At 39.9% G+C, this 288,358-nt stretch overlaps 5 protein-coding genes and 1 pseudogene across 9 annotated transcripts; 5 read left to right on the forward strand and 1 right to left on the reverse strand.

Annotated features, from left to right (window-relative positions):
* Positions 1-7,447: 7,447 nt before the first annotated feature.
* On the forward strand, positions 7,448-36,190 carry hlcs (holocarboxylase synthetase (biotin-(proprionyl-CoA-carboxylase (ATP-hydrolysing)) ligase)). 3 transcript variants are annotated; one of them, XM_062433336.1, is made up of 11 exons: positions 7,448-7,840; positions 12,423-12,563; positions 17,606-17,768; positions 19,122-20,149; positions 21,403-21,582; positions 27,196-27,476; positions 28,230-28,297; positions 28,490-28,650; positions 28,861-28,975; positions 31,201-31,414; positions 35,244-36,190. In XM_062433336.1, exons 1-11 carry the CDS (start codon positions 7,580-7,582, stop codon positions 35,413-35,415), a joined length of 2,784 nt encoding a protein of 927 aa, XP_062289320.1. In that variant the 5' UTR covers positions 7,448-7,579; the 3' UTR covers positions 35,416-36,190. The 3 variants fall into 3 exon arrangements, with proteins under 3 accessions (XP_062289320.1, XP_062289318.1, XP_062289319.1); XM_062433334.1 differs by having other exon boundaries at positions 28,230-28,650; XM_062433335.1 differs by lacking the exon at positions 12,423-12,563 and having other exon boundaries at positions 28,230-28,650.
* Positions 36,191-41,637: 5,447 nt separating this feature from the next.
* Positions 41,638-53,331, forward strand: riox2 (ribosomal oxygenase 2). 2 transcript variants are annotated; one of them, XM_062433141.1, is made up of 11 exons: positions 41,668-41,684; positions 42,372-42,656; positions 44,019-44,471; positions 44,782-44,901; positions 47,088-47,216; positions 47,480-47,583; positions 48,239-48,341; positions 50,079-50,241; positions 50,349-50,437; positions 50,575-50,685; positions 52,623-53,331. In XM_062433141.1, exons 2-11 carry the CDS (start codon positions 42,429-42,431, stop codon positions 52,773-52,775), a joined length of 1,653 nt encoding a protein of 550 aa, XP_062289125.1. In that variant the 5' UTR covers positions 41,668-41,684; positions 42,372-42,428; the 3' UTR covers positions 52,776-53,331. The 2 variants fall into 2 exon arrangements, with proteins under 2 accessions (XP_062289126.1, XP_062289125.1); XM_062433142.1 differs by lacking the exon at positions 42,372-42,656 and having other exon boundaries at positions 41,638-41,684.
* A 2,908-nt stretch (positions 53,332-56,239) lies between these two features.
* On the forward strand, positions 56,240-71,626 carry tiprl (TIP41, TOR signaling pathway regulator-like (S. cerevisiae)). Of its 2 annotated transcripts, none has more exons than XM_062433461.1 (8): positions 56,240-56,262; positions 58,873-59,000; positions 60,673-60,852; positions 65,688-65,787; positions 65,934-66,065; positions 66,434-66,529; positions 66,669-66,731; positions 70,952-71,626. In XM_062433461.1, the coding sequence occupies exons 2-8, from the start codon at positions 58,876-58,878 to the stop codon at positions 71,075-71,077; spliced, it is 822 nt and encodes a 273-aa protein (XP_062289445.1). In that variant the 5' UTR covers positions 56,240-56,262; positions 58,873-58,875; the 3' UTR covers positions 71,078-71,626. The 2 variants fall into 2 exon arrangements, with proteins under 2 accessions (XP_062289445.1, XP_062289446.1); XM_062433462.1 differs by lacking the exon at positions 56,240-56,262 and adding an exon at positions 57,253-57,375.
* A 23,979-nt stretch (positions 71,627-95,605) lies between these two features.
* LOC133994307 (uncharacterized) lies at positions 95,606-110,771 on the forward strand. Its single transcript, XM_062433552.1, has 7 exons — positions 95,606-95,756; positions 96,507-99,516; positions 100,392-100,490; positions 102,409-102,510; positions 109,563-109,625; positions 109,912-110,039; positions 110,698-110,771. Exons 1-7 carry the CDS (start codon positions 95,606-95,608, stop codon positions 110,769-110,771), a joined length of 3,627 nt encoding a protein of 1,208 aa, XP_062289536.1.
* An 11,801-nt stretch (positions 110,772-122,572) lies between these two features.
* LOC133994308 (kin of IRRE-like protein 3) lies at positions 122,573-220,087 on the reverse strand. Its single transcript, XM_062433554.1, has 17 exons — positions 220,012-220,087; positions 218,398-218,514; positions 214,162-214,311; positions 196,365-196,514; positions 173,736-173,893; positions 167,065-167,215; positions 161,048-161,153; positions 145,892-146,040; positions 143,698-143,825; positions 141,966-142,092; positions 140,622-140,722; positions 139,835-140,033; positions 139,000-139,107; positions 137,678-137,746; positions 127,788-127,897; positions 125,338-125,424; positions 122,573-123,049 (listed from the first exon to the last, which is right to left on the reverse strand). The coding sequence occupies exons 1-17, from the start codon at positions 220,085-220,087 to the stop codon at positions 122,573-122,575; spliced, it is 2,463 nt and encodes an 820-aa protein (XP_062289538.1).
* A 25,118-nt stretch (positions 220,088-245,205) lies between these two features.
* On the forward strand, positions 245,206-253,840 carry LOC133994310 (uncharacterized protein K02A2.6-like; annotated as a pseudogene).
* The last annotated feature ends 34,518 nt before the right edge of the window (positions 253,841-288,358 follow it).

The raw sequence follows: 288,358 nt of genomic DNA on the forward strand, positions 1-288,358 counted from the left end.
AAAGTGATGTGAGGATTGCATCGCCACTTTGTGTAGTGAATTGTCAAATGCTAAATACATTTTCAAATTGCATGACTAAATTGCTCATTAAATTGCCATTTTGCAGAATGCATTGCCATTTGAATAAGGGTAATACCATGGCAATATGGAGTTTAATTAATCAAATTGTCATTCTGAATTTTCATTGAGGATAGCATTGCTGCTTTGCATATTGAATTACATATTGCACAATATTTATATATATTTGAATAAAGGTTCAGATACGCTTCCATAATACTGTGCTGCTGTGCAGTAATAAATGCATCCATCCATGAGGCATGACAGATGGCATTTTATGCATTGTCAGAAATATGAAGTTACTTCACTGCACATTTTATAACATTATTTTCAGAGAGAGAATATCCAGTAATTCCAAGTCAAAAAGCTATAGTCTGAGTAGAGCCATGAATCAACGTAGTAAAAGTATTCTTCGTTTTTGTCTTAAGTCATCAGATTCATGACTCTCTGCCAAGTCATGTGACCCGAGTTCACACCTCTGACACTAATTCCTCCTACAACAAGTTTCTCTTAAAGCAAAACCATTCCATCATCAGGGTTTCCCACAGAAAATGTGTTAGTTAAGGTGGTGGGGAGCAGTGAGACGGGGGGGGGGGGCGTTTATACATTTTATACAACCCTGATCATTATGAACAATACTTAAGAGGCACGCTTCTTAGTGGAAATAGAAAGAATGGAAAAACTATTGAGGGATATATGTGTGTATCCTCAGAATATCAGGCTCAGACTCACTGGTTGGGGTCAGCTCCATAATGCAGGAGCAGGTCTATCATCTTCACTTGGCCCAACAAAGCGGCACAGAACAGTGGGGTCTGACCAAGATGATTCACACAGTCCACATCAACACCTGAAACACATAAGCACACACTGATACCATGCTTACAGGTGTATTTTCGTACTTTCAGTTTTTGTTGTACTTTTATTTTAAGCATCAGGGGATTTAAGAATGGTGCTGAATTCCTCTTTATTTTCCTGATGCCATCCCAGATGTATTATAAGTGTATGTATCTAAGTGTTACAATACAATACTAGTACTGTAACTAAAATGCCCATACCCTTCTTCAGCAGCTTCTCCAACTTGGTCAGATTTCTCTCCAAAGTGTATTTGTGCAGCTGAGCATGTGCACCTCCAGCGGTAACAACACCCAAATGTACAGGACAGGGGAATGGCAACGCAGTCATCTTGTTTCACCTGGTCGACCCAATTGTCAACAAAGGGTTCTGTCAATACAAAGAGGTCAAACTTGTTAAAGCTATTTTGTCTTCATGAGTGCTTTCATACCTAACATTTTGCAGTTAAAACAATAGTGATTTATATAATTATGATCATCTGGTAACAATACCAGAGGACAATACAGACACGTGCGTCAACATTTCTGTGTCTGGATTTGCCTATATCAGAAATTAAAGGGGTTATTGTGTATTGTGCATGTGACTTACTTCATGTGTTTTAGCAATTCCTCAGTTAAAAATGAGTGATATGTTGCCTTCATACATGCCTCTTTAACATTGTGTTTATTCTTTGACACCAAAGGCAAGAAATATATGCAGCAAAGTGCCTGCAATCAGTCACTAGACTTTTCCTCATGTTTCCACAAAGCAGTGATGATGTTGGATGACATTACCTAAACTTCTCAGTGAATGAGATATATCAATCCATATGACTTCATCAGGTTGCAAAATTGAACTTTTATGTCCACCAGCCAAATGGCTAGTCAATGTCCAAATTTTAATAGCCACTCAATGGATTACCAAAGTTTTTTGCTGGTGAGTGAAGTAAATCTACCAGCCACTTCATAAAAATGTAAAATGTAAACATGAAGCAGATAGAAATGAATGGCCAGACCAAACAAACCAAAATACAGGTATGAAAGTGACCTATTGAAATACATGATTTATTTGGTCAATTGTGTTCACAATAAACACCTTAATCAAATATACCCATTTGAGTTGGCTCCATATTTTCATGATAAAATCATATAACACAATTGTTTTATTATATTATTTTATCATTCATATTCCATATTATTAATCATATATTAATACATAATTTGTGGTTTAATGAATTGAGATGTTTCCTTTATGTTTATTCTTAACTGTCCTGTTTTCCTCCCATCGACCATGCAACTTTTGTCCTTTCTGGTCAAATTTGACCCGGTCTGGTTTGACTGTTTATAAAGCATAAGGTATAAATTATTACATTATTTATAGACCTTCTTAGCCAACTTCAATCCAATTTATTACCACAGGTTTTATGCATATTTTTGTAAATCAATGTGAATTATACCTCATTTTTTAGTTAACACCTGTTGTTCTCCCAGGTCAAAATTGACCCGAGGACAACAGGAGGGTTAATAAAACACACAACTGGATTGTTTATTGCATGTGTTACCTCTAGGCTGGATTGTAATCTATTATTATCAGGCTACCCTAACAAGTCTCTAAAGACTCTCCAACTGGTCCAGAATTCAGCTGCACGCGTACTGACAAAAACTAGAAAGAGAGATCACATTACTCCTATTTTTAGCTCGCTGCATTGGCTTCCTGTAAAAATTCATAATCCTTCTCCTCACTTTCAAAGCTCTTAATGGTCAGGCTCCATCTCCCAGATTGGGTCTGGGGGGGGAGGCACCCTCACTATGTTTTAGAGTAGGCTTAGAACTTTCCTTTTTGATAAAGCTTATAGTTAGGGCCGGCCAGGCTTGTCCTGGACCAGCTCCTAGTTTATGCTGCTATAGGCTTAGACTGCCAGGGGACTCCCATGATGCACTGAGCTCCTCTCTCCTCCTCCCTCTCTCTCTCTATCCATCCATCTATATCCATTTACATTCATGTATTATTAATGCATTCACCAACTTAAACTTCTTCCCTGGAGTTCTCTGTGCTTTCTGGTCTCACAGGTAACCTGGGGTTGTAGACATCGGGTTGATAAGTTCCTGTCCTGGACCTACTACTTTCCCATCCTAGACCTACTATTTTTAATGTTGATTTTTAATGTATTTCTCCCCCCTTCCTCTTTCCCTCCCTCTTAACCCCAACCGGTCGAGGCAGATGGCCGCCCACTTTGAGCCTGGTTCTGTCTGAGGTTTCTTCCTGTTAAAAGGGAATTTTTCCTTGCTGCTGTCGCCAAGTGCTTGCTCATGTGGGAATGTTGGGTCTCTTTAAGTTAAAGAGTACGGACTAGACCTGCTCTATGTGTAAAGTGCTTTGAGATGACTTTTGTTGTGATTTGGCGTTATCTAAATAAAGATTGATTGATTGATTGCCAATTGCAAATGGGTTGCTAAAAATAATGCTTAGTAATATGTAAGCTAACCTGATGGCACAGAGCAGATTCATATACGTTTGTCTATTGTGTTAGTTACCTAATTCTGACTTGTAGTTATAATAAAGTATTTTTATATTTTAGTATGTTGTATTGTAGTATTGCTTTCTTAAGTGTATGATTCTCTCTACACTATCCCTATTTTTGGTAACAATTAGCTTATGGCTAGCAATGATAATGTGTAGTCTATGGAGCAATGGCAATGTAGATTTACTTTATATTCATCATCACCAGGCCCACACGGAATCTGCGCAGCAGAAAACAGATCCGCAGATTCCCGCAGATTTCCCCACAGATTTTAGACTAATAGATATGCTGCTTGTAAAACACAGTGAAATGAAAATGACATTTTCCCACATTTAATCTTTTGTCCCTGTGTCAATTGCTTATTTATCTCTTATTATATGCCAAATATGTCATAAAATTAGTATACGATTATTTCTACATCTTTATGTATTTTCTCTTTCCATAAAATAGTTTCAAATTTACATTTTACAAGTTTGCTTGTAATGCACTCAGGGGCATTTACACCCAATCAAATGTGACTTTGTGCATATTGCTAGTCACACACATTTCTCCTATTACATTTCAACAGATAACACCATACTTTAATTAACTATTTTTGCATTGCTGAATTGGTATTTTTTCTTAAGTAAAGAATATGAATACTTCTTCCATCAAATTACACAGTCCAGCTGGTCACAGGATGCATGTAAGCTAATGTTAAAGCTAATACTGAACACACAGGCAGTTTAGCAAAATTGCTAATAGGATGCTAGCTAACTTTTTCCCATTAATAGTTTCTTTAAAAAACACGCCAACCTATTACCAGCTAAAACACTCACAAGTGCGTAATATACAATACTTAGACGTGAAATCACAACTTACATGCAGAGAACGGTGTGTTTACTCTTCTTTATGAACAAAAAAACCTCCTTAAGAGATTTCACTCTGTGATAGAGTAACGTTAACGTTAAACTTTATTTTTTTTACCCGCCCTACTCTGCCTCTGATTGGCAAATATTTGTTTCATTCGTTGCTTAGAAGCTTAGAAGTGAGAGGGTTAGGTGTCTGCTTTATATAGCCAATCGGAGCCAGAGTAAGGGCGGGTCTTCAGAGAATGCGGTTGGTATTTTTTTTTTTTTTAATTTTTCAAATAAGCTTTATTTATCACTCACTTACAAAACATACATAGTAACAGTGCAGTAAACATAGAAACAAAAGGTTAAACATTACATTAATAATAAATGAAAAACAAATACATGATACAAAAATAAAAATATGCCAGAGGTCACGAGTAAAGAAAAATTAAATTGAATTAAAGATATTGAAGTGGGAGCACAGTCTCATAGTTTTGATAGCTTTCTTGTTTATAGCAGAAGATATTGACTTAAAATACAATTCCAGATCTTTCATAGAAACACAGAAAAGACTTTGGCACATTTACATTTGTGGATGTAAAACTTATAAAAATTATAATGAGATTGATTAAAATCTTCTATTTCAACTGAAATGTCACTCTTTAAAAAAACCAAAAAGCACATTTTACAAGAGGAGCTTAAAGTCACAGAAGATATTATCTAAGATAAATCTACAAATATCTTGCCACAGTTTACGGGTATATTTACATTTCCAGAACAGATGGATAATAGTGTCAGTATGGGAGTCACAGAAGGCACAATTTAGATCTAGATCATCATATTTGAATTTAATAAAAAAGGATCTAACCAGGTATCGATGATTAATTTTAAATGAGTCTTCTTTCACCTTATTAACCACAATGAATTTTTGAGGCAGGGACCAGATTTTTCCCCAACACAAGTTATTTACACGATTATTCCAGTAAGATATTCCAGGTACAACAGAAACAATATTACAGTGGAGAAGAGCACGGATCTTACAGTTGTTCTTACAGCCAGATGGGTTGAAGCATACTTTACCAACTGGTGAGTCAGTTACATCAGTAAAAGGAACATCAAGCACAGAAACAGAAAATATTACTTTTGAATAACATGAGTACACCAGATGGAATAGCATCGAAGACTATAGCATACTGTTTAGGAATTACAGGTATCCTATAGTGTTGAAGAGTATATCTTTGTTATTCCATATAGAGTAACGGTGCGGTGAAAACTTGTGTTTGTATATCATTATATATATATATATATATATATATATATATATATATATATATATATATATCAAGCAATACTTGTTTATGGAAATTAGAAAGGCAAACAGGATTTTTTTCTATGTTATAATTACACACTAGAAGAAATTTTAAGCCACCAATTTTATAAAAACTAAATTAGAGAAACCGTTCCATATTGAGTCTGTTTTTTTCAGGAATTGTTTGATCCAGTTAATCTAGCCAGAGGCTTTAGAGAACACATCGATTATGTTTAGAGTACGAGGTATCTGAGTAGAGTCTTTTAGAAAAATAGTGGTATCATCTGCAAGCTGACTAATAACAATTTCTCTTTCTGCTACAGTGATGCCTTTCAGAGTGCATGATTTAATATGAATAGCTAAAAGTTGGGTGACAAGGAGGAAGAGGTAAGGAGAAATAGGACAACCTTGTCGGATTCCCCTTTTAATGTCAAATCGTGGAGTCGTGCCAGAACTCAACTTAATAGAACAGTTACTGAATGTGGTTGGTAAACAAAATAATGTGTAACATCCAAGCGTCACGTTAGTCTGTGCCCCCGGTGTCCGGTGTCACAAACCCCGTAAAGTGACTCGTCCAATTTTTTTTTTTTTTTTTACAGTATATGCAGGAGGCTTATTTTCTTTTTCTGCATTTGTTCTGTATGAAAACACTTTACAAATCCAACTGTGTTTGCTGAAGCGTGTACAGTATTTCAGAATAAAAACAAATTCTGTTGTACTTGTGTGTTTATGTTTCAGTATGAAAACATCATGGTTAACAACAGGCTGTATATACCGTATGTAGTGTGACACTGAAAATGCCAAAGGCCTACTGATAAGATTATGAGTGTTTTTTGCTCATCATAGAGTGTTTCATTGAACAGGTTCTTAGAAATGTCCATTAATTTGATGTCATGTGTTTTTCATTTGAAGACAAGATTTCACTTTATGAAGGCATAACATTGTTTTGAATGCAGTCTACTTAGCAAGAGATTTGTGAAGTTTTGGGTTTTGAGTGTGATTTTTATTTATTCATTTGTGTTTAGAGTTTTAAGAAAATGAACTGTGCCTTCAGAAAACGGGTGTAAGCAATTGAGGAAAAACTGTAATAGCCTACCATGTGTAAACAGGGCCCTAGATTCTGGCCCTACACTCTAAGTTTGGGACTCTCAACAATACTGCAACAGCCTTCTTTTTCTGTAATATATTAGTTATATAACTTGTATTATTATTATTTATTCTCATTTACATTTTTTGAGTTCTTCTTCTACTACAAACAGATTCAAATACAGTTTTTTTCCTACAGCTATTACTACACTCAACACTGCTAATTAATACTGTTTACAACTGACTGAAATAGGGCTGTGCAATGACAGGATGTAACTGTATGTGGGTATACTTGGGCTGTTTCTATGTATGGTATTTATTATATTATCTTTTCTTTCATTTTTATTTATTTATATTTTTATTTTATTTATTTATGAATGATGTACTGACTAGTGAGCACTTCAAAATGTCGTTGTACTTGTGACAATGACAATAAAGATCTATTTCTATTCTATTCTTTATTAGTTTCACTTTTGTAAATGATTATGATTAATATCTACATTTGTGTTTTTATACTGTGGTACATTTTATTGACAATCTGTTATCAGATCAACGTTGTATCTAGTGTCGCCTCTAACCCTAACCTCATCTCATCATTGTTAAGAGAGTATTCTGGGTTGATGAGGAACATTGTAGAGACCGAAATGTGTTGTGCATGACTTTTTCTATTTTGTGTGCTGAAAAACATTCTTCAATAAACACAAAAAAATGTAACTTTCGAAAAGGAGCAACAACAGCAGCAGAGGGCAGCAATACGCCATTGCAACGTTTAGTCTGCTTACGGAGAAGAAGAAGAGCACGAGCAGCATTAAAAGTAAAGAAGAAGAAGCTATACTAGTTAGCTTGAGCTTGCTCAGCTAAGTTCGATAGACATGTTGTGACCGCTGTGAAACATGTAGAGAAGAGCAGCAACGATGCCCTCCTTCGTGTAGGCTGGTTAAGATGTTAATAACATTGTGCTACGTCTACATGTGGGTGCGCTTCCATAAATGCTACTCTGTGCTGATCCGGAACAGTCTGTCCAGACTGAACAGTAGCAGCCGCAGAAGTCTTAGTTTCAGCCGCCTCTGCTCGGTTTCAACGCCAGCTACAACACTGCAGACTGGACACCACAGGAGCAGGCAGCAGCACAGACCGCTGCCACCCGAGGACACCGTCTTCCTCCAGCTGGGAGACAAGTCCGTCCATGTCACGGAACCTCAGGTTGGATAACAGAGCTATTGTTAAAGTATATGACATGACTTCCTAGGCCTTTCTCAACCCTGTTTACATTTCACAATCTCCAATATCAGAACCGTTAATAGGTTTAATTCCCATGCAGTTCATTTTAGAGTTGCTAGTAGGTTATTTGTTCAGGTTTTAAGATAGTCCCCTCTGACAATTCTGCGTCCATCCCAATACAGGAAGCTGAATAAAATGAGAGGAAATTCAAGAGGAAACCGTCCCCATGTAAGCTAGTGTGGTCTGTGGATTACCCTTTCAGACCGCTCACGCTGGAAAGAGATAATGCTGCTAATATAAATTCTGTGAGATGTTTTTCAGTACTGTACTCAGCACTACTGAAATTACATTCACGTCCATTCTATCTGGGGGCAGGGAGAAATCTCAAGAGACAGATTTCTGTCTCAGATCTTAGAACCTAGAAAAATAAAATCAGAAATATCTCCGTAATGAGATTTCTTTAGAACTAAGAGAGAGAACCTTTTAAATGTACAAGGAGGCTAGAGGCCCCTGGTATGTTTTAAAAAAAAACACGTGAATAAAGTCTGGCGCCATAGGGGGGAGGAACAGCTGGGACATCTGGCTTAAAGTGTGTTTGCCATATTTGGGTATTTACGAAAATGATTAGACTCAGTATTCTCAGTGTATGGATATACTTTTATGTTCATAATGAGGTCGCTAATGTCACTACAAATATGAGACCAAACATTTAAGATAATGTCCTCACAGCGCTGATGAAGCACAGGACTCTTTATTCCAAGTAATCTCACATGAAATCTATGTGCAATAGTATCTTACCTGAAAACACAGAATCAATTTGTGATATCCTCCCAAATGATCCTGTTGTGTTTACAGATTTAAATAATTAATGTACAAAGCCTGCTCTTGAATTGGAGACTGATGTTTTTAGCCTGCTGCTATGGAATTAACAATTGTAGGCAATAAACATTCAAACTGATGTTTCTGCGAAAACATCAAGGAGTTGCTAAGTGGTTTCCTCTTATTGGTTGGACAGAGTGAGACAGAGCCTGAAAGTGGGTGTCTGTCTCCAATAAAGTGAAATATTGCATACATCATGTAGTCATCCTGCATTCTCACCAAAAGACCAAAATCCTGAAAACTGGCAACAACATTCATATTAATTCACAAATAAAAGTTGCTCATTACAATACCTAATTGAATAATATGTTCTATGCAGTGGTTGTAAGTTGTCAAACTATTCATTCTACTTTCAGATTAGATAAGTAAAATATCATTTTTTAAAATCATTTAGGACTGTGGTGCTCTGGGCTCATTAAGGGTCAAGGATACATATACTCACAAAGTCAGGAAAAAATAAAACATTCCATACTTAAAAATAAGCAAAAAGAATCACCTCAGGTATTGATCCCCTTGAAAAATCCATCTACAATAAAGACTACAGATAGTCAATAGTCAATGGATTATCCACAGCAGACAAATCTGCTGAGATCAGCAATCATCAGAAACAGCCACTCCTGAGAAAAGGTTGTTTTTCACAAGCCTTTTATTCAAGCATGGCTGAGACATTGGGTCAGATGCAAGAACATTTTCGTATTCTTATCTTAAATACTTTTTTCGTGAGGTGGACCTTTTATGAGCGTGCCACGTCAGATTCACCAAACACTCATATAACCAGGAAACAGTCATAAATGAGCTGCGTACACATGATGAATCCCACCTGTTCTAAATGAACGCACGTTCCTGAAATAGTAAATTAGTATAACTGACATCCTCAAAATACTATGTAAGGTCAGGCATCCGGCACAGTTGTAGAGAAGCTCCATTCATGAATATGGCACTAAAGACTAAGAAAAACTTTACGAGCTCTCAGACTGAGGTCCCACTCTCAGAAATAGATTAAAGAAATGCATATTAGCCTATTTAGTAGTGTAGCCTAAGTGGTGGAATTAAAGGTCCAGAGAAAGACAAAGAATGGGACAAAATGACCCGTGCTGTGAACGCTATCTCGATTTTTGCGCACCGTCACATAAATACATTTAAAAAAAGATTTGACATGAATTACATGCCGAAACACATCTTGCAATTAAATGAATGAAAGTAATTAGTAATTGTCAGTTTGCATTGTGGAAAAGTAACTGTGGACAAGTCGCTTTGTAGTTTCAGCCGCTAACATTTATATTGTAAGTTTGCATTATGGCATAGTTTCAATTGACAATTTAAATTACTGATATGTCTACCTAAATTGGTAAATAGCTTATTACTTTAATACTAAAGTAAAACTTCTACAAACAGGGTAATGTCAACATAATTATAGATTCAGAAGTGGAATTTATATAGCCTTTTGAAACTCAGAATGACTTCAGAATAGCCTAATGAATGGCACACAATCCATTAGCCAGGGCGTAAACAGGGGAGCCAGGGGGCGCTTGGCTCTCCTCAGTAAGACATGAACAGCCCTGAAAACATGATTTGTGAAATTTTGGGGGCTCTCTAAAAACACTGACAATATACTATTTTTCAATCAGTCTGCATACGGAATCCAGATTACTCGTTTCTCTGTTATGTGGTAGTCAGCATACAATGATGTCAAAAACAAAATTCAAGTCAGTTGACTGTGAAGACCAGAGTCAGTGGCGTCTTTTACTGCAAATGTGACAACTGATGTTACACGTGCTGCTGGGACTGCTGTCAGCACAGACCTGCTAACACCTGTGCTGACAATGTAGGACAAGCCAGCAGGAGAAGCTGGAGATGGGGCCATATTGTATCATACAGTGATGTTTGGTTTTGATACCTGTGTGGAGGTTTTATGTGTTCATTAACTGATTATCACATCTAGCCTATACGATGTCAGTCCTCTGTCAGTGCCCCCCCCCTCACCTGGAAAAATGTGAGCTCCCCCAAAAGTCATGATATAGTTCGCACACTGAATATTGTAGGTATTTTGAGCACTGCCATAATGGGTCTAACTAAGTGGTACTGCAGTTAGGGCTGGGCAATAAATCAATATTATATCGATATTGTGATATTTTATAGATATCATCTTAGATTTTGAATATTGTAATATGGTGATATGAAATACGTGGTGTTTTTTTCCTGCTTTTAAAGGCTGCATTACAGTAAAAATGCCATTTTCTGAGCTTAACAGACTGTTCTATTATCTGCCTTTATCCACTTAGTCATTATATCCACATTACTGATGATTATTTATCAAAAAACTCATTGCGTAAATATTTTGTGAACGCACTGATAGTCACCCCTACAATATGGTCAAAATATCAATATTGAGGTATTTGCTCAAAAATATTGTTTAATTTGATTCTGTCCATATTGCCCAGTTCTAACTGCAGTGACCAAATCTGTCTGTTTTTCCTGATCTTTAGAATAAATAGTTACAGGGCAACTGGCACCACAAAAGCACTTGTCTTAAATGATTTGGACACTTGACTTGAGATATAAAAGCAAGCTATGATTCACATACAACACAGTAGCCTTTTCAGTGTTTACTTTGTGAGGCTGAAACCAATAAGGTGTTGTTCTGTGTCAAAGTTGAAGCATTTAGTTAATATTCTAATATCAAAAGGCTGCAGTTCAGTTCAGTTCAATTCAATTGTATTTATATATGGCCAAATCAGAACAAACGTTACCTGTTGTTGGTAGCTTGAATGTATTTGTATTTATCTGATGATTGCTGTATGGTGCACCATGAAATTCCATAAGGACAAATATCTATCTGTCTGTCTATCTATTGATCTCAAGGCACTTTTCACATAGAGCAGGTTAAATGTAATTTAAAGAGACCCAGCATTTCCCCATGAGCAAGCACTTGTGACAGTGGCAAGGAAAAACTCCCCTAAGGCTATGTTTACACGGACACAATCTGAACAGAAAACGCAAAAGTGGAGTTGCGTTGTCACTTTTTATTCCGCATTTAGACGAGCGTTTTTGGGGGGAAATCTGTTGTATGCACGCCAGGCGGCCACAACACCACAAAGTCCGTGCGCCTGTGTAGAAACTTCCCTCTTCTTCTCTCCCTAGTAGCGCGAAATGGAAAACCAAAACCAAAACATGGAGTTATTGCTCGTTGAGAGCAGCTTATCTTCGTTTTTGGGTTGCAGAGTAAGCATCGGAACGTGTAATTGTTCTCTGTGGACTTGATTAGAAACTTGTCAAGATATATTTTTAAGATTTCCACTCTGGAGGGTGGTTTCACTTTTTTGCGTTTTAAAGCTTCAAAAATGCCGTCACCGTCTAAACAAAAGGCACATCGATAAAATATTTTGTCGTTTTCACCCGCAAGTGTTGTCGTATAAACAGGGCATAAGAAACCTAAAGCAGAACCAGGCTGTAGGTGGGCGGTTATCTGCCTTGACTGGTTGGGTTGAGATGTCATTGTGTCACTGTCTACTCTAACCCTGCTTCTACACAGTTTTTAAGTGGCTTTTTCTATTTTTTTGCCTTTTGATAAAAGCATTTCATAACTGTCACTAACTACTAATCAACATGTAACAGCTTTGTAATCTTTGTAGTTAACATTTTCTGTGTTTTCTAACATTTTCTGTGTTTTCTGCACTGTTCCCAGGCATGTGATGACCTCAGCAAATGGACTGTGTTATTGGGGTCCTCTGTGGTTTGTGGTCCAGGAATAGAGAATATTTCATTCATCATAGAAGCTACAGGACACAGAGTGGGCTACCCATCTTCTCACACATCAAACAAGAAAGTATGCACTACACATTACTGAACAGTGGGATTCCACTATGTCTGATTTCTCTGAAATTTGTCTGTGTTGTCTTTTGCAGTACAAGGCATACACTGTTTGACATGGGCTAAATAACAAAACAAAACTATTATTAGAAACCTATATACATCAGACAGTGCTAAGAGCTGCACACAGTATCAACACATTTTGTGCATAGCCTACATAGATTCACTGGTCTTGAAATGAAAAAAGCTTCTGTATTTAACGCAGCAGAACCATGACTCCTGGGCTACTTTTAATTGCAGATTTATATCTAAGAAATGACCCATATCTTTAATTTTAGGTTAAGTAATGCCTTCATGTTGGGTCAATGAATGTTACAACCGCATCACCTGTACTACAATTTCACTTGGATGCAAACTAGAGATGTCCCCAAGTATTTCTGGTCCCAGTTCCTGAATGCTATAATACTGGGTATTTGCCAATACAGCCTATTTACATAGTAGCAGAAGATATGAAGTTTTGATTTAAATTGTATCAGGAACAACAAGTGTAGCCATCTGATTTTTCACAAGCTACCTAATCCAAATATCTAATATCCTGGGTTAAAACTATTAAATTGATAACCTTAAACCCTTGATATGATATGAAACGTTTAACTGGACAAAGAGACTCATGAAATTAAGATGATGCTAACCAGTAGAGAGAAGAGAGTTACTGGAACAACAGAAAAACTCAGTCCAATCGTGATTGAAAAGCAGTGTTTTAAAGTGCAGGTTCTTCCCTGACAGACATCAGGTTTCAGAGAGCGCACAACCTACTGCCGTTGATGTTTGTCATTTTAACTGGTGTAAGTGATGGTCATCTCCGGCTAAGCTAAGCTAAGCTAAGCTAAGCTACTCTTTGCTCAATTGTATATATGAGCTAAATGCTCACACTGGGTCAGATGCAAGAACAGTTTTTTTTTTTTCATGAGGTGGACCTTTATGAGTGTGCCGGATTCACCAAACACTCGTATCATGGTCATAAAGGACCGTTGTAAACATGATGAATCCCACCTGTTCTAAATGAATGCGCTTTCCTTAGAATAATAAATTAAAATGTGATCCCACTTTCAGAAATAGATCAACAGAAACACAGATTATTATTTAGTGTAAATGGTGGAATAAAAGGTCCTGAGAAAGACAAAGAATGGGACAAAATGACCCGTGCTGTCTCAGCTGTTGCACCCTCACAGAAATAAAAACAAAAATGATTTAACATGAATTGGATGCCAAAAAAACATCTCGCTAGTGGAGTCATCAGCCATGGAGCTAAACTATAACTTCGATTACCTACATTTCAATTAAATAAATAAAAGTAAGTCATAAATAGTCAGTTTGCATTGTGGAAAAGTTACTGGACAAGTGGCTTTGTAGTTTCAGCCGCTAATATTTATATTGTAATTGCATTATATCATAGTTTCAATTGTCAATTTAAATTTAAATTAATCTAAATTGGTTGATATCCTGAATTTTGATACTAAAGTAGACTAATACTTTTACAAACAGAGTAATGTCTTCATGATTATGGATTCAGAAGAGCAATTTAATGAACGGCACTTAATCCATTAGTAAGGGTGTGAACTACAGGGGAGCCAGGGGAGAGCTTGGCTTTCCTCAATAAGACATGAGCTCCCCTGATTTGTGGATTTTTTTGGAGAGGGGTCTCTCTTACTGACAATATAGCATTCGCTCAGTCTACACTGCACACTGAATCCACATTATTCATTTATCTGTTATGTGGTAGTCCGCATGCAGTGATGTCAAAAACACAATCCAAGTCAGTTGACTATGAAGACCCAAGCCAGTGGCATCTTCAACTGCAAATGTTTAGTGAAACCCGCAGATGTTACACCTGCTGCTGGAACTGCTGTCAGCACAAACCTGCTAACACCTGGGCTGACAACGTAGGACAAGCCGGCAGGAGAAGCTGGAGATTGAGTAACAGCTCAACAGCTCTGTCTTATTTGTTCTGATAAATGAAACTGCAGTAGGCTACATCACTCCGCAAAGTATACCGTACTGTAATGTAACCCAATCATGTTTGCTTGCCGCTTCCTACTGTTGAGCGCAAAAAGGCTTGAGCCTACCAACTGCTGCTCGTCACTTTATCTACTTCTAAGTTTGTGCTGGCAAAATGTATTCACACCTTTTTATTATGTATCATCATTCATTTTCAACTGTTGCTTACATTGTGATATAAAAAACATTTAAGTGTACAGCTCATCAGCAAATGTGCACTTGTATTTTGACATTTAACATGTTTCAGTGATTTTGTAAAATTTGAAAGTATTAAAATGTTTTTCAGTCTGTGGAAGGAACTGTCAAACTGAGTTGGAACCCTGTCACTGAGACTCAACTGCACATCCCTCAACCTACAGATACCATTCAAACTTAAAAATGTTCACACAAATTTTAAAGTTATCATGTTGTCTTGTGACACCATTTTGTACTTTTGGAGCAATTTAAATCTAAAGTGAAGGCTTTTACAGCAGTTTTCAGGTCTCACCAGTATGTCATGTGATCAGGCAGAGCAGAGATATGTTTAGAACAGAAACAACATTCTACACACGTCATGTGTGAACAAGAACATGTGTGTTAAAATGTTGCCACAAGCCTCTGTTCTCTGACAATGTTAATGTATTTCCCATAGGACTTACAGTTTTTGAGATCCAAACCTTAATTGATAGGGAGAGCTGTCATGCTCTCATTGACTGCAATACAATCTGAAGGCTCTTACTCCTGTTCCTTTAACTTACAGATTTGCTTTTCCTTCAACCACTGCCACTAATGATTTACATATTTCTGACCTACAAACTTTACTACAGGGAAATCAATTTTTCCTCTTGTCTTCTGTTTAGCCCTGGCAATGGTTAAATTTTTGTACCCATTTTAGATCCAAAAGTTGTGAGTTTGAACCTAGGTGCTCTCAATCTGCTGATTGAGATTGCAAAACATAGTCCTTGTGATAAATGGTAAATGGACTGTACTTATATGGCACTTTTATAGTCTTTCGACTACTCAAAGCGCTTTTACATTACGTCTCATTCACCCACTGTCTAACACACACACACACACACACACACACACACACACACACACACACACACACACACACACACACACACACACACACACACACACACACACACACACACACACACACACACACACACACACACACACACACACACACACGATGGTAGGAGCTACCACGCAGGGTGCCAACCTGCTTATCAGGGGGAAGCTAGCATTCACAGCCAGGACTCAAACCACCAGTGTTCCGATTTAGTGGCCAACCCACTCCTGAGCCACAGATAAGATCCCTCTCCTTGAGTTGTCTCTTTCTCTTTCTCTGTTTTAAAAGAGAAACATACTTTTTTTGATTTTTGATATTCCATCCCATTTTGAAATTTAACATTTTTAAACCTTTGACTTTAAGCTGAATTTTAAATAAATGCTCAATCAAAATTGGCTTAAGTTATCGTAACCAGACTTGGTGCGCATGTTCGGATGCTAGTTCCAAGTTTTGCTGCACAGTCCTGGCATACTCTGCCACTAGGGGGTGCCACAAATGTGGAAAGTTTATATATCACAATGAGCTGCATATATTTGTGTGAAACATTTTCCACATGCCACAGTCATTTTCAAGTAATTGTGTGAAATTTGGTCATGATTGGTGAAACTCATGTTTTCATCAATATTGCAGTCAAAACTTCCAAAAGTAATTTTAAATTTCACTGTAGGTCCTAGAGAGGTAGGTCCACTGATATGTGACAAAAGCTGTCCTCACTGTGATCTATGGTCAGTTAAAGAGTCTGGCACTCTATCATTTTAAAATTGTTCAAAAACATCTATATCTCCATTAGTCTTCATTCGACTGCTACCAAAATCGACACGGACATTCTCTAAATAGTAGATATCAGATGTTTTTAAGTATAGACAGACAAAAATACTCAGTCTGGCTATCTGTGTGAATGGCACTGTCAGTAAGTCACCTTCTCTCGGGATACAAAGATATCTGGTATGTCTGGCAATGCAATTGTGCATGTGGCATGTTTTCAAATTCTTCAGAAGGTCATATTAAGTTGACTGCCTATTGCTGCTTGTGGCTATATTTATGTTTAATTTTTACATTAACCATCTAAGCAAATAACATGGGTATTTAAATTATACATGCAAATAGATATAGAATAGATAGATAAAAGATAATGCAATACTTAATACATAACTTAAAAATTAACATATTTTAATAGGGGTTTCTAAATGCAGTTATTGCAAAGTGACTTGCATTGTGCAAAAACAAATGTATACAGAAGTGAAAAGAGCTGGTAGTTTTGCTGTGTGAAATGATTAAATAATCCAGATAAACAGTTTCTGGGAAGATTATTTATATTATATTATTTTAGTTCATGATTATTCTATAATTCATTAGAATTCATAATTTTCATACTGCCAGTTATGCCACATATAATTGTTTTTGTTACAGAATAGAATTTTCCAAAACCAAGTTTTGTTTCATAATGACATTTCATTTTACAATGTCACTTTTCATGACAGTGCTGTTGTACCCTTCACCTTTCAGGCAATGGCATGGCCATTTCCTCTTAAGTGAACAAGCTAAACTAGATTAGAGGAGCGCAATATAAGTACAGTCCATTTACCATTTAAAATATATCTATCAGATTTAGCCAATTAAAACCTGTTAGTTAGAGCAACAACGTAAGTAAGCCTAGAAAAGCAACATTTGAGCAGTCATCCCGATATGAAGTCTGAGTGGGAACTTGCAGGCAGGGTCAGTGGGAGAAACTCTACTTTGCATATTTAACCCTGGAAGCAAGAAAACATTTTAGTTTTTCTTATGCACCAGATGAACAGTTTTCTAGTTGTGTGTAGCAATTTACACTGACATTAAAATGCCATTTCCCTGGTTTGGAAAATAGCATGAGCAGCCTTGTTAAGTTATATTATTCCTTGATCAGTACAGAGTTTCAGATAACCAATAGTGTGTGTTGTCTGCAGGCGCTGAAGTGGTCTGACTGCTGTCTTCCTCTGGCATGTAGTCCTGGGCAGCCATTCAGGGCAGTGGCTCAGGCCAGTGTGGATAACTTCAGTCGGCTGGGTGTGGCTTTTATAGAGGATCGCCTTCAGCTGGACAATGGACTTATGCCTTCAAAGATAATCCGTATGTTGCCTTCAATTACATTTCATATTTACAGTTTTTATATTCAATTCTATTTTCATATCACCACCTCAAAACACTTTCCGTATTTGTTAATTTACCTCTTACAGTGTATATTTGATTTAATGTGATGCATTACATTCTGCTTTGTAACGTTAATTTAGTCAAATCTGTTCCTCAGGAAAAATAAGTCATAATAGATTTGAACTCATGTTTCTCATGTTACTCCTATGTTTTTGAATAACAACGTGTTATTAAAGCTGCAGTCTGTAGTTTTGAGAAAAACTGGAATTAGCCAGAAAATTTGAACGAGTACAGCCTTCAAGCCCCTCCTTCTTCTTCTCTGCTGCGCTGCAGCTCTGCCTTCAAAGCCCCTCCCCACAAAGGAACCTGCCGTGCACGCTGCACGCACGTGAAGGCTCCTCCCTACAGTAAGAGAGGAAACCTGTTTGACCAGTTAGAGCACGCTCTGCATGGGGGAGTGTCGCCGAGTGAGAGCACGCACTGTGCGGGGGAGGGGGGCTGCCAGGAGCATGTGTACAGCGTCATTGACCCTCCTCCGGGCTCTGATTGGTTGTTTTACTCGGGAGCGATGAATTCTTGCAAATCATTTTACAACCACTGGGTGGACCCAGAGACAGTGAATTATGTCACAGCTTATCTGTATCTTATTCTACTATCAGATCATAATGACAATTTTAGCAAATAAAACAAAAAAATAGTTACAGACTGCAGCTTTAAGGCCTTGGAAACAATTAGTTAATATGGGTTTAATCAATACTTTTCTGTGAACAACGGATCAAACAAAATACATATTGTGAAAGAATGGAAAGGTTATTGGTTTGGTTCTATGGCCCAAAAACTCATCATCCTGGTTTCAAGTAGCAAAAGCTGTACATTTAAAAAAAGCTCAACTGTAAAATCTACTGTACACTACCTGCTCAGCATCAATCACCAGACAGACCCAGACATGTACTAGCTGGTGACAATAGTGGATTGATCCTTCAGATAAATTAAAGAGAATATTCGTGAATGTTGGGCTTAAATTTATCACAAATCCAAATGAATTCAAGTGCTATATCTGCTGAATGCATAAACAGACAACTCAATTAAATTCAATCAGTTTAGTTTTTTTTTTTTTTTTAATATCACAGTTGAGATAAGTTATCTCAAGCACAAAGGCTGTTTGTGCTTAACTGTTTACTATCAACTTTTAAGGCAAGTTTTCATCCTCCAAATTAGCCAATCAAAACCCCTCATGTGGTTTGTTAAGGCCTTGTTTACAGAAATACATTTCATATTTTTTAATTTCCAAAACTCACCAGATTTTTATCCTTACATTTTTATATTTGATAGCTGTCCTCCTCCAAGAATCCATTCTCTGTGAGCTGTTGGAGAAGCAGCGTCCACCGAGCCCAACAATTGTGACATCAGTACAGCTTTGCAGCCCCATGGCTGAAAAGTCTTTGCCTTGTCGCCTGTCAGCCGACCATCAGCTCCTTCTGTCCAATAAAGGCAGCCTTTTTCTCATCCCAGAGGCAAAGCAGAGGTTAGAAGAGCGACGAGGGTCAGAGCCACTCTGTCGGACCCAGGATCTGGCATCTGTTGGTGACTCAGAAGACCATTCCTTGGGGAATCATCATTATATGGAGGGCCATGGACATAACCTCCATCTGTCTAACTGCCATGAATGTTTGGAGCTCGAGAAAAGCACCATCCTTTCTGTCAAATATGCTTCAGCTGAGAACATTACAGACCTTCCTGATGATAACTCAGTAGGGCTGGACAGTGGGGATGAGATTTTGGATGAACTTCAGCATGATGCCAATGTTTTTTTTGATCAAAGTGATGGATTTCAATGTAATCGCAAACCGCCAAATATTCTGGTGTACACGGGTGGTTGCCAGGAGCGTTTTCACGCAGTTCATCAGGTTTTATCAGAGTGTATAAACATGGAAAACTACATAATATACCACCTTCTACCACAGCAGGTTCTGAGTGATCCTTGGCTGGACAACACCAAGCTCTTGGTACTGGCAGAGGGGCAAGCCCTGACCCCCCAACTTCAGACCTGCTTTCTCAACTTCCTTGGCCAGGGTGGCAGGGTTCTGGGGATAGCCTCCACCTTGTGCCCAGCAGGCCTCTCAATGGAAGTCAGGGAGAGACAACGTGGGCAGATCTGTAGGCTCAGCTTTACTAGGGAAGACAGTACAGAGCTAGATTTAAGCGTGTTGGCAAGTGGGAAGGTCTATGTCAGAGATATTCAAGGAGGAGGAGAGGTTGAGCTCTGGGGGGAGTTGAAAGGGGACGTTCCTCATCAGAGGGATATGGTTATCGTCAAGGTAACCCATGGAGAGGATGGCGGAGAAGCTGTTGTCTGTCAGGTAAAAACATTAAAGTAATGATTGTAGTAGTTCATAGGACTGAATAGTTTTTGAAATGTGGCTAGTGCTGATACAATTGCAGAGTTGCTGTACCAGTACCAAAATGATACTCTTTGATAAAATACTTTTACAACCCCAATTCCAAAAAAGTTGGGACACTGTGTTAAATGTAAATAAAAACAGAATGCAATGATTTGCAAATCTCATAAACCCATATTATATTCACAATAGAACATACAAAACATATCAAATGTCAACAAAATTTCTGGTATTGTGATATACCTACTTCAGTATTACAGAAGGAGCAGCTAGCTTCAGTGTCAATGATTTTAGCATGGCAGGCAGCTAAGAATACCACAATATGCATGAGTACACTACAGAGTGTAATGAATTCAAAATACTTTGTTGCTGAATAAACTAAAGAAATACATGGCTGTGTGAGGCAGGAGGGCAGAAGTTGCTCAGTGACACAATAATGAGAATACTAACTATATAGCAACATTTAATCACTAAAGGGATTTAGCATTTTGTCCTGTACCCCTTTAATGAAGCTGTCCTACTGCAGCTTTGCTCCACCTAAACTGAACCTGAGCTGAGCATTAGCAGCAGAGTGATTACAGGTCAATGTGAGTGTGTGTTAGTACTCCTGTGAGATGAACTGGTATTGAAGTTGTACATACTTGAGTTTTGTTGTTGCCCAAAGGAACAGCTCAAGCAGTGCTCAGTTAAAATGATTAGTTTGGACCCCCCCACTTTAACCATTTTGAAAATCTGCCTATCCACTCAGCGCTGTTTTCAGAGCACTGTGTCAGTGCTTCATTATTAAATCAATTCCACTTAACCTACTTAAAATCAAAGCTTGGCTTTTAACTAAATATTCATATTTTGTTCGCCTTTCGCTCACAGCCTTTTTGTTTTTGTTACAAAGTCTGTAGTGTACAGACTGACAGCTTCATTGCATTGCGATGCGCCCCCCCCCCCCCCCCCCCCCCTCTGGCTCAGTCTCATAACTTCAAGCAATTAGTCAGATTATAATAGATGGAGTTTGTTGGGGGGCATACACAGTCTTCCAGTGTTGCCTGAGAAGCAAACTTTTAAATATACTGTAAATATATGTCTAAATTGCAAGTGTGGATTGATTAAATGCAAGGTAATATTTACAATTGAAAAACTGCTAAATGGGACAGTCAAGAAAGTAAGTCAGTGTTTTAAAGCATGTTAAACATGTTATTCTGTATGTTTCCTGTATGCAGGTCCACCTGGAAATTGCTCCTGACTCCCAGAATTTGTCATTAGAAGGTTTTGATGAATTAAAGGTCAGCAATGCACTGCGTTATGAAGTCTTGACAGAGATCCTTACCTCCCTTGGCCTGAGTTGTGAACTAAACCAGAGTCCAGACCCAAGTCCTGTCCACCTGCTGGCCACCTCTCAGGTAAGACTCTAGGGGCCCTATTTTAACTATCGAAGTGCATGCTAGGTGCAGGTGCTTTTAGGACGTGTCCAAATCCACTTTTGCTATTTTAATGGCAGAAAAACTGGTTGCTGCCATTAAAAGGGAATGGCAGATGACACTTTGGCGGATTGCTATTATAATGACACAGTTGCCAATTTGGTTTTGGGCAAGCATAACTCTAATGTAGCCAATCTCACCTTCTAAATGGTCACAAGGTTTAGTTATTAATGTTACACAACAGAGTTTGCACTGCAATATGTTTCAAGAATAGAACATGAGTTACTTTTGCTGAAAAGAAAGTTGGAAAAGAGGCTGATGAGCTGCTAACCTGATATGTCATTCATTAAAAGGAAGAATATGGAGTTAGAACTGACCAGTCTGATGAATGTAGAGATGTGTGTGTGATTTATACTGTAACAGCCTGCACATTTATCAACATATCGGTCCTGCTGCTGTCAGATGCTGAAACTTCTCATACAGTATAAACGGCTGTGGATAACAGACTCTGTAAGAATCACCTACATTCATTAACAGATCAGTACAGATCCTTTAACCACAGATGTGGACATGCTTTTCTTGTTGATTAAATCACCCAGTGGCAGCGGAGCGGCTTTCCTCCAGAAACAGACATATTAGGCATATTTTCGCGGCTCCTCCCATCAGTTCACCGTGCATGCAGCTGTGCACCACAAAACCACACAGATGTCGTGGTGCAGCTCACCTGTGAACCAGGGGAGGAAGAAGACCACCAATTTAATTTTTTAATTCATTCAATTTTTGCAAATTTGTTTTTGTTTATCTTTTAATTACAGCTTTTGTTACCTTTTTAAAATAGTTTTGTTCAGTCATGGAGAAACAGGTAAACTCAGCAAGGTTTTAATTGTTGGAAACCTGATCAATGTAATCTCTAGATTAGAGGATATGCGCTAAATATTGTTCAAAAATGGTTTTAATCATGTTATAACCCATCATACAGTTGTTAGGACTCACCGCAGCAGCACTCTCCAAGGTGCTGACCCTTTTATTTGTAATCGTTTGCTGTATGCCCGTGTGTGTGTGTTACAGGTGCATTGTACATCCACCTATTAAAATCTTGATAATGCGCCCTTAGAATAACAGTGAAATACTGCGTTATTGACTTCAAACCAGGTTTTTCTTGGTCGGTAGCACATTCGCTTTATTCATTGCCTCCACTGTGCGCCAGGTGTAACATAGGGCCCTATAAGTCATCTGACACATTGCAAAATAGTCTCGATGAAATAAGCATGTTCACAGTTTCCTCAAAGATTTTTTTCAGTAGCAGGTTATAAGGGTTTTTTTTGTACCTGGATGTTGCAGTATGCCAGCGGTCAGAGTGAACGTACTTTTTATTACAATAGCTGCGTACAGTATAATAATAGCCACATAGCACAACACCCTATTATTATACTACTATTTTACCAGAAGGAGTCCTGGTGCTAAAGGTTCCTTCACAACAAATTCACAAAACTACTGAAAGCAACTTTAATTAAGGAACTGATGGAAGAGGCAGAGGTTGACCCTTTTGTTACAGATAAATAAATGATCATCTCCATTGTTTTTGGACTGTTCTGAGTTTTTGTATTGACTGTATCCTTATTAACTCGTCTTTCATCAAAATGTGCTTAGAAAAGTTCATTATTCTTGTTATTTTTTCCCAAACTGCAGACACACACACAAGGTGCATTACCTGCAGCAGTTGACTGAATGTGTCTGAGGAGCTAGTACTATTGCTAAAATCTTCTGAGAATTACTCCTAAACCAAAAATGTAGGAGCTCTACAGTTGGTACTGACATTCCACAAACTACTTAAGTTGTTTCTCCTAATTGGACACAGAGCTTCATAAGTCTCCCATAAAAACAAAACCATATAAATATTAGTAAAAAAATATATATATATCAGTGGTTGATTCTGTCTTCATTGTTGATCCAGACAAACAGCAGGCTGATGGAAATTGGGGGCTGCAGGATTGTTTCCAGATGTTTGTGTATGTGGTGGACAGCTAGTAGCTGTTTACAAAGAGAAAAAGCCTACATGTCTGCAGAATGGCCTCCAGTTCAAGATCCGTTGGTACTTTATTTGTATTGTTCCCATTAGCTGTAAAAAGTTGTTCATGTTTTGGGTATTATGTTTTTATACAGTTAATCTGAAAAGTAAACTGAATATTGGACCTTTTTAATTGGACAAAATAAGTAATGTAGGTGGTTTAGAGGAATTAACACACAATGGTCAGTCAAACAAATATTGACGGATCAACTGATAATGAAAATAACTGAGTTGCTACTGTTGGATTTCATAAATATTCTTCAGAAATTACTCAGATAAAATAAAATTGTCTGCTATCTGTCAAATATTCCTTTTTTAAATGTAAAGCACAACAAGATACAATTCACTAATAACCACATGACATAACTGAACTGTATAAGATGACACTCATATCTATAGCCTAACTGCTGCTCTTATTCTACCACATCTGTATGTACACTGCACAAAAATCAGTATCAGTATCTGCTGTGACCACCATTTGCCTCACACAGTGCAACACATCTCCTTCGCATAGAGTTGATCAGGTTGTTGATTGTGGCCTGTGGAATGTTGGTCCACTCCTCTTTAATGTCTGTGCGAAGTTGCTGGATATTGTTAACTGGCCACAATCAACAACCTGCCTTTATATTTTTTTTCAGTGTATATTTATCTATGTGTTACTCATTTTAATATTCTCTCTATTTTTTCACCTTAGTGTATTTTATGTGTCACATACTTTTATGTTATTGTCTGTTGCTGTTTTTATGTGTTTTATCCACATAGATTACACAATGTCATTGTACTTCTGTGCAATGACAATAAAAACATTGAATTGAATAAACAATGCATCAGCATGGGCAATATTATCAGCCAATTTTTCAATATTGGCATACATCTGCTGAGTAAATACAAAAAAGTTAGATATTTTGTATTATTTAAAAACTGAATCTCCATAACATAGTTTGTCCACCAAACCATATATTACACATACAGACTACATCAATTAAAGGAAAAACTAGTACATGGATCAATGACGTATAAGGATTTTCAACAACTCAATTTTAGAATAATAAAAACCAGCATATCTAATGCAATAGTTCAAACATTCAGAATGCTGGTACCTGAAAATTCATATTACAATTTAAAAGTGATTTTAGTGGGTTTTACAAGATTAATTGGCACTGGCCAAGTCATGTGGTGCGACCATGATTCATCTTGAAATATCTTATATAAATAAAAGACCATCATTTACAAAAAAAATTTAAAAATTCAAATACTTTGTTTCCAAACACTTTATATTACTGAAAACTTGTAAAAAAAAAAAAAGATGTGAAGCGTGTTAAGTATATTAATTTATTTCTAGATGAATCATGGTCGCACCACATGACTTTTTTTAAGGCCAGTGCCAATTAATCTTGAGAAACCCACTAAAATCACTTAATTTCAAATGTATAATATGGATCTTCAGGTACCCAACATTCTGAATGTTTGAACTACTGCATTAGATATGCTTGTTTTTATTATTCTACAATTGAGTTGTTCTAAATCCTTATACGTCATTGACCCACATATCTGAATGTTTGACCCCTAAAGTGAGGAGGTTTGGTAGCTCTGTTATGATTTGGAGGGCATTTTGCCGGCAGGGTTTGGGTTCCTGTAAATCAATACAAAGTTGTTGTCAGTGATCAGCTTTATCTTATGATGAAACATTTCTATCCTGATGGTAGTGGTCTCTTCCTGGATGACAATGTCACTATCCATAGAGCACGAGGCGTCACTGTGATGAATATGAAAATGATGTGAATCATATGCTTCACACTCACCACATCTCAACCCAACCGAACACCTCTGAGAGATTTTGGACTAACATGTTAGACAGTGCTCTCCACCACCATCACCAAAACATTAAAAGGAGAATCTCTTGTTCATCCCTCCAGTACAGTTCACTGTCCACTGTAAAATCATTAACAAGGAGAACTGAAGCTGTTCTGGCAGCACATAGTGGCCCAACACCATACTAAAACACTTTATGTTGTTTTGTCCCCTGTCTGTATATTGTCTGATGCTTTACTCATATCTAAAATAAACAAGTAACAATCACAAAGGAACAGTTTGGAGAAAAAAACAGCAAAAGCGATAATATCTTGCCCCAAGATGTAGTGGTCAGAGACTTCAAATACGGCATTCAATATTTGTTATCAAGTGTACAGTCAATATTGTTGTGAAGTTTAAAAGCTTTTTGGGAGCAGGGTAGCATTTACAATATTACATCATACTGCTGCAACAATTGAGAGGTTGAGGCAGCAGGTTGATAAATCACTCTTTCCCTCTGTCTGGAGATGAAGTTGTTGAGTTAAATAGAAGCAGGACTGGAATGGATATGCCAAGGCCCTTTTTGCTATTGAATGATTCATTCAGAAAAGTGCAGAGGCTTTGTGTGTCAAAGCGTTTTTAAGTGTACTAGATGACAGCTGTTTTTCTCTTTAGTAACATCCAGCCCTCAACATGAAGCTGTGGCCCCTGATAATCGATGGACTGTCTTACCATCAGGCAGCCTGTATCCTGAGATAAAAAAAGTTTAAATTAAGTAGAATTGTTGCAGCAATCAATCAATCAGATTTTATTTATAAAGCACTTTTGGTACAATAAAATGTAGCACAAAGTGCTTTAAACAATAAAAGCAAGCAAAACAAAGCTAAATGGTAAATGGACTGTTCTTATATAGCGTTTTTCTAGTCGCTTTTACATTACATGTCTCATTCATGTATTCACACACATTCATTGATGGCCGCCACATAAGCAAAACCAAGAGCCAAAACACTAGAAAGAAAGCAGCTGAAGCGCTATCTTACTCTCAGCAATTTGCAGTGAAAAAAACAAATAAATAAAAGGAGCTAAAAATAAATACTTAAATAAACAAATAAATTACCAAGTTCATTTAAAAATAATAATAGTAATCAAATAATAATAATATTTAAATTATGATATATTATTATGATAAGTGGCTGATCAAAACAGTCAGAGCTCGAACTCTTCTCCTTTACTTTTCAAATGTTTATGATTTATTGAGGCTAATTTAACTGTTTGATTATTGTTCCCGGTTTCGGGGTGGTGCCCCAAATGAATAATCAGTTTTGATTATTCTTTAATTTCTAATTTTATAATTATTTATGATAATTATTAGTCATTATTAATAACCAAACTCCCTTCCACTCCTACATTTTAGGGTGCCCCGTAGTGAGGGTACCCAACATTTTTGGGGTGCCCTGCAGTGAGGCTACCCTTACAATACTCCCAAGTACCATACCATGACTGCAGGGATACCATTATTGATGTATGTATGTTTTTTTACTATTCTGAATACCAGTGGCAGCTGTATTTGTTGTCAATAAATTCCATGTAAAGACCCGAATCAGCAGTGAATTGATTCCAATAAGTTTTGTGTCTGTCCAAAACCTTTTTTTAAAAACACAGAAATGCTTACATAACATGTATAAAAGAAACTACTGATGGTATTTTCCTTCTTTGTTCCTTTGTCTTATACACAGGAGACCAAGACCGCCTTCCTGAAGTGGCTGCAGACACGTGCAGATGAAAATGGCCTCCTCATGTTGTCCAAGACCTGCCTCAGGGTGGTGTCCTATTGTGAGCTCCAGAATGGTCCTTTGCTGCCTGAAAGCTGTCTAGCCCTAGTCACTGACTCTGAAGAGTCCCAAAGGTGGGAGCTGTTCAATATGGAGACCTACAGCAGAAACCTGAAGACCAGAGTACTGGGGCGCACTTTGCTGTATGCTGACGTTGTTACATCTACCATGGACCTGTTGGAAGGGTAACACACGTTCCTCTGAGTCTGTGTAATTTTAAACATGTATACGTAAGGTGGCAGAAGCGTGTTCTCGTAGGTACAATTGCTTTGTGACCAAAAAGTTGTGCAGCACTTGGTTTTGATTGCTGCTATGTGTACAGGCAAACCAGCCGAACCCTCTGGAATTCTTACACAGTACTTTTCACCATAGCTAGTTATACTTGAGTTGTCAGAGCCCCCGAAAGTTCAGAAAGATTTATATTGTCATGATACAATATGGATCTTGCAAGCACTACAAAAAATGATCACCCTTAGGACTTCAGTAGCATTATAAGATTGTTGTAATGTGCACCTAAGCTTATATCAAGGCAAGAAAGCTAACAAAAAGTAGGACTGATAAAAAAAAAAGAAAAGTGTGCCACAGTTACACCATGGTAAGGGCTAACTATCTACCACCAGGTGGCACATGTGAGCAGTCGGGAATAGGAATGTGAATTCAGTTTAAGTAAGCAACGCAAGGCATTGTGGGACATTAGGACATGAAGTCTACGGTAAAGACTGAGTATCTAATCCAACTTTAAAACATGGTGGATCTGTATCACATTAATGCACAAGCATCATGGTCATCAAATGTGCATTGTCAACCATAATTTCCACCCCATTTACTGATGTGCACTAACTAAAGGTGTAATATACAATATAAACAAAGAAATGTTTATGTGTCTCTGTAAAGTACTTTAAGTAGTTACATATTTCTGTGTGCTTGTCTCCCCCCAGACTTACTCTGCACTTACCAAAGGATGTGGGTTTAATAGCTATAGCTGCTCGACAAAGCAAGGGCAGAGGTCAGTGCTCCAGCACACACCTGCTCACACAGCATTCAAATATACCTCAAATGAGTAAACAATTTTCAGTTGTAGTAATTTTTGTCTTTTTTTTTTATTCATCTTATTTGTCAGAGGTTAGTTGGGGGTGTTTGGTACCATGTAGGGTCCCCTTGTATGTTTTCTGTGATCCTGTGTTTGCTGCTTCTGCAGGTCGGGGTAGGAATGCCTGGCTCAGTCCCTTGGGTTGTTCCATGTTTACTCTGAGTGTCGAGGTGGACCTGAGCTCCAGGCTCGGACAGAGGATACCCTTCCTGCAACATCTGGCTGCTCTCGCTGTGGTTGAGGCTGTTCGGACACTTCCTGGATACCAGGTATCAGTCTTCACATTTTACTGTATCAAAAATGTCCACACTAAGTACATCTTTTATACACTAAGTATACTGCATATATCTGAATACAGCCTAAATATTAAAAAATGTTTTAGCTTAATATCATATTATATCACTTGTATATTGTATCAGAAAGTGATATATAAAAAATAATAGAATGGATTAGTTTGAACATTTTGTAATCTTCTTCAGGACATAGACCTGAGGGTAAAGTGGCCCAATGACATCTACTACAGTAAGCTGATGAAGCTCGGGGGAGTGCTGGTGACTTCCACTGTAATAGGATCGACCTTTCATCTGCTCATAGGTAACAGCCCTCACTTTATCACAGGCAATGAGACTAGAGGCCATTTAAGTTGATGACTGACAGTCATCAACTTATTATTTATTACTTATTATTCTCTCATATGGCATGACGGACCCTCTCAGACAGAAACAACCTGCTTGAGGCATGTTGGAATGTTATTTTGTCTTCATGTTGTACTTTTTCCAGGATACCATACCTGTCTAGGCATATTTTGCAGCTTTTTGAAAGAAATGATTTTATTAGTCATGATTTGATTTGTTTGTCTCATAGTAAAGGTGAATATATCAGTTATTTGTATATCACATTACACCAAGTAATTAGGCAATAATAGTAATCAATGCTGTCTTTTTTTGCAACATGGTATCCAGCAGACTAAAATAAAGTACACTGACCAGCCATTACATTAAAATCAACCTTTTAATATTGTGTAGGTCCCCTCATGCCACCGAAACAGCTCTGACCAATGTATGCATGGACTCCAAAAGACCTCTTAAGGTTTCCTCTGGTATCTGGCATCAAATAGTTAGCAGACAATCTTTTAAGTCCTGTAAGTTGTGAGGTGGGATCTCCATAGATAACACTTATTTTTCTAGCACATCCCGAGATGCTCAATTTGACTGAGATGAGGGGAATTTAGAAGCCAAGGCAACACCTTACACTCTTTGTCTTTTTGTTCTAACCATTCCAGGCCTAGAATTGAGTCATTTTTAGGACAAGGCCACCCTGGCCATAGGTATATACAAATGTATTGTATTTACCTAAGGTATGATGCAATAACAATAAGAAGTCATTACAATCAACATTGTGTGTATTGAAAAACGGTACTGAGTTAATTAAAACTGTACACTGAATTTCTGACCAGAAATTGATCAAAACACGTCATTGTTTTAATTGTGATTGTTCTATTTTAATAATAAAATAAAATGTATAAATGGGATAAAAGTGATCAAACTTAAAAGTTTCAACACTCATGCAACTATAGACTAAGGCAAAACGTGGTGAACCATGCAACCATCCCTCCACAACAACAATAGCAATGGCAGCGGCGAAGGGCTCACGTTGGTCAGATGAAGAGGTGGAGTGTTTGATTGAGATTTGGGCAGAGGATGGCATCCAGCAACAACTGGACAAGACGCACAAAAATTCCGATGATCGCCGTGATTCACGTCACAATATCACAGCTGACAGATTCTTCTGATCTTTCTTAACTGAGAAATGGCTAGACAATTATGTGTTAACAACATCAGATGTGTCAAACCGACTCCTACTTGAAGTGTTGCATTACTTGTTTGTAGCATTAATGTTGCCAGACTAGCAAGTCTGTTTATAGTAAGTTTGGCAGAGTAAGTCAGCGCTAAAAGTGTTTTGTTAGTCCAGTTTAACCTACTGGAGTTTCTGACGTCTCTACTGCAAAAATGGAATATGTCAAGCAGGTAAATATTAGTAAAAAATGATACGGAGCTCAGAAAGACAAGCATACATTACCCTGCTGAAAGAGGCCACTGCCATCAGAGAATACCACTGCCAGCTAGGTAGGAAGGATGTACGTGTCAAAGTAACATTGACATGAATGCCTAAAAGGACCCAAGGTTTTCTAGCAGAACAATACTCAGAGCATCACACTGCCTTGGGAAGATGGCAAGCCAGCATCTTCCCATAATACGTCCTGGTGCTATCTCTTCCCCACATAAATGATGTACACACACCGGGCCGTCCACATGATCTAAAAATTGCTTGATGGTTCAATTCTGATGCTCATGCGCACTTTCAGTGGTGCACTGCGGTCAGCCATGCACTGTGTGTTCTGACAGCTGTCTATCATAGCCAGCATTAACTTTTCCAGTAGATTGTATTACAGTAGCTCTTCTGAGGGATCGGACCAGATGGAATAGTCTTTACTTCCCAGGTACATCAATGTGCCTTGGGCACCCATGACCCTGTTGCAGGTTCATCAGTTGTCCTTTATTGGACCACTTTTGATATACACTGACCACTGCATACTGGGAAGATCCCACAAAACCTGCTATTTTGGAAAGCGATCGCAATTTGGTTCTTGTCCAAGTCGGTCAGAACCTTATGCTTGCCCATTTTTCCTGATCCAACACAACAACCTCAAGAACTGACTATTTTTAATGTTCTGGCTGATCGTTGTATAGTCTCATGTTGTGTGCTCAGAATAACATAGTAATGTTGCTCACAGTAACCATATATAATGTGCTCTGCAGGTTGTGGGTTCAATGTGACTAACAGCAACCCAACATTGTGCATCAATGACCTAATCCGGCAGTACAACATACAACACAACTGCAACCTGCAGCCACTAAGCTGTGCCCAGCTCATTGCTCGGACAGTTAGTTGTCTGGAGGCCCTCATCAGCAGCTTCCAACAAGGAGGCCCTGAATCCATCCTGCCCACCTACTACAAGAGATGGCTTCACAGGTGAGCACTCAAGACACTCCCATTGGGCTTTGGACTTCTTATTTAAGGGGCGTTCACACCAAAAGCGTCTGACGCGAAAAAAATCGCTTGAATCGCTTCTATCACGCCGCTTGATCATAAATTTTAATTTTTGGATCATCGCTTCATTCGCGCTTGCGTCACGGATGTGACGTCGGGAGAAACTTGCCGCTGATTGGATGTTGCAGCGCGATGTCGTATGAAAAGTACAATTTTTCCAACTTTATTCACGCGGCTTCAGAAACTCCATTCGTGCCGCCTGATATGTAATTGTGTGTTATAGCGCCATTTACATAGATTTTTCTATGTAGACTTGCTGCTCAATTCGCGTCAGACGCTTTTGGCTAGAACGCCCCTTTAGAATGAGAATGAGACACTTGCTTCAACAAGTATGGGCAAACAACTCAGCTCAGCATATCTGCCAGTACTATGTACCAGTCTGATACCAATGCTCTCATTAACCCAGATTAAAAACCTGCATACCTCACTGCATGAAATACATTAGAATCATATTAATGTAAGGTAGCCTGATGAGTTGGCAGGCTGCTGTGATATAAACAATTTAACTAATGGCAGAAACACTGAATTTTATGACACTGAGGATGTTTACAAGATATGATAAGATATGAATCAAAGGTGTATTTAAAAAAATTATAAGTCATATACACATATACAAATACAGAAAAACATACAGATTAAATGAATTTATGGGGAAAGAAGGCTTCTGTTAAATGTTTTAAATATAAAATGGATTATTTTGTATTTATATATTAAATTTTGCAAAAAATATACCGGATGTCAGATGCATACTCTCTCTATGCAGGTTCATGACTAAAACTAACATATAAGGATGCTCGATATTGACTTTTCTGCCGATATTCCGATATTCCCCAACTCTTAATTTCCGATACCGATATTACCCGATACCGATATTTGCAGGCTTTTTACATCAAAACTATTAGGTAACAACATAACATATCTCCTGTTGTTGAATTAACACATTATGCCTAATTTTATTGTGAGGACCCACTGGATGCATACATAAATGCAACATGGCTTTCCAAATGTAAACACTGTCTGTGCAAAATAAGAGAACAACTTCAACTTAAGTTATGGAAAAAAGTGCCAATATGGCACTGCCATATTTATTATGCTAATTGCAAATGACAAATTTACTATGCTTTCACAAATTGTGAGCAGATAGGAAGTTAAATTACAAACTCTAAGACGCGCTTTCAAAAATTGGGGATTACAGTTTTACAAGTGCAAATCATAGTCTGCTCTTTGGATATAGTGCACTGTCCTTTCTTCATAGTTAATGGTCCGGTAATGATTTGCTTAACTGTACTGGACCGGTATATTAACTCGGGTTAATACAGTGGCTGTGTCCCTACTGCACGGTAATTAAAAAGAATTATAATACTGATCCCAATTTGATTCAACGTAATTAATGTGCCTTTGATGAGCATTTTCCAGATCATTGTGTAGACTGTGAAAATTACACAATGGTCAACAAAGTAATATTGGTCAACAACTAAAATGAGCAAATTATAATAAGATTCTGTCTGTCACCTTGGTTTGTGTGGTTTGAGCACACTTTTTAATAGGTTTATATTGTAGGAAATTGCTTTAGAATTGCTTTGTATACTCATTGTATATACATTATGAAAGGTTTGAATTGCTTAAATTCAAAAAATAATAATTAAATCGTAATTGAAAAGTAAACTATGACACAATTTTTAATTTATATTTATTTTTTATGTGTGCATTTGCTGTGTCATAATTAAATGACTGTCATACATTAAAAGTGTTTTTTCTTAGCTTTTTGTCTTTCAAACCTTTGTTTTGTCATTGTCATATGAACATTTCACAACATATTAAAGGATAGGTTCGCAATTTTTCAGGTGCCCATATGAGCAGTAAAAAAGGTTTTCCTCACTACTGATATCTGCCACATTTACAGTCTTTTTTAGCATAAAATTCCCCTTTTCTGTGTTTTCAGAATTTTAAACTTAAAGATTTATTTTGAATGATATCTACTTGATTTGAATAATTTGGTCTGCATACATTTAGCAAATACTTTTTTACATTGGAGACTTATGGGATTTGTCCTCCATTACATTGTAAGTGCATTATAAAGGGATATTCTAATGGCTAGTATGGACATGAGGAATGATCATGGCAATAAATAAATAAACAAATACAAATAAATATATTGTTCATTTGGGCAACTGACTATTGTTTTAAGAGAGACAACAACTTGAAGAGGTGTATTACATTTCAGTGCTGTCCAGCAGAGAGGATCATAGATGGATCATAGCCAATACTATTTACAAAGGACTGTCATAGATCTTATGAGTTGAGTCCAAGCTGTGACTGGACAGTTGATTGTTTTTCATTTTGGTGTGGACAACACATCTCCATCTCAATAAAGAAAAAGCTCCCCTGCCCCTCATTAAAACTAGTGAGGGCGTGTTGTATTTAGTATTAACAACTCTATGCTGCTCTCTGCTTGACAACACTGAGTTACAACAGACCCCTTCAATTTGTTTTATGTGCCATGATATTTATTGTAAAGTGGCATGGAATGAAAAACAAATTAACTTAAAAAAACTGTGCATATGGCTGTGGGGGTTATGGCTACGTGGTGTGTGACACAGTTGATAAAGAACACTGACCAGATACATGCTACCAACAATGTGACATAGACTGACCACTGGTCAGTGTAGCATGAATAGCAGGGTGGTCAATGCATATTCTGACAACCTGATTGTATAATCTATCCATGACTGTCGGCCTCACAAGTTCCCGTGCACATCCTGGTTACTAAATTGTTGTTAACCTGAGTCCTGAGATCAACATTAAGTATGATGTCCCCTGGACAACAACTGCCTCAGACAATCAACAGTTTATGATGTCATCACAGAGAACCCTGCTGTCAATGCTTGTCAAATAAAAATAAGAAAAGGAAAAAGAAAGAAAAACAGCTGAGCAAAGGCATGCAAATTACAAGGTTAAACCAACATAAAAGTTTTTAAATTGGCTCATTATTTTACACTGGTTTGCTGTTACTTATTATTATGATGATATTAAAATATCATCATAAAAGATGTTTTCTTTTTATATAAGTATTTTTGCCACCACAGATGTCAGATAACATTAGCTTGCAAAAGTGAGCAAACAGTTAGCCATGTTGCTATGCAAAAATTGATGAGCATTGCCAACTTTCTAGCTTAAATTGAAACAATCTGGGAGTAGTATTTAGGCGTTGATATATTTATAGCCTGCCTTTGCACACAAGTTTGTGCGTCTTTGCATATAAGTTTTTACCTCTTTGGCTGAGGCAGTTGCTGTCTAAGGGCTATCATATAAAAGGTTGGTCTCAGGGCGGCAACCACCACAGTCAGAACGTGCAGTTCTCAGATGGGACTGAACACTGGACAGAATGACAAACAGAAGTCACACATCACTTTCATTAATTGAAAATGAGATGTAAGTCAGGCAACAAGTGAATAATTCAACAACAGCCATGCGGTTTGGTTTTTATGCAGGCATAGTACATATGGCCTGTTATGAGATTAAGTATACATGATCTTGAAAGTATAGGGAATGAAGGAAGTCAAGGCAGTGTACTCAATGACACAGTTTGTGTCAGATCCAATATGGGTGGGATTTGTCAGAGTTATGGGCTGAGGAAAGAAGCTATGGAGGTGGTGGGTAGTCAGTCTTAATCTTAGTCTAAACTGACAATCAAAGTCCATAATATTATGAAGCTGAACTGTGACATTGGCTCTCTGTGATCTGGCTTCAGTGGGACTCGTGTGCGTCTATGGAGTGAGGATGGACCAGAGGCTGAAGTGGTGGGACTGGACCCCAATGGCTTCCTCCAAGTACACAGTAAGGAGCAGGGTTTGGTTTCGGTTGAGCCTGACGGAAACTCCTTTGACATGATGAAGAACCTGGTGGTCATCAAGCAACATTAGCACCAAATTCAACAAAATATGTACCGTAATCTCTTCCAGTACATTGAACAAATGACAGAATCATTCAATATGACAGAGAACTATATGGCACTATATAAATGTATACTTGTTTTATAATTGATAATGCATCATTAATTCCCCTTTCAGACTGACCCTGTGACACTGGTTAAACCCATATCAAGGCTCTTAGGTATAGACCAACCTGTGTCAGGAGGGACGGCAGTCATAGTGTCCCTGGCTTTGATGACCTGGTGTTACTACCAGGAATGTAAATACATTTAATGATGCCACTTTTAAATGCCATTTAACCATTTACCTTTTACCTGGTAATTATTTGATGCAATTCTCAGGGTTATCAGTAAAGTTTATGTACTACACAACACACTGGAGTATCAGCCAACAGTGAGAAGCAGGGTGACAACTGTCTCATGAATGGGTCCAATGTGGTTCAAATGTGCATTCATTAGACCTGCAGACAGTCAATGCACAGTTGCTGTGAAAGTGGTATAAATATCTTCCTCATTTGAAGTGGGATCATTTGCTAGCTTATCCTTATGTTACCCTGACACATCCCTTAATAAAAGCTTCAACATCAGTTTGATTATGAGCTACAGGTTTCGGACCCCAAATGCAAACAATTATTTAACAACTTGCACTTTCTGGAAACAATAAATGTTGTACCTTTGTTCTAAACATCTAATCTAATTTCATTGTAACATGAGAGCAATGAAGTGATCATTGAAGCATTTGCACTTAATTTTAGCAAAATAAAGATTTCCACAGGAATGTGTGGTTCATTTCTTTAGACTAACCAACTTCTGTTCTCTTACAAGGTCATAGAAGTCTACAGAAACGTGAATATGAAAGAAAAAAAGGCAAAGTCAAAAAGATACAAGAGTGTGCTGAAATGTCTGTATATGGAAACCTTAAATTCCAAATACATAAGGGTTAGGGTTAGGGTTAGTAGTGATGTGTTTCAGAATCTACAATAAATCCTCATATGGACATGTCTAAATTCCTGCCTTAACCTCATCTTGCTCAGTAACCTGCAACCTATCTTCTTCAGGCAACAGATCACTGCACAGGCACAGTGACCCTGTACCATAATTACACATAATGAAATTAATTTCCAGTATTCAAAAGGAACTCTATTAATAGCCTTATTAAATAGTAAATTCACAATCAGAATATCAAATGTAGATGCAAATAGTTAAATAAACGCCAGCAGAAATGGTTCATGTACAGTTGTGGTCAAAAGTTTACATACACTTGTAAAGAACATAATGTCATAGCCGTCTTGAGTTTCCAATAATTTCTACAACTCTTATTTTTCTGTGACAGTGATTGGAACACATACTTCTTTGTCACAAAAAACTAAGTTTTGTTCTTTTATGAATTTATTATTGGTCTACTGAAAATGTGACCAAATCTGCTAGGTCAAAAATATACACTAAACAAAAACATAAATGCAACACTACAACAAATGGCCAAGGGACATGTAACCAAATATTAGCATTGCTGTATGTACACTGAACAAAAATGAACGTAACACTTTTGTTTTTGCTCCCATTTTTCATGAACTGAACTCAAAGATCTAAAACATTTTCTATATACACAAAAGACCTATTTCTGTCAAATATTGTTCACAAATCTGTCTAAATCTGTGTTAGTGAGCACTTCTCCTCTGCCCAGATAATCCATCCCACCTCACAGGTGTGGCAGATCAAGATGCTGATTAAACAGCATGAATATTGCACTGGTGAGCCTTAGGCTGGCCACAATAAAAGGCCACTCTGAAATGTGCAGTTTAGCTTTATTGAGGGGGTCTGGGGGGGGGTCAGAAAACCGGTCAGTAGCCAGTTCCTGCCAATATCCAGCAACTTCGCACAGCCATTGAAGAGGAGTGGACCAACATTCCGCAGGCCACAATCAACAACCTGATCAACTCTATGTGAAGGAGATGTGTTGCACTGTGTGAGGCAAATGGTGGTCACAGCAGATACTGACTGGTTTTCTGGACCCCCCCCCCCCCCCCCCCCCCCCCCTAACCCTAACCCTAACCCTAATCCCCCCCCCCCCAGACCCCCTCAATAAAGCAAAACTGCACATTTCAGAGTGGCCTTTTATTGTGGCCACAACGTAATCTGTGTTTTGTCTCAAACAATGGGAATCTCGCATTGATGCTGTAAAAGTCCTTTCTCCAGGTTGAAAGTTCATTTGAGGTGTAAAACCTGAGAATTTACACCTTTTCCTTGTGAAGTTGCATCTCCCAGGGAGAGACGTGTATTTGGGAGAGTGTCATGTTAATCCCATCTCTGTGGCTCAATTTATGATGGGTCAGTTTCTCTGTGAGAGAATAAACTTAGCCAGATGTTCCGGCTACAATAAATTCATAAAAGAACCAAACTTCATGAATGTTTTTTGTGACAAAGAAGTATGTGTTCCAATCACTCAGTCACAGAAAAATAAGAGTTGTAGAAATTATTGGGAACTCAAGACGGTTATGACATTATGTTCTTTACAAGTGTAGGTAAACTTTTGACCACAACTGTACATTCAACGGCTGAGCAGGACTAATCTGTACCCAGAATAAATACAGAATGCTAGTTATTTAGTCTTTGTGAAAAGGTTTGAGGAAACACAGGCTACAGAGAGGAAACAGGATAACTGCACGTTTGTTTGCATTGGGACAATATGTATGCTCAGACACAAACCGTTGCAGCAGTTAAAGCCAACTGAAAACTGATCCAATTGAGAACAACTGCCAACCATCATCATCATTTCTCTTCATTTCTCTTTCACTTTTCCTTCGGTCTCCCACATCTCATGGGATTGGGATGTACCCATAGACGTCCTAACAACTGAGCATAGCACCCCAATGAGGTAGGAGAAGTCAAGCAACGAGGAATAACCTGAAAGAAGGAAGCAGAAACAGAAACAGAAAATACTGTCATTTTAGTTGATGCTTTTGGTCATAATTTTAAAAAAAAGTCCACTGATTATTTTACTAAAAGAGTCATAACACTACTGATCCATGTATTCCTTTAACTCTCAGTAGTGATGACTTCATGAGTTTCTTTAATGACAAAATCTTAACTATTAGGGACACAATTAATCACCTCTTGCTCCCAATACACACTGATTCATCCTCTAACATAGGAAACTCAGAAACTGCTGTTAAACCTGATATTTATCTAGACTGTTTCTCTCCAGTCGACCTTATAGAATTAACCTCAATGATCACTTCCTCTAAACCATCAACCTGTCTTTTAGACCCGATTCCAACTAGGCTGCTTAAGGAAGTCCTTCCCTCTGTTAGTACTTCCTTATTAAATATGATCAATCTGTCTTTAGTGACAGGATATGTACCACAGTCTTTTAAAGTAGCTGTCATTAAACCACTTCTTAAGAAGCCTACTCTTGATTCAGAGGTTTTAGCCAACTATAGGCCCATATCGAACCTCCCCTTTCTCTCTAAGATCCTCGAGAAAGCAGTTGCTAATCAGCTGTGTAACTTTCTAAATAATAACAGCTTATTTGAGGATTTTCAGTCTGGATTTAGAGCTCATCATAGTACAGAAACTGCACTGGTAAAAGTTACAAATGACCTCCTAACTTCATCAGATAATGGACTTCTCTCTGTCCTCGTCCTGTTAGATCTTAGTGCTGCCTTCGATACTATTGATCATCAAATCCTGTTAAAGAGACTTGAACATTTAATTGGTATTAAAGGAACAGCATTAAATTGGTTTAAATCCTATCTGTCAGATAGATTTCAGTTTGTAAATGTCAATGATAAATCCTCCATGCAAACAAAAGTAAAACACGGTGTTCCTCAGGGTTCAGTGCTTGGACCAATACTATTCTCCTTATATATGCTTCCTTTAGGAAATATTATTCGGAAACACTCAATACATTTTCATTGTTATGCAGATGATACTCAATTATATCTATCAATAAAGCCTAATGAAATCAACCAGTTAACTAAACTACAAACATGCATCAAGGACATAAAGGCCTGGATGACCTGTAACTTCCTGCTGTTAAACTCAGAAAAAACTGAAGTTATTGTGCTTGGCCCTAAACACCTCAGAAACACATTATCCAATGATATAACTACTCTGGATGGCATTACTTTGGCCTCCAGTACTACTGTAAGGAACCTAGGAGTTATATTTGACCAGGATCTGTCCTTTAATTCCCACATAAAACAAATTTCAAGGTCTGCCTATTTTCATCTGCGTAACATTTCAAAAATCAGACATATTCTGTCTCAAAATGATGCTGAAAAACTAATCCATGCATTTGTTACTTCTAGGCTGGATTATTGTAATTCATTATTATCAGGCTGCCCTAACAAGTCTCTAAAGACTCTCCAGCTGGTCCAGAATGCAGCTGCACGCGTTCTGACAAAAACTAGAAAGAGAGATCACATTACTCCTATTTTAGCTTCACTGCATTGGCTTCCCATAAAATCAAGAATAGAATTTAAAATCCTTCTCCTCACTTTTAAAGCTCTTACTGGTCAGGCTCCATCATACCTTAAAGAGCTCATAGTACCTTATGTACCTACCAGAACACTGTGCTCCCAGAACGCAGGCCTACTTGTGGTACCTAGTATCTCTAAAAGTAGAATGGGAGGCAGAGCCTTCAGTTATCAGGCTCCTCTCCTGTGGAACCATCTCCCAGATTCGGTCCGGAGGGCAGACACCCTCTCTACTTTTAAGAGTAGGCTTAAAACTTTCCTTTTTGATAAAGCTTATAGTTAGCCAGCTCCTAGTTTATGCTGCTATAGGCTTAGACTGCCGGGGGACTCCTACCTCCATGATGCACTGAGCTCCTCTCTCCTCCACTCTCTCTCTCTCTATCCATCCATCTATATCCAATAACATTCATGTACTATTAATGCATTCAGTAACCTACACTTCTTCCCCGGAGTTGTCTGTGCTTTCTCATCTCACAGGTAATCTGGGCCTGTAGACGTCCTGATGACAGATTCCAGTCCCGGACCTTCTAGCTTCAATGTTTATTTTCAATGTGCTACTCTCTCTCTCTCCTATTCTTCCTCTCTCTCCCCTCTACCCCAACCGGTCGAGGCAGATGGCCGCCCACTTTGAGCCTGGTTCTGCCTGAGGTTTCTTCCTGTTAAAAGGGAGTTTTTTCTTGCCATTGTCGCTAAATGCTTGCTCATGTGGGAATGTTGGGTCTCTTTAAAATTAAAACCTGAAGAGTACGGTTTAGAACCTGCTCTATGTGTAAAGTGCCTTGAGATAACTTTGTTGTGATTTGGCGCTATACAAATAAAGATTGATTGATTGATTGATACTACACTAGTAATAGTCAGGCCATAATTACACTTAATAGAAGAGGCAATAAATGTAATATCAATATATGAATAAATGAAAAAGCTCATTTAAAATGTAAAGTGATCATTTGAAGTGACAATGAAAAAATATAAATTTTAAGTGCAAGCTAAATGAAAATTCTTAAACGTTTAGATGGCAAAACATTTTTATTTTTATTTTTAACATTTGCACATTACCATTTGACATTTTGCATTTTAAGATTTAAATGAGGAAGCATTACCAAAAGGATACTGCACAGAGGAGCCTAATGGACAGCAGGGGGAGCTGACTGCTAAAGAGACAGAACAAGTAGAGGAACTGCACCATACTTTCCATCCACAATTTTGTATATAGGCTGGTAGTAATGGTACAAACAGAGATAGCTGCATTGCTGAGAGGTGCTGGAAGATGAATAGACTTTACATGACCGTATAGTTTCATATTTGATGTGCTCTGATGTCCTTCATTTCCTTCTTATTTTCATTGCCATTTTCTTTTCAGTTTAACAAAATTAAGCTTTCAGTTTGAGTATTTCCATTTAAGCATTTGCATTTTAAATGTCATTTTTTTCACTGTCACTTTACATGCTGATGAGCAGTTTGGCACCCTGCGTGACAGCCCCTCCCATCAGTGTGTGAATGTGTGTCAATGTGAGAAGGTGCGTTGTGTAAAAGCTCTGAGTGGACGAAAGACTAGAGCCATATCAGTAGTCTATTTACAAAAAGTGAGTGTATCAAATGTTATTGCATTATCTCAGAATAACTACATTTATTTATATTTAAATTATTGTAAATACACTCCACACCAGTTGGTGGCGGTAATGCACCAATGGATTGTTTCCCAACCGCCAATAAACTTAAAGAAGTAGCAGGAGGAAACTCACGTGGGGAATTACAAAGGAAGGGTCGACACGCCGCCGGAGAGGTAAGACGTTAACATAACAGTTTAAATGAAGAGGCTGCTGTTGCACTTCAGGCTCCACTGTGTTTGGTTGACACTGAACAGTGCTGCTCCCTGCTGACATGCAGTACACTAGCTGTTCTTCCTTCCTCACACTGTTTGGGTAAAATCTAGAATGAAATCTTCAAAGTGTATTAATATCTTAACATGATAAGAAAGTAGATCTAAATGTGCTGACAGCAATGCACAGACAACATAAAACAAGACGGATCATTATAGTTGAGTCCATGAGAAACTGACACTTCAAAATGAAGAATACAGAATCCACAATATTGGAAAATAACTTGTAGGAAGTTTGACTTTGGTTGCCAGGAGCTCTCAATATACTGAGTAAATACATTCAGAAAGAATTAGACATTAAACTTAACAAAGGTAACTAAATGAATACAAGCAAACTTAAAGATGCAGTGTGTAGGATTTAGAGGCTCCTAGTGGTGCTGTTGCACATTGGAAACAACTGAATACCTCTCTCCATCCAAGGAGGGCTGAGTGATATGACCAAAATCTCCTATTCAGATATAGATCATTTCATATCTCAGTGACGATATCAATTCAATGAATAAATGCTAGTAATGTAAGTAATGTAATGCATGTTGTAATCATCGACTTGAGTACATCATGTGGTTCACTGTCTATCCTGTGTGTGTGCAGCACATACTCGGAGGGCTCAGCCCCACCTGCCATGAACCACAGACAGCAGCGAGTAGCATGACCATAAATTACAGCAAAATGCAGAAGAGACTCAAACTGAGAGTGGGGTTGAGCCCTCCATGTGTGCAGCACAGAAGAAAGAGAGCGTGGTGGAGCTTCCTGTGCTCTACTATGTTTGTCATTAACGTCATGTCTCCAGCAGTGGAGAGCAGACTCTCTGCTGCACTGTTAGCTCCAGGAAAGATATTGTTGTACAACAAGCTGATCAGGCACAGCGCTCTTGAGGTAAAACAGACTGAGGACAGCAGACTGGGTTATTTTCATCACCTCATAATGTGACTATCCTAAATGTTAACTTCATATAAATCTCCAAATTCAAGCTTTGGTAAAAGGACTTCATACAGTGTTGCTTGACAGTTTGTGACCCTTTGAGAATTTGCTCTATTTCTGCATAAATATGACCGAAAACACGATGAGACTTTTATACAAGTCCTTAAACTAGATAAAGAGACATCAATTGAACAAATTAGTCCAAAATCTTACATTTTTTTGTTCTACATATTTGTGAGAGGCAAAATAATGTGAACCTCTAGGATTATCAGTTCACCTGAAGGGTAAATCATAGTCAGGTATTTCAATCAATGGGATGACAATTAAGTGTGAGTCTGGGGGGCTGTGTTTTATTGAAAGAAGACAAATCTGGGTCTACAAAAATCTGAGCAGAGTGGTTGTACAACCAAGATCACACTAAGAGCAGGTATGTCGTAGTAACAGGAGGCCACCGGGACCCCAGGGTAACATCTAGGAAACTAAAGGCCTTTCCTGCACTGGCTACAGTCAGTGTCCATGAGTCTACCATCAGGACAACAATGAACATCAATGGTGTTCATGGCAGAGTTGCAAAAAGAAAGCCACTCTCCAAACAGAACATCTACAGTTTGCTCAAGACCATGTGGATAAGCCAGAAGGTGAGTGGAGAAATGTTCTGTGGACAGATGAGGCCAAAATCAAACTTTTATGTTTGATTGAGAAGCGTTTTGTTTGGTGATGAGCAAACCCTGCATTCAAACATAAGAACCTCCTCTCATCTGTGAAACATGGTGCTGGTAGTATCATGGTCTGGGTCCTCTTTGCTGCCTCTGGACCAGGACAGCCTGCAGTCACTGATAGAGCTTTGAGTTCTGAGTTGTGCCCGCAGATTCTACTGGAAAATGTCAAGGTATCCGTCCATGACCTGGAGCTTAACAGAGAGTGGGTCTTGAAATAAGACAATGACCATAAGACAAGTCTCTCTGAGTTAAGACTGTTCTGTAAGGAGGAACGGGCTAAAATTTGGTTGAAGTTATTGCTGTGAAAGGGGGCAGACCAGTTACTGAAAGAAAGGGTTCACATTCTTTTACTTCACACAAATATGTAAGAATAGATCATTTTCCTCAAAATATTAATGCATATATTTAATGTCTTTGTCTGGTTTCTTCCATTATCTAGTTTTAGGACTCATGTTTTGTTTTAGGTCGTATTTATGCAGAAATAGAGAAAATTGGAAAGGGTTCACAAACCTTTAAGCAGCACTGTATAACGTCTCTCTAGTCTTCTGAGTTATATACACTTACTTGTTACTGATAATATTTTTGAATTTTTCCTCAGATAACAATGCCGAAGAAAAGCAAAAAAAAGAATGTGACACGAAGAAAAGATGATGATGATGATGAGCAGCTCCCTTCTAAACAAAGGAGGGTTGAGCAGAGTGACACTCCTTCCACTCTGTGCTTTGACAGCCCTGCTAGCCTGTTCGAGAGCCTCGTCCAGCCAGTGGGAACAGAACAGTTCTTCAGGGAGTACTGGGAGAAAAAACCTCTCCATTTGCAGAGGTCTGATAACAGCACAGCCTCTTACTACCAGTCTTTGTTCCAGCTGTCAGATCTGCAGCGCCTGTGCTCTCAGGGTCTGCAATACTACAGGGATATTAATGTTGTTCGCTGCATCAACGGCAAGAAAAAAGTGCTAAACAAGGATGGGGAAGTTAAGTCCAGCATTCTTAGTAGGAACTTGGTTCAGAATAAGGCCACCATCCAGTTCCACCAGCCGCAGAGGTTTAAGGTGAGAATGCTACTAGAAAAGAGTGAAGAGCCCAAGATATCATGATTTTGCAATGTGAACAAGTGTTATCTGTATTTAGTGTACAAGTATTACCAATAAATTATGTATGTATTAGACCAGAATATCTACCACTATCATATGGCAGCTGCACAGAAAATGCAATCAGACTGTTGGAACAAGAGCTAGAGCCTCCCAAAAGCAGAAAGTGTAATGAAACCTTTTAAAAATGTCTTAATTACTTACCACTGAGCTAAGATCAGACAGTTGAGTCAGAAACAGCTCACTTGTACTTTTTTCTGTGTGTTGTCAGGATGAGTTGTGGAGGATCCAGGAGAAGCTGGAGTGTTTCTTTGGAGCCTTGGTGGGCTCAAATGTCTATATCACACCACAGGAGTCCCAAGGCCTTCCAGCTCACTATGATGATGTTGAGGTACAACAATGATCCAGGAAATGAGTCACTGAACAGCTAAATCCACTTCTTATTTATACAAAGTCCTTATTTCACAAAATATTTATGACCAACCCCTTAAATCACTAAAGGTGCGTTCAGACCAAGCACGATGATGCGATGTCGTGTGACAAGATTACGTGTTAAGTCAATGCAAACACGCGATTAGATGCGACTTCGCGCCGACGACGCGATAAAGCTGGGTTAAGACCAAACGCGTCTGACGCAAATTGAACGGCAAGTCTACATCGCGATAACACACGATTTTATATCAGGCGGCGCGAATGAAGTGTCTGAAGCGGTGCGAATAAAGTTGGAAAAATGTTCAGGCGGCATCGCACCGCGACATCCAATGAGCGGCGAGTTTCTCCCGACGTCACTGTAGTTGGTGTCCAGGTGGGAGATCCTGGCACAGACTCGAGCTAACAGCTGGAACTGGCTGTCATCCAGGCGGAGCTCCAGGAGGAGACGGGGAAATTCCCCCAGCTCAGTGCGTCTCCGGAAGATGTCATGAACCCAGAGACAACGGCGGGTGGTTTTCTGGCGCTTCTGGATCTTGTAGAGTAGGTACAGTGCAGCAACGGTGGTTATGTCAGCCATGATCGACGTGAAAAGAGAGCGGGTTGAGAAATGAGCGGGCAAACGTTTTCACAGGCGCCTTTTTTTTTTCGAGCGACAAGTGCGAATGAAGCGATGATCCAAAAGTTGACATTTATGATCAAGCGGCGCAATAGAAGCGATTTTTTTCGCGTCAGACGCTTTTGGTCTGAACGCAGCTTAATGCGATCGATGCAATGCCGTGAAAATCGCTCGCGATGCCGTGAAAAATTGCGCCAGCGCGCGAGTTGACAATTTTTTACTTTTGCGGCGACATCGCGTGACACCGTGCCGCGATAGCCTATCAGCGTTGAGATTCTCCAGACGTCACATACGTCATGACGTATAGCCCAGCTGGCTTTCCCTTATAAAGTTTTGAAGAAGAAAAAAAACAAACAGCTGACTGTCCCGGCATAGATTCAACAGTTAATTTACGTGTGTTTTTGTCAGTTGATGTGTGCCGCAGGAAATGGAAGAGCCTCAGGAGCCTCAGGGACACATATGAGAGAAAAGAGTAAGTGATCTCAGCCATGGTTGATGATTGAAGAAGCAATGTTGTTGTTATCTAGTGAAAATGGGCGGGCTCGCTGTACACGCAATGACGCCAATTTTACATTATGGTCACGCGTCGAAACTCGATAGCGCGACAGATTCTCATTTGTCGCGTTCGGTCTGAACGTAGGGTAAGAGCTACTTTCTTTTTTTTTTTTTTATTACCCACTGATGGCAGTTCACAGTGTAATCAGGCCAGTGGTAGGGCATTTTTATTTAAGGATGTTGCATCCTGGTTACTGGTTGCATCCAGCTAATTTTTGTATTTGAAAATTAGCTAATAACTACAGCTGTCACATAAATGTAGGCGGGATAAAAAGTATAATATTAAAATATCATATTTAAGTGTAGTATGACTATAAAATGTAGTAGAGGAGCAAAGTAGAATACAATAAGGGTGCATAAGAATTGTACATTTAAATGTATTCATTTGGCAAACATACATTTGTTCAAAGTGACAAGTTATAATCCTAGCCAACATAGATCAAAGGAGAAGCCCTTGAAAAAAGGGTGATAAAGTACTCTCTGAAGTGTTAGGTCTTCAAGCAGTTTTTGAAGAGATTCTGCTCAATGAAGAGACTAACTCCAGGCAGGAGCCGTATGAGGGCAAACGAGGACAGTAGGACCTGCCTTATTGTCAGATTAAGAGGCTGAATTCAGAGTGGTTATTTCAAAGGGAAAACATTGTTCTTAAACCTGGTGGTTTTGGTGGACAAACACCTGTAGTGCTTCCTAGAGGGCAGGAGTTGAAATAGATAAAGCGCACCATGTTTTTTCAAGTGAGAAAAATGGAGATTTATGAAACTCTTACCAACCCTCTAGTTGCCAGGAAAATGTATTTATTGTTGCTTTAATTTAAGTCCTTGAGTTTTATTTTCTCAGAGTTTATCAGCTAAGAACCATAAGTGAAGATGGCCTGCAAAGAGTAATAAGATCAACAGGATCTGACCAGCAGACAGCAGGTACAGACTTGGATCTATCAGTAATATGCATTTTTCCTGATCTTGCTCTTTACCCAGGTATTTATTCTGCAGCTGGAGGGACGGAAACGTTGGCGTCTCTACAGTCCTACTGTTCCACTGGCAGCAGAGTACAGTGTGGAGTCAGAGGAAAAGATTGGCAGCCCAACGCATGATTTTATACTGGAGGTACAACACTCACTGAAGGCGACCTCTGAATGCCAATTCTGAGTTACTCTGATATCACTTAATTACTTGCATGACAGAAGCTCACTATTTCTGTTACCAAAGCCACATGTCTGAAATTGGAGTCTCATTAGGAAGGGATCTTGTCACAGAAAATATTTAACAAGTACACTGACTATATAACCTGTGAGCCAAATATCTTCAAGATTTTTATTTGGTTGGTTTAACTTGTTTTTTCTATATGAGTGACTCAGCTCTCTCCTTAGGCAGGAGATCTTCTGTACTTCCCCAGAGGAACCATCCATCAAGCCAACACTCCAGCAGGAGTGGACCACTCCACCCACCTGACTCTTAGCACCTACCAGAGAATGTACGAGAGCTCCTCCCTTCCACAGCCTTCACTAACTCACACCTCTCAATGTTGAGTGTTTTTAGCACTTCGGTGGCTAATTTTGCTGCATCACTTCAGGTAGGGTGTAGAAGAACCATGGTGTGACCACTAGGTTGCAACACAAGCGGGGAATGTAAAGCAGTATCATCTTTCCAGGTGTGTGCATACTAAGCTCACAAGATCAAGGCAGCTGCAATTTTTGAGCCAGGTGCCACAGTGGCTCTTTAACAATTGCAGAGACTTCAGGGCTTGTAATAGGAACATTGGCCCTCATTGGCACATCCTTCAGCCTTTATCAGTCTCTCTTTGGTCCTCTTTTGGCATGCAGTTCAGAATGCTATCAAAACATGATTTTATGGAGATTCATGAAGGTAACATTTATTTTCTAGAGATGAACAGTGACTTTCATTTTCAATTATTTTCAAAAGTTGAGATTTACTGTTGGAGTAGAAGTTTTCTTGATTGTGATACACAAGAGCGATAGCACTGAAGTAATGGTGTCTCATCTTCTTTCATCTACAAACAGGACTCGTTTATACATTTGGCATTTGTCCCTGTGTGATGTGTCTGATAAATAGTGTCACATTTTAGGAAACTCCTTGAGCTGTCCTCTCTCTATCTTTCCTTACCTCAGGTCATGGGGAGATTTGCTGTTGGACATATTTCCGAGCATGCTCTGTGACAGCAGCAGGACTGATGTCAGCCTGAGAGAGGGCATTCACAGAAGACTTTTACTGGTAATTACATATTCAAATGAAATTTGTTTTAAGATTAAATGAAAAATAAGTTACAGTGATTTCCTTGAATCCTTTACCTGTCAAGTATAGTGGAACAGTTAAATTAAATAAAAAGAATCACACTTAATCACAAATATGCTTGCATAGGTGTGGTGAGGTAGGATGACACTGATGTACATATTGCTTTGCCTGGATGTGAAGAATTTCTGAAAGGATGTAACTGATAAAACTGTCATCCATGTTAAATACTACAAGCTGATCTAGTCTTATTGTTTGTTATTGTTACATGTTATGTCACAAATTCCTCCAGACTTTACTAGACATCAGATTAAATGTTCCCAACAGCTGGCAGACACAAGACTTACTGTAACAGATTGCCTACAACAAACAGATACCACGATGAAGTAATGGCGGTGCTGGCTACGACAACCAAAAGTTTGGTTAAATCATGTATAAAATTGACTAAAACTGTGCTTCAGAAGCATAATAGAAAACAGACTCTGCCTTGGTTGAATGACACTAAATGGCATTTAATAAAGAAAAAAAAGAACAGAGCCCTCAAATCTCTTAAATTGGGACTGAAATCTGACCATTTGATATATAAAAGCAACAACTCAGGAAAAGTACAGCTAACCATCCTAACCATCTGGTGACATGATAACAACCTCTCTCTAAATGTCAGTAAGACAAAAGAAAACATTGTTGACTTCAGAAAGATCAGAGGAAAAAAAAGTTTTTCTCTCAAAAAAAAAAAATCTTTTTATTAGATTTTTCATTTACTTACATCAATAGTTGACACAAACACAATGTATCCAGATAATCTTGTTGAGAGGTAGTAGGAAGTTTGTCTCACACAGTGTATGTTGAAAGAGACAACAAACTGGCCAGAATGGCTTCTACAAACGAACCATAATTACCCATTATCCCTTCCCCCCCACTGCTAGAAGAAAAGAAAGGAAGACAGAGAAAAAAGAGAAAAAAAGGAGAAGCTAAAACAAGTAAATAGAATAAATAAAATAAAATAAATAAATATAAAAAACTAACTGAAGGACTTGCAGGCGGGCGGCAATCACTTTCTGGGTGAATAGTTGTACTAGCTAAATACTCTATGCAGGTTTGTTTGAGAACAGTACCAGAACTCACAAGTGAAATTCTAATCTTCTCAAGTTTGATATGAGTTAAAACCTCCTTAAACCAGCTATTATGTGAAGGGTGTGAATTTAAACAAGATAAGGCTTCTGGTCAATCGAGTTGAAAAGGCCAGTACGCGGCGCTGTCACAGGTATGGAGTTTATTCCCTATCTTAATTCAAGAGCATATTAAATGGATTTGAGAGCAGTATTTATTGATTTCATCTCAGATTTTGTGATATTTTCTCTCAAAACTCTGCTCTCATGCTCAAATTTGCTCTGCGCATGCTCGCACTGTGTCCTCGCACTCAGTTACAACGCTGCTGAACTTGAACTTGATTTGTAAAGAAAATGATCTGCTTTAATTGACCTAAAGAATATGTGATTTAAATAAGGATATGGACATAGCATTCATTGTTTAAGTATAAAGCTTGTCCATGTTTTGGGTTTCTCTCTGTTGGGTCATTTTCGACCCTCCTTTCCAAAAACACTAAACACCTGCAACTGCTGCAAACTTCTGCTTATCACTGAATATAAGATCATTTATTCACATTCACATTCATACTAACTTCATGAGGGTTTGTCGGCTGTCTTTTTGTGTGTGTAGACTAGCATTGAAGGCCAGGACACCAGTCGACTGGCAGCTTATCTCAGATCTCTGGCTGATGAAATGGATAAAGGGATGCAGACATTCCGCTCAACTCACATGAAGAGAGACTTCATCATCAATAGACTGCCACCGTACAGCCAGCAGCAGCTGCTAACACCATGTGAATGAGTTTGTAGCAATTTGTTTGTGTTCAGAGTTTTATAGGGAAATGTATACAGTTGTACACATATGCCATTTTGTGCCTCTAAACTTGTGTAATTGTCACAGCGGGGAGTATTCCTACCTTGGAGGATACAGTGTGTTTAAGATTTAAAGACCACATGGTAATAACTGTGGAGCCCAACCAAGAGAAAACAGTAAGTCCATTAAGGCTTTCATTTAAAGCACTTAGCTTGTTTTAACTCCAAATGTCATTCTAACATCACTGATCAAATGTCCTGATGAACAGAAATGATTGAATACAGTGTAATGGTCAGCTGTGTGTGTGTTTTAGGATGAGGCCGCAGTACTGGTCGTCATCGTCTTACATTCTTTGAAGAACCAGAGGGAGAACCACATGATGGGTGAAAGTGTTGATGAAGAGGAGGAACAGAACATCTCCAGGGTAAGCTATTGACTTACTGAATCAATCAAACAAGAACAATTTAAATAGCTCAACACAACTAAGATTACAAGTGGTTTCTCCAAATTCAACACAAAATGCCACTTTTAATGACTGCTGCAGCCTCAAAATGATTCAACCCCTTCATGACAAGCATCTTTAGTACTATAGTAGAGAACCCTTTTGCTGTTATGACCTGCTGCAAACGTGATGCATAGCCACATACCAGCCTCTGGCAGTGTTCCTGATGAATCTTGGCCCATTCCTCATGGGCAAAGGCCTTCAGTTCACTAATATTCTCGGGTTTGCGTGCTGCAACTGCCTTTTTCAAATCCCACCAGAGATTTTCAATGGGGTTCAAGTCAGGCGACTGTGATGGCCACTCTAGTATCTTCCAGGACTTCTTCTGAAACCACTTTGAGGTATGCTTGGGATCATTGTCCTGTTGGAAGGTCCAATGATGTCCAAGCTTCAGCTTCCTCACAGACGGCATGACATTTTCTCCCAGGTTTCCTGATACTTGATTGAATCCTTCTTGCCCTCCACACGCTGCAGGTTCCCAGTGCCAGAGGAAGCAAAGCAGCCCAAGAGCATCACTGAGCCACCGCCATGCTTCACTGTAGGCAGGGTGTTCTTTACAGCATCTGCTTCATTCTTCCTCCTCCAGACATACCGCTGATCCATAGGCCCCAAAGTTCCAGTTTTGTTTCATCGCTCCACAGAACAGAATCCCAAAACCTCTTTGGCTTATATATATATAGTTTTGAGCAAATTGGAGCCGACTTTTCTTGTGCTTTTGGGTCAGTAGTGGTGTACCTCTTGGAGTACGGGCATGGAACCCTTCAGCGTTTAGTATGCGCCTTACTGTGGAAACTGAAACCTCAGTGCCTGCCGCCACCAAGTCTTGCTGCAGGTCTTTTGCAGTCAGTCGAGGGTTTTTGACCACCTGCCTCCTCAGGACTCTGGTGGCAGCCGTTGATAGCTTCCTTTTTCTGTCACGTCCAGGTAGTGTAGCCACTGTTCCTTTAACTTTAAATTTGTGAACTATGCTTCCAACTGTATCTCTAGGAACATTCAGTGCCTTTGCTATCTTTTTGTATTCTTTTCCTTGTTTGTGCAAGGCAATGATCTTTTCTCTGAATGATTTGGACAATTCTCTTGACTCCATATTTCTAACATGCAATGAAACGTCACCATCAACAGTCCAGGTATTTGAAGGGTTCTATATCAAGCACACCTGATGCAACTAATGAAGCCTTTGATTGGTGTGCTTTAGACCTCACCATGATTTGCAAATGTGTGCTCTCATGAGAAATTCTATTCAGGGGGTTGAATATTTTTGAAACTGCAGTAGTCATTGAAAGTAGGATTTAGTGTTGAATTTGGATAAAATCCTTGTAATATTAGTTTTAACTATTTAAACTGTTCTTGTGTAATTTGTTTATTGCAAACACCTGAGATATATATGTATATACACACATTGTCCAGTGGGTTTGGGGCTGAGTTGGAAAGTCAGAATGTAGACACTGTTCCTTATTACATGAGCATTTCTTTTCCTTTTTATTTAAAGATTTCTTTTCGTCACAGACTCCTTTATTTAACAGTTGACAGATAGGAAACGGGAGAGAGAGGGGGGTGTGACATGCAGGAAAGGACCTCCGGCCGGGATTCGAACCGGGGTCAGCTGCGTATGTGGCATTCGCTCTAACCACTCAACCACCTGCACGCCTACATGAGCATTTCTGGCAGAAAGACAGCCAATCTCAATGAACTGTAAAATACAAGGGAATTAATATTTAATATATGGGGGCTGAGGAGTGGACTCAAACAGCAGAAACACTTGTCTTGCACCACGGTCACTACATCGAGCATAGTCCTGATGTATGTGTAAATATGTCTGAGGATGTTCCTGAATGCTCAAACTGTGTCTGTCTCTGCAGGGTCTGCAGTTCCCTCTGTCCCACCTCCAGGCTCTGCAGCAGCTCCAGCAGGCAGAGCAGCTGGCTGTGGCCCAGCTCCAACTGCCCACACAAGAAGCCAAACTAAGTCTGGTCCTTGCCCTCTGGTGTGAGAGCCTTCTGCATGTGTTATAGCTGAAGAATTAAATCCACATCCATTGATTATTCTGAATATTTCAAGACTCTTTCCACAAGTGTCTGAGGTTATATACTCTAGCTTTTTAATGCTGTAGTGTGACCTATGGCGTTGATTTAGCCTCCCAAACAGGTGTGCATTTGAACCTTACAATTTAGATTTTTTTTTTCGTGTGTGTGATTTCTTTTGTGTATAGGGTGAAGCCCTTCAAAAATAGGAGACTGAACTTTTAAAACTGTAATGACCCAGATGGAATGGCATATTCTTCTCCACAGCATCTCCATTTAGACTTATACATTCAGTAGACCAGCTTCACACATGAATGGTGAAAGGGGATGTAAACTGACATTCTCTGTCAGAATGTAGTCAGTTCCTGGTTAATGAACTCTCTGCCTCCCAGCCAGCTGATCCCTTAGTTGGATTGCTTAACCATGCCTCATACAATTCTAATTGTCTCTTAACTGTAGGAATTGGTATTGCTCAGGTATCTAAGTGAGTGGCAGCTGGAATACCTGGACATGATGATGTTTATGTGCTGAATAAAGTTGAATGAAGTTGTGCAGTATGTGTAACCGTTTTACTGTCTTGTTATAGAAAATTTGAGGTCACGGGTCCCCAGTGCCTCAGCTAGAAATGATGACCAGACACCTAACACTAAGGGCCTGATTTACTAAAGGTCTGTGTGTGTAGAAACGTGTGCAGACTTGACATCACCCACAAAAAATGTGCAAGCTGATCTACTAACGCAGCGCACTGAGGTTTGTGTCTTTCAACTGTGTAAGATAATACACTCTGTCCATTTAATATGTTTACCATAATGAATATGTAATATGAGACGTTAAACCCCAGTGTGAAAAATACAGGGAGGAGAAAATGTAAATATGTTATTTAGCACACACATTGTGATTTACCAAACCTGAAGGTATTATTTCTGACACTAACTCAATCAATCAATCTTTATTTGTATAGCGCCAAATCACAACAAAGTTATCTCAAGGCACTTTACACATAGATCAGGTTCTAAACCGTACTCTTCAGGTTTTAATTTTAAAGAGACCCAACATTTCCACATGAGCAGCATTTAGCAACAATGGCAAGAAAAAAAACTCCCTTTTAACAGGAAGAAACCTCAGACAGAACCAGGCTCAAAGTGGGAGAACATCTTCCTCGACTGGTTGGGGTAGAGAGGAGAGAGAGGAAGGATAGGAGAGAGAGATAAGCACATAGTTCATAAACATTGAAGCTAGAAGGTCTGGGACTGGAATCTGTCATCCAGACGTCTACAGGCCCAGATTACCTGTGAGACCAGAAAGCACAGACAACTCCGGGGAAGAAGTTTAGGTTATTGAATGCATTAATAGTACATGAATGTTAATGGATAGAGATAACTGTGTCTATAAATAATACCTTTGAAGGACAGGTATTAACCTGCTGCACTGTGCTCAGATGACTTCTGTTACTGTAGAGAGGAGGAGACGGAGGCACAATGACAGAATACACACAGGAGTTTTTCCACCTGTGTTTATGTTTTTTGAGTGGAATATTTTTGGTTTTACTAACAGCATTGACTTTGTCACAAATACTCACAATATTATATATATATATATATAAAATATTTTATATGGGTATGTGTATCTCTAAACTGTCTAAATCAGTCAGTAGCCAGCTGTATTTATCATAAAATGAAAAGAATTAATAAAGTAAAACTAATGAGAAATCTCTGCAATGCCAACTTATACATGGATAACCAGGGGAACCCATAGACTGCTGGGTATGATGCTATCTGTCTGCCTTCCCCATGGAAGGATGGGACGCTGTGTGCTGTGCAAACAATTGTTTTGCACAGCTGTCTCTACTTTTAGAGATACTAGGAACCACAAGTAGACCTACATCCTTGAAGTACAATGTTCTAGCAGTATGGTGACAGTAATAGGGTAATAGTCTTTGTCAGAATACATGCAGCTGCATTCTGAACCAGCTGGAGAGTCTTTAAAGACCTGCTAGGGCAGCCTGAATTGTAATAATACAGCCTTAAAGCAAGGAATTCATAGACTAGTTTTTCAGCATCATACTCAGTGCTATGACGCCTATAGATGGTGTTGTACAGTCATTTTCAAGCTAATTCGTGAACCGGAAAATGTAACAAATAGGGGGGAAATGAATAAAATTCTCCTACATTTTGATCATTTTAATTGTAGCATATTTTCTTACTGCCCTTACTGATTTTCAGTCGTATTGGCATTTCTGACTAATTGTTATCCTACCTGCTCAGTATTAAAATGTCCTAAGAGACTCCAGTATGAGAGGGGACATCATTCACTTTTACTTTAGCTTTTTTTTTCTCATTGATCTCAAACCTTTTATTATATTTGAAAAAGGGTAATTTCACTGCTTTTTTGCCATTCAGATCACATTTGACCTGGCTCAGATCAAAAACCAGTATACTTAGACATGTCACACCTGGACTAGATTAACCTAAAGACTAAAATACAGATTCAGATTTGACAACAAAATATTATTTACAGAGACCCAACAATTCCCACCTCGAACAAACACTTTGCCAAAACAGCAAGGAAAACAGCCTTACACCTCAAGCAGAACTCGGCTCTTGGTGGTTCCAAAAACCCTACAAATAATTATTATAGTAACAAGTATAACTTTATTTGGTCTTCTTGGCTCATTGTGGTGTTCGATGGCATGTCTTGTAACGAGTGTCTTACTTCAAAATCACTGCTTAAAAACAATACATATTCATAAAATAGACTTGTACTCTCTGGAACCCTCTGGAGCAGAGTGCCAAAAAGAATCTTGTAGAGGGACAAATTTGACCCTTGGGCCCTATTTTCTTCATCCAACAGATGCCAATCCCTCCAGAGATATTAGATGACATTTCAGAAGTATTGAGCAGATTGAATGGGGATGCAGCAGTTGTCCAACAGTCCAGGTACAGATTTTGAACATTTTCATTAAATATTGACTATATTGAATGTAACAGTGAAGTCAGAGTGGCACACAAAAATAAAACTTCTTTGTTATCAAATATTCAGAATACTTATTTTTATAACATAAAAAGGGCTTATATTATGTTCATCACACAAACATAATGTTGGAGTTGAATGGGTTTCATAGCATTATGTAAAAATGGGATTCCTCTTTAGTAATACAGTATATTGGTGATGAATATTATTAATTTGTCATCCCTATTTAAAGATGGAATTTTCATAGATATTTTGAAAGGGTAGAACATGTCTCCCAGCAGCTAAAGAACTGGAATTTAATGATAATGGTTTTTGTGTCATTAAATGGAGTTCGGCATTTGGAGAATCAACTGGAATGGATCGGCTCCTCTCCCTCATACACAAGCATCTGCTGAAATTCCTGAACTTTTCCCTGGTCTACAGGACACATATGTGACCCTGCTGCCATCAATCATTGATTCATTCCAAACCAGCGAGTTGTATGGTACAGACATTTTACGTGGAGGCTGTGAGTATGATCCAAAAGTATTTGGCTGAATGCTGAACTGGAGTTTACAGCAATTCAACCACACTGGCTTCAACTTTCATGCCTGGAAGCTCTGTACATTGATTATATGCTCTCAAGGATTGTACCCGAATAAAAATCGCATTTCAGGTGAAAGGATGTGTCTCTTCAGTTATTTGTAGGCCTATATATATATATAGTAATCTTACAAGTCAAGACATTCATTTGTTTTTCACTTTTTTTATATTTTTTTAAACTTTTTTTTTCCTCCAATGTGGCTGTGCAAGTCAGGGTCTAAGCACATTTGTGAGCAAGAGACTACATGTTCCACTGTAAAAGAATGATAAAACATCCCAGCAGGGCCTGAACACCCTCTGACGGAGATTTCTGCTTCGTATTTTTGCTTCAATATTAACTGACTGAAAAGGGCACACCATGTCTGACAGCTCCTTCAGTCTGCAGGCTTCAACTAAAAAGGAAGAGAAACTCAGGGTTAGTTGAAGAAAACCTGCCAGCGAGCAGGTTAGGTTCACGGAGTATGTTGCCAGGGTAACTGACTCAGAGACTCTGAGTCAGTTACCCGCTTTGTGAAACCGAAAAACCAGAGTTTCCTTGAACTAAACCTGCTTTCTGAAACAGGCCCTTGGAATCTGAAACGCCATAGCGTTAGAACCAGTGGCCATTGCTACAATTAGAATGTTCAGTTCTCAAACATCTCTCACAAATGACATAGCACATCTGAAAGGGTTAAGTTTCAAGCAGCATCTTTCCTTTAATTGTGAAAATATTGTTTTTTTTTGTTTGGAAGAATCTATGGGTTTACATCAATCATGATTCCTTACTTCACTTAGACATGTTGTCCACTGTTTTCCCCAACTTTTTTAGTAGGATAGGGTTTTTTTTCACGAATTAAGGGGGGGAAATATAAGAAATTGGGACTGTTTGTTCACCACATACATGCAGGTAACATTACTTGTTAATGTCAACAAGTAAACGTTTTACACACCGTAGTTTGTAGCGGAACCATAGCGTGAGCGTAGCAAGCATAGACGGTCACTTTTCACCGGCGCACTGAAGTAGCTTCCATGACCAGGAACAGTTGACAACAACATTAAGGTAAACCTTTGTCTTTTCTGTAATGCATTCTAACCTCCAGCTGAACACACCAGTAGTCTTCCTTGGTAAAGACATCGTTTTTTAATGCTCAACCACAACAGGAAATGTGATTTTTGAAGCAAAGTGAAGCCGGTTGATTCATTCTAATGTTGTGATGATAGTGTTAACGTTACATGAGAGACACAAACTAGAGCTAAAGCAATGCGTTCTGCAGCTCTACATCATCTGTCAGAAATATGAAGCTTTTGATTTACAGTAAACCAAATGTTTAAGGTTATGTTCAATTATCCAATGTGTCTAAGAAAATATATGTTTTGCTAGCTGTTTTACCAGGGTTTACAATAATATGGTGAGTTCAACGAAGTTTATTAGACAATTTTTACATAACATAACATTCATGAATATACGGTAAAGTGACTCTTTGTGGCGTATGTTTCTCTCTGTGGAGGCTGCATATATAGCCTTTTTGAAATTATTTATGAACTGATTTGACTATAAGTACATTCAGTTGTCCATTAAAATCCAGCATACACTGTAGAAATTGTAAAAAATTATATATTTGCTTAACTATTGAAGCAATGGACACAAAATCCCCCCCAGTGCAGAGAGACAGCATAAAAATAAAACAAACAGAAATGTACAAAACAGTATAAAAGCCAGGTAAAAAACGAAATCATCCATAAGGTTTTGTGGCTGTCACAAAATGGATCTGTATTATGTAAACACATGAGTCCTGTATCCAGACAAGAAAGCAAGTTTATAAAGCTTATGTTCTAAAGACCTAAAAGTTGAGACAGACTAAATACCAACTGGTAGACTTTCAAAGATAAGACAGATCACAGCCAACATCTGTATTTGTATTTTTACTTCCAGACATTTAGTTGTCCTCTTATCTTGTTTGTTTATGTCAGTGTTTTATCCCTACCTCCAATTTCTGCATAACTGTAGTATTTCAAATGTACTATTAGGCCTGCTTTTTTGCATGATAGTGCTGGCCTTCTGTTTTACTTGCTGTGTAATTGTCAACCACTTACAATGTGTAATGAGAAATGTAAATATGCTATTAATGCAAACACAGCAGAGAAGACATTTTTACTGTTGCAGCTGTACAATGTACCAGTATACCATAAGAACGTTTTTTCCCCCATTTTGGTGTGGAAATAAACTGGCCTTCACAAATCCCCATCCAACCTCTGAGCTGAATGCTGACAGTTAGCCAGACCTTATCATCAAACACCAGTGGTAGACTTCACTAATGTTCCTCTGGCTGAATGGTAGCAAGCTCCTGCAGTGTGGCGGAAAGACTCATACTTTTGACCATTTAGTACATACAGAACCGTCGGAAGCAAATCATCAGCTTGACAGTGACCATAGCAACCCCTTTGGAAACTCATAATTAATCACCAGTATTATCACAAGTGAAAGGGATCTTAAAACCTTTTTTGCAGTATCTGTCTGTCCAATTTGTTTGAAAAATTTGCTGATGTTTTCTTACAGCTGATGTTGGCCTCTCTGTCCACAATGATGTCACATGGTTTCAAGAGCAGTAAGCAGGACTTCACCTTTGGACCATGGAAAGTGACTGCTGCCAAAAACCACATCATGAAATCCAAAGATATTGAACGGTGAGATGTTGCTCTTACTTACAGTCATCCATTTAAAAGGTGATGATATGTCAGTGTTGCTATCACAACTTGTTTTTGCTGCCCCCAAGTGGACACAAAATCATTTAATGCAGGTTTAAGATGACAGGATTGAGGCAACGCATAAAGTTGGGTTCAGAAAGAGGTAAAGAAACACAATTCGACACACTCAAACTCCAACACTGGAAATCTCTAAATCAAATCTGATCCAGCCCAGGACGTACCGGAACTGTGACCTAACTTTTGTATAGTGACACAGGGTCAGAACAGTTCAGACAGACAGTACAGGCAGCAGCTCCAGTTGCCTGTTATAGCACGCAGTAAAAGTACAGCAAAAAAAGAGGAAAAAAACGTTTTAATAGATTATGTTTACTTTCCCAATGTGTTCATTTTTAGCAATGTGCTCAAATTAACATATTAGCTTTGGTAAAGATAAATATTATATTAAACATCACCAGATTTGTATTTTCTTTATTTTTTATTTTTTTTGTTGTTATGCTAATTTCGCCCTATACCTGTACATACAAATTAAATGTATTTATGTTTTCTGTTGCAAGTATCCCACCCTAATCCTGGGAAGGAATCATATTTCATGAATAAAATGTTTGGAACCAGCAGATACAGAATATCCTGTGTAATTGTCACACAGCATGGATAAAGTGGGAGTTAATGGTTAGTTATAAGCAAATAATTAGTAGTGTAAATTCTGAGTATCGAGAAAAACTACATTGTAAACAAATTTTCCAAGCTATGATAAAGACACCCTGTGGGGCCTCTGACATCTGGTAGCACTATGGAGCAGTGTTTTTTCTTTTTTTTTTTCTTTTCTTTTTTTTTGGGTGAGTCCCATTTTGTTTGTATTGTGAAAGTGCACAAGGATGCGTTCAGGTGACACAATACCTAGTCATGCGAAGGGTTTCAAACAGTTCCAGTGAACTACAGGTGACTGTAATGCTCCAAGAAATGCAACATTGTACCAACAAAGGCAGACTACTAGCTTGTAAAAATGGCTGTAAATAGTGTAGGATTTATCACCTGCAGACATATTTTAGCACATGTCAAAATCTTCTACTTGGAATAATACATTGTTTCTGACATATTTTTTCCACAAAAATGTTAAGTTATCATGTTAAAAACCCTAAAAACATCTACTCTTTGTCCATCATTGAAAAATCAACAATGCATGACTATGCAACTGTGTTTCATTTCAAAAGGTTAACTGCTGAATGCAAAATGTCTCCTAGTTCCCTGAAAAGTCGATTCTCAGTATGTGTGTGTGGCTTCAAGGTTCCACGTCACACTTGCATATTGGGCCTTAGTTGGTTCCAAACTAGTTGTGGTGTCACAGATGATTTTTGTATGTGCAACCTTCTAAACTCAGAGTTACAGTGAGTAAAAATAAACTTCATACACCTCAAGGTGATTGTGAAAACAGCCTTCTAGTGTCAAACTCTACACATACTGTACATAATTATGCACTGTAAAGCTCAAACATTCACCTAAAGTAACAATAAAACCCATTTTTGAGTGGAGGGGGACTTTACACAGCTTTGCTTTTTATCAGTACCAATTGTAAATATCCAGTATACATTATGTTGTTGTGGACAAAGGTGTGATGTCACATTAAACAATTTGTTTATTTTGACTCTGCCAGGTTAGCAGAGGAGATGACCATGCCCTCCCTTCCAGAGATGCTGTTTGGGGACAATGTCCTGCGCATCCAACACAAAGATGGCTTCGGCATTGAGTTCAATGCAATCGATGCCCTTAAGAGAGTCAACAACATGGAGGATGCTGTCAAGGTGGCCTGTGCTCAGGAATGGCAGGAGAGCAGGCAAGATGAATATCTATTGTGTTACTAAAGGCCACAGCTTGAGGATCAAGCTACATTCAGTTAACATTTTATACGTCAAAACTCTAAAGCAGGTGTGTCCAACCATTTAGACACTGAGCGCTAAAAGAACAGCCAAAGTACTTTAAAGAAACTAACAAATGCTTTGGCAAATGCTTGGAACTCTATTGAGAAGCAATGACAGCACACTGCTTATTTAGACTCAATGGAACTTCTAGCAGTCCTTGTTCTGCCCACATTTAGCCTGTTTGATTTGGCATTCAAAAGGTCAATTATAGGGTTTTTCCACTAGCTTGGATGAGTCTGCTTTAGCTGCGCCTAGTCAAGCCCAGTGTTGGGGAGACTTAAACTACATGTAGTTGAACTACATAGCTTAACTATAATTTGCTGTAACTTGCTGGTAGTTAAACTACATTCATAGTTTGTGCTGGGTCAAGTATTTCAACTTCTTTTTGGGTCATTTTTTGTAGTTTAACTCAATTTACAAACTACAATTTTGGCCAATAACATGAAATATTTTTTATTTAAAAAAGACCAATATAATATAAATTTTATTTTACCATTATTGTGTTCCAGAACTCTCTTTGAAAAAAGGCATAAATCATGTCATGACATGCCAACATTGTTGTTCAAGACACACTGATCTAGAATATGTCTGCCTCTTTGTACTTTTCTAATTTAAAAGTGGGTATTGGGTTAGGATTTTCATTTGCTCTTTATATTACCCAACATGTCTATAGATTACCCAACATGTCTATAGATTACCCAACATGTCTATAGATTACCCAACATGTCTATGGTGAACCTACAGTATGTTGACCAGCTTTTTTTCTTTAAAAAAATAAAACTGAGTTGAGAGGCATAGTTCTGCTGGCATGTGAATGTTTTGTAGGCTATTATATTTAGTTTCATATACACCACATGTTGATTTATTTAACGCTGAGTTAAATCAGTATAATGAGTATAAGTAGTTGCTAAAGCTTCTTTTTTTAGCTGTAGTTTTACAAACTACATTTCTCCAGGGGTAGAAATGTAGTTTGTTCAAACTACTGCCAGGCTGAACTACATGTAGTTTTACAAGCTACGCTTGCAAAGTAGCTTCCCCAACACTGGTCAAGCCACCTTGCAATGAAATGTATCTTCATTACAGCCTCAAAGCAGGGGATAGCGAGCCACGCCGCTGTGGTCCTACCTGCTGACAGGTCCAACAACAGCAAACCTGTGACAACCACCCCTTCTCCCCCTCAAACCAGCAGTGTGTTGCAAACTGAACTCAACTAATGTCTGTGCTGGAAACCAGACAGACAGCTGTTTTCAAAAGTCTCTGTGTGTTTAGCTCATAGCTTCTGACTGAATTTTTGCAGTTTGAAGTTTAGTGTCTCTCCTGTGTTCCTGTTTGTACATAAGATAAAATGGGAGTGATCACTTTGATCTAGGGCTTTGTGATTTGACCAAAATCTCATATCCTGATATAGGTAACTTATTATCCGATATTGATGTCTATCCTGATATAGCACATTTAAATAGTATGAATACATAGTTGGTGCAGGCCCTCCCAACCGCCATCTGTTGTTGTAATTTGGCTGGATTCTGTTAAATAGCTCTGTTTGGTTTTTTACTCTGGTTCACCGGCTTTCTCACTGCCAGTGCTCCCTCTCTTTATTCACTCTCTAGCTCGCTCGACCACAGCTGTTAACACAACAGTGTCAACTCCCTGTCCCGCTGGGCTATTGTTGATCCGGCTCTGTGACTACCTCTGTAGCCACTTAATGGTGGAGCAACTCTGTCCCCTCATTCCATGTCTGACCCTTTTACACAGAACAGTGAGGCAGAATAACAACACAGCCTTGAACAGATTCTCCAGAGAGCAGAGGAGAGCAGCACGATCATAAATGACAGCAAAATGCAGCAGAGACTAGCTGCTCCTCTTGTCCTCTCTTCTCTTTCTCAGGGGGCGGGGCTGAGTCTTCCGTGTGTGCAGAAGGGGGACAGACAGCAGTGGAGAGTTGTCAACAACTTAACTCCTTACGAAGAAGAATTTAACAATGTAATCTGCATGAAAGCTGGAAAGACTGCAGATGATGAAAAATGCTGCTGTAAAAAGTGTGATTTACGTCACAATGATATAAACGATAGAGCAAAATATGAAACGGCAGACTTTTTTCTGCATCACACGATATACTGTATATTGTCATATTACAAGGCCCTACTTTGAGACAAAATGTGCCTGATTTTTGCAATGTAACGTGGATAAAAAAAGGCAGTACTTTAAATTTGTTTTATGTGGGAGTTAATGGACAGATCCTTAGTTAACTGATTAGATTAATCTGGCTTTATTGATAAATATAATAGTAGGTATCATCTGCATAATGATAACAGTGAAGTACATATAAAAGGAATATTATTGGTCTACTCCACTGAACCTTGAAGAACACTATCTAACTATCTAACTTCATTGTTAACATGTACCAACTGGAATACATCTGATAAAAAGGACTTAAACCAATTTAATGCAGTTCCTTTAATGCCTATTAAATGTTCAAGTCTCTTTAACAGGATGTGATCTAGATAGATAGATCTAACAAGAATAGTACAGAGAGACGTCCACTGTCTGATGCAATTCCAAGGTTTTTGTAACTTTCACCAGTGCAGTCTCTGTGCTATGATGAGCTCTAAATCATGACTAAAAATCCTCAAATAAACTGTTACTATGTAGAAAGTCACACAGCTGATTGGCAACTGCTTTCTCAAGGATCTTGGAGATAAAGGGAAGGAGATATGTCTATAATTGGCTAAAGTGTCTGAATCAAGAGTATGCCTTTTAAGAAGTGGTTTAATTACAGCTACCTTATAGCAGTGGTTCCTAACCTTTTTCTTGAGGGACCCATATTTTTACCATTATAAACTTTGGTGACCCCTCCCCTGCACCTCCTCATCCCCCAACGTATAATTACCAAAAAATAAAGGAACCTTACTTTTATATTTATTATATTTCAATACATTCACTGCTAGAATAAAAAAACAGTAGCAGCATTGAACAATGAATTGTTCAATGAAGTAGTGAACCTAACTGTGTGTGTGTGTGTGTGTGTGTGCGTAATGCTGAAAAGGATTTATTGTACATGATTAATATCTCAGCTTATATATTAATGAAATGCTTAGAGACATTAAATATGTGGCATGTTTTTGTTTGCTATCAACAGCAGAGTGATGGCAGATGTTTTCCCAGAGAGGCTGGGTGCAGAAATCAAAACATACATTATATATACTGCCTATTTTAAATGTAGTTTATAACTACATTTTAGTTGAGTTGAGTATATATTCTGTTAAATTTGTGAGTGAATTAAATCAGAGGGTGGAAGCCATTTGATAGTTACTGAACGTAGGAGTGGCAGTTTTCTCAGTTATTGGCTCTTGTGTTTTAACAGCAGCTCTGAGATCAGTGACCATTCTCATTTTCATTTTTCTGTTTCCTATTATGATCTATCATTCATTTTAAATATATAAACATAGCACAACAAGTAAGGAAATTTGTGTGAAGAAGTCTGAAGAAACAAGACATATTGGCAATTTAACAATTTATTCATTTAACAAACAGGAGTGTCAATAGTGTGTGGAAGAACCATACACAGCCACAACAGCCTGGCACCTCCTCCTCATGCTGGTCACCTGCCTGCTCTCACACCGCTGTGGGATGGCATCCTATTCTTCAACCAGCATTTGTCACAAGTCAGCTAACGTGATTGTGTTGGTCACTCTGGAACAGCACGCCCAAGCTGATCCCACAAGTGTTCAATGGGGTTGAGGTCAGGACTGATGGCAGGCCATTCCATCCTCTCCACTCCCAAATTCCGGAGGTAGTCTCTGATAAAACCCTGCTCTGTGGGGGCGAGCGTTGTCATCTTGTAGGACAGAGTTCGGTCCCAGACTGTGGAGATATGGGATTGCCACTGGTTGCAGAATCTCATCTCGATATCTCTCTGCATTAAGATTCCCTCCAATAATGACAAGCCTTGTTTTTGGGGTGTTGTCTTCTTGGGACGCCCACTTCGTGGCCTGTATCTGACATCCCTCTCTATATGGAACTTGGCCTTCAGTTTGGAGATGGTACATTCCAAATAGTGCTGCAACTTGGTTTTTGCGGAACACCAGCTTGAAGTTTCCCCTATCGCACGGGCCCTGTCCAGATCAGTCAAACATGGCATGCTGATTCTTGGAGCAGACACCAACTGACCTGCGCACAGGTGCCTGATTGGTACCTGATTGGCAGCGCTTGGGAGTACCAGAAGCTCAAAACAAGAGTCAATAGCAAAATAAGCTGTTTGGCATCGGCAGAGAAGAGTTGCCAAATGTTTCATGGGCGCAACCCACACACTCAGCTCTGCTGCTCATCCAACAAATGCATGTTCATTACAAATGTGGCACCACTTAAAATGGAAATAAACATGCTTTCCAACGCTATAAGATTTATTGCCAAGAAGCATTGTTACAACAAAGAAATACTCTACCAAACACAAATTTTCTTACTTTTTGTGTTATGTTTATACGGTTTTACAGCTGTTTCACTGGCAGCATGGCTTGGTGCAACTACCCCCAAAACAATGGAAAAACACCTTCTAGAATATATTGAAATCTGTGGCCTTTTCAACTGTATATCTGTTCTCAAAACTTTGTTGGGCATTTTCAAGCAGTAAATCACAGTGTGCTCCACTCACTTTTAACCCACCAGCCCTCTTAGACAACATGAGATCACACATTTCACAAGCAATGGGACCCTGTCAGGAACAACTAATCATGAATCTGTGATTTCCTTCTAGAGCTGATTCTGAACACTCCCAAGAGGTGGTAAGACCCTACGACTGGACATATACCACAGACTACAGAGGCACTCTGATAGGACAAAGTACACAGATGCAGGTGGGACATTTTCATTAATGGAGTGGAGCACAAAATCATGAAAACCTTTTGTATATTGTAAAAAGTCTTAGAAATATGGATATTTTGTGTTTTCGAGCACCTCTACTTCTGCCTGTGTTTCATTTGTATTGGTTGTTCTTCTGAAGGCGACTGAGACAGCGGAACGTATCAACATGGAGAAGCTGAAGGCTCGGGAACAGATCATGTTTTTTGATGAGGTTCTCCTGTTTGAGGACGAGCTGCATGACCACGGAGTCTCAATGATCAGTGTCAAAATTGTGAGTGCTGCCTACATGTCTCAGTTGATACTACAGATCCAAACAAGAACCAGAGTTACTAACATTGAAGGGCAATACAAATGTACACTAAGTTTTTAATTGATTCTTTGGCAAAATCTGCATGTTATTTTCTGAGGCAAGCTCAGAGGGCAAAGTTCAGTGATCGGTGTGTCTAAGATCACCAAGTTCAGAAAAGAAGTGATAATGTAGTGATCATGACATATTCCAAAATGTGCTTTTTTTTTGTTGTATTTTTATGTATACTGTGTCATGATATAATGTTGCATGCAAAGTATTTAAACTAGTAAATTCTGCGAGAGTGACTCTGCAGTGTTAACATCTGGATGTGTGTTTTGTTGATTATGCAGAGAGTGATGCCCACAAGTTTCTTCTTGTTGCTGCGTTTCTTCCTACGAGTGGACGGAGTGCTAATCAGAATAAATGACACACGATTGTATCATGAGGCAAGTTGGTTTTCTCCAGCCAGGACGGACTTCAATATTTTATAATGAGCAGGCTATAGAATTGAAATGTAGCTGAGGTTAATCTCCTATGGTAAAGGTTCTAATAAGTAACAAGTTGAGATGCTGTTTTTGATTCCAGGCTGGAAAGGATTACATGCTACGAGAGTTCAGCACAAGGGAAAGCAGCATAGCAGAACTAAAGGTGAGCTATGACAGACCATTATTGAGAAAGTTTTGTCTCAATATTATTTATGTGAACAGATCAACAATCCCTGTGCAAATGTGTAATCTGGAAAAATAAAACATCTTCCACGAATACAAAAAATGTGCAAATTCACAAAATATTTAGCAAATATAAAATGGCTTTGAAAATATTCATAACATTCTACAAATAAAAAATGTCTGTGATTACAATAAATTAATTTACTCAGTCTTTTAAAAGTCACCAATTCTTCTAAAAGTTTTGTGTAATGTTGAAATCAGTAAATAAGGGGGCGCTAGTGAGCAATGGACGGGTAAGACGCACCTCCAGATAGCTCGTCAATATCTCAGGTAAAACTGAACAGAAACATAAAACTATTCAACTCTACCCACTTCCCGAGCAAACCTAAACGCAGCAGTAATTATATGAACATCTTTTACTGCTTGGTTGTCACAATGGTGAAACCAAAATGCAAGAAAAACGAGTCACCAGAAACAGGCCCTGAATCCTCAAGCACGCCAGACTCGGAGGCCCTGGAAACCGACGACAAAAGTGTTTTGTTATTTATCTCTCAACCACAAGTCATGATTCCGCAGATACTCGATAAAATCAATTCCTTCTCTGAATATAGGATAAATTGGAGCAAAAGCGAGCTGACGCCCGTACATGTACAAAGTAATGCTTGGTTACAGAACCTCCCTTTTAGCATATCTCCAGAGAAATTTACATATTTAGGAATTCAAATTACAAGGCGCCACTCCTCTCTATTTAAGGAGAATTTCTCACCACTGTTGTCTAAATTACAGTCGAATATACGTCATTACTGGGCAGAGTCAATGCTATTAAAATGCAATTTGCCCCAGCTATTATATTTATTTCAGAATATATAGGGTGGGGGGAGGGTTATTTATGTATCTGTATTTTTTTATTTTTTTTTTATTTTTTTTATTCTTAGCTATTTTTCTTTCTTTGTATTTTGCATTTCACTTTTCTATCAGTTTTTTTTTCAGTTATGTTCTAAGAAAACAAAAAAGTGCACTTTGAACTGTACGCTATGCACACAGATGGGTGTATACTGTAAAGTTGTAACTGTATTTCGCAAGCTCTAATAAAAACCCTCCAATCCTGGCCGGAGGATAAGGGCCTTGGAAGGACAGGGAAGCGTGTCGTAGGTTGAGCGGATGAGGAAGCTGAGCCTTGCTTGTGGGATCTTCCACAGGTCTGACCAACTGATGTTTCGTTTAGGAGCTCCTTCCCAGGATTTCCAGCTTCCTTGTCGGCCCTGTGACAAAGCCTTGATCTTATAGCGCTCTTCCTCCATCCATTTGTCTTGCTCCGATTAGAATTATTTCAAAGGCCACCACAAACAGGATCGGAGAAATGGCACACCCCATAGCGATTCCTACCTCTAGTCGCTGCCACCCGGTGGTGAAGTCTTGGAGGGCAAAGCTCATCTGCAGGTCGCTGAAGTAACGTTCTACCAGGATCTTGATACAGGAGGGCATGTGGAAGAATTCCACGGCATAGCTGATCAGTTGGTGTGGGACTGATCCATATGCATTGGCGAGGCCATGCCAGATGATGTGCAGATCTTTCTTCTCACGGTTGGCCTTCTGTATCTGGTCCCAAATTATCGTAGCGTGCTCTATGCACCCTGAAAAACCTGGGACCCCCGCCTTCTGACAGTTTGTGTGAATGTAGCCATTCTGTAAAAGGTAGCTGGTAATCCTTCTGGCTAGCACTGAGAAGAAGATCTTTCCCTCTACGTTCAGTAAGGCGATGTTTCTAAATTGGCCGATGTCTTCAGAATTTGTTTCCTTTCGGACAGCTTTTTGCAACTCAGATGGAATGAGTTGCTTTTCCAGGCAGTTCTCATTAGGTACCATAGCAATTCTAGTACCTTGGGGCAGTTTTTATATAGCTTGTAGGGAATTCCATTGGGGCCTGGTGCTGATGAGGACCTTGCCTTCTGCACAACTTGTCTGACTTCATTGAGCTTGGGGTCACAGTGTTGAACTCAACTGTCTGCAGTGCAGGCCGAGGCACATACCCTGGTGTTCCTAATGGGACATTCCTCATTGGGTCACTGTGCTGCCTTTTGACATGCTGTTCCAGTTGCTCCTTGGTGGTTTTTGCTTTCCGCTCTTTTCCTCCAGCAGTTGTCTGGCATGCTAGAAGGGATCCTTGAAGAAGATGGCTCGTTCTTTTTGTTTCCATTTGCTGCGCTTGCGGATACGTTCAGCTCTGCAAAACCTGGATAGTCTTTGCCTTACCTCCTCCCACAAGGCTTTTAGGCCCTCTTACTCTGCTTGTGTTGCCTTCCTCGAGTTCTTGCGGAGTTGTCGGCGCCTTTGCACTAGCTGGTCAATCACCTTTTCCCTCCTTCCCGTCTCTCTTATGGCGGTCCTGTGTTTGGAGGTAACTTCGCCAAACCTGTCCTTGCAGTTCTGGTAAAGGATGTCCCCAAACAGGTTAATATTGGACTCAACCCCTCCATGTAATGATTCCTCCAGTACCTTGATCAGGTCTGCGTCCAATGTGTCCCACACTTCTGCTTCGTTCGACTTTGGCCATTTCAGCTTGCTCCTTCTAGCTGGTTTCTTGGTCTCTGTTTTTGGCTCTGTTCTGTACAAGTTGTTGGGGACTGGGTCTTGGTGCTCCTGTGGGGGCTTGCCCTCCACCAGTGGGCCTCCTTCCTCTGTGCCTTCAGCAACGTTGGATCCATCAGCACTGTGGTTTTCAACCTGGCTTTTAAACAGTTTCTTGTAAACAGTGTGTTATACAAAGTTAGGCTATGCCCAACTGGAAGACTCTGTGGGCCACTGATGAAAGACAGTGACACATAACACTTTTATTGCATCCTGTTATCAAAATCAAAAAGAACCCAGCTAATAGGTTAAAGTTAGAGCCTGACCTGTTTATTCTTTCAGCCAATATCAGCGCTCAATATTGGCCTATCAGAGATATATGGCTATCTATCAGTGTATATGTTGTATGATATGTGCTGATATTTTTATTTAAATGTTTTAAAAATTCTATAAACAGCATTTTCTCTCCAACGTACCGTGATGTGTTCACTGTCACCCTGCTGGGCATAAAATGTGCTCTTAGACAGGACTTAAGACCTCAACTGTCTCCATGGAGATAAACTTCACAAACAAGCCCTTAAAGTCTTGGACAGGCAATCAAGACAGTATCACCACTCTGATATACTTGTTAAACATAGATGAACAAAGACCAACATTTGCTCATCTAGACCCAGATTATAATACACAAATCTGTAATGAATTAATTTACACACAAAAGTGAAAAAAGCAAATGTCATCAAAAGTAAATATTTGACATTGACCATTGTTATTATTATTTTTGTTATTGTAAAAAAGCATCAGTATCATGCAACGTGAAACTTATCACATTATACCTCATTTGAATAAGGAAACAGTATGCCAAGAACGGATAGGAACATGACTCATTTACACCATTTGATTAAGTTGTACTTCATGCTTGGGTTGAGACATGGTGAGATTCTGCTGTCATTGAGCACAGTGGATGATATTGTGATAAGTATGCTTACACTGAGAAGGATTTTAAAATAGATGGAGCTTTATACAAAAGGTCAGACTCATTCATCCTGCTGGATACAGAAGGATGAAGGTTTGAAACGGTATCATGCTTATTCTGTGGTGTCAGTGTCACAGTATGCTAAGTTATCTGATGCTGCCATCTAGTGGTCTTATGAGAGCATTATATAGCATTTATCTCTTTATCTACAGAAGGCAACATTAGACACTTGAATTGATATAAAAACCTTTGTTCATCACTACAGCATAAAAAACTCTACATCACCAATTTACAAAAGAAATGTACTAATCTTTTGCTTTTGAAAAGAATCCTCACATTACTTTATATTAGTTTGTAAGTGCTCTAGATTCATTCATAGAATTAAAAAGTCTGTCACAGATATTATGTTAGTCAACTGCAGTAAAAAAAATCTTTACCACCATATAGCATTCCTCACCATATATCTGTATATATACTGTCATTTTATTTAATTACAATCATTACAAAAATAAAATAAAATAAATGAATCCTTTATTTGTTGCGTTTGTTAGAACAATATACATTAAATTTACTCCTGACAAATATTTATATCAGTAAATCTCTCCTATGTATTGTATTTGTTTTTGACATTCTAACACAGATGTTACTCTTCCCTTCAGAATGTTCCTGCTGCACTATACACAGACCCTAATGAGATCGCCCAGCATTTAACCTTGAAGCTGACAGAGTGTGAGAAGCTGGAACTTCCTGTGACGCAGCCTCAGACTGTCAATGAAGGCCTTTAGTGAGCAGAATACTGCTCACTAATTACGTCCATGTTGATGTTGCATGATGAAAAAGAATAATATTAGTGTTACAGTACATCTGTAATCTTACAGTAACATAACCATTGATCTTCCCTTCAAATATCTGTACAGGAATAGTTTTTTTATATGTGACCACTGTGATGGTGTGTTCTTTAAACACTGCAATCTGATCTACAGTTTCAGTACATTATATATTATGATGTAATAATACCATATCAAATTGCACTGTAATATCAGTGAAACTTTAACCCATCGTCTCAGTTTAGGTTTTGTTCATTTGAACTGATTTTGTTTTATGTGTACACTTTTCACTGTCAAATTGAATAGCCTTTTGACATAAGACTCGAGAGGATAGCTGTTTCAACTTGAGTAATGTGTTTGTAAAAATACTACATATAACAGCTTTGTATTTTCTAAAGTGAAAGTAATGAAGAATTTCTGTAAATATGACTATTGTAATTTCTGCAGTGACTTGTGGAGGGTGCAGAAGATTGTTTTCCATTTGCAAGTAAAGATCTCCAGAATCAGTGTGAAAATGTCAAACCTTATAGCCACATAAAATGTTTTGTGTAACTGCTAGCTTGCTTTGCTTTTTCCGAATTGTTTTCTGTTCATAAATGACTATGATGGTTAACTTCATCTGTCCAAAAAGATTTCAAAAAGGTTATTTCTGACAGGCAATATGTTCAATAATGCAGAGTGGGTTTAGATGAGCGCTACAAAATCACTGCCCGCAATTGTTTATTAATTAATGGTATCGACTCTATAAGGAGCCACAGAGCAGTGTATAAAGGTTGTGAGTAAAGACAGCTGTTCTGCTGTTAGAGAACCTCTGGTGCAACACAATCTGTGAAACTTCACTTTTTATGTCCAGTTTGTTTCATTGACAGACAGGTGGAGAAGGCATCATGTTGATATGAAAGCAGCTGGTTCAGGACGTCTTTGTCCATTTATGGAAATGAGGTTTGTGCACATGCGTCCGGTGTGACAATGACTGACATTTATAAAACACAACGATGTGTACACACAGCTTTATAAATCTGAAGCAAAGAATTTGTGTGCATATTTCTGGCTTTACACAGTTTTAGTCATGAATCTATAGAGAGTTTGATGCATCTGGCCTCAGCAGTGTCACTGGCTAAAATTCTCCTGTATTTTTCCTAAGACTTGACAGCAGCATTCAATGCAGGTTTTACAGGTGATGACACCAAGGCATTTATCATCTACAGTACTAGAAACACTTGGTCAATCAAAAGAATTTGAATTTGTGTTTTAGCTCTGTCCAAACGTTTGACTGGTTGTGTAAAACACATTTAAGATTGCATTGGCATTGAATGTCATTTGAGGTTTGGTAGAATTGTCTGAGATCAATGCTCTGGTGAGTGGGTTAATATAATCCCCATACAGGTTGAGCAAATAAATACCAGCCAGTTAATTGATCGTTTGCATATAGAAAAATGGCCATTTTAATAAGGTAAGATTTCAGACAGAGAGATGAAACACACATGTATACAGGTCACTGTTATGGAACAGTGGCAACAATTTGGCAGCAACCAACTTTTTTTTCTTGGAAAGAGGAAAGGAATAGTTCATTTCTGAAAAACAGATCCACTTGGAATAATTACAATATCAAAGTATGTAAAAGAGGAAATGTGTTTATGCAAGAAATTCTTTGAACGTAATGAGAATGATATTCACAGTGTCTCTTTTTAGCACAATGTGGTGTTCTTCTCAAAGCTATAAGTGATCAAATTCAAGAATAAAGATGGGGGAAAAAATGCCATTATATGAGTGGATTTTATTATTTGAAGAACGAGTTCTGTTACATGCTTGAGTAAATATTAAAGTACAATCAAACAAAGCCATGAATTATTTTGCAACTGCAGATTTCAACAGATCTCTGTGATCTCTAACATCACGTTGTTACAGACTTGCAGAAAACCAGACTAGTTTATGATAAATGAAATCGTGATATTATACTGTTATTATTTTCTGTTTTTTAGAGTTGGATGTCTCGAGACCGGTCTTGAGACCACTTTTACGTGGTCTCGGTCTTGTCACAGTCTCGACCGTCTTTGGTCTTGGTCTTGTCTTGGTCTCATTGTCTTGGTCTTGCGGTCTCAGGTCGACAAAGTGGTCGGGAGATTTGCAACAAATAATGTCCATGATACAAAACATAACATTCGATAATGCAACATTAAATTATTTCGCCTTTCACGCCCTTCAAATGCAACCAATCAATGACATACATGTATTTTGTTGTGATTAAGAAACTGGCGCTCATCCAATCAAAAGATACGAAACGTTAGGTTTACGTCGTAGCTGTCAGTCTCAGTCAGACCTAGTAATAATAATGTCAGCAAATTCCGCCATCATTAAATTTGCATTCACGGAACATAAAGAAATTTGCAGTCCAGGGGCAAGAAAGAAGCATTCTGCATTGTTCTGTCTGTAGTTGAAATAATACCTTCTTAAATTGAATTTAAACTGGGACTGAACCCCTTACCCCAGTATGCTGCTCTTATTCAATTGATGCAAGTTATGGTGTAACACTAGCTCACTAGCTGTTTTTTGTTTTGTTTTTTTTTGGTCTCGGTCTTGGTCTCGTCTCGGTCTCGTCGCGACTTTGTCTTGGTCTTGACTCAGTCTGTCTTGGCCTTGGTCTCGTCTTGGTCTCGGTCTTGATACCCTCTGGTCTTGGTAGTGTCTTGGTCTCGGTTTAGGCGGTCTTGACTACAAGTCTACTGTTTTTCCATTGGAAACAGAGGGAAAACGTTTCCCTGCTGCCATTGTTTCTTGGCAAAATCACAGGTTACTGTGTATAAAAATGAGAAATCAAAGCCTTCATGACTCAAAGAAGCATATTATAATACATCATTGTGACAAAAAAGTGACATCTTAATGTCTGGTGTATTTGTGGAGCCTTTTATCATTTTAAGTGAACAGTCACATACAAGGATTACCTTTTTAAAATACCTATAGAGAGAAGGCTTCACATCAGACTATTCTTTAATGCCCTGCTCGAATCAGAGGTGTGTAATTACTAGAATTCATTTAGCATGGATGTGGTTAAAACTGTCTTTACAAGTAATATACAAATAAACCAGTTGCAGATAATCACCTCAATCGCCACCTTACAAGTGCATACATTCCTCTTCACCTTTCCCATGTTCATTGTTTGTTTATTAGTTATAATGGTAGTACAATGTATAACTAGTTGATCAACTTGTTGATTAATTATTAATAATGTTCGTTATTAGCTACAGTCTCCTGGTGCTCTGCAAAGGCCAGGATCTTGTCTTCTCTGATGTAGATAAGAGCAGGTATCCTGTACACTGCCTGTTTAAAGACAGTTTCTTTGCATCCCTCTGGTTTGCCGTTTGCCATCTTTGGTGTTTGTGTATAAAATGATGATACGAATTATAAGAAAGAAAGAAAGATGTTCTGTGTAAGCCTAAGTCTTTATTGCTCAACCAGAAACTGAAAATCTTTCTCTGGCACCTTAGGGGTCAGCCAACACGCAATGAAACACGTCTCCATCACCCAAGTAGTCATGGCCGTGTCTGTACCACCTAATCTCAACCTGGCACATCCAGTATAATCATAAAATTAAAGCTGCGAGCAGCGTTGGGCGGGACCTCGCACCCTTGCGCACGTCGGGCCGCGGCGAAGCGGAAAGGTTTCCGTCAGGTGCATTTAGACGCATTCAGACCCGGGCATTTATTGGACACTGCAATAAGTAGATATACGTTACACACACTCTCTCTCTCTCTCTGCCTCTGTCCGTCTGTGTAGACATTTAGACTGAACAACTGAAATGAACTGCCACTTTGATGAGTCAAACAGGAGAGGAACTTATTTTCAGGGAAACCTGTAGATAGGTTTGTAGTTCATGCTCATGTAATTTGTGTTTGATCTAGACTTTGACAGCAATGTCAGTGAAATAGTTGACAGACTGCACAGATATCTAAAATCATAATAATACAGTCAATAAACGAACTAAAATCAGAAAACTTCCTTATCAGGTATCATGACAAGTTTTCTCCACTGGGTGGCACACTAAGACCACAAATGAACCTGGCTCAGCCAGTGTGTGTGTGTGTGTGTGTGTGTGCATACACACACACAGTCGTTGCCATGGTAGTTAACGACTGCAGAGCATGACAACAGAGCATGGGCAGACAGAATGGAGATTCGGGATTGAATGGGAGAGGAACAGGGTGCATATGTGTGTCCGAAGATCAAAAAGTATAAAACATAGCCAGACCAAATTACACACATCCATAGATGAGACTTGTGGCTACATTTTGACGTTTGAATGGAATCTGTAACTGAAAGTATGCAGGAATAATATATATATTTTGAGAAGCCTGAAAAATCGTTGAAGATCCCACATGTAATGGCAAACTGTGCACTTCCTGTTGGATTTAGGTCAGGGGTGTCAGCGCGTGATTTGTAGGTCTTGATAAGACAAACAATTGAGTTTTGGGTTCTTTCTACGACATTCCTATCAGGCGTAGTGGCCGTTTTACTGTTTCTAGGTGGCGCTAGAGAGCCCATTTTGGCACTTTTAGGGTTAATTTTCCATTTTATCAAATGTATGGCCAGACCTGATGTGCGTGTTGAATTTGGTCTGTCCTGGAGCATGTTTAGGTGGTCAAATTTAGGGTCAAAGTGGCATTAGACTCTCCTCCCATTCATTGTCTATGGGAGCGTTTTGGTGAGGGTTTTTGGGCACTTGACCTTTGAGGGCTTCTAAAATCCAAACTGGACGAGTAATGAAAAAGTTGCCGCCACGATGAACGCCCTTGGACAAGATAACGTTTGTAGCAGGCCAAGAATCGTCAAAACTCCCACATGTAACAGCAAATTGTGCACTTCCTGTTGGATTTAGGTCAGGGGTGTCAGCGCGTGATTTGTAGGTCTTGATAAGACAAAAAATTGATTTTTGGCTTGATCTTTCTACGACATTCTTATCAGGCGTAGTGGCCGTTTTAGTGTTTCTAGGTGGCGCTAGAGAGTTCGACGTTGTTTGTTTTATCGAATTTTTTGCCAGACCTGATGTGCGTTCCGAATTTGGTGAGTTTGGGAGCAGGTTTAGGGGGTCAAATTAAGGCGCAAAGAGGCGGTAGAATAATAATAAAAAACGATACAAAAACAATAGGGTCCTTGCCTCCAGGCAAGGGCAGGACTCCCTTCTGGAGTCCTCGCCCTCTTGCCTTTCGGCTCGGTCCCTAAAAAAAACATGCAAACCAGGCTGTGCCTGCTCATTGGTGTATTTGAACTCCTTGCCTGCTGAGATGCTGACAGCAGCCCTGTGACATCTTGATTAATCTAACATTTCACATGTGACAGGTGCTCATAGCCTGTCTGACAGCCTGTTGTGATGCTCAAGTTATGAAGTTTGGTACTTAAGATTTTTTTGGTGGTAACCAAAATGGACATCAGAAATTCTGCTGCTGCTGGTTTGTGATTGGTTGGGGCCATTGCAGAAGGTCTGTTGGTTGGTCCTAAAAATGTCTTCTTACACCATTTGTTTTCAAGCTGTTGTATAACGTTCAGTAACTAATTAGCTGTGTGTGTACTAAAGGGAGTGTTCATGAGACGTCACCATGGTCCGAGGAAGGTGAGGACCTTATTTTATGTCAGTTGCAGGTACACAGTAAGCATGATACGTTCACATGCACAGGGCAGGGATGTGAAGGGAAAAGTGTGCAGGGGCAAAGTTTTTTTTTCACTTACTGAATATTCTGCAATGTGTTTAGGAGAGGCAGTTTCCTTGAAGAAAAGGCCAATTTGACAAGTCTTCCATTCCATTTGAGTAAACTGCAGTCAGTTCCCCTTTAACTGATAGTAAACCTACTCAATTTGTTATTAAAGGAATAGTAAGAATATACACCTGTTCCTTTTTTGCAGAGAGAAGATTGATATCACTCCAGTCTCCAGTGAGTTATGGAGCTTGAGCCACAAGACCATTATTGTGACTTTCTTGGCAAACTGGTGAGGCAGTGACTTCCTGGAGTCATTCAATAACAGGCAGACTTATGAAAAACATTTATGACTTATTTTTGACTCTGTTCAGCTACAGATTTCAACAGATCTATGATCACTTACATAACAGGCATATTCTATGATATTGTTAGACTTACAGAAAACCATTATCCATTTAAAACAGGCAGAAAGGTTTGCCTGCCGCTGTTTTTTCTTGGCAATCTCAGTTTCCTGTAAAAACAAGTCACGTCAGACAACTCAAACCCTTCATTACTGATAAAATGTTTTTACGTACTATACAAAATTAAGTTCCCTCTAAATATTGTGTGTTTTGTTAGATGTCCTTTTATTCTCAGTGCAATATTTTAAGAGTTTCAGCATTAAAATGCATTTTGATGACATTTCTAAACATACATTATGTGGAGGTTCACAAGCTGTACAAATTTTCTTGATGTCTCAGTTGATACTAGAGATCCAAATGAGAACCAGATGTGACCGTGCAGTGTAACACCTTAATCTTTGGGTAAAAAAAAACATTTTGAATACCCAAGATGACAAAGTGATGGTCAATGATGGACAGAGACAAGCAGTTTCCCCCAGGATAACTGTTTATTTTTTATCAAGCCATAAAATCAACTATAAAAAATGCTATGCTAATTAAGAATCTATATTATAAAAACAGGAGACTCTGAAAGAGCTATATTACGACCAGCTGTGGTTGCGGCTGCAGAGGGGACAAAAGTCAGACTGGGTTAGAGCACTCGCCAAACCCCCACAACCCACCCTCATACACACACAGCAAATTAAGGCAAACAGAGCAAAAATAAAATAGTATGGGCAGTGTACAACAAAACATACTAACTCACACAATTGGGGAGAGAGGGGGGTCAGGGAGGGAGGCGAGACCCTATCACCAGAACCCTGCGCAGGACTGGCGACCACTGACCCAGTCGCTCCTATAACACTCATACACCAAAAAGAAAGGACAGTTCAATTTCTACACACAATAAATACTTTTCCCTGGGGGAAAATAATGTCTTAGACCAAAAGCGGCTGACGCAAATTGAGCAGCAAGTCTACATAGAAAATCAATGTGAATGGCACGATAAACACGCAATTTCATATCAGGCGGCGCGAATGAAGTGTCTGAATGGATCAAGCGTCTGAAGCGGCGCGGATAAAGTTGGAAAAATTGAAACTCAACTTTTCAGGTGACATCGCGTCGCGACATCCAATCAGCTGTGAGTTTCTCCCGGCGTCACAATCGCAAATGAAGCGATGATCCAAAAATTGATATTTATGATCAAGTGGCACGATAGAAGCGATTCAAGCAAATTTTTCGCGTCAGACGCTTTTGGTGTGAATGCAGCTTTAAAGTAATAGTCAAGTATACAAAGGTCAAAGAACAAAATTAAAAAAGCAACCACGGTCCAACCAAAAAGACTTATCTAAACAAATAGCTAGATCAAATAACAGGAAAATGAGAAACTGCTAAAGTAACAGAACTTCGGTCTCAAACAGACTTGTGGCACTGGCTAAAAACTGAAACGCAGGACCTGAAATTAAAATCGCACATTATGCCTGAGCACGGATAAAACATTAAATACATGGGCAAGAATCTGGAGGAGTCTGTATAGTATCTGGAGGGTAAGCGTATTCCGTCACTTCCTGTTACCGTCTGTGTTACTGTTTACTGTTAGCGTTAGTGTCTCTGCTCTCTACTCCGCTAACTTTTATATATTCTTAATTCCTGTTGATACTTATTAATTGTACACTTAAGCATACGCTTGTTTGGTTTAAAGCGCTTCTTGCTTTTCCGATCTCTTAAAACCCACAGTTTTAAACTTCTGTTGCTTTAGCTCTATTGTTAGCTCCGGTTAGCTCCACAGCTAATCTTGGTTAGCGGTTAGCCATGGCTTCTCTCCCCTCTTCTCACTCTTCTGCTCTATCTTGCTCGGTGTGTCACATGTTTAGCTACTCCTCTGCCTCATTTGACGGTAATGATACTTGTACTAAGTGTAGTCTGTTTGCAGTTTTGGAGGCGAGGCTTAGTTAGAAACGCGGCTCCGCACCAAGGATAGCCAGTTAGCTCCAGTTATTAGCCAGGCCCCAGTAACCTAGTGCGAGCCGTCCTGCACCCAGTGTTAGCATAACTGCTAATCCCCCGGTAGTTCTCAAGCAGCTGGGAAACCAGGGCAGGTGGGTGACTAATCGAAGGAAGCATAGCCCCAAACAGAAGCCCACGGTTCACCACCAACCACTTCATGTTTCAAACAGATTCTCCCCACTCAGCAACACACCTGCTGAGGAACAGACTCTGATCATTGGTAGCTCCATAGTCAGAAACGTGAAATTAGCGACACCAGGGACCATAGTCAAATGTATTCCTGGGGCCAGAGCGGGCGACATAGAGTCAACTTTAAAACTGCTGGCTAAGGATAAACATAGATACAGTAAGATTATCATTCATGCCGGTGGAAATGACACCCGATTACGCCAATCGGAGGTCACTAAAATTAATGTTGAGTCGGTGTGTACATTTGCTAAAACAATGTCGGACTCCGTAGTTTTTTCTGGGCCCCTGCCTAATTTGATCAGTGATGACATGTATAGCCGCATGTCATCATTTAACCGCTGGTTGTCGAGGTGGTGTCCAGATAATGATGTGGGCTTCGTTGATAATTGGCAAACTTTTTGGGGAAGACCTGGTCTGATTAGGAGAGACGGCATACATCCCACTTTGGACGGAGCTGCTCTCATATCTAGAAATATGGCCGAATTCATTGACCCAAATCCATGACAACCCAGAGTCCAGACCAGGAGACAGAGCTGCAGTCTTACACGCTTCTCTGTGCTTCCACTAGAGCAGTTACCCACCCAATTACATATAGAGACTGTGTCTGTCCCCCGACCTCCTAAACCAATTAAAACAGCTTTTAATAGAAGAGCGATACATAAAAACCTGACCAAAATTAATACCACTCCAGTAATGGACCATCAAAATAAGAGAGTTAAATGTGGACTCTTAAACACTAGATCTCTCTCCTCTAAAGGTGTATTAATCAATGATATAATATCAGATCATCATATTGACTTATTCTGTCTTATTGAAACTTGGCTGCGTCAGGATGAATATGTCAGTCTAAATGAATCCACTCCTCCCAGTCATATCAATACCCACATCCCTCGAGACACCGGCCGAGGAGGTGGAGTTGCAGCCATTTTTAACTCAGACCTAAAAATCAACCCTAGACCTAAACTTAATTATAAATCATTTGAAAGTCTTGTTCTCAGCCTTTCTCACCCAGCCTGGAAAACTTTACAGCCAGTCTTATTTGTTGTAATCTACCGTCCTCCTGGCCCGTACGCCCAATTTTTATCTGACTTCTCAGAGCTTTTATCAAATTTAGTCCTTAGCACTGATAAGATAATTATAGTAGGTGACTTTAACATTCATGTGGATGTTGAGAATGATAGCCTTAACACTGCATTTATTGCATTATTAGATTCAATTGGCTTCTTTCAAAATGTGAATGAGCCAACTCACTGTTATAACCACACCCTCGACCTTGTTCTGACATATGGTATTGAGGTTGAACATTTAATAGTTTTCCCTCATAATCCTTCTTTATCAGACCATTACTTAATAACATTTGAATTTTTATTACTGGACTATACACCACTGGACAGACATGTTCTTACTAGATGTCTGTCTGATGGTGCTGTCACTAAATTTAAAGAAATAATTCCATCAATGTTGAGCTCAATGCCATGTATCAATACAACAGAGATGACTTATTCTGATTTCAGTCCCCCCCCCAGATTGACTGTATTGTTGATAGCGCTGCAGACTTACTGAGAACAACTCTGGACTCCATCGCTCCTTTAAAAAAGAAGATAATTAAACAACAGAAAACAGCTCCTTGGTATAATTCCCAAACTCGACAATTAAAACAAATTTTACGAAAACTAGAAAGAATATGGCGTTCCACCAAATCAGAAGAATCTCACCTAACCTGGCAAGACAGTCTTAAAACATATAAGAAGGCCCTCCGTAACACCAGAGCTGCCTACTACTCATCACTAATAGAGGAGAATAAAAATAGTCCAAGGTTTCTTTTCAGTACTTTGGCTAAACTGACAAAGAGTCATAACACTACTGATCCATGTATTCCTTTAACTCTCAGTAGTGATGACTTTATGAGTTTCTTTAATGATAAAATCTTAACTATTAGGGACACAATTAATCACCTCTTGCCCTTAATAAGTACTGATTCATCCTCTAACACAGGAAACTCAGAAACTGCTGTTAAACCTGATATTTATTTAGACTGTTTCTCTCCAGTCGACCTTATAGAACTAACCTCAATGATTACTTCCTCTAAACCATCAACCTGTCTCTTAGACCCGATTCCAACTAGGCTGCTTAAGGAAGTCTTTCCCTCTGTTAGTACTTCCTTATTAAATATGATCAATCTGTCTTTACTGACAGGATATGTACCACAGTCTTTTAAAGTAGCTGTAATTAAACCACTTCTTAAGAAGCCAACTCTTGATTCAGAGGTTTTAGCCAACTATAGACCCATATCGAACCTCCCCTTTCTCTCTAAGATCCTCGAGAAAGTAGTTGTTAATCAGCTGTGTAACTTTCTAAATAATAACAGCTTATTTGAGGATTTTCAGTCTGGATTTAGAGCTCATCATAGTACAGAAACTGCACTGGTAAAAGTTACAAATGACCTCCTAACTTCATCAGACAATGGACTTCTCTCTGTCCTCGTCCTGTTAGATCTTAGTGCTGCCTTCGATACTATTGATCATCAAATCCTGTTAAAAAGACTGGAACATTTAATTGGTATTAAAGGAACAGCATTAAATTGGTTTAAATCCTATCTGTCAGATAGATTTCAGTTTGTAAATGTCAATGATAAATCCTCCATGCAAACAAAAGTAAAACACGGTGTTCCTCAGGGTTCATTGCTTGGACCAATACTATTCACCTTATATATGCTTCCTTTAGGAAATATTATTCGGAAACACTCAATACATTTTCATTGTTATGCAGATGACACTCAATTATATCTATCAATAAAGCCTAATGAAATCAACCAGTTAACTAAACTACAAACATGTATTAAGGACATAAAGGCCTGGATGACCTGTAACTTCCTGCTGTTAAACTCAGAACAAACTGAAGTTATTGTGCTTGGCCCTAAACACCTCAGAAACACATTATCCAATGATATAACTACTCTGGATGGCATTACTTTGGCCCCCAGTACTACTGTAAGGAACCTAGGAGTTATATTTGACCAGGATCTGTCCTTTAATTCCCACATAAAACAAATTTCAAGGTCTGCCTATTTTCATCTGCGTAACATTTCAAAAATCAGACATATTCTGTCTCAAAATGATGCTGAAAAACTAATCCATGCATTTGTTACTTCTAGGCTGGATTATTGTAATTCATTATTATCAGGCTGTCCTAACAAGTCTCTAAAGACTCTCCAACTGGTCCAGAATGCAGCTGCACGCGTTCTGACAAAAACTAGAAAGAGAGATCATATTACTCCTATCTTAGCTTCACTGCATTGGCTTCCCATAAAATCAAGAATAGAATTTAAAATCCTTCTCCTCACTTTTAAAGCTCTTACTGGTCAGGCTCCATCATACCTTAAAGAGCTCATAGTCCCTTATGTACCTACCAGAACACTGCGCTCCCAGAACGCAGGCCTACTTGTGGTTCCTAGTATCTCTAAAAGTAGAATGGGAGGCAGAGCCTTCAGTTATCAGGCTCCTCTCCTGTGGAACCATCTCCCAGATTCGGTCCGGAGGGCAGACACCCTCTCTACTTTTAAGAGTAGGCTTAAAACTTTCCTTTTTGATAAAGCTTATAGTTAGCCAGCTCCTAGTTTATGCTGCTATAGGCTTAGACTGCCGGGGGACTCCTACCTCCATGATGCACTGAGCTCCTCTCTCCTCCTCTCTCTCTCTCTATCCATCCATCTATATCCAATAACATTCATGTACTATTAATGCATTCAGTAACCTACACTTCTTCCCCGGAGTTGTCTGTGCTTTCTCATCTCACAGGCAATCTGGGCCTGTAGACGTCCGGATGACAGATTCCATTCCCGGACCTTCAATGTGCTTCTCTCTCTCTCCTATTCTTCCTCTCTCTCCTCTCTACCCCAACCGGTCGAGGCAGATGGCCTCCCACTTTGAGCCTGGTTCTGCCTGAGGTTTCTTCCTGTTAAAAGGGAGTTTTTTCTTGCCATTGTCGCTAAATGCTTGCTCATGTGTGAATGTTGGGTCTCTTTAAAATTAAAACTTGAAGAGTACGGTTTAGAACCTGCTCTATGTGTAAAGTGCCTTGAGATAACTTTGTTGTGATTTGGCGCTATACAAATAAAGATTGATTGATTGATTGATTGATTGAAGAACATTAACGAAGAAACCCTACCCAAATAGAAAGCATGACATGTGCATGCCAGGAGCAAAGAGGGGGGCATGCCCTGAAGCATACAGCCTTATATATAGGCCAAACAAAATTAAGAACCAGGAAGTGTAAAGTGATTGCACCTGTGTGGCTATGGTAGCCCAGAGGGACATACTACTGGCTACACAGATTTTCTAACATTTTATCAATTGTAGTTCTGTGCGATAGAAAGGGAGACAAGACTGAAAAGTGCGCCATGTGGTTTGACCAAAAGGCATCAAACATTTGAGCAGCCTGCCACACTGACCCAGACAAACCAGCTGTCTCCCTGCTGACGAAACTGTGCTATCTTGTATCCACTAATTTTCTCACTTTCATGCTTTTTGTGTGGTTTCTGTAGACACAAAGGGGAGAGTTAAGGACGGTCTTTCGTTACTTTTATGTAGTTCTTGTCACTTTTGGTTGCTCCATGGAATGTTAATGGATCTTTGTTTGTCCAAGAGAGAGACCATGTCAGTCTCTATATCAAACCTGATCCCATTGACTCATCCCAGGGTCAAAGGTGACTCTGACCAGATGATGTTCTGAGCCGTACGATGCTGTGTCTGCTACACCATCATGACAAAATACAACACCAAGGCAGAGGACAAACTCTGAATGAACTACGAACCAATGGTTATTGGATTGTTGGTGGAAGTAAAGCTGTCGCCCAACACATCAGGCAGTGTGTACGGTGTAGAAGAGCTCGCGCACCACCATAGGAACAACGGATGGCAGATTTACCTAGCGACCACGTTGATCCCACACCACCGTTCACTTACTGCGGTATGGACTGCCTCGGTCCCTTCCACACCAGACAAGGTCATAAAGAACAAAAACAGTACAGCCTCCTCTTCACATGTCTTTGCTCAAGGGCAGTGCACATAGAAATGCTAGAGGACATGACGACCGATGCATTCATCAGTGCCTTAAGATGCTACATCACTATCCGTGGAGCTGTTAGACACATCAGATCTGATCAGGGCACTAACTTTGTGGGAGCAAAAAATGAAATGGCAAAGGCTCTAAAAGAACTCAATAAGGAAAGAGTGGTTTCATACCTGGCAGACAGGCAGTGTGACTTCCAGAAGAATACGCCGTACTCAAGTCACACGGTGGGTGTATGGGAGCATCAAATCAGGACAGTGAGAAGTTTACTGAGCACAGTCCTTGCCCACAGTGCTGGAAGGTTGGACGATACTTCCTTAAGGACTTTCTTTTATGAAGCTATGTCCATTGTAAATAACCGTCCGCTCACTGTTGATAACATCAGCGATCCCACAAGTTTAGAGCCGCTCACACAAAATCATCTGATCACAATGAAATCCTCTGTACCACTTCCACCACCAGGCAAGTTCATCAGGGAAGATCTGTATGCTAAAAAACGGTGGAGAAGGGTTCAATATCTGTCCGAGCAATTTTGGCACAGATGGAGAAAAGAATATCTATCAAACCTTACTCTCAGACAGCGATGGCTTGCACCAAGGTGCAACGTGGAAGTGGGTGATATTGTGATCATTAAAGAGGAGGAGGTCCCTCGCAATGAATGGAAACTTGCCAGGGTTGTTCAAGCACATGAGGATGATGACGGACTAGTACGAAAAGTGACAGTGCAGATGGGGGAGAGAAAGTTAGGGAAAAGGGGGGAACGCCTCAACCAGCCTTCCATCATTCAAAGATCCATTCAGAAGTTAGTGGTTCTAGTTAAAAGTAGCTAAAAGGGGAAGAGATCAGATTTTGATTAAATATCTTCTTTCTAAGCTAAAGGTGGTCATTATACAGTAGTTCATCCATAATTGGGTAATATTTGTGTAGAAATGTAAATTCTATTGTTAATTTGTATTGATGAAGTTAGGATATTTGAACATTTCATATGGTTCATTTTCTATAAGGACATGCCACAAGAAAAATGCCTTGAAATTACCATTGATTATTTGGAAGAGTGTAAATGTATTTGACATCTACAATTTTGTTAATCAAAGGGTAATTTGGTGGGAGTGTAGCTGATGCTCATAATACTGTTCTATGGGTTGCCATGACAACACAGGAAGTCAGTGTGTAATATATATGTTGATATCTGATTCCTTTTTTTTGTTATTTTATATCTGTGTATATATATACACTACCGTTCAAAAGTTTGGGGTCACCCAAACAATTTTGTGTTTTCCATGAAAAGTCACACTTATTCACCACCATACATTGTGAAATTAATAGAAAATAGAGTCAAGACATTGACAAGGTTAGAAATAATGATTTGTATTTGAAATAAGATTTTTTTTACATCAAACTTTGCTTTCGTCAAAGAATCCTCCATTTGCAGCAATTACAGCATTGCAGACCTTTGGCATTCTAGCTGTTAATTTGTTGAGGTAATCTGGAGAAATTGCACCCCACGCTTCCAGAAGCAGCTCCCACAAGTTGGATTGGTTGGATGGGCACTTCTTGCGTACCATACGGTCAAGCTGCTCCCACAACAGCTCAATGGGGTTCAGATCTGGTGACTGCGCTGGCCACTCCATTACCGATAGAATACCAGCTGCCTGCTTCTGCTCTAAATAGTTCTTGCACAATTTGGAGGTGTGTTTAGGGTCATTGTCCTGTTGTAGGATGAAATTGGTTCCAATCAAGCGCTGTCCACTGGGTATGGCATGGCGTTGCAAAATGGAGTGATAGCCTTCCTTATTCAGAATCCCTTTTACCCTGTACAAATCTCCCACCTTACCAGCACCAAAGCAACCCCAGACCATCACATTACCTCCACCATGCTTAACAGATGGCGTCAGGCATTCTTCCAGCATCTTTTCATTTGTTCTGCGTCTCACAAACGTTCTTCTTTGTGATCCAAACACCTCAAACTTGGATTCATCCGTCCACAACACTTTTTTCCAGTCTTCCTCTGTCCAATGTCTGTGTTCTTTTGCCCTTCTTAATCTTTTTCTTTTATTGGCCAGTCTCAGATATGGCTTTTTCTTTGCCACTCTGCCCTGAAGCCCAGAATCCCGCAGCCGCCTCTTCACTGTAGATGTTGACACTGGTGTTTTGCGGGTACTATTTAATGAAGATGCCAGTTGGGGACCTGTGAGGCGTCTGTTTCTCAAACTAGAGCCTCTAATGTACTTATCTTCTTGCTCAGTTGTGCAACGCGGCCTCCCACTTCTTTTTCTACTCTGGTTAGAGCCTGTTTGTGCTGTCCTCTGAAGGGAGTAGTACACACCGTTGTAGGAAATCTTCAATTTCTTAGCAATTTCTCGCATGGAATAGCCTTCATTTCTAAGAACAAGAATAGACTGTCGAGTTTCAGATGAAAGTTCTCTTTTTCTGGCCATTTTGAGCGTTTAATTGACCCCACAAATGTGATGCTCCAGAAACTCAATCTGCTCAAAGGAAGGTCAGTTTTGTAGCTTCTGTAACGAACTAAACTGTTTTCAAATGTGTGAACATGATTGCACAAGGGTTTTCTAATCATCAATTAGCCTTCTGAGCCAATGAGCAAACACATTGTACCATTAGAACACTGGAGTGATAGTTGCTGGAAATGGGCCTCCATACACCTATGTAGATATTGCACCAAAAACCAGTCATTTGCAGCTAGAATAGTCATTTACCACATTAGCAATGTATAGAGTGTATTTCTTTAAAGTTAAGACTAGTTTAAAGTTATCTTCATTGAAAAGTACAGTGCTTTTCCTTCAAAAATAAGGACATTTCAATGTGACCCCAAACTTTTGAACGGTAGTGTATATATATGTTTATATACTTTATGGTCATGGTTTTCTGCCAAACCTTTGTTTTTGTAGGGAATGTTTTGTGAGCAACCACTTCCTGTCTGGGTCACATGTGCCGGCTGTTGTGAGTGGGAAATTAAAGGTTAGAGAGAGAGACGAGAGAGGATGATGATGCGGCGGACTTTTGTGATGTTCAACTTATCTACTGCTGGTTTACAAGGCGCACACGGTAGAATAAATATTTTGGTTAATTTTGTTGGGCACTTGTGCTAAAGAAATGGGTGACTGAGATTGATGTATGTGATTGCTGAAATGCTTTTGTTTGTTTCTAGTTTTCACGGTGTTTCATAACTGAAGAGGAATTAAAGTGCTTGTGGACATCAGTAAGAAGCGTGGTTCTTAACTGGAGTAGATACACTAATCACTCTGCCCAGACGACAACCTCTTACTGTCCGTTGGTCTACCAGTGTGGTAGAAGGCGAGTGGTGCAGCTAGCTCTTGTGGGAACTAAACATCCACAGGCTCTTCGTGGGAATGAATCATCCACGGATTCAAAACGGGGATTAATCCAGCATTTTTTTCTGCAGGCAATGATACAGCGCTAGTCAAAAGCTAGCGGTGCTTCAGGATCCTTTTACTGTTACCTTTTGGTCAAACAGATGAAATATCCTCTTGTCCAGCGAGGTTGGAGATGCTCTGGAGTAAACAAAAGAAGGGGGAAGGGTAACACGCATGTTTGCACCTTCTTTCAGTCCTCCACTGTGGCGAAGAGACAAAGTCTCTTCAGCAGGATGAACTATGAACGGCAAAGTTTCCTCCGTGCAGCTGACTTTTAGGGCGCACTCACACTAGGGCCAGTTGTTCCGTACCATGCTGAAGCACGAATGTCACCCGCTTGCCCGCACTCACATTACCTCAAACCCAAGTGTACTCATGCACGGTTGCCTCTGACACATGTGTGTAGGTTACCGTGTGCTCATTAGGGTTTAATCCCGGGAAAATCCAATCAAAACCATTTCCCGATTCCAGGGAAATTTAATGACGGGAACCGGGAAAAAATATTATTAAAAAAAAAACAAAAACAGAACATTAGTGAAATATATTCACTAAAATATAGGTGGACAGTTCACTCTCATAAAACATGCACAGGTGTGTGTTCACGTGCTGTGCGCCGGTAAAACACAACACAACCGGTCAATTAACACAACGCACTATGATTAAAAAGTGCAAGCTTGTTCTTCTGAGTCTTGCCTGTGTAGTATGCAGAGGTGGCAAAAGCACTACGGATACTTGTGTAAAAAAGACAAAAAGTAAAAGTAAGAAAGTTCGATCACTTCGAATGATTATTCATGCTCACAGGAATAGATTTAGTTTAACTGAATGACTTAGAAGTCACCAAATGACTTACTTTAACGAATTTCGTTAGTTTATATGATGCAGATTTGTAAAATATTACTTTTATGAGGGTCACAGTCACAGACAATAAACTTAGCATTTCATAATTGTGGTAACAGCCGTGCGGCAGATGTAATGAAGTCCACACAGCACGCTGGATGCAAACTAATATTAAGCCCTCATTATAATGTTGATGGACATAAATTGAGTTCTTTTGCCTTAATAATAATAAAATAATACACAAAAAATGGTCGGACTGGGAACCCATGTCTGCATAATGTCACCGCGTTGCTTTTAGTGTTGCTTGAAATGACCAGGGCTCAGCTAGTGTTCGTTGATTTCCAGGGATTCCCTGGAAAATTGGCTTTTTTTCCTGGGATTTAAAATGTTTTATTTTCAGGAAAAATATTAATCCCTAGTGCGCATGTGTGACCAAGTGTACCGTGCTCAAGCACACGTCTTCCAACCATACTGGGCCAGGGAAGTGTACCGTACTCAAGCACGGTACACTTGCACTCACACTAGCCAAATAATTCAGACTTTAGGGGGCAAACGTGCTTGGGCACGGTACGATTGCCTAATGTGAGTGCGCCCTTATAAACACGGGTGATGTCAGCGGCCGGAAGTGACGTCAATTGGATAAAGGGGGCAGGGAGGGGGAAGAGGGCCCCGTTGGCGCTCTTCCCTCTGTTTGAGGGGCATTCATCCATTTACCTTATCACCTTTCTGGTAAAATACAAATGATAATTGAGATAAATAACACATCTGCTAATAATGGAATTATGCCTTGCAGTAATGTTATTGTGATATGAGCAATGTACACTGTTACAGTTATGTTTATAACTATCTGTCACCGTTTTTGTTCACTATAAACACTTCTTACTTCTGCTTCAACTCCAGGATGTGCCACCTGCAGAAGTTCTCAGATGAGTCCTCCATTGTTGGCTGCAACACAGACCATAAAGAGGAGAACTATAGAGACCTAGTTGAGAGATTTGTAGGATGATGCGACAGAAACCACCTACAGCTCAACATACGGAAAACCAAGGAGCTGGTGGTGGACTTTCAGCGCATAAAGTGCTCATTTTTAACCACTTATCAAATATATTTTTTTATCAAAACATTACTATTTATCTCTTTTTAACATCCTTAACATTAAACAAATGAACTTACGGCATTGCTTCTATGATGTTTTTTAGCGGACGGAGGCGGATTACATTTAGAACATGCACAACACGTCTGCCTTGCTTTTTTTTTAAACTTTATTAATCAAAATCTGGCATTACATTCAAAAGGAAAAAAAATACAATTTCCAGACTGAGCATTCACAGCACATTATGTAAAGAACGGTACATATCTCACAAAATAAATAACTAAAATAAAATAAAAGTCAGAGGTCTAATCAGAAATCAATACATTTAGATTGTCATAAACAGTCAAGGCTTGTTTGGTTTTTATACATTTCAGTGTCAGTCATATAAACTAAGAACAGTGGGTGACACTTCATGAATCTGCATCTATGGATAAAATGTTTGGCAATAATAATTAAGGTGTTATACATCATTTCCCGTTTTTTGTTTTGTATTATAACTCCATATTTAATGTCTTTGTATTCCAACTTGGGCGATTGAGTATCTTTTTCAGATATCCAGTCTTGAAAAGCTTCCCAAAACATTTTGGTATAAGTGCAGTTAAAAAACAAGTGTTCTAAAGTCTCAATGTCAGAATCACAAAAGACACAGTTGTTTTTATCAATGTTGAATCTTTGTCTCAGAAAATCATTACAAGGATAGACATCATTTAAAGTTTTAAAATGTGTTTCTTTAGCTTTTGGTGATATGGGTAGAGTAAGGTATCTGGTTCTAATCCTGACTATGATCTCTTTAGGATAATCTTTTAACAAATGTTTCCTTTTTAATGATAAAGGGAAGATATTAGAGTCTGCTTTGCTTTTCTGAACAACCAGGGAGTGAACATTAACAGGAAATTAGCTAACAGGAAGCAACTTGACAGGGTGTGAAGTCATCAGTAATCAAATATCAAAATAAGTCTTTCTTAAAGACAATTTAAACTTAAGAGAAGATGTCAATACATCATTTTAACTGAAACAAGCACAAATAATTATTCAAAGGAAAAATTTGTAAGAAATAAAAGAATGTCTTAGAGCCAGCACAAAGTGTGATTTTGAAATGTTTTATTTAACACAGGACACATAATCATAAATGTAGTGAAGTAGAAAGTACAATATTTCCCTCTGAAATGTAGAAAGTAGCATCACATGGAAATACTACAGTAAAGTACAAGTACCTCAAACTTACAGCACTGTTTTCTATTGTACGGAAGCGTATTGCTGCCACACCAGAAAAACAACAAAATGGATCAGTATCACGTTATAACGTGATAGTTTCTTGTTATAACATAAAACTTTTCACGTTATAACGTTATAATTTATATTGTTATAACATGAAACGTTTCACGTTATAATGTGATAAATTGGTCTCAGGCGGTGGTCCCCGGTTAATCAGATTGTGAACTGGCATTTGGCCTTTTACAGTGAATCCAGCATCACCATGGCCCAAAACACGGAAACCCCACTGTTGAGATTTCTACAAAATTATTCATATATTCAGTTTTGGTCTGACAGAAAATTTCATTTTTGTTTTCTCATACGTATGTGTGTTCATCAGCGGTGGAAGAAGTACTCAGATCCTTTACTTAAGTAAATGTACCAATACAACAATGTAAAAATACTTTTACAAGTAAAAGTCCTGCATGAAAAATCCTACTTAAGTAAAAGTATACAATTATTAGCAAAATTTAGTTAAAGTATGAAGGTAATTATTATTATTATTAATACTAAACAGGGCTTAAAGTTCTCAGGCACCATGCCTGATTTCAGGCATAGAGCAGTTTTAAATTCATATAATAATGAATAATAATAATAATTCAGTACATTGTACACGTTTCCCACAGGACAACTTTTCAGGCTCGCAAATCTTTTCCTGCATTTAGCCCTGACTGAAGCATCAGTGTTAGAGCAGCATGTTACTGTTGTAGCTGCTGGAGGTGGAGCTAGTTTACACTACTTTATATACAGTTAGCTAGTTTAGTCCACTGGTTCCCAACCTAGGGGTGGGGCCCCTCCAAAGGGTCACCAGATAAATCTGAGGGGTGGTGAGATGATTAATGGGAGAGGAAAGAAGAAAACACAAAGTTCTGATACACAAATCTGTTTTCAGTTTTTGCTGCATCCACCATGCATCGGAAGTGTTAGTAACCTTTCCATGGTTGGTGACCCTTGACTGTACGTTAAGTAACGTTAAGTACATGGGTTGAAGATTTGTCAGTGCATAAATTAATGTGTGAAATGATTAAAATTGTTATTGTGATTTAACTTTTTCCTTTGCAGGGATGAAATGAGTATTTTGCTGTATTGCTGTAATCACATGTATGTGTATGTACCACCTTTTAAAGTGTAAGGTTTCCTTTTTAGATGAGATAGGGTAAACTCATAGTCTTGTTTCCTCCATACAATCGAGGCGTGGCCTTAAGCCCCTCGCTAGACTAGGAGTAGTCAGCACTGGGTTCTTGTTTTCTTTTTCAGGATCTTTAGGGAAGTATAGCTTCTGTGAGATAGGTGCATGTGACTCATGATGTCCATCCTGAGCTACTTTATACTTTAGTGTTTCATGGGTTCTTCATTCGTTTGAGGGTGAGCCTCACAACTGTCCTTTGTAGATATATGCTATGAATTGGCCACTGCTAAAATATCACATAAGGGGATTAATTACTTTGTTGTTTGTTTCATATAAATATGTGGTCCTATGTGTAACAATCTGAAAGCAGTAAGCTTGTTGTGTAATAAGAATGCATGAAGACAGTTTGCCCTGAAGTGTAATTAAATAGGTAGATTCTGGATGTTGACACGTCCCACTTGCATAGGTTAAAGGTTTATTATTAACAGGAGAGCGGGGTCAAACATTCAGTCAGAGCCCTGACCATCCTTTGTTAAACAATGCAGAACTAACCATAAAACCCCCACAGGAGGTCTGGTGATTGTGTAGTTTCAGAAGGGGGTCACATGGAAGTCACTATTGCGCCTGTTTAAGGAGGTCACAGGAAGATCACATATCCTGGACTGTGAGAAGATGGAGGATGGAGTCAGATCAACAGCCAATCAGGAGACGACAGCACCTCACACATTATATCTGATTGTATTTTTGTATAAAAGGGGTCAGGGAAAGGAGAGCAGTCGGACTTCATGAACTGACACACACTGTTGTTCATCAGGGACAGGAAGATCTCGACCCAGAGCTCTGTATGTTTTATTCATTTACTGCTAAATAAAATAGCCTGTGAGACCGCTCATCTTCTCCTATCCTTTCATTTAACGAACACACAGACTGAGCTAACACATAGCGTATGATTTAGCAAGTAGAATTAGCTCAAGTTTAAACAAATGGTGACCCTGACGTGATGATTTGAGGAGAAGTGACGGACCACAGCAGGAAATTGAACGACAACAGACAACTGACGTGTGGTGACATCAATCAGCGGCCGCAAATAAAAAGGTAAGCAGACGCCTGTTTTATCAAAAGTTCTGCAATTGGATATACCAAATTGAGTGTTGTCATTATACTGCAAGTGTCTTAGTAAAAGTGAATGAGTAAAACATAGAATAAAAAGGGTAGGTTAATAGGTATACAACGCACAGGTTTAAACACCTTTGGGTTTTTTAGAAGACCCATGAAAGCAGGAGTGTGTTGATGGGTTTGAGTCCCTTGGACTTAGAGTCCATAAATTCTAACACATTGGCCACGTGTGGGTTTAAACACCCTTTTAGGTGAAATATCCTAAACAAAAGCAGGGCATACACGTACGGAAATTAAAGAGAGGGGTTTAAAGACCGTTGGGGTTATTTTCCTCATAAAAGCAGCGCTCTCTATTTATCATTTTCAGTTGTATGAAAATGACTGTTATATGTGTTTAAGCTGACGATAAGGTTTGGTACTGTTTTGTACAATAATTGTTCAGTATAGGGAGATAGAAATTGAGTAGTGTCTCAGAGAGGACACTCGGGGGTGTCTCAGGGAGCAGATAAGCCAGCAGTGGCTGAAAAACTCGCTGAAAGGTCAGTTGCTCGGGTGAACTCCATACAAACTGACTGGCCACTGAGGGTTAACTCTGATCAAGTTCTAAAAGGGAGTAAAGATTAATTCCGGGTCTGTTCGGTATAGACCGATAAAAGCGCTTAGTGAGTGGAGAACTCACTCTTTTTGTTTCTTGTGGGTTGTGGGTTGTTGTTAAAAGTTTTTGTACTGCTGGAAGTGTGTGTGAGATAAGGCAGTTCACATGTGTGTGTGATGCAGGAGTGCTTGTGCCCCCCTCTTTTTTCCTGATCTGTGTGTGTGTCTGATATCCTGAGTGTTAGGGGTGGTATGTGGAAGAGAGAGACCACTTGTTGTTCTTATTGTTTTTTGTTCTTGAGACAACCTATGTTTAAAACCAGTGGTGTGTGAAAGTTTCTTCTTGTTTGTTTATGAAATTTTGTGTTGTTTAAAGAATTGGAAGGTTTTGAATAGCGAGTATCTTTTGGTGGGAAGAGCTGAAACATTTTTGATTTTTGGAATACTCTGTTGTATGTGGGAAGTAAAAAATACAGAGTACACCATACAAGTGGTGGTTAACTTTAGGTAGATACTTTTTGCCATAGTGTTCACATTATATGGATTTAGGAATTCTTAAAATTATTCAGAGTAAAAAAGACATTTTCAAGATTTCTGGTTTAATCTATCGCTAGTAATAGGGTATTTAATCCTGATTGATAAGTTTTAATTGTACTTTGGCTTCCGGTTATTCTTTGTAGTTTTAATAGAAGACTTTCATTGAAGAACAATTATTTTGGGGTTAGATGTAGGATTATTATTGTTAGGACAGTAATATAGTTGACTGTGAGAGGTTTGCCACGGGTGCTAATAATAGTTGTCAGAATAAAGTTCAGGGCACAGTAGAAGTTATGTATGGAAAATATGACAGCATAGTGATGCAGTTTTTTGCCTAAGTGATAAATAAATTTGAGGTTATTAAAAGTGGGAGAATTGATTATGTGTCGCTCAAAACTTTGAGATATAAGATGGGAGAAAGGTTGTAAGATAATATTAGCTAGAAAACTTAGAAAACTAAAGTATGTGTTTATAAGAAGGGTAATGGTAAATGGTTAAGGAAAGTGAAAGGTTGAAGCTGAAGGAGCAGACAGAGACAGGGTTGTAAAAGGATATAAATGGTTTGAGAATGTGTATTAGAGTGTTAAGGAGGTTGTTTCATTGTGTCTAGATGGTACAAATTATAGAATTGAAGAGATGACACTTAGGGTTTCTGTTGATGAGGTGAAGTTATGATGATGCCTTTATGTGATCATATAGGAGAGAATAATCCACATACATAAATGACCTTAGCCTGTGCAGCCGTAGAAATGTCACAGAAGGAACCAAGCGGTCCCAGTAAAGCAGGACCCTTTGCTCCATCATACCCTATATTGCCCATTGCACCTCCCCATGTACAGCACAAACACAGATGTATCATGACAGGAATGCCAAAGTCCGTTAAAGAAGCCATGGAAGGCAGCCCTGATATCCCAGGTTGTTCCACAGAACAGTGGGAAAACACTTGACACACCATATGAAAAGACATAGGGTAAAATTAGATGCAGATAAACAGAATACTGAGTCAGCTCACATACAGCTGTTGAAATTACAATTACATGATGCTAAGAAACAGTTAAATGATGCATAGAAAAACACACAAAAACCAGCCAACCAAATAGTTCAACAGCCCCAGCCACAGGCCTGTTCCCCAGATTTATATCCAACAAGATCTTATCAATAACAGGGGGGTAGATTTGCCAGGGTGGTGGGAGGAATGCATGGGAGAGGCAGGGGTCGCGGAGGATCCAGAGTGCAACCATCCAGCAACTGTTTTGTAGGCGGTCAACCAGGGCACCAAGCACCCCCACCTCAGCAAGCAGGACCATCCTTCCAGGCCCCGTATGCAGCAGTGACCCTCGCACAGGGTCAGTATCCCCAGACTATGATGGGAGAAAAGGGTTATGACTACTGAAAGGGTCCGAGGACTCAGGAACATGTAGGGTTGGCAGATCCCTACATTCCAAATGGTACTCTGTGCACTGTTCCAAGACAATGATTCAGTCTGGAACACAGATGATGTTATCAGCAGACACATCTCTATCAGCAGAAAGGACAGGAGGAGAAATATACTGGGGACTCCTGGAACCTGAAGGACAATTAATGGAAACCCTGGGTTCAGATGCTACACCCCTACTCTCCCCCCGCAGACCCCCTCCACACAACCCTGTATTACGATAGAGAAGGTAATGAGCTTTATCAACAAGCATATTATCAAGAGCTAGAAGGGACACACTGGAGCATTTCCTCTAGCAGTATTGTTGTTGGGAAAGAAGGCGTGGCTGCTGTGGTTGAACTTACAAAAGAACAGATGGAATGGTATGAGATGCACAGTGAAGCGGTGCCTCATATTACCTTGGCTGTGCATGCTAAACATCAGGCCAAAGACTTAGGCCCGATGACCAAACGCCTACTGGCGATAACAGACTGGGGGTGGACTCAACTCCCCAGTCTGCAGTATTCACCATCAGAAGGGGCTTATCGGATTGTGCATAATACCACTGATAAGGTGTTACTAGAGCATAGGCAAATTGAAAGGTGTCATGGCAGGGAAAAGACAGACCATCCCCAGGCTGCCGCTATACTTGATGCCCTCCCAACTTCTCTGTGGTCAACAGGACCTACAGATGTTGGACATTGTGCACACATTGCACCAATCACATTTGAGATAACTGATCACACTCCTATTTGGCAAACACAGTATTCACACAAACCAGAGGCTGAAACTGGTATTGCTGACACAATCGAAGGATTATTAGCAGCGGGGGTGTTAGAGCCCTCCCAGTCACCCTGGAACACTCCAATTTTGCCAATAGAGAAACAAAATACGGGCAAGTATAGGATGGCACATGACCTTAGACGCATTAACATCATTGTCTCCACCCCAACAGTCCCAGTTCCAAATCCATACACTGCTATGTCTGTACTGACCCCGGACCACAAATGGTTCTCCTGCATAGATCTGGCCAATGCATTTTTCTGTCTGCCATTAGCAGAACACCTCAGAGATATTTTTTCCTTCTCATACAAAGGTAGAAAACTTCGTTATACAAGAGTTCCTCAGGGTTTCATCTTATCGCCAGGCATTTTTAACCAAGTACTGAAACAACAATTGGCTGACTTTACACTTCCAAAAGGGGTGGTGTCGATCCAGTATATGGATGACATTCTCTTGGCTGCTCCTGACCATGTGTTGTGTCTGGAGGCCACAAAATCTTTACTCATGCGACTATACCACATTGGTTTCAAAGTTTCAAGAGCTAAATTGCAATGCTGTCGGCAAACGGTTTCTTTCTTGGGTAGAGTCATATCCGTCACAGGTACAGGTGTGTCCCCGTCTCATAGATCCTCCATCTTACATCATGTTAAACCTAGTACAGTAAAGGACATGCTTTCATTCCTGGGTTTGACAGGTTACAGTAGACACTTCATTGCCTCTTATGGGGAACTCACCTCCCCTTTAAGGGCAATGGTTAACGGACAGGGAATGAGGAATTTGTCAGCCAAATTACACTGGACGACAACAGCAGAGGAGAGTTTTATCTCTCTTAAACAATCCCTGACGTATGCTGCTGATCTGGCCGTTCCTGACTATACAGATCCATTCTTCCTAGATGTTTCTGAAAAATTACACACAGTAAATGGTGTTCTTTTTCAGAAAAAAGGGGGATGTAGGCAGGTACTGATGTATATAAGTGTTACTCTTGATCCAACAGAGGACAGACACCCGCCATGCACACGACATGCAGCAGGGGTAGCAAAGATTCTCCAAAAAGTAGCACACATAGTCATGGGATACCCACTCACAGTGTTAACAACACATAGTATAGTGGCATTTGTGAATTCAACAGCCTTCACAATGACATCACTAAGACAGACCAGATTAGAAAAAATTCTAAACGCGCCACACATCACGTTTACACATGAAGGAATCAACATGGCTGATAACATGGGGGAGGGAGAGCCACATAGGTGTGAGGAAAGGGTACAGAGAGATATCAGGGTCAGAGCAGACTTGCAAGCAAAACCAATCACAGACCCAGAGGAAACTTTGTTCACAGATGGGTGTTGCTACAGACACCCCACAGAAGGATTAAAAGCAGCATATGCAGTAATAAGGCAAACAGAAGACGGGTTTGAGGAAGTATTGACAGGCACAGTGGAAGGGAAAGAATCAGCTCAGCTAGCAGAATTACAAGCAATGGTAGCAGCGTTAGAATGGGCAGAAGGGAAGAGAGTGAACATTTATACCGATTCAGCATATGTGGTGGGAGCGATACAGGTAGAATTGAGTCAATGGATCAGAGCAGGATTTTTTACTGCAGCCAAAACGCCCATCAAACATGAAAAAGACATTAAAAGGTTAGCAGAGGCCTTAATGAAACCTGCAGAAATAGCAGTCATTAAGTGTAGGGGTCATGATAAAGCAGAGACCACAGTAGCAAAAGGAAATCAGGAAGCAGACTCAGCAGCTAAAAAAGCAGCAGGGTATACGGCTCAAAACATGATGATACAGACTGAGAAAACAGTGTATGATTTGTTACCGGCATGCGATTTAAACATGTTAATAAAAGAGCAGCAGAAAGCCTCCCTTCAGGAGCTAACAGTGTGGAAAGAAAGGGGGGCTAAGGAATCCGAGGGGGTTTGGAGGTCACCGGACGGTCGACCAGTGTTGCCCCCCGGATTGATAGCGTCCACGCTCCACGAAGCACATGGTCTTACACATTGCGGAAAAACACAGATGCAGAGACATCTGACACATTGGTGGCATCCGTTTTTGCCAGCAATGATCGAGAATCATATCAGAGAGTGTAAAACGTGTACAGAATACAATGTGAGAGCAACAGTGAAGCCGCATGAAGGGAAATTTCCTCTTCCACAAATGCCAGGGCAAGAGATAGTGATTGACTATACTGATATGATTGAGAGAGTAAACGGGTACAGGTATCTCCTGGTCGCAGTGGATGCATACACTGGTTGGCCAGAAGCTATGCCTGCAAAGAAGGAAGACGCAAAAACAGTGATCAAATTTTTGATAAATCACTACATTCCGACGTATGGGTTTCCAAAAAGAATCAGGTCGGATAACGGCACACACTTTAAGAATAAAGATTTGCAGGAGGTAGAAGCAGCGCTAGGACTGAAACACGCGTTTGGAGCAGTATACCATCCGCAATCACAGGGAAAGGTGGAAAGAATGAATCAGTCCATTAAAGGTAAAATAGGAAAAGTGTGTGCTCAAACTAAATTAAGCTGGGTGGATGCTCTGCCCTTAGCCTTAATGTCCATCAGAAGCTCAGTTAATTCAATTACAGGGTTCACCCCTTATGAGCTAAGAACAGGTCAACAGTTTCCCGGACCTGGAGCAGGGGTACAGATGGTAGATAGAGAAAGGGTTCATGTAAGGTATAAGCCATACTATGATCAACTAACAGCTTTGGTTTCAGCTTTCTCGAAACAGGTTGGAGCTGTAAAGGGGGACCCCGAGAGGCAGAGCCCGTCTACAACAGACTGGGTCCTACAGAAAGTCATCAAGCGGAAGTGGACAGGACCATTCAAGGTGGTGGAAAGGACATCTCATGCAGTCAGGCTGCAAGGAAAGGGAGACAGCTGGTATCACTGGAGCCAGTGTGCTGCCACAGACCCTCCAATCAGGACTTTAGATCAGATAAGACAAAGGAGGAGTATAGTGGAGCATTGATAACGAATTCTTCTTTTCAGCAGCCTGAGGACAACATTCTGGTATAAGGTTGAGAAGGTTTGAAAATCTTCCGGAAAAATAGTTTTTCTAGAATCCAATTGAGCAAACTGAGCCAGTTTTGCTTGCTAAAAATAATCAGAAGAGTGTATTAAGATGTATATTGCAGCAGGGGAGCCACACCACAACAGGTGGTGGTGGCTAGGAGTGTTTACTATCATATCATGCATTATTGTTATTATGTTGGTGTTGTTATGGGGATCAGCCATGGGGGATTCGAAATACAGAGGGGAAAGGGAAACCCGGAAACAAGAGAGCTGCCCAAGAAACGGGGGATTAGTGCCTTATTTCCAGTTACCCCAAACAAGAACGTTGATCGTATAAATTACATCCATTACAATGTACTTCGCTTGGCAAATAAGACCCGGGATGCAGTAGCAGGTCTCTCAGAACAGCTGGCAGCCACCTCATTGATGACAGTACAGAATAGAATGGCATTGGACATGTTATTAGCAGAAAAGGGAGGGGTCTGCTCCATGTTTGGAGATCAGTGCTGTACTTTCATCCCAAACAACACTGCACCGGATGGCTCTGTAACCAGAGCTCTGGAAGGATTGAGAACCTTATCCTCAGAAATGCATGAACACTCAGGCATCGATAACCCTTTGGAAAGCATCTTGGAATCATGGTTTGGTAAATGGAGGGGATTGATTGTGTCTGTATTAGTGTCCCTAGTAAGTGTAATGGGAATGTTGATTTTATGTGGATGTTGTTGTATTCCCTGTCTAAGATCTTTGTGTAACAGATTGATTGTCACCGCAATTGAAGGAAAGGTTCCTCCTCCTTACCAGATGCCACAGTTGGAGATGGAAGTGATGGCGTTGGTGGCGGGGGAAGGATATCGGTTTGAGGATGAGGATGAAATATGAATATGTTTCGTGGTCTCATGTTTATGAGACCAAAAGGGGGAATTGTAGATATATGCTATGAATTGGCCACTGCTAAAATATCACATAAGGGGATTAATTACTTTGTTGTTTGTTTCATATAAATATGTGGTCCTATGTGTAACAATCTGAAAGCAGTAAGCTTGTTGTGTAAGAAGAATGCATGAAGACAGTTTGCCCTGAAGTGTAATTAAATAGGTAGATTCTGGATGTTGACACGTCCCACTTGCATAGGTTAAAGGTTTATTATTAACAGGAGAGCGGGGTCAAACATTCAGTCAGAGCCCTGACCATCCTTTGTTAAACAATGCAGAACTAACCATAAAACCCCCACAGGAGGTCTGGTGATTGTGTAGTTTCAGAAGGGGGTCACATGGAAGTCACTATTGCGCCTGTTTAAGGAGGTCACAGGAAGATCACATATCCTGGACTGTGAGAAGATGGAGGATGGAGTCAGATCAACAGCCAATCAGGAGACGACAGCACCTCACACATTATATCTGATTGTATTTTTGTATAAAGGGGTCAGGGAAAGGAGAGCAGTCGGACTTCATGAACTGACACACACTGTTGTTCATCAGGGACAGGAAGATCTCGACCCAGAGCTCTGTATGTTTTATTCATTTACTGCTAAATAAAATAGCCTGTGAGACCGCTCATCTTCTCCTATCCTTTCATTTAACGAACACACAGACTGAGCTAACACATAGCGTATGATTTAGCAAGTAGAATTAGCTCAAGTTGAAACACCTTGTTGGCCGGAAGGAGGAACTCATGTGTCATGTGACAGAAGAGGTATATGTGGTACATAAGAGGGGAATGTTATCATTTTCATATGTTTTTCAATTCATTTTTATTTTTCTCCCTAGGTACATTCATTGTAACTGAATGATGTTACTGTGTGAGATTATGTTTTCAATACCATTTGATTTTGTCGTATGTGACTTTTGTGGATTTGTACTGTAAATGCTGTTTCCATTCTGGGGTACTCCGTGGGTAGTCTTGCCACTGTAATGTCTAGAGTATGGGTAGTCAGTATTGATCTCATGATCAATAAGAGGGGATTGTTAGGGAGTTTTCCATAACTAATATGCACTGGGTCAAACTGGGCTTTGCGGTCATAGCAAGGCCACACCAAATATTGGGTTTAGACACTGTCTCTCCTTGAGATAGTGGTAAGCAGTGAGTCTGCTCCTTTTGGGGAAAACAGGAGGCATTCTGATAGTGTCGCTATAGCAGCCAAGGTCAGATATGTCTTTGACTGTTTTCCCTGAATGGGGTAAAGGTAACTGGAGTCAGAGGTTTGATATAGTGTTAGATGGAGGACAAAGGTCCTGAGTGTCGTTTAAGCAATGTTTTGTCTATAGACCAGTAGACTACATTCTGTATATTCTAGATGTTGGATCTGCCGATATTTGGGCATGGCTCAACCTGAGGTCTGTGTGGTTTAAAGTCTATCCCCGGAGGAGAGAAACTTCAGAAATGAAGGGAGCATCAGAACATAACGTGTACTGATCATTCATTCACTTCTCCTTGATCAAGTAAATAAACCTTTTCAATGCAAGACATCCTGGACTCCTGTCTACTCTCTCCATTGATGTATGGGCTGCATAATCAAAATCTCTATCACCTACCAACTAGATTAACTGCCTTGCAGTGATTTATTCAGAGCCAAACCAAAAACAAGCTCCCAAATAAGGGAAGCCGACTAATGATCCAATTAACAAGGGTAACAGTAGAACAACACCGATTGGTCTAATAAGCTGCAACACAGAGCTATCAGAACGTTGTGCTCTCACACGCGCTGCATTTATAGTCACACAAACACACACAAGCAGTCACTTTCTACATCACACTCTTGCTCGCTCAATCCAGATTCCAGGAGATTGTGTCTCATTTGCGGGCGTCAGAGAGTCCCTATCAATATGCGGAAGACACCCGGAACTTCCGGGAGAGTTTGGATTGTCGCTACCTGATGTGAGTCGCTACCCGATGTGAGTCACACATGCGCAGTAGCGTCTGCCATCGTCGGCCATCTTGGACAGCTACTTACGGCTCTTGGAGAAACTACTGTTATATGTTGGATAGATGTATTTCATAACACGTTTCAGCAGTTGGATGCGAGTCCGCACAAAGTATAGAAACAATAGAAGTTCAACACAAGTTTGTACATCTGTATGTAACCGGGGAAGTATTAATACACAAGCTGTTTTTCGCGCATGCGCACTGTCGCTACCCGCTGTGAGTAGGGTGACCAGATCCCAATTCACCAGAAGACTACGTTTGTGTGGGACAATGTGGGATACCAATGCATCGAGGTAGTCTAAAAGAACTTTAGACTAAAAAAATAAACATTTCTATTCTGCCCCTTTGCTTTGCCATCTGGTTGAGCACATAACAGCCTGCAAATAAAAACTTAACAAATATATCTTATTTAAATGCAACTTTCCCAAGTTCTCTCACGTGAGAAAACATAGTAAGCATGGAGCTTTTATGCTATTTCACATTGCCTCACAAGTTAACACACCTGACTGTGTACAATCACGTCGTATTCACCTCCGTGTGAAACGGAAAAATGACTCAAGCAAACGTCACACAAAACTTTACCATGACTGGCCTTGCACTGGTTTCACCCAGGGATAGATAGTTTGCCAGTCTTTTTGTAGATGCATTTCCTCTTCTTAGCCGTACGGGTCATGCTTTCCTCCATGTGTCTTGCTGCATGCCGTTCTGACCTGATTTGCATTGTTTCTTTTTTGTGGGTGCGCCCTTAACCTTCGTCCGCGTCCAAGTTTGATTGACATGATCAAACAGCCCGCCCCCTGATGACAGCCCTCACTGCTTTCTCCACACAGCTATTTGATTACAATGCGGGACAACATCTCAATTTGCGGGACGTGTGAAAAGTAATGGAAATGCGTGACTGTCCCGCACAAAGCGGGACATCTGGTCACCCGAGATGTGAGTCCGACCAAGTGGCCAATGTGAGTCACGCATGCGCAGTGTTCATTAGTTTTTTTAAATATAAACTTTATTGATATATCCTGATCTGAGTTAGCGGCTGATGTGACTGAGACTTTTATAACTTTATAATGAGTACACACTATTAAGCATTAGTTAAGCATTAATAAATACTCAATTCATCATTTATAACGCATTTTTCTGACATGAATACTCATTACTATGTGGTTTATAATCAGTTATAAATATTTTACTCTTCATTAATAAGCTCATCTATAACGTGCTAATGATTGCATTTTCATATTTTATATATGATGGATTCAGCATTTCTAAATCAAGTATTACATCACTTACTAACCAGTTATTTAGGATTTGTCAGTGGTTTGTAATATCATTTAAAAGTGTATGTAAATGATGAACAAACTATTTAGATGTACATTTCTGAATGCACTTGCACATCCACTATTCAGACATGTATTAATGATTAGTGACTGTTAGCAGATGTTCCATAAAAAACTCACAAATTCATTTTCAATGAATGTCCTATAAACAGTTATTAATGCAGGAATTCATGAATTGAGGAAGTTACGAAGCACTTACTACTCGTTAAGTAAGTATTCTGTGTGAGCTCATCTAAAGTGAGCACTATCTATGGCTTATAAAGCATTTACAAATGAGATTTAAAGGCTGGTAATGCCTCAAGACTCACAACATTTTCAGTTATCTTAACAGACGAAGGAGAGACACAACACAAAGGGATATAGAACATATTGTATTGATATTTATTGCAACTTCCCAACATATTGTATAAAGACGAACAAGGGTAAACATGGCTGAATAAAAACTTGCCAACATCAACATAAGATCACAGACGTTTCAAATATGACAAATAAAATCTGTTTTTGAAACACTTAAAAACTTTCTGTATCAAAAATAAAGTCAGAAAATATTTCAGTGTCACAATTTAACGTAATTCTAAATCCTATCTCAAAGAAATGTCTAAAAATTATTTGAGACAGATAAAATAAATATACTCAACACATGATAAAATAATACCACTCAATCACTGAAAGGTGGTCGGAAAGCAAGTCAGTGCGATTTCCCCTAAGCCTCCAGATCTGCTCCTTGTAGGATCTCCAGGCCCTCTCAAGATGCTGGGTATGGGCACCAGTTTGGGAATCTACATACCACCTGCTGTGGTTGACAGTGTGATGGTTGTACCTTAGTGCAGAGAGTATGCGATAAGCATTCCACTCATCCCTGATAACTGTAGATCCAAACCTCACATGATGGGCAACCAAGGGGACTAAATGTCTTCGAGATCTTCTCTCCACAAGACGTAGAATAGGCTTTCTTCGTCCTTGATGATGTCTCACACCTAACATCCCAAAGACCCACTTCTTTCTTTTCCACCCACTAGCCATTCTTCCTCTCCCATACTGATGCAGAAACAAAACAACAAACACAGACGTAAACAGATACATTCTATTACAATAACTTGTTTGACTGCATTTGACACTTAATTAAAGTCACTATTACTATAACTTACCTTTCTTTTGTGCTGAAAAAGGCTCTCCTCGATCACAACAAACTCCCTTCTTCCACCAATCTGTTGGCCTGTACGCATTCTCATCCTTTCCACTGCTGTGACACAAACCTCCCTTATTTTTTTTGCCATTTTAGTGAGAGTGGTTGAACTCGCTGCAATTGTGTCATCCATCAAATCAATCTGTCGTAATCGTAGACCCTGACAAAATCTTCAAAGGCAAATGAAAAAAAGGAATGTTTATGTTTCTCTAAATTCATTGACAAAAAATGCTATGCATTATTTTGTATATTGAGTGTTTTATTCAATTACAGAGAGAACAGCAATATTCTCTATGATATACACTACCGGTCAAAAGTTTTAGAACACCCCAATTTTTCCAGTTTTTTATTGAAAAAATGTTTTCAAGCTCACCATCTTGGTCTTTTTTCCTAAGGTAGTTCTGGCATAGCTTGGACTTATGTTTTGGGTCATTATCTTGCTGTAGGATGAACCCCTGACCAACTAACTACTCTGGATGGCATTACTTTGGCCTCCAGTACTACTGTAAGGAACCTAGGAGTTATATTTGACCAGGATCTGTCCTTTAATTCCCACATAAAACCAATTTCAAGGTCTGCCTATTTTCATCTGCGTAACATTTCAAAAATCAGACATATTCTGTCTCAAAATGATGCTGAAAAACTAATCCATGCATTTGTTACTTCTAGGCTGGATTATTGTAATTCATTATTATCAGGCTGCCCTAACAAGTCTCTAAAGACTCTCCAACTGGTCCAGAATGCAGCTGCACGCGTTCTGACAAAAACTAGAAAGAGAGATCACATTACTCCTATTTTAGCTTCACTGCATTGGCTTCCCATAAAATCAAGAATAGAATTTAAAATCCTTCTCCTTACTTTTAAAGCTCTTAATGGTCAGGCTCCATCATACCTTAAAGAGCTCATAGTACCTTATGTACCTACCAGAACACTGCGCTCCCAGAACGCAGGCCTACTTGTGGTACCTAGTATCTCTAAAAGTAGAATGGGAGGCAGAGCCTTCAGTTATCAGGCTCCTCTCCTGTGGAACCATCTCCCAGATTCGGTCCGGAGGGCAGACACCCTCTCTACTTTTAAGAGTAGGCTTAAAACTTTCCTTTTTGATAGAGCTTATAGTTAGCAAGCTCCTAGTTTATGCTGCTATAGGCTTAGACTGCCGGGGGACTCCTACCTCCATGATGCACTGAGCTCCTCTTTCCTCCTCTCTCTCTCTCTCTATCCATCCATCTATATCCAATAACATTCATGTACTATTAATGCATTCAGTAACCTACACTTCTTCCCCGGAGTTGTCTGTGCTTTCTCATCTCACAGGCAATCTGGGCCTGTAGACGTCCGGATGACAGATTCCAGTCCCGGACCTTCTAGCTTCAATGTTTATTTTCAATGTGCTACTCTCTCTCTCTCCTATTCTTCCTCTCTCTCCCCTCTACCCCAACCGGTCGAGGCAGATGGCCGCCCACTTTGAGCCTGGTTCTGCCTGAGGTTTCTTCCTGTTAAAAGGGAGTTTTTTCTTGCCATTGTCGCTAAATGCTTGCTCATGTGGGAATGTTGGGTCTCTTTATAAATTAAAACTTGAAGAGTACGGTTTAGAACCTGCTCTATGTGTAAAGTGCCTTGAGATAACTTTGTTGTGATTTGGCGCTATACAAATAAAGATTGATGAGATTGATGTTGAACTACGTGCATACCAGAGGGTTCTGCATGGCACTGCAGAATGCTGTGGTAGCCGACCCTGGATCCAGAAAAACAGCCCCAGACCATCATGCTTCCTCCTCCATGTTTAACAGTTAATGTCACACACTGAGGAACCATCCTTTCTACTCCATGTTTAACAGTTAATGTCACACACATAGGAACCATCCTTTCTACTCCATGTTTAACAGTTAATGTCACACACTGAGGAACCATCCTTCCTCCTCCATGTTTAACAGTTAATGTCACACACTGAGGAACCATCCTTCCTACTCCATGTTTAACAGTTAATGTCACACACTGAGGAACCATCCTTTCTACTCCATGTTTAACAGTTAATGTCACACACTGAGGAACCATCCTTTCTACTCCATGTTTAACAGTTAATGTCACACACTGAGGAACCATCCTTTCTACTCCATGTTTAACAGTTAATGTCACACACTGAGGAACCATCCTTTCTACTCCATGTTTAACAGTTAATGTCACACACTGAGGAACCATCCTTTCGCCTACTCAACTGCGTACAAAACTCCTGCGTGATGAACAGAATATTTTAAATTTTGATTTATCAGTCCATAACAGCTTCTTCAGTAGTCCATCGGTGGTGTTTCATGGCCCAGGCAAGTCTCTTCTTATTCTGACGTCTTAGCAATGGCTTTCTTGCTGCAACTCCACCTGTCAAACCTACAACTGGAAGTCTTCTCTTCACAGTAGAAACTGAGACTTGCTTACTACGACCACTATGAAGCTGTGCTTGAAGCTGTTGTCCTGTGAGCCGTCTATCACGCAAGCTGTTGACTCTCAGAAACTTGTCTTCTGACTCTGTTGTGGCTTTGGGTCTGCCAGACCTCTTCCTTTCAGAGTTTCCCCCAGTTTATGAGTGAATCTGTACTCACTGACACCTTGACTTTCTTCGCAATTTCTCTGTAGGAAAGACCTACATTTTAAGTGTTTTTGTATAATTTTCAGTTTTGGGTAACCTTACCTTTTTTTTTTTTTTTTTTTTTTACCTCTGGCAGTTCACCACTTACCTTTGTACCATTTCAAGCTCTTCATTGGACTTGAACTGCTTGAATTTCAATAAAAAACTGGAAAAATTGGGGTGTTCTAAAACTTTTGACCGGTAATGTATGTGTTTATGTTATTATTGTTATTACTTGCTCACCTGTACATGAACTGCATCCAGTTACTGAGGGAGACCTTTGAATGACTAAAGATTGACTTGTGCCTGATGGATTTTTGTTTTTCCTTTCCCATATGTGTTGCATGGCGACAGGTCCTATTTAAAAAGTACAGTAACATAAAATACTGTTTATTTAGGAAAGGGCTTCATGCAATACTGTATTCTCCACCACTATCTCACTTACTCACTCACTTACACACACACACAGGTTTGGGTCATAATGGGAAACAGTAAATCGAAATGAGATAATATGGTTACAAAAAAATTGCAACTATAATCAGCACAAAGTACACTTAAAAAAACGGATTACTTGTTTGATAACATATTTAAAATATGGCAATTTCAAAATCCTAAAACTGTACAGTACAGATGTAGACATTCATGCCAGTATATTTTTGTGGGCATTTTATTTGCACTGAAAATGTAAATGCTGTAATATTGTCATTGTTTGATCCAAAAGGATTAAGATTAGATAACATTACTAACTACATAAATTGCATTTAATTTGTATTCAGTAGCCTGATTTTGCAAATTATTTTAAATTTACCTATTTAATTATACATTTCTCACCAAGCATATAGATCTCCACTGTTCGTCCTCTTTTTCAGTTTCATATCCTGATGGCATATTCTGCATTTGACTTTTCTTTTTAGCAGTTTCCTCTTCTGAAGCCACTTCATCAGCTTCAGGGCGTTTTTCTTTTCGAGGTTTCCTCCTTAATACGCTTCTTCAGTTGGGTGAATATGCTTATTGTTTTATGAATTTAAAAAAACATTAAACTGTGGTGGTTTATGAAGACATGCTATAGTTGTGATCTTATCTGTTTGGGACGTGTATGTTGAGCTTGCAATCCCGCTCTCAGCACGTCCTCAACGTGATGACGGTGGGAGGCGGCAACATTTTACGTTCATATTTACGTTAACTCTCAGAAGTTTTTGAGAGTGCAGCCAAGAGAAGCATGGAGAAGTCTGGCCTAAATCGACGAGTCAGGCGGACGCGGGCCAATAAGAATGGCGGTGTGGGGATAGATACATTGGAGTCGGTGGCCGGCAGCAGCACTAGTGGTGAGTGTTTTTGTTTGCTAGCACACATTATGGATGAAAGCTAACGTTAGCTTGTCAGCAGCTGAAGGCGTTTGCTCTCGCTCCCCGACTAACGTTACTACCGACCCGCGCCGTAGTGACAAAGCCGACCTGCCGCTGCTAGGCACTCACCTCGCCCGGCTAGACGAGACTACACTGACTTAACCGCGGCGACAACATTACAAGTTAAAAAAAACAAAAAACTTTTAAGAATATATTCAAAGTGATAATGATAAATGTACCCCAAAGTTTACATAAAATAAATTACATGCATTGTGTGCTTCACACAAAATGGAATTAAAAGTATATGCATGTATGTTAGACAAAAATACATATAACGTTATGACATGCATACACTGACATAGAACATATACTGAATAGAAATTATATCACATGAGATCCACTGTTTAAAGTTGCTTAAATGTCAAAGCATGCCAAAATCACAAGTGTCTGAAAATATACTCAGTTGGTATATTCGTTCTACATGCATTTTATAATGAAAACGTTCTTTCTTTTAGGTGCGTCCACGGCCCCTACTGCATAGCTGGTGGACAAAAGGAAATCACACGAGTTGGAGATGTGTAAGAAGAAGGTAGAGTTGCAAAAGGAGAAGATTGATGAACTTATCAAAGAGAGAAACTACCTAAAAGAATAGTTGGAATCAGGTAAGTCTCCCTACACACAATATGTAGAGGAATTCTTGTGCAGTTGGGTCTTATTATGTTAGTTTACTGTATCTCTGGACTCTAGATTGTGCATGTGTCTCTTTGTGGCATATTGGTCTAATGAATCTATTTCAACAGCTCTTAAAAAAAGGATACAGGATACCCAGGCAATCTGCTTGTCTTCATCTTCCTCTTGTGACAGCTCAGAGGAAGATTCCTCCTCTACTGCATCCTCATCAGAGGACAAGAAAAAGAAAAGGAGGAATAAGAAGGGGAAAGAGAGAAAGTCCAGGAAGTCAAAGAAAATGGAACCAAAGACACGTAAAAGAGGTAAAGATCCTACATTTACTTTCACCCCTTTCTACTCACTGTGTTTTTGGTTTGGTCCTGCTTAGCTCTGGTGTATTGTTCCTCTCCTGGCTGGTTCTTCTGGTTGGTTCTTCTCACATGATGTAGCATTCTATGTGTGATTGTTGTTGGTGCTAACTAACTAAATGTACTGTAACAAATCACTATCCATTTGTCTTTCTGTGTGTAACGAAGAGCGCTTCGTTACTAATGACTGATGGCTTAGGCCTTGTAAAGATGGCACATTTGGGTGTTTGTATTGTCACTTTTAACCAAACAATTTAATTAGGCACTTTAATAATGGCACATGACACTTTAATTGTGATAGTTGCACTTTATTAGTAGTTTGCACATTGCATATTTGCACATTGATCTTTATTGAACAGTTTAAACCATTGGGGTAATGATGAGTTGGGATTGATGTGTGTTGTCTTCTGCCAGGTGCGATAATCGGCTTCAGCTGAGGGAGAGAGAGAGTTCGATTATATAATACTATGTGCACCTCCAGTGTATAATTGATAGACAACATAAATATGCGTTAATATTGCAATGTAAAAGTGTTTATTAGTGTGTTAAAGTTGCTGCCTGTATTTAAATTGTTTGTGTGGATTCTTACCTGTCCTTTTGGTGTCTCCTTCAGTGTTCGGCCAAAAGAGTCCCCGGGGGTACGAACACCAATTTAAAGGTTCCGGGAGAGACCAAGTGTTAGGATAGGAAGAGGGGGGTTTGGTAGTCGGTGTGTATAGATGTATATGTATTGTAGTGGGTTTGTTTATTCTGGGGAGGAGTAGATAGAGTGTACAGCAGGGGGATAAATATTATGTAAGTGTAGGCGGGTGATATTGTCTTGGGGGATTAGCTGGGAGATAATATCTTTTTGTTAGTAAACCTGTGAGTGGAAACATCCAATTAAGCAGACCAGTGATGGGGGTATAAAAGGCGCCAGTTTCCATCTGTCCTTGTGGCTGGTCAGGTCTCATGGGTGATGCTGCCATGCCTGTACCATTGTATGTATGTGTTATTTTGGGTGTTGGAGAATAAACAACCATGATTTGGTGCACCGTACCATCCCCTTTTGACTGCTCTTTTGCTGCATCGTCCAGCCGCTCAGGGTCAGTCTAACACTGTGAGACAAATTCCAAGAAATCAGTACACTTTGTTTTTGTAGTGTCGTAAAGTTCCTTTTCCTGTATTATTTTATCATGTGTTGAGTATATTTATTTTATTTGTCTCAAATAATTTTTAGACATTTCTTTGAGATAGGATTTATAATTTATTTTTGAAAAAGATTTTATTTGTCATATTTGAAACGTCTGTGATCCTATGTTGATGTTGACAAGTTTTTATTCAGCCATGTTTACCCTTGTTCATCTTTATACAATATGTTGGGAAGTTGCAATAAATATCAATACAATATGTTCTATATCCCTTTGTGTTGTGTCTCTCCTTCGTCTGTTAAGATAACCGAAAATGTTGTGAGTCTTGAAGCATTGCCAGCCTTTAAATCTCATTTGTAAATGCTTTATAAGCCATAGATAGTGCTCACTTTAGATGAGCTCACACAGAATACTTACTTAACGAGTAGTAAGTGCTTCGTAACTTCCTCAATTCATGAATTCCTGCATTAATAACTGTTTATAGGACATTCATTGAAAAGGAAATGAAGTGCCCTTCCTTAAAAAGGTCCATCACACATTTAATACGACTTAATTAAGTCGTATTCTACTTGAGTAATCATGGGTAGTAATTTTTGGTCTATTAAAAAATAATCAATTCTGGAGTGATGTACTGGGGAGAAAAAAGAGAACTGTTTGGATGTTGGATACTTGAATCTCCAAGGGTCAATGATTCCATACGCTTGAAGAAAAGTATTAATGCATCGCGCGTATTTGCTAAGTGAACTAACCTTTGTACTGGAGCGGTCCTGCTTCGGATCCAAAACGCAGTTGAAATCTCCCCCCAGTATTAAATCATGTGAATCTAGACCCGGTAAACGTGAAAAGAGGTTTCTAAAGAAGTCAACATTATCCCAATTGGGAGCATAAACATTCGCCAGCACCACCGGCCTGTTGAAAAAATTCCCTTGAATGAGTACATAGCGACCATTTTTGTCTCTTATGATGCTAGACTCTTCAAACAGCACATTCTGGTGCAAGAGAATAGCCACCCCCCTCCGTATACCCGTAACGTAAGTGAGTGGAAAATTTGCGTGAATTCTCCTGTGCAGAGTTTTGCTTGATCCTTATTTAACAGGTTGGTTTCCTGCAAATACACTATTTCAGCTTTTAATTTGTTTAATTGAGAAAAAACCCTACTTTGTTTAGCCGGTTGGTTCAATCCCCTTACATTCCAACTCACCAACATGGTGTCAGCCCTGTCTGTACCTTTATCCCACGCCATCAAGTTGATATTTCACATAATCCCACTGCCTCATCTCTGTGACCTGTTGTTGGTGGTTCTGAAGATACTGCAATGGAGGTTCCCTGAGCTTGATGATAGAATGAAAGCTAAAGAAAAAGAGAAAGAAGAAGATGGAGAGAGAGAAAAATGGGGGGGGGGGGGGGGGGGGTGGTATCTGAACACACATTTAAAAAACATAAGGCAATATGTAACTCTAACAATCTTACACATTGCCATCAAAAAAATGAACATGAACACAGCATCGCTTGTCTCTTGCATAGAGACTACTGCTTACCATGTGAGCTCCCCACAGGAACAAATATAGAATTCAATACATTTCTTAAGTCTTTCAATGTATGTATCGCTGATAATGTAGTAGGTTGACAAAACAAAAGTTGACCCATTCATCTTGACACATTGTCCTTGGTGTAGCACAAAATTATTCTTTTTCCACTCAAAGTATCAAAATACTTCAAGTAGGTAGTTAAACAGACCTAAACTTAAAGTCCCATGAAATAAAAGATGGTGTCCCACATAACTGAATCCTCATGAGAGATTCAAACTTGTCTCCACATTTTGACTCTTCCTTGAGCTTGAGTGGACAGAATTAAGCAGTCCTGAACGTGGAACAACATAATAGAAGTCTTAGCTCTCCTCCACAAGAGTGTGTCTATTCAGTTGCTGACAGCGGAGACACCAAGACCGCTTCGGGTGGGACAAAAAGGCACCCCGGGATTTTTCAAAATAAAAGAAAACTGTCTTTGAAATCTGGAGCCTGGCTGGATAAAGTAGGCCATAGTGGACTCCTTTTCGTGGTCGTAGAAACTTCCGTATGTTTGTAAATGCGGCCCGGACAGGATAAAAATCAACAATCAACATTGACGTAAGTAGGACCCTGACAGGAGGATAGTGGGTCCAGGGCATGAATCTGTGATCCAGATATCTACAACCCCAGATTACCTGTGAGACAAGAAAGCACAGATAACTCTGTGGAAGAAGTTTAAGTTAGTGATTGCATTAATAGCATCATGAAGTGCTTTGAAAGACTAGTCATGACTCACATCAAGTCCATCCTCCCCCCCACCCTGGACCCCTTTCAGTTTGCATACCGGGCCAAACGTTCCACAGAGGATGCAATCTGCTCTGCTCTTCACCCAGCCCTCACCCACCTGGAAAAAGCAGACTCATATGTGAGAATGCTGTTCATAGACTTCAGTTCAGCTTTCAACACCATAATCCCACAACAACTCATCTGTAAACTGGACCAGCTGGGGCTCAACACCTCCCTTTGCAACTGGATTCTGGACTTCCTCAGCGAGAGGCCACAAGCAGTACGAGTCGGCAACAACACCTCGAGCAGCATCACGCTCAGCACAGGGGCCCCACAAGGCTGTGTGCTCAGTCCCCTGCTCTTCACCCTGCTGACTCACGACTGCACACCAACCCACAGCACCAATCACAAGGTGAAGTTTGCGGATGACACAACTCTGGTGGGTCTCATCACCAGGAACGACGAGACCCACTACAGGAAGGAGGTCAACCTTCTGACCACGTGGTGCAGTGACTACAACCTCCTGCTGAATGTCAGCAAAACCAAGGAGATTGTGATTGACCTCAGGAAAGGCCACACCGAGCACCCACCACTGACCATCGAAGGTGCTGCTGTGGAGCGAGTGAGCAGCACCAAATTCCTGGGGGTGCACATCAGTGAGGACCTTTCCTGGACCACCAACTCTGCATCACTGGCGAAGAAAGCCCAGCGGCGCCTCTACTTCCTGCGCAAGCTCAAGAGAGCGAAAGCTCCCACACCCATCCTGAACTCATTCTACCGGGGAACCATTGAAAGCATCCTGACCAGTTGCATCACTTTGTGGGGCGGTAGCTGCACTGCATACAGCAGGAAAGCACTGCAACGCATAGTGAATACAGCAGATCATTGGTGCCCCACTCCCCTCCTTACAAGACACATACGCCACCCACCTCATCCGTAAAGCTACCTCTATTGTGTGCGACACCAGCCACCCTGCATACGGTCTGTTCACCCTCCTACCCTCTGGAAGGAGGTATAAGAGCCTCTGTGGCCACACCGAAAGACTCAGAAACAGTTTCATACACCAGGCTGTCAGAAACCTAAACTCTCTCCCCTCACTCCCTCCAGCCATATCCTCCAGGCTGTCAGAAAGCTGAATTCCCCCCCAGACTGAAATTGCTGCTATTTACTGACTGTTCTTTTTGCACTGTATCTGTTAAAAAATACATCTTACAGAACTTTTTCCTGCTATTACTGCCTTTTTGCACTACCACAACGTAACTATACAGAAACTTATGCTGCTACTTCCTACATATACAAAAGTAGACTCCAAAATCTTATTTTATCTTACTGTCTATCTATTCTATTTTTTCTTTTTCTTTTTATATTATTAGTAAATGTCTTATCTGTTGTGCACTTCAATGTTTACTCTTTAGTGTTAGGAAATATCTGTCTTATCTGTTGTGCCTGTGCACTTTATCTGTTTCACCGTGGGATAGTGAGAAACGTCTTCTCGATTCCTTTGTATGCCTTGACATGTGAAGAAATTTACAATAAAGCCGACTTTAACTTTGACTTTGAATGTTAATGGATATAGATGGATAGAGAGAGGGAGGAGTAGAGATGAGCTCAGTGCATCATGGGAGTCCCCCGGCAGTCTAAGGGCATAAACTAGCAGCATAAACTAGGAGCTGGTCCAGGACAAGCCTGGCCGGCCCTAACTATAAGCTTTATCAAAAAGGAAAGTTTTAAGCCTACTGTTAAATGTAGCGGACCGAAGGAAGATGGTTCCACAGGAGAGGAGCCTTATAACTGAAGGCTCTGCCTCCCATTCTACTTTTAGAAATACTAGTAACCACAAATAGGCCTGCATGCTGGGAGCGCAGTGTTCTAGTAGGTACATAAGGTACTATGAGCTCTTTCAGATATGATGGAACCTGACCATTAAGAGCTTTGAAAGTGAGGAGAAGGATATTAAATTCTATTCTGGATTTTACAGGAAAGCCAATGCAGTGAAGCTAAAATGGGCGTAATATGATCTCTCTTTCTAGTTTTTGTCAGAACGTGTGCAGCTGCATGTATCAGCTGGAGAGTCTTTAGAGACGTGTTAGGACAGCCTGATAATAATGCATTTCAATAATCCAGCCTACAAGTAACATCATTTTGAGACAGGATGTGTCTGATTTTTGAAATGTTTCATAGATGAAAAAAGGCAGTCTTTGAAATTTGTTTTATGTGGGAATTGAAGGACAGATCCTGATAAAATATAACCCGTAAGTTCTTTACAGTGGTATTGGAGGCCAGAGTAATGCCATCCAGAGTAGTTATGTCATTAGATAATATGTTTCTAAGGTGTTTGGGGCCAGTTTTTTCTGAGTTTAGTAGCAGGAAGTTGCACGTCATCCAGGCCTTTATGTCCTTAATGCATGTTTGTAGTTTAGTTACCTGGTTGGATTCATCTGGCTTTACTGAAAGATATAATTGAGTATCGTTTGCATAGCAATGAAAATGTATTGAGTGTTTCCGAATAATATTACCTACAAGAAGCATATATAAGGTGAATAGTATTGGTCCAAGCACTGAACCCTGAGGAACACCATGTTTTGTTTGGATGGAGGATATTTCATTAACACGTACAAACTGAAATTCATCTGATAGATAGGACTTAAACCAGTTTATGCAGTTCCTTTAATGCCAGTTAAATGTTCAAGTCTCTGTAACAGGTCGAAGGCAGCACTAAGATCTAACAGGACGAGGACAGAGAAAGGTCCATTGTCTGATGAAGTTAAGAGGTCATTTGTCACTTTGCATCTGTGCTATGATGGGCTCTAAATCCGGACTGGAAATCCTCAAATAAATTATTACTATGTAGAAACTTACACTGTTTATTGGCAACAGCTGTATCAAGGATCTTTGAGAGAAAGGGGAGGTTAGATATAGGTCTATAGTTGGCTAAAACCTCTGAATCAAGAGTAGGCATCTTAAGAAGCCCTCTTCACACAACAAAGAAGAGGGCTTTTCTCCAGAGACGAACTTGAACAAGAGAAACCGCAGCATGTGCAAGATGGATTTAAAGATACTTCTAGACCGGGCCACCACCGTACTACGCCAGCTGAACTGGGACCGGATAGTGGAGGTCTGTAAATATCTTAAATGCATTGAAGAAAGACGATGAGACTATTGCTACTAGTAGACGGACACTAATCAGAATGGTAGGCGATAAGTTGGACGATATAGAATTAAACACAGAGGCAGAGGAAGCATGTCAGGTTGTACAACAACTTTTATCCTACACGAGCAGCACAGCAGAGGAGTGGGGCAAAGGAGAGGAGCGGGGGCTGCGCGACCGGACAGAGCTGGAAGAAAAATATCTGGAGCTGCAGCAGTCCTGCAAAGCCTTGGAAGAGGAGATAAAAGTGTTTGGTGTTAAACTGAATATACCTGAGAATGCTTCAGTAAACCCAATCAGAACCTGTCATGAAGCGACCATTCGCAGGGAGTTCCGCATCTGTGGCCAGATCAGTGAAGGAGGTCAGCGTGACAAGTTACACCAATCTCATGCATCAGATAGAGAGTGGGCTCTGCAAGGGTCATGGTGAGTCCGAAGTCATAGAGGCTGTGATAAGGGCAATCAGCCCAGGCCTAAAGCTGCGTGACATAAAGACTAAATAAAGACTAATTTAACCCTGCCTCAGCTAAAAACAATATTAAAGGGACATTATAAAGAAGATGACACGTCAGACCTGTACCAAAAGCTGATCAACATTTCTCAAGAGCCCAAAGAGTCAGCACAAGACTTTTTGTTCAGAAGTCCATGACGACCATCAAACCCCAGAACTTAAAGCAAGTGGCAGAGGTCGACTGGGGTTGCTGCAGAGGGACAGGCAGTGACCCAGCCATGACAGTCAGCGTCCCGCCACTGCCATCACTGTTTGCAGGAAGAATCCTCAGACAGAAGGTTACAGACATGCACAGGTTGTTCCACTACAATGTATTGTTCAAAGCAGTGACAGAAGCACCACTGGCAGAAACACAAACCCCTTTGTAGAGCAGTCAGGCTAGTCGAGCAACACTTATGGCGCTTTTCCACTATACTGTTCTAGCACTAATCAGCTTGACTTGGCTCGACTCGACTCGCGGTTTGGTACCAGGAACGACCTTTTCCATTACTTCGTAGTACCATGTCAACGTGAGCGGGGTCGTCATAGCACGGCTGTGTGAAACTGCTTTGACTTCATTTTATACGCGACACAAACACACGTCTATTGACGTCACATTTTAGTATCGGCTCGGCTCCCTTGGAACCTCACCAGAGCAGGTACTAAAAAAGTACCAGGTACCAGGTACTATCCCTAATGGAAAAGCAAAAAAAACGAGTCGAGTCAAGCTGAGTAGTGCTAGAACTGTATAGTGGAAAAGGCCCATTAGCTGGGGAAGAGGTAGAGAGAAACAACTTACCAGAGATAGGCAGAGTCGATTACCTTTCAGCAAGGCAAGGCAGAAAGCTTATCCAACTGATAGGAAAACACAAAATGATGAAATGTACTTTGGATGGCGTACCAGTAACAGCACTGTGGGATTCAGGTGCTCAAGCTACTGTAATAAATGACAAATGGCGGGCTGAGCACCTGCCCAATAGCACCATCAGAGCAATAGAGGAACTTTTAGGGCCAGTACCGTTAAGTGGACTTGCTGCCAATCAGACAGAAATACCATTTATGGGGTGGATTCTTGTCAAATTCAAACTTAACAGGTAAGATTCTGCTAGTGTGAGTCTGTTAAGTCCAGTACTACTTTCCAGTGACCCCAACGTGGCAGAAGACCCTATCATTGGCTTTAATGTAATCAAGGAAGTGATTAATGAGCAACTTATACAACAGCAGGAAACACCCAGTGACAGTGCCACAGAAATTGTGAGTAGTGCTTTTGACATTGACTCTGGGGCAGCAAAAGCTTTTATCCAGTTAATGCACACCCACCAGTCACAAAGTGAGGGGATCCTGGTAAGGACTGGAAAGAGTAAAGTTGTCTTACAGCCAGGTAAAACCACCACAGTGAGATGTCGTACACACACAGGCTGAAAAAGATACTTTAATGTATTTCTGCCCTAAAATGAACACAGATTTACCTGAGGGGTTACATATTCAAGAAGTGCTATTCACCATGAAAAGAGGTAACTCAGCTTCAGTCCCTGTCCCAGTGATCAACACCACAGGACACAGTATTACACTGAGCCCAGTTTGGGACACATATAGAGTGTTAAAGCTGTGTACCCAGCACAGACTGTTCAGATACAACACGTCCCAATACCAACAGTAGTGAAGCTTGCAACCCCCCTGTAGCATTAGATCACTTAACTGGCGACCAGCAGATCTTAGTAAGGAAAATGCTATGGGAGGAATGCAAAGCCTTTGCCCGGGATGAGAATGATGTAGGCTGTATACCTTCACTGCGTATGCACATTACCTTAACAGACCAGACACCAGTCCAAAAGATGTACATCAGTGTGCCTAAGCCATTACAGCAGGAAGAAAACGAGTGTTTGAAGGACTTGATTAACAGGGGCTAGGTTACAAAATCAAAGTCACCTTACTCATCACCTATAGTGTGTGTGAGATAGAAATCAGGTGAATTGAGACTGTGTGTGGATTACCGTGAGCTAAATAGAAAGTCAGTGCCAGACAGACATCCTATTCCTAGGATACAGTACATGCTGGATAGTCTCAGTGGTAGCTCATGGTTTTCAGTATTAGATCAAGGAAAGACATACCACAAAGGCTTCTTAGATGAGAAATTCAGCCACTCACTGCCTTCATCACTCCATGGGGTATGTATCAGTGGGTGCGGATTCCTTTTGGACTGAATTCAGCTCTGGCTGAATTTCAAAGAAGTATGGAGGTTTGTGGGGTTTTTACGTGATGATGTCTGCCTGCCTTACCTTGATGATAATCTCGTCCACAGCCAGCCCTTTGAAGACCATGTAGAGCATGTTAGAGCCGCCCTGCATCAATACCAACAGCATGGAGTAAAACTAACAGCAAAGAAATGTGCACTCTTTAAGTCCAGAGTTAGATTTTTGGGCAGGATTGTGTCTCAGCAGAAGTGGCTCCTGTACAGGCTTTAAAAGAAAGACACCCTGGCACAAAAGGAGAAGATTTTGGGCTTTCTGGAAAAAAGAAAGTCTGGAATGTATGACCTGTAGTAATACAGAAAGATGTGGGGTTATGCCCCAGAAATTTGGGGCTGAAGCAGTGGTAGCCAACAGGACCTAGAAGACAGACCCAAAGCTTTGGCAGCACGTTCACTGTTGCTGAACACAAATACAAAGAAGACACAACAGGTTTTCTGTGAAGGATACACATGAGGTTTGGAGTCAATTCAATATTGAGGAGAACAAATCAGCTGTCTTTCAGCTTCTGGGGGAATCTGATGTCGCTATATGAATACTTATGTGTGTGTGTGTGTTGTGTTAGGTGGGGTGGGTGGGGGTGCATTCAAGATCAAACAATTGACAGAGGATGTATATACTTTTCTTTGCTTGCCTTCTCTCTCTCATCTATTGTGAATTTTTGACATTTTTACAAATAAAAATATTTTGGCTGCTTTTCACTTCTTCAACTAGCTTTTTGGGGTCTATAGATTTTTTAATGTATTTGTTACAGCAATGTGTCACAGAGAGCATTATAAATGTGTTAGCATTGTCTTTCTAGTTCTCAAAATAAATACAAATATCCAAGCATTAAGTCAAAAATCTTCCACAGGGGAAACATTCCTCCAGTCAAACAGCATTGAGGTATATTGTAGTTTTCTTTAATCAAAACACAATGTTGGCACAAAAGCTTTCTTTCTGTACAGTAATGTATGTTCACAACAGAAATCCCCAAATCTAAGGTAGGATTGCCAGACATTAGAGTGATGGGATTCAGTTTGTTACACAATGAGACCGAGCCTAATACATCTGTAAGTGCTTAGTTATGACAGTACATCAACCCATGCTAATCAATTATATTCATTTGTAGAACATGAGTAGGTATGTAATGTACCACTTTGTGCTTTCTTCACTCCATCCAAATCCCTTCCTGACAATCTTTAACCTTATTTGTGTTCTTCAGTGGTGTCATACTGGACTCATACTGGTGCCCTTTGGATCCACTCCATTTTATTGTATGGCTGCTTTGACTGGTGGCTTAACAAACCATCCCAGGCACCCATAATCATTTCAGACAGGCTTACCTTCATTTCCTCACAGGAGTACTCAAACTCATAAGTATGGCGGTAATTGTATTTACTTATCTATTATTTTTTTTAGCCATTGTTCTTGAGTGAGGCAGTCTTAATTGTCAGGTTTCAAACTAATAGCATTTTGTCTCCATTTGTAGCATCGTGGCTCACTTAAAACAGTGGGCATTAATGTACCCAGAAGGTCAAAAATTTCAGACAGTCTCACTTTATCTTTACCCCTCGCTCCTTGCCATTCAGTAGTCAAATCACAGTACACAAAATGCTGGATTTTACAGAGTTCTAGTGTATAAAAACAACCTTAATATCAGCCAAATATGAATATGAGGAACCTGATCTGGCAGCTAGAAAGTGCTTCCTGGGTTACAGTACACAAACAAGCTGTAAGTGTATCACATTAAATGGGAAAAGTACAGATCTTAATACCTTGCACTACACTTGTAAACATCATATGGTTCCTGCTGGTGGGAAATGGTAAATAATGCCTTCCAAAATCAGCAAGTAACTAAAAAGAAGCATCCAAAAGTCCCCTTTGTGTGTGTGTATTGCACAAGATGACACATCCACCTCTGCATTCTGTGGTCATGAGGAATGATCCTTCACAAAGGATAAAACAAAGCAGAGGTAAAAAAAAAAAAATTCTCACAATGTTTGAAAAATAATAGCCAAAATAATGTACAGCACATTATACCAAAGAAACCCCCATTTCTAATGTAGCTAACATTAAAGGTCACCAAGTTGTTGTTGTAACTGATGTACAGGAAATGAGTGAAACCTACCAAAGCATGTTGCTGTGACAGCTTACCTATGGCACCTGAGGTGCCCAAGAGAAAGCCATAATTCCAAGTTTAACAATACCCTCACTTCTCTAAACACTTGAGTGGTAGCTGAGCAAAACATCCAGAGTTTTCTCATAAATAAAAAAAGCTTTTTTTTTCTTTTTTTTCTTTTTGTTTGATATTCTCACCTTAAAGCTGCAGTTGGTAACTTTGAGGATAGAGAGGAGGACTTAGCATCAAATTTGAAGAAGTACAACTTTCAGATCCCTCCCCCTCCCTCTCCACTGCACTCCTGCCCTGCCTCCAAAGTCCCTCCCCCAGAGGAGGCTGACGTGCGCGCGACGGCACGCGACCGTGTATAATGTTGTTGGTAACGGAGGTATCGGTAGTTTTGTCCTCGCTGATTGTTGTTGCTGCGCCATTACTTTCTCTACGCTCCTGAAGCCGCTCTCCGAGATATGAGCTTGAACGAGCTGAGGAGGAAGGGGGAGGGGCTGTGTGTGCATGAGCAGTGATTGACAGCTGTCAGACACTCCATCAGACCCCATCCTGGCTCTGATTGGTTCTTTTTGTCCGGTCGCGGTGGATTCTGGCAATTTGCCAATTTGCAGTAGGAGCAGTAGATGGGGTTAAATGAACCTGTTTTTTTTTTTGTTTTTTTTTTACAGATTACTAGTTTCATGTAATGCTGTCTTTACATAGTGACAGTCTTAGCAAATATGACAAAAAGTTACTTTTATAAGACTTACCAACTGCAGCTTTAACTAACCCTGCACCTAGGTGCATATGTCAAGACAGTCTGCAAAAGAGAAAAGCAACAGCAAACCAATGCATCTGTAGTAAATTTATGAGTGGGCGAAGTAGACAAATGATTGTCATGTATTCATTTTTTAAAGTTGGCTCATAATTAAGAAGTCGTGCTTCATGAAGGTTTAGCTTCAAAGGTTGGTAACTACAAACCATGTTCTGTCCATCTGCTGGAATACCAAACAAGCACTATAAAAGCATCTTATTTGTGTAGGTAAGATGGCTCTTTGGAACATCCCCTCCATCCTTGTTATCTCTTGTTAGACGTGGGTCTGCATGCGTTTCTGAAGAGGCCTGGTGAGGTCTGAGTTCTGGGAGGAGGACTGTGAGTAATGGGAGGAGGATGAGGCTGAGGTCTTGCTGTCCTTGTCGAATTGCATGTAACCGTCCTGCTTGCTGTAGCTGCTGACGCTGCTGTCACACTGCGTGTCGATGAAGGAGCTGGAGTCACTGAGTGAGCTCCGCTGAAACTCACGTTCGCATAGTTCGATGGAGCTGCTGCCCATGCCCAGGACGAAGCGCTGGCTGTAGTCATACAGGCGGTTGGGACAGGCACCCAAGGTGTTGTAGATGTTGGTGAAGGACATGCCAGTGGGCACCCGTTGCTTGCCAATAGTCATAGTTCCAGCGCGTGGGCTTCGGACTATGTCGGGAGTCTGACTGGGAGCCAGGGACATTGTTGGGGTGGCATGGTGCTCATTGAAAGTGTTGACACTGTAGTAGCCGTTAGTGGGGTCCTTTTACATGCAGAAGAAGAAAAAAAAGATTGCAGTGAAACAAAAACAAAAATATATTATTTTTGTTGTTTCCTTAAAACAAACTATATTTATATAAAAACTATTACAGAAAAAGTAAATCTAGAGAACTAGCGCTTATTACAAATAATTACAAAATGGGATGAGGAATTCAAGAAATTCATTTTTTTAAAAGCAGATAGCATGCTTGAATGGTGTGAGTCATCTGCCTCATCCACTTAGAAATTTGATTCAGTTCATTAATGCTCTGTAGTAATCTTGTTTTTGCAGTTGAATGATATGTTGATGTATTTTACTGTCTACCAAATCATACACAAGACACTGTAGCAGTGTCTGTGATTGCTCTCATTCTCTCACATTATCACTGACATAAACTGTTATTGTGTGTGAAAAAGAAGCAAATAGCTAAAATGGGCCGTCATGGCTGCAGAATATAAAAGAAAGCTAATCAACCAGGAGTCATATCACAGAAAAAATCATAATGATTTTACACTCTGACTCCATCACCTGTGAGATGATAATTGAAAAATTGAAAAATTGAAATTTTATTTTGTTTTATTTATAAATCTTTCTTATGATATCAGCAAAGACTGAAAAATGTATAAGCTTCTTTGAAGTAGAATTCATAGCAGAGCTGTTGTATTGGATTTAATTAGATTGCACAGGTGTTGCTAATGAAGTGGCCGGTGAGTGTATGTATCTTAATCCTTAGCCTACTTTGAATATTTGTAAATAATTTCTAGTGTTTTACATCTTCTTATTCTGTTGTATTATTAAAGGTTGTTGTTTGCATCATTTTTTTTGTTGAAAAGTTTTCCTCAAGTTCTTGGTATCTTTTTTTTTCATATCACAAGTACTTCATTTATGGTTCTGATCATGTTGCTTGGAATTGACAATCCCTCCTCTTTCACATGAAGGTTTTCTTTTCTTTTTTTAGGAATTGTGACGGTAACATCAGGCAGGGGGGATTGCCAATGGAAATCAGCCCTTGGCTGCAATTGGGTGCATTTACATTTTTGTTCTCTGAAAATGTTTAATGATGTACATTGTCCCTCTGGAGAAATAAATAAATAATTTATTATTATTAATTAATGTGCTTGTAGCTGAACTGGTTAATAATCAGCTTTACGGTGCTGGTAATCTGGACGGCCAGTGTTAGGCTCTGTTAATCCAGCGAATGAAAATATATTCTGGGTGTGTTGAACTTGCTTCATAGTACAGGCAACTGGTTTGCTTCTCCTGCCATACAATCTGAGCACCTGCAGCTGATCTATGAGTCAACTCTACATTGTTACTGCAATTTCCTGAGAAAAAAGATATTGAAGTAGATGGCTGGATTTTTTCTTTTCTTTTCTTTTTGTAAACTACTGTGATGGTTGTAGTACATACACAGTGTTAAATATAAAACATTTTGTTACTATGTGTGTATTATACTGATAAACAGACTCTGAGCCAGACTCTGCTGGATCATTCATCATCAATGTTCCTTGTAACCTACACTACTAATACTGTTCTCTGCCTGTGCCTAAGGTTCACCAAGCCATAATTAACATTATGTATAGGTTTATTTTGGTTGTCTGTATTATTGACCCTAAACATTTTTGAAAATAAATAGTTCTATCTCAGAAATCAATGTCAATCTTGGTGCTAAAGTTTCCATCTGTAAAGCATCAAACAGAGCTTGTAATGTAGACAGGAGGACCAACCAGGTTCTGCTTTTTACTATATGACCTCACTGCTCTTTAATATGGCATGGTGACTGAAACTGCAGACCAATTGCCACATCTTCATCATTTACATAATCTCATGAAACTCGACCAAATTTGAATCAAGACTCTGTTCCTGCATTGGCTATTATACGCCTCAAATGTTTTCAGTAATGTACTTTAATGTAGTTTGTAAAAATGAGAAAGTTTGTAACATAGCTGCAATGTTGAAAATGGCAGAGCAAAATCCAAGCATTGCCCACCTTGCAGTACTTCACCCATCACCGGCCAGAGTGTCTAGTGGTTCAGTGCACGATGAATGGGGGTAATGAGAGCTTATAAGACTTATCAAACCAGACCTAAATCATTATGCTACTGATATAGAGCTAATGGAGATGTCCTGTGTGCACGTCCTAACCTGCAGACTATTAGCCAACATGAATTTGAGAGATTCTTTGGATAGGCAGAAGATCATCTTGCTTACTTATGATTTGGACATTTGTGGGGAAAAACACTGTGATAGTTGTTTTCTGCAGTTGACATTTGCCCTTGGTTTTTACCCACCTTTATGTGCTGAAACTCTTTCTCCTCTTCCTGGAGCACCTCTAGCTGCTTCAGCACAGGCTCCTGCTGGAACTCACCATGGTCAATCTGTATCATGTTAATCAGGGTCGGCCGAAGTCATACATAGAACAGTGTTGGAGAGTAGTTAGTTACATGCAACAATGGGCCAGATGCAAGGATATGTTCGTATTTTTTCCCTTTAAATCTGTCGTACTTTTTTCATGAGGTGGAATTTACGAATGTGCCACGTCGGATTCACCAAATACTCGCAACACCAGGAAACAGTCGTAAATGTTAGGTATACCACCTCATTCAAGAAAATGGTTTGCTATGAAGAAAAGGTTCACTTAACTATGCTGTATATTATGTAGGCAGATGGAATTTTAGGGATTGGGTTACAGTTTGATCGAAGGTATAATATATGTGACCTGAGTGGGAATGTAATTGCAAAAGCTCTTATGTAGCAACTCTGCAGTGGCTGTCCTCATCTTCTTTTAAAGTCCAATCGTGGCCATAGAATAATAAGATTATATCTGACATTTTTGTCAAGTATTAGTTACATTACAACATTATGTATAGGTTTATTTTGGTTGTCTGTATTATTGACCCTAAACATTTTAGAAAATAAATAGTTCTATCTCAGAAACAATGTCAATCTTGGTGCTAAAGTTTCCATCTGCAAAGCATCAAACAGAGCTTGTAATGTAGACAGGAGGTGCTTTTTACTATAGTAGTGAGGTCATGCTCTTTAACTGTTAAGAACTTTATTCAATCTTAAATTTTGAAATTTACAAATTGATTTGTTTAGAATAGATCTATATAGACTGCTTCACTTTAATTTAAGATTCAGTCGGACTTGGATAGAATTATTTTGAAATACAAGAACGCATCACTGTATAATGGGGGGGGGGGGCGATAAGCAGCAACACAGAGCTATCAGGACGCTTTGCTCTCACACACGCTGAATTGATAGTCCATAAACACACACGCGCAGTCACTCTCTACAGCGCACTCTTGCTTGCTCGATCCAGATTCTGGAAGATTATGTCTCATTTGCGGGCGTCAAGGAGCTGCTATCAATATGCGGGAGATTCTCGGAACTTCCGGGAGAGTTGGGATGTCTGAGTGTATTTTTACTACAAAGTAGCCTGGGCTATTCGAAGTGTTTTCAGTTTCATCCATTTTTTCGGGGGTCTGAAGTGTATTTCACATTTTAGCTGCCAAAGCTCTGCTGGGATTGGTTGCAATCCCCAGCCTTATATCCTCTCTAACGCCCTGCACTGTGCTCAGTGTGCTGTGTGAGAGGGGGAGTGGCCAGCGGCTAGAGCGGCAACAGCAAATGTGTGCTTCTTTTACCCATATATTTATCTATATCTGTTACATTTCTTATCCAAACAACGTCAAACTTGGCACTGCACATACTCGTACCCATAGCAAGACACCTGTCACATTTGAAATCAATCGGATGAACGGTTCGAGAGATATGCGAATAACAGACAGACGTTCCTGTCATTTATAGATAGATAGATAACCAGCTGCCCATACACCACTGTAGCAACTACTGTAGCAAAATGTAATTTAGCCATCAAAAAAATAAAAAATCAATATCACTATAAATGTACAGTATATTTAGAATATTTTCATCGTTTTACCTTGTCATCAAACATCCACCACATCATCTCAACCATAGAACTTACGAATTCCTATGCATGCCACACATTGGGCCAGATTAATAATGTAATTAATAATGTGATACCCGTGTGGATATGTTATGTGTTCATTAATTAAATTATTAACTAAATTAGAATATCTATACGACGTCACACACACACCCCCGGAAAAATTTGAGTTCCCACAAAATATCGTTGGCACGTTGCCATTAGACAATTAGACAGTAACAATCATGTTTTATTGCTTTGGAGGACTGCAGGTTGGTTGTGTGTGACAGGTCTGCACCACGTACCACCAAAATACGAGAAAATTGGTGAATGCGGCAAATCCTCGTAAATCACACGAGTGGTTCTTGCATCTGGCCCAATGTTACATAATTCAGTTAGTCAGTTTGAGTGTAACAACTTTACAGGTATGAGGGCTTGCAATGAGCTGTCCCTATGTCTGATAGGCTCCATTCATTTTGGCAGTGCGTACTCAAGTTTTGCATGTTTTTCTATTCATTGTCTTGTATTTGCACCACCTCTTGTCTGCCAATCAAATCAATGCACATTGCTCTGAACAAAAGTAACCAAATAGTTACATTGCATTATTACATTTTTAACAGGGCATCTAGTACTTGTTTACTAGTCTACTACTCATCTAGTAATCAGTAACCTATTACTTTTCAAAAGTAATCTTTCTAGCTCTGATAGTGAATACAGTAAAATGAAAATACTTAGAGAACACGTATGAGTATTTGAAAGGCTGTGTCAGAGTATCAAACTGCGTTCACTCACCATCATCTGTTTGATGCTTGTGTGCTCCTCGCTCTCCCGTGCTGCATTGTGATCCTTGTGGACAATCTCCACTCGAATATCATTTTTTGCTGAAACCACTCCTTTGAGATCTAGAGGAGAGGGATAGATGGAGCAGTGTGTCTGAATGGCAGAAAATGAAGAAGTATCGGTCCTGTAACATACCATATTCCTGCCTAAAGAAGGAAGTCATGGCAGCTTCAAAAGCAGCAGCTTTCCCCAGCTATTACTGTGACGATGGTAATGAAGACTGTGGTGCATACACAGCACTCTTTCCAAGTGCTGCAGTGTGACCTTGGCTTACTTATTGAGCACTTATTTCGGCAACACTCACTTATCCCTGAACCTCACTGTACAATACGGATCAATATCTGCAATCTAGTAATGCTGCTTTGTCTTGCTGGCCTAAAAGTATGGATATAGAATGCCTGGCCTGTACCTTTGGCCATTAAACTAATAGCAGTCTGGAGTGTGTGAGCTCAGTTTTAAAGCGGAATGACAGGTTTGGGGTTTTTTTCCAACTCTTTTTATTGGGATTTTTCAGCAACAGGACATATAGTGATAACAGACAGTCAGAAAATAGACATGGCTATACCAAAATCCTCTATGCCCAAACCGACCCACACCCACCCAAATCAGGTCAGACCCAGACAGGGACAGACAACACATACAAGCAAAACAGCGTGACTGATGAAAATACTTTTTTTTTTTTTTAAAAGGAAAACGATAAATACATAAATAAATAATAATTAAAAATAATAATAATAATAGTTAAAGAAAATAAATAAATTAAAAATAATAATAGTAATAATGAAGATAAGTATGAATGAATTAGAAAGTGAACAAACAGATTAATAAGGTGAATAAAAGGATAGAAGTAATAACAACAAGCAACCCGAAAGGAAGAAAGGGGTGGGGGGGTGAGTTGATTAGTAGGCCGCCATTGTAGGGCGGGAAATAGGGGATCAGGGCTTAATTACCCTATGCATCCAGAGACGGGCTGGTAGAATTAACAAATTCCAGGAAGGGGTGCCATGTATCTTGGAATCTCTTGGTGTTTTTCAAGTTTTAGATTGTAAAGGGACAGGACTCTAATCCAGCGGTTATGTGATTGGGGGCTGGTGAGCTTCCAATCAAGCAGAATCAGCCGCCGAGCCAACAGAGTTGAGAAAGCCAGAGCCCGCTTCGCCGCAAAAGGTTAACGGCAGGAGGGGTGCCGAAGATGGCTGATATTGGGTTAGGGGAAATGGACTGGCCGTAAGCCCCACCTATGGTGTCAAAAACACTCCCCCAGAATGTTTTTAGTTCAGGGCACGACAAAAACATGAGTATGATTGGCGGGGGATTGGTTGCATCTATTACAGGCATCGTAAACAGTAAGGTAAATCCTGGCCAATTTCGCATTTGTGTAGTGGATTCTGTGGAGGACTTTACACTGAATTAGGCCGTGACGGGCACATATGAATGAGGGGTGGACCAAGTTCAAAGCAGAGGTCCATTGCTGATCCGTCAGCGTCGTAGACAGGCCATCCTCCCACGCGATCCTGATTGAATAATAATAATAATAATAATAATAATACATTTTATTTGTATTGCACAAATTTCAGCAATCTCAAAGTGCTACACAGCAGAAAATTAAAAAACTAAGATAGCAACATGATACAATTAAGAATGATCAGAGACAATAAGTAGTTAGTTAAAAGAAGAACCTATAAAAGGCATTTAGCAAAATGCTTTCGTAAAAAGATAGGTTTTTAGGTCTCGTTTAAAAACATCTGCAGTCTGTGGGCCCTCAGGTGGTCAGGGAGGGCGTTCCACTGATCACCCATGGAGCTTGGTTCTGGGGGCTTGGAGGGTGTTTATGGTTGCAGAACGGAGGGTGTGTCCTCACACACCCTCCTGAGGGTCTGGGGGGTGAGGAGTTCATTGAGGTATAGGGGGGCATGTCCGTTAATGCACTGGTTGGTGAGGAGGGAGACCTTGTACTCAATTTTGAGTGGGACAGGGAGCCAGTGAAGAGATTTCAGGATGGGGGTGATGTGATCGTATTTGCGCACCTTTATCAGGATCCTGGCAGCGCTGTTCTGCATGTACTGCAGTCTCTGGATGTTTTTTTTTTTACTGCATTACAGTAATCCAGTCTGGAGGAGACAAAGGCGAGGATGAGCTTCTCTGCATCTGCCAGGGTGAGTGTTGGACGGAGTTTGGCGATGTTCCTGAGGTGGTAGAATGATGTCTTACAGAGGTGTTTGATGTGGGTGTCAAAGGTGAGTTGAGGGTCCATTTTAACACCCAGGCTGGTGACGGATATGGAAAGGGGGATGTTTTGGCCAGAGAAGGTGATACTGGTGATGGTGGAAGAGTGGAGCTGATGTGGTGTGCCAACTAGGATGGCTTCCGTTTTGGAACTGTTCAGCTGAAGAAAGTTGAGCTTCATCCACGCCTCTATCTCCTCCAGGCAGGTGGTCAGTGTGGATGTTGGCAGGGGAGCAGAAGAAGTGGGGGTTGTCCTTAAGTTGAGCTGTGTGTCATCAGCATAACAATGGTAGGATATCCCATGCCTGCTAATGACATTCCCCAGGGGGAGCAGGTAGAGGGTGGGGCCCAGCACTGAGCTAATTGAGAAGTGTTAAGGTAGTGACCCATGGGAGTTGTATAATATTGAAATACATTTCTTATGATTGGGGTTCCCTGATAGGAGGATGTCGATCAGGGTTTCAGAGGGGCTATTCGGGAAGTGGGGTAAATATTTTTTCTCAAAGTCTCTAATTTGGAAGAAACGAAAAAGGTGGGAGCTCGGTAACTGAAATTTTAACGAGAGTTCCGCATAAGACGATAAAATGCCATCTGTGAGCAATTCTTTAATGCTGGTGATACCGTGACTGTGCCAAGTTCTAAATGTCGGTTCTGTGTTTGACGGTTTGAAGACATGATTTTTAAGCAGTGGAGTCAAAATGGAAGGGTCCTCTTCCAATTGGAGGACGACCGCTCTACCTCCTGAGCCACAGCAGCCCACTATGTGTACCCAGGCAGGCAGGGAATCACCTTCACCATCCATCCAATATAAGATTTTCTGCACGTTAGCTGCCCAATAGTATTGCCTAAAATTAGGGAGTTCTAGGCCTCCCTCCCTCTTAGGAGACTGTAAGGTTGCCTTTCGAATTTGAGCTGGTTCGTTACCGCATAGGATTTAGATATTACCCTGTCCAATTATGATAGGTATTTTGATAAGATGTGGGCACCCTTTCTGAACCTCCTGCTGGGCTGTACAGCAGACTTATGGCGCTTTTCCACTACACCGTTCCAGCACGACTCGCCTCGACTCGCCTCGGTTCTTTTTGCGTTTCCACTAGGGATAGTACCTGGTACCTGGTCCTTTTTTAGTACCTGCTCTGGTGAGGTTCCAAGCGAGCCAAGGCGGTACTAAAATGTGACGTTGACACACTGCTGGCCACTGATTGGTAGTTGTCGCTGGAAGAGTCCCACACAAGAATCAAGCCCGGCATTTTTAAATACCGGCAGCAGCGTTACAACCATAGTTACAGCCATACGGCTCAATTTTCTTGCTTTGTGTGACAGAAAGCCACAAACAGCAGCAAGTACACCACTGCCTCAATGCCCTCCATTGTTTATGTGTTTTGTGTCGCGTATAAAACGAAGTCACGGCAGTTTCGCGGAGCTGTGCTATGACGACCCCGCCCACGTTGAGTAGGTACTTTTTTGTAATGGAAAAGGTCTGTCCTGGAACCGTGCCGAGGCGAGGCGAGGCGAGTCGTGCTGGAACTGTGTAGTGGAAAAGCGGCATTAGTATGTAGAGGCTGCTGCAATGTTGACTGGCGCCCCTCTAGCACCTCTGTATTTCCTAATGCGCTTTCCTGGGTATTTATTTTGTTTCATTGCCTTAGCTGCATATTCCCTGATTAATGTGTAATTTCTAAACTGTGAACATTCTAAGAATTATCCATGTAAGATCCAATACAGTGCTGCAATACTTTTGTCTGTTTTGTTTTTGTCTTTTTTCTTTTCTTATGTCATTCTGCCTGTAACAAAAGCTGAAAAATAACTTCAGGACAGCTGATGTATTTGTCTTTGAATGCATGTTATCCATGAAACTGATTCATTACAGGTGTTTTACAGTGCAATAACACTGTTCTGGTGGCAGACTGTAAAGTATCTTTCATTAGGTTATATTTGTTGTAAATTCGATTTAAATATTTACAACACATACCTATCAACAGGAACGTAGCATAATTAGGGCTCAAGCTTTATTCTATTTTCATTATCAAACACTTTTGGTATCGCTTTATTCCATGGGTCCTTTAATTTTACCGTCAGATACTGAGTGGTGTAATTTAAGTAAAAAAATCTATCCCTAGTCTAATCAGAAAGGGCCCTGAGTTCTTTGAATCAACTAACTTAATGTACAATATAAAATACTTCGATAATGTTTCCGTTTCTTTTTGGTCTATACACTTTTTATGGTCTTGAGTCTCTTTAGTCACTGTTAATGAACTATAACACAATTATTAAACTATGTTTACTTAACTCTTGCATCACATGAGTTCACTGTAATCTACCTTTGAGCATTTAGACTGCTGTACTAAAATAAGTGTATCACTCCTTTAACAAAACTGTCAATAACATCTACTATGTTTAAATACTTCTAGGAATAACCAAACAGCACACTAATCAGTTTTACAAATAAAGAACTTCAATTATTTGCTTTATTTAAGTAATTCTATTCAACTGGAAACAGCATACTTCAAGTGAAATTTAGATTACCTCTGGTTTAAATTTACTCTGAAATTAGTGGGCCCACCCTCACTAAGCACATGCACTACACATAAGCCAGCAGGTATTTTTCAAGTTAAACTTTATTGTCCCATCAGGTGGGAAATTTATCTTGGGCTAACCACCCATGCTGCAGCCATTGAAAAAAAAAAATAAATAGAAACAATCATGAAGGCCATAAAATAAAATGTTGCAAGCCTGATTTGACACTTGGAACAGAGAGGCCCAAACTATATTGATGTTTCACTCAGGAGAGCATCAAAATAAAATGTGGTACATTGATCACGAGGTCTGACCCATCTGCAGTTTATACTGGTCTCTGGGTCTCCGGTGAGTAACAAGATGTCCAAAGATATTTTGGACAGATGTCCAAAGATATTGGGCTCTTTAACATAGTGAAAAGTATCCCTGCACTGACTTCAGGATTCCCACATTGCTAACAATGTTTTAAAACAGGGGTCGGCATGTTAATTCAATCAGTCCAATTTTTTTCTAAGCCATTAGATGGCAGACCAGAGCATAATCAAAGAATAATCCAAGGAATTGGTTAAAAAAAAAAAAAAAAAAAGTAACTGGATTTTGCAAGAGACCACCTTATATGGCAAGCATGTGAGATAGTTGCAGAGAATGGATCAAATTAAAATAAGTCAATAATAAATGTCAATTTATTTTGGAAATTACTGCTTTGTCATATACAACATATTACCAACTGTGGTGGAGCCTAGCTTCATGAACAATACAATTTGTTTGTTAAAAAAAAATATATATTACTCTTGCTGAGAGATACATTTAAACAGACTAAGAGAAAATAGTGTAGCACATAGGATGATTTTTGTTTGTCTGTGTGTGTGTTTCTGTGTGTGCAAAATTTAATACAGCTAGCTTGTTTTGTGTGCATTTTGGCAGCTTTTGAACAAATCTTTCCCAAGTATGTAACATAAAGAGAATGCTGCACACACTGTAGGCTGCTAGCTCATCAACTGAGCACATGGTGAAAAAATGAAACTTAAGAGAATTAACTATACCAAAAACTACCAGCAGGTGGCAATAAACAGTTGAGGGATCAGCACACTCCCCACCTGGTATATTAACAAATATGCCACTATCAACTAGTTCTTCTGTTTACTATCAGATAAAAGTACAATCACCTCAGTAACAGGCCTGAGATATGTTTTAGCAACTCCTTGCTTCATGATCTTGACCTCAACTTTCCTTACTCTGTTGTCAGCGCTTGGCAAGGTTTTCACTATAAGCCCAATGGACCACTCATTGCGTTTGACTTGACCATCTTTGAGTAGGACGACATCACCATCCTTGATCTGACCGGAGGTGTTTCACTGGTCCTCTGAGTGACAAGAAGCGACGCAAGGCATTGATGAAGCTGGAAGCCGACATTGTCTCCACAACTTCAAGATGCACTGCTCTGGGGTTAAAGCAAGTAAACATCACAGCCCATCTTTCAGCACTGTGGCCTCTTGTGCGGCGGGATGTTTCATTTCACGGTCCAAACACATCCAGGCCAACATGTGTGAAAGGTGGATCCACTGTGACTCTGTCTGCAGGCAAATTAGACATTTTTTGTACCACCAGCCGTCCTCTGAGCTTCCTATAGGTAACACACATTATGGACCATGCTGGAAATTAGTCTCTTGGCTCCAACAATCCACAGTCCTGCTGTGCGTAAGGCTCCTTCGGAGAACTGATGGCCTTGGTGAGCTACTTGGTCATGGTAATGCATGACTAGCAGAACAGCAACATGGTGACTGGCTGGGATTATCAAAGGATGCTTCTCTGCTTCTGAGAGATCGGATGACTGCAAGCGACCTCCTACTCTCAGCAACCCATCCTGGTCTATGAAGGGGTCTAGCTTGTTAAGAGGACTTTGAGGGTGAACCTCTTTCTCTTCTGCAAGACTTTCAAGCTCTGCTTTATAGACTTCATGCCGTACACACTGTATGATCACTGTTTTTGCTTGTGAGAGGTCCATAGGGTGCAGACCATTACAGCAGTGCCAGCCTGTGCACTTTCCTGTGTGAGAAGTCTTAGTGAATGACTTTGCAATGTGGATGAGCATTTTCATTACTCTCACAAGAGATTTCCAACTTTAGAAACGTTCAAATCGATGTGACCCTAGCATCCACTCCGTAACCTTTGTGGCAAGAGATGTGACCTGAGGGCGAATCTCTGTATCCAACGATGGCTCCACAAGCTCAAAGGACTCAGCCGGCTCGTACAAACCCAAATTCGCCTGCTTTAACAACTCAGGGCCTGAGAGCCAAAGGCTGTGCTATAGGTGAGCTGCCGGAATGCACCTTGTTCCTTCATCTGCTGGATTCTGATCAGTACTGACATGATGCCACTGGTCTGGTGTTGAGGACTTCCTGATCCTGGTCAGTTTGTTTGCCACATACACATAGAATCAACGAGTGCTGTTGTGAATGTATCCGAGGACGATTTTACTATCCGTGTAGAAGGTGACTCTGTGCAGATCAATGTCGCCCTCCTCTGTAATCAGTTCAGCCAGTTCGACTACTAAGAAGGCTGCTCACAGATCCAAGCATGGAACTGTGTGAGCAGAGGATGGTGATAGCTTAGCTTTGCCCATGATAAAGCCAACATGGCACTGACCAACGGTGTCTATAACCCTGAGGTATGCGACAGCTGCTATAGCCATGGTAGATGCATCTGAAAAGATACATATCTCTCTCTTTTGAGTGCAGCGCCTGCTGCTCCAAGGTAAGTTCCCTGTATAATGATTTTCCTTGAATCACAACAGGGGCAGCAAACCCAAGGGGGTCATACAGACTGTTGATAACAGAAAGAATTCCTCTCCATGTGAAGGGCTTGCCATCTGGTGCCACTTGAAATGTGGAGCTGTCAGTCTGTAATTTCCAACTCACGCCAATGCTTCTCTGAAGCGGCAGAGGATCAGCACTCAGGTCCAAGTCCTTGAGATCATTGGCTCTCTCCTCTGGTGGGAATGCATTCATTACCTGTGGGTAATTGGAGGCTATTTTGTGAAGCCTGATATTTGACTCTGCCATCATGCTCTCCTCTCTACCGGAACCGGTCGAGGCAGATGACGGCCCACTTTGAGCCTGGTTCTGCCTGAGCTGAGGTGAGAATGTTGGGTCTCTTTAGACAGAGCTGTATGTATAGGCCTAGGTGCTGATACATATCTGAAAGTCTATCTTTATTCCTTATCTAAGAAGGTGTGTGTCTGTGTGTGTGTGTGTGTGTGTGTGTGTGTGTGTGTGTGTGTGTGTGTGTGTGCGTGCATGCGTGTGTGTGTGTGTGTCCACTCTGTTCAGTTGTTAAAGGAAAACTGTTAAGTTTAATGTTTAGCTCTCACGAAAAGAGACATAGTTAAATGTCCTTGCAGTTATTATTACTGTTTGTACACATGGTGACAAACAGAAGGAAAGAAAACTGTATATATCTTAACAATGAATCATTATCTTTCTGATGTAATGAGGTAGGCCTATTCTGTTTGGTTGTCAAAAATTAAACTGTGTGTGTGTGTGTTTGCGTGTGTGTGTGTGTGTGTGTGTGTGTGTGTGTGTGTGTGTGTGTGTGTGTGTGTGATACACCTGATGACATAAAAAGGAAGAAATGTATCTATATACATTGTAAAACAAGGAGAATAACAACAAAAACCTACAACTGCTGTTTATTTTTGCAAATAAAAGTTTGTAATTAATCACTTTATTCTTTTAGTGCCTGTATGCGGATAGGGGTTGGAGTTGGGGGGGCCTGGCTTGTCTTGGACACAGGCAAGGGGGGCTTCAAGGAAAAAAGGTTGGGAACCACTGCATTAGAGGAACCACTGAATGACACATAAAAACTTTGAATACTACCTGCAGATTAAAGTGACCTTCATATCACCAGACAAAAAATTGTGACCGATGGGAGATTCCAGTTTTCACATTAGATGAGTAGTGTCATTAATGTAGTTGTTGAATTTTATTTAATTTACAGATACTGACTGGTTTTCTGACCCCCCCCCAGACCCCCTCAATAAAGCAAAACTGCACATTTCAGAGTGGCCTTTTATTGTGGCCAGCCTAAGGCTCACCTGTGCAATATTCATGCTGTTTAATCAGAATTTTGATCTGCCACATCGTGAGGTGGGATGGATTATCTGGGCAGAGGAGAAGTGCTCACTAACACAGATTTAGACAGATTTGTGAACAATATTTGAGAGAAATAGGTCTTTTGTGTATATAGAAAATGTTTTAGATCTTTGAGTTCAGTTAATGAAAAATGGGAGCAAAAACAAAAGTGTTACGTTTATATTTTTGTTTAGTTTATTTACTCCATAAGTGGTCTCATATAATTACAAATGTAATTGCCTGAGGCTTCCCATAGTCACTACCATGGCAATAATTAAACTAATAAACACTAATTAAATAAATGGAGATTTTCCTGTGAATGTCTTAATTTCTCTACATCCTTATTTATCTATTGATTGTACTGAAGGCACAGTCACACAGTAAAGCTATGTTGCTGGACTGCTTCATATCTAAAATAAACCCTGTAGCTGAAAGCAGTGAAACAATGACAATAAATGTTGCATGAAATTCCACACTGAAATACAAATGTTTCTTGAAAACATAGTTTTCAGATTTATTCTCACTTCACTTAACTTTGACATGACACAACCAAATGTAAATGGAAATTGTTTATGCCTCTCCATGTTGTCAATGGTTATAAATGTCACAGCTGAAAATATCATTTTCATGTTCATACTGGAACACTATCATGTATGAATATAAACACAATGTATTTCCCATATGTATCAAAATGGTTTAGTGTATTTGACGGGTTTCACTACTGTCTCTGCTCTGTCAAGAAAACTGACACAGCCTATAGACGGCTAAATGGTTTATATAAGGTGTATATATATAGCATTAAGGTGCTATAGAGGATACATTATGCAGGGCATAATTGTTTTTTATTTTTAAACTCATACAAAAATTAAGTAATCAAAAAGACTGGTGATTGTCTGATGGAGGCTGCAGGCATTGCTCATCATACTGTAAGCATAGAATCATTCAAACACTGTTTATTAAAGGCCTTACTCTCTGTTTTCACGTCTCTCTGGCACGAAAGGGACACAGGCAGAGATGACATGACCAGGTGGACATCCTCTGTGGAAGGTGACAAAACAACAAAGCAGTTAACAGAAGAAATCTCAAAGACAAAAACTGTTTCCTTACCTACAGGAAACAGTTATCCCTACAGGCCACCAAACTCTAGCAGGACATTTACTCATATATGGGGAGGGAAATCCTGCTCTTAACACAGTGAAAAGGATACACAGGCTGTCAGGTCCCATACTGTTTAGTTTGTTTTGTTTTTGATTTCCTGTTTTATTTTGTTGGGATTTCCTCACTTCCTGTTTGTGTCCTTGTAGGTGTCTTGACTCCCTGTGTGTGTTTGTCCATTGTCTTCACCTGTGCATCGTTATCTCCTCCCTTCATGTGTATAAATGCCTGTTTCTCTCAGTGTGTCTTTGTCAGATTGTCTGCATCGTTTTGTAAGTAGCTTCTTGGCAGTTTCCTTGTGTATGTTTTTTTCCTCGTGTTCCGACCTTGTTTTTCCCATTGATACCAGTTCTAGCCTAGTGTTTTTGTACCGTTGCCTTATCCTATCTTTGATGGTTTTGACCCTCGCCTGTTTTTTGGACTACCCTTTTTGCCTCGTGTTTTTGTACTTCTGCCTGTGCTGACTGCCTTTGTGTACTGAACCTGGACTGTTAATAAACTGCCTCACCACAGCACACCTGCCTGTCTCTGGTCTGCTCTGTGGGTCCCAGTTGTCTGTCTGAGCCTGACACAGGCAAAGTAAACTATATTTGGACAAACACAAACCATAATGCTCCTCTAAAGGGCTTCAGAGTGAGCAGAAGCAGAGCTGTAGGACAGATTATGCATGAACCCAGATCAAAAGATACAGCAACTGAGCTGAAACCATGTCCATGTTTCCCATCTGCTTACGCTAACAGATACTTCTCTCTGTTACACTGTATGAAATTATGGTTGAAATATTAATAATATTTATTTCAATCCTGTTAATGTAACCTTTGATTATACAAAATTGACTACGCAAATTCACAGATTTTTATAACTGCAGAGTCACAACATTTATACATTTTAAGCCTGGAGTCAAGATGGTTAAATGTCTCAATGTCAGCATTGGGTCAACAACTTTTATGGTCAACAAGTCATCTTGTCTGGTTGACCATAAAGAAGCATAAAGCCAAAAAAGATCTCAGTGAATGAAGGCAACACAAACACCTGACACTTTTAGACAGAGTTTAGAGCTGCTTTGATGTGTCATGAGCAGGGTCCAACCCCACCTAAATAAAAACAACTAGCACAAAAAAACAATGGGATCTTACTTCTATGGAATCTGGTACAGCAGAAAGCACCTAACGTCCCCAGGAGGATGGAGAGGGCAAGGAAGGCACTGACAGCCACGCCGATGATGATAGCCACCCGTAGAGTCTCTGAACAAACACAGCAGACATTTCAAAGGGCCTAGCTGTTCTGCCTCCTCTTGTTTCAAGCTCTCACACCAGCAAAACTGCCAAACTTTTTTTCAATATTGTTCTGTAGATATAATAATAGAGCTCTGAAAACTTTCCACCAGTAAATTGTGTTTCTCTAAGTGGGTTTGAAATGCTGGTCAGGAGTCATAATTCAAGCGAGGCACTCTAAAGATGTAAGTTATAGTTTGACCATCTTTGGTTTTCAGATTTCAATCTTTATAAGGATTGGCAGCTCTGAAAAATATATGATAGCTCTGATTTCTAAAAAAAAAAAACAGAGGAAGCGTAGTTTGTTGTCCAAGGCAGATCTCCAGAGTTTTGCAGATGAATGAAGACAGGTAAAGAGGTAAGACAGAACCTTCCCTGTTAAATACAGGGAGGACAGAAAAAGTTACAGTACTTCCTATATCAGAACCATTTTAAGTGCTTTAAGTTAAATCAACATAACCAGAGAGTGGCAGATCAGAAATGCTGCTTTGAGTTGTCATTTTAAGTCATATGGGAATTTTTGTGAATTCAGTCATTTGTGGGCCTTATACACTACCACACAGCTGCAAGCCAGCTCCTGACACTCTGACTGCTCCTGCTTTAGCAGCTTTAAATGATATATCAGTATTATCAATGTGAGATTATGCCACCAAGTGATTAGCTACATTAAGATTTCTGTCTGATATGTATTGCTTACCTTGTTCTTTGAGGCGTATGATCTCAGTGTCAGAGCCAAAGCTGTTCCATGCTGTGCAGTTGTAGATAGTCTGGAAATCAGCAGGGACAATGTTACTCATGGTCAGTGTGGAGATCACCCCCTCCTCTGTGCTGACCGTCTCCACAGTGTACCGTCCAGACGTCCCTGACTCCAAAACTGTCTCTTTCCAGGACCAGGCCTAGGGTACGACATACATGTTGATGATAGCACATCAGAAACAAAAAGGTTAATGCTTATTCTCACATTTACAGTAAACATGAAACACCTACATTGTGTCTGAAGTGCACTGTGATAGAATATACAAGCATCTCAGTTAGCATGTTGTAGCTGTTGGCCTGGCCCCCTCCCCCATTTATTTCTAATCTTCATATTAGGATAATTCATGCTTCCCACTACTGTGGTTTCAAGAATGATCTCTTAATGTTTCCTAATTATCTCTTAATGTGAATAAAATCAAACTTTGTCATTTGTACAAACTTCAAAGTTTTACAGTGTTATTGCATTTACTGCCTCATCAGTCAGCCATCATTTTATCTGCTGTTACAAGGTTGTGAAGGTGTTGTTTGCTTTAATTACATTTTAAACCTAAGGAAACATACCCATAGTTCATATAATGTAGGCTAAGAAGGGTGTGGGCGTCTAGATGACCAGAATTCACACATGGTGAAGTGTGATATTTATTAAATTCTTGCACTCTGCACATTGACTACATTTTCTAGAACATGGAAATGAATTAGTAAATGCAAAGAGGGAGGAATTGACTCACAATGCGGTCAGGAGGAGGGGTACTGCGGATGAAGCACTTGATTTGACCCTTCTCTCCATAGAGGGCCTGCTGGGTCTGGGTGCTAGAGATAGTGGGAGGACCTATAAAGGCACAGCCAAGGCAGAATCATTACAATAAGAACTTGGCTATACATCTTCTTGGCAATTGCAGCATATGCATTAACTGTTCTGACGGGTAGTGCCAAGGACAGGGCCATGGTTGCATTATGCTCAGGTTCCATTAAAGGTAAAAACTTAGACAATATTTATGTGTATTAATTGGTTTTGATCATGTTGATGCAGGGGTGTAGTGCAGGGTCAAGAAACATTAAATCAGTATAATATATACTTTATATCAATATATAAAATACTGCTTTAATCCCACCATGAACTGATTTTCAGGACTTGAATAACCAACCCATGAACTGATAAAGGTCAGATGACTGGGCAAGCCTTTATAAAAGCACTGGACAGCTAGCAAGTCATCACCATGAACAACAAGGAACTGCAATAAAATTCTGTCTCCATCCCAATCAAGTTTCAGACCTAATTTCTCCACCACAACAGCCCTTCTAAAACTTACCAATGGTGTGTTTTCCTCCTTTGATAAAAGCCTACTTACAGGTAAAATTTTTATTGATCTCTCCAAGGCTTATTAAGTGGTTTGATCACTATTTCCTCCTTAATAAGCTCAATTGTATTGGTATATCTCAAGATGCTGTTCATAATACATTAGTGTGTTGTCTTTCAAGGTTTTCAGTCCGATTGGAGCCTTGAGGAACACCCTTATCAACAGTTAAATAAACTGTTGATAAGGGTGTTCCTCCACTGCAGAGTTAAAAAAAAAAAAAATCTCAATGGATATTCTATATTCTATTCTGTTGCAACATATATTAGATCATAACCCATCTTGTTGGGGGCAGGGGGGTAGAGAAAGGCAGTAGTGAGCGATTTCATAAGTTCACAGCTTTTATTTTACATCTTGCAGTTTATAATAAAAAAAAACACAAAACACTATGGAAACACATTTTCATAACATGGGAGCTTTATATTTAAGCATAATATTAGTTTAACAACTACAATAAGAAATGTCTCTCAAAAGAGCACAAAAATATGTGATTAAAACTGTTCATAAATGTGAATAATTAACCTTAAATTACAATTAGGATCATCATTATCATTACAATGCCTTTTGTTTTATGACTGGTCAGATTTTCTTCCTCCTCAGCATCAGATTTCTGTTATTCATGAAATCTTCTACCTCTGCATTACTTTGAGACTGGATCAAGTACAGTGTGGACAAAGTGCCATTCACATTCATTGCATGATAAGACATTGTACTTACCATTCACAGTGAGCGACATCTCCTTCTCCCCGGCACCTACTCTGGGGACTACAGCCCGGCACACATACTTCCCAGCATCCTCCTGCTTTACTGCTCTAAGTGTCAGCGTGTTCTTGTTGCTAAGCACCTGCATTGTAAGGGAAACCGATTCTTAGCTTGGAGCAGACACTAGTAATTTCTATCCAGTTGAACACCAGGTTACATCAACACAAAAGGATAGTAGCATTTAACCTTGACAAAAAAAATGCACAGTTTGCAGAATCTAAGACGTGACTATCGGTTGTCTAAACGACTATCACACGTTGTGTTTGGCCCTTGTCGCGGCCTTTAGTTTGGAAATATGAAGCAATGCAGCAGTAACGTTTAGGATAACAAGCAGAATCTCAAATACCATACATACAGCTGATACAAAGAGACCTCCTCCCACTCAATAAAGGTGTGTGTGTGTGTGTGTGTGTGTGTGTGTGAAAGAGAGAGAGCGCACGTGAGCAAGCGTGTGTGAGTGTGAATGTGAGTGAGGAAGAGAGAGAGAGACAGACTGTGAGTGTATTTTGCTCTTATTACATTCTTCTGTGTGTGTGTGTGTGTGTGTGTGTGTGTGTGTGTGTGTGTGTGTGTGTGTGTGTGTGTGTGTGTGTGTGTGTGTAACTAGTTCCTAACTGATATCATAACTGACAGCAGATTTTTGGAGCATGCAGTATTTCATTGTTCTGGATTGTTTCAATAATAATAAGCATACATTTGCATAAAGCAGCATATGTATCCACTCTCATGTTAATAAGAGTATTAAAAAATGACAATAATGCCATTAATCGTGATGAAATATTTTAATTGATTGACAGCTAGTAAGTTCATTCAGGAATAGCTTCATTTGTATGAAAATTGTGAAAAAATCAAAATAAAGAATGAAACATGTTTGAAAATTGAAATAACTGAAACATGAACAATGCCATGTTTTCATTGTCTAAGGATAGATGAATTGGTCTCCTGCATGCTACAAGAACAGATTTTTCATTTTAGAAACTGCTCATTTCTTCTTTAATAGGTCCCTCAGATGCAGGTTTATACATGGTGTTTTGGAGAAGCTACTATAAATCTTCTGCGATTCTCTGATGACTCCCATGATGATGATGATTATCATTACTACTATAGACAACTGCACATGCCTAAATTAAATGTCTCTTAAGATTTTGGCCAAAAGTGACCCAATGAATATTATTAATGATGTGTCCTGTTTCTGTGTCCTTCCTGAGCACAATGAGAGTCAAATCAATTGAATCTTGACTTTGGGGATACATGGGTTTACTGTGTAGTTTCTAATCCACCCTCTTGCAGATCTGGATCACTCTTCGGGGCTGTTGTGGCTCAGGAGTCAGAGCGGTTGTCCACCAATTGGAAAATTGGTGGTTCGATTCCCGGCCCCTCCAGTCCATGTCAATGTGTCCTTGGGCAAGACACTTAACCCCAAATTGCTCTTGTTGCTGTGCCAACAGTGTATGAATGTATATGAATGGTTAGTTTCCCTCTGATGAGCAGGTTGGTACCCTGCGTGGTAGCCCCTGCCATCAGTGTATGTGTGTGAATGGGTCAATGAGATGTAATGTAAAAGCACTTTGAGTGGTCATAACGACTAGAAAAGCGCTATGTAAGTACAGTCCATTTACCATCTTCCGATGGCCTATATCACAATGAAATTTTGTGTTCATTATGTAAGTCACTGAATAACACATACCACTCCTGAGCCACGTTTCATCCACACAATGGTTAGAGAGGGGTTGCCTGTCCAAGCACAGTTGAAAACAGCTTCAGATCCTAGGTCCACCTGCAGAGACTGAGGCTCTACAGCCATCCTTGGCCCAACTGCAAAACAGACAGATGCCAGAAATGTAATTATCTGTATCTACTTTTTAGACAATACATTTTGGTTGTACTCCAGAGTGTGGGCCCGTCATTGGCCTCCACTCTCTGACAAACTGCTGTCTTGGCTCCTCCTTGTTTTCTTCTGTTTATTCCCACCTGCTTCAGGCCTCTTCACCTGCAGTCTGGCTGGCCTGATTGTTTTTAATATGTTCCAGCAGAAATCCAATTTTATTGTGAAGTGGGTTTTTGTTCTTTTATTTTGTTGATCAGTTTCCAAACTTTCCAAATCACAACAAAAGTCATTTTAAGGCACTTTACACATAGAGCAGGTCTAAACTGTACTCTTTAAGTTTAATATAAAGAGACCCATAAGCCCCAGCCCTGTCCCTGGTTTCTCCTGCCCCTTCTATAACTGACTGCTCTGTATCTTATATAGTGTCTGCTATGAATTTGAATATTAACGTGTGTTTTGTTAAATAAAAACTCTATTTTGATGGTACATGGTACTCACGTCCTGTGTGTGTCACTTGGACCTGTGTAGCCTTTCTATAGTTTCCTGGGGGTGAAATTCCCCCAGGTGGCGCTGTTGACAACCCCTCTTTTCATACCTGCTCCTGCCACAATTGGCCCTTGCTGAAGTGTTTGAGTGTAACTAGTGACAAGCCAATGGACAGATCAGATGATGACCACAGCTTAGACCACGGTTTAGAACTTCAGCCTCAGAGCTATAGTTCCACTTAGCCTGACTCATCCATGGATCACTAACTCAGCAAAGCAGCAAATCTTTCTTTCTCCATGGACTTTGTAAAATACTGGGCTGATCACTGTACATGTATGTATTTGGTTAATGCTGTATTGTGATGTCTGTTCATATATAGCTTATTGTATAACCCCACTCATGGCGCTTTTCCACTATTCAGTTCTAGCACTACTCAGCTCGACTCGACTCGACTCGTTTTTTTTGCGTTTCCATCAGGGATAGTACCTGGTAACTGGTACTGTTTTAGTACCTGCTCTGCCGAGGTTCCAAGCGAGCCGAGCCGATACTAAAATGTGACGTCAACAGACTGCCGGCCACTGATTAGTCAGAGAGTCGTCACTGGAAGAGTCTTGAGCCATCCGACAAAATAATCAAACCCGGCATTTTCAAATACCGGCAACAGTGTTACAGCGATTCGGTTCAATTTTCTTGCTTTGTGTGTTACAATACATACAGCAGCAAGTACACCATCGCCTCCATGTCCTCCATTGTTTATGTGTTTGTGTCGTGTATAAAACAAAGTCACGGCAGTTTCGCGCAGCCGTGCTATGACGACCCCACCCACATTGAGTAGGTACTATAGTAATGGAAAAGGTCCTGGTACCAAACCGAGTCGAGTCGAGCCGAGTAGTGCTAGAACTGTATAGTGGAAAAGCGCCATTAGTAGTAGTTGGCATACTTCACACATGTCACATCCAGTACTAAGCCTGCATGCAAGCCTGAATGTTAGTTGCATGCAACTACATGCAACTAACCTCTTCCTTACCTCGTGCCTTTGTCCTACACCAATTGGCCTTAAACAAACACAGATCTACACACTCTTTTTTCTGACCTAACACATGTCCAACACACAGAGGCAGAACAAAGACACACTTCCTTTTGCCTTTGTCTTCCCTTGTTGACAGTAGTTTTCCTTGTCCTCCATCATTGTAGTTTTTCTTCTCAGCCAGCACATGGTTTTCCTACAAACACACATGCACGCCTGCACCTGTGTATAGGTACATATTGCTAGATTACATAATGTGTTTTCCTCTTCTGTTTTAATGAACAGTGATACCTGCTGGTCTGCAAAGAATTCCAAAATTCTTCAGCCTTAACTAGTTATTTATATAAATGAATGATGATATGGTCATTTTGGTTATAGTCATTGTTAATTATTAATCAGAATTCCAAGTTGATAGCTTAGTAAATTTTGATACTGACTCAATGAATTGGCTATCCTTTTCCCTGGTCGGTGCCCTGTGAATTTCTATTGATTTTAATAGTCTTTAATCATTAGTTATTGTTGATAGCCAAACCTACTCACAGTAGACATCCACGTTCCTGCTGATGTTGGTGTTGCCCAATGCATTGGTGACCTCACAGGAAACAGGTTCAGTGAAGAAAGAGTGATCCACAAGAATGTCATAAGTGTCACCTGACATGTCTGGGATCACATTGCCTCCTTTGGCCCATCTGAAATGATCAGACACAGAGCATAGAACAGAATGTATTTGGATTCATTCACATTCCATTTAAGAGTTGCAGCTATTTTTATCTATTACCAACGTGCTATAAAGGACTAAGTACATACACAAACACAGGACTACATACATTGTGGAACAGGCTATAGATTGTGTCTTTGAATGACACACTTAATCTCAGGTTGCTATGTAGCTGTCCTTGGCCTTCAACCTCCTTAGAATGCGACAGCACAGGAGAATTTTCCTACAATGAGCAATGGAATAATAGTACAGTATATATTCAATTCTTGACAGACACTCAGCCTGGGTATGCTGAAAACCCTGAAGTTTGATGTATGAGTTGCTCATTAAAAAGAAAGGTTTAGGTTCCACTTATCCTTGTGTGGCATGGACATCTGCATTAAATATTAAATGCTGGTTCAGTTACATTTGTTATCCATCAGTAACTCTTTGCTCTTTTTATTAAAAAAGGATCTAGTGTTGCATCATGGATTTTGCTCTTGGCTGTTCCTTATTCTCTAGGAAAAAGTGAAAGTTAAATTTGAGAAAAAAATGTAATATAACATTAAATCAACAAATTAAAAATGCTAGGTTTACACTGACTTTACAATGAATTATCTTACTGCTCAATGATACTTCTTTTTCCTGCTGACAACTAGATCGCCTACTTCATTTCCCTCCATTCTCTAACTTGACCAGACATCTCTCAGCAGAGGTTCTCAATGTTTGAACGTGCTTCCTGTTCCCTGTCAGTCATTTGTCTACACATCCAGTCACAAAAGTAGAGGTGACCACCTTGTCAGATAGATTTGTGGTTTTATCAGAGGGATCAAAAGTATCGCATAGCTACTGCTTGAGTTTGAGCTCATTTGATGTGAGTTGTGTTGGGCAATGCAGCTCTGAAAGGACATCTCTAGCTGCCCTCCAGACAGATTTGATTATCTTCAGCTCCCTGTTCCACTTGGTGACACAGGCAGGTTTATGTTTCAGCCGCTGCCATCCATTCCAGTGTTTATCATCTGACGTGGCAGTTTAAACAGCATTGCATTGTGAGGACTTTGACATGTTTGAATACAGATCCACACACGTCTAAATGTAGTGTAAGGATTTCTTCTACAAAGTAATAGTTTTCTGTTTCTGTTGAGCGATGTACTCAGAGACCAAACTGAATTGACTGCAGAAGATAGTGAGCAGAATTTAAGTGGCCTATTAAGGGATTCACAAACACTTTCTCTGTCACCTTACATGTTAAGGGCTAATTCCGACTGATCTCCAGCCTTGTAAATTGGCCCAAACTGCCAGGAAAGGTGCTTTCCTAATCTGTTTATCAACTGTACACAGAGTAGTAGCATTTCAATTTATGTACAACGGACAATCACCATATATCATGGTATATATTGGTATATTATATATATTGTAACTCTTACAAGTATCTTTATCTCCCAATCAGAGCCTTCAGTCAGAGTAAGAAACAGATCATTTAGTAATCACAATTTCTTTCTCTAAATATTCATGCAGTCTACTGAATCATTAGAAATAAAAAACTCAAAGATGTAGCAGATGTGCCTCGTCATCTAATATTCCTTTATATAGAGGTTATTGATACCCTTTCACATTAATTGATAATGTCCCTTGGATTGTTTGATGAGTTCAGTAAGGAAGTTTGCTTTGGCCTCCTTTATAGTACCTTGAGAAGGTACTATAAAGTAATGGAAAAACAACGAACCTGGTACCAAACCGAGTAGAGTTGAGTCGAGCCGAGTAGTGCTAGAACTGTATAATGCAAAAGCGCTGTTCGTTATATGCATCTAGTTTTGAAAATCAGCTTGCCTGACAAAAAAAGCATTTGAAGCAACAGATCAACTATAGTGCCATTGTACTGTATCTGGAAGGTCACTGATCCTTCAGTCTGACAAATGAGAAACAGGAAGCAGTCTAACCCAGGATTTCCACCGGGTCCGTCAGCGTCGCAGAACGGCTGCGCCACGGTTTAGCTTCGTCCTCTGCCCAGCGTCAACTCACACCGGGAGCGTTATGGCAGCAGAGCGGAGCGTGCTCTGGGAGAGAAATCTGCCTTTTAAAATGAAGTTGCACTGTTAATACAGTAATTACGGCAGCCCAATAAAATCCGAAGTGACTTGAGTCTACCATAATTACTGTAGTAGCAGCACAACTAAACGGCCCGATTTTGTTAACTTGCTCAAATTTAGTTGATTTGGTAATTTTATTAGATTTTTGTGCTTATATCATGTGTCAGTAGGCTACGTAACTAGATGGTGTTTTTATCTGTTTTATTCGTGTTTGTTGCTTAAAACTTGCTTAGAAACGGCTCTGTCAAAAATAGAAATGCTGCGGATTGATAGCGCTGCAGCGTGGAGAGCCGCTGCTGGGACGTTGCTGAGACACTCCTGGTGGAAATACTCTCATTGATTATAGTGGCACCTATCAGCTCCGGTCACCCCGGCCCAGCCATAACGTGTCGCTGATGGACCCAGTGGAAATTGGGCTTTAGAGCAACATCAAGCACCACAAATACAGAAGTGTTATCTTCTTCTGGGGTGGTGTGGTTTAAATGTTTTTCATGGAAACCTTTAAGTAAAATTGTGTTGCTGCTGAAATGATGCTGAAAAACTAATCCATGCATTTGTTACTTCAAGGCTGGATTATTGTAATTCATTATTATCAGGCTGCCCTAACAAGTCTCTAAAGACTCTCCAACTGGTCCAGAATGCAGCTGCACGCGTTCTGACAAAAACTAGAAAGAGAGATCACATTACTCCTATTTTAGCTTCACTGCATTGGCTTCCTGTAAAATCAAGAATAGAATTTAAAATCCTTCTCCTCACTTTTAAAGCTCTTACTGGTCAGGCTCCATCATATCTTAAAGAGCTCATAGTACCTTATGTACCTACTAGAACACTGCGCTCCCAGAACGCAGGCCTACTTGTGGTACCTAGTATCTCTAAAAGTAGAATGGGAGGCAGAGCCTTCAGTTATCAGGCTCCTCTCCTGTGGAACCATCTCCCAGATTCGGTCCGGAGGGCAGACACCCTCTCTACTTTTAAGAGTAGGCTTAAAACTTTCCTTTTTGATAGAGCTTATAGTTAGCAAGCTCCTAGTTTATGCTGCTATAGGCTTGGACTGCCGGGGGACTCCTACCTCCATGATGCACTGAGCTCCTCTCTCCTCCTCTCTCTCTCTCTATCCATCCATCTATATCCAATAACATTCATGTACTATTAATGCATTCAGTAACCTACACTTCTTCCCCAGAGTTGTCTGTGCTTTCTCATCTCACAGGTAATCTGGGCCTGTAGACGTCCGGATGACAGATTCCAGTCCCGGACCTTCTAGCTTCAATGTTTATTTTCAATGTGCTTCTCTCTCTCCTATTCTTCCTCTCTCTCCCCGCTACCCCAACCGGTCGAGGCAGATGGCCGCCCACTTTGAGCCTGGTTCTGCCTGAGGTTTCTTCCTGTTAAAAGGGAGTTTTTTCTTGCCATTGTCGCTAAATGCTTGCTCATGTGGGAATGTTGGGTCTCTTTAAAATTAAAACTTGAAGAGTACGGTTTAGAACCTGCTCTATGTGTAAAGTGCCTTGAGATAACTTTGTTGTGATTTGGCGCTATACAAATAAAGATTGATTGATTGATTGATTGTGTTAAATAAAAGTGTTAAAATTGTGTAAAATGTTAATCTACTAAGCAGGATATTAGATGAGAGGACGTATGTGTTAAACAGCTTTCTGTTGGGGGTTTAAATTACTACATGTTGAAATAGACACATAATTATTATTTACTTTGTTAATAGCCTACGTCGACTATGAATAAAATCAAAGCGAGGTACAATCATAGCCCATCAAAATGTGTCTTACTTTTCTGAATTATGTTTTTTTATTTCATTTTTAGCTGCTTCCATTTACGTTACACCACGTTTTCACCTGTATGCTACAATTTTAAGTGAGGTAAGTTAAGGCCCCCCCCCCCCGAGCCAGGCCTGGGGGTGGGGCTCGATGGCGAGCGCCTGGTGGCCGGGCCTGCACCCATGGGGCCCGGCCGGGCACAGCCCGAAGAGAAAACATGGGACCCCCTTCCAGTGGACCCACCACCCGCAGGAAGAGCCAAAGGAGTCGGGTGCGATGTGAGCTGGGCAGCGGCCGAAGGCGGGGACCTTGGCAGTCCAATCCTCGGCTGCAGAAGCTAGCTCTAGGGACGTGGAATGTCACATCTCTGGCAGGGAAGGACCCTGAGCTGGTGCGCAAGGTTGAGAAGTTCCGGCTAGATATAGTCGGCCTCACCTCGACGCATAGAAAGGGCTCTGGAACCAGTCTTCTCGAGAGGAGTTGGACTCTCGTCCACTCTGGAGTTGCCGTTGGTGAAAGGCGCCGGGCAGGGGTGGCAATACTTATTGCCCCTCGGCTTGGTGCCTCTATGTTGGAGTTTACCCCAGTGGATGAAAAGGTAGCCTCCCTCTGCCTTCGGGTGGGGGGACGTATCCTGACTGTTGTTTGTGCCTATGGCCCAAACAGCTGTTCAGAGTATCCACCCTTTCTGGACTCCTTGGAGGAGGTGCTGGAAAGTGCTCCCTCTGGGGATTCCATCATTCTGCTGGGGGACTTCAACGCTCACGTCGGCAGCGACAGTGAGACCTGGAAGGGTGTGATTGGGAGGAACGGCCCCCCCTATCTGAACCCGAGCGGTGTTCTGTTATTGGACTTCTGTGCTCGTCACAGATTGTCCATAACGAACACCATGTTCAAGCATAAGGGTGTCCATATGTGCACTTGGCACCAGGACACCCTAGGCCGCAGTTCGATGATTTACTTTGTAGTCGTGTCGTCGAACTTGCGGCCGCATGTATTGGACACTCGGGCGAAGAGAGGGGCAGAGCTGTCAACTGATAACCACCTGGTGGTGAGTTGGCTCCGATGGTGGGGGAGGATGCCGGTCAGACCTGGCAGACCTAAACGCATTGTGAGGGTCTGCTGGGAACGTCTGGCAGAGTCTCCTGTCAGAGAGAGCTAAAATTCCCACCTCCGGGAGAACTTTGACCATGTACCGGGGGAGGCGAGGGACATTGAGTCCGAGTGGGTCATGTTCCGTGCCTCCATTGTCAAGACGGCCGACCGGTCTTGTGGCCGCAAGGTGGTCGGTGCCTGTCGTGTCGGCAATACCCGAACCTGCTGGTAAACACCGGCGGTGAGGGATGCCGTCAAGCTGAAGAAGGAGTCCTATAGGGCCTTTTTGGCCTGACTCCGGAGGCAGCAGGCAGGTACCGGCAGGCCAAGTGGGGGGCGGCTGCGGCGGTCGCTGAGGCAAAAACCCGGACATGGCAGGAGTTTGGTGAGGCCATGGAGAACGATTTCCGGACGGCTTCGAAGAGGATCTGGATCACCATCCGGCGTCTCAGGAGGGGGAAGCAGTGCACCGTCAATACTGTGTATGGGGGGGACGGTGTCCTGCTGACCTTGACTCAGGATTTCGTGGATCGGTGGAAGGAATACTTCGAAGACCTCCTCAATCCCACCGACACGCTTTCAGGTAAGGAAGCAGGGCCTGGGGACCCGGGTGTGGGCTCTCCTATCTCTGGGGCTGAGGTCGCCGAGGTGGTCAAGAAGCTCCTCGGTGGCAAGTTCCTCAAGGCCCTGGATGTTGTTTGGCTGTCATGGTTCACACAACTCTGCAACATCGTGTAGACATCGGGGGCAGTGCCTCTGGATTGGCAAACTGGGGTGGTGGTCCCTCTTTTTAAGAAGGGGGACCAGAGGGTGTGTTCCAACTATAGGGGGATCAGACTCCTCAGCCTCCCTGGTAAGGTCTATTTGGGGGTACTGGAGAGGAGGGTCCGTCGGATAGTCGAACCTCTGATTCAGGAGGAGCAATGTGGTTTTCGTCCGGGTCGTGGAACTGTGGACCAGCTCTACACCCTCTGCAGGATCCTTGAGGGTGCATGGGAGTTTGCTCAACCAGTCCACATGTGCTTTGTGGACTTGGAAAAGGCATTCGACCGTGTCCCTCGGGGGGGTCCTGTGGGGGTTCTCCGGGAGTACGGGGTATCGGAACCCCTGATACAGGCCGTCCGTTCCCTGTACGACCGGACTCGTTTCCGGTGGGGGTTGGACTCCGACAGGGCTGCCCTTTGTCACCGATCCTGTTCATCATTTTTATGGACAGGATTTCTAGGCGCAGCCAGGGTGTTGAGGGGTTCCGGCTCCAACTCTCACTGGATTGGTTCTCCGCCGAGTGTGAAGCGGCCGGGATGAGAATCAGCACCTCCAAATCTGAGTCCATGGTCCTCAGCCGGAAAAGGGTGGAGTGCACCCTCCGGGTCGGGGATGAGATCCTGCCCCAAGTTGAGGAGTTCAAGTACCTCAGGATCTTGTTCACGAGTGAGGGAAGGATGGAGCGGGAGATCGACAGGCGGATCGGTGCAGCGTCTGCAGTAATGCGGACTCTGCACAGATCCGTCGTGGTGAAGAGGGAGCTGAGCCGAAAGTCGAAGCTCTCGATTTACCAGTCGATCTTCGTTCCTACCCTCACCTATGGTCATGAGCTTTGGGTAGTGACCAAAAGAACGAGACCGCGGGTACAAGCGGCTGAAATGAGCTTCCTCCGTAGGGTGGCTGGGCTCTCCCTTAGAGATAGGGTGAGAAGCTCGGTCGAAGTAGACCCGCTGCTCCTCCGCGTTGAGAACAGCCAGATGAGGTGGCTTGAGAAGTCAAGAATATTTAGAGAGGAAGAAGCAATTGGCACTAATAAGAAGACCCACGGACATCAGAAAAGCTTTTGAAAGAGAAGGTAGTGATTTACACAGAGCCACGGAGGCCTTAGTAACACCCTGTCAACTGTTGTTAAAGTTGTAAACTTTATTAAAGCTCGCCCTTCTAACAAGAGACTTTTTGCCCAGCTGTGCGAGGATGAAGCTCATCAAACAATGCTGCTACACACAGAGGTGCAGTGGTTGTCGCGTGGACAAGTGCTTGTGCGTTTTATGGAACTGCAAGAAAAAATCAAAGAATTCTTGCAAGATCACAATCGACCACTGTGTGAACAGCTGACTGATGCGTTTTGGATCAAAACGGCATACCTGGCGGACACATTCACGCTCTACAATGAGACAAACAAGCGGATGCAGGGACCTGAATCAAACGTCATTCAGTACAAAGACGCCCTGGACGCTTTTGTCCGCAAACTCGATTACAGAGTTGAAAAAATCTCGAACGGGGAATTACAGCATTTTCCACTGCTGCTGAAACAGTCTGCTGGCACTGTGCGTGCGTCTTTACGCACCGAGTTTACCCGGCACCTGAACCTGCTTCGTGAGGAGATTAAGAGCCGCTTCGCTGACATCGGGGAGTACTTATCAAAGGAAGTGTGGGTGCTGGACCCCTACATTTCCACCTTCAAGGAAGTTGAATACCTCGGCTGTGAAGATGAGCTTTGTGACCTTCAAGCTGATTCTGTGTCCAAAAAATATTTCCAGGAGAACGGATACAAAAAATTTTGGATTGTCAAAGGACAAGCTGTTGCTCCCAGACTGGCCAAACACGCAGTAACAAGGGTTATTCTCCCATTCTGCACTACATACTTGTCTGAGACTTCAGTGCCCTTGTGACAATAAAATCAAAAGCCAGAAACAGACTTTAGACTGGCTGTCACAACCATCACACCTGACATCACATCCCTGGTCAAAGGTATGCAAGCCCAAGGTGGCCATTAGTTTATGAATAAATAAACTGGCAGAGAGTAAAACACGTAAGGAATAACTTGTTTATTGTTATTGATGTTTATTGTTATTGATGTTTGTAGTTATAGTAATTACTACACATAAATGTGTATAGCTGTGTACGAACCTGTGTTGACACGATGTGCATGTAAATATCAACAGACTTCCCCTGTTCAAGTTAATTGTCTAAAGGAGATCTGTGACAGCAGATTTTGCACGGACGTCCGGCCTCATCCGAAATTCGATATTTTTGGGTGGTCGCACATGGTCGACGCAGAATGGCGGAATAGCGCCCCCTACAAAGTCCAAAAATGCCTATAGGGAATTATGCTAACTTTGTCCTATGCTCACAAAATTCGGTACACATATGTATTATACCCACATATGCAAAAAAGCCTCTTGACCTCATGACCTCAACCCAACAGGAAGTCGGCCATTTTGGTTTTGATTTTTCCCGCCTAAAATTAATTCCTCCCACAGCGTTCCCCCGATCAAGTTCATATTAGGTAAGCGACAAATCTCCAGACCTAGTTGAGCTTAAGTTGTGCTCTCCGCATCCGTAGGTCAAAGGGCGTGTCTGCCAGGGCTCAACTAACTTTGGCGTGCTCGCCATGTACATACGAGTGGCTCTCACGCCCACATACTTCATCCAATCAGCTTCAAACTTGCTGGACATGATGATGGCTCCGCCCTGAACGTCCCGATATATTAACTTCCCACGTAACTCATAGCGCCCCCCGGTGGTAACAGGAAGTTAACTAAGATTCATTAAAATTACATACTTTGCCCCATCAACTTCATTCAGAACCAGTTGGTGAAGCTACATTATGAAGACTGTGAAGCTACGAGTAATGGCGTCCGTGTGGCGATGCGGCGACCATCAATTCCTCGCCATGAAAATACGTTTGGCTTTTTGATGGCTTTATTGAACTCGTATCATCATGAAAATTGGTACACAGGTCCAGGGTGCCGACCTCAACCTCTCCATTCGCTCATAGGCGATCTCACTCGTGTCACCCCCTAGTGGAAACAGGAAGTGCCATATTTTACATCATCATTGTGCGATTTCCACAAAACTTCACATGTGTAATCACTGTCCCACCCTGAACGCAACCGCTTGTGTTTTGTTACACTCTACTGCCCCCTGGTGGATGAACCATCAACCTCTCATAACTCCTTCATGCTTTGTCCAATTCACTCCAAACTTCACATGACTGATGAGTGGCCGCCCTGAACACACCAGACCATATGTGTAACTACCTGTGACTGCCCCCTACTGGATGAACGAAACATTGCATTTTTGGCCTCCTTCCAGGTTTTTTCTCACTTTCTGCTTCACGCCACAGCCCCGCCATGCCTCAGGCCCCGCAGTGGCATGGGTGAGCGAGGGCCCGCCATCGCCGCTTGCGGCTTTAATTATTATTATTATTATTATTTTTATTTATTTAATTTTATGTGTGTATGTGTGTATTTATGTATGTGTGTATTTATGTATGTATGTATGTATGTATGTATGTATGTATGTATGTATGTGTGGGTGTGTGTATGCATATGTTTCTTTTTTTTCACTCCATTTTTTTACTTTTTAAATTTTTTATTTTATTTTTCTCTCTTATTTGAACACATAGCAGATGTTATAATGCTACAATAGCAATGCGCTGATTTGGTTTTCATGAAGCGTTCGATGGGAGCCTGAACAGTTGGCTCTATAGAGTTCCCCAACACAAACATATGTGTGGATTCGTTCTTGAGGGGTACCATGTTCGCCTTGTTTTTCCAGGCGGTAGACGGGGTGGGAGGAGTGGGATTATACCAGACTTGTTCACTACTTGGATTTATTTTTTCTATGTCTTTCTTTCTCTCTATTTGTTCAGCCAGATGTTAATTTCAAGTGCATGGCATCTCTTACCCAGTAGGTTGTGACAGATCCTAATTCTACCAGAGGGCTGGATGGATTCTCAGTCAACTTTGTGAGTTGGAACGTGAAGTCACTTAATCTTCCAATAAAGCGAAAAAAGGTATTTACACACTTAAAACAACTAAAAACCGATATTGCATTTCTTCAGGAGACGCACTTGCGCACGACAGACCTGTTCCGAATAAAGAGAGGATGGTCAGGACAATTTTATCACTCTAATTTCCACTCAGACTAGGGGGGCAGCCATCCTAATTGATAAAAATATACCATTTACAATGACTAATGTCGATTCTGACTCTGCAGGGCGCTACATTATTGTGACGGGGCAACTTTTCTCATTCCCAGTCATCCTGGCCAATATTTATGCACCAAACTGGGACAATCTAGAATTCTTTTCAAACTTTTTTTCTCGTCTACCAAACATGACATCTCACCATCTTATCCTTGATTGTGATATAAACTGTGTACTTTCAGTTGCCTTAGATCGCAGCTCCTTCAAAAATACTTCTTTGTCTAAATCAGCACACACTATCCAGCTTTTTCTTAAAACATATGGTGTAGTGGATGTATGGTGATTTCGCAACCCCACTGCTAGAGCATACTCCTCTTTCTCCCCAGTTCATAAGAGCTATTCTCGTATAGATACCTTTTTTCTAGATAAAAGACCAAGTGTGATTATGAAGCCATAGTAATCTCAGATCATGGTCCCCTAACCACGAGAATCCGTGTTCCTAACACACAAAATGGCTACCGCCCTTGGAGACTTAATTCTCTTCTCCTATCAGAAGAGTCTTTCACCAATTTTATTTCATCTGTAATAAAATTATTTCTTGATACTAATCAAACACCAGGAATGTCACGCTCAACTATATGGGAATCTCTAAAAGCATATCTACGAGGCCAGATCATCTCTTATTGTGCGAATGAAAAGAAAACCAATACAGCGCGCCTTAAAGAGCTGACAGATCAGATACTGGAACTAGATACATTATACAGCCATCAATCACCTGCTGACGTAGTGAAAAAATGTCTGTCCTTGCAGACCGAATTTGACATCCTATCAACAGGACAGGCTGAATATCTCCTCTCCAAATCTAGACACGGATGCTATGAACCTGGGGAAAAAATTGGACGAATTCTCGCTCATCAGTTACGACAAAGAACTGCCAATCAGACTATACCTGCAATCAATGATGAACAGGGTTTGAAGTGTACAGATAGCCTCAAAATTAACTCCTGTTTTCAAAATTTCTATCAATCATTATACACATCAGAACTTCCTAACTACACCTTCCGTGATTGAGGATTTTTTAAGATCCCTACATGTTCCATATGTAGACCCAAACATAACTGATACATTGGAGAAGGGCCTCTCAGCCCAGGAGGTAATATCTGCAATCAGATCAATGCAAAGCGGTAAGTCCCCAGGGCCGGATGGCTATCCAACAGATTTTTTCAAAGAATTCTCACACCAACTTGCCCCTTTACTACTGTCAGTTTTTGAAGAATCACTCTCACTTAAGACCTTACCTCCGACCATGCGCCAAGCAGTGATCTCTGTAATTCTCAAAAAAGGGAAAAACCCTCTGGAGTGCAATTCATTTCGCACAATTTCTTTCCTTAACACGGATGCAAAAATCCTTGCCAAGGTTCTGGCATGCCGACTGGAGGGTGGTCTTCCTTCCATTATCTCACCTGACCAAACAGGTTTTTTATCAAGAATCATAACTCTTTTTTCAATGTCAGACGCCTTTTTAACAAATTAAAAAGCCCTCAACAGCAGCGATGGTAGCACAAGCAGTCAACAAATGTGCCACAGCTCCCCACAAGATTAGGAGGCACTTGATTTGCAAAACAACACCAACTCTTTTTCTCTCTTCTTCTGTTCTGTCCCTCCTTTCTCTCTCCTTCCTTTACGATTCGTCTTCTGTTTCACTTCCTTTTCCTCCATCCATTACTTTATTTCTCCTCACTTCCTTTGCAATGTTTTGAAAAACAAACAGGCATAATGAGTTGGCGCCCAGATCCTGTGAGCCTTCCAGACAGCCAGAGGTGTGGACATCTGTGTGGTGTTGAGATAAATTGTCACCCCAAAAACCTGCCTCCTTCCATTCTCTGTCCTGTATCTATCTGTCTGCTGACACAGTACTGCTTTCGTCACTATACCTTCATCCCAAACATCTATGGGTCTGGGAAAATAAACATACACACATGGCACAGAGACAGCAATAACACATGTACCAGATTTGCATACACTAGACATTGTAGCAATATCTGATCAGTTTATCTAAAAGAGTAAAAGCTTCTAATTAGCAAATACAAATAAGCAGGAGAAGAGGGGGAGAGACAGAAAGGGTAATAAGAATGAATGAGTGACAAAAAATACTGTAGTCTTCCTGTTTGAACTTATGAGCAAAGTGGTAGATCTGAAGTTGTGTTTACATATATTAGGTGGTTTAATGTTATGTTGGTACCAATAAATCATTAACAATCAATTGTCCTCTCAGATCACCTCTTGTCACTGTTCAAGCACACATAGTACCTGTGGCTTTAGTTGCACGACATATGAACATAATACTATAAACCCATTTTATAGGTGTTGCGTTTTCCTTAATTCACTATGATATATATTTAAATGTGTGTACACTCTTTTAAATGTATCTCATTGCTTAATTGCTCTGAAATGCTTGAGAATGATAGCTTCACAGGTACTATGATTAGCTGGCTACTCTTACTGTTGAGACAGAAGTGAGTGTGTCTTGCGCATGTCACACAGGTGCAGTGCTTATATATACCTGAGTTTCCGGCTCATCCAGGTGAAGAAGGAAAAAAGATGCTGCCAGCGTTTGAATGATCAATGAATGAATGCGACTAACACAAGTCCCTGATCGTCTGGCTTGAAAAATAAATCCTGCTTCAATGCAAAGAAAGCTTCAGAGACGCTGTTGGTATGTGTAAAGAGAATTCTTTGTTTATCCTGCACAGCTGATTTGGGTTGAAATGTGCTGAGACCTTGATCATTGATAATTAATGGCTGTGTGAGACGCTGTGCAGTCAATTGTTTGGACGTAAAGTTTAATTTAATAATTAACTAATGATTACTCAATCTAATGTTTGATCATGTAAAAGTTTGATAATGACAACAATTTATTATGATTGTGTAGGCCCATGATTGGTGTAATTAGACTGAGTTTGAGGATGTATTTGTGTTCATCATTAATTCAATTTACTCGATTATTAATTAAAATTGTGATTATCGTTCATGAAATTTAATTCAACATACTAATTTACTAACCATATCTTTTTCTTTATGATTTTTGTTGAAGGTTATCAACCTGAAACCTGAAACCTGAAAACTGAAAACTGAAAACCTAAATAAATGCAGAAAAGAAGATTTGAAAAAGGAACTGAGTTGTCCACTACGTCCTGTTGTAATCTTGGCCTCTTTTCAAGTTTGGGCAGATATTGAGGCAGAAGAAACAGGATCATTTGACAGTTACAGTTCCAGTTTAATAAAAGGGAGAGAAGGTAATCAAGTCATTTTTATATAGAGATTTTCTTTCTTTTCTAAACCTTTTCTTCACTCAACTTCATTTTACACTAATGTTTCAGACTGACAGTCACCTGATATATGGTGTCTCAGAGGAGGAGAGGAGAGAAATCCATAGATGTTGAATTATACTGGTGGTAAAATCTCAATATAATGTCCAAATAGTTATAAATAAATAAACATTCACACAACACACAACAAGAAAAAAAATGCTGAAAAGCAGCTGCATTACTGAGCAGCATTTGCTGAAAAATCTAAACAATATAAAAAAATCAATATGGTCGCCATCTTGGAATTTTGAACACAGAAGTGACAATAATCAGATGAGATGACCCTAATGCTACCTCCTAGCTTGGTTGGCACAATACATTTACAGTCTATAGTTAACTGTGATAATGCTGATGCTAATGCACATTTTTTTAAGTGAAAAAACAGGCTAAATACCTAAAACCTAAAATAAAATGTATTTACCGAATAAACTGAAAAGCTGACTCTTTACAGGGTTTTTAGTACAACCGAAGCCTAAACAAGACTTTTTAGGTAAACAAAATGTTACACTTAACTTTGATTAACTGAAAACTGAAACTGAAATTGTGAATCTGTGAATCACTTATGTTACTGAATCAATTATGTTACCTAACCAACACAACATGGAAGCGTCTGAAGCATATCCATCATCATGCTCTAAATGGGCCCAAATTTACAAAATGAACTTAATGCTGTTTTGAAGATAACTTAAAATTAGTGATTGAGATCATAAACTCATTAGGAAAGTGTTTACTGAGGTAATAAATCAAGTGACAAGTAGGATCATTTTCTCATAGACTTCCAAACACTGAGACTTCTTTTTTGGAGAGGGTGCAGTTGCCATCTGCTGGCCATTAGGGATAATGCAGATTTAAGTCACTTCTGCATTGGGTTCACTTTTCAGACCTGGAGCTACCTGCTTGGTCCTAACTGTAGACTGTACCTGTTGCACTTGACCCCCTTTCTCACTGTTCATGCATGAGGAAGAGATGGCTGGTCTTGCCCTTGCACACAGGCAGACGACAGAAATGTGGCAGCCTATAAGTGCTGTCACACATTTATAATCCACAAGGTGCCAGTTGTTAGAGGAGTGTTTATGAGTGCAGATGAACTAGTGGTACAGTATGCCAGCCATTCTTTTAGTCAGCCTACAGTACGTGATTGCCCCACCTCAGACAGCCCATATTATCATTTATAAATGGTGAACAGTTGGTTAAAATATTATCATTATCAAAAACCTCCAGAAATAATGCAGGATATTACATGTTGATGTTATGTCAAATATGACACTCATGCTGCATTTGTACAACTAATATATCATTCTTTATGTGAAGACTTCAATGGAAGTAGAGTTAAAACGTTTCACTGGGTTCAACTTTTGCTTTTATCCAAGCAAAACATACCTGTTTAAATTGACCAGTTTAATTGGAATAAAAAAAAAAAAGATAATACAGGAATCCTCGATAAATACTTACACCATATGACTGCACTTATTAGTATAGTAGTAGGTAATGTTCATCTATTGTATTGTATAATACAACACTTGAAGTCCCCTTGAAATACTAGCTATTAACAATATTAAAAGTGTTGACTTTTGTCTCGTCTTGACCACTTGAATTACACTTGGTAGTTTATTTTAGGACCTTCCTGCTTTTGTTCTTATTGACTTTGTTAGCGTGAGAAAATGTGAATCAACGAGACAAACTAAAACAAAAACAGTGCATGAGAGGGGGGACAGAGGAGGAAATGTCACTGTTAGGTGGATATGATGAAGCTGACCTGTAGTAGATGACAGGTGGGTTGGCTTTGGCAGCACAATGGAATCTGACCGGGTTTCCCTCCAGGACGGGCTGTGGCTCCACAGTGAGGTTAACAATGGGCAGGTCTGAAAAAGGGGAGATCATGAAAAGATGAAAATGAAACAGCATTATAAGGGGCTAAGTCACTGTTTTAAAGTCAGGTGGAGGATAGTTTGCAATGAATGTCACTGAAGTCAAGAATTTGATCAGTATCAAATAATAGTGCATTGGCAGTATATGTATGGTATAAAGAATACTTAATACTTAATTAAGAGATCAAGAGACTTCAGACATTGATGACTGATGTGTTCTAAAGTTGCAGTTTCAGTATTACAACAAAATGTAAAAGTGTCAGTAAAACAAAGGGGCAAACATAGTGGAAACACATTGATTTGCCTGCTTGCTGCAGTATTTGTAAAATGTGTGACATTGCATATTTTTATAGTTTGGCTATGTGAATGTGCTCAAGAGAAGCCCTGGCTGGTGGCTCTCACAATCAGCCATGACAATCCACACTTGTTTTATAAATACAGATGAAAGGCAATGTTGAGTACATATTGTCACAGTCACAGGTTATTTGTATTTTTTCAGGCTGCCTAACTTTAAGAGGTTGGGACTGTGATAGAGAATGAATAATAACACTGACTCCTGAAGTATTTTGGTTTAGTTTCTGTCTGTGTCTGTCTGCACAATTTGTAACACAAAAAGAGGGTCAGAGCACCTGGCCCAACCACTCCGTCAAATGAACCAACACTGCAGGGGTGAGAAGACTCAGTTGACTCAGGTGAGGTGTGGCCTGCATCCTTTTCTTGTTGACTAGCAATCAAGGCCCCCACGCGTATGTTGTGGCCTGTTAGTAGCCAATGCAGCCTGTTCCTTACAAGCCACAGGTCTAGTTAAATCTTCTAGACCTACCAACAAATCAAACTACCTGAGTCATGACAATATCAGTCCCCAAAAGTACAACTGCTTCAATGTACCACTGGGGTAATCCCACTCCCCAAGCAAGACAGCTCTTCACAAAAACAAAACTTTCCAGGACAAGAAAATGTAAATGACTCATTAAATGATATTAATAAGTAGACCATACATTATTAAATAAGCATTTCATTGATTATTTATTGGAGTAAGAGGGCTATTATTATTTAATGTTTAGCTTTTTATTAATTAAAACAGCTCCCATTTCTATTTATATACATTTATAATAATTCCAGCTAGCAATTTTCCATTTGGATATTTTATATATTACACTAATTCATGTAGTAAATAATAATAATTTTACTTATATACCACCTTTTAAACTTAAGTACAAAGTGCTTTCCAGAATAAACATTATAAATCAGAAATCCATAAAGGCCATCTTGTAAAAGTGAGTTTCAAGATTGCACGTAAAAGCTACAGTGGAGTCTGCATCTCAGGGGCCATAACCAAAAACACACGGTCACTGTTGGTTTTCAGTTTGGTCGGTGGAACAGGCAAACGTTTTTGATCAAGTGATCCTTGATGCCTGGCTGGGCTGTAAGGGTTAAAAGTTCTTTAATATAGTCTGGAGCCTGATATATAAAGTATAAAATCTTGTCAGATCTTTGGTAAATGGGTATATTGTGGTAAAACTATAACATCCAAAGGTTGTATGCTAGTCCACTTCAATTAAAGTCAAAGTCAAAGTCAGCTTTTATTGTCAATTCAATCACATGTACTAGACATACAAAGGAATGGAGAAGACGTTTCTCACTATCCCACGGTGAAAACAGATAAAGTGCACAGGCACAACAGATAAGACATTTCATAATACTAAAAAGTAAAAATTTGAAGTGTAAAAAAGATTAACAATAAAATATAAAATAAAAACTACTATATATATATATATAGTAGTTTTTATTTTATATTTTATTGTTAATCTTTAGTCTCATCGTTCCTGGTGATGAGACCCACCAGAGTTGTGTCATCCGCAAACTTCACCATGTGATTGGTGCTGTGGGTTGGTGTGCAGTCATGAGTCAGCAGGGTGAAGAGCAGGGGACTGAGCACACAGCCTTGTGGGGACCCTGAGCCGAGCGTGATGCTGCTCGAGGTGTTGTTGCCGACTCGTACTGCTTGTGGCCTCTCACTGAGGAAGTCCAGCAGCCAGTTGCAAAGGGAGGTGTTGAGCCCCAGCTGGTCCAGTTTACAGATGAGTTGTTGAGGGATTATGGTGTTGAATGCTGAACTGAAGTCTATGAACAGCATTCTCACATATGAGTCTGTTGTGTCCAGGTGGGTGAGGGCTGGGTGGAGAGCAGAGCAGATTGCATCCTCTGTGGAACGTTTGGCTCGGTATGCAAACTGAAAGGGGTCTAAGGTGGGGGGGAAGATGGACTTGATGTGTGACATGACTAGCCATTCAAAGCACTTCATGATGATGGGAGTCAGTGCCACAGGGCGATAGTCATTGAAGCAGGATGGAGCAGATTTCTTTGGCACAGGTATGATGATTGTAGCCTTGAAATGTGATGGGACAGCAGCTTGTCTCAGAGAAGTGTTAAAGATATCTGTGAAGACATCCTTAAGCTCCTCTGCGCAGTCCTTCAGCACACGTCCTGGAATGTTGTCTGGGCCGGTTGCTTTGCGGGGGTTGATAGTGGAGAGTTTCCTCTTCACACTGGCAGCAGACAGGCACAGAGCCTGATCATGGGGGGAGGTGGAATTTTTTGTGGGCTTGTGTTATTTGTTGCTTCAAACCGTGCAAAGAAACTGTTGAGGTTGTTGAGCAGAGAGATGTTGTCGTCGCAGATCTGTGGCGCGGGCTTGTAGTCCGTAATGGTCTGAATGCCCTGCCACAGGCTCTGCGTGTCTCTGCTGTCTTTGAAGTGGCAGGTTATCTTTTTTGTGTAGTCCTGTTTTGCTTTCCAGATGCCACGGGACAGTTTGGCTCTCGCTGTTCTCAGGCCAGTTTCATCCCCAGCTCTGAAGGCGTTGTCTCTGGCCATCAGCAGCCGATGGACATCCCCTGTCAGCCATGGCTTCTGGTTAGCCCGAGTGATGATGGCCTTAGTGTGGGTCACATCATCCATGCACTTACTGATGTAAGAGGTAACAGTGTCTGTGTACTCCTCAATGTCTTTGTGGTTGTTTTATGTGGCTGCTTGCCATTTCCCAGTCTGTTGTTGCAAAGCAGTCCTGAAGAGCAGACGTGGCCCCCTCTGGCCACGCACGTATTTGCTTCTGAACCGGTTTGGTGACTTTTACTCTCGGCCTGTATGCTGGCATAAGCATAACAGTGATGTGATCAGAGAGTCCAAAATGTTTATTTCATATTCATATCTGTAGTTGTGGGCCCAATTAGCGAGCTACTGTTTTAATTATTGCCTACACATACAGTTATTTCATTTTATACTTAAATACTATGAATTTAACTTAGATTTTGATATTAATTGTAATTTTCTTAAACCTTTTTGAATGACTTTTACTTATTACATTACATTTACATTATTATTACATTATTAGTTTTTTTAATGAATGTGTGCATATATGTATATAAAAACATTTCTTGTGTGTGTATTGTGTGAATTGTTCTATCATCTTTTTTATGTTTTATCTTGCCTATAGCAGTGACTTATGTCTGTGAAAAGTGCTATATAAATACATTTTACTTACTTGCTTACATAAATCACTTAGGGATTAATATCAGATTATTTTGAATATATTTGTTTCATGTTTACGGTAGCTTATTAGCTAAATACATTTAAGAAAGCTTCAGTTTCTGCTGGTTGAGAAAAAATATCTTGCTTTTAGTGCCAATACAAAAGACAGGAGTTTGACTTTAACACAACAGGCTGTATTATTCATTGTAATCAACTCTGACACAGTCAAGGCTGCCAATCAATGTAAAAAAGACTGAAAGGTGCAGTACTAGGCATTATCAATTGATTGATTGATTGACTTCAATGGTAACAGAGTTGCAAAGTAAAAGGAGTTGTTCACACAACTTGTGCATTTGGCTATTAATTATCAAAGGAAAGGTATTATTTAGCCCACATTACTCCTGTTTTCATTGTCTCCTGTCCAAGGTTTTCTCTTGGCTCCTCTGTGTTTCCTCCTACAGATCATTGTGGGCAGAGGAACCACAAGAAATTCGAGGCCCTCTACTGATGATTTTATTTGAGAAAAACTCTTTCTTGAGGAACACACGTGATAAGTGATAAATGACTTCATGTGCTGATCAAATAATGCTGATTTGTTAAGTTTTTTTTTGTTAAGCAAAACAAGAAAGCAAATGTTTACTTTTAGGACAGCAAACATACACTGTCACATTTCAGATTAATTTATAAGTAAGCAGGAATATCAGTTTTTTCACATTTTGTTGCATTTGTGTCAGTAGAAGAGGAACAGTGTTTGCCAAAAAGACATTATAAGCTATTGGGGAGTTGCAACGATAGATATGCTGATTCCCAGTAACAGCCCAGGTGAGCAGTGGTCATCCTGTCCCAACTACCCCCTGTGTGTTTTTCCATCCTCTCCCTTATGCACTGAAGGCTGTCTGCACTGCAGGATACAAATTGTTGGCTGCAGAGCGGTTCTCTGAAACAGCAACAGCTGCCTCCCATCAATATTAACAGGCAGTGGTTAACATTGACTGCCCCCAGTGGCGAGGTGCTGTGCTTTCTAAGACCCCCAGGAGTTTCTGCAGCCTCTCCACCTTGACAGCATCATCATCACTTATTCATCCCACACTTGTTGCAGATGGCACTCCTGTCACTCCCCTTTCCTATCCCCAACTGCCAGACAATGGAGCTCATAGCTGCCTTTTCAAATTTGCAGATTTCTTTTTTCTTTGTGTTTTAATGCCCCACCAAAACCACCTCAACCAGTGCACACTCTCACCTCACAGTTATACAGTATGTTAAATGGAACAAAGAGATCATGTTTAAGTGCTTTGCTCAAACGCTGCATTGGGAATTATTTAGGCTTATGTAACACCACTCACTTTGCTGGAAAGGCAGACTGGATTGGCTGCTTCATGAAGATAGGCACATTTCAATGACTGCAGCCGTGTCAGTGGATGCCAGGGAGCTCTGTCACCAGAACTGCCATTAACAATTGTTTTTCAACTCTTGACTTTCCATGGAAAATGGTGCCATTGTTTAGGATTAAGGATTAATAGCGTTTCTAACAATAAGCACAACATCTGTTCATCAGTAAGCTCACACATCTCAGCTATACCCTATGAGCTCTATTCTTTTTGGATGGCAAAACTAAAATGAAATAAATGAATCTCTGAATAGCAGTCATGCTTTATTAGTCATACTAGATAGCTTTAAAGGAGCTCTGATGGGGCGTTCAGACCAAAAGCGTCTGACGCGAATTGAGCAGCAAGTCTACATAGAAAATCAATGTAAATGGCGCGATAACACGCGATTTCAACAATGAAGCGAATGAAGTGTCTGAAGCGGCGCAAATAAAGTTGGAACAATGAAACTTTTCAGGCATCGCGCCGCGACATCCAATCAGCGGCGAGTTTCACAAGCGCGAATGAAGCGATAATCCAAAAATTGATAAATATGATCAAGCTGCGCGATTCAAGCGATTTTTTCGCGTCATAGTTTTAAAAATAAAATAATATCGCCTGACTATTAAATTATTAATAGAGGGATCGTATGTTCTGTGTCTGGCTGAAGAGGTTGACATAGAAATAAAATAGCAGGAACAAAGCACACTTTTTTTTTTTTATTACTTTGTACATACTGTCAATGACAGAACATATGGGACATCATAATACTAATTATTTGTGCCATTGCTTTTTCATGCGTTCCCCCATTGCACTGTGCACTGACACAGAGTACTTCTTCTGATGGTGTTTCTTGGCAATTTAAAAAAAACCTTTACTGAGGGTCATTATTATTATTTTGTCATAAAAAAGTATAAGGTATTAGCCTGCAATGTGATGAGGTAGTGAGTTAATAAGTGAGAAGAACATATTTTGCTTTAAAAAAATAAATGTGGGTAATTTTGACTTACGCTGAATGTCGATTGTGACAGTTGCATCTTTTCCGTTGGGGGCTGCTTTGTTTGAGGCTCGACAGGTGATCTGCTGACCTGACACAATGTTGGAGGGAGACAGGTAGAGCGTGCTGACTGTGCTCTCCCTCTTACCGTCCCGCAACAAGGTCTGAGGATTCAAGGACAAAGGAGAGAAGCATATTTAAAAAAGTTATTTTCACATACTATCCATGCAGGAGCGTCATTTCAGCCACACGATTTTGGTAGTGATCTGTTTGACCTTGAGTGCATGGAGCATAATGAAAATGATCTAATTTATTTATTTGAGGAGCAGGGAAATTGTCAGTCCCTCAATGAATTGTTATTTTTCTGAGGAACTGATTTTTCAGAGCGGAGGTGGGGGCACCTTTTAAATAGCATAATAAATTATTAATTCTAAGGAGAAACCTGAGCAGTTTGCAGATGTGACCAAACATTCACACCTGAGAGCTGCCCACTATAAACACAGTCTTTCACTGCTGGCCTAAGAGCAGCTCACGGTGAAGGAGGTCCTTGCATTATTGCTTATTTGGCCAAAGAGTACCTTGAATACATTTATTTCAGTTCCTGGTCCTCATTCGCTTCACTTAATCTTCCACTTCACTCAACTCTTTCAAGGCCACTAAGCAAGCCAACCATATAATAATCACAAATATACAAAGTAGATACTCCATTTAGCCACTTCAAGGCTGGGCAGTGGTAAAAGGCTGTCACAAGCAGAAGTAAAAACCTCACAATGCCATTGGCTGTTTTATGTTTTAACAATTTACTGCTCACAAGGTCAAAAGGTCAACAAATTAAAATTAAAATGATATTGATACACTGGTGCTGCAAAGAGAAATGAATTATTTTCAAGTGCATACAGTAAGTGCATTTATTCAAGAAGGTTTAATATGTGTACCACAGAAAACAGCTTTCAACAGACACCTCTAGTGGCATTTTAGAGGAGAATCTCAATATTGTTAGTGTATGTGGAATTATGGTGTATTTGGACAAATTAGCGAATAAAGAATTATTGGTGTTTCACACTTATATTGTTCTGGGAGATCATACAATCTTTCCTCTCGCAACACCATCAAACCAAACTTTCAAAATCTAAAAGTGTATTTCCTTATCCTAAAGGATAAGCACACAGTATTTACAATGTGCATTCATGATTCCAACATGAAACTAAAAGGCTAATTTCCACCCGGTCCGTCAGTGGCAGTGGTCCCCGGAGCTGATCATTGCCATTCTAATCAATCAGTGTGACCCCACCGGGAGCGCCACGGCGCGTCTCAGCCATCAATCCGCAGCAGGTCTATTTGTTAAGAAGCCGTTTCTTAATCGCGTCAAGCTCAACAGAGCAGATCATACTAGACAGGAAGTCAGACACGCAATCAGCATAAAACTTCTGGTCAACTGACAAAATAAAACAACCCGTGCACCCTCCGGATCATATTTAAGCAACAAACAAACAGACACATTAAGACATCATTATCTACGTAGCCTACTGACCCATGATAGAAACACAAAACTCAAAGAAAATGACCAAATCAACTAAATTTGAGAAAAATTAATAAAATCGGCCGTTTAGTTGTTAATTATGGTAGCCCAAGGGCACTCGTTCGGATTTGATTGGGCTGCCGTAATTACTGTATTAACAGTGCAACTTCATTTAAAAGGCAGATTTCTCTCCCAGATCATGCTCCGCCCCACTGCCGTTACGCTCCCGGTGGGCCAAGCTCAAAACAAAAAGCAACTTAGTAATAATAATCTTTATTTATATTGCATATTGCAAGGTTACAAAGTGCTTCACATACAAACTAACAAAACACAGCAATCACAAAATAAAAGTTATTGCTATATTGCTGTAGGCTACTACAAGCAACATACAAAATTGGGCAACAAAGTAAAAAAGAACAAAGCAACATAGAATTAAGACAGTAAAACTACCAGCCGAGCATAGCAGAGAGCAGTCAGCCCGTCGTGTCTCTACCCGAGGCCGGATGGTAAAATCCAACCTCCAGCGGATCCTAAACAGTCATTGCTTTGCTCGTGAGAAAGAGGGAAAACAGCAGTCTTATACAAACATGGCGGGTTTAAGTAGTGGCATTTGTGACATGATTGGGAAGTTGTCCCTGCACTGTAGTAGTACCCGCGGCCTGGGGCCTCTGTGGTGCTCCTGATGTGGACTTACAATCATATTGCAGTTGTTGTAGCTATAAGTACAGTTAATTTCCATTTGTTGCCATTTCCTTTTTAATGATAGATTAAGGTGGAGGATTCTTCTTTTCTTGAATGTACAACAAAAAAGGTCATCAGGATTACATTCGGGTACTCCAGCTTTCTTTTGATTGGCTAAATAGCGACTTAAAATTTGTCTCTGAAATGAATTACAAATGCATTTCAGCGGGACCAGTTATTTTCTAGCACTAACATCAATCATACAAAAGTGTTATGATTCTTTGAAATGAGCAACAGCCCCAATAATTGGTACTTGATAGCTTACATAGTGAATCTATTTAGAGGTTGAGTGAAAAGGTGAACGCTGTTGCATGTGTCTGATGTAGGCGTTTCAGTTTCAAGTGAGAGATCCTGTGATGAGTGTATTGGTACAAAGTGAAAGGAAAGTGAATAATCCAAAGTGCTTTTGCTTCTTTCTGCTATTTATATCTGACTATATTGTAGTTTTGGAGGTTGGAAAATAAATGCTGTGATGTTATGATTGGATTTTTTTTTTTTTTTTTTTTTTTTTGGATTAGCATTCCTTTTAACTTTTTTTTTCATGATAGTATTGAGTTTGTTGTTCACCTACATAGTGGTACCTGTTGTGATTCTGTGATAATAAAACAAACAAAAAACAAACAAAAATAAGACCAAAATTACAAACTAGAATCAGGTCAAATCAGGGAAGGCTGAGTGATGAAAGTACATTTTGGTCTGAGTCTGCCTTATTTCCTGGGACAGAGTGTATCAAAGCCTCGGGCTATTACCCCAAAAGCTCTGTTCCCCATAGTCTTCAGCCAAGAGTCTGAAACAGAGAGAAGGCCGCTGCCTGAGGATCTCAAAGTGCAAGCAGGGTTGTATGGGTATAAAAGATCTGAGATATATTGAAGAGTCAGACAATTTAGTGCCTTGTTAGTCATTAAAATAACCTTAAAATCAATTCCAAAAGTATTGGAAACCAGTGCAGAGAAGCCTTACCTGAGTTTGCCTTTCAATCAGTATTACTTGATAAACATTGGATATGTTTGGAGATGTTTGGCTTCACAGAATTGACCCAATTGCTGAACATCGTCTTGATATTTGGGTCTCTACCTAGGAGCCAATTTAAACCCTTAAAGCCTGCATTGACATAATTACTGATCATTTTAAATCTTATTTCAGAAATCTGTGGGGAAACATTGAGGAACAGGAGGTTGAAAAAGATAGAAAGTGAAAAACGACAGTCTTTGACTCAGAACATGATTTCACAACATTCAGTGTTTACACTAATATTAATAATGATGTGTATTAAAGGGAAAACATTAAGTCACTCTGGATCTTGTAGGAGATAAAAAATTAAGGAGAACAGGTGACACCAAGACGGAAGAGGGAGAGTATCAAGCAGAAGTGAACTGTTACTGTTAAACTTAGGCCCTCTGACCTCCCCTTCACCTGTCAGGAAAAAAAGCAAACCACCAGTTTAGCTTATTTTATCCTCTCCTATAGTCCTGCAAAGGTTACCTATGACAATTCCAGCGCTGAAATAAAAAGTTGGGGGTAGATTGGACAAAGCCCAGTGGAGTTACAACAGCTGTCCTCTTCATGGCGAAATATGATTAAAGTAATGACCCCACCAATTTCGTGAATGTGCCAAGGAAATGTATCCCAACATACCCCTGTGTTTGGGGGTTTTATGGAGCCAGCTCACCACACATGATTCCAGTCATTACAGAACTTTTTTTTATTTTGTTTTACGCATATCTTTAGTAATTGTAAACATGGTACACTGCTTTTCCATAATCGGATGGATAAATCTTGCAAATTTCCCTTAGAACATATTCCCTCCTACCCATGCACCCACCCACCCTTGAACTTGACAAGTCTGATTCTCAAAATCTAATAAATTAATCCCATATTTTGTGAAAAACATGGATTTTTTGTTTGACTGTGTATGTAAGCTTCTCAATCGCTATACAAGAAGAGAGCTCATAAAACCATAGGTCTAAAGATGGGAAACATACATTTTTCCATTATCTAGCAATAAGACGTTTTGCTTTTTATAGAAAAAGGTTCACCAACTTACTTTCATGAGTTCTTAGGGGTAATGTTTCTGGTTAAATACCAAGGATACATATCTCTGGGTTCATAGGGACTTCTTTATGGATTATGTTGGAAAATGTTTCTATTTTGGTTTTCCAGGTCGTCTAGTCTGGAGTTGAGCGTCTCTATCAGGTTTTTGTGAGCTTGTACCGTTTTCTGTAGGCTCTTAACGCTGTCTTCTGTATTGTTTATTCAGTGTTCAGCCTCTGATAACCTGCCTGGATAGTTGCGGATTTCTTTCTTAATGTCTTGAATTGCAGACAAAACTCCGTCAAATTTCGTTGTGAAAACATTTCTCATGTCCGAAATAGCATTAACTACATTATGGTTATGCACATCAGCACGGGCAGGATGGTTGAACACTAACTGTAACTGTACTGATACTGGCAGGCATCTGCTCTGCAAAAATAGGCTTTAGTAGGACACTACCAGCTCCTGCAGTGTGGGTCTGCAGCTAAGTTTGACCTCAGAGGTCAAAAGCTCTCAGATCATTTGGTTGCTTGGTTCTGCTTATTGGTGCCAATCTTTCCTGCTTTTGTGGTCCCTACTATTTAATCCCAGGAACATTGCACACTTTATAGTATCAGGAATGTATGTATATTATTTAACACAGAGATTGTTTGTTGTATGTGGTATTTTATTTTATTTTGGTTTATATATATATATATATATACAGTGTTTCCCCTATGTACATTCAGCAGCGCCGCTACAAAAATGACTGTGCTTGCAGTAACGTGACATTAACTATGTTGATCACTTGCTTGATTTCATTAGAAGTTGCTAGCAGCTAGTTAATCATATAACTTTGCTTTTGTCTTCGGTGTAGGCTAGGCCTCATAACACAACCTGCCCCCTCCCCTCATAAGCTACTGAAGTAGGGGGAGGACAAGGGCAGACAATCCAACTCTCCCGGACGTTCCGGGAGTCTCCCGCATATTGATAGCGGCTCCTTGACTCCCGCAAATGAGACACAATCTCCCAGAATCTGGAGCGATCAAGCAAGAGCGCGCACTAGAGAGTGACTGCGCGCGTGCACGAAAAACGATGGGTTTTCTATCACTTTAGCGTCATATCAATGATATAATGTCACCGTGTGGATCATTAACCTTGTTGCAGTGTGTTCCCTGGTTGTAGTTAGTGAACTATCAGCTTCTACCTGCTCAGATCTCACAGTCAGCAGTAGGAGAGGAGGAGAGCAGCAGCTAGTAGCTGTGTATGGAAGCCTAATGATGGTAAAAGTAAAACTGGTAACTACAAAAATAAAGCATTATTATTATTTATCTTTTATATACAGATTTTTGTGTAGCATACATGTGTATGTTATTTTGTTAAAGCTATCAGACATTAACATTTAGTTGTTTTGTTTAAATTATTATTTATAATTTAATATTACTTAAACAGCTCAGTTTCATCATCACATGGCTACTTTTGTGTCAATTTTTGAATTTCTCCCTGGGGGGATAAATAAAGATACTTTACCTTACCTTTATTCTCATAAAGATGTCTGCTGGCAGCCAGTCACTTACTTAGTAGTGTGGACAACACAACGGAAGCTCTCCTTGAGACAGCTGTTGTTGGTACACAAACTCTTTGCATACATCTTGACAATTGTGAGAGTGCTAATATCCAGACTGTTGGTGGCTCTTCTTATTAACTTGTCCCCACATTATTTGTAGTGAACTAATCCTCACTTCTAGACGACCTCACAGGCAAATTACAAACTGTACCTTCCATCTGTCAGGATGTCCAGTAACATCACAGAGACTGTTAGTCAGTCATTGTTCATTTTACTGTTGGGCAGCAAATTTAAATGCATAAATATTTAATGTAAAAGGATCTTTGACAAACTGATCTATGGGCATGAGTTTCCTAGCTGTTCCCAACAAAATGTAGCAATTCTACTGAGTGAATATTCCACTGACTCATTGACACCAGACTTGAAGTGCAGGAAGTGCCAACTGCTGGCATTTCGAATATAGGTAACAATAGGCATTTATTATTTTCAAGATCAAAAGTTCATTTCACTTAAGTTAACTTTAAAACTTGCAACTTTCAAAATGCTGCTCAAAGTGATTTACATTAAAAAGTTAAACATCAAAAGAGATATAAAGAACATTAAACAGGAAACATGTAGTTTAACAGGAGGTAACAAGAACAAACAGTGCTTTGCATTAAAAAAGACAAGAATAACTTAAAGAGGAAACCCAGCTAAAATTCTTACATACTTTATCAGTCAATGAAATAGAATAAAATGCCTTAAAATGGAACATCTTAAAGATAGAGGGATATGTACACAAGAAATGGTGCAAAATTGAGCTGTGTGATTAACACTGTCCGCATAAAGGGGTGGTGTCATGCCTTACCTTCGAGTACATGGTTCCACTAAGGACTAGACCGTTGTGGATCCATATGACGGATGCTGCAGGTTTGGCATTGTCTGCATGGCATGTGAGGTTGAGGTGGTCACCGGCCCGTAAATTCACCACTGGAGCTCCTACTATCACTGGGTCATCAGGAGGAACTGCAGAGGGACAATGTGATTTTAGGGAGACCTAGGCATATTTCTGATTTTGTTAAGATAAAACACAGTATAGATGTTGTAAAACTGATATAGTAAATCCATGTACCAACAAGTCTACACTAAATGTACACAAGGTGCAAATAAATAAATAGATGAAAACCTGATTTATTAATAGTTCGTATGACCCTGTACTAAAATTTGATCAGTATTGGTGTTGTCCAGATTCCCAAAGAACGGACTCAAACACGTACATCCTGCTAGGGATGCACATTTCTCTAAAATACTAGTAAAAATGTTTCGGTTTTTAGTATGGGTCCTTATCTATATAAAAATATACCCTGATGAAAAACCCAATCTGAAAATTATAACATTTAATGCAGTACATGTGTGTGGAAGTGTGTTAGTAACTTAACATAAAAATGTGTTTTTCAAAGACAAATTTAAATGGTGGACGACCTGCGTAGGCAGACATGGGTCTCAACAAGTTAGTTGTTCTAGAACCAATCAATCCAGGAGATAAACTTTAGCTTTAATACATTTGTTATGATGTTATGAACCAAAATGGAAAAAAGAAAAGAATGTTAAAAAAAGTTCATAAATTAAGTTACCCTGAGGTGTTGATTTGAACAGTTTAGAGTTTGGGACTGTAAAGCCATGTTTCTTAGTGTAATCTAATTAGCACTGTAGCTAATGATATTTTACAGCAAATAGTTTTGCTTTAGATAGATAGATAGATAGATAGATAGATAGATAGATAGATAGATAGATAGATAGATAGATAGATAGGTAGGTAGGTAGGTAGGTAGGTAGGTAGGTAGGTAGGTAGATAGATAGATAGATAGATAGATAGATAGATAGATAGATAGATAGATAGATAGATAGATAGATAGATAGATATATAGATAGATAGATAGATAGATAGATAGATAGATAGACAGGTAGGTAGGTAGATAGATAGATAGATAGATAGATAGATAGATAGATAGATAGATAGATAGATAGATAGATAGATAGATAGATAGATAGATAGATAGATAGATAGATAGATAGATAGATAGACAGGTAGGTAGGTAGGTAGATATAAAGATAGATAAATAGATAGATAGGTAGGTAGGTAGGTAGGTAGATAGGTAGATAGATAGATAGATAGATAGATTGATAGATAGATAGATAGATAGATAGATAAATAGATAGATAGGTAGGTAGGTAGGTAGGTAGATAGATAGATAGATAGATAGATAGATAGATTGATAGATAGATAGATAGATAGATAGATAGATAGATAGATAGGTAGGTAGGTAGGTAGGTAGGTAGGTAGGTAGGTAGGTAGGTAGGTAGGTAGGTAGGTAGGTAGGTAGGTAGGTAGGTAGATAGATAGATAGATAGATAGATAGATAGATAGATAGATAGATAGATAGATAGATGTAAACTTTATTGATCCCCTTGGGTAAATTTAGGGTCCAGCAGCTTAATACACAAAGACAACAAATAACAATATACTAAAACATTAAATACTAAATACTAAATAGAAGAAAAACTAAATACTAAAAACTAAAATACTAAAATAAGAACAACAAGGTCTGAGGATGAGGCTGTGCAAAAATAAAAATAAAAATAAAAATAAAAATAAAAATAAAAATAAAAATAAAAATAAAAATAAAAATAAAAATAAAAATAAAAATAAAAATAAAAATAAAAATAGTGCAATATACAATTTAAAGTGAATTTAGTGAATATACTTTTTACAATTTCAATTTACAATTTAAAGTGAATTTAGTGAATTTAGTCCAGGCTGTGGCTGTGAGGGTCCTTTTATTGCCAGATTGTACAGTTGTACGGCCCTGGGGACAAATGAGTTACTCAGTCTGTCAGCATGACAGTGAGCGTAGTCTCCAGCTGATCATGCTCTTCTGCTGGATGATGGTGTTGTGAAGTGGATGACCTTCATTGTCCATGATGGACAACTAATATATCATCTTTGCATTGTGTTCTAGTAACAGATGTATCAATGTATGAATCCTGACAAAACGTAATTTTTTCTGTAATACCTTAGGTAGAGTCGAAATGTTCACGTTGTGCTCAATATCTAAACAGTTAAGACTCCATGATAATGCACTTTCTATCTAAAGTGACAGATCAATTTAAAATAGAAGCTGTGATACTACCCCGTTTCTACTTGCTCTCAATGTAGTGAGAGAAGTGTAACTGACATCTGTATTTGGAGCTAATGTCCACATATTTCTCAAATAAAAATGATCACTGGAAGACTGGAATGAGCAATGATTTGTGGCAGTTTTACAATAACCTTACTAACCAAGCGATTACTATTTAAATTGCACTTGGAAGTGTAAACCAAACTCAGATCAGTTTACCTTCATTACCGTAAAACTTCAGAAAAGGAGTAACAGAGGGAGCAAAGGTAAATCAAAAGTCATGATAAACTGTACCAATGCCATTAGTGAATTGGAATTACATTCTGAATTCAGTACACTGAAAGTCAACAGCCAACATGATATCTTTCTCATCTCAAATCCACCTTTCAGATTACACTATAATACAATAATAATAATAATAAAAACCATATATTCAATTTGTACTGCTCTTTGCATTCATAGTGATGGTGCTACAGTATTAATAGCATAACTATGTATGCAGTCTTCACAAAATCTGTGAATACTCTGCAGATACACGTGAATAATTACTCAAAGGCAAAAGCCAAATAGAAGTTCAACTTTGCCACCTTCCTTTTTTGAATTGCAAATAGGTCAGGTGACAAGTTGAACAAAAACCTTTATCAAAAGACTGAAACCAAATCAAAGTGAGGAATGAGCCACAGTCTAAAGCTCAGTTTTGTTCAAAGACTGATTATGTTCTTGTGTGAAACTGGATCCGATCAGCGGATTTTATTCAAACTTGAGTGAATTATTGATTGATCGCTCAGCTCATTAGATAGCAGATCTGGGGCAAGCCTAAATCAAAGGCAACATGCAGATGGCACATCCTGAGTGCTGAGAAGAACCAGCTCCATACAGCTCTTCCTTTAAACTCCACATGCACAACATTACAACTAACTGGAGACAGTTGCTGCTGTATCTACTTAGACATCCAGTTTACAATTTATTTGGTGTTGTGTTTTTTGTCTAATATTCAAGGTACCAAAGGATCCAAACTCACTTACTTGTGACACATTCATTATCTATGAAAAATGGATGTGATTAAGCAGATGTTTAAGCAGATACTTTAAAACAATCTAACAAAAATGAACACTACTGCAAAGTACAACACAATAGGACAATTAAATGTGGACTCTTAAACAGTACTCATGAAGAATATGTCTAAATGAATCCACTCCCCTCAGTCATGTTAATACTCACATTCCTCAACACACTGGCTAAGGAGGGGGGGGGTTTACAGCCGTTTTCAACTGAAGCCTAATACTAAGCTCAATTATAACTCATTTGAAAGCCTTGTTTTTCATCTTACACACCCAACCTGGAAAACTTTACAGCCAGTTCTATTTGTAACAGTGGACCACCCTCCTGACCCAAACTGAATTTGTTCTGAATTCTCAGAACTTTAATCTGGGAACACTCCTTAGGGACTGTTTGTTATTTATCAGAGGCAGGGAGTGACCTGGGTGTGACTTTGTTATTGTTTTTTTGTGGATTTTTACCCTAGCTACAATTATATTTCCTTGAGCCTCCCTGAGTGACTGGTGGAAGTACATGATCCTCCACTGTTAATAATCATATTTGATTATATTCACACCTACTACTGGAGAAAATAAAGAGCAAAAAGCTGACCTTTTCCAACCATTACATTTAATAGTGAACTGTTACTCTTGAACCATGGCCCCTACCCTTGTTGGAAAATAAAAGCAAATTACCAGCCCAACTTAGTATGTGTCCACTGATATAATACTGTAAAAGTTACTTATGACAACTCCAGCTCTGAAACACAAATAAAATGCTACCGAGTCCAGCTAATGTAATGAGCAAACAGCATGGAGGGAGTAACATTTATCACCAAAACAAATTCAAACTCAAATCCTTCTTACGAATAATCATATCATCACACAGGCTGTAAGTAGGGTGCATAACAGCCAGCCCTCCTAGCACAGCCAACATTCGCAACATCTACATATTATTCAGTCAGATTTCTGACTTTATTAGAATTCTGAGAATAATGTCAGGTTTTTGAGAAGGAAAGTCAGTGTTCTGGCTTTAAACTGAAATACATATTTCACATATAGCACTTATCCTCATTCATACAGTCGGCAGGATGGATGGGCGTTATGGATTTTAAAAATGTACTTTTTGATGATCACATTGTAGCAAATTATGATGTTTATTATAATAAGCACTCGTTAAACAGGGGTACCACTTCCTGGGACTTTGGAGAGAAATTCATTATTAAGGTAATAATAATTAATAAATCAGTCTCAAATTCTGAAGCTGTGATTTGACCGTTCAGTTGATCTGTTGATGATAACGGAGGAAAAAGTCAAATTTAACTCGTTCACTGTTTAATAACTGTCAGAGAAATTGGCGTTGGTCACACGTCAAAAACTTTGAAAAAGGAGTGCAGCGTCCCTACTTTGAATCCAGCTTGGAACAATGCTGCAGATAATTCCCCTCTATCTCTCTCTCTCCCTGTTTCCTGTCAGCCTCTCTACCAGTTACTGTCTAAATAAAGGAAAAAAGCCCAAAATAAATCTTTAAGAAAAACGTCTAACAGGCTAAATGGAAAACTTAAGATGACTTGACGGCTTTGCACGCTTGGCTGACAAGAATTAAATATTACAGAAACTAAGTAAGAATAAAGATTGGCACACAAAATAGAATAAAGAAAATTAGAATAAGTTTAGCAAAAAGTTAAGAGAAGAGAAGCAAGAGAGAAGCGAGAGAGAAGCGAGAGAGAAGCGAGAGAAGCGAGAGAGAAGCAAGAGAGAAGCGAGAGAGAAGCGAGAGAGAAGCGAGAGAGAAGCGGTGTCACCGTGTGTTCTTCTCTGGAGAGGAATTGTGTCAGCCAATAGAATTTGACCCTTTTTTCCCTTGCTTGTTTTGGTTCTCACTGACAAGGGTCTAATTTCAAAATGATTGACCTGATTTATTGTTTTACAGCGAAACCTTTTCATCATCATCATCTTCATTCAGGTCATTTGACTCTGATCATATAATACATACTTTAATACAGTAACACAGAACACAGGCTGTATTATTCTGGCATTAAGGTGACATCAGCTTCATTCATTAAATCTGAAAATAATTAATATAACGAAAATAAATAATTATTGTCATAATGTAAACATAACATCAATGTAACATCTCCTTATAGTAGGTTTACAGAATGTCTACTATAAAAGAAGAACATATGATGAAAGTTTATCAAATACCCATTTATCTTTTCAAATGTGATGGTTGTATTGTCTGATAAGTTTTCTTCAATATCCAATTCTGAAATTGTGTTAAAGATTAATTTAAACCTATTAACTAATGTATCTATATAAGTTTTAACATACATTTTACAATTACACTCTGTTATATGGTTTGAAGACACACAAAAGGAGACACCCTGTGGAATGCTGTGTGACCGAATTTATGACCGTGGTCTGTAGGAGAGAGATTTATCTTAACGTGTGTGTAGAGCTCAGTCCATAGTGAAGAAGGGGAGTGAGGCTTTAGTTCTGACATCCGATGAAGATACCACAATCTGTCTTATGTTACTTTTAGTTCTGTCCATTTGGGCTTCCTCGTGGAATGTTAAAGTCCGTTTAAAGTAAGAATAAATATGTGTTCTGAGTTTGACATACCACAGAAAAGTGTGTTGTTAACCACCCTGCCAAATTTGAATGATTAAAAAAAATCGGCAAATATATGAAATTAGGCTTCAAAGTTGTATAAAAATCAGCCTCTTTCTCTGCTCCCATACGCTGTGGGCGTGTCCGCCGAATTAGCTGACACCCTGCTACCAAGTGTCACCTGTCAATCAAAATCACCACCGCTACCTGAAACATGGACGCTACGTCTGAGAGCTTTCTGCTGCTAACTCAGCTAACTGTGAAACGGTGGACTGTAGTAGTAGTAGTAGTGTTAGATGTGGTAACTTATATAGTAGGGGAGGGGCCAAGGTAACGCGGGTACGCCACTACGTCACAGAGTAGCCGTTTTTTGCAGGCTCAGAAAATCAGGAAAAATGAGAGGGTGAGAAACAGTTTAAGGCTCTATCTCCACAATTCAGTACTGCATAGTTATCAGCCTTTTCACATGTTTTCTGTAACCATTTTCCAACATGTATAATATGTTTAGAAGTAAATCAAGGACTGGACTTTACACGGACTGTGGGCTCTTTCTTGCCATCTCACACTTGAGACAGCAAAGACTCTGTCTGCAGGAGACCGAATAAGCTCTCAGAAAGGCAAAGAACGACTTTGTGCTCTTTGATAGAAATTTCCAAAACACAGACTTTAATGGTTTTTTGTTTATCCAGAAGAGGTAGTGTCAGTTTCTCTATCAGACCTGGTTGAGTTTATTTCACCCAGGTTCAAAGATGATTCTGGCCAGATGGTGTTCAGAGCCATACTGTCAGGCTGAGCCGTAGCATGTCCGGCTACAACATTAACAAAAAGTACTTGAAAACGAAATACTGCAAAATGAAAAAAGCCTTGGTTTTCTGCACCAAATTAACTCTGGTGTAGGTTTTCCTTTGCGATTAACTCCAACTTTTCATTAAAAGTTAATCTTGAAAAAGGATAATCCTCACTAGCCATGGTTACTTGGTCCAGTTACTTGGTGCACCGGTGCGCACATGCTACAGTGTAAGTGAACACCTGGAGTGTAATCTACCACATATTATCAGCTAACAAAACAAAGAACAATGTCAGCCAACATGGCAAAAGCCATGGTAGCTTTCCATGCTGACAAATAATGGCCTGGACAGCTAATTTTCAAAATATGAATTGACATTCATCAGTTCTCTGTTTTATCAATCTCCCTCAACTTGTCTGTGCTTATATGGGTCATGTGGCCAGCGCACAGCAGGCTGGACTTGTCATAAAGTAGCAACAACAAAGCCCACTCACTAAGAGCAAAGATAAGGTCATGATTGGTTAATTTCAATTTCACTTTGAAATTACTCGGCCCTCTATAAAATTCTAGCTGGACCACCAAAGACAGATCTTAAAGCAGCATTTTCTTTCCAGCAACAGTCAAGGTGCAAAATTCCAACAGGGTGACAAAAAACACAAACTTAATGGGCAAGTTGGAATGGTTTATTTCCTCAGAAACATTTTAAGAGTCCTGTCACCATACAGTGGTAAAACACAAATTTTGAAAGGAAATAATGGCTTTAAAATAAATACAAAATGCAACCACTTAAAGTTCCTCCCCCATGCCAAAATAGTAAAAACTTAAGTCCCTTCATAGTGCTTAAAAAGTTTGAAGTGCCTCCCCCATTTTCACGAACCCCCTCCCTCTCATAAGTAATTATAGTTGACTTGACTTATAGATATATTTGAAAAATAAGCCTTGAGGCACATGGGTGATATTAGTCTGTATGTTATACAGTTGGTTTGACAACGTTCACTCAAATGGTTGAAGCGCATAATAGGTTTGTATTTAATGTCAAATGAATGTTGAATATTAAACTAACTTAATGTCTCTTGTAAATCTGTACCTTTCAGATAGTTTTAACCTCTCACGATCCTGCACCAATGTCGACAGGATCTTCTATGAATGGGCCATTTTCCAAGAGAACTGATTGGTCAGGAGGTGGTGCTTTTATACTCGTTGATCTCTTATCCAGAACATAACCTCCATTCACACACACACACACACACACACACACACACACACACACACACACACACACACACACACACACACACACACACACACACACACACACACACACACACACACACACACACTCTGAGCTCCACACACTCAGCATGAGCATCTACTGCATTTTGTCATTTATGGTCATGCTTCTCTCCTCTCCTCTGTTTGACCTTTTTTATCTTGGTACGCTGGTAGTACTGGTAGTGCTCTCGACCACTAGTAAAGTATTATCTTACCTAATAGAAGAGAAATAATAAGAAAAACATTGGTGAATCCCATAAATGTGTACTAACCGAATAGGAAGAAATCATGGACATGAATTAAAGTAAGAAGAAATTTGTTCAATTCATTAATTGATTCCGTTGTATGGAATATTACACAAAGGCAAAAAGTAAAAGGTTCCTCCAACTAGTTTAAATCATGTGTGAAAAACTAGAAATACACTGAAAAGAAAACACTGCAGAAAGAGAGAAAGAGAAATACTAGCTTTTTCTGGGTGAAAAATGTTAATGGGACTCATGAAAAGGGAAACTAAAGGGCAATGAGAATGCTGAGCTTTCAAGTTTCATCAGGAGTCATTAATAATCCCATCAAGCACATCATGTTTAATTAGGAAAGTAGTTTAAAAACACACACACAAAGGGCAACCATTTACTGCATACCTCTGTTACTGGGGACAGTTAGTTGATAATTTGTAGCGGTCAATGGCTGCAGAGCTGGCATGCCAGTCAAAGTCTGTGTCTGACAAATTAAAACTTGATAAACAACCACAACCCTACAAAGGGAATGCTAACACAATCAACCCCTAAAACCTCCAGTCCACACCAAATTCAATGCAAGCACAAAAACGCAACACATCAATTTCCATGTTCCCACAGTGTATTTACAGGCAGTGACAAAACACAAAAAACAACCAAACAACAAGCGGTGCCCTTTTCCCCAACCCAGAGTCAATTTCTCTGCCCAAAAAGTCAGTATGTTACAAGTCGGTTCCCCAAAACTGTGTCGGAGTGTACCTCCTGTCAATTACAAATCCTGCGATACCTCCTGCTTGCTCTAAGTCCACAGAGATCCCAGGAGCAAATTTACGAATCCTACTAACTATGGCCATGCCAAGACCCGCCCTACTCTGCCTGTGATCGGTTTACCCTGATATAGTTGCCCTGATCCAAACCAATCAGAATCCTCATTCCTAAACCTAAGTGACGAAGGCAACGAGTACTGGCCAGTCAAAGGCAGAGTAAGGCGGGTCTTGGTGTAGACATAGTAGGATTCGTAATTTAGCCTCCTGTCAGCCGGGTCCGAACAAAACGCAGACTTACATTGTGTTGCCAGGGGTAGGCAGGTTACAGGACGGACCTCTCCCTCTGTGCGAGCCGCTAATAATGATAAACTGTATTCCTGTAGAAACTTTACATTTTGGATTTTTTTTACCAACTAACTTATTACCAACCTCTGTTTGTTGGCTGCGCTACTTTACGTGGAGAGGACTGAGGGACAAACTTTTTCAAAACTGACTCATAACACTGACTCATAACACTAATTCATTGTGTGTGTGTGTGACAGTATTTGATAGTCCCTCAAGGATTTCGCGGGCCTTTTTTGTGATTTTTGCAATGAATTTTCAGGAGCAAGTGAAAGTTGCAAAAGATAGTTGCAATTTTCCCTCTTTATAATTACAATAGAATAATTTGTTAAAAATGAAGTAATTAAGGGGAACTTAGTCTGTTAAATAGCACAATAGTGCAATTCAACCACTAGATGGAGACAAAGACCATGTGTTCACATCAAAGATGACGAGGCAGGCTTACTGCAATTCATTCCCCATGCCATGTAAATAAATGGAAAATGGTTTGAATCCACTCAAAATGATCCAGGGACATTGGAGAAGTTGTTACTAGGAATGTTATGACCAGACACAACTTTTAACCACATAAACAGCGAAGGTAAGACATCATTTGTAGATTTACAATGGGAAGTTTTTTTAAATTCCTTTGACGGTTTATTCAGTAAGTTTTGGTCGGACAGGAATGCAAGTTACACTGCTGGAATCTGTGAAATCTCAGGATTAATTTGTTTGTGCAAATACATTCTGGACGGAGGATGCTTGTTGCTACTCATGCAATCAGTTGCTCTCTCTTACTAGCTGAGCTTCTTCTGAACACAACAGTGTGTCTTATGACTATATTCTTGTGTGTTTAACTGCCTCTGAGACCTGTTTACTTATGTGGGGCCGGTCTTGCCCCCATTGGCGGGGGCTGTCTTGATTAAAAGTTGCACACGCACGCGCACACACACACACACACACACACACACACACACACACACACACACACACACACACACACACACACACAGATCATGTTAGCATGCAAACAGCACACCTGTCACTATGTGATAAATGTATAGTAATGAAGTGAGTTTATAGCTCAACATCTTGTGGGAAACAACAACGATTTGTCAAATTTAAAGAAGAGTTGCAGTGATTGGTTAAAATTGCAAGATCGCGCAGAATTCACGGGGATTGGTTGAATTTGCGTCAATAGTTGCGATCGCAACATCGTGAAATCCTGGAGGGTCTGATATCAGGAGTTTTTTTCAGCCATCAGCTTAGTAAATACCCCATTAGTTGTCAAGAGGGGAAAAAAGCTCAACATAACAGCTCGGACTACATTGTAGGAGAGAATATTATTTGTAGGCCCGGATGTTGCAACAGAAAACATTAATGAAACAATTAAGGGCCATTCGCACTGAGAACGATAACGTCCTGTAAACAGCGGTGTCCAGTTCATGCTGCGCGCTCCAGCTGTCTGCAGCTTATTATTGATGAGCTGTTATTGCTGTGCATTGTATGGAGAAATAAAAAGAAAAGCAGCAGAGTTCAGAGGCAAGTGCTGATTCAGTGTGTTAGTATTTCCACCACTAGTCGCTGTGATGTTTCAGTATTTAGCAAATAAATAAGTTCATGATTTAATATGTGTGTGTGGGTGTGGGTGTGTGTGTGTGTGTCATTTGCTTGAGAAAAATTTAAATAAACCCATAATGAAAAATGAATTATTTCACAAATTACATTTTGTAACAAGGCATTTTAATTTACCATCATTAAAGACGCTGCATTAAGGTGTAGAGCACTGCAGCGGCAGCCCTGTCATCATTTTGCGTATGCATGGTCTGAGGAAGCTGGCTCCATGGTATAACTCCCAAACGCAAATTAAAGCAGTCATTACGAAAACTTGAAAATATGGCATTCCAACAAACTAGAACAATCTCTCTTTGTCTGGAAAGTCTTAAAACACATAGGCATAATGTCATAGCTATGTTACTTATCCCATAATAAGAGAAGAAAAACTGTAACTATTAGAGACTAAATTAATCACCTCCTGCTCTCAACAGACACCGATCTATCCCCAAAAACACACATACATGTATGTATATACACATATATATGTATACATATATATATATATTGAAAACATGTGTGTGTGTTTGTATATGGACTGCTTTTTAAATAATAGTTTATTTGGGGATTTTTTGTCAGGATTTAGAGCGCAGAGTGAGGTGAAATGACCTTGTAATTGCATTGGACAACCGACTTCTCTCTTTACTTGTGTTGCTGCTGCATTTGACACCACCGACCATCACATCCTATTACAGAGAATGGGAAATTTAATTGGCATTAAATGAACTGTATTAAGCTGGTTTAGGTCCTTTTTATTAGATTGATTGGTGCACGTCAATGATGACTCTTCCATATGTGGTAGGGAATGCTCCCTTAGTGCAGATACATACAACACCATAGGTAGTGAAAGCAGCCCCAGACTTGACAGGCTTGACTCCTCCTCTAACCCATCCCTTGGATGGATCATTTAAGATACTTGGGGTACCTCTCAGTTATCTTAAATTGCATCCACCTCCACTCAACCCTGCAGCTCTGCCTCTGAAACTGAAATGATGGCATACTGTGTAAAAGCACAGGAGCATTTGGTTGGTTCAGCATAGGCAACGACTTAATAAGAGATCTTCTTTATGGCTATGATGCGGGATCTCTGTATAAAGGAACCATATGGTTGACCGTAGGTTGGAGCTGAGCTCTCCTGTGTGTGCTGCACACACAGAGGTGGTGGTGGAGGGGGGAATTCGGACCAACTATTTATTTAATCAACATGTACCATATCAGGATGGATATCGAAATGGAGATATGAGATTTTGGTCATATTGCCCAGCCCTATTTTCTCATTTTGGTTGGTGAACATGGACACAACTCATAATTTCTTTGTATTGTTCTATTCTGCATTTTGGAAAAACTTGTACTCCACTGGGTGAAACTTTGAAACTCCCATCACCTACAACCTCAGGTCTCAAACTGATAAATACTTTTTAGGAAAGAGATTACTCACATGCTGTTTCAATAAGTGTGCAAGCAGTCCCTAACATTAATAACAGCAAAAATTCACTAATAGCAGTAATATCATAATATTATTAAACCAATCTAGAAAATGCGATATTTCTGAAGAAATTTAAGGTGTGCTGGCAACCTGGCAGGGCGGCCCAGTTGAAAGAGGACTTTTAATGAGACCTCCAGGTCTCATGGTTCATGAGTTTAGTTTAGTTGCTGCAGGTATTTTTCCTGGGGTCCGACACATGTTCATATAATTACAAGATACATAACATGTAACAGTACCTAACATTTCACCATAATGAAAACATGAGAAATAAAACACTTGTTATGACTATGGTCGTAATTTGTGTTTTAAGTGTTTTTTTTGTGGTTGAAATATGTTCTGTTTGCGTATGTGTGTAGACAGGAGGTGATTGGTCAATTTCTTCCAGCACCTTCTACCTGTTTGTTGGATTTACCTCCAGTTCTAGTAGCTCATTGGCTGCCCCACCAGGAAGTGGTCTATTATAAATACATGCTAAATGGTTTTGGTGCTGCTCAGATGGTCATTCCTCGTCTCCCTCCTCTTCCAACCAGCCACACTTTAGTTCCTCATGTAAAGCCTCAGTCAGCTTCTTTTGTGGTAGTAGGGTCACTGCCAGTTTTGTTATCTTATGTTCTCCTGTTTATTTAGTTAGCGAGGCAAGTAATTGTCTTTTGGTTTCCTTTGTTTCTGATAGGTTATATGGTTTACATCCCAGTTAGACTTGTTGTTATTACCTTTGGCCACCCTGAAGTTAAAACTTTTTTATATATTCCATTATGTAAATAAAACCCATTTAATTTCGAATTGAGCCTTATTATCTTTGTGGCTGCTTTGTGACTTAGGGAAGATGGTGCCTTTTTTCATGTTGTGTTTGAGACACTGCTAGACTGGGCATAACAAAATATAATACCTAGACAGTATGACTCATCAGATAATGTCAACTGTATAAATGTCCATTCACAACTACAGCGCTGTTATTGTCGGAAACATATCTCAAACTCATAAATTTGGTCTCGCTTATTGGTTATTTCATATCACAGCAATCCCCAAAAAATTCACATCAATGATTTGATATGATCAGAAAGTAATATCACAAAATAATCAACAAAATATATTATATAACAGTATATACCCAATATAATATTTAACACTTATATTATACATAAAGCAAATTAAACCTGAATATACAGTATGAGTGGAGAAACATACCGACTGTAGATGCTTCCACACAGATGCACTGCTTAGTTCAATCAAGCATTTAACATCCACTCATGCTCTGTGGCATGTTTTAAAATGTTGAGCAGGCCCAGGTGATTCTGATTTTGTATCAAGATGTCACATAAGTGACTTGAAAGAGGGTTGATTTTGGGGACTCGCTCACAAAGTGTCTCAACTGGCTGGTTATTCAATAGGAGCAGTGATTAAAGTGACATCTGCATTTAGATCTATGGGAAAGACATCAGTTAATAGGGTCGGAAATTGTGGTTGACAACACGTGATGATTGTAACGCTCGTGCGTAAGTGTGATATGTAAGGAAAAACAAAAGAATAACTCTTCCTCAGGTGACTGAGAATGTCAATGCAGGTCATGATCAATCTGTCGACTCTATCCCTCTCTACGTCGTTACGTAGAGAGGGATATTATAATAAGGCCGCAGTGCATAAACCCCTCATTACAAAGATGAATGCACATTTGAGAGTTCAGTGGTGCAGAAACCACAGGCACTGATCTACAGAGATGTAGAAAAAACTGATATGGTCAGATGAGTCATTCTTCACCTTATTCTCAACAAGTGGGCGAGCGCATGTGTGCCATACACCAACACAACACTTATGGCCTGAATACTTCACCCCTACAGTGCATTTTGCTGGCAGGGTTTGGGTCTACTTGTCACCTTAATGGGAAGAGTCACTACAAATCAATACAAAGTGAGTGATTACCTATGATCAAACATTTCTATCCTGATGGTTGTAGTCTCTTCACAATGTCACCATCCATAGAGCATGAGGGGTCACTGAATGGTGTGATGAATATGAAAATGAAGTGAATCATATGCTTCACAGTCACCAGATCTCAACCCAGCTGAACACCTATGAAATGAAAATTTGGGACCAACATTTTTAACAGCGCTCTTCACTATCATCAAAACACTAAAGGAGAGAATGTCTTTTGGAAGAATGGTGTTCATCTCTCCAGTACAGTTCCCTGTCCACTGTAGAATCAATAACAAGGAGCACTCAGGCTGTTCTGGCAACACATGGTGGCCCAACACCATACTAACACTAAGGGCCCTATTTTAACGGTCTATAGGGCATGGCGTGAATCGTGTGGCCTCTTTGATATAGCTTTATGAAGCGTAAATGTTCGTCTTTAATGTAGTTTTAAAGTTAAACATTTGTGAAGTTTCTGGAGCCACTTTAACGGCGGAAAAATGGTCAATGCGCCAGGCGCCTGGTCCAAAAGGGTTGGACTTCATCTCCTCATTAATCATAGGCGTGTTTTGGGCGTAACACGCTGTAAACCAATCAGAGTGTCATCTCCCATTCCCTTTAATATCCAGTCACTTTGGTGGATTGTTATTAAAACGCTGCATTTACTTTTGCCGAAAAGAAAGTTAGCTGATGAGCTGCTAACCCGACATTTAATTCATAAAATGGAAGAATATGGAGTTATAACCAACCAGTCTGATGAGTATAGAGGTGTGTGTTATACAGCACTGTATGTATCAGGTTTGGAAGCAATAGTCTGGTCCTGCCCTAATCTCTGCCTCGCTGCTGAGCACTTTTGTGTGTGTATGTGTGAGAGAGAGAGAGTGAGAGAGAAAGATCAAGACAGAGACTGGGTGATAGGGCTTCCAATTTAAATGTTTATGCTAATTAGCATTCCACCCTTGGCCTATGTGATATGATGCATGCATGTCATTAACAGCCCAGAAACGTTCACTGTAAAGCTTTGCTCTGACATTTTATCCTCCATCTTTTGTGGTCTGTGAACCACAGAATCCTACAACCAGCAGACACTTTTAATGCCACTTCTAAACACTTACACTGCACTACACAAAAGGTGTGCTAGAGTATGTTAATGTGAGGGTTAGACTTCTGAAATAATTGTGACTCATTTGAGTCCTAATTTCTCTCATTTTTCTCCTCAGGCCTGCAAAGCCATATTTTCTTAATCCCCAACTGAAGCTTCCTCTTCACACCTTGCAACAAAAAAATGTGAATAATTTAAATATTGGTTTGATATGGCTTTACACAGTTTGCCTTAATACACAGATACACAGTAAGAGGCATGTAATCTCAAAACAATGTACAATCCATATTGTGGCACAAATAATGCAGTATTTTGTTCATGGAATCTTGTAAGATGTGTAAAATGTGTAAAAATATGTAACATTTTAATATTGAATTGCACCATCTTGTTTCAGGTATAGGATCCTGCACTCATCCCATGTGCTGTTGACAACTATGGTGCCATTTCTCCCAGGCCCGCCATGGCCACTAAGCAACTGCTACACCACAATGTTTCTATCACTGAAAAAGCATTTATAAACTTTGGTCCACGATTGTGTTTGCCAAAGGAAAGGCTTGATCTTGGTCTTCATCAATCTGGCTGTTTGACAAACTTGCACTGGCTTTCCCTCCATCACCTTTTCTCTTGAAAGGACCATCTGATTAGGATCCTCAAAACAATGTACAATCCATATTGTGGCACAAATGGTGATAGTTCACCTGTCCTCTTCACTATTTACACAAATGACTGTATCAGCAGCTATCCTGGGAATTATGTTTTCAAATTCTCTGACGATACAGCAATTCTCAGCTTGCTGTACAAAGATGCTGACTCCTCATCATATTTTAATGACGTTCAGTCTTTTGTCCAGTGGTGCGACGACCATCACCTCATTATTAATGTTAAGAAAACAGAAGAGATGTTGATTGACCCTAAGTCAGTAGGCGACCACTCCCCGCTGTTAATCCATGATCAAATAATCAATCCGGTCAGTTCTTACAGATATCTGGGCGTTCACTTAGTCTGTTCAACTGAGAAGTTCATGTTGATATGTTGTGTTCTCGCCTTCAGCAAAGACTATACTTTCTACGCAGACTCAGGGTCTTTAGGGTTGACCAGAAGCTTATGTTTTTGTTTTATCAGGCTGTGTTGGAAAGTATCATCAGGTTTGGCATGTCAGCGTGGTATGGCAATCTCTCTGTTCAGGTAAAATCTCAACTTAATCGTCTGGTCCAGACAAAAAATTAAGGTTATAGGGAGGACTGAAAACTCCTCTCTGCAGTCCATCTATGAAGAGTCTGTCCTCAGACTGGCACAGAGAGCTTCTTCCCATTCTGCCCACATCCTCAATCCAGAATACCAACTGCTACCATCTGGCAAACAGAATCCCCATATGCAAGTTTAACAGATTTAAATATTCATTTGTCCCATATACCTCCATTAGAATAATAAATAAGACTCTGTAAACAGTGTGAGGTGCATTATTGTCTGCTACGATTGGTTGTAATCCCCTTGCTGTTACCTTGTATGGAAGATTGTGGGAATGTGCAATATGTGTACTTGATATATTTAAGTTATATATATGTGGGAACGTGCAATATGTGTACTTATGTATTTGTTGAGGCAACAGGTAGCAATACATCATTTGTTGTTGTGCAAATGTGTAATTCTGTCATTGTATTGTATAGTGGTTGTGCAAATGTGCAACTTTACTTTTATTTTCTTTGTTCTTTTTAACTATGGCACCAGCTGTCTCAGCACTCAGAGTCCAAGACACATTTCCCTTCAGGGACAATAAAGTATATATTGATTGATTGATAGATTGATTGATTGATTTGTCCTTGAAACCATTGTTTAACCCGACACAAGGTTGCATACCTGAGTATATGCATGCCTTCTTGGTGTTGGAAGATCAGTAACTTATATGGGTTGTAAGTGATATTCAAGACAACACATGGTATATGAGGCAGCACAGATTGATCATGGACTTGAACAAATCTTACCCTCTTCCTGTTCCTCATAGAGAGAAGCTATCGGAAAGCTCATGGGTGGTACACAAAGCTGAAAGCAATCAGAGTGAGAGTCACGCAAATGACCATTTTCACATGCACTCACGCCACGCTGCTATTTCTCACGCTGTCAAAAAATAATACTGAACTATCTTTTCAAACTGATTAGTTTTGATTCAGTCTATCTATCTATCAGTCTATCCACTCATCGCTGTTTTCATTATTAAATCCGTTCCGCTTGTTTACTGAGAGAAAACTCAAATCATTGAAACACAGCTCCATGTTTTCACTGCTACCGGCAGCTCTTCGCATATCAGCATGATGCTGCTGAAATGGTAAATGGACTGTAGTTATATAGCACTTTTCTAGTTGTTATGACCTTTTACATTACGTCTCATTCAACCATTCACACATATTCATACACTGATGGCAGGGTGCCAACCTGCTCATCAGAGGGAAACTAATCATTCATTCACTGTTGGCACAACAACGGGAGCAATTTGGGGTTAAGTGTCTTGCCCAAGGACACATCGACATGTAGACTGGAGGAGCCGGGAATTGAACCACCAATCGTGGACGACTGCTATACCTCCTGAGCCACAGCCGCCCCATATGTAATGCCTGAAGTCAACCCAAAAAATCCCCAAATTCTTACTAATAGTATGAAAATATGAACATATAAAAATAGACTATAATTATCAAACACAATTATACACAGTACAAAGTGTAGTGAAATGTTAGTGGTATCTGTTCAGCAAACATAAAGATACATTTAACACACACAAAAAAATTTAAACAAAAGAATAAAGATATGAATATATATATAAGGGTGCAATTTTAGAGAGAAAAATATATACAGTGTAAATATGAGATATATATAGTAAATATATGAAACATATATAACAAGTGCAAAGTTGTTATATATGCCTGACGAGAAATGGTGTCCTGGCAGTATTGGCACCCATGAGCATGGAATAAAGAGCTTCCAGACAGGGACATGATATTCCATTCTGACATGTGCTTAACTCGTGCATGTCCATGAAGGATGATGAGCCTTAATGTACCGAAATTTGGAACCGTTTAATTTGACATAAATCAATATTCGGTAGTATCGACATAGTTTGGTCGGTACCATTAAAAGTACCGACCTCGGTACCCAACCCTAGCAGTGTCTGGTGTTGATTGTTGCTCATAGTGTGAGAGCTGTACGGAACCTATTTAATTGTGGAGAGCCAGCTCTTATGTGTTAAATGTTTTAACTAATAACTTTGTGTTCCTTGGATGTTGCTGATTCGACTGATAAAAGCCACACCCATTTGCACTTGTAAAAATATTCTGCCATTTTGGACTTTTTTGGTAAACATATTCTTTGATTCTTTTTGCACATATTTCATCTAATCTTCACCAAATTTGTACCTAACACATTTAGCTGATCCCAAACAAAACAAGCTAGTTTTTGGGTATCACTTACTATTTGTCTGCAACTGGCTATCAAACTTTTCAAGGCATGATGCACATACAGTAACAGGATGTCATTTATTCGATACTAAAATGGATTGCAATCAAATTTAAGAATTATGTATATAGTCACATTACTCAAGTGGGTAACATTTCAAAAAATATTACCCAGAGGGGCTGCTACTGTAATATTTTTTGAAGAAAAATCACTTAAGTCCTTGTTCAAAGTTTGCTGTGGTGTTAGATGTTCATCGATATCCCGGGACTATCAGTGAGTGGGTCTGTGACAGTAGACTGACCCAGAGCAAAGGAAATTGAAATATTTTATAGGGTAAGGTCAAAGCAATGGTCAGTAAGTGAAAAGAGACAAAAGGGCAGGAAGATAGGGCATTTGCATTCAGAAGGGAACCAGGGTCCTCTGAGTAAAGGGAAAGTGGTTCTTGGACAGTCAGGTGTCAATGTTAACACTGAGAAGGGCCAAAACAGGAGGGGGTACTGTAGCAAAAGGTAAGATCATTAAGGGGCAGGGATGATCAAGGGGCTGTCTTCAGACATCATTTCATTATCACGTCTCTACCAAACCATAATGTGTTGGAATTTCTTTCTCATATTATAGGATTATATTTTAACAATTCTGTTGTCTTTAATGAAACTTAGTACAGTAGTTCTCGATAAGAACGTGCAAGACATACTGAATCATGGCACCAATTGCCCTACCTTGTGGTCATTAGGTAAACGCCACCATGCAACTTAATTGCCATAACTAAAAGATTTAAAAAATTGCTGCTGGAGCAGCAGCAGTAGCTACAGCTGGTAGCAGTGGCAGCATATAACACCTTCCAGCTCTCACACATTTTAATCAGAAAATGCAAATATTCTAGTTTAAAATGTGATTTCTCAGTTGAAAAGCTGACTGGGCCAATCAGTGCCATCATAGGACAGGACAGTTGTTGTCTTAATCAAACTGTGCCAGAGCCAGAGAGAGAATGCTGATGCTAGCTAACACTGGCTAACACCAGGAAATGGACGATTAAATTATAAAGACATAAATTAAAGCTAAAAACACTCAAACCAGAGCAGCATTTCAGAGAGGGCATATGTTTTGCCATCTCTTTAAAATAACACATGCATCATGTCAGTAGCATTTGGAAATCTCGAGAGGACCCCAGTCTGTCAACCAAAATGTGTGTTGCGCTTAATGTTGATTTACTGGGTGGCCAGTGAAGCCTGGTGCTGTTGACAAAGTAATGTGGTGGCTAAATGAGTTGCTCTCATTACGCTTGGTCCACATTGGATACCTCTACCTAAGCAGTGCATGTACATCGCTGAACTGCGATGGCTGCCATGCTTTTGTTGTTCACACAGACTGCCTTGCTGCTGCTGTCTGTCTGTCTTTCTACATAGAGTTTGATTAATAGAATATTATTTATATTATTTCATTCTAAATTTATATTCAGTTGAGGTGGAAAAAGGTTAAGCAGTGTGTGCTCACTTGTGAAAAATAGACAATATACGAGGTGAATTCACCTTTCTCTCTGGCGGACATGTGTTTGGTTGGGGCTAGTGTATGTGTCTGTATCAGCCACATACACTCCTCACACAGGACAGATTGTTTTATTATATTGATTATATCTGCCAGTTAAACCCCTGCTGTCACCGCTCCAAGTGAAGAAAATCCCCAGTCCCCCAGACAAAACCAAGTTCCACAAACAAGCCAAACACAATAAACCACACACAATAAACACAAAAAAACCTTCAAACTAACTTTCAGGAGCAAAACTCACAAAAAATAAAGAAAATAACATCAGATCTCTGTCTGAAAGCAGGTAAAACAACAAGCAGGAGTCCTGGTTTGAACTAGTATCACAGAAAGTCTGCAGGAGCCGAAAAAATAAGCTTGTTGTGTCACTAACTCTCTGTGCTGTGCTGTGTTCCCTGCCCCGCATGTCAGTCTGCCCCGGCTGCACCGTGCAGGCTGACCTGAAGCAACACTTCATGTCTTTGACATATAGTACAGATATAGACATTGAAACTATGTGTGAGGTATTATACTTGCAGGTATTTTGTTAATATGACTATCTACTGATCATTTTCACTGTCTTGCTGAGAACCGCGTGCATCACACAGAAAAAATAGGCGAGACCCCAACTGTCTGGATGACGCGGTGCAGCAGCCTTGCAGGAGCTGTGCATCTCACGTAGGCTGTGTGGCTGCTCGAAGCTGTTAACATGGTCACCGAAATGAAAAACAAGAGATTCCGCAATACACACGCACTGCTGATGCTTCCTTTGTGTCTCAGTCCTTAGGCTGCCAGTTCATTATTTGCAACTTAAGACAAGTTAAGAAATCAGCAATTTTGAAATGACTAAACAGAGAATTTCTGGGTTGTGCAATATATCATATCAATATCAGTAGTATTTCACGATTGCATGCAGTTCATGCATCAGTTTGTGAATTAATCTGTATATCACAGTGGCAAATATGTTTCATTTATACACTTGACACATGCATTATGCCTATGTAAGACTAATGTAAGAATATGTATGTATGTAAGAATAATGAGAGCATAAACAGAGCTGCTATTCGATCCGATGTCAGATGCACTCCCAGCTTGAGTTTTAATGTCTACACAGCAGGCATTCAGGTACATGGTTAAGCGTAGGTCACTACAGGCAATTTAAAATGAGTGTCTCATATGCTCCAAGACCGTGGTGATTCTGGAGCACTATACCACTACAGACAAAACACAAATCTTTGGAGCAAACATCCACTCAAATCTGAACTGAAAGCACAGAAAAAAGAAACAATCTAAGACCCCAATATGACTGATTCACATTACTTTATTTTAAAATGTAGCCCTTTTTTTTACTTGCAATGAGAAAACAAATGTATTATTAGAGACTATTACTATTAGAGAACTTAGTATATTATTCATATCATCTGTGTATTATTGAATGTTAGTTTCTTTCATGTTGTTGGTGTATATACTCACACCTCACATCAACTGCATTAATTTTTCTATGTGTTGAAGTAGTGGCCGAAGGCCAAGCAATTGGCCCATTCTTCACTTAATTTATTAACTGTGTTGCCTCACTCTTGCCAGAAGCTTCATGTGCAGTGTTATTCCCCAAAACAAGTCGATTTGACTGGAATTAAATGTCAGCCTAATGTCTGAATGATTTGTCTCTCTCACCTTCTAGTGGGGTGAAGCAAAACCTAAACAAATTGTACCCCTCTTATCTATAATTTAACAATTTAATTTTGCTAAAATGAACTCCTCTCCATGCCTTCCACTACTCTCCCCATTAAGTAACCATTGTAAGATAAGTGGGTAAACTGCAACTAATGAGGGAGTTTTCAGCTGGGGTAGTTGAATGATGAACTGATAACTCTGGAATATATCATGCTTTAAAAAAGGTGAGACTGAATCGATAATGGTAATCAGTGTTCTCCTTGCTTGCCCACAGGTTGCTGCAAAGGCAAAGCCTTTTTTGTGAATCAGAGAACACTAATCGATCTGGAACCAAATGACAAGCTGATGGGAAACAGATCTAGAGGGATTCTGACATTATAGGATTAGTCTTTTATTCAAGCACATATCTCTGATTTAACTATGCACTGAACACTTTATATAATATAATTTCTCATATGTTGTTGCTTTCAGCTGTCCTATAAATGAATCTAATTAAAATCTCATGATTTCATATAAGCAGTAAAGATTGGACTTACCCAGCACAGTGAGACGGGCGGGTCGTGATCTGATAGCTGCCTGAATGGCCTGGCACTCAAAGAAAGCGTCGTCTTGTATGTCTGTCCTCTGGATCAACAGATGATACTCTCCTTTACTGTGGTCTCCAACGATGTCATATCGTGGGTAACCTGAGATGTTTAGGGAGACAAACTATCATCATGCTAATCCATTGTATTCAAACATTAACAGGGATTCAAAAACACAATTTGTTTCAGTCAGGGTCTTTTTATACAGTGCTACCAATGCAAAATATGTTAGTACTTCAACTGTGTTCAAAAGTAAAAGTAAATGAAGCTTGCTTGGTTAAGGAGAATGCACACTGTGTACGGGGTCACATTTGGATTGGTGGTGTTGGGCTGGCTGGCAGGAAAAAAACCCTAAAATATTAAATGTGCCATGTACTTTAAGACACAGAGAAGGTAATAACATTATGTTCTGTCAATGCAACCTAATGTAGAACAGGTTTTACTATCTATTTTACAATAGCCAAATCTGACTAGTCAGTTGTATGCAAACCATGCTGAAAAACCCACTGGCTGCCATAATATTTGGTTGCTATGCCAGCTCAAACTAACCAGAGGGTTTGTATTCTTCCTGCTATTCTTATGCATTTACTGCGCACATCCTTCAGAACCATTTTGCAGTACACATGTGTGAGTATCCATAAAATCCATAATGCCATTGAGGGTTTTTCTTTTTCTTTTTGTTATGATTTCTGTGACATCCACTGCTTTAAATTGGTACCCTTAATGACATCAGATGCCAAATACCACCCAGAGGCCCAAATGGCAATGGGAATGTAACATGTGATTAACTGCAGTCTACTTAGAAAAATGAAAAATAAACTGAAACAATTGGCTGACTTGATGCAACATAACTGCTGGATTACATTCAGATTTATTTACAGTGTGTACTTAATTAAGCCAATTTCAGTGTTTTTGCAGAAAAAACAAAAATATATGGTGTGATACTGCAGAAAATACCTTGCATGAAGACATACCAGGACATATATTTCTGCCCTATGGGCCCTATGGGCAGAAATATGTGACCAGAAACTGAATTTGAATCATTTGAACTTCAATTCCTCACTTTGAATAATTGCACTGAACTACCATAAAAACTGGTTTATAAATAGCACTGGTGTATAAGACGCAGTCTATTTAGGGGGGTCTCATGCTTTTAAAAAAAATTAAAGACGGGTTTATTTGAATGCACCAGTAGTTATTAACTTATAAACATATATGTTTATACTCCAAAACTTTTTCAATCTACTTTTATTTGAAACACAATCAAAACACACATATTACACCTGAAACAGTGTGTCGGGTTAAGGGTTAAGGGTCCGGTAATTATTTGCTTAACTGAACTGGACCGGTATATTAACTCGGTTTGGGTTAGGCTGAGTTTCAATTAAAACTTTAAAAGAACACAGTAACTTTACATATTTGATATAGTGTGTAGCTTATGCTTACTGAAGTCCCAAAAACTCTTCATCAGAGCTCTTGCTGTGCGCAAATATTGTTGCAGTAAGTCCCACCAAGCACACTGTCCTCAGACTGTGTGTCAGTCGCAGAGTCAAACAAAGCATCATCGTCTGTTCCATCCAGTGGAAAAAAGTTAGTGAATCTTTCATTCTTCAGATCTGTGCTCATACTGTGTGTCGCTGCCATAGCTCAATAAAAGCTTAATATTATATTTAATAATATTTTAATATTTTAGTATTTAGTTTGAAACTAAATTCCAATAATCTTGAAACTGAATATAATGATATTGAATTCAGTAGCTCTGAAACTGTATTTGATCCTCACTGAAAATACGTCTCTCTATATACTTCTTCATTCAGTTCTCACAATTCACTTTTAGTTTACTGACACACATCCAGTCATTGAAGAAGATCAAGTGAGTGCAAATTCACAGAACTCCTTTTCAAATACTGTAATGATGGGTGCTCTTCATTTAGCTAACATGCTCGCTTCCCTCATACACATCTCAGCTCCTCCCAGTAAGGATGCAAGGAAGAAATATGAGGATACATTTCCTCGACATATGCATATTTCTGCCCATACACATCCACCATTGTATCTGAGCAGTGGTGGGAATGTGGAGATTCGATCTGTATTTCTGGCCTCCTCCCTTTCCCATATCACATACAGTTAGACTTTTATAACGCTGTATTCATCCTCCAAAATCCAGTCAATGGTTTGCAGTTTGGAAGGGGGGAGAGCACACTGTGCTTGTGCTTGGTTGGGGAGGAATGAAAGAGGGGCTGAGAATGAAAGATAGAGGAGGAGAGGGAATGTGTATGTATGCATGGCAAGTCATCTTGTTTTGAGAGAGAGCAAGCTTGAGATGGCAGGGGGAGGAGGAGGTGGAGGAGAGGAGCAGGGAGTCCATTAAAGCCAAATTGGCAAAGTAAATAACATTAATTCTTATTGATTCCATCTCAATTACAGCTATTTATTATACTCACCAACAATCAATGGCAAGAGCACTTTGGAAGTCCCTCACTAACATCAGTCCATAGCAATAACACAGGACTTATGAAAAATGCCTTCTCCAAATTTCTTTGTATATGTTCTTATGCAATGACAATAAACACATCTTATCTTATTTCTGAATAGTCTTTCCTGCTCTTAATATCATTTTCTTGTATAATGTTGCTTCATTTTATAACTTTTAGTTTTTTTGTATATATTATTTGTTCTTATTTATTTATGGATATATGTCCATTTGTGTATATGTATGAGCTATTGGATACATGAATTTCCCCTATGGGGATGAATAAAGTCTATCTATCTATCTATCTATCTATCTATCTATCTATCTATCTATCTATCTATCTATCTATCTATCTATCTATCTATCTATCTATCTATCTATCTATCTATCTATTTATCCATCCATCCATCCATCCATCCATCCATCCATCCATCCATCCATCCATCTATCTATCTAAGTTATTGTAAAACCCATTTATACATGCAGCTGGTCAGTAATCATATTGCTTCCCTAATCTACTACCATGTTTTTGAACCAGATGGTTGGCATATTTTAAATTAATTTGTGATATATAATGATGCAGCCAGTAGAGGCAAAATGAAAGGATTCTTTCTGTGAGGAAGCACAGTTTGTTGTGCGCATACTCATCCTATGATTAAATAGTTCTATCCTGATGGTAGTGGTCTATTCCAGGATGACAATGCCCCCATCCATAGAGCACGAGGGGTCACTGAATGGCTTGATAAATATAAAAATGATGTGATTCATATGCTATGCCCTTCACACTCACCACATCTCAACCCAGCTGAACAACTCTGAGAGATTTTGGACTAACATGTTAGACAGAGCTCTCCACCACCATCACCAAAACATTAAATACGGGAATATCTTTTGGAAGAATGGTGTTGATCCCTCCAGTACAGTTCACACACTGTATGGTGTTGGTGACCCAACACCATACTAAAACATTTTGTCTTGCTTTTTTCCTTTAATTTGTCGTCCATGTGTATGTCTTAGTTTCTGTAGCTGAGCAGTAGATTGATAAAATGAAGTTAATTACATGTACTAATTCTAGTTTCAGTTGTAGGTAGACTTGAGATTTAGAGCTGCTGTCAGATGAATATGTTTAATGTTAAAGATGTTGCTCTGCAGTTCCTCTCAACTCTAAAGAGCAATTTAGCCTTTTTCTGCTCATTGTTTTGGTTTTGCAATTTTACTGCTTTGGTTCAGTCTCATCTTTGTTTCCATCAGCAGCAGGCAGCTGTTTTGAGTGGAAAAAGCTTTGATAAACCCACTGTACGATAAATTAATGATAAATATACATTCATTACGTAGACACAAATATGACTTCAAATTTAAAAAAAACATCTGCACAGGTACAAAAAAAATCTGATATATAACCAGGGGAACTGAGAGTAAAGCAGTTTGTATTTTGGTTTAATTATGTGATTTCATGTTTTAACTGTTATAAAAAGCAAGCAAGCAGTCAGATGCAAATTCATCCCTTATTGGCTATGGTTACATTTTTTACATGCTGTAGTTGTCCTGTTTGGATTCACCCTGTACAGACATCTAATTTGAATGTAAACCCATTTGACTGTGAACATTTACAATCCAGCAATGCAAGTTAAGGAAAACAGTTTGAAAAAGCCTTGTTTAAAGATGATAAACGTCTAAAGGTGTGTGCATAGTAACCAAACTAGATGGAACTCATGCATAAGTTGATTTTAAGAAGATAAAGTAGGAGACAAAACAGCAGAAAAGAAGAGACAATTAGATACTACACTGCTAGGTGTTGACATTCCTCAAACCCATAAATACAATATCTACAACAATAATAGAACTGAAATGACAATTTCTCCCTGCCAATCAGTCCAGCTGTGGTCTTACTGGAAGTGTTGTATTAGAGGAATTCAGACACTGACTAAAAACAATATGCTCGTTCAACTATGTCATGAAACCATCAAAGCCTGGGAATTGAAATGCAATACCTATGTTGGGGGAATGTGGGCAAGGTGATGGGCAGAGTTAAGCAGTCTATCTAGTCAGGTATCATAGCCTGGCAGAAAATGACTACAATGAAATTTAATTTCTATTGTCTCCTGCACTGAAAGCACTTTCTATTCAAGGGACACTCCTGCTAGAGAACATTATGTTACAAATTCCTTTTTATGAATATGACCAAGTTAGTGTCAGCTAGCTGTGGTGTGTTTAAAACATTTGGAGACACTCATTCTAAAGTGATTACTCTTTCTACATGATTGATTATTTCTTTGAACCACCCATGCTTGATTAATCAAATCTTAATCCCGTAATAATAATGATGGCTATGATGATGATGATGATGATGATGATAATAATAATAATAATAATAATGATGATGGCTATTTTTGTCAGACACCTCCTGTTGAGAGCTTGTATTTACACACAGAAGCCTCTGAATGTTGTAGCTGGACCGATAATTGAATGTTTAGCAGTGATTTAATATTCAGATGTTACACAGGGATGGTGGACTTGCTGATAAGGCCTGATGTGAACAAATGGAGCCACCTATTGCGTGACTAATTGTTATTTGCAGGAAACATAAAATAACTGGATGGATACAAGAAGTTAGTTAAAACAGAGGTGAAGAATATGGAAACATTTTGAAATGTAGACAGTTTGGAGAAAATAGAACTACAAACTCATATCTTTCCTCTGAAGGCTTGTTTCCACTGCAGTGGCATCACATTCCAGTCCTCATTAAATCAGGCTCCATTTAATTTATGGCAAAAGCACAGTTATGCATCTGCATCTCTGTGTACACGCCAGAAGCTCTGTGAGAAACCAAATCTGTGTCCAGTTTTTATCCAGTTTAAGGCCATATTCAAATTGTATTAATTTTTATGATATAACAGCACAGAACAACAGTGTCAGTGGGTAACATGCCTTTTTGATACATTCATTGAATGACTTTAACTTCATTCAGTCTCCAGTGGTGTCTCTGTAGTGAGACTTATAATCTGTCCATTTGTCCCATTTCAAATTAAATTCAGCTTGTTGGAATCTCAATATATGAGTAAGTCTTTCCATGTCGAGGATCCCCTCAACTGTGTCCAACCAGTTCTCCAAAGTGTAAGAGTCCTCTCTACACCACTTTCTGGTGATTGCCTTCTTGGCCGCAGCTAACAGTATTTTGACCAGGTATCTGTCCTCACTTTGCACATTTTCCTTTGTCAGGTTACACAAGTATAAGATCTCACATGACTTTGGTAGTTCATATCCCAGTATTTTTTTCAATTCCAACCATACATCATTCCGATAATTTCTCATGAGTATGGTATGCGTTCTGCTCCCCACACCTTCTACAGCATGTTTGTTGTGAATGTGAACATTTGCTTTTGGTTTTAGGAGTAATGAAGAACCTGATTATATTTTTCCAGCAACATTTTCTTTCCACATCCTGGAGCTGGTGGTGGTTCACTGTACATCACATATGTTAAACCAGTCCTCTTCAGTTAGTTAGTTAGTTAGTCAGTTAGTTTTACTCTCTTTTTATCCATCTGTCTCGAATATACAGTGTGGAGGTTCCTCTGTTCTTCTCTAGACCTTGGTACAGTGCTGAAATCACTCTCCCAGTATTATTTCTATATGCATTACACAGTGTTACAGTCACTTTATTCAGCTCCTGGGGAAGATCTGGTTTTATTTCTTTCTCAAAGAAATCTCTGACTTAGAAATACCTAAACTGATCGTATACCTCCAAGCCACATTCACTCTTCAGACTCTGAAAGCTTTTAATTTTGCCCCTATCAATTATTATACATCACGCTGTGATTCCCTTATTTATCCATTGTTCAAAACTTCTATCCATTGCTCCTGGTTAAATTTAGAGTTATAGGCCACCCAAGTCAACATTTTATTTCCCTCTCCAAATTGTACTTCCTGACCACTGTAAACCAGATTTCCAGAGTGAATCTAGTGATTGGATCAAGCGTATTCTTATTTTTCTTAAACATATCCCTGTTTGCTACCATGCTTTGAACATGACATCCCTCTGTTTTTAATTCAATATCTTTCCACCTTGCAGTATATTCAGAATCACACCAATACACCAAAGGTCGGATCTGTGCAGCGTAGTAATATTCTCGGAGGTTTGGTAGGGCTAACCCGCCTTTGTCTTTGGGGATCTGGAGAGTTGTGTACTTTATCCTTGGCCTCCCCCCCCCCCAAATGAAACGTGAGATTTTTTTGTTCCACTCTTTAAATTGTGATTTGGGGACTTCTACTGGTAGTGATTGAAACAAATACAAAATTCTTGGTAACAGATTCATCTTTATGATTTAAATTCTGGAGCTGAAGTCTAATGACAACACCGACCACCTTTCCATATCTTTTTGAATCTCCTGAATTAGGGCCCTGTAATTAGTTTTGTACAGTTTTGCTGGATCACACCTAGGTATTTTATTGTTTTTGCATTCCATTTGAATTTATATGTTTGCTGGAAGGCTTGGGGTGGGGTATAATTTATGGATAGAACCTGTGTTTTTGTCACATTGAGTTTATACCCTGACAAGTAATAAAAAGAGTCCAATTTTTCCATAAGTTTAAGAAGACAAACATCTGGTTGTTTTAAACAGATCAGAACATCGTCCGCAAAAAGCCCAATTTTATGTTCTGTGCCTCTCTCCTCTATTCCTGCTATACCTTCATCTTCCCTTATTGCCTGAGCCAGAGGCTCAATGAAAATCACAAAAAGAGTAGGTGATAAGCAGCAACCCTATCTGGTAGATCTTTCCAGATTGAACCAATTAGTGAGATTACCATTTATTTTTTATTCTGGCCTTTGGATCCTGATAAAGTGTTTTAATAACGTTAACTGAGTCTGTGTTAAAGCGGAATTTTTCAAAACAAAGATACAAAAATGTCCAGCTGACGCTGTCAAAGGCTTTTTCTGCATCCAAGCTGAGCAGCAGTGCACCTTCTCCCTTTTTTTGTACTTCTTCAATTATATGCAGAGTCCTCCTTATATTGTCTTGCGTTTGGCGTCCCTTGATGAAGCCACATTGGTCTTCGTTAGTTCTGCCATAAAGGTCTCGAGTCTCTTAGTTAGAATGGTTGTATATATCTTATAGTCACAATTGAATATTTACATTGGCCTATAATTTTCACAGTATACTTTATCCTTCCCCTCCTTGGGGAGTACCGTAATTATGGCTTCCCTGCCAGCTCCTTTTTAAACATTTTGTACCATTCAGCAAGGAAGCCATCACTTCCCGGGGCTTTATTTGATTTGAACTTGCTAATGGCTTCTTCCAATTATTTTGCTGTGATACACACATTTATGCATTTGTTTTGTATTATTCCAATTGTTGGGAGATCTGATGAATTTAAAAAGTTTCTTATCGTCTCCTCGTCTGCTGAGTCCGGTTGTGTATATTGCGTTTTATAGTAATTTTCAAATACCTTATCTATTTTTTCTGGTTCAAATCCCAGTGCATTGGTTGTAGGATCTCTGATTTTATGGATTGTATTCATGAGCTGTTGCTTCCTTAATCGCCTAGCTAGTAATTTCGTAGCTTTGGTGCCCGATTCATAGTAAGTTAGGTTTAGGAACCTCATTTTCTTTTCTACTTCGTCTCTTAGCATCTCATTCACTTGTATCTTCACCTCCTTGATTTGTTTAAGTAAGCCTGAATCATTTGAGTTTTTATGTCGATGTTCTAAGTTTTTTAGCTCTTTAATTTTTATCTGGTATAATTCCCATCTAGCTTTCTTGTGATATGCTGTTTCAGATATTAGTTTTCCCCACATAACTGCTTTCATGGCATCCCAAAGAATAGTGGCATCCACTTCCCAGTTGTCATTCTCTTTCCTGTACGTATTTATTTCTGTTTTGATGTCCTCAACCATTCCTGGATTATTTAGTACACTAACGTTCATTCTCCATACTGTGTTCCTTTTCCTGCTGTTCATATTTAGTTACAGGTGGAGGATGCAATGGTCTGATAAATCTGCTACTCCTATCTTGCATTCTTCTATTCTGAATCTATCAACTGTATTCATAAGAAAATAGTCTATCCTCGTATACACTGAGTGAGGAGCTGAATAGTACGTAAAATCCCTCTCGAGTGGATGTAGCTCCCTCCAGACATCTGTAATTTTCAGTTCTGTCAGTACAGTATTTATATATCGAGACACTTCTCGATACATAACACACCTTCATCCGGACATCCATTCCTCTTTTCTATCTCTTTTACTGCTTCTTGCGGGCTATTGTTGAGCCGGGGACCGTCGGTCCAGTGGATTCTGATCCTCATTAGGGGTGTTTGGAACCTGATGCCTTTATCCTCTAAGGTCTTTTTGATTTCTGTATAGTTTTTGCGTTTTTGTACCACCTCAGTTCCGTAGTCATGGGGTGTGTTACCGAGTTTAATCCGTTTCTGCCAGGCTTTCCTTAATATCATTTCTTTGGTGTCGAATTGGAGGAAGTTAACGATTATTGACCTCGGTGTCTCTCTGGGGCCAGGTGTCCTCGCTGCCGCTCGGTGTGCGCACTGAATGAGCAGGTTGGTCCCCCTGGGCAGAGTCAGCTCTCTCTGTAGTAGCTCCTCGACAAAGCAGGGGACCGAGTCCCCCTCCGAGCCCTCCGGAACCCCGAACATCCGCACGTTGTTCCTCCTTGACCTTCCTTCGAGGTCAGTTAACTTTTCTTGCAGCTTTCTCTGCTCACGGAGTGTTGTCAATAAAGCTTCTTTAGCTTCCATGTTGATTGTCTCGAGCTCCTCGATACGTACTTGGGGGGGGGGGGGGGGGGGGGGGGGGGGGGGGGGGTGTTAATTACCTTCGACTGGTGGGAGCTACTACCTACGCCGCCATTACTCTCGACGCTCAACCGGGAGTCCGGCCATATCTATTTTAATACACTTTTGGATATTGATTGTTTTTATCTTATCTTTTACCCAGATAAGGATTTTTAATAATCAGACAGACATCTTAAACCATAAAGCACTGAAGCTCAAAAAACACACGTTTGAGAAGGCCACTCAATCATTCATTACTTTACCTTGTTCTAAAGTTTTCCATCTTAACACTGCTTATTATTCTTGAATTTAATTCAACTAAAATTGCTGTGTTTGGGGACTGCAATCATCAATAGGCTACTCACTGTTGAAGGAGAATATCTACCACCTGAAAAACTTCAAAAGATAGAACAGCTGATTGAAAGTTTCATCTCGATTGCTGTTGCATGGGAAAAGCATATCTCCTATGTGATCATCTAGCCTTGTAGCTCAGGCCCGATGATCCCCCAGTTTCGGCCTCTGCAGCCACCCTTCCCTGGCTGCATTCATATGCATACTGGCTAGGGTGACCAGATGTCCCACATTGTGCGGGACAGTCACGCATTTCCATTACTTTTCACACGTCCCGCAAATTGAGACGTTGTCCCGCATTGTTATTGACAGTCAGACTCCAGTTTTGAAATACGTGTTTTATAATCTGGCATTTATCAAATAGCTGTGTGGAGAAAGCAGTGAGGGCTGTCATCAGGGGGAGGGGCGGGATGTTTGATCATGTCAATCAAACTGCGACGCGGACGCAGGGCGCGGCCACCAAAAGAGAAACAATGCAAATCAGGTCAGAACGGCATGCAGCACGAGACATGGAGGACAGCACGGCTAAGAAGAGGAAATGCAGCTACAATAAAGACTGGGAAATGATCTATCCCTGGGTGAAACCAGTGCAAGGCGAATCTGGTAAAGTTTTGTGTGAAGTTTGCTTGAGTCATTTTTCCGTTTCACACAGAGGTGAATACGACGTGAAACGACACAGACAATGTGAGACTCACAAAAACGTGTTGCTCAAAAGGAGGCTTCCCAGTCTATTCATACGTTCCTGCTAAAACCCAAACAAGATTCAAATGCAGATAAGGTAACAGCAGCTGAACTAACTAGCGTTTACCACACTGTGAAACACTCCCTATCATACAGGTCAGAAGACTGTGGTAATAAGCTAACATTGACCATGTTTCCAGACTCTGAGATTGCAAATAAAATGTCATGTGGTCGTACAAAGGCAGCATCCATAGTTACAGATGTGCTTGCACCTGCCTCTGTGGAGAGTTGTTTGAAAGAATTTAAAACGCCAGTGGTTCATTTTTTTCAGTGGCTTCAGATGCATCTAATCATGGCACTACAAAACTCTTCCCACTTTCTTTAAGATATTGGACACCAGAGCTGGGTTTGAAAAGCAAGATCCTTGACTTTATGAGGATAGCCATGAGTCAGCTGCTACCATACACCGCCAGATTACAAGCAAGTTAGAGGAAAATGGCCTGCAACTGGACATGATTTCAGCTTACACTGCTGATAATGCTAGTGTAAACTACGGGGAAAACAATTCTGTTTTCCAAAAGCTAAAGGCAGACAACAGTGACATCATCAAGGCAAACTGTATGGCTTTCCTCAATAACATACTGAAGATCTTCTATGATGTTGAACTGCTGTTTCAGGGACAGGATGGGACCATCTGCGAGCTATATGACATAATGCTCACTCTCAAGACAAAGCTCCAACAGCAACAAATTGATTCCTTCTTTGGAATGGAGACCAGTACTATTGTCCAACAGTTTCCTGACCAAAAGGCAGCAACAATCAAACATGATTTGAACTTTGAATACAGTTGCGAGGAATTCTACAGCTATGCACATAAGCAGAAGGCCTTATTAGAAGCTGCACGCTCAAGCAAAAAGTATGAAGCCAAGAAGAACATCTAAGGTAAGATAAACATTGTCTAAGATATAAATTAGAATATTGTGAGCACTGAGCAAGTGTGGTGCTAGATTTTAAGACAGTGTTCTATTCTTGTGTTTCACTGGCAGGTTCTTTCTGTGGTGCTGAAAGTTCATTGTCTGGGTGGGCCCGGCCTGCCTGCAGTTGTTGCTGTGATGGAGAGAACTGAAAGACTTTTGATGGACAAAACTTAAAAAAAAAAAATTCAGCCAGGTGCTCACCTTGGTGCTGGAAGAGCATTGAATGTGTTACTATGATGGACAAAACTGAAAAAATATAATTTTATTTAATATACGTTATTGTTTCCTCCTGACCAATTCTGATTAGTATTTCTGGTTTTATTTATTTTATATATTATTTTATGTAGTGCCTAATTGTATACCCAGGTGTGCCTTTAGTTGGCATTGTCCAGTAAATGCAGATCATTTTCAAATGCATTTCTTTTGTGTAGTTAATCTGAGCTAATGTGATTCTGAGCTGAGTGAGTTTTGTTTTGTTCAGATAATCAGCCTATGTACTCCATGTAGCCTAATCCAGTGCATGTTCTACTTGAATATGTGGTTCAGTATATTGTTCTACTAGAGCAAACACTTTAATGTGGTGTTTGGAGTTGTGTTGTGGTAATGTTGTTGCTCTCTGTTGTTGGAGAAAAGGCAAATTAAAGTACAATACTTGAAAGAACAATTGATTGTCTGTTCTGTTTGATTGTACACAGTCAGCTGTGTTAACTTGAGAGGCAATGTGAAATAGCATGAAAGCTCCATGCTTACTATGTTTTCTCATATGAGAGAACTTGGGAAAGTTGCATTTAAATAAGATGTATTTGTTAAGTTTTTATTTGCAGGCTGTTATGTGCTACTGAATCAACCAGATGGCAAAGCATAGTAATGTTATAAGCAAAGAGGCAGAATAGAAATGTTAATCTTTTTAAAAGTTATTTTAGACTACCTGATGCATTGTTATCCCACATTGTCCCACACAAACGTAGTCTTTATCCCACATCTGGTGAATTGGGATCTGGTCACCCTAATACCGGCACGGGGCAGCCCGCATGGAGAACCCTACAACCAAGATGGGCAGCCATTCCTCCGAAGAAAAGATATGTGGGGCCACCACCTACGCTGCTACACTGGAGCCGCCAGTGGATCCAGATGACGGGGTGGGAATTACTCTACTTCACAGCTGTACTGCGATGGCGACCTGGGCTAAGGGGGTTCATCGTTCATCGAGGCTGACTTGTTCTGGAATTGTGCTTGGCTTTTCAAAAGAAACAAGATTCATCACTACAGGTGGGGTAGCCAAATGCTGTCAGTAGTTATCAAACATGTGGTCTGCACACCTTGCTAATCATTCGCAATCATCACATGCGTATCTCCTCAGGTCACTCGCTCTTGTGGTGCCCCCTCTAGCTCCCCTTACATCAAAGCTGTGTTCAAATAAATAAATAAGGATTTTGATTTTGACAGTCAGCGTTTTTTATCGTTCATCAAATCACTCTTAAAGTGATTCCAACGATATCGTTCTCCCCTCTCGTTATCGTTATAGTTGTGGTATGGACTGCACCATCCACTCGAATTGTTGTTTTGCTAAACACTGTAAATGAATAATCTGTTTGTAATTATTCTAATCTCAAATGTGAGATGTTTTGTTTTGTTGCTGTCACAGTTAGCAGACTAACCAACAGATTAATAAATCAATGTTGCTGAGACCTGGCATGTAGCTGTGGGCCCATACTAGGCCCACCCACTTGGCACTTAGGACATAAACTTAATCAGAAGGCTTTCTGTATTTGCTGAATCATTCAATGAATAGCAGTCAGTGAATATTGCTTCAAATGTAATTATGAGATGAATAAAAATAAAACAGTTCATGGTTCTTGCTATTTGTTAACTATATAATGATGTTCATAGCACAAATGATCTCACAACACAACAACTTAACGATGATTTTATCCGCCTCATAGACAGTATTTTGAAGCAAACAGTGCATGATTTCAAGCCCACTGCCTACTTTGTTACGACCCGGATCTTAGTTCAGGGATCACAGATAGTCAACCCCAAGACACACCCTGGAAACCGCCACACTACTCACCACTCACAGGAAAGTCCAAACATTTTTATGTATTTCTGGGAGTCAGAAAAAAGAGAGAGAGAAGGGAGAGGCTGAAGAGCGGCCGCATCGCCAGAGCGCAAAGCTCTGTGTGCGATAGAAAGAAAAGAACGTAGTTATCCAGTTACCGTTTCATTCGCTACAGCAGCACTCCCCTCCTCACCTGTCATCACACACCGTTAAAAATTGGCCAGTCTGGAGACGTTCATTCATATCTCCATTCAGACTGAGAAAACAAACAAACCTCAGACCGAAGCACACACATTGACTACTGACTGACTCTGTGAGAAGACAGACACTTTAGTTTTTTTTTGTTAAAACTTTACTGAATTGATTTCTTTTTCTGAGAACTGAAGTAGGGTAGATAAGGGTAATGTGGGACACTTTTTGCAAATCTGACTTGTTTACCATATTTACATATGAATCCAATTCATGATATCAACACTTTATATCATTATGAAATCCCTGAAATGTTTCCTTGTTAAATCAGAATTACATTTTTGGATATTGTACTCAAAAGGAAATTGGCACTCATGTCTAATCATTTCAGAATTTGTAGATTGTGTAATGTGGGATACTATTTTTTAGGTTTAGAAATTTCGTAGACCTACAGTTTTTAGGTTAAAAAAATAGGCTGTATGTTCACGTGTAATTTTAAACAATATAACTTAATACAGTACACATATACTAGATACCTTTAAAATAATTGAATAGAGAAAGAGATAAATGCACTGAAGCTTAGTTGTCCCACATTGGTCAATGTCCCATATTACCCTAATCCACCCTAATTTATTTTGAGAACTGAGCTGAACTGCATTTTAACCTCATTTGGTTCATAAATGACTCTAATAGCCTAAGTCAGATGTGTGACACCTTCAACCTGTCACAGTTGATTGATGAGCCAACCAGACCAAATTTCTAAATCAACTCTGGTAGACTTTATTCTGTGTAATAGGAGAGATAAAATTACTTCTGGAGTTTTTGGGCTTGGCCTTAGTGACCACTGTCCTCTAGCCTGCACTAGAAGTGATAGACTGAACATATTTAGGTGTAAGATTGTTATCAAAAGAAATGTAAAACATTTTAATGAACAGGCTTTTCAGAGTGACCTTGCTGGCAGTATTTTATAGCGCACCTGTGAAATACCAGATGTAGAATTGGAACTTGAATATTTTGCAAATTCATTACTTGCAATCCTTGACAGACATGCACCCTTTGAAAAGCTTAGGGTTAAAGACAGACCAAGCTGCTGGTTCTCCACAGAATTATCAATGATGTTCAAGGCAAGAGACAAAGCCTGCATACTAGCAAGGCGTACTGGTAAAGCATCCCATCGGCGGAAATATATGCACATCCACTTTGAGTAAAGGAAAGGCTGATGATCATATACAGTAGGATTAATATTCAGCTCTTTTAAAAACCCATCTTTTGGAAAGCAGTAAATATTAACAAATACAAATAATCTATATCCATTTCCTCTTATTTTACACTTAATGAATGCTTAATAGATTATCCATCAGAGATTTTCTATGCTTTTAACACACACTTAGCTGCTGCTGGGAATCAATCTCAGTTCATCCTACAGTGCTTTGCCTTTTCTGTTGTTAGGAAGCAATTTAAACACTCGATTGCAGTAAAGCAACTGGGGAGGATAAACTAGATTTTTTAAAGCTCTGTGTCCCATTTATTGTTGACCAAATTACATTATCTATTTAATGTTTCCATTTCCACTGGAGATTTCCCTCAGGTCTGGAAATCTGCAGATGTAGTCCCATTGCTTAAGGGTGGTGATAAAAACGACCAGTCATGACCAAGTAAATTCTGACAAAAAGTCGGGTATCTCTATGGAAACAGAACCAAACTGACTCTCCTCTGCTCTGTAGGAAGAGGATTATTGAGGCTGTCTTCTTGTGTTGGATTATGATGATGTCAGCTATAGACACACCTCTACCCCCAACTTTTAAACAATTAGATTCAGTTAATCACTCCACACTAATATTAATTACTGGTAACAGTCATTCCACTCATCAAAGAATTGGACGAAAGACATTGGTTGTTTGTATTTACAAAACTCTTAATGGCTACATGCCACCACACATCACTTCCCTTTTAAACTGGTCCCAAAGTCATTACTCCACAAAATCAAGTGACTCAATGTCCCACATGTAAATACTGAATTTGGAAAAACTTTTAGTTTTTGTGCTGCAACACTTACAACACACATTCAAACTAAACACATTTATATTTTCTAAGGCTGGAGATTTGACATCATGTTGTGAGTACCTACCAAATTTCATATATATATCAATCAATTTAATATTTGTGTGAGTTTTCAAGCATCTCTAGCCCCTTAAAAACAGCTTTGTGTGTAATGGCAAACCATGTGTCGCCATGGCAACGACTTTTCATGAAAACTCAAGAGCTTCACTACTTTTTAATATCATCAAGGTCTTACAACTTAATTGACCAAATTCTAGGTGGATCTGGTTAACCTGCTATGAGTACTTAGTAAAAGTATAGTGCTTATGACTTCCTAATGCCAGTAGATGTCACTATGACTATATTGACCGGTACACGTCTTCAAACTGGACTCTCAACAAGCATGTGGAAATTGGGAAAGATCTGACGATGTGGAGTTGTAGAAACATTGAAATCGGCAATGTTGCCACAGCAACGGTGTTCTTCACATTACTTCACATTATAGCATTGTCAAGGTTTTAATCTTTGAGCAAATTCAACCTCCTAGGAAAGGGTCATAAAAGTACAATACCTGAACTTCCTGTTGTCAGTAAGTGACAAACAAAACATCACAAATCATTGCATCTCCACGGCCACTGTGAAAAACGTACAATTTTAATAACTTTTCGTCACAAAGGTCTTTAGATGACACTGACCTAATTTGAAGTTGGTGGGGTAAAGTTTCTAGTTCAGATCTAAATGTGGGGGCTTTGAATTTGGAATTTACCAGGGGACACTGTCGAGCCATTTTGCCACACCCATGCTGAGGACCAAATATACATTTTTCTTAACCACCTCTGACATTTGTGCAAAGTTCCCAGAGTTTCCGAGCACATTTAGCCTCTCAAAAATGCGATTCTGTAACAATAATATTATTTCAAGGATACAATGGGACCTTTGTAGAATTCAGTGTTCAGGCCCTATCAATAACAGTTACATTCAATAACCATTTGGTGCTCAGGCCCTTATACAGTTTTTTCCAATTGCTAACACACTAAAATGACATGCATAGCACAATTATTTAAACTGACACACAGAGAGCAAAACCTCTTCTTAAGTCTCCAAAAGTCTAAACACATTTTCTGCTTTACACATATTTTGTATTTCAAATTTATAAATGCACTGAACACGGTTCTCTGCATAAGACACAACAATCTGACATAAAGTCACATGTTTGCCATTTCAAAACACTGCCATTCAAAATGACACTACATGAGCTAATTGGCCAATATATGAGCCACCTAGCCAAACACCTCAATGGATAATTGTTACCACTTCAATCAGGAAGTAAGCACTATGAAAAGACCACAGGTGAGCAAGGTGGAGGGAAGATATTGCCTGTGATGTGGACGAGGCGTTGTGGCCAGACCCAGCTGTGCGCCAAGATGCTGCCTAATTATTTTCTTGCGTATTTTTTTCTATATATTTTTTCTGCACATTTTTTCTGCAATTTTCTTTTTCAGTTTACAGTTTTTTTGTGAGCATATTTTTGTTCACTCCAATGTAAATATATCTGCTGTGCATATGTTGCACTCACTTGTTCGGTGAAAAAAATAATGTTTCAACAGCATGTGTGTGTGTGTGTGTGTGTATCTGCAAATATTTCTGTGCATGTGAACAACCTGAAGAATTTTCTACAATTTGAACTATTTTAGGCAAAGCATACTAAAGATGAGAGTGCTTTTCATTATGCCCAACAATGTGTAGTTGGTTAGACAAACATCTGGTAATATGAATGAAGTGTGAGCCAGTTGGTGCAAACGTTTGATTTTGATAATGCTATATGTAGTTTTGGTTGCAGTGCTTCATTTTGCAGGATATATGAGGTATTTTGCAGTTTGGGTGTGTGGTTTTGTGAAATGTGTTAAATATTTTGATAAAACCAGCCTAGTTTGCAAAATTGTATAATAATTCCTTAATAACATATAGATACAATAAATATACAGATAGGGCCTTAGCACTGCTAGGTCTTTGGGCCCTAATAATCTTTACAAAACAATAGCTTCCTTTTGTTGTTCTCAGGCCCTAAAAAGTGTGTGTGCTTTGTGTAGGAGTTTAAAAGGTGTGAACACAATAAATACACTTACATGTTTGACTCATGTAGAGAATCTTATATTGCATTTGAATCCGCTGATAAGATCAAGGATAAAGTGGTTACCTGATAGATCCCTGTTAACCCCCAAAGCCATGCCGTCACGCAGCCAGAGCACCATGCCATGGTAGCCAGGGATGGAACAGGGCAGGGTTACTGGCTGGCCTGCAACCACCAACAAGTCTGTAGGTTGCTGGGTGAATACAGTAGAGCTCCCTGCAAAAGCAGAATGAGAAAAGAGATCAGTCCAACTTGTACAATAAACACCAAATGACACAAACTACAAATAAGCAAACTTGTAAACTCCTTCCAATATAATCAGCAAAACACGCACACTTCATGAAAATGAAAAATAAATAGTATCCCATTATATAAAAAATAATTCAAATGCAAGACATGCAATAAGTAGTACACAAAAAGCTACATAATAGATTTACATGTATTTACATGCATTCTTATACACTTTTTGTCAGGATCTCTGTGATGATCATCACAGTGAGGCACATAAATCAACAAAACATGTATAGGCACAAGTGTAACATAAGTGATTTGGAGCATGTGTGTGCTGACACCTCATAACCCAATTTCAGAGGCATGTGGAGAGTGGAGAGGAACTGTACTGGCCATATGTTTGGTCCTTGAATTGCAATAAAAAACATAATGTCGTTTTTTTAATTATCTCCCCTAATTTATCTTTTTGTAATCACTGGCCTTATGGTGTCATATTCAGGGGTGGCTGTGGCTCAGGTGGTAGAGCAGTCGTCCACCAATTGGAAGATTGGCAGTTCGATTCCCAGCTCCAGTCCAGTCAATATGTCCTTGGACACTTAACCCCAAATAGCTCCTGTTGCTGTGTGAATGTGTATGAATGGTTAGTTTCCTCCTGATGAGCAGGTTGGCTCTGCGTGGTAGCCCCTCCCATCAGTGTGTGAACAGGTGAATGTGACGTGTAGTGTAAACACGCTTTGAGTGGTCAAAAAGACTATATTTACCATTTTTCCTATGTTTAAGTTTGCCCTATACGTTTCCTGTGAATGATGTGAATCCATCTCTCCCTTTATTCATCCCTTACTTTATTGCACAAAAACATTGCCAAAGACCAATGAATGTCATGAGTAGCTAGGAATCCACATAGTACACAAGATGTCAGGAGCTGTAAGAGCTATTGAAGTGTTCCGTTTTTTCAGTTTAGACTGACTCTGATCTGCGCTCAACATGTCTGTCTGCAGTTCCAGATGTCTGTCAGCAGCAGCTCCTGAGCTCAGGGGACAGGTGCTGACTAAAGTATGTTCACCATACTTGACTGATAGCAGAAATGTACTTATCCAAAATTGTTTTCATGTTTGCTTCATAGAAAGAGATCGATACTGTTTGTATCTCCAGATAATCAGATTTTATTTTTCCACCTATGGTAGTGAGATGAATCTGCTTTTAGTGAAACTGGCAATCTCATAGCCACACTGGGAGCCTTGATTGATCAATATAGACACTGTTAATAAGTTTACAACATATATACAGCAGGAGCTTTGTGTGATTTAAACGCTGTCTGTGAGGATTGCTTCACTGCATGCCAGAGGAGAAAATATAGACTGACGAGTCTTGGAGTCAGTGTGGATTGCTATTTGATCAAATGGAAGCCTATGTGTTCTGAGAGAGGTGACCACATAAAACACATTATTTGGATGAGTCATTAGAGTCTAAAGTCATGGTAGCAGCTTTGCAAGGCTTCATAAATAAATCAAAGAGATTTATTAAATAGACATGTTTTTGTATGGTGCTAAGTGAAAAGTCAGAGCATCATCAGATTTCATAAAGACCATGGCATTTCATGAAGTGTTCACTCTGAACCACAAATGTCAGTCTGCTGGTTGTGCCACATGAAAATTCACGAGATCATCAAAGTAATTGGGATTCATGCTTAATTTCATGGCATGACCCAATAAAGATATTTCAATCTGGACCAAAGTGTGAGAAATGATGAGATCACAGTGTCACATATATGCATTCTATTCTATTATTCTGATGCAGTTCTAAGTTATTATTATAAGAGCTTGTGTGGCATTTCATGAGTTAAGATTGTTTCCAGAATTGTGTTTATATAAGTTTATGTTATTAACTTGCCCCCCCCCAACCATTATTTTTCTGATTATTATTATTCTTGTTTACATAGGAGAACACTCACCTGATTTCAGTTTGTTTGCTTAGTTATACTACTTTTCACCAATAGATGGCGGTAGCAGCCTTGTAATTTGAATGAATGATGCTGTAATCATTCGTTAAAGGAAGTCCGCTCAGTCATATCAAAGACAGTCACAGTAGCAGCAGTGTGATTGAAAACTCACAGTAGACCAGGGCTCTCAAGTTTCATGAAAAGTTTGGAGTGAGATTACATCTGTTAGGGCCGGAGCGACTCGAAATTCTGTGTGTTTTGGCCACAGTTGCCCCTCGGCCCCATCCAGTTCTCCCAATTATTTTGCTACTTAAAAACCAGTTAAATTTGATATACTGTTCATAACTGACCAGCTAAATAAAATAAATTGTTTTATCTATGCATTTAAAAAGAAAAACAAATGGATCAATAAGAAAAAGCCAACTGAGCCCCAATGAGCCTATTAACCCTCACACACTGTTCGTATTCAGAACATTCACAGTATCCTGGCATAATTAGTCTCTACCAGATATCTGCACAACAAACCATTCATGAATACCTCATCATCAGTCACATATAAACAGCAAGATTAATCTTTAATGAAGCTTTCAGAGAGCAGAGAGTTTATTCTTCAGTTTTTATACTTTGTGTTTATGGAGAAAAAACATGAATTGTATTACATGTGAAGAATGTAACAGTATTTTTTTTTTTAAATGTTTTGAATAAATATGAGTCAGACATGTATCAGCTGCACACAAATGTTTTTAAGAAGTTGAAATATTTCCAAAGTGAAAAGTATTTAGGGTGTTTTCGAATGTAATATGGGTCAAATTTGACCCTGAACAGTCTGACACACACCATTCTGTGTGTGTGTGTGTGTGTGTGTGTGTGTGTGTGTGTGTGTGTGTGTGTGTGCACGCAGTTTGCAGATTTTTGGCCACCTTGAAACGCTTAGATGGCCACTACGCCTGATAGGAATATCGTAGAAAGATCAAACCAAAACTCAATTGTTTATCTTATCAAGACCTACAAATCACGCGCTGACACCACTGACCTAAATCCAACAGGAAGTGCACAGTTTGCCTTTAAATGTACGATTTTCGACGATTTTTCAGGCTTTTCAAAATATATACACCATTCCTCCATACTTTCAGCTACAGACTCCATTCAAATGTCAAGATGTAGCCACAAGTCTCATCTATAGATGTGTGTATTTTGGTCTGGCTATGTTTTATAATTCTTGATCCGTGCACTCACATGTGCACCATATTCTTCTCCCATTCAGGTTGCTGCCTGTGCCGTTCTCTGTTCTCATGTGCTCCCCTCATTAACTACCATGGCAACGACTGTGTGTGTGTGTGTGTGTGTGTGTGTGTGTGTGTGTGTGTGTGTGTGTAACTGGTACACGTTGAAGCACTGAATTCTTTTGCCACTAGTTGTAACCTATAGAAATATATTTGTGTTTCTAATTTTGACCATGTTTACTTCTATACCTATTTCTTTGTCATCTTGATGAATAGTTTGTTATAACATGTTTCAGAATATTGCAGTAGATTATAAATCAAGCAGTCATCCAGATTAATTTGTGAAAAAAACTTGTATTGATTCAGGATACATGATAAGGAAAAGGTGTCTCAGTTTTCTGTTTCTGACTGACTCAGAGTTTCAGTTACCGTGGTAACTGACTCTGTGAACATAACCTGCTCGCTGGCAGGTTTTCTTTCAGAAACCCTGCGTTTCTACTTGTCTCCTCCCACCTGAAGCAAGCTGCCAGACATAGGTTGTCCATTTCTTTGCAATCCAATAGATATCGAGGCAGAATTAATTCACAATGCCTTACGTCTGGAGAGGATTTTCAGAGCTCAATTGGATGTGCTCTCATTCCCAGATAAATATCTGCTAGAACAGTATCACTGTTCATCACATTCTCCTGCCATACATATCCAGTCTCAAAGCAAATGTTGTGCATCGATTTGATGCAAATTGAGCTTTCTGTACAACATTGGCGACGCATAACACTTTGGCAAGGCAACGGTGTGTGCAGCAACAGTAAGAAAAGTCACTCTCCCACTCAAACGCCTGTAACTGGGAAAAAACACACACACACACACACACACACACACACACACACACACACACACACACACACATACATCTTTCACAATTTTGGCTCAGGGCCAGCTCCTCAGCCTCTGTCAGAGTTGGTGGTGGTGGCCCTCCACCTGTTTTGCGGGCCTCTGCCTTCTTTCTGTTGGCAGAGTAGACCTCACCTTTTTAAAAAGTATTTTATTGAGTGTTCATATACACACTGTCACATTTAAGTCTAAAAATCAATGACTCCAATATGCATGTTTTAGGTGCTTCCAATTAGGTTCAATTCAAATCAGCTGTTCTGGAATTAGATACTCACAGTGTTCCATCTCAGAGTAAGTCAACTCAGAGTTCAGGGTTAGACTCAGAGTTTGTTGATCCTCCTTTCTGGAATACCCCCCCCTGTTTGTACTTTTGAGTACCTGGCTTGAGCTCACCTACAGAGTTCCTTCAGTTGGCACTGCCGAAAGTACCAATCTCTGTGTGACGTTAAATCAATCAATCAATCAATCAATCAATCAATCAATCAATCAATTAATCAATCTTTATTTATATAGCGCCAAATCATAACAAAAGTCATCTCAAGGCACTTTACACGTATAGCAGGTTATGATAACTAACATTAAATTTGTTAGGGATGTCCTTATTAGGACAACTTGACATTAAAGCTGCAGTCTGTAACTTTGAGGAGAGAGAGGATTTAGCGTCAAATTTGAAGAAGTACAACTTTCAGATCCCTCCCCCTCCCTCTCCGCTGCACTCCTGCCCTGCCTCCAAAGTCCCTCCCCCAGAGGAGGCTGACGTGTGCGCGACCGTGTATGCTGTTGTTTGTAACGGAGGTTGTCATAATCAAGACAACCCAAACAATGTCAACTTGTCATTACAAAAACCGAATGACACTTAATGACAACAGTCATGAACGTTTATGACATTTACATAATGTTTTTGGCACGTTCATGACAGTGTCATGTAACAGTTATGACAGTGTCATGTTATTCTTATGACGATACCTTCAGTAAGTAAAGTGTTACCACATTTTGCATATTATTTTCTGTTGTTGATGTTTTTTGGTTTCACTCCTATTAATTATGTATATGAGGGTGCTGCCCAATAAGGCTCCATGCTTTATCCTGACTCTCATATTCCTTTGATTGGAGTTTGGCTTACTGCTGAATTGTGTGCAGTAAACCGAGTCTCCCTCTTTGTCCCCTTTCTCTTTTTTGAAAAGGCTGCCTGTTTCTTCAGCCTTAGCTTATTTCTAGTTTTCAGTGTTTCATCTGTGTGTGTGTGTGTGTGTGTGTGTGTGTGTGTGTGTGTGTGTGTGTGTGTGTGTGTGTGTGTGTGTGTGTGTGTGTGTGTGTGTGTGTGAGAGTGAGTGAGTGAGTGAGTGAGTGTGTGTGCATGTGCCTGCGTTTGTGCGTGTGTACAAGCACACATGCATGCCTCTCTGTGTAATTTGCAGAAAGGGAATGACGGGGGGGGGGGGGGGGGGGGTATGGTGGAGTGTGTGAGAGAGAGTGTGTGTGTGTGTGTATTCCATGGGCCTTTTGATGGGCAGCACATGGTAAGAATGCTGGCGGGCTTTTTTACTGGGTCTTTTGTCTGACCTCAGCTGTCAACTTGGGAGCGGCAATACTTTCTGGTAGAAGACTGCAGGTAACACCCCCCACACTCACTATCCATTCCCTGAGCTCTGCCCATCTCCCGCTCCTCTTTATCTACTCTTCTCATGCTCTTCTTTCTCTTCTGCATGCTCCTCTGTTCTCCCTTCTGTCCTTAAGGGGGATATTGCCAATGGCACTGCCAAAGGCCACTCTACAGCATTTTAGATTGCCTCGCCTCTCTGTGAACTGTTGTCCAATGCAGTATGTCTGAAACACATACAGGACCGCGCACATACACACATACTAGCTTTTGCAGGTTGGATACTTAGACACACATATGCACATGGGGTATTGCTCCAAATGCATTTTATGCTGACATTATTAAAAAGTAAGTTGTCAGATTGTATTTAATTGCTCATAATGTGAAGCATTTAGTCTGTTAATGTAAAATAGAAAGGCCAGTTTAGCTTGTGGTACTGTATGTGTCCTGTGTGTTTTGTATTTTCAGGCTGGACAGGATGGGAAACATCTATTTGTATATATTAATTGAGCAGGGTGGAAACTAAGCAGTTACCTCCCACAACTTTAGACAGTGTACTGCCCTTCTGTGTCTAGAAAGAAGACATGTCTAGAAAGACTTAATTCATGATATTACCTCCACATCACAACCCCATTATCTAAAGCAAAGAAGATGGTGGCTGTATGAAAAGTGCAAGTATGAACAAACTCAGACACACATTGTACTCTCAGAAAAAAGGCTTTACTGCAGTCCACAGCTCCTAAGTGTATTAGCCTTATTGAAAGAGGGCACCTCCCGAGCCCCATCAGTGATCCTTGGAAATGAGATATAAACATTCAACACAGCGCAAGAACATCAGCATGTGTTGATTTGTATGTGTGCGAGGCCCTGAGAGACTGCCAGCTGTCTCACAAAACTGTGGCAGGTGGTAATTGCCAGTATGACACTAAGGTTGGGTTGAGACAGAAGGCAAGGTAAGTAGTGAAAGACCACAGGAAAGAGGAAAAAAAAGGCTGAGAAAGAGAAGACGTAAAACAACAACATTTTCTGTAGCTTCTCTTTAGATTTAGCTAAAGAAAAACCATTTCATGCAGTGGTAAATAAGGGCTGCTGAAGCATAGAGTTTTTCCATAATCAGTTAATACATTGAAATTATTTTTTGATTAACTGTTAAACCTCTAAAAGAAAATATGAAAAAAGGAATGTCTTCTTGATTTGTCTGACCAACAGTCTAAAACCCAAAGATATTCAATTTACTGTAATATAAAAATATAATAGCAGAAAGTATTCACTTTAGAGAAGCTAGAACCACAAAATGTTTGCATAGCTTGATAAAGGATTTATATATCGGTGCTGAATATTCTTTCTGTCGATAAACTTATTGATTCATGCCTAAAATTAAGTATAAAACCAGTATGACTCAATTACTGAACACATTTGGCTTACAAGACAAACCGCAATCTGTTTTCCATTATCCTCATGACATATTGGTTTTGTCTGCATTTGTATGAAGGCTCTGTCAAGCACACCTCTGAACAAAAACCTTAGTTTGTAATCCCACCACAGAGATGGATAGCATTGAGACACAGCCTCCAATACTTGCTGTCTTCCTGTGAAGCTGAACAATATTTCTCTGCTGTGAGGCAAGATGCAAAATGTTCTTCCTCTCATCTTCTCCTACTCCATTCATTGGTTCTGTGAGTCACAGGTGCATGAATGCAGCAAAGAAATCAGGTAAATATAAGTACTCTGCTGATGTAATGGAAATCACACAGACTCATTGTGACACATGAATCACATCCAGGCATACCTTAAGGTGAGGCCTCTGCACAATTGGTGTGACTGCATTACTTCTGCCTGCCAGAGAGCCTCACCACTTGGGGGCTTTTCATTCCCACATCTTTCTACTCACATATTTATATATATGTATGCAATCCCATTTCCATTCTTCAGCACTAGAAAGTAGCGCAGTGGTGACAGGCTGCTCATCTGCACAGCTCTCCTGCATGGCTAATGGAGTTAATCTATGTTCGGAAAGTCAAGTCAGGGAAGATTATGGCCTACTCTACTGTTGAATGGCTGACCTTATCAGCACTAATGTACCACTACAATCTGTGTTGTCACCACCACTATGCTGTTTATGTTGTAGGGTAATGTTATGCTGCCAACACGGATGTATATGTACTTATTTGGGGTAACACACCTCAGTTATGTTATGTGCACAGCCAGTGAATACACGTTACTGAGAGACACAGCCCGACTCTGTCTGTTATCTATGCACCTTCACATGCAACATTGTGTCAGGAGTTGTATTGAACCCGGAGTGAAACCTACGTTGCCTGTCGCTGGAACAGCGTGCGCTTATTTGTTTTACTAGGCTAAGTTAGAAGTGTCAGTTAGCCTGCTAGCATTAGCATCGCGCCGAGACAATGGCTTCCAATATTCTGCCACCGGAGCCCATGAAGATGACTGGGGATCTTCACAGCAGCTGGGCTAGCTTTCGATCAGAGTTTGAGGATTATCTGCTTGCTACCGGGATCAACAAGGCAGAGAAGCCGGTGCAGGCAGCAACGCTCAGGAGGCTAATGGGGAAGGACTGCCATCATGTTTACAAGCACAACCTGGGACTCACGGTGGAAGAGCAGCAGGACACGGGAGCGATACTCGACAAGCTGGGGCAATACTTCAAACTCTCCAAAAATGTCATCTTTGAGAGGTATGTTTTTGGCAACCTTAAACAAGAGGAAGGAGAATCCGTGGATGCTTTTGTCACAAGACTGAGAGAGAAAGTTGCCACATGTGAATATGGAGCTATAAGAGATGAGCTCATAAGGGACAGGCTTGTTCTTGGAATAACTGATGAGGGCGCCAGATGACACATGCTAAGAGAAATGGACCTTAAGTTGGAGGGGGCTATTGGCATTGGCCGCACAGCGGAGGTGTTGGACAATAAGTTAAAATCCATGTCACTTAGCAGCTCTGTGCCTGGGGAGAGCATCAACGTGGCATATGGACAGCGACCAGGACGGAGACCTACCAGCAGGCCATCCGAGTCCACCAACACTTCTGCACAGCCACAGAGAGGCACAGGTGAATGCAAGTACTGTGGCACACTGCACAGATTGGGGCGAGACCTGTGCCCCGCGTTTGGGAAATCATGTCGCTTGTTGCATTGCTAATCACTTTGCCAAAGTAAACATGAAAAGAGGCCAGCAAACACGTCAGTTGAACGCTGTGGATGACCCGCCACCAGTGGACCCGGAGGACAGCGACCACAATGAGAGAGAGGGAGGTGTACACAGCTGAGAGCGTGGGGGCTGTGAACGCCAAAAGAAAAAAGTGGTTTGTAAACTTGCCACTGCACAGAGGGGTCCAGAGGTGCCAGCTTGACTCCGGAGCCACCTGCAACGTGATGAGCATGAAAGACAAGATGAGACTGGCACCTAGAGCGCCTCTTCAGAAAAGTCTCACCAGACTGAGGCTTTACAACAGTGAGTGGATGAGCTCAATGGGCGTGTACAGCACACAGTGTGTCATCAGAGGCAAGACACACAGACTGGACTTTGAGATTGTGCGTACTAGACAGAGGCCCTTGCTTTTTAGGGGAAGTCGGTCGTGCTGGGGGGATGGCCAGAACACAAGGAGGAGAGCCCCATAGCCATCAGAGACTACTGGGCCATCAGATATGAAATAAGCGCACAGGACGGTGTGCTTTTTAGGAGCCAGCATGTTTTCATTCCGAAAGCTATGCATCCTGAGATGCTGAGACGAATCCACTACAACCACGTGGGGGGTGAGGCTTGTTTCAGACAGGCCCTACTGGCCAAACACGCAGGGAGAAATCAAAGACTATGTGCAGCAGTGCTCAGTGTGTAATGAGTATGCACACAAGCAACAGAAGGAGACCATGATGTCACATCTGCTGCCCGCACGTCCCTGGCAGCTGGTGAGCATGGACCTGTTCAGCTACGCAAGGCAGGATTTCCTGCTCATGGTGGATCACTATTCTGACTTCTGGGAGATCGATCTACTTCCAGACCTGTCAGCAGAAACTGCCATCAGAAGGTGCAAGGCGCAGTTTGCACGGTACGGCATTCCAGACTGGGTCATTTCAGAGTGTAGAGGTCAGTTTGACTGTGGAGAGTTTTGGCCGTTTGTGAGGAAGTGGGGTTTCGAACATGTCATGTCCTCCCTGAGACACCCAAAAGCTAACGGCAAGGCAGAGTCTGCAGTGAAGATTGTGAAAGGCCTATGCAGAAAAGCAGACCGTGCCGACGAGGACCCCTGGAAGGCTTTTCTACACTGGAGGAACACGCCCACTGAGGGCATGCGCTGAAGCCCAGCACAACAGCTGATGTCACGGAGGCTGAGAACTCTTCTCCCTGTGGCCGACCAGCTGCTACAGCCTCAGGTCATCACTGGGGTTACAGACATGCTGAGAGTGAAGCGTCAGGCGGCGAAGCTGACTTATGACAGATCTGCGAGGGATCTGCCGGAGCTGAACATCGGCCAGCCCATCAGGATGGAACCACTCCCGGGTGACAGGATGGGCCGATGGTGGAGAGTATGCTTGCAGCAGGTGGGACCGCGGCCCTATCTCGTCAACGTGGAGGGAACCACGTATCGTCGCAACAGGGTCGATCTCCGTCCAGCAGTGGTTGCCCCTTCACAGCCGTCAGCCCACACAGAACGGCCATCTGAGCAGCCTGTGGACATGGGTGCAGCTGAAGGGGGCCATGCGAGCGGGGGCAATGTGGAGGAAGTCGTCAGCCACCCTGTGACGTCTCCAAGGTTGTCAGCCCCGAGGTCATCGCCATCTCCCCCACAGGCTGTGACTCGGAGCGGAAGGCATATTAAGCCTCCAGACAGACTTGACCACTGGGTCAATATCCATTAACATTCATGTACTATTAATGCATTCAATAACTTAAACTTCTTGCCCGGAGTTGTCTGTGCTTTCTGGTCTCACAGGTAATCTGGGCCTGTAGACGTCCGGATGACAGATTCCAGTCCCGGACCTTCTAGCTTCAATGTTTATTTTCTATGTGCTTCTCTCTCTCTCCTATTCTTCCTCTCTCTCCCCTCTACCCCAAATGGTCAAGGCAGATGTTCTCCCACTTTGAGCCTGGTTCTGCCTGAGGTTTCTTCCTGTTAAAAGGGAGTTTTTTCTTGCCATTGTCGCTAAATGCTTGCTCATGTGGGAATGTTGGGTCTCTTTAAAATTAAAACTTGAAGAGTACGGTTTAGAACCTGCTCTATGTGTAAAGTGCCTTGAGATAACTTTGTTGTGATTTGGCGCTATACAAATAAAGATTGATTGATTGAATAATTGTTCAATTATAATTGCTCTTTGGCTGTCAACTGCCAACAGAAATACTTTGAGCTGCACTTGGTACTCTGTTTTCTTATCTGAGAATCCAACCGCAGACTGAACTTGGCTTGAAAGTTCTTTGGAGTTCCTTTACTTAATCATACTGTAATTGTCTAAAAGACTGAAAAGACGAGGCTTAGTGTTACCAGATCGGACAGAAAAATAATTTCACCATTACCTCAAATGTTATTGTCAAGGCTTCCATTAACCAAGTCTGAGTATTTGAGGCAAAATGACAAGAAAGGTTAGGACAAGCCTGTGCTATGGACTTTTGCTGCCAGCTGCTTCAGTGTCAGCAGGGGCGCTCAGGCAGGTTAAGTAACGTGTCTTCTTAAGACACAGCGGCCCAGGTACCATTCAGCCTGACACACCTAAGTAGGCTTTCTTGGATAGAAATGTCAAGCACTCCAACCACCCCCCCCCCCCCCCCCCCCCCCCCCCCCCCCCCCCCCCCCCCCCCCCCCCCCCCCACCCCCCCCCCCCCCCCCCCCCTCCCGTCATTCCCTTTTTGCAAATTACACAGAGAGGCATGCATGTGTGCTTGTACACACGCACACACGCAGGCACATGCACACACACTCACTCACTCTCACACACACACACACACACACACACACACACACACACACACACACACACACACACACACACACACACACACACACACACACACACACACACACACACAGCAGACACAAAAGCCCATTTGCCCTCATCTCCCACAAGGTAAGACAAGGCATGTCATAACCACACCTGTCAGTTCCTCACTAACCATGCTTGTCAGTGAGCCTGCCCTTGCTTCATTAAACAATTCTCAGCAGTGTAGTAGGCTGTACGGCAACAACCAGCACAGGGCTTCCAGGCTGCCCGGGTGGGTTGGGGAGGAGCACTACCACTTAGAACAATACATCCTCCTTGTTTTTCTCAAGGCTTTCCTCCACAAATTCATTGTTGTTACTAAAGCTCTTTTCACATGGGACTACTTCTACCAGGAGACCTGGAGTGATTTGCAAAAACTGCGAGCATCAACAGTGATTTTAATTCCCCTACTCATGTCTGTAATTTATAAAGTAAAACTTCCATATCTACATATTGATTGTAACACACAGGTCCCTTGATAATACAAACCACCTGCAAGTTGAGACCTGTTGGTAATTTCAGTTGTTCTTTTTGCACAATTACTTTTTTCTCCCCCTTTTATTCTGAAAATAGCAGTGCAATTCCTGGTGGAGGGCTCATCAAGAAATTCACAACTTGCTTTGCTAAATTCAGGAATAACAAATTATTAAGTCTTGACCTTGAACATTTGTATCACTGGTGATTTTCAGTCAATTTCCTTATCTCTGTAAATGTGTCTCATGGAACAAAAGAGTTTGGTTGTAATTAAATGATCTCCTCATAGTGCTACTTGTGTGCTAATGAGGCTCAGTGCAGTAATGTGCAGCTTAAATAAAGGTTTTGTTATTATTTCTAAGAAATTGGTGGATCTTTTCTGAAAAGCAAGACAATATTACATCGAGAATACAGCCGTACTACAGTTTTGATTCCCTGTGCTAACCTTTGTTGGCAACAATTTTGTCAGCATTTCATCACATTTGCACACTAAAGCTGCAGACTAATTTACTCCTCAAATTATAAAAGAACAGGAAAGCATGGTTGCTAGAGAGGAAGTTAATGGAAATAAGAGGAAATGAGTGACTGGGGGGTTTTATGAATTTGGATGCAGACTGGTATGCTAATAAGGGGCTGCAAATGAGCAAATTAGGCACATAATTTTGTTGATTAACCACACACATCACACAATGAATTGTTCATAGCCCCACATTTTTCATTCTCTTAGCTCTCCAATAACAATTTAAAGCTGTAATATCCAACTATCCCACATTAAAATGTCTAAAAACTAGACCAATGGTACATATTTTGTTGTGGACTGACATTATCCCAAATGTTTCCCACAATTTTTAAACCCTGGGAAATCCAAGTTAAAGGTCTATTTAATGTGTCGCCTGTTAATAGTCCAAAGGCCAAAATAGTGTATGTCAGTTTTGGTGCTGTGGTTGTCCACCACAATGGTGTCTACCAAAGAATATATGCAAACAAGATTATGTGTTGGCGCTGTGGTTGTCAACCAGAAAATTCTCATAAATGTATTTCATTCCTTTTAGGTCTTGGTCAATTTTAAGTACATCTTTTAACAGAATGAAAGATTTTAGTCTTAAACTCAACGTGTCAGAGGAACAAGATGAACAGATGCTGCTGGGCTCACACAAAGTGCCTCCTGGATGTCCTGTATCTGCTGCAAAGCCTTGGAGAAAAACTGTATTGTTTTGATTTTTTGATTTATTTTACAGGAAAACTGCTTTATTCAGTGTTTTTACCAGTTGTAATCCATGTGTACGCGTACAATGTACAACCAACAATCTAGTGGCTGTACCAGAAACAACTGGAAGTTCCTAACATTAGGTGAGCATAGTCAGATGAGTTGCAGCAGGTAATGGAAACAATGTGAGGTCATTGAATTGAAATATATGTGGATAAGAACTGACATCCCATAATAATAACTGAAACAGGGGGAGGTTTGTCCAATCAGAGGATAGGATGAGAATGGGCAATCTAGTGCCAAGAAAAGATACAAGAAAAGGCTGCAAAATGAAGAACGAATAACTTAACTGGGAACCATTACTGCTGCTGAATGAGGGGAGACTGGTCATGAACACACCAGGAAGAATGGTCAAATGACTAACTGGCAAACTTGTGCTGGCACTGGAAATGCAATGTTGAATGAAACATATGTGTAAGAAAACTTGAATATGTGACACAGACTCAGACATTTGCAGACAATACTCTAAGAATAAAATTGAGAGGGAATAGAATTTAAAGAATCCCGGTGCAACTCGCGGAAACTAGAGGTAAATGGGGGCTGCATTAATTAGAGCCCATAGCATCCAGTAATGCCAATAACAATTTTCGGTTCATCAGGTAAGAAAGGGTCAGTGGGTTTAATTAGGGATGCTGCAGAAATGGCAACCTGGTGCTTGTAATCTGTTAGTTGATGTAGACTTTGGGGAAGTCTGGATGTTTTCACCATTTGTTTTAAGAGCTTGTGGAGATTTGCTGAAAAGTGCATCAAAGGGAACCAGTCTGAAGAGAACCTGGTGGAACTGGGCTGGAGGATTTCAGGTGCACCAGGAGACACTCGGCAAAAGCATGTGAGTTAAGTATTGAAACATTTCAGTTATTACTGTGGTAACTTGAGCAAACTAGACTGAGGTGTGAGCACAGAAAAGAAGAATAAATGGATGTGCAAAGCAGGGAAGCATTTACAGGACAGGAAGAGGAGTGTTTGAGGTGTGGTGCTCCTCCCAAGCTTCAGCTAAAATGATCTCTAATACAAGACATTCAATTAAGTGACAGATTAAAGGAAAAACTGTAAAGGCGTTGTTTCACCTTGAGCCTCCAGAACAGCTTCTAGACAACAAGTTGACAATGTTAGGAGATTGGATTGGCATGACACTCCCAGTTGAATTGTCCCAGTTGCAGAAAAGATTATCTGGTTCTTTGATAAAAAGTAAACATACCATCCAATCACCAAGCTTGATTTTTTTTATATGCACTGCTGATGGCATGTGGATGCTATGACATTGATGAGAAAAAAGATTATGCTTTGCTCACAAATGAAAAAACATTCTGAATTAACTATCCTTCTGTTTCTTGCCTCCGACTGACTTCTCCATGGCAATGACAGCCAAGACTTATGGGTATTGTAGTATTTAAAGCCATCCACCATGCATAAGTAAAGTACAAAACATTTCTCAGAAATAAAGTTTATGATTACAACATAAACCTATATGATTCTTACATTATCCAGGACAGTCCTGTATTCCTGTACTAAGTAACATTAATTAATGTATGTCATTTTAAAGTGTGGGCAACAAACACTGGATACATCACTGTTCTATTTCCAAGCATCAAAGAGGCAGTTATAAACTCACATCTGAGCTTTTTAACAACTACTTGACTTCTTCTGTCTATATGGCACAACCAGTCTGTGCTCGGGTTGTTAATTGACAGGTCAGTCCAAAGTCTCCCCTAAGGTGTCAATTGAGTTGACATCAGAACTGTATTTATTGTGGATATTGTGGATATGTATGGCCTTACCTTTAGGCCTAGGAGTATTTTATTATTTATGCATTTTAACATCTCCCTAACGTCTGAAATGACTCTTATCTCTGCTGACATTAAGGAGAGCTTGAATGGTGTCCTAACCTGTCAGAAATGTACCAAGAGATGTACATCAGACAGAGATGATCGTATTTGTGATTGATTTGGATTAGTCTAATTTCAAATCAAAAAGATATTGCACACAACTCAAGAATTTCTTAATGAGAGCAAACTAAAACTTTCATGGATTGTATGAAATTACTAACCATAAAATCTAATATTAGGTTAATGCATTTAAACTATTTCAAATTAAAGCTGGGTTCCAATATTTGATAGATATTGTTATATTGTTGTTCTGTGTTCCCCAACATTGAATGACATTACAGGTATGATCCACCTGTATAGGGCACTTAAATTAACAGTAATTGTAGTTGAAAGTGGATTTGGACAGTGGAAGAAAGGATTAGTGCACTTTGGGTACGGCAGAGCCTACAAAGTGTCACTTTTGGATGAGGGTGTGCAAGTTGTGGCACTATTAGAGGCCTTTCGACTGACTGTAATAAATCAGCATTATCATTCTCTTTCCCTGGAGTCATTCTTCTCCTGGCGTCAGTGTACGGAGCTTCAGAGGTAACTCTCAGTTCTGCTCTAATGTAGAAGTGTTTTTAGTCGTGCAGGTTAACTTTCAGTGTGACTCCTGGCAGGAATTCTGAGTCACTTGATAAATGTGTACATTCACTCACCAAGCACCTCGTTAGAACACCTTTGTAAAATAATGTAATCCAATGCAAAATCTCTGCCATAAATTTTTCTTTTTATTCTTGAGCTTTTGTTTGCATTGTCAGAAAGGTGATAATTCAACTTTATGTTTATTATTGAGGTCATGATGGTGTTGGTGTACTGAAGTGCAAAGGTTAATATTTTTGCTACAGCCATGCATGTTAATGGCGTAGACAAAATATTAGGGACACTTTTCAATTTAATATATCTCACCATATTTCATATATCATACTCATCAATAGTGCTGCATGATTAATCTGATCACAATCTCAATCGCGATGTCAGCCTATGCAAAAACCTCTAACAGAGACATTTATTTAATTAAATTTAATATGCGCATGAAAACATTGGGTCACCTATGCAATATGAGCAGATACTTCACAGACTGCTCTCAGTCTCTGTGTAGTCAGTGAAACGCGTGCAGTGCTTGGTCACATGACTTACCGGGGTGCAGACCACAGACTAGGTTGAAATGGATGCTAACGAGAAGCCAACGCTGAACTGGTAAAAAAACAAAAACATGACCTCTGACACATGGTGATAGTTTGGATTCAAGCTCAGTGACATTGAGCAGAAAGAGGTGCTCTTAAACTTCTCAAATGAAAATATCTACGTCACGCAGCAACACAACAATATTAATATTAGTACCCTAAACAGCACAAAGAAAAATATGGCATCAATTCATATATGCATTTATCTGTACTGTTGAGAGACAACAGAGCAGTGATCAGTATGCTACTCTGTTCTCATTTCCATTTGTTCCAGGTGTTGGTGAACTCCCACAACTTCCAAAGCATCAATGGAGTGTTTGAAAGCTACCTGGTGGCTCTGGGAAAGGACTTGACTGGGATTGCTCTCATACACATCCTGCTGTGTTTATACAGTTCCAGCTGTCAACATAAAAATACCACAATGTTTTACATGTACTTACATATTTTATTCTGCAGAGTAAATGGCTGAACAAAAGAGATTTAATTTAAAGCTGCAAGTAGTGATGAATGAGCCCTCATACCTTGTGCATGTTGGAGGAAGCAGAAGCCATGCTTTTGCTACTGGAGATCGGTTGACATGGCTCTGAATTGTCAGGATTAGCTGACACTGTGTGAATGGGTAAAAACTGATTTCCTGTGTGCAGGAAATAACATTTGATTAATTATGTGTCATTTAGCCTTCACTTCCTGTTGCCTGTAAGCAATACTAAATAAGTGAAATATGAATGCCGCAGAACATTTAACAGAGGGTAACTGACATGGATATACATTTTCATGAATTTTGAACATATAGGAGAGTAAGTATCACTTCATGTGTCCACTATGTGCCCTTAGAGAAAACCTACTAATTATACATTATATTGCTGTACAGTATATCATGTGTACACCACACCCTGTAAATTTCATGTCAATCAGATGATGTTTCTCTAGGCTAACTTCCTGTTGTCAGTAGGTGGCGCTATTATTATGACTCAATATTGACAAGTACACATGTTCAGGTCTGGAAAATTGGCCTGAACATTGATTACAATGACTTCCTGTTTAATGCCCAAAAATGTTTTGGGCAAAATTGACCAGCAAGCAACATCAAAGACATTCCATGAAAACTCAAAAGCTTTGCAATTAAGCATTTCAAACAATTCAAATTCAGCTTCAAACTTTTGTGGGTTAAATCTTTAGGAGGAATTTGTTAAAATACAACTTCTTTCAATGGCTTTACATGGCAAAACAAAAATGAAAAAAATATTTGAAATAGTTTATGGCTCCAAAACACTTTTTTTCTGGAGTCTGGAGATGGGACATCTGTGTACCAGATTTCATACATAAATGATATAAGTTACATTTAAAGGTGGAGAGTTTGACCTTTACATTTTCTAGGGGGCTCCTCTGAGCCATTTTGCCACATCCAAGACTAAGATCATATCAGATATCAAGTTATGCCACTTCTGATGCATGTTGAAAGTTTTGTGACTTTTTGAGCACTTCAAGCATGTCAAAAATGCTAAAAGTAATAAGGGAGCGCTAGAGAGCCGAAGTCTGAAGAGCTTTTGTGCATCCTAAAGGCATATGTTCATGTGTTCATGTACATATGACACTGGAAATTACATTGGCTCAAATCCACAACATAACTACATGAAAAACATCCATACAGGATACATCTTCATTCATATACATGCACATAGTACATATAGGCTACAGTCATCAGGGTATTTTATTTAGCTGTGCTATTACAGAGGGGACAAAACTCCTGCCATAACACGCTCATTTAAAGGATACAGATCTGTATCTGTGGCCAGATGGAAGCAGTGTAGGTGTAGGCTTTTTTAAATAATACATTATGCACATTATGTTATTTTTGGTCATTTTCATTTTCAAATAAAATGCAACTTTTGGTCAAAATTGTACGGTTTAAAAATAAGAATATTTCTTCTCTCTTGCTCTGAGGGAACAAGATAATAGAAAGCTTAGTCATGCATTTCGTGCCGTCTTTCAGGCAAAAAAAAACAAATCGAAAAAATGTTGAACAAAAGTACAGAATTATGAGAGCTATAATCTTCACAAACTTCATGAACATCCAAGCAAACCTATCCCAACATGGCCGTGCATTTGGGGGCACTATGGAGCTCCCGGGCCACACCCTAGTCAAATTACGTTGGACTGGATGTAAGCTTGTGTTGACATGCGAGCATGCCATAAATCCTGGGAAAAAAATACAAATTCATTAAGCATGAGAAAACAGAAGCTTTTAGAAGGTCCGCTGCTGTTCAGGAGTGTTTTGCATCACAGTGATTATTTGTCTTCTGCTCTGCATGTATTACAGAGGGCTGGATTATGTGGAGAAAGAATACTAAAAATCTCAGACTTTATGTACCTCAGGTGGCATTTAAGTAATGAGAAATTAATGTTCAGTCAATATCATGACAAAGGAGAGGGATGTTAAGATTGCAACTAATTAAAAACTTTTTAGAAAAATGACTACTCGGACAAATATCAGCATGAAGATGGAAAATAAAAAACAGAAAGAGATGAGCAGGAAAAATAATCATTTAATTTAAATACACATAACCTGAAACATTATTTGAATACAAAGAATACATGTATGTTTTTGTTCTTAACTCACTAACTTTCTTTGCACTGTAATGGGAATTCTTATTATTCATCTTCTCTGATACAAATGAGTAACTATGTCATATGATTAGGTGTATGTGTGTGTCATCATCTGCTGATCATGACACCACTTATGTTACATGAAATGCTGATTGAGTGAACACTATTGAACATTGAGTGAACATCATGTATGTTATAATCTACTGACTAACCATTGTCCTGATGGTACAACACATTATGACTATTGTGCTTACATTTTTCTGATGGTAGAACAAGGTCATGCTTTAATAAGATAATGTATTGTATATAATCTGAGTATTTCCTCTGCTCTGGGCTCACTAGTGCCATCTCACACTTGAGACAGCAAGGAGTCCGTCTGCAGACGACTGAATAAACTATCAGAAAGGCAACGAATGAGTTTGTGCTTCTTGATATACAATACAGCCAGAACAGCACTGAGCAAGAATTATATGTATTATATAGTATTTTTTTCAATTCAAACAGTCGTGTGCAATTTTTTGCAAAAAGCACTGCAGTGAATTTAAAGGTTTTAATAGCTTGTAATCCAATCCTGTTCTCACAGCTTTACATCCCCATCAAACAGCATTGACTCGGTGGTTTCACAAGTATCAGGCAAACCAGAGCTGTGAAAATTGTACTTGAGTTTTAACAGTCAGCATATTCTCACTGTCACATCTTTTCATCATTTTCAGCCACATAGCTTGGCCAGCTTTTAGCACTAAGGTAACGGATTTTGCTCATGGGGTACACATGATTTACAGCATTTCCCGTGTTTCAGCTGACATAAGATAGCAAAATGATAAAGAAATGCATAGCTAAGCTTGTCTACTATCCTTTGAGCAAGAGAGAAGAAAGATTAATCTGACATTATTTTTATTAAATGATTTCAGGGTAAAGGTTAACAATTTCATTAAGCTTGATCACTTTTTTGTGGTAAAGCCTCTCTCTAAACAGCAGCTATTTTTTTAAGGGGGCAATGAAAGTGGGATCATGACAAACAAGGCAGTTTTTGTTTTATCAGAAGAGTACAGATCAGAGTGATTTAGATGTGGGTGATTTTATTACATGTGTCTCATCAATCTGCTACCATTCCATACCATATTATCACAATAAGTCCTCCAAATTAAATGACCCAAAAGGTCATTTGACCATGCACTGCAGAATGAACCATAGTAGCATTTTCTATTCATTCATCCATTCATTTTCCATACAGCTTATCCTTAGAAGGTCATACGGGGGCTGGAGCCAATCCCAGCTGATATTGGGTGAGAGGCAGGGTACACCCTGGACATGTCGCCAGTCCATCACAGGGCTAACATGTAGAGACAAACAACCATTCACACTTAGATCTACAGGCAATGTAGAGACAATAATTAACCTAGGCTGCATGATTTTGGTCTCTGGGAGGAAGCAGTAGTATGTGGAGAGAACCCACGCAGGCATGGGGAGAACATGCAAACTCCACACAGTAGGGCCCCACCCCAGGCCGGTGGGTTTGAACCCAGAACCCTCTTGCTTTGAGGGGACAGTGCTAACCACTCCACCACCATGCCACCTCTAGCATATTGTATTCGGCAGTAATCAGCAGGACCACATCATTTGTCTGTGCTTTCCAAAACTGTTACAAATGACCTCTGTTGCATAACGTTGCTTCAGGGTAACATAACCCTTTTCCCAGTGTCACAAACACAAAAAACCAAACACCAATTAAAAGTGTTCTTTTTAAAAGGGTAAAGGAAGGGTAAAGTAAAGGAGGCCAATAGTGTCTCAACTGACAGCACATTTTGCAGCCACATTTCTGATAATTGTGTAAAAATTACACTATCCTGAATATTTTCATGAAATAAACATATATAAGAAGTTGGCCACATAATTTATGCATTTTAGAACATTATTTGTTTAATTTATGTAATGAATAAATAATAAATCATATCATTTGCATGTTAATAATTATTATTATCAGTAGCAGTCCCTGATACAGGTGAATTGGGCAAGCGCCCAGGGCGGCAATTTGTCATGACTGATGGGGGGCGGCACGAGCTCTTCAAAAAAAAAGTCCTGGCGCACAGCTGGTCGAGTGGTTCAGATCATATACGCAGTGGACCCCGGTTCGAGTCCCAGCCAGTGAACCTTTCTGTATGTCACACCCCCCTCTCTCTCCCGTAATTTCCTGTCTCTCTATTGTCAAATAAAGTGTCTATGCCAAAAAAAATCTTTTAAAAAATAAATAAAATCCTTTACACCACAAAGCGGTTTTCTATTATTTGCACGTCAAGTCAATCTATCACTCTGTTGTGCACGCGCCCCTGCTTGCTGAGATGGTGCCACACGCACAGAAGCTGTGAGAGAAGGGAAGGGGAGGGGGGACAGTTCACCTCTGGGTCTCCCTACTGGAACGGGCAGGGGGGAACGGGGATCCACTTAATAAACAATACTCTAATGGAATTAGTGCTAAAGTCAGTCACACCTTGACTTTCTTCCAAATAACACACATTCATTCATAATATTATAAATACAGGCCTATAGTTCATGAACATTTTTATTTTTCTGGGTTTTGTGAAATGGCAAAAAAAAAGGTAATACAAAACGAATCTGTGCACCTCCAAGGTGAAATGGTTTAGTCTTAGTATCTATCACGAAATAGGGGAGCAGATTTCATATGACCCCAGAAGGGTCAGGCTTTAGTTAGCTGTTGTACCATTTAAACAGTGTGTTTGCTGTCTAAGTGCAATAGTGTAATAATTAGATTCTCCTCAGTGTTTTCCCATTTGTGGAAGGATTGTGCTATTAAGAATATTTATTCTCTATTTTATTTGTATTATATTATTATTGTTGCTTTCTGCTCTTCTTACATTTCTGATTGTTTTTGGCATATTTATGTATATAGTGTATATTCATAGATGTATTTATTTTATTTAAAGGTTTAATGATCAGGGACAATGGACATTAATAAAACATTTCAACAAATGTAAACATGCTTTATCTTTTCTAAATTAAAAAGAGTATTTAGGACTAATTCATTTTGTGTATATTTTTGATTTTTATACACCTATACCCCAAGACATGTTTCTTCTATGTGCAAACCCACTGGGTAATAAAACATATCAAATGTACTGTATGACTGTATAAGATACATTTTGATGAGCCTGATTCTGATCCGGTTGAAATTTCAGGAAAAAGCAAGTCATTTGAACTTAAATTTATTTGTTGACATGAGTGAAGTTGACAAGTTGGAAACTATTAATTAGCATAAATCACACATGACAGATTTTTGGGAAAGGTAGAGCGAGCCAGGGGGAGTGATCACAGACATTATACTGGCGGATTCAGACTCTGTCACTCCATTGACTCAGATTCCTGGATGTTTCATCTGGATGTGTTTGCGTGTATTTTTAAATGTGTAGCCTGGTTGGAGGACTTTCAGCAAATGTACATGGCACTGCGTCCCAGCTGTCTTCCAGCTCCTCCAAAGCTTCAGTTTCCAGCAAAAATCTGTTTTTCAGTTTTAGCCACATCTATAATATAGTTTAGAGGTTTGTTTGCTGATGCTGTCAGAGTATTATCAGCATAAATACATGTTTGCAGCTTATTTAGAGTATTTAGTGGTATTATATGCGTTATGGCTGTACATAAATATGATAACCTTTTGTTGCTTCTACTTCTCCTGTGATTCATTCACTCATGTAGGTTTCAGTATTCAGTATTGTAGTCCACTTGTAGGTCACTTGTAGACCTGCGTATAGGTAGGTAGGGTAAGGTAGGGTAACTTTATTGATCTCCCTACGGGGAAATTCAAAAGTGATACAACAGTATTTTTCAAAAAGTGATACAAATTAAAATAAAATACTATATTAGGGCTGCACGATATGGTCAAATTAACATCCTGAAGCCAAATATCGTGATATCGATACGATATGACTATGATGTCACACTTGTTTGAAATTTAAAGTGTAGCAACAGTGAAAAATAAGCATTCTTAAACAAAACAGCATAATAATACCACACTCAATAACTAAACTAACTGTCTTTACTTATCAATAAGACTCGACTTCTAGATGACTTAGAAGTGGATCAGGATCAGAGTTGATTTATTTTACAGATGAAAATGAAGAAAATCTCTCATTAAGCCTTTGCTTTTTTATACTGAAGCTAAAGCTGCTGCATGTGCACGCCAGCATTTCAGATTCAGAGGTGGAGCTGCAGGGTTGAGTGGAGGTGTGTGGGGAAGTATATTTGTGCTGTGAAACAATCAGAAAATAACATTTTATTGATCTGATTCACCGGCTTCTTACTGTCAGCGCTCCCTCGCTTCATTCACTCTCTACCTCGCTCGACCACAGCTAACACAACAGCGTCCTGTAGCCGCTTACTGACGGAGCAACTCTGTCCTCCATTCCATGTCCGGACTTTTTATACAGAACAGTGAGGAGGAATTAAGTAGCATTTAGGGCTGCAGCTATCGGTAATTTTTGTAATCGATTATTCTATCGATTAATTGAGTAATCAAATATATTATAAAAATAGCTCTGTGTCTGAAAATGAACCAATTGGGTTTTATTCCAGGACATTCATTTTTAAAATCAAAACTAAACCCATTTATTACATTTAACTTCAGTACCTTCTGAAACAAATTAAAGAAAATAATAATACAGTAAAGTCAAATGACTTTGAAACAAGACATATTTAAGATTTATAACTTAGATAAAGATTATTTGTTCTGAATATTCGTTTTTTTCAATCCAAACTAAACCCATTTATTGCATTTAACTTCAATGCCCTCTGAAATAAAATACATGAACTTACTTTTTTTACTTATTTTAATTTTTGCATCATTGGGCTACCTTTCAGTATAGCCGGACGTTTTTTATTTTGTATTTGTGCTCGACTTCCTGTCCCGCACAATCTGCTCTGTGCTGAATTGCTGCGCCGGCATCCGACAAAAAAAGAAGCTCTGTGTATTAGTGATGGATTTCATGATTCGTTGTCGAGATTCAGTTCCCGTCGGTCAGTTCAGCTGGAAGAATCGGTTCATATAGTTCGTTCATTAGTTCGTTCAGTCGTATTTCCGGTACAACGTTGTTTAACGGTGAATCATAATGCACGGTTCTCAGCTCCTCGTTCTCAAACGATTGTGCTAACGGTCAACACAACACAGTAGTTCAAAGTAAATACATAGCTGCAACTTCATGATTATGTACAATACAACAGTGGCTAATGTGTTTACACCTTCACATTAAATGTACATGTATTGAAGGTAAATAGAGAGTAGACTCCGGCTAAATCAGCTAATTTATTGTCTTCATTTTTTGTTCACTTTCAGCAAGGGCTACTAAATAAAGAAATAAAGACCCAATATGCTGACAAACATGTTTAAAAGCTTGGCAGATATATTGTAACGAACTGGGCCACGTTACTGTTATGTGTGTTATTAAAAAAGAGAGATTACCCAGATACTTAAGTCTGTTCATATCTCTCCTGTCGGTCTCGTTCAGTCAGTCACTCCGTTCAATCATCTCAGTCGGTCTCGTTCAGTCAGTCACTCCGTTCATTCATCTCAGTCGGTCTCGTTCAGTCAGTGATTCGCTCTCAAGATGCGTTCAAAGACACTCAGGAAAGCTAGCATTTAGCTTAACATTCGCTAACACCCCGAAATAGTGTGCTTCAACAGAACAGTATCCTTCCTGCGTGTCTGTGAACACAACTTGAGAGCGAGTGACTCAACAGACAACCTACGATTGGCTGGCTTTCTCAGTCCCTCTTCACCACTCTGATAACTTAACAGTGAACATAGCGAACGACAGAACGAGAGAATAGTGAAACGGGGAATCGGGTCAGTTCGTTCGTTTTAAAGAGTCGTTCGTTTGAACTGATTCATTCGCGAACGGGCCATCTCTACTGTGTATGTCCTCCGGAGGCCTCTGGACTGCTGGAGCCGTTCCGCAGCCATGACGGAGCCGTTCCGCAGCCGGTGGAAGTACACACATTGACTAGAATGGAAACGGATCGGATCCGCCGCCGTGGCGGAGCGGAGCAGGACCGCAGACGCACCCGGTGGAATTTACCAGTAAGCTTCAATTCAAGAAAAATTGCCGCAATCATTTTCTGTAATCGAATAATTCGAGTAATCGTTTCAGCCCTAGTTGCAGTATTCCCACATTGAACATCAGTGCGACGAGAAATGACACCAGACTGTAGCAGAAGCTAACGTTAGCTGCTAATCTCTCTCTCTCTCTCTCAGCGGGGGCAGAGCTGAATCCTCTGTGCATCGGACACAGACAGGTGGAGAGTTATCACAATCAATCAATCAATCAATCAATCTTTATTTATACAACTTAACTCAGTCATTAAATAATTTGATCCGCATGAAAGAAGATAATGTCTCGTCCTATATCATCCATAACGTTGCTTTTTGCGATATGAATATCTTGCACGTTCATACCTAGATAAGGATATATTGTTTAGCCTTATACTATATACAATAAAAACAATCTCCAAATAATACATACCATAAACAATAAATATACACTGTAGTGTATGTAGGGATTTATTTTTAAGCGCTTACCAATAAAACTGTCCAGGAGATCCTGTAGAATTAAATATATGTTGAAAATATAGTCATCCAATGTCATCAAAATAAATGTTATAATCTACAAAACATAAACATTGTCTCATTCCAGAGATCCTGTGTATACTAGAAGTTACACTGTATGCAAGTTCACCCTAGGAAGTCAAATTGTAACACTTGCTGCATGTATGGAAATAATGCAAACGCAAACCACTGTACATGTGTTGTTTTTACATTTTAATACTATCATGATTTAGTTTGAAGTTGCTCTAGGCTTTATTCTTATGTTAGCTTTTCTCATGTCATGAGTGCAGATCACAGTTTAGGGCTTTGATACAGCTACTAAGTGAGACAGAATACATTTGCTCTGTTTGCACTAACTCTCTGCATTATCACTGGGCATAAAATATTCTGTACACAGGAAGATGCCAATCAAAACAGAGCTAAATACTAACTTGTCCCCTAACAGCATGATTGTTGATCTCCACCCGTTCCCAGGAGTATACCTTGAAATTATGGGCGCAGGGGGTAACTCTGTTGCCCTGCCTCTTTCTTCTAGTCTTCCAATACCAACTTTATTTCCCCCGTTGTATAATATATATACATCTACAGTATCTTCACATCCAAAAAAGCTGCTGTGCTTCTCATGTTCTGCGGGACAAAATGAACAGCATCCCTACAAATATAATGATGGAGGTGTTATCATACTATTATGAGATGTTTTTGTTGTTTGTAGGTTTTACAACTTGTTTCAGTACCAGAGCAAAATCCCCAGTTTAGGGTCTCTTGTTATGACTCCTAATCAGCTACCATGGGGAAGAAATGTAGGTCTGAGGAGTGTAAAATCTGGATCACATTAAGAAATGTTTGGATGGTACTTAATTACAAACTGCTGTATTGTATTCTAACTTTGGAGCATCAGACTCTCTCCTTTGTTAAAGGTCAGTCTTTTATCTTTATATGTGAAATGATTTATGAATATATATTTGGAGAACACTACATTTGGTTTGTTAAGTTCTATGTCATTTTCTGTCAGTCATTTGTTAATTTGACCTGTATTGTATTGGACAGGGGCCATTTTCATCTCACTGATTTCAGTATTTTATTGAGGCATAAGAGAACAATTCATATTCACATAACAATGTAGTTTATATAAAGTTCATATAGTTATAAAGTTATAGTTTCTTTCTTCACCTCAGTATGACCCTGGAATATGAACTTGTAATTTGGACCTATAAAATGAGCTACTCGGAAATTACCCTTAAAGAGGTCTTTAAAAATTCAGTATGCTGAAAGAATAATGAAAAGCTTTAATAGTGGAGTTTTTCCCCTCAAGGGTGTACTATTGATCCAACATTAACCCCACTTTGTGACCGATAGCTCAGCTGAATTTGTGTAGCGCTGTAAACTGGAGCTATAGAAGGCCTGATTCAATCTAAATCCAAGCTTTAATCTTTTTGGGTAGACTAGCACTGACCTCAAGTGACAGCAACGCAAGAGAGAAGGAGGAGAAAAGGATAAGCAAGCAACCAAACACTGCTTGAGAGTCACCAATTATGAGATTTATGTGAGCCCATTCGTCATCAAGCAAAGCAGCACACCTAATCGCCAGTTCATTGGTCGCCACTCAGGGATTTGAAGCCCTCATCATTCTCTCATTTCTGCACTGCTGCTGCTGCAACAGCCTCACTAGGAAGGTGACTGAAGGAATTAAGACAAGGGAAATGTGAGAAAACTTCAAAACTGACTCAAATACAAAATACAGTCCGAGACCAACTTCACTTATGTTGAAGGTCCATCGCCAAATGATGTTTATGTTCAGTATCTTTGAATAATGCATTGACATTTGACTGACACTTATGTTGTAAATACTGTGCACATGATGATTGTTCTTCATTCAAACTTTTGTTTATTTGTGTACAGTTGTCATATAAAGAGGCCAGATTCAAGAACCAATGACATGCAGTCCCAACCAGACCAACATCGTTTTAGAAACACAATTAAATGCAAGTTACACTGTTTTGTGAATAAATAATACTTGAATTGATTACAACATTGTGTATTACCCATATTACAAGGAGCACCTGGATATGCACCAACTGATTGCTTGTCATTCTTCATCACTCCACACTAACTGAAATTAGATTTATTTCAAGTAGACTTGATCTCTTCACTTGGCACTGCCCTCCATCCACTAAAATGTTTGTTTTCAATCTCCCATAATCAACCACACATTTTCTGCACATGCTCACATTCTAAGAGAAGGAGACATCACCATGCTTTCAAGCCATTCTGTTAAAAGTACAATCAGAAGGTGCGCTGTATTGCAAATCTGGATCTTACCACCGTAGAGAGAGATGATAATGGTAGAGGAATGATTCATCATTGGAAATTGAACATTAATGTATGAGATGTGAAAGAACTCGATTCGATTTGTTTGACTAATGTCACAAATTCTTCTTGTCATTTGACAGCATATTTGATACTTAATCTATCATATTTAATGTGTGATTCCACAGGTAGCATGGAAAATGGAACATGACTTCATTGTGCTGAAGAGTGACTGCTGAGAGATATTTTACCTCAGTACTACATTGTTTTCACACTGTGGCTGGATAGAAATACAATTATCAATCATCATTAACTGCACATACCATTAGAATATTACTTGTTTTATTACGTGGAGTCACTCATTAGGCCGCATTTCCCCTCCTGGTATAACTAGTCATTGCTCATTTGCAGACCAAAGCAGACGCTTTGGTCTGCAAATGAGATTCCTAAAACAAAATATCTATCCACACTTCCTAAAACAAAATAATTATCCACACACTTCTCATTTGTGGTTCCACGATGGTGGAATGAACTACCCAGCTCCACATGGTCTCTTGACTCCCTTGGTGCATTTGAGAAATGCCTGAAAACTCAGCTAATTTGAAAACACCTCATTTAACCTGTTTAGCCATTTGTTGACTGTTGCACTGCTTGCTTGTAGCTTATGGTATTTCATATGCGCTTTTTTCTTACTTATATTAAAAAACACTTCTATCCAGCAATCTTCCTCATCACACTTGGTCAGCTATTTGATAATTTGTACCACAGCTCTTTACTGGCGCTTCAGCCAAGACAATCATTGGCACTTCATTGTCTTGCCTCCCTTGTAAATTACTTTGGATAAAAGCATCTGCCAAATGACTTAATGCAAATGTAAATGTACTTAGAGGTATGACACATGATAGATATCTTTTACATTTAATGCAAACATATGACAATTACAGACAAATACAGTTTTCACTCCAGTACCTTCCCCTAGAAACACCAGCCAGCAACCCAATATGTTCTGGTTAAATGTAGGTATTCTGCATTACCAATTATGTGTGACTATAGTGAGACATGGATTATGTATACAAAAATAAGTTAATTGCAGTATTCATCATCATTAATAAGTCAATAGAGGATAGATGAAAGAGGACCAGGTCACATTCGGGGCCTCTTAACCCTAATTGTCATTGGTCTAATTTTTGGTGGTGTCTTGCAGCTTCCATATGGCAGGAGGATGGAAAAATCCAAAGCTACAGTAGTGGGCATATTAGAGAAATAATTATCGCTGAAGTTACACCAGCACACCATACAGTAAAAGTATGATGATTTGTTGACATTCCACTTTTCTTTCAGTTTCTGAAAAGTGTGATGGTGTTTAAAGACCTTTGATTTCCTCTTACTTTGCACTGAAATGAATTGATTATGTTGTGGGCCACCAATGTGAAATGGATGCTAAGCTGAAATCAGAGAAATTAACTTTCACTTTAAAAAATAAAACTGTTATCAGGTATCTATAAACATTTTCACACAACAGAAACTGCTCCTCAATGCAGCTTTCATAGTGGATCAGCTGGAAGAACAGATTACATTGTTCAGGATGATCATCTGGAGATCAGGTCAAGGGTTAAACAACTATAATAAAAAAGATTATGAAGACATTTGCAGTCATTTCAGCAGCATGGGGTTGTGGGACCAGATACTTTATATCAACAATATAAAAAGTCTACAGAATAACAAAGAGAGCTGCAAAAAGTAGTGTGGGCGGTGTATAATCATATCTTATGGCATGTGTAGAAACTCTGGGGCATAAAATCCAATGAAATAAGCAATGAAGTGTTTAAAAGTCCACTTTTAAAAAGAGTAATTTTAGAGAAAATCCACAGTAGCTGTTTGAACAGGGATAAAATTGTATCTCTGGAGACATTAAATACTGGACTGAGGATGAACAGAAAAAACAGATTTTAACAAAGGGTCTTTGCAATATAGAGTGTTTCCAACAAACAATTATGGCAATGAAGTGCTTGTCCTGATGGTTGCAAGAGTAATGATTACTGTAATCAGTGGAGAGGATTGCTGTGGTGAATGTTACAACTGTGCTGGATGAAAATAGACCATAACCATTTTTGGCATCTTTGTGTTTTAGCTTCAGAATCGCCAGTGCTGGATGCCGTTTGTAGTGTATTGGGAATAATTTATGTGGATTGGGAATGATTTATAAGCTTATGTTGCCATCTACTGGCCAGTGTTGGGTGTATGTGTTGTGTTTCCACTGGGACCCTTATTAACGATGCACAGTAAAGGTACGGCAGTCTCATGGCACAAGTTGGTCTCGGTCTGATTATTATTTCCACCTCAAGATATTACATTTTGGTGACGAGGATGGGATAACAGAGAAGGAAAAAAAAGATGCAGTATAAGACCCAGTTGGTGGAAAAGGGGTCTGCAACAAATCAAGAGGATGTCGATGATGATGATGAACTGTTTTGAGCGTACCCAGTATACACAGTATACACCGCTTCATGTTGAGATGATGGTGAACGTGAGCATTGAAGGCCACGACACTGTAATGCAGTTAGACACAGGAGCTACTGTGACAGTGGCACCAGAGAAGGTGTACTGGAAAACACTTTCCCACTTACCGCTGCGACCATGCAAAATACCACTCTCTACCTTTTCCTGAGAACCGATCCTAGTGTTAGGAAAAGTGTTTGTGGACATGAGCAACAGATAGCAAGGGTACCACTGGTGATTGTCCAACACTACTGGGCAGAAATTGGCTAAGAAAAATAAGACTGAACTGACGAAGAATATTCCAAGTTAAAGCAGCAAGAGGAGCTGTTGATCCAGAGCTAGAGGAGATTCTGCAGAGACACAAGGGGGTGTTTGATGAAGGCCCTAGCACCATCCGTGAGTTCAAGTGGCTTGTATCAAAATGAGGCCAGATGCCAAGCCTATATTCAAATAAGCCAGCCCAGTGCCTTATGCTCTAAAAGAGGCTTTGGAAAAAGAACTGGATAGATTACAAGAGATGGGTGTCATATCAAAAACAGACACAAGCGAGTGGGCTGCACCGATAGTGACAGTGCCAAAAGTGGACATCTGTGGGAACTACAAAGTGAACATAAATCAGTGTGTGGAAGAAGAAACTTATCCACTGCCCAATGCTGAAGACCTCTTTGCAACTTTGGCTGGAGGCCAGCTGTTCACGAAGCTGGAATTATCACATGCTTATCAGCAGTTGGAGTTAGATAAAGACTCAGAAAAGTATCTCACAGTTAACACACATCGGGGGGGGGGGGGGGGGGGGGGGGGGGGTCTACACTTACCATCGCCTATCATATGGAGTCTCTAGTGCCCCGTCCATCTTCCAAGCAGTGATGGATCAAATCCTGCAAGGTATTTGATCATTGATCATGTGACTTGTTTCCTGGATGATATCTTGATCACTGCAGGTTCCAGAGAAGATCACCTGCACAAACTGGAGGAAGTATTGAGTCGTCTGGAAAAGTACAATGCAAGTGTCAAACGGTCAAAATGTAAGTTCATGACAGACAAGGTGGAATATTTGGGACATATTGTGGACAGTGAAGGGCTCCATTCTACAGAGAAGAAGGTGGAAGCCATTGTGAATGCTTCTAGTCCCACCAATGTTTCATTCCTTGGACTGTTGAACTATTATGGTAGATTCCTGAAAAATCTGTCCACTCAACTGCAACTCTTGCATGTGTATGGTGTCGGCGCTGTCATCTCCCATGTGATGGAGAATGGGGAGGAAAAGCCCATAGCATTTGCATCTCGCACGTTGACAGAGGCTGAGAGCAAATATGCCCAAATAGAGAAGGAAGCGCTCTATTATTTTCGGAGTGAAGAAGTTTCACAAATACCTTTACAGTAGGAAGTTTACTCTCATTACCAACCACAAACCACTCTTGTCAATCCTTGGCTCAAAGTCAGCTATTCCCACTTTGGCTGCTTTGAGTATGGGCACTCATACTGATGGCGTACACTTATGAGCTAGAGTATCGCAAGTCCTTGGATCATGCAAATGGAAATCAAAGGAAACATATTCTATTTCTCACTCATGGAAGATTTACTTGTGAAAGCCTGCGACATAGCACAAAGTACACACAGAGATCCTGTACTCGGCCGAGTGAAAGAGTTCATTTTGAATGGATGGCCAAACCACATAAATGATGAGACACTCAAACCGTTCTATACCCGTAGAACTGAGCTTTCTGTGGAACAAGGATGGAACAGGTGCTGCAACTGTCTGCCGACAGCGTCAGGAGAGTTTTCTCCAATATTAACCCCCAGAAGGCCGCCGGACCAGACAATATACCAGGTCAGGTACTTAAAAACTGTGCAGAGGAACTGAAGGATGTCTTCACAGACATATTTAACACGTCCCTCAGCCAAGCCAGAGTGCCAACCTGCTTTAAGACCGCCACTATAGCACCTGTGCCAAAAAAATCCAACCTATCCTGCCTGAATGACTATCGCCCCGTAGCCCTCACCCAAATAGCAATGAAATGCTTTGAGTGGCTCATTATGCAGCAGATCAAGTCACACCTCCCTGCCAACCTAGATCCCTTGCAGTTTGCATATAGATCAAACCGGTCCACAGAAGATGCCATGCCAATAAAGCTGACTTTGACTTTGACTTTGATATCTACCTTGCTCCCCCTCACTTTGACCCATCTGGAGAATAAAAACACCTATGCCAGGATTCTGCTGATCGACTTTAGTTCAGCATTCAACACAATCTTGCCGCAGCAGCTGATCGAGAAGCTGAGGCTGCTGGACTTGGACACTAGCATATGCAACTGGATCTTAGACTTCCTAACACAGAGACGGCAGACAGTCAGAGTCGGCAGCAATACATCTGGATACACCTGGGTGAACACAGGTTCGCCTCAGGGTTGTGTCCTGAGCGCCTTGTAGTTCATCCAGTTGACCTTTGACCTGTCTGCCAGATTTGACAACAACCACATCATAAAATTAGCTGACGATACCACTGTCATTGGGCTCATCAACAACGAGGACAAGTCTGCCTACAGAAGGGAGGTGGAGCAGCTGTTAGCCTAGTGTAAACACCACAATCTGGCCCTCAACACCAACAAAACTAAAGAAATGACCATCAACGGCTCTTCAGTAGAGAGGGTTAACAACACCAAGTTCCTGGGGGTGCATCTGTCTGACGACATGACCTCAAGCTGTAACACCAAAGCTGTCATCAAGAAGGCACAACAGCGCCTCCACCTCCTCCACATACTGAATAGAGCAGACCTCCCCACTCCAGTCATCACCATCTTCTACAGAGGCACAATCGAAAGCATTCTGACCTACTGCATCACTTGCTGGTTCGGCAACTGCAGAGCAGAGGAAAGGCACAGACTGAATAGGATAGTGAGAACGGCAGATAAGATCATCGGTGCCTCACTGCCATCTCTGCTGGACATTTACAACCAATCAATAAATAGGCTAAGAATCAAATAACAATAAGGTGACTTCTCTAAAGTGCAAGTGCTTCACTTCAGTCATTTCAGTGGCAGTTCATTTATTTTCAAGTTCAGGAGCCTGACTGCTTGGGGGAAGAAATTGTAGAAGAGCCTGCAGTATCACTAAAGACTCCTCTCATCCCTCCCACAGCCGTTTCTCCCTTATGAAATCGGGGAAAAGGCACAGAAGCATCTGCTGCAGAACAACAAGACTGCTTAACAGTTTCTTCCCCCAAGCAGTCAGGCTCCTGAACTTGAAAATAAATGAACTGCCACTGAAATGACTGAAATGAAGCACTTGCACTTTAGAGAAGTCACCTTATTGTTATTTGATTCTTAGCCTATTTATTGATTCTTAGCTTATTTATTTATAATACTTATTTTAGAAAATCTTGAAATGTCTTGCCTTGTATCCTCTTTTTATTTATTCTCTTGGTTTTATTTTAAGTGAAACATTATTTTGTTTTTATGTATGCAAATGCATGAGAAAGTGAATCTTGAATCTTGAATCTTCTCTGGGGAATGAGGGTCATAGTTCCTACAGCTCACAGAGAAAAGCTATTGAATGACCTACATCAGCATTTGTCGGATGAAAGCTTTAGCATGAAGCTATGTGTGGTGACCCCATCTGGATAAGGACATTGAAGTTGCTGTACAACAGTGCAGTGCATGCCAGGCAGTGAGACAACTTCCAGCAGTAGCCCTACTGCACTGTTGGAAATGGCCAACACGAGTGTGGCAGCGGATACACATAGATTTCTGTGAGAAAGACAAACATTTTTTCTCAGTTTTAGTGGACAGCCACTCAAAATGGCTAGAAGTGATTCACATGACAACAACAATTTCAGCAAAGACTATTGAAGTTTTGCGCAGCATTTTCGCATCTTATGGACTACCAGAAGAAGTGGTTTCTGACAATGGACCACAGTTCACGTCCAGTGAATTCAGGTTGTTTCTGAGAGCAAATGGTATTTAGCAGACCCGGGTCCCAGCGTATCATCCTGCTTCAAATGGTGCTGCAGAAAGGTCAGTGCAGACAGTACAGATGTACAGAAGTACACCGCATACTGTGACTGGCTGTTCGCCGGCAGAACTGTTCCTTAAACGTCAGTTAAGGACCAGGTTTAGCTTGCTTAAGTCGAGCCTTGCAAAGACAGTTGAGGAGAAGCAACAAAAACAAAAGCAATACCATGACAAAGGAAACCCCAAACTGAGAAACTTATCTGAGGGTGACTCAGTACGTGTGAGAAACTTTCGTGGAGGGAAGTGGAGAAATGGATCATGGGAAAAATAGTGAAGCGCCTCGGTCCTGTTACTTACCTGATCGATGATGGTGTAAGAGAACGCACAGTCCACGTTGATCATCTGCTCTTCTCTCATGAAAATGCCCTGGATTCCTTCAATTCAAGTGATCATACTTACCTGACACCAGACCTGGGAACATCACAGCTAAGCGGAGGCATCTCAGAGGCGCAGTGCAGGAATGCATCCACGCCTGGATCAGCAAACGCACCAAGCACACCTGCAAAACCCAGCTCTACAGAACAGCTGCACCCTCCCACTCAGTGCAAAGATACTTCTGTGATTCCAGTGGAGCAAGATGTTAATACATCAGCATCACCACAACCAGCACGCCCCAACCCTAACCCTAACCTAAAAGACTGGATCTTTGAATCAGTTAGTTTGAAAAAAAAAATTTTTATGATGTGGTTGTAGTTATTATTGTTATAGAAGTTAGTCGTAAAAAAACACAAGTTGGTCTCTGTCTGATTTTTATTTCCACCTCAAGATATTACACCGTTTATCAATGGTTGAAAGTCAGCTACTGATTTTCAAGCCTTGAAATCTGCTGTGTAGTCACGGCACCTTCTCTGCCTACAGGCCACTGTGCTACAATTTGACATGACAGCGTGATTGAGTCCTTCTTCTGTCACTCTTAACACCTGAGCAGTGAGTGCTGGACCATCAATGATTTGAGGAAACAGCCACAAGTTTGTGTAAGAGTGATGTTTGGGGAGGATGTATTGATTCCATTTATCTGGCATGTGCAAAAGAGTTTGCCCAGGAATCCATGACTTTCTGTTTCTTTCTCTCTCAGCAAGATTTCTTAGAAGAAAGGGCCACAAGTTGTTTTTCCAACAGTTCTGTGAAATCAGAAGCTATGGTAATTAATCTGCCTGTTTATTAATACACATGGAATTAGTTCTTTCATTAAAATAGCTTTGATGAAAGCAAAACTTCATTGAACTCTTTCATTTGCTTGATTAATTTTTTTCGACAAACATTCTCAGTTGTTTGAGTTTCCTAATTACTTTTATCAAACATAATGAAACCAAGAATATATTTTTTCACTGACACTGAGCAGTCTGCTGCTTGAAAGGGAGTTAATAGGCTGGTGTTACAATTTCTGCTAAGCCAAATCAGATGTAACACACTACTTGTGTGTTATGTTGTATGTCTATTCCTCTTTGCATGCCTATACTTGCTTGCTCGCTCCAGCTTCCGGGAGATTGTGTCTCATTTGCGGGAGTCAAGGAGCCGCTATCAATATGCGGGAGACTCCCGGAACGTCCGGGAGAGTTGGATTGTCTGCCCTTGTCCTCCCCCTACTTCAGTAGCTTATGAGGGGAGGGGGCAGGTTGTCTTATGAGGCCTAGCCTACACCGAAGCCAAAAGCGAAGTTATATGATTAACTAGCTGCTAGCAACTTCTAATGAAATCGAGCAAGTGATCAACATAGTTAACGTCACGTTACTTCAAGCACAGTCATTTTTGTAGCGGTGCTGTTGAATGTACATAGGGGAAACACTGCGTACCAGTCAAAAGTCTGGGCACTTTCTTATCCATAGAATGTGTGTCCAAACTTTTGACTTGTACTGTATGTAAAAAGTGTAACTGGTGGCTGTTATTATTCCTCCTCTCCATACAGATCATGAAACAATCCCTTCCAGAGCAACACTGTGAGAGGTGATGGACAAAATCCACATTCGTTTTTTAAGCTGCCTAAAGCTGTGTTCAGACATAATCTGGCAATGTGTAAAAAATGGCAGCCCTTTCATTCATTTGAATGAACTGCCCGAGTTGGGACCTCATAGGGCTCAGCAAGAAATCACAGCAGTTGTTGAATCAACTCTTGCTGGAATGTGACTCCACATCAGGCTGCGGTGCCAGACTCATAAACGCAACCGGCCCGGTGGATCACTTTGTAATGTGAACACTGTATTCAACTGCTGACCCTGTGATCATCACGACAAAAGATAAAACATTTACCACCATAAAAACTTTCCAGAGTTGTAAATCCTGTGTGTCAGTATCACAAACTGCTGTGTGTTTTGGATTGTGGCAAATCCTTAAATGCATAATCTGCAATTCCAATGCAACTTCCTGGATCATATTTCATTGTCTCAAACAACCCCCCAACCTCTGAAGACCACAGTATCGGATTTGGTATGAATGCAGCCTGAGTTAAGTTTTTTGTAGATTTTTCTCTGGTATTTGTCACTGGTAGACCCGGTAGAATAAATAAGAATATACCTTGAATTGAAATGAATGTCATGTTTGACTCATTTGGGACTTTATCAATATCTTCACCTGATAAAATGTCTCACAAATGAATAGAAGAATGAAAAAAAAGGAAAGAAATACCATAAAAAACGGTGCATAAGTCGCACTGGTGTATAAGTCGCAGTTGATTTTGGAGGGTCTCATGCTGGGAAAAACACATTTCTATTTAAGACTTATTTGAATGCACCAGTAGATATTAATTCATAAACACATATGTTTATACTCCAAAACTTTCTCAATTTACTTTTAACTGAATCACAATAAAACACACATATTACACCTGAATCAGTGTGTCGGGTTAATGGTTAATAGTCCGTAATGATTTTCTGAACTGTACTGGACCGGTATATTAACTCAGACCAGGATCGGGTTAGTCTGAGCTTCAATTCAACATTTTAAAAGAACACATTAACTTTACATATTTAATACAGTGTGTACCTGTATGCTTACTTGGTCTGTAAATACTGAAACATCACAGCAACTAGTGTCTGAAATACTTCTGATCAACACACAATCATTTTTCTGTACAGCATACAGCATTAACGGGTCATCTATAGTCTATCTATTTTCATTAGCTGTCGACACAGCTGGAGCGTGCAGCGCATGCTTGACACCGCTGTTTACAGGGCGTTATAGTTCATTAGTGTGGATGATCATTATGTTTAAAGTTATAGTTATTGTTCTTAGTGTGGAAGGCCTTTTACATATAAGCATATGCAGATCCATACGCTCTCTGTATTTTACTGGTCAATAGGACACACCGGTGTATAAGATGCACCCCACTTTTAAATGAAATTTTTTTAATATAATTATGTTCTCTCTGCTTAGTACCATCCACTGCTCCTATTATATTATCTCCTATAGGTGAGGTTTTAAGATAAGCCCAGAGTGGGTTCCTACCTCACCCGCACATGTTTTACTTTTATATTTCTCTGACTTTTATTTTGTGCAAATAAACCAAACAATCAATCAATCCTGTCGATATAATTGGTAGCCACATTGCATGCTTTTGTTTTGCATGAGAAAACCAACCATGTCAGCTTATAACTGACAAAAACAAAGTCACAGTTCACTACAGAGAAGGACAAAGGTCCAGCAGTAAATTCTGGTGAAGTGGTCAGATATATCCACACGCAAAGTACTCCAACCATAATTCTGCCCTGTCACTTCCTCTCACCATGACAACAACACGTTTAGCCTTCACAGCTGCAATCTATTGTGAAAGCAGAAATCTCACAACCTGGCCAGCAAATCATTAAGTCATAGGTAATGATCAATCGCTCTACAAACTATGACCATTTTGGGCTGTGAAGCACTACAAACCTTTCAGATTACCTCTTTAATTTGAGTCTAGCCGTGCAAAACTACCCAGCAGCACAACAGCTATTCTCCCACTGCTCTCATTTACCTTTGCTTCATGGACACTGCCTGTGATAATTCTCCCATCATGCCAGCCATTGTTACGTGCAAAGCACCTCACAGAGTAACTGAAGCATCACTGGGGGATGATGCTGGGAACAGATTCAATGTGAGCTGCACTGAGGCAGGGGAATGATGGAGGGAGGTAGAGAGAGAGAGAGAGAGAGACAGAGAGAGAGAGAGAGAGAGAGAGAGAGAGAAAGAGAGAGAGAGAGAGAGAGAGAGAGAGAGAGAGAGAGAGAGAGGCGTTGTTAAACAAAACAGCCTCCAGAGTCCACTGAACTGAGACACTGAAGAAGCTCTTGGTGTTTCATCCACCACATTAGCTACCTGAGTTCACAGAAAGTATAACAAAAGGATCTTTGCATGTAACTGAGGAGATAAGTCCAAGTCTTATCCATACATCATTTATTTCCTTCCTGCCTCCATATATGACATTAACATTTTATTTGTATTATATTTACAAGCAGGTTCTGGTGATTTATCAACTAGTTCATCCATTTATTTATTGGTAATGCACATGAATTATTCAGTATGAATGCATAAAGCAAAGAATGTTTGACAAATCCTGCAGGGAGCTGTATTTTTCAAGAGCCCCTGTGAAGTTTGTTAAGGATTGCAGACATTTAACGTGTTTGGCATGCTTTCATGTAACTCATAAAATCCTTTGAAATCTGTTGGGCTTCCAAGTTAATTTGAGACAGGACAGAGGAGGACCCAGGATGACACATGCTTTCATTTTGGAACAGCAGTGCCAAAACACAGATTACAAAGAATCCAGAGCCAGCTGGACACTGTGGCTATAACAAGAGCCACACTATTGTGAGGAGCACTGCACACTCTTGATGTGTTTGCCAAAGTGGTATTTTGTGCGTTGTTGTGCTTGTGTTGCACCTGTTTATGTATTGTATACAGGCGGTCTGTGGATGCCAGCAGGCTAATGCAAAGCAGCTACTGTGCTCCCTGAAAGGTGAGGCCTTTGTTAAAGCGACTGGGAGCCTATTGCAAGGAGCAGCTGTTATCTGCTTGGAGCAGGAGGTGAAATGCGAGCAAGCACCAATCCACCGCAGCCTCCTGGTCCCCTGAGCAGTCAAGTATACTCACCTCAGAGACAGATGATGCTTGGCAACCACTGCAAGTCCTAGCATTACCCACAAGGTTGGCTCTGAGAAAGGTCACAATTATAGCCATGCTTAATTAATAGATTACTGTCAGATAGCACAACCTTTTTTGGTTCAAGCCTTCACCGCCTCGGCTCCCTGATATCTGCCTTTCTCACTCTGAACTGCAAGTAGTATTCTTTGTTACTCATGTGGGGAGACAATGGCAGTCTGTCTGTTAATGTCTTACCTCCAGCCAAGAAGCTGTGCAGCCATCAAGGATCTCATAACACACTTGTAGAGCAAGCAGTGATGTCAGGCTGATAGAGAAGATCATTTAATTAATGTCATAGCCATGTGGCACCGTGAACACACCATTGGTTGACTGCTGCAGCCACAGCGGATATTTCAGCTGACAGGCCCAGCTGGCCATCTCTACCCACGGTGAGCACTGCTAAATATATTTTCCCTTGTTTTAACCGGTGTTACACCAACATCTGTGACTGTCAGAAATAGTGACCTGTGTTGCTGGCTCTCTACTGAAGAAGTAGTTATAAAACTAAACTTCACCTTAACCTCAGTGGAGACCTCACTTCCCACCCTAACCTAATAGACAGTTGAAAAGGAAATGTGTTGATGTCAATATATATACTTTATAGATATAGTGATTGTTTACTTTGCAGCTTGGCTGTTGAGTGGTAACCAACATGAATGCAGCCTCTCGTAAAAAATGAAGATCAACAATAATTCTACTTCCAGCATTATCCAACTACCAAAAAAATACTCGCCAGAAGTGTGTGTGTGTGTGTGTGTGTGTGTATGTGTGTGAGTGTGTGTGTGTATGTGTGTCTCCGCAGTGCGTGTATTCGTTCATAATCCCGGACCCTCATTCATAAATCAAAGTTTTTGTTAGGCGAGTTGTTATTTAACTCTGGAACAAAAAGGATGTTAACCCTGAGACAAAGAGGAACATAATGCTTGAAGTCATGTCGCTGAAGGATAATTACATGGTTGGAAGGTATAAGTAGCCAAAAAACTGTAGCATTAGCATTAGCTACTGTGTGGATTGTGTTTTGTGGTTTCTTACCTGACTTCTCTGGAGTTTCACCACCTTAAGTTAATTTCATGCAGCGTTTGGCGGCATCACGAGTATTTTCCAACAGTGATTTGCTTTTGTTAGGCATGTTGAAAATGTTCGTGACTGTGGATAAATGTCGCCTCTCATTGTCTCTCTCCTCCCGTCGTTCACGCCCCTACGTACAGCGTCTCTACACATATACGTCACAGGCTGAAAAAATAGTCCCAGGTTGCTGTGGCTCCGGAGTCCCAAATTAAAAGTATAACTGCAGACTATTTATTTAACATTGAAATAGAAATTGAAGTTGACATGAAATGAAATGCGAAAAAAATGCCATATGCAATGGCCGGCTCCCTAAACCTTAGAGGGGATGGAGGGGTTTGGAGAAAGGTGAACGGACGGACAGACAGACCAGCTAAACCAGCTGCAAAAATCTACATGTCATATTTTTTTCAGAGTTAGATACTCCTGAAAATGTGGAGTATGTAACTCTGAAGCTACGGTTTTATCTACCCAGAGAACTGCAATGTATTATTGTGTGCACTCAGGGAGCTACATGACATGATCAATGAGCATGAAAACAAATACCCTGATGCTGCTTGTATTATTCTGGGAGACTTTAATCATTGCAACCTCAAGAAAAACATACCAAAACTGTATCAGTTTGTGACTTTCCCAACTAGAGAAAATAAGATACTGGACCACTGCTACAGTAATATCAGAAATGCTTTCACAGCTGAACCAAAACCTCACTTCGGCAAGTCTGACCACCTGGCCATCCGGCTCAAGCCCACCTACATCAAGAGGCTCAAGGCACAGCCAGTCACAGTCAGAACTGTTAACACCTGGACTGACAGTGCACAGGCTAGCTTGCAGGACTGTTTAGAGGCTACAGACTGGAACATCTTTAAGGTGGCTACAGATGACATCCATGAATACACAGAGGCTGTGAGTGACTACATCAGCTGGTGCACATCTACATGTGCCCCTCCCAGAACTGTGCGTGTGTTTCCAAACCAGAAACCCTGGTTCAATGGAAACATAAAACAGAAGATCAGGAAAAGGCAGGAAGCTTTTAAGTCAGAAGATCAGAGGGAGTACAAGAAAGCCCGGTACGAGCTACAGAAGTCCATCAGAGCTGCAAAGAGGGCCTATTCCCAAAAACTTGAAAACTTTTACCTGAGTAACAACACACGCAGTATGTGGCAGGGAATCCAAGCAGTCACAAACTACAAGAAAACACTGCCAACCACAGTCCCCCAGGATGTCACCCTCCCAGACAGCCTTAACACCTTCTACACCAGGTTTGATAGACTGAACACAGACACCCCCTCAAAAGCCCCCTGCAACCCCACGGACACTGTCTTTCAGGTCCTGAAAGCTCTGAGGCAGGTGAACCCCCACAAGGCTGCTGGACCAGACGGCGTCCCTCCTAGAGTTCTGAAGTCCTGCGCAGAACAACTCACTGGTGTGTATGTAGACATCTTCAATCTGTCTCTAAACCAAGCAGTAGTCCCCCGTATTTTTAAATCCTCCACCATTGTACCAGTCCCAAAAAAACCAAACCCATCCACGCTGAATGACTTCAGACCAGTGGCACTCACGCCAGTCGCCATGAAGTGTCTAGAAAAACTGTTTCTCACACACATCAATCACATGGTTCCGAGCACGACCGACCCCCTCCAGTTCACCTACCGCCCCAACCGCTCAGTGGACAATGCAGTGGCCTTTGCTCTACATCACATCCTGCAACACCTGGACAGCAGAGGAACATACGTCAGAACGCTGTCCCTGGATTACAATTCTGCTTTTAACACCATCCGCCCGGGCAGGCTGACTGAGAAGCTGACAGACCTCGGCGTCCCGACTCCCACCTGTAACTGGATCTTGGATTTCCTGACTGAAAGACCACAGGTGGTGAGGATGGGAAGGAGGGTGTCTGCAGAGCTCACCGTCAGCACAGGATCACCACAAGGCTGCTGTCTCAGTCCTAAACTCTTCACCCTGTACACACACGGCTGTGTCTCCACCCAGGACAACACCATCATCATTAAGTATGCGGATGATACCACCATCCTGGGCCTCATCAAGGGGGGGGACGAGTCGGGCTACAGGAGTGTGGTGAATGACATTCTTGCCGGGGCGGCTGTGGCTCAGGAGGTAGAGCGGTCGTCCACCAATTGGAAGATTGGCGGTTCGATTCCCGGCTCCTCCAGTCCACATGTCGATGTGTCCTTGGGCAAGACACTTAACCCCAAATTGCTCCCGTTGCTGTGCCAACGGTGTATGAATGTGTATGAATGATTAGCTTCCCCTGATGTGCAGGTTGACACCCTGCGTGGTAGCTCCTGCCATCAGTGTATGAATGTGTGTGAATGGGGTGAATGAAATGTATTGTAAAGCGCTTTGAGTGGTCGAAAAGACTAGAAAGGCGCTATATAAGTACAGGCCATTTACCATTTACCATCTATGGTGAGGCGAACGACCTATGCCTCAACACAGAGAAGACAAAAGAAATAATAATGTACTTTAGAAAAAAACCACCCCCCCTGCAGCCCCTCATCATCAAGGGGACTGAGGTGGAGAGGGCTGACAGTTACAGATTCCTGGGACTACAGGTAACATCTGATCTGAGCTGGACTTTGAACACTGCTGCCACAGTGAAAAAAGCCCAACAGAGACTGTACTTCCTCAGGCTGCTCAGAAAAACTGGTCTATACTGTCGCCCTCTCACCCAGGTCTACAAAGGACTGATAGAGAGCATCCTCACCACAGGCATCACTGTCTGGTATCGCAATACCACACAGACAGAGAGGAAGGCTCTACAGAGAGTCATAAAGCCTGCAGAGAGGATCACCAGAACTGAACTCCCCTCCATGGACACAATCTACACACAGCGCTGTCAAACAAGAGCAGAGAGAATCATCAGAGACACACTACATCATCTCACTCCCTGCTCAAACACAAACAATGCACATACAACCTCAGACATAGACGAGCGGACAGCATCATCACAAACACAACACGTTTCTCGATGAACTACCGTACATTATATCATATCATATTTAATTTATTAAATTTATTTATATTGTCTTCTTAACTTTCCCTTTACACAGAGTATGTGTATGTGTTTTATGAATGTGTCCTTCTTGTGTGTCTTTTTAAATTTTTGTCTTGACTCTGAACAAACCGCACAAAAATTCCTATGTGTGCAAGCACAAATGGCTAAATAAAGTTCTTGAATCTTGATATATGGTTTAAAACCAAACCAGTAAACTAAAGAGAGATATAGGGGGCTGACAAACCAGATAAAATAAGTCATAATAATAGATGATTTTCTGAATAATGAATTGGAAAAGAAATTGAGATTTACAAAACAAATCTTTTATGAATCGGACCCGAAAGCAACAAACATTCTAGCAGAGCGCCTCAGGGCACAACAAATGACAAATAGAATACATAAAACTAGAGATTCTTTAACTAATAAAATCGCAAACGTGCCAGAAGAAATTCATAAAACCTTCCAACATGGCTACAAAACCTTATTCACAGCCTAGACCATAGGGAAATTACAAAATGATATCTTAACTGCCCTCATCACAAAAAAGAACTGGGCATGGCTATCAATAAATTGAAAAACAAATAAATGCCCTGGGAGTGATGGCTTTCCAAATGAATGGTATAAAATCTTTAAAGAAGACCTCACCTCTGTACTGCTAGAATCCTTTAATTGGACACTTAATAAAGCTGTGGCACCACCACCATGGAAAGAGGCTGTAATATCACTCATCCCAAAACAAGGTAAAAATAAAGAAAATTGCGAATCTTATCGTCCTATCTCTATATTAAATGTAGACTATAAATTGTTGACATCTATCATGTCCAAAAGAATTGAACATCTCCTGCCTGACTTAATAAATGACGATCAGACAGGGTTTATAAAAGACCGGCAAACTCAAGGCAACATCAGATGAACCCTACACATCATAGAACAGATCAACAAAAAATATCTGAGTGCTGCTCTGATCAGTCTCTATGCTGAAAAGGTGTTTGACAGAGTCTGCTGGCCTTTTCTATACATAGAGTGTTAGAGAGGCTGGACTTTAATCGACAATACATCAGGTGAATACAGGCTCTTTACAGAGACCCAACTGCTAGAATAAAAATTTCATTTATGGCGACTCTGGATGAATATGGTCAGATGTCAGGTTATAATACAAACAAGGTCTTGAATGGACTCGCTCCCCTGTATTTTTCAAAGCCCCTGTCCCATTATCACACTGGCAGAGAACTGTGGTCATCTGATCAGGGACTCCTGTCTGTCCACAGATCCAGGACTAAGTGCTATGGGGACAGGGCCTTCTCTATTGCTGTCCCAAAACTGTGGAATTTTCTTCCTCCCCCCATTCGTTTCTCTCCCACCACTGAAACTTTTGAGGAAAAACCTTAAAACGTACTTTTACTTACTTTCTTACTTTTGAGGCAATGAAGATGAACGTGCTGCCAAGGTTGCTGTACCACTTTTTATCAGAATCCCAGATTCTCAGTTTACAGCCTGGGATCAACAGTTATCCAGGTTTATTTGAGCAGGAACAACGCCAAGAGTAAAAGTTAAAGCACTCTTTTAACTGTGTCTAATTGTCACTTTGTACTTTATAACCATGTATTTTCACTGATGTTGTTATATATTTTTTTTATCATCATTCTAATTTATTTTTTTATTGTTTTTTTCATTTTTTTCCCTTTGTGTGAAGCACTTTGGATCAACCATGTGTTTAAAGTGCTATATAAATAAAGTCGAAGTATAAATTGAACATCACCAAAACACAGGTACTCTCTTTTAACTACACACCAAGTAAAGCAATCGGGCTGAAATATAAACTGAAGTGTGAAGCAAAATCAATATAGTACTTGGGACGTGTACTATACGTGTGCTGCCAAGGTTTCTGTACCTCTTTTATCTTTACCAATCAGAATCCCAGATTCTCAGTTTACAGCATGGGATCAACAGCTATCCAGGTTCATTTGGACAGGAACAATGTCAAGAGTAAAAGTTACAACACTCCAAACTGACAAAGAAAACAGAGTGGTTGCAGTACCAAATCTCAAAGAGTACTATTATGCTGCCCAGATGAGATACTTTGTCTACTGGTGTTCACCGGACCAATCTTACCCTCGAGCCAGGCGAGGTAGGAAAGAATACACAGACCAAAAGGGAGAAAGTTATATATTAGAAGGTTCTTAAAAAATTTGGCATGAGATAGTCAAAGAATATAAACTGGAAGGAGATAATAACTTCTGATTTGGTCTTCTCAAACACCCCTGTTTAGATAAGGTGGAGAAAAAGGGGGATAACAGCCATGTGTACACTCTTAAAGAGGAAAACTTTTTAAACTTTTGAAAAACTCAAAGGAGAATTTCATTTAGAAAATGAAAACTTGTTCAGATATTTACAGCCAAGACATTTCTATGATGCAGAAATACAAATGGAACTTCAGCAGAAAGTATTGAAGTGATTGAAGAGTTGACCAGTTTTGTATGCTACAAGGCACCCAGGGACCCCCATACTATGTACCTGTGTCTGATACCAAAGGAAATTGTTCAAAAGAAGGACATCTATCTCTTCAAAATCGTGATATTGGTATGCAAAAGGCTATCACTAGGAGTTGGTCAAAATGTGATCCACCAAGCCCAGGACAGTGGCTGGACATCTTAGAGGAAATATACTGACTATATAAGAACTAAAGCAGGGACTCTGGATCAATACTGGCAAAAATGGACTGTATACAAGAGAAAAGATGGGTCAAGTCCTCAGTGGACATGAAAGGAAAGGGATAAAACGTTGTAAAAAGAGCTTAGTGCCCCCCCACCTTAATTAGATTTTTTTGTACTTGTTTATTTATTATCATACTCTTGTTTATTGTCTAGTCATATTTTATGGTATTCTGAGTTTCTCATTTTGATATTAACACTGTTGTGCAGTGGATTATGTTTCTGTAAGCATAATTGATAAAAGAAAACAAATAAAAGATACAGAATAGATTTGTATGCTATTGCATAAACAAAAACACACCATTAAATTTTAGTTGGACTTCAAAACAGGTGTAACACATGGAGCAGTAGGCACAACAAGCTGCAGGCATGATACAGAAATAGAGTTGTTGAATTGAAGGAGTGATAGATGCTGTTTATCCAATAAGGAAAAAACAACATCATATTAATTCAGTGTATGCACAGCTGCATTAACAATAGCTGTATCAAAGCTTTTTCTTTTGCAAGGCATGTAAACGGATAACTTAAATCATCCTGACTCTCTAGGGACCAGCAAAGGATCCTCTCCAGTTTGAGCTCAGCTACAGGCTCAGAGCTGCAAAAACTTTCAGTGTAGGGTTGTCAGGTGGTGATAGTCTGAAGGTTAGGGAATGAAATTAAGCCAATAGATTGCCAGCTGCACCAAGTAGCAAATTCAGGCAGTTAATGTCTCTCTACTCCCTTGAGCCAGGTGTTTGCTCTCCAACTGCTCCAGTGGAGCTACCAAGTTGCCAACATTGCAGACTTGTGTTTTCTCTGGTCAGCTACCACACATTTGCCTGCCAATATAATGTACCTACAGGCATGAATGACTAGATTGGATCATGAAGTGAAGCTAAGTTTTATTGATTTTTTTTGTGTACAGATGATATGCAATCCGACTGTGTCAATGGATCATTTCTCCCCACAGTCCTCTGTTCCTTAATGTTGTGTTGTAATGCTTGTTGGATGTTGGAGGCAACCACACAGTCAGGAAAGTACACTGAGGTAATTAGAAAGTAGTTGCTTCGATCCTGGCAGCCACCAGCTCAGAGTGTGGGGAGGATTTGCACTGTCAGCAAGGCCTGATAGAGCTAGCAAATGGGAAATTCAATTTAAAAATCCACAAAGCAGACGAGGAGAAACAGACTGATCTGAGAGTAGCAGACTGTAAACTGCTGATGTCACCTGTGAAAATAACACAGTATCACAATGCGCACTTGAGCAAAGCATTTAACCGCCAGTTGCTCAGGCAGCATCTGTTCTTCAGCTGACATTATCTGCTTCCAATATGTAATGCATAATGTTTGCTACAGGGTTTGGATACGCATCATTTGTCAGAAAAATGGTCAGTTTCTGCTTCCTGCCAATATCAGAGAATCTTGTCCTGGACCAGCTCCTAGTTTATGCTGCTATAGGCTTGGGGGACTCCCACTCCCATGATGCACTGAGCTCCTCTCTCCTCCTCCCTCTCTCTCTCTATCCATCCATCTATATCCTTTAACATTCATGTACTATTAATGCATTAAATAACCTAAACTTCTTCCCCGGAGTTGTCTGTGCTTTCTCATCTCACAGGTAATCTGGGCCTGTAGACGTCAGATTCCTGTCCCGGACCTTCTAGCTTCAATGTTGATTTTCAATGTGAAGAAAGGAAGGAGAGGAGAGCTATCCTTCCTTTCTCTCCTCTCTACCCCAACCGGTCGAGGCAGATGTTCTCCCACTTTGAGCCTGGTTCTGCCTGAGGTTTCTTCCTGTTAAAAAGGAGTTTTTTCTTGCCACTGTAGCTAAGTGCTGCTCATGTGGGAATGTTGGGTCTCTTTAAAATTAAAACCTGAAGAGTACGGTTTAGAACCTGCTTTGATAGATTGATTGATTGATTGATTTATTTCTAAAAATCCTTATTTCTATCTATCTATCTATCTATCTATCTATCTATCTATCTATCTATCTATCTATCTATCTATCTATCTATCTATCTATCTATCTACCTACCTACCTACCTACCTACCTACCTACCTATCTATCTATCTATCTATCTATCTATCTATCTATCTATCTATCTATCTATCTATCTATCTATCTATCTAAATCACTGAATTGTTTGTCTACATCCAGGTACTATTTATTTATATGTTGGCTGACAAGTTGCCATGCAACCACACGAAAGCTATGCTGATTTGCTCTGATCTGGAGTCATACTTTAACAAGCCATTGACACCCTTTAATTTTGACACAGTTGACTTCACCAAACAGCACTTTTGTTTCTGGTAACATTTCATTTTGTTTCAAAACGAAATATTTTAAGATGGAAAACATCAAAGTTATTTGTTATTTTGTTATTCACCCATTTCCTGGTATTATGGATTATGGTTACATTGGGATTACATTGGGATTTGTTATAGGGGGAGAGGTTCTGTGGTTTCAGGATTGCCATGGCTGTACATATATGTGCACAGCTACAAACTCTGATTGATATCATTTGACAAATTAAAAAAATATAACAATGTGAGACAATCCTGGAAGTGTGCAAAACTACAGCTAACAACATCTTTCTAAAAGTGCTCTCCACTTTGTATCAAATATATTGATGCTGATGTTACCAACATGAAAGAGAGAATAATAATACAAATTAATATAAATAGAACAGTCTGTTTAATAATTGCTGCCAGCAAGTTAGTTCCTTTTCATCAATGAATGTTATAGTTAAGAAATTGTCAAATTAGCCTGCATTACCTAGCCATGGTGTAATCTGAGTTGCCCTAATATTCTGTGAAACCACGATTGTCCTGATGATGCTGACAGAGCTTGCTTAAAGCTGCAGTCTGTAGTTTTGAGAAAAAAATGGACTTAGCCAGGAAATTTGAACGAGTACAGCCTTCAGGTCCCTGGTTCTTCCTCTCTGCTGCGCTGCAGCTCTGCCTTCTAAGCCCCTCCCCACAGAGGAACCTGCCGTGCACGCTGCACGCACGTGAAGGCTCGCTCCCACAGTAATGGGGTGTTCAGACCAAAAGCGTCTGACGCGAATTGAGCAGCAAGTGTACATAGAAAATCAATGTGAATGGCACGATAACACGCGATGTCATATCAGGCGGTGCGAATGAAGCGAATGAATGAATGAATGAATGAATGAATCAAGCGTCTGAAGCGGCGCGAATAAAGTTGGAAAAATTGAACTTTTCAGTTCATTTTATATGAAATTAGGCAAAGTTGTGTAAAAATCAGCCTCTTTCTCTGCTCCCAAATGCTGTGGGAGTGCCCGCCGAGTTCGCTGCAACCCCGCCCCCTACCAAGTGTCACCTGTCAATCAAAGTCACGACCTCTACCAGAAACATGGACGCTACTTCTGAGAGCTTTCTGTAGACTGTAATAGTAGTAGTGTGTGCTGAATGTATTTATACCTTTACAGCAGCAGGGGCGGGTTTATGGCAGACCCGCCCACTAAATCCTGAACACAGAAATGTTGAAACACAGTTTGTGAAGCCTAGCTCCACAATTCAAATCTAAATGGTTGAAATGCTTTTTACACCTTTTTTAGAAATACATTCATGACCTATTTAATGTGTTTAGAAGAAAATTACAATACAAACTATATCCAGTATTGGATAGATAGTTTAATAATGGATAGTACTTGTAAGAGACAGTTGGATTTTAGTATTAAATGTGTCTGTATATGGCTCACTGTGGCCACAAGTCTGCAGTATTTAGGTTCTGTTTACATGGCAGCACAACAGGTGTTTTAAACTGTTTTGTAAATATTCACCTTGTTCCAACGAATGGGGACACCACCCAAAGAAGAACAGTCTTTGACAACAAGATTACATGCAAAAAATGAGTCTGCATGCAATCACAACTTTGGCTAGCTGGCTAAAGTATGGAAAACAATAGTATAATGATCTGAACAATGGACAATCTCCACATAGACAATAAAGCATGACATAAGGGGGCGGCTGTGGCTCAGGAGGTAGAGCGGTTGTCCTCCAATTAGAAGATTGGCGGTTCGATTCCCGGCTCCTCCAGTCCACATGTCGATGTGTCCTTGGGCAAGACACTTAACCCCTAATTGCTCCCGTTGCTGTGCCAACAGTGTATGAATGAGAGTGAATGGTTCCTGATGTGCAGGTTGGCACCCTGCGTGGTAGCTGCCTGCCATCAGTGTATAAATGTGTGTGAATGAGTTGTAGTGTAAAGCGCTTTGAGTGGTCGAAAAGACTAGAAAGGTGCTATATAAGTACAGTCCATTTACCATTACCATAAGAGGAAATACTTATTATGTACTGCATCATGAGTAATATGTATGCAGATGTTTTATTATAACAGTAGTTAATCAGTGTTTTTTTTGTTTTAACTGTATAATGTGAAACTGTTGAAAGGGCAATATACCATAAACACTGACTAAACATGAACAAATTGGACTGTGGGCACGAAGAAAGGTGCATGTTGACACTTGAACTCTGGTGACCTGATTTGGGGGATGTCATTATAGGTAGAAATGTATAAATGAAAACAAAAATTGTGAAAATAGCAGATCTACATGCTCAAACCACATTACATTGCAACATGTGAGTTGTAAACTTGCAGATTTGCAATTACGTGTGGCATCCTTTGATGAAAATAGTGGTTAAGTGGTTAATAAAAGCAACTAATCAATTAATCAGGATAGTATATGAATATGGTTATTGTTTTCCAATACTTTAGATAACTAGATTTAGGCCTAGTTGTAACACACCACACTATGCAGAGTTTGCTATTTATTATGTCAAGTAAAGTTCATAGACAGTTAAGTAACCGTTCTGAACATTTAAGGAGTGTTTAAAAATCCCTGTACTACCAAATTGCCAATCCACCCCTGCTGACAGATCATACATTTTGTGATAAATGACTATGCATTATATATTTACATATTTGTAAATATAGTACATATTTTACCAAGCCACCTGTGTGCTCATATGACAGTATATTTGTAGCATAGTAAAGGTTTGGACTGGAGACTTTATAGTATTTCACAACATTTCACTTTCATTTGGGACACCTCATACGTGAAGTGACTTAACACCCTGATTATGCATGCTATATTCACATATTTTGTGACATATATCGTATTGCTGGATCCAGCATAACTCCACCTTTCCAACAAGCCATCATATGTGTTTCTATGACAATCCATTGCAAAGCAGTTACAAAGTAAATGAAAACATTCAGCTCAGCTATCTTTTTTGTTTTGTTTGTCCGTGTATTTTAGGAGTGTGTTCCAATCTATCTCTCCCATACTTCAAGATATTCACACCAGCCGTTAGTAGGTACAGCAACATCCTGACTACATACATTTCAATTCTTAAAGCTCTCAGAGCTTGTGTTATTAATCTACATCACTTTATGTCTTAACCCCCATACGGAAAGCTGTGTTTTAGCTGTTTTTTTTTAGTTTTGAGGTATATAACAATATCTATCAATTTAACCATCGTTGCAGTTAAATATTTGTGTCCAAGAACCCATTTCATATATGGGAGACCTTAGAGATGAGGAAAAACAATGTTGCATTTAGTTCTACTTCCGGTTGCGGTATGTCAAAATTTGGAGGGCATTGTCACTAGGCTAATTGGAGTGGCACCTCATCACCTCTGGTCTCTGTCTGTAAATGAGAAAAACATTTTTATATGCTTGCCTCCTGAGTTAATATTAGAAATTGTGCTGCATGACTGGCTGTTTTCATAAGCAAATGGAATATTATTCTGTATGCAACAATAGGCCCTCTCACTGTGTTTGGTTTAGCTCAGGATGCAATTGTTCCTCCAAGCCTTGTTCAATACCAAATCAGTATGCTGCAAACTCCAGCAGCACCACACATTGGCTGCTGTGTGCATTTCCCCAGATATGAGGCACACCACTCTAACATGCTGTGCCGACCAACACACACCCCCACCTCTCAATCAGCCTATAACCTATGTGGTTCCCGTGACCATGACTTACATCTCCTGGAGATGTCAGGGTCTCCTCTGCAGAAGTAAAAACACATCTCTGCTCCTTTACAGTTAATTACAGTGGCGCCAGCTTATTTATGTCATTACTCCAGGAGATCTTACATGTAATATGCTGATCGTTCATCAGGTGCTCCACTCGAGACATAATCTGTAGTGGGTGGGTCTAATAATAAATTCAGATGCTGTAGTAAAATAACAAATCTGTTCAGAGGGCTGTTTCACCAGAATGATTCATTGAATACAGCTGCTAGATAACATCCAGGTGTTAATTCATAGAGGGACTTTCACAAATTATGAGTGATGAAAGGTGAAAACACTCTCAAATACACAATAAAAGGTTGATTGCTGTGATAATGTGTCCATTTTTCTCTTACCAATGTGGATAATACTATGTGACAGTCACAGCCAACATCAGCAGGAGTGAAAAAAGCAAAAGAGCTTGTGCATTTTATCTATTATCTATATTACTGAGGATGTTGCACTCCCACCCATCAACCAACAAGAACTTCTTCCATTAGGAAAGACATTCAGATTCAGTCCATTAGAGAGCCAGCAGAACAGCAGGGACTTTGCTTCTACTAACAATATACATAATGAGCAAAGGAAAATAACTCCACCCCATCCAAACACAGTTATTGTTGCTGCAGATGTTCCAGTGTTATTGCTGATGTTGCTTCCATAATCCTATAAAAGTCCCCTATCTATCAGGTGCATATTGAATGCTGAAAAGGTGTTTTGTTTTCACTCAAACACTGTAATGTGTTTGTGTGGTACCTGTCTGTATCCCCACAGACATACTTGCAAACACAATATCACAAAAGCGGTGGATGATAGCAAATATATTCTTCCACCACATGTTCCTGTTGGTGTTTAATGGGTGATCAGATTAGATTTCAGAGCCCTTTGCTCCACACACTTAATAATAATGAGAGAAATCGGATTATCGAGGAGCTACTTCTCTTTCAATTCTTTAGGTTGAGTTCACATTAATATTACAAATGTATGATTATGTTGATTAATACTTAAGGGATTGTTGGCCTGACATCTATAGCAAGCATCATTTTGGTTAATTCCCATCCAGCCAAGCCTGTCACCAAAGTAACTGTTGAGATTTTGAAACATGGTGACAACATTACATCAACTTCAGACAGTGCAGGAAACACAAGCCAGCAGTTTAGCCTGATGTTCTGAACTATTTTACTCAGAAGAAGAATTGCTGCAGTTAGTGACATGATCAAACACTCAGTGAATTTCTCAATGAAATGGTTTTGCACAGGTTTTTTCGTTGTTGTCTTGGCAACACATGTTAGGCTATATCACATAATATTATATAATAAAATTATGAACTGGTGGAATGAATACAGCATGTTAAGGCCAGTTTCAGTATTTTCATGGGTTTCTAACTATTGACAGAGTTACAAATTGTGAACCCCTAAGTATGGTAGGTCAAAGATGAACCAGAGCATCGGGCTGTAAATGGTGATAGATGTTAAGTGCAAGTTATTTGAGCAATGGTTGTAGAGTTTATTTTGTCTTCCCTTATAAAGTAGCGATGTTCCATAATCTCAACAATAACCTATGTGAGCACAGTGTTGTTATTACCAAGAGAAATGTTGGGCAAAAACAAAGAAATTAAAGCTGCAAACAGCAATGACCGGGCACTTGCTCTCCGCCCCGCCGTGAAACGGTGAAATTCACCTTAACGCCACTCCCGTCAACTTTGACGGAGGCAAAAGATTTTTTATTTAAGTTTTTGTTTCCAAGGTGTTAAGATGACACTGAGTGGATTTGAAGTCAATCAGATTAAATCTCCAAATTGCAGCAAATTTGAAAATGTTATTAAAAATGGCCGACTTCCTGTTGGAGTTAGGGTAGGGGTCCAAGAGACTGTTTTGTGTCTGTTCATGATATATATGTGTACCAAATTTCGTTAGTCCACGTCAATACGGAGCCAGGGGTGTGTGTGTGTGTGTGTCCAACACTTTGATGAGTCAAACAGGAGAGGAACTTATTTCCAGTGAAACCTGTAGATATGTTTGTAGTTCATGCTCATGTAATTCATGTTTGATCTAGACTTTGACAGCAATGTCAGTGAAATAGTTGACAGACTGCACAGATATCTAAAAACATAATAATAGAGTCAATACATTTGAACTAGAAACAGAAAACTGAGGCACCTTTTCCTTATCAGGTATCATCAGTTATTATCAGTTTTCTCCACTGGGTGGCACACTAAGACCACAAATGAATCTGGGATGACTGTAGAGCACAAATGAGCCGGACAGCATGACCAACAGAGAGAGGAATAGAGTGCACATGTGGGGCCGCAGATCAAAAAGTATAAAACATAGCCAGACCGAATTACACACATCTATAGATGAGACTTGTGGCTACATTTTGACGTTGAATGGAGTCTGTAACTGAAAGTATGCAGGAATAATATATATATTTTGAAAAGCCTGAAAAATCGTAGAAAATCCCACATGTAACGGCAAACTGTGCACTTCCTGTTGGATTTAGGTCAGGGGTGTCAGCGCGTGATTTGTAGGTCTTGATAAGACAAACAATTGAGTTTTGGTTTGATCTTTCTACGACATTCTTATCAGGCGTAGTGGCCGTTTTAGTGTTTCTAGGTGGCGCTAAAGAGCCAATTTTGGCACTTTTGGGGTTACTTTTTCCATTTTATCAAATTTATGGCTAGGCCTGATATGTGTGGTGAATTTGGTCTGTCCTGGAGCATGTTTAGGTGGTCAAATTTAGGGTCAAAGTGGCATTAGACTCTCCTCCCATTCATTGTCTATGGGAGCGTTTTGGCGAGGGTTTTTGGGCACTTGACCTTTGAGGGCTTCTAAAATCCAAACCGGACGAGTAATGAAAAAGTTGTTCAGAACTATTGTGCAGAACGGTGTGCTAAGTCAGCTATTTAAGTTTGAAGCCGCCACGATGAACGCCCTCGGACAAGATAACGTTTGTAGGAGGCCAAAAATCGTTCAAATCCCACATGTAACAGCAAATTGTGTACTTCCTGTTTGATTTAGGTGTCAGCGCGTGATTTGTAGGTCTTGATAAGACAAAAAAATTAGTTTTGGTTTGATCTTTCTACGATATTCTTATCAGGCGTAGTGGCCGTTTTAGTGTTTCTAGGTGGCGCTAGAGAGTTTGTTGTTGCTTGTTTTTCCATTTTATTGAATTTTTCGCAAGACCTGATGTGCGTTCGGAACTTGGTGAGTTTTGGAGCAGGTTTAGGGGGTCAAATTGAGGCGCAAAGTGTCGATAGAATAATTATAAAAAACGACACAAATTCAATAGGGTCCTTGCCTCCAGGCAAGGGCAGGACTCCTCTGGAGTACTCGCCCTCTTGCCTTTCGGCTCGGTCCCTAAAAATTCTAATCAAAATGTCCGACTTCGTGTTGGAGTTATGGTATTGGTTGCTTTATGTCAATCTGGAGCGAGGGGCTCAATTCCTTTAATTTACCTGGGGGGCGCTGTAGAGCTATTTTGCGATGCCCATTTCCGTGAATCATAAAATATAAAAGTTTTCGCCGGGTCTGGCATGTGTGCGAATTATCGTAAGTTTTTGGGCACGTTTAGGCTGTCAAAAATGCCTTCGCTCTGTTTAGTGCTCAGGCCCTAATTAGAGTTGCACTAAACTGGAATTAGTGTTACTAGAAGCATTCTTTAATCTCATTTGTACTTTTACTAGATTTCAGTGAATGACCACTTTACTTGATCAAATCAAATAAATGAATAAATTTCTTTCATGAAGATGAAGTCTTTTTTTTAGACCAAGAGAAAACTATTTGTGAGAAAAAATGTGTGTAATCAAATTACATCACTAAACAAAAGAGGGATATTTCAAAGGAAGAATGAGCAATAACAATGTTCCCTTTAACCATCAATTGATCCATGTGATAAAAAATGGATTCTTCACTTTACTGTGCTGATGAGCACCATAAAAGTGGGAAGCATTATTGAAAGAGGCAGAATCCTGGAAGATGAATATGGAGAAACAGAAGATGAGGCTGTGATAAATCAATAACATATGATGTCATGGTGCAGCAGAGAATGATTGCTTTACATCTCATTGCCCGACCATCTGTGCATGCACACACTTCAGCACACACACCAACAGAGCCGTGTATTGTGGAATGGGGACAGTAGCTAATGAGCCAAACAAATTGTCAATTTCCATTTGCTCCCCCTCCCTCCACACCTCTTTTGATAGAAAGCCAATACAAGCTCAAAAGACACAATGGGTCATTGTTGGCCTTGTTCTGAGCTTCAATCTACTCACCAAACCTCACTCTGCTGGCTGCTGAGGCTAATATATTTTGGACAGAAAAGAAAGCACAACCACCTTGAATAAAAAAAGCAAACAAACAAAAACATAAGGAGCCAATGTGCAGATCAAACACACTGCTAAAGGCCTCACAGCAACACGCACTGTGAGGGTAATAACACATCTGCATTAACAAGACCATATCTGACTAAATTAGTATTCACAAATCATGTTGCTTTCCATATGGGAATGCTGATGTGCCTCTCTCATGTCCCATGGTACACTCAGTAATGAAGGTAGAGGAAATATTTTGAGAGCATCAAAAATCCCTGCAATGAATGCCAAAGCAACTCTACAAGGCTTGTACTCTGCATAGCATGTCACTCTCTGATGACGATCATGTAGCAGAGCTCCCCAGGTTGTGACTTATGTGGAACACGAAACGCAGCCACGTGCTCTTCCTGTGAGCATATCCTTACTGGAGTAATTTGGAGGGGAAAGGGGGAACTGTGAAAATGACTGACCTATGTCACTATATGCACAAATCAAGATCACCCCACAACCCCTCAATGCTGGCTATCTGTACACGCAGCATATATCTGTACACAAGCGTGGGAGTGAGAGGATTTATTATGTAAGTCTCAGTGTAGTGAACAGCCCTTTCCATTCGAGTGACAGTGATTTCTCTCACTTGTTTCTATTTTAATGAGGAGGCAGCAAGTGAACATGGGAGGGAAAGCAGTCCATTGAAGCCCAGCTGTCTGTCAAGTGAAGGTCATTACTACCTAGCACTGGGCACTTCTGTCTGGAGTCTGCTGGGAATATGCAGGAATGTGGACTTAATCCTGTGTATGCTTGTTGTTAAACTATGTGTCCAGTTGTTAATATTTTAGGATAATTCTTTTTTTTTTTTAAGAGCATTGATATTGTATTAAGTAACTAGGGATGTGTCATTAAAACCAAATAACTAGATAGTCGTAAAAGTCAACCTTTGCGTTGTGGTCTCTTTTTTTTTTACACAGTTGAGCTGTGTAGTCTAGTATGAAAGGTTCATTAACAGCTACTGCATAGCAATTTCACTTTCAGCCACTAGGGGGATGTCTAAGGTTTTGTAAAGCACCTCCACCTGACACAGAGTGAACTTTTACTGCTGCCCTTGGCTACTTTGACTTGGTAGTAAGTTAGCCTACTAGCTAGCTGACCAGAGGGAACAGACAAAGCCACACAAAAGTCTAGCGTGGAAAAACTGCTGACTCATGTAAAAAAACATCCATCTGCTGTGACAGCTACTGAGGGACATGGACCTGATGGTAATCACCAGAAATGTCAAGAAAAACAACTGTAATAGCTCCTCGAATTGTGACAAAAGTCTCAGAGAGAAAACTAATGTTACGTTTCTAATTGCTAAGGATCGTAAAGGATATACTCAGCGTTGTTTATGAATAATCCACGCAGTTATATTTTTAGGGGTCTGTATCAATATTGTTATCAATATTCAATATTCGATTAGTCGTTGGTCGAAAAGTGGGCTCATCCACTTCCCTAAAAGTAACACCAACAGAGGATGATGACTGCTAAGCTTCAACACAATATATGATATCATTGTTTACAACTGACACCAAGCCTACAGGCCGAGGCCCTGTTCAAATCAAATGGTTATTTTGTATAAAATTTTCATTTTATAAAGAATATTTTCCAAATGTTTTGAATCTAATGAATTGAGCCCAATTTCTGCTGGTGTGTCATGTCATAAGTCCTAAGTCATCAGTACTATCACACTATGTGAGGTGGGAGGCATGATTTAAATGCCATCAGACATCCATCCAGATCTGCTATCACTTCATCATTCACCACCCAGGAAGCTAATTTAGCTTTTAAATTTGATAGTGGACTGTAATAAAGGCTTTACCCATTACCATATAAACAAACACAGGCAGAGGCTATGATGTGGCTCCAAGCATTACATTAAAGACTGCCATAATTGCACCAATGGCACAACTGTGTGCTGAAAGTGCTAGACATGCTCGTCAAATGAAAGTTTGCAGTGGAGAAGTACTGTAATTCGGTGTCTCCTTCAGTGCCTCATTGTTATGTGTATAAGCAGCTATGGATGCACACCAGGGCTCTCTGGAGCCCAGCACAGTTTTCTAAGTGACACTGGATCATTACATGCAATCATAGAAATCGGTGCGTGCTTTCTTGCTGCCTGGCAGCCTCAGCATTAAATATGTGGTATGTCTGTAGCCAGCTAGAGATTAACCCTTTCTTTCTTACAGCGTGACACAGCCGGAAAAACAAAACAGCATCAAATTGGGGGATGGTGAGAAAGAGCAGGAAAACAGGAGAGCAAAAAAAGAGGTGTGACAGCTCACCATAGCTGGAGAAACAGCTCTCTTCTGTCTCTTTTGTATTGGTGGTAATCTGCATTCTGGAAAGACACTCTGCTGAAGTGCATCTAATGCAAATGAGCATGTTTAAGAGACACTGAGACAGCCATGGTCTATTGTTTTCCTAAAATGCAATAAAAAGTAGCCTTGGATTGTGTTCCTATTCATTTATCCTGCTTCACTGCTTTTTTCATTAACAGCATACTTTTGTTGCTGCCCTTGCCAGGCCTTGTTTTCCTACATGCTGTGTACAAGCACCCAAAGAAGTGCCACACACACACACACACACACACACACACACACACACACACACACACACACACACACACACACACACACACACACACACACACACACACACACACACACACACACACGGCTACATCAAACTCATAACCCAGCTCACAGGAAAGGAGTTGCAATGTACTACTTTTTTGAACAGTAAGAATAAGAAGATTAGAAAAGCAGTTGTTTTCTGCAGTTCTGTGTTTCAAACTGTGCAAGTTTGCAAGTAAAATAACTGAAGTCTTGTGATAACTATAATCAGATAGATCTAATCTAATAGTGAGTCCAGTTGAACAATTTGTGTAATATTTCAGCATTATTAAATCATTATCATATTGTGTGGAAAAAACAACTGTAAATGAATAGGAAGTTACAAGGACTAACTACCTCTTTTAGCCTCTACACTGTCAGTTTGCATTGAAAACGTGTGATCTTAATATACCAGGTAAGGACTATCAGCTGTCACATAAAGGACATCAGGAATTCTTTATGAATCTGCACCAATTTGTTACTGAAGACTTGAAAAGGTGAATAAGCTTTTCTTAGGACTGAGCCTTTTGTTCTTTGTGGGAGGGTCAGTGTCAGTGGTAGACTCAGACTGTCAAGTGAAAAAAAGAAAGACCCTTAAAGCACAACATCCTATCTATCCTCATCTGTCAGGAGAGTGGACTCAGGTCTGGAGCTGGTGCTCGCCTCAAGGTTTTAGTCCAAATCCATCAATTGAACTCCTTCATACCGCAGAGTGGATGGACAGGCGGATGAACACTTGCTTTACATGTATGCTTGATTTATGCCACTACTCTGGCAAGTGCCAAGGCAGAGACTGGATACAAAGAGATTTACAAAGATAAAAAGGGGAGTGCTGAGCTGCTGCTGTAGATAAATGCAAACAGCTTAAAGAGGTTTGGGGGACTTAAAGCTAAGAAAAGAAAGGTCAGAGTGAATTATGGTGATGAAAAATGTTGATTCAGAAACTCTGTTACAGAAAAGGAGCTCTGCTTGAGTGTGCAGTGCCATTCACAAAGTCACTGACAAAGACATTCTTTCAGGAAACTTAATACATTTCCATACTTTAAAAAATTGAACATGGTCTAAAGTTTCTTTGATTAACTTAGCTTTTAAAGGATAAGCAAGCCAAACTCACACACACCATTAGTAATCCAAGCCTTATAAAGTTCTATACAACTTTATTGTACAGATATATATTGTTTCCTTGTGATTCTTATGACTGCAACTACTGGGCCAATCCTAACTTCTGCACTTATATAACCTGATATCAATGAGAAAAAGAGACAAGCCTTATATTCAATACAAACTATTAATCTCATATATAGAGCAGTTGAGGTCTGAAATAGCAAATGCACTAAATTCATTCATCTGAAATAAGAGGAGTGACAAAGAGCATAATTAAAACATAATTATTCTGAAACTGAACAGCAGTGCCTTGAGGCAAAACTCCACCTTGCATTAAAATGTCTTATTGGACCATCCAGTCTGGGTTATAGTCATGAGTGTGCCCTTCACAGTTATTTTCTTTATTGTGAATGCATGATGGAGTTTACTAATACTCACTCAACAGGACTCAGGATGGTCTCACTTCAGCAAAACTTCATTTTCAAATTGAAGAATTTTAGCATTCATAGAAACAGTCCTACATATGCAGAAGCTCTATGAAAACACATGAATGTGATCATTTTTGGGAGTACAGAAAAGAATCACTGTGAAAAGGTTTCACCTGTCTGATGTTAAATGTGAAGTTTACTCTTACAAGCAGAATTAACAGATAACCACTATTAAACCAAATGAGAACCAGAATATTATCCAAGAGTATTAGCTCTTCTTCAGGCATTTAAAAAAAAGTGAACTATTCATCTTAACTTGACAGTGAAAAAGAGCAGGTCAAATATAATTCAATGTAGGTCATGTAAAACTGTGTACAATACTGCCAGAAAGTAATATTACTTCTGTCCTCTTAATAACCACATTCTTATTTCATTATGTCTCTTTTATACCTACAAAAAAACAAAACTCATATTCAGGGATTGAAATCCAAATTGCTTGGGGGAATGAAATCATAAATTGTTGGTGGGGATGAAATAATATCACATCGCTGCTAATATTGAGGCAAACAGCAAAGTTAAACAACCACTGAGTTGGTGTTTTTTCTTCTACTTTTTGGAATTTATAGAAACAGTACAAGACAGAAAGGAAACTGAGCCCAAATAATAAGATAAAATAGCTTTTCTATGTCTTCCATTTATCAACAAATTCACATACCACCCACACGGCCTTTAGCTCTGGCATCCTGATATAAATTGATTCTAACATTCATCAGCTTTAAAGAGGGAAAGAGACAAGTAACAGGCACATCACACTGAAGCTGAAGTGTGCAAAAAATTCCTTTTCTAACCTTTACCTTGCTTCCAGATCTTTATGAAATCTACTGAGCTCCAGGCCAATGCCTGCAGAGGCGTTACAACAGAAAGATTAAACAAAGACGATGACCTTTACTGATGCACTATTTATGCACAGCAACAAAAAAAAAGAGAAAGAAAGAAGGAAAAAGGGTGGGGGTGGTGGTATTTCAAATCAGTGATTTAAGTTTGAGTAAATGAAGAGTTCCATTTCCATTTTCTCCTCCTCCCCAACACACACACACACACACACACACACACACACACACACACACACACACACACACACACACACACACACACACACACACACACACACACACACAGATATTGGCAGGAAATAGAGCCAGACAAACATTAAAGTGGATGACTGCTGCATTGGAAAAAAGTACATTTAGATATGGAATAAAGAGCATCTTACTATTGACATGACCGTCAGGTAGAGGAGACACTGCTGCTGCTGCTGCTGCTGCTGCTGCTGCTGCTGCTGCTGCTGCTGCTGCTGGGAGGTCTGAGCTAAGCAGCTCATCTCATTGGCTTTTGGCACTCTAATCAATATGTGTCTGCTACACAAGTATCAGTCTGAAAGCACTAGAGCGATAACAATATGAACAACAGGAGTGTTCAGTTAATGGCAGATATCTGTCACTTACTGTCATTTAAGTTTCAGCGTGGAACATCTTACAGATTTTCTCTTTAGCTGGGAACATATTATCAGTTATGTAGAGGTAAATGAAAAGGAGGGTCAACTTTGACCTCCAGTTGTATTCATGAGGTAAACAAGCTAAAAATAATGAATAATTATACTTTGAGAAAACTGATTTATATGCCAGTTTCTATCATAACACTGTGATTTAAAGCCATCTTACAAAAGGTGAGCATAGTGAGATTAACCATAGCTTTTATCCCAAGTGAGAACAGCCAACATGTCTGCCTGTCCATCAGTAATTGCTGATAAAGATTGGTATCATCTGGGTTAATGACAGTGACAGAAATAGATATAATGATAGGAGTGTACATAATACAGTATCATTAGTATCATTTTGCACATGAAATATATGAACTGCATTCATATTTATGCACTTGATAATTAAATGCAAATTAGATAACTAAATTAACCCTTTTAAAATGTGCATAATATGAAATTATCATCAGAAAATAGGTCCATGTTGGGATGAAACTGAGAATAATGTTGTCATAAATAGTGGAGCAGGTGGACCCAAATGCAGAGACTGATTGAGGCTGAAGAAAAAAGTTCTTCTTTCTTGGATTGAGCAGCCAAAACAACAACTGGCTAATCTGAGCAAAACAGACCGCAGGATGAGAACAAACCAGAGCAAACAGAACAGAACAGAGGATCCAATAAAACTGAACTACAAAACCGACACTTAAATACAGACAGAAGTAATAAGGGAATGGGGAATAGACATAAGGGCAGGCTGGGAGGTGATTGGTTAGGAAGATACTGGGAGCAGGGCAGGGCTGAAGAGACTGATACAGGACAGGTGTTAAGGTATCATCAGGCTGGGGAAACACACAGAGAGCAGAGCAGGACAGGTGTGGAGGGAAAAACAGGCTGTGGAGGAGTGCAGGAACACAGAGGAGAGGTAAATGGTAAATGGACTGTACTTATATAGTGCTTTTCTAGTCGTTATGACTACTCAAAGGACTTTTACATTACGTCTCATTGACCCATTCACACACATTCATACACTGATGGCAGGGGCTACCACGCAGGGTACCAACCTGCTCATCAGGAGGGAAACTAATCATTCATACACATTTATATACCGTTGGCACAGCAACGAGAGCGATTTGGGGTTAAGTTCCCAAGGACAAACCGACATGTGGACTGGAGGGGCCGGGAATCGAACTGCCAATCTTCCAATTGGTGGATGACCGCTCTACCTCCTGAGCCAAAGCCCTACACAGCCACAGCTGTACACAACACCATCAGAGAACCAATAATGCAAGGCAGTCCTTCTAACCAACAACCCATATCCTACTACTATAATAGGAGAGCAGGATGTTTGTCGTTCCGTCCATCTCTCCGTCTGTTCACCTTTCTCCAACCCCCTCCATCCCCTCCAAGGTTGACAATGAGAGGCGACATTTATCCACGGTCACGAACATTTTCAACATGCCTAACAAAAGCAAATCAGTTGGAAAATACTCGTGATGCCGCCAAACGCTGCATGACATTAACTTAAGGTGGCGAAACTCCAGAGAAGTCAGGTAAGAAACCACAAAACACAATCCACACAGTAGCTAATGCTAATGCTACTGTTGGCTACTCACCTATACAGCCTTCCAACCATGTAATTATCCTTCCGCGACATGTGAATTCAGAGTTCGATAATAACTCGCCTAACAAAAACTTATGAATTTATGAATGAGGGGTCCGGGACGCAAACACTCACAGACACACACATGCACACACACACACACACACAAAGTAAACAATCACTATATCTATAAAGTATATATATTGACATCAACACATTTCCTTTTCAACTGTCTATTAGATTATTAGGTTAGGGTGGGATGTGAGGTCTCCACTGAGGTTAAGGTGAAGTTTAGTTTTATAACAACTTCTTCAGCAGAGATCCAGCAACACAGGTCAGCATTTCTGACAGTCACAGATTTTAAAACAAGGGAAAATATATTTTTTCAGACAATACTTGTATAAAATATTACATTTTTCTGTATTCATCCATCCTTACCAAGATTTAGAAATTATTACATTATATTTTTGTTTTTAATATATGACTGTTTTCATTAGCAACTAGATCATACTTCACAATATGATTATGCATGTAAAGCCTAACCTTTTCATGCATTGGGTCCACTATATTACAATTGAGTCTTTGTGTCATAGCCTATATAAACATTTTTCAGAAATCCCATTATCAGTATATATTGACTTTGTTAACCAGTGTGTCATCATGCATTATCTCATTTAAACAAACTGTCTAGACTTTTCAGCAGTGTGCTGTGAGGACCATTGCCACAGAATGAGACAGCAGAGGTCATCAAAGCTGCCTGAGGCTACAGGTACTCATACCTTCTGATTAACCCTTTCATGCTTATATATGCATATATTTCAATTAATGTACAAATAAACATAAACATATTGCTGCTTCACTTTCTTACTTACCTGCTAGCATTACCATGCTAATAAAATACCTACGTATCTAACTAATTCATCCCACAGCAACTCAATAACAATTATCATTTACAAAACAATCGCCACCGAAAGAGTTGGAGTGAAATATTGATAAACAAGAAAAAACATTTCTGATTGAAGTTCAATCAGTTGAAATAATGAGGTACAGTACTGACTTTTATTTATTTGCTATTTTGTTAGTGTTAATTTCTAGAAATGCTTAACAATGTTAAATATACGTCATTAGTTGTTTAATAAAGCAGCCTCATATTAATGCAAAATCTGTGAACAATCCACATAGAGAAATCAGTATCGGTATTGGTTTCAAAAATCCCATAGCAGTTGGGCTCTAGTATATTTACACAATGCTTGCTAATGAGCTAGCTGCTCACCACAATCCCCCAGTTATCAGCCATTTACATGCAAAAAAAGTGTATGTTCAAAGTGTACACCCACACCCAAAAAACCCCTCTGCATAAACATCATACATTTCAGTGATATGTTTCATGCAGGCTTTATTTTGGAGTTTCTTTGCATGGATTTTTATTTCTGCAATGAATGACCACAGCCACTAAGATGATGTTATGTTACAAGTGATAAGAATTTGTCTGACTAGTAATCCTGCATTCCTGGCAGGATTGATTCTATGCCAGAAAATGCTCCCACATCAGTACAGAACCATCAAAACCTTTCATTGCAGTGGGATGTTATCTTGGCATTCCCTTTCTTTTTCATAATACCTTCCACCCATGCACAAAAAGTGATGTGATAAGATGTAGTGCTGTGGCATAAAGCTGTCAGATTTATGGTTTCACGCCAGGCCACACATATACAAAGGAGACACATCAAACACAAAAGAAGTTGAGGCTGTGCAAACCTTGAACATTTATCTTTTAAAACATTTAACACTGTATGCTGATGATATACAGCGGATGGAGATTTTTGTCTCCAGAAATGACTTCAACACATTAGAATAAAAATGAGGCGGGATCTAGAACAAATCCTGGCTTTTCAGTGGAGACATAATCTGCAAATGCAAATCCAACCAACGCTAAGTGCTTGCCCATCAGTGTAGAAAAAAGTAAGACAATCAAAAGAATTATTGGAAGAAGTATACTCATATATGCACACAACACGCACATGAAAGAGTCTCTCATGTCGGTGAGAAATCATCGGCAGTGTCTGGAGAACTAAAGCTGTGAGAGAAGCCCAAGAGATTTGCACTCTCCTGAGAGGACAGGAAATTGGATGCTTATGATAGGAGGTAATAAGGTTGGCATGAATTCTGAGAGCCATTTGTTGGAAGCAGCCAGATTATGAAGAAAAACATTTGCTTGATCTCTGACAGTGTGTGCAGGATTTGAAAAAGCAGAAAAGAGGACTTGAGGACACCTTGGTTGAGACAGAGATCATAAGATGGCAGGAAGAAGATGCCACATCAAAGTCATTTTAAATATACAACTATTGCCGCTCAGCAGAGGCATGAATGTCTTTGGAGCTGATCAATTTGGGATTTCTTTGGAATTGTGGCATCTTGGATACAGCAGCATTTTATTGTGTGCATTATGAGGAATACCAGACAGTTACACTGGTAACTGTTTCAATGCGCTGTCTATTACTAATACATTTTTTAAATATTATATTAGTATTCAAGTATGTTAAAGCAACAAAACAAAACGTTTGACATAATCATTTTATTAATTTATAGTATATGCCAAAATATGCGGCAAGGTATTAGAACATTTAAGCAGATCATGTAGACTGTAGGAGTTTCTATCATGATTTGCACATTAAAGTACATTGAAGTTACTCAGAAAAGCAATCCAGTCTGTGTGATGTGAGGACAACAACCAGACTTTGGGACAGGGCAGGCTGCACAAGCTTGGTGTTTGTGGAGAAGTGGAAGTCACATTCTTGCTGAGAACACGTATCCTCTGGATAGTTCTGGCAGCACAGCTGGCACAGCTTACAAGACACAGGTGAGAAGCTAAGCAGCTAACTGTGACACTGAGATAAAGTGCAACTGCACCGAAAAAGTATCACTGGTACAAACAAACGAATCTTACAGAATTATTCTGACAATAAAGTGACTGAGCTGGAGGAAAGCACATATCTGCTATCAAGGTGACTGTAAAATATAACCCCTATTAAAATGAGGGGAAACACTCAAGATCAGAGAAGATATGTGACAGTGCTCCCTGACCTACTAAGCAGTCATTGACAATTCAGACATGATTGTAAAAAAGACTTAAAGACACACACCATGCACATGCACACACACAAACGCACACACACACACCTAAGCGTTGCCCCACGTGAGCGAACTGAAAAAGATCAATTTTTTTTTTCTGGTTTCCAGCATTTATACAAAAAACAAGAAGATAGTTCTGCATTTGTCACTCACTAGAAGTCAACACTGTTTCCCAAGAGTGAAGGAGTCACAAAGTCACCTCTTTTCAGGTTGGATATATCAATAATATCAATGTAAGATGAATTTCCTTAAAGCTGCAGTCTGTAACTATTTTTGTGTTTTATTTGCTAAAATTGTCATTATGATCTGATAGTAGAATAAGATACAGATAAGGTGTAACATAATTCACTGTCTCTGGGTCCACCCAGTGGTTGTAAAATGATTTGCAAGAATTCATCGCTCCCGAGTAAAACAACCAATCAGAGCCCGGAGGAGGGTCAATGACACTGTACTCTGGGAGGGGCTTTGAAGGCAGAGATGGGGGTTGTACTCGTTCAAATTTTAAAAAGTCCACCTTTTTTCTCAAAACTACAGACTGCAGCTTTAACATTTGGAAGGACTATCCTGCAGAACGCAAGGCTGACCTTTATTAGGCATTGTCTTTCTCAGCAGGCTGTTAATTACCCTTCAGTAAGGCAAGAGCAGCATGAAACACATACTGGAAAAACGACATTCTAAAAGGCATTTGAGAAATCATGAAATCAAATCTTTTTTTCATATATAATTATTTATTTCATTCAACCCAGTGGATAAAAAGTCTCACTGAGTGCATCACATCTAATAAGGCTGTGTATGAATCATGGTCCATTGTAGCCGGTCTGATGTTATTGTAGACATGTTGATATTACAGCAGAACTGCTGTGGGAAGAGTCCCTCATGGTACAAGCAATGTAGCAAAAACATCAACCAAAAGGGTAATTTCACAAGACTGAGCTTTGGGAGAGACAAATGAATTGGGAGAGCACTTTTAAAGTTACAACACTTGATTACCACTTGTAACTGACGCTCATAATAATGTTCTATGGGTTGCCATGACAACACAGGAAGTCAGTGTGTAATTTATATGTTGATATCTGATTTCTTTTTATTATTATTTTATATGTGTATATATAAATATATATATATGCTTATATACTTTATGGTCATGGTTTTCTGCCAAACCTTTGTTTTGTAGGGAATGTTTTGTGAGCAACCATTTCCTGTCGGGGTTACGTGTGATGAATGTTGTGAGCGGGAATTAGAGTTAGAAAGAGAGACGAGAGAGGATGATGGTGCGGCGGACCTTTTTTCGATGTTCAACTTATCTACTGCTGGTTTGCAAGGCGCACACGGTAGAATAATTATTTTGGTTAATTTTGTTGGGCACTTGTGTCAAAGAAATGTATGACTGAGATCGATGTATATGATTGCTGAAATGTTTTTTGTTTGTTTCTAGTTTTCACGGTGTTTCATCACTGAAGGTGAATAAAGTGCTTGTGGACATCAGTAAGAAGCGTGGTTCTTAACCGGAGTAGATACACCACTGTTCAATACTCTCTGGTAAAACATCTGTGTGGATAATTGCTTGGCTGATTTCTTTCCCCCCCCAGCAGTGCCCTCACCTAATGCATGAACCTGAGCAACACTACTCAATTGTCGGAGGAAAAGGCATCATATGCAGCACACATTCACAATTAGCATCTCTGAGGCAACAGGCATATCTTCTCTGTTATTACATACATTATCACTGTATGGTATGATTTATTTATTTTTGACATTTTCAGAATTTACAGTTGTTCTGCTGTTATCAAAGTCATTGTATTATCCAGTGACATGGCAAGGTAATGTGGGTTTGATGTTGAAGCACTATGACAGGACAAAAGTGGCTGTCCTTTTGGGATTTCTGGAACTGCAGATGTGCTTGGCTTACTTTTAAAAGAAAAAAGTATACTGCAGTTTATTGATGTAATTTTAATACTGGGGCTGCAGTCTATTTAATCAACCTGTTCTCATTCAAGCCACCTTTTAGTGTCTGTATGAGACACAACAGGCTGTCAGCTGACTCCAGCACACTCCAGTATTTGCGTCATTATTAAACGCTCAGAGCAACTGTAATCCATTTACTCCAATATTAACCTGACCGCTGTACTATAAGATGCTGTGAGCATAATTCGCTGGGTGGACTGGAGGACTCCTCAATGTCACAATGTTAGTGTTTTCTTTTAATGATATCTTTAACGTTTCTCAACACAAAAGCACAAAATCGCCTTGATAACTCAAAAATATGAGAGGTTAATGTTAAAGTAGGGCTGGACGATTATGGCAAAAATCATAATCACGATTATTTTGATCGATATTGAAATCGCGATTATAAAACACGATTATTCATAGATTTGTAAACATAAGCATTTATTGAACCACCAGAACTCAACTTGAAATATATTTGAACAGCACAACCAGAAATAACTTAAAATCAAGAGAAAAAAAAGAAAAAGATAAATGGAAATAATAGTCTCACGCATTGACCGTGAGACACTCGCATTTCAAGCAGTTCACACGCTCTCACGCCACACCGTCGTTTCTCACGCTGAGAAGTGATAGATCCCACCGCACAGAAATTCATATATTATATACAGAATGTAATCCAGACATCCCAACTCTCCTGCATATTGATAGCGGCTCCCTAACGCCCGCATATGAGATCCAATCTCCCGAAATCTGGAGCGAACGAGCGCGCGTGTTTGTGTGACTATCAATGCAGCGCGTGTGAGAGGGCATATAGCTCTGTGTTGCTGTTTATTAGACAGCGAACCCCCCCCCAGAACGGACCTCCCTGATGTCTGTGTAATTTCCCACCAAACTTTTCATGAAACTTGAGAGCACTGATTTGCACACTATTTCTTTATGTTCGACGTCCGACAAAGCCAAAAGGTTTCCAGACCACTGAAGATGTCCCCGTCCTACCTTTCTGTCATTTTACATCTCCCCAGATCTGCACAGAAACACACCGTTCCTCCAGCGGGTCTAACATAAGGGACGGGACACAGAACTTGCTGGAAAAGACGGGGGCGTTGGATTTATGTCACAGGTGCGCCGCGCTGGGCGGAACAATAATCATTTTAAGTCGATTATTATGTTTTTATAATCGCGAGAGGCCAAAATTGATATCGCGATTACAATTCAATTAATCGTCCGGCCCTATGTTAAAGCCATCAGTTTTAATGATTTCTCATTTGGAGAGAGAATCAAGGAGACGTAATTTCACACACACTCCAGGGAGGATGCATCTTTATGCACTGGACCACTAAACCCTCCAGCCAGTGGTGATGTGGTGGGTGAAGTACAGTGAGTGCTTGGCTTTCACTCTGCTACTTTCAACACAGTGGCCGCATTACAAACTTTTTCATTTTACAGATAAACAGTACACTACAGTATATTTCTGAAAACATTTGAGCTGTAAAATAGGCAATGAAGAAGAAGCAGAATCTTAATTCATATCAGCCTAGCTGTACAGACCACATTTGCATAAAGTTGACATCAAGTAGTGATTATTCATATTCAGGTACAGCAGTTGGTCAATCAACTTGCCTTTCTATATCCATCATGTACCGCACAGCTAGATCTCCTGCTGTCTATAGAAACTGAATGGGATCCTTAAACTTGACATCTGTCAACAGATTTGGTGTCTCTGCAACTTTATAGCACTGCAATTGGGTTAATATTGGAGTGAATTAACAGCTGGAGCACTTTCTCTGAGGATGTAATAATGATGCGGATTAATTTACATTGGAGCTAGTTTAAAGCCTGGTGCATCTTATTCAGACAACAGGTGCCTTGTGCATCAGTATCAGATGCCGAGGGAGCATGACAAAGCACCAGTATTTGACGCCCGGGGAATGAGAACGGGTTGATACGGGGAATATCAGGCTTGGTTCCAGTTCTAGCATCTGTTACAATAACACTCTCTGCCCTGGAGGCATCACTGTTATACTGTTTTTCATCATATTTCCCTAACACAAAGGGAAGCAGAGTAGGGCAATATACTCGCCATGCACTAAAAAATATGAGGTAAATGATATCCATGTAGGACAGTACGTTTCCTTAGACTCAATAGAACATATGAAGGCCTCTGATTAGTGACAAAAGTTGAGAAAGCCAAACTACTGTAGTGAACAAGAGCTGCATCTCTGATGAAGGTTTCTGAAGCAAATCTAATTGGATGAAGAGAGCTTTTCGTACCAACAACTGTGAATTCTGGTCAGATTGTATAACAGCAATATAGACACTATGACACAGCATTACCTACAGTCCAAAGGCTGCTGCCACTTCAGATCTGTTACTTAAAAAGGCTTCAGAGGAGTTTCAGGGATGCATCAGTTATTGCTTCCCGTGCATTCAGGTCTGAAGAGAAAAGAAGAAAGCACTTATAAAATAATTATGCTTGAGCCATATTTTCTTGATTTTATTACTGAATGAAATCTATCAGCCCAAATTGTCAACCTCTATGTTTCCAGAGAGTTGAGAACATTCCTACAGCTATGCAGGTTGCCGCATCACCACCATGTCGTCTGTAATTGAGATCAGCTTTCTTCTTGAAGTGATGAGTGATTGTGTCCACCTACTGTATACTTGCCATTTTAAGTGCAGTAACCATAGCAATTGTCACTGAATTTTATCACATAGCATCCATGTGGCTTACCTTAGAGTGCCATGAACATCTTTAACTTTTTCCTCAGGGCACAGGAATAATGCTCTAATTATATTGAACAGGGTGTACATGGATGTGGTAAATAAAAATGTTGCTTCATAGCAGAACGGAAAGAAGCACATGTTCCCTTTTCCCTCATGTTCTTTCTTTGGAAATCACACAGTTTATAGCCCAATTATAATAGCTGAACCATGGGGATGTCAGGGCTGCTAGACTTTATTGAGGGTGATCGGTGAGAGAGATTACACCCATCAATATAGATTTGGAAGTTACTCACACCTCTGCAGAGCATTGGATAAACCCAGAGGCTCAAGCCAAGGTTGTGCGTGTGTTCGTGCGTGTGTGTGTGTGTGTGTGTGAGTTTGGGAGTGTGTGAGAGTGTGAGTGTTTCCGCAGTGCGTTTATTTGTGGTAGCAGCATGATCCCGGACCCTCATTCATAAATCAAATTAAGTTTTTGTTAGGCGAGTTATTATTTAACTCTGGAACAAAAAGGATGTTAACCCTGAGACAAAGAGGAACATAATGCGTGAATTCATGTCGCTGAAGGATAATTACATGGTTGGAAGGTATAAGTAGCCAAAAAACTGTAGCATTAGCATTAGCTACTGTGTGGATTGTGTTTTGTGGTTTCTTACCTGACTTCTCTGGAGTTTCACCACCTTGCGTTAATTTCATGCAGCATTTGGCGGCATCACGAGTATTTTCCAACAGTGATTTGCTTTTGTTAGGCATGTTGAAAATGTTCGTGACTGTGGATAAATGTCGCCTCTCATTGTCTCTCTCCTCCCGTCGTTCACGCCCCTACGTACAGCGTCTCTACACATATACGTCACAGGCTGAAAAAATAGTCCTAGAGTCCCAAATAAAAAGTATAACTGATGATTATTTATTTAACATTGAATTAGAAATTGAAGTTGACATGAAATGAAATTCGAAAAAAATGCCATATGCAATTTCTGGCTCCTTGAAACTTGGAGGGGATGGAGGGGGTTGGAGAAAGGTGAAGACACAGACGGACGGCAAACATCCTGCTCTCCAATTATAGTACTCCCAGAACGCAGGCCTACTTGTGGTTCCTAGTATCTCTAAAAGTAGAATGGGAGGCAGAGCCTTCAGTTATCAGGCTCCTCTCCTGTGGAACCATCTTCCAGATTGGGTCCGGAGGGCAGACACCCTCTCTACATTTAACAGTAGGCTTAAAACTTTCCTTTTTGATAAAGCTTATAGTTAGGGCCGGCCAGGCTTTTCCTGGACCAGCTCCTAGTTTATGCTGCTATGGCTTAGACTGCCGGGGGACTCCCATGATGAGCTCCTCTCTCCTCCTCCCTCTCTCTCTCTATCCATCCATCTATATCCATTAACATTCATGTGCTATTAATGCATACACTAACTGAAACTTCTTCCCCGGAGTTGTCTGTGCTTTCTCGTCTCACAGGTAACCGGGGGCTGTAAATATCTGGATGACAGATTTATACCCTGGCCTATCTTCCCCTCCAGGACCTACAGATGAAGCCCCTTGAAAGTTCCCGTTCAAGCTGAAAGCCAGCTGAATGGCAGCTGACTCCCAGCCGGCTGCCAGCCGACTCAGCAACCCCCTCCTTCTCCTGGGCGTGTCTATCTTTTCCTGTAAACCCACCTATTCATTGTAACACAGGGTATGACCAGGTGATGGCGCTTCTGTCACAGAATAGCCCACATATTCTATGAATTTTTACTGGTCATCCGAACCAGTAAACTTACTTACTACCTAACGTAACCCACTGACTTTTTATATGCACGCACCACAACTTAGAAAAAATATTTTAAATTTCAAGGAAGACCATGACTGAGCAAACAATTTGCAGACACAGATACATGACTATCTTGAATAAAAAATGCGGAGTGTCTATTTGCACCCTACACGTAGCCTATAACAACGTGAAAACATGGCGGGTATTCATCTTCCACGCCAACAGAAAAGGGCGAATTTAGAAAGGTTTCATATCTTATGTTTGTTCTAAAGACATTTCTGGCGGGAAAGTTGTATTATATTTTCATAATCTTTCCTCAGTGAATGCATACAAGCGTAAGTTTATCAGTTAGACACGTTAGAACGTAGGACAGGAGCGGTGGCGTAACGGGCAGCGTGTCCGTCATTAGTGCGGGAGACCTGGGTTCGAGTCTTTGCAGTAGCAGTTACTTGTT

The sequence above is a fragment of the Scomber scombrus genome, chromosome 14, assembly GCF_963691925.1.
Source record: "Scomber scombrus chromosome 14, fScoSco1.1, whole genome shotgun sequence".
Taxonomy (NCBI): Eukaryota; Metazoa; Chordata; class Actinopteri; order Scombriformes; family Scombridae; genus Scomber; species Scomber scombrus.

Coding starts and splice junctions, on each gene's coding strand:
- hlcs (XM_062433334.1), top strand. CDS start 7,580: ATGTTAATAACATTGTGCTACGTCTACATGTGGGTGCGCTTCCATAAA. Junction 12,564..17,605: donor CTCACACATCAAACAAGAAA/GTATGCACTACA, acceptor TGTTGTCTGCAG/GCGCTGAAGTGGTCTGACTG. Junction 21,583..27,195: donor ACCTGCTGGCCACCTCTCAG/GTAAGACTCTAG, acceptor TCTTATACACAG/GAGACCAAGACCGCCTTCCT.
- riox2 (XM_062433141.1), top strand. CDS start 42,429: ATGACCATAAATTACAGCAAAATGCAGAAGAGACTCAAACTGAGAGTG. Junction 44,902..47,087: donor CTCACTATGATGATGTTGAG/GTACAACAATGA, acceptor CTCTTTACCCAG/GTATTTATTCTGCAGCTGGA. Junction 50,242..50,348: donor GCAGCAGCTGCTAACACCAT/GTGAATGAGTTT, acceptor TAATTGTCACAG/CGGGGAGTATTCCTACCTTG.
- tiprl (XM_062433461.1), top strand. CDS start 58,876: ATGTTGGCCTCTCTGTCCACAATGATGTCACATGGTTTCAAGAGCAGT. Junction 65,788..65,933: donor GACAAAGTACACAGATGCAG/GTGGGACATTTT, acceptor GTTCTTCTGAAG/GCGACTGAGACAGCGGAACG. Junction 66,530..66,668: donor ACACACGATTGTATCATGAG/GCAAGTTGGTTT, acceptor TTTTGATTCCAG/GCTGGAAAGGATTACATGCT.
- LOC133994307 (XM_062433552.1), top strand. CDS start 95,606: ATGCATGGGAGAGGCAGGGGTCGCGGAGGATCCAGAGTGCAACCATCC. Junction 100,491..102,408: donor GTGGCGGGGGAAGGATATCG/GTTTGAGGATGA, acceptor CGCTCAATCCAG/ATTCCAGGAGATTGTGTCTC. Junction 110,040..110,697: donor ACCAAAGACACGTAAAAGAG/GTAAAGATCCTA, acceptor TGTCTCCTTCAG/TGTTCGGCCAAAAGAGTCCC.
- LOC133994308 (XM_062433554.1), bottom strand. CDS start 220,087: ATGCAGAAGAGAAAGAAGAGCATGAGAAGAGTAGATAAAGAGGAGCGG. Junction 161,154..167,064: donor TGTCACAATCGACATTCAGC/GTAAGTCAAAAT, acceptor CCCCTTTTTCAG/ACCTGCCCATTGTTAACCTC. Junction 123,050..125,337: donor AAGAGTTTCAGCACATAAAG/GTGGGTAAAAAC, acceptor TGCATGTAAAAG/GACCCCACTAACGGCTACTA.